The following is a 279,287-nucleotide window of genomic DNA, read 5'->3' as shown; positions in this document are numbered from 1 at the left end:
GGGAAGCCTCCTGGGAGTCCATTTTTGCTCCCAGAAGGCTCCCCTGGGGCTCAGGAAGAAAAAATGGAGCCTGGATGGGACATGTAGCACCCCCTGATCCTCCATTTTGGGTCCTTCTGGGCCTCAGGGAAGCCTCCTGGGGGTCCATTTTTGCTCCCAGGAAGTTTCCCTGGGGCCCAGGAATGTAAAAAATGGAGCACAGGGGGGGCGCTGCGCCCCCCTCCATTTTTTGCCTTCCTGGGCCTCAGGGAACCCTCCTGGGTGAAGCCCAGCACAGCTGATCATAAGAACAGATGATGGTCAGGAGGGGAAAAAAAGAAATACCTTAGGAATGACTGGGCAGAAAAAAAACCCAGTCAGCGATGTTGGACATGTGCGATAAGGACTGACTGGGCGGGGAGGGGAGGGGTGGGTAGAGAAGGGTGGGGCCAGCCAGGGGCATGATTTGCTGGTTCTCCAAACTATGCAGAATCATAACAATCAGTTCTATAGAACCAGTCCGAACCAGTAGAATCCCCTACACTACAGTTCAGTGGGACAACCTCATGTTCTTTCATAGTCACTCTCTAAAACTCTCACAATGACTCAGCTCCTGGTGGCACCACTGTTCTCTCCCTAATTCATTGATAGAAGCCAAATGTCACATGGAATGGCATTAATTGGACACCACCGGCGGTATCAAAATTGAATTTTTAAAAAAAGGGTTTTGGCGTTTTGTCACAAGGTCAGAAAAATGGAGGCATTGATCTCTATTGCAATTCTTTATTCATTATATGCTGTGGAAGACTGCCCTCTTGGGCAAAGGCAGGAAGTAACCAACCAGGTGCAAGTGCAGGAAAGCAGTGAGAAGGATGACTTCAATCATACTTGACCCTAGAAACTCTCAGGATTAGACTTTGAGTCAAATAACGCCTCCTTTTTGCAACTTCAGACAGTTCGTCAAATTTCAGCAAAAGAGATAACCCAGCATTGACAGGAGTCAGCATATTTTTGTTTGCCCCTTCCCAATAGGCAAGACCTCAATGTCAGCCATAGCAGAGAAGGTTTGGGCAGGTTTTTCACTTTCCATTTTTTCACAGACAAAGAGGGCATTTTTAAAAGAATAAAGCAGTTTGATATGCCGGAGTGGAAAGTCTCAAATGCAACAAGATTTCTCTAGCCATTTGCTGCCTTTCGTCAGCTTCCCTTCTTTTATGTCAACATTAAAACAAAATAAAATGAATGTGAACTGTAACTATAAAAGAGTTATCTCCTTTAACTCTTAACCTCCCTTAAAGGTTTCATCTTGTGAAATCAGCTTCAATCTATAGAATAGAATTCTTTATTGGCTAGGTGTGATTGGACACACAAGGAATTTCTCTCCGGTACATAAGCTCTCAGTGTACATACAAGCAACCAGTGATAAATCATGATCACAGTCATCATAAAAATACATTCATCATAAATCATAAGATACAACACTTAGTGGTGGTCATAGGATACTAAATAAGCAATCAATATAAATCATACTAGGATACTAGGTAAACAATATAAATCATAATATACAAGCAACAAAGTTATGGTAAAAAAGGCAGATAGGTAACAGGAAAGGTGAGAGGAATAATAGAATACAGCCTTACATCCTAGTTTGACAGTGTTGTGGGAACTAGTTGTTTAGCAGAGTGATGGCACGGGTGGAAAACTGTCCTTGTGTCTAGTTGTTCTGCTGAGGGTCGAAGTTGAAACAGTTTATGTCCAGGAGGTGAGAGGTCTGTAGATATTTTCAAGCTCTCTTTCTGGCTCATGCAGTATATAGGTCCTCAATGGAAGGCAGGTTGGTAGCATTTTTTTTTTCCTTCAGTTTTAATTATCCATTGAAGTCTATGTCATTCTTGTTTGGTTGCAGAGCCAAACCAGACAGTTATCTATCCGGTTATATAGCCAGACAGTTATAGCTATTTGGTACATGGCTAAGATGTCACCAGGCTGTTAATTTTGCACACAGATCTTGAAAACCTACAAAGACAGTTGTTGGGGTACAATTCAGCATCCCAAAGATCCAGGTTATTTCTGGGTTGTTGTTTTTTAATCGGCCATTTTCTAACCTTTAAATCCTGGCAGGTATATGCAATATTAGATAACCATACTGATCATATATGCCAGATTTGGTTATCTCTTTGACTCAGATCTACCATTCTGGTATCCATGGTGGTTCCCTGAGGACTGACTGCATCTACTCTTTTGGTTGCCTGTCTTGGCAGAGTGATTGCTTTCCAGAAGAAATCTGGGTTAAACAGAGCTTGTTCAGAAAGCTACCTCTTCCAGTTCCCCTGGAAACATACAGAACCAAAGGAAAAACAGGGACATTGAAGAAGTATTGCCTATTAAGATTCATCTCCGTTGCAATGTCAATAATTATTTTGACAATTGCATGTAAACAGGTCACTTAGCAATGAATTTGCTTAATGACTGAAGGATTTGCTTAATGTCTGCCACAAAAAGAGGTCATTAAATTGGGTTCGTCATATAACCAACTCAATTTATGGCCAGCACAACATACAACCATAATGGGAAGGCTCCATTACAGTCATACATTGAGAACTAACTGTACGTAATGTATATTTTAACAGAATGTATTTTTAATATTTCTCCACCAAGATGATGGGTTTCCTTGTTTTTTAGGAAGTGGCCTGATACAACAAAGAGAAAGTTTGCAGCACAATTTGAATATCTGGCCAATTCTGATACGTGGCTTACATAAAGCTTAATAAGATCAAACACTTTAATAACTTTCATAGAAGGAACAGAAGGAGACCTTTCTTACAGGGTTATGTGTAAAGCCCTAGATTTACAGTCTGGAGAGATGTAAGAGCTTACAGATGTATTTATTCTGTCTTGTTGAGTCTTCCGTCATTGTGACTGTTTTTATGTGATAGTCTGATTATCAGTAGATCGGTGAACATAATTCATTACAACTTCAGGGGAAAGGCAACTAGACCAAAATCCAATTTCTTTGCTAGCTTACACCATCAAATATTCATCAGATCCAAAAGACAACATAAAAATATCAATGTCTGCTTCTCTGCTCAAAATAAAAAAAGTGGATTCAAACATGAGAGTAAAATAAGGATTAAGATTTCAAAGCTCTTTGCATTTTATCGCAGTATATTAAAAATGCATATGAAGAATAAACAGAATGATTGCTATTTTTGCAGTCCAGCAGTTTCCACAAAATTGCCAAAAGAAGCTACTTGATTAACAATCTTCTAGCCTTTTACCATGCAGTAAATATGGAGCTTCACAAAAACTGGATTAAAAAGCTCAGTCTTGAGGGGGAGGGGATTACCCCACTACTGCCAGTGTTTTAAATGTTACCCTCAAGGAACACAAATGGTTTAGAATCATTTCTACACAGTGGATGTTTCTCCTTTGCATTAAAGTCAGGAGGTTATTTAATCCACACTAAAGAGGTGTTTTTCCCCATAATTTTATATGAATTTCTTGAAATGCAGGGAGTTGGGGCGATTCTATTATTGGAATCTCATATTGATATTTATCTTATTTCTTCCACTTTTACTTAACAGATTAACAGAGTTGGAAGGGACCTTGGGGATCTTCTAGTCTAACCCCCTGCTCAGGATCATTACATACCATTTCAGACAGATGGTTGTCCAATCTCTTCTTAAAAACTTCCAGTGTTGGAGCATTCACAGCTTCTGGAGTCAAGTTCTTCCACTGATTAATTGTTCTAACTGTCTGGAAATTTCTCCTTAGTTCTAAATTGCTTCTCTCCTTGATTAGTTTTCACCCATTGATTCTTTTCTTGTCTTCTGGAGCTTTATCTCTTTTAATTTATTCACACCATTAAATTTCCTTTCTTTGATATTAATAACATAGCCTGATCTCTTCCAATCAGTTAGTCACTCTGTCATTCTCCAGATTTGCTGGCACTGTTTGGGTAGAACCTGTACTGGAACATTTTCCTGCTGTTTTACATATTTCTGCAGATATTCCATCCGTTCTTGCAGGTTTCCAACTTGGAAATGACCGAAGTCCTGATCTAATTTCATTTTTTAGTACTAGATGTTCTTATAGATAAGGAATATCTTCTAAGGTATGTTGATTTCAGGTAGTCCTCGACTTACAACCACAATTGAGCTCAAATTTTTCATTGCTAAGCAAGGCAACGGTTAAGTGAGTTAACCCCATTTTACAAACTTTCTTGCCACAGTTGTTATTCACTGCAACTCTCAAATTAGCAACACAGTTGTTAAGTGAATCTGGCTTCTCCATTGGCTTTGCTTGTCAGAAGGTCACAAAAATGTGACACATGACCCCAGGATGCTGCCACCATCATAAATTCATAGTAGTTGCCAAACATATGAATTCTGATCACGTGACAATGGGGATGTTGCAAAGGTCTTAAGTGTGAAAAACAGGGCAAATAATGATGTGTTTTTCCTCTTTTGAGAAGCATTTGCTCCATTTATATTCCATGTTAAGCATTTGTCATCCATGGAGGAGTCATGGCAAACTAGACATTCCTGAAGAAGTGAAGCCATCATTGTGGCAGAGATCAGCAGCCAGATGGTGAATTGCAATCTTTCCAAATAAAGGAGTGATTGTGAGATTGCCCATTTGCACTCTGGTCAGCTGCCTCTGCAGTAAATTGCAGGAACTGAGTTTTTTCAATCAATTTATGAGTTGAGCAGTTGGGAGTAGAGGGATTTTAATCAGGTTCACAACTGTAATGTGGCCAAATGGACAAAAGGGTTGAATGAGTTCCGTTTCTTAACACATTTGGATATAATTTATTTACTAATAAAGAGATTTTCTGAGCAGCCAGATAAAAGAATTCCACCTGGGGAGTCAACGTTCTTCCGGGATTACAAGGGGGAAAAGGGAGTTTTAAAGATTTAAAAACTGTTGGCAAAAAAACTAAATAAGGAATGGATATAAGCAAGTTTAAAACAGATTAAGAAGCAGAGGTGGTATTCAGCAGGTTCTGACCAGTTCTGGAGAACCGGTAGCGGAAATTTTGAGTAGTTAGGAATACTACCTCTGACTGGCCCCGCCCCATCTATTCTCTGCTTCCCGAGTCCCAGCTGATTGGCTGGGTCTTCTTTTGTTGCCCTGCACAGGAGAACAGAGCTGGAAAGCAGGTTAGTGGGGTGGGGAGGGAATGGGATTTTAAAGTATCCTTCCTCTGGAGTGGGGTGGGAATGGAGATTTTACAGTATCCTGCCCCTGCCATGCCCACCAAGCCACGCCCATAGAGCCAGTAGTAAAAAAAAAAATTTGAATCCCACTATTGAAAAGAAGGTAGTTAGTTTGGAATATTATTGTTTGGTGAAAGTTCCTCTGAAAAAATTGGAATTAAAATAGACAAATGAACTGGACTTCTTTGTGTACTATTAAACGACACAGACAACTGGTGGATTTTACAAAATAAATAAATAAAGATAATATGAGCCAGATAATGGTGCTGAGTATAATAATGAAGATGCTGTGACTACGACTGTAAGAGCGCCATTAGCGATCAAAGTATTAAGGGCAAGACAAAATAGGGAGAAAAGGGGAATCTAGCCTTTTCTCTTTTCCTTGCTTGTGACACTTTCATTTTTGAATTTTAATATTATAATGGACCACCCAAAAAGTGGTTAAAAGAAAAAAGCAAAGTAGAAGATTGGTAGAGCAACCTGCAGAGAAAGGAATTACACCAGATTTGCTTCAGGAAATGCTGGATGAACGAGGCAACTTGCTGAATCACTTGATATTAAATTGACTAAACCATTTGATATTAAATTGATAGCTTTAAAAAAAAATTTTTTTATAGCAATAGCATCTAGGCTTATATATCGCTTCACAGTGCTTTACAGCCCTCTCTAAGCAGTTTACAGAGTCAGCATATAGCCCCCAGCAATTTGGTTCCTTATTCTATTGACCTTAGAAGGATGGAAGTCAATCTTAAGCCATTCAGAATCAAACTCCTGGAGTCAGCAGTTAGTAAGCCTTCTAAGTGCTGCATTCTAACAGCTGTGCCACCACGGCTCTTATCCTGCCTTTATTATTTTTATAAATAATACAAGGCAGCAAATATACATAATATTTCTTCCTCCTCCATGCTTCCATATCCTCACTGCAATGCTGTCTTTCACGCTTCAGCTTTTCTTTCTCTGCACGGCAGCATGAGTCACTAGATGCCTGGGAAAGCTTTGAGTAGTCATTTCATTACTTACTCCAAAAAATTCCTCAGCTCTTCCTCAGTAACATGTTGAGCGCCATTCAATCTGAAAGGTCCACTATATGGTCAGTCAATAAAATATTTTTCCCAAGCCATATGAAATGATGTCTTGGCAATTATCATTAAAGTGATCATGTATCTTTGGCATCTTCTATTTTTGGTGCCCAATATCAATGCCTGCTCGCTTTAGCTAGGCAGCTGAAATGACCTAAATGCTTTGAGTGATTTTGATGAGGTTAGTTACTGCTATGGTACATTTCATTCATTCCTCCCACAATAAGGTAGCCTAGCCTAGCCTAACCTGGCAAGATGGAGGAATTATACTTGCTAATTCTATTGGTTTGATAAGATACAAGGGTGGTTTATTATTGCTTTCTCAATGATAGCAGAAATATGACTTTCTAAGGATTTAGATCAGGGCTTTTCAAACTTGACAGCTTTAAGACTTGTGGAGAACTCCCAGAATTCCTCCTCCAGTCATGTAAGCTGAGGAATTCTGGGAGTTGAAGCCCACAAGTCTTAAACTTGTTAAGTTTGAAGACCCTTGATTTAGATTATGTCACAATATTTTCCCTTGGTTTGCAGTATACCTGATTATTTTGCCTTGCACCTGCATTTCTTTGAACACCAAGAAGTCTTTCTATCACTCAGCATCATTTGCAGATGTTATTTCTCTCCTATGAAGCTTTTCTAGATAAGCTACCTATGTACACAGGGATGGCAGTATGCAGGGATGCATGTACGTGTATTTTTTTTTTAAATGCTCGAGTTGGTTGAAGATAAGCAGATGGAAACCTGGGAGGACAAAGCTATTGGCAGAGGAAGAAGTGTTCTCAGTTCACAAATGGCAACTTTCCATTCAGAATTAAGCAGCCAATAAAAAAAGCAAAAGGCATTTGGCAACCAAGCAGGATATCGGTCAGAACTAATGATGTATCATCTAAGCTGATCCAAGAGAATGCTGCGTACATTCTCCTCATCCTCACTCTCTCAAATCAGCCAAATTGGCACTGTATCCTAGTACATTGCTTCTTACTGCAGCACAATACTGAAACCATCCAATTCATGTTAGTGCAACCCTAATTGAAACTATCCATTGAACTTGAGAGCAGTGGCTTCCTTTGGGAGTAAAACACAGATCACATGAGGACCTCTGTCCATTTCATCTTCCACACAGTTTCTGCTGCTGGAGATAGATGACTGCTCTGTTGCAAGGTAGCATGCTTTTGAAGGTCCTATCTAAAGGGGGAAAGATCCTAAACCTATATGAAAAAATCCATACAGTTTGCCATTTTGAACTCTGAAGCATAGAGCAACTGGTAACCGTGAACTGGAGGCCATAACAGGAAATTGGAATAGACATAGTATCATGCCCCAGCATGTAATTTTTATACACTGTTGTTGCTCTCTAGCCCCATCTAGTGGCCAGAGAGACAAATACCAAGTATATTGTTTGAAGCTGACTCCACCTCTTTACCCATCAGCCTGCATTGCCTCTCAAAATAAGTGCACACTGGGAAGACAGACTCCATTTCCTTTAGCATTTAGAGAAAGCAGAAGCACAAAGAAGAATCCATCTTAATCTGTGGCACATGGTCATCCAAGGACAAACCCACATCCTACACACAGAGCATCGCTAGTGAGATTTAAATGACTTATGTTTATTAATTGTTATGTTCAGCAGTAACTCAATACTGCTGATCTTGTATTAGGCCCTCATTGTATGTATTCCTATTTTCCCAAATTTCACCATATCCTGTTCTTTCAGTGAAGCATCCAGATCTACCCACATGGTCTATCTTATTGAAGAATAGATGGGTTTAGCTGCACGTCGAGCTGCACACAGTGTAGTGAGGATAGAACACATAGACTAAATCAGGGGGGTCAAACATGCGGCCCACATTGAGCCTGCGATAGGCCCAGAGTTGTCCTGTGGGGCCATCCCAGAGATGGTGAGGGACCATCCCATGCCACCCTGGCTCCAGCCCATTCCCAACCCCCACCAAGAGCAAACACAATTCTATACAGCATGCAAAGAGATCAAGTTTGGCACCCCTGGGCTAGATAGTAGGATAAAGAACAAGTTGGAAACTTTTCGTGTTCCCAACCAAATGTCTGTTGAAGAGTAGGGTGGTGGTAAATAGCTCTGTGTTCCAAAAACCTTGCCAGTGCTTTACACTTTCTTGGCATTATAGCCTGGGGCACCTGCCCCATTCTACCTACCAGTAAGGTCAGCCCTGATGAGTTTTGACCACTCTCTTTTACTCAATACAGAGTTTGTTCCTCCATGCCAAAACAGTTGTCCCTATATCTCTTCTGCTGCTCCATCTCTTTCACAACTCCTTTCTTTTTCTACTTATCTCAATCAGCTCTGAAATGTTGGCTTGTAAAATTTTAAGGGAAGGGACTTCAAGAAATGGGAAGCTTGCACTTCTTTTTCAAAATGCATGAGGAACCCAACAAGTGTCTTTTGACTCTATTTAACTTTTAAACAACATTTTTTTCTTAGAGGCCTCTCTGTATACAGAGTGAGAGGTAGGTGGATCTGAATGGCCTGCAGAATCGTCTGATCTACTCTTCCATCAAATGTTCCCCCCCCCACCCTTGAAGCTGAATTTATAGAGGCCTCTGCAGCACCATTTGGAAGTTCCAAGCAAAAGCCTCCAAAGGAGATGCTGTCCTCATACTCCCAAATGGGGCCAATTAGCAATCCTCCCTTCCTTAATGTTAGATCGGGTAGATCGGTCCCCACAGAGACGCAAGACCAAAAGTGATCATTCAGCTCTTTATTTCAGTATACAGTTCTGTACAAGACCTGCGATCTGCGGCAACCCTTCATATAGGGATTGCTCGCGGCTCAGCGGCCAATGGCAGGGCTTTGAATCTCCCGCAATCGGCTCGGGCCAATCACGGTTGATTCTTAGTGCTCCAATCACGGCTGTTTAGTTGTCCAATCAGGTTGCGGTCCGTGTGGACCAATCAGGATTCAGGGTTTGGAGTATGCTAATATAGAACAATTAACCTTTATATACCTCTGATCTGCAAGGTCGGCCTTTTCCTATTTCTCTGAATGCTATAAAAGGGGCGTTGGTTCTTACCTGATACGCTTCTTTTCGTAGAGCTGTTGAGAGTGTCCAGGTTGGGAGGAGCTCCAGTCTCGGCTCTCACAGGCTGAGCTTGAGACTGAGGCACGCTTCTCACCATCACGTGGTCCTCCGGGCGCGCCCCAGTTTTGCGAAGACGAGAAGGAAGGTCCTGTTCTCATCTTACTCAGGAAAAAAATATTAGTTTGCTCGGTCGAACAGCAGGGTTTCCCACCAGACGGCCTACGGGTGGGGCTGGACACTCTCAACAGCTCTATGAAAAGAAGCGTATCAGGTAAGAACCAACGCCCCTTTTCCATAGAGCTGTCTCAGAGTGTCCAGGTTGGGACATACCAAAGCTTGGCTAGTCCTGCGGGCGGGCTCCCGTCTGGAATGGGACCTCTCCTGGAACCCTGATGACCCGCTGGAGGGCACGCCCAACAGGAGAGCCCTTCGGAGGTTGGAATGCCTCAACGAGAGGGCCTGATGAAGGAGACGGGGCTGTCTAAAGGTAGCCCTGCCAGGGATGCCAGGGATGCTTACTGAGACCGTGGGGCAAGGAGACTAGGTAGAGCGGCCAAAACCTTGTTAGGGACCCGCACGAGGAGCCCGGGCAGAGGCGAGGATGGAAGTTCCCCTGAGAAGACCTAGCCAGAGTGAGGGGAGGCGCCCTCAACCGGAGGGTCACCGTTGCGAGGGTGGCGATGGGACGCCCTAGGGTGTTATGGGATAGACCCTGTTGGGAACCCCCTGAGAGAACTCCAGGTCAGAGTGATGGAGGGGAGACGTAAGGAGTTCCCAAACTGTGACCTGTGCTAGTGGGGACCAAGTTTGGTTCCGCCCAGAGCGAGGCGGTCGGCCCTGCTCAAGAGCCAACTGACCGAGGACCGCCCAGAGGAACTAAGGGTAGTAGTGAGGACCAGGGCAAGGGGTCCGTGTATCTGGATTATGAGGCTGTGGGCGGGGCCCAGAGAAGGAACCCCAGCTAACATGGGGTGGGGATAAATGTGTTGCCGACCAGATGCCCTGGGGCAAGGTGAGGAGGACAAGGGTGCTCAGACTATGAGCCTGCGTCTGGGAGCCGTATGGTCTACCGGGAGTTTTGGTATGGAGAGGTAAGGCAGATATGAGGATTAGGCTTCCCCAACGGTTTGGGCAAGGCTGAAGAGAAAGAGATTTTGCAGGAGTTAAGTGTCAGAGTGGAGCCAGACTGGCGAGAAGCCTGAAGAGGATTGGCTTTCTCGCTCTCCTTCTCCTCGTTTTATACTTGTTTCTTTCTTTCTTTCTTTCTTTCTTTCTTTCTTTCTTTCTTTCTTTCTTTCTTTCTTTCTTTCTTTCTTTTTTTTTGGGGGAAGGGGCAGCCACCTGGGGGCGACTGCATTATCGGGAATGACGGAACAAACCTCTCCCGGATCCCGGGAGGGCTTCCTGGACGAGGTGCCTCCGGACCTGTCTGGTTCCGATCGGTCGGGAGGCCTGTAGGGAGATGATTGGTAGTACCTGGGGAAGGAGGAAGAGCGGGAAGAACCTTGGCGAGAAGAGGGAGAGGAACCTCTGAAATCAGACCTCCTAGCAAGAGAAGGAGATATTTGCACTTGTTGCGGTCTCGGCCAGGAATGGGTCGAGAACCGGTCCAAATAGCTTCCCCAGAGATGGGGGCTGATGCTAGCTTAGCCTTGTTTTTTACGTCCGCCTGCCAGTGACGGAGCCAGAGAAGGCGACGGGCAGTGACCTGGGACGAGATGGCCCTGGTGGAGAATTTTGCAGCCTGGAAGGTGGCGTCTGCAGAGAACTCGGCTGCGGCCAGGATCTTGGCAATATCCTGGTGCACTCTGAGATTAGCTGCGGGGACATGCTGCTTGAGCTGCTGGAGCCACTTGATGGAGGTTCTGGTGAAAAAGACCCGGCCGTGGAGGCCTGACCTCCCAGGCATCAGAGAGATGAGCGCGGCGCAGGGCCAGTTCAGCTCGTTTGTCCTCGGGCTGGAGAGCTTCGAGGGACTCGCTGGGAGTTGAGCGGGAGGCCAGACCTACTACGGGCTCGTCCACAGGGGGATCGAGCAAGGTAGAGAACTGCGGTTCAAGATTGAAAAACCGCTTGTCCTGGGCGTTGGGAGGGGAGGAGGCCCAGGAGGCTAGCTGCCTTGAGACCATGTCAGAGAATATGGGTGGGACAGGAATCACTTCAGTTTCCACCACAGGCTGGGAGAAAATGGAGTCGGGGAGGAACCCCGATGCCGCTGGGTTGGGTGGGGGAGGGTTCAGGCCCGAGGTATTCCTGGCCTTGAACAGGAGGGACCTAAATAGATGTGGTTTAAACAGCCCCAGAAACGCGGGCTGGCCTGGAGAGAGGCCCTCGTCCTCCGACATGTCCCCTTCTGGGGGCCTGCTCCCGAGAGGAGTTCACTGTCTCACGACAGACCCCAATTCGAGATCCTCCTGCGTCCCCAAAGAGGGTAGGGTCCCCGAGTTCCTGGGCCTCCATCTCCTCCATGTCCAAGGGCAGGGTCAAGTCCCCGTGGAGAGCTACCTGACCATGCGAAGTTGCTGATCCTCGAGCCTCGGGGCCTCAGGCCTAGGGCCAGACCGGTCAGCTGCTGAAACTGTTGTGCTATCCCATGCCGGATGGCCAGCTCCATCGCTCGTTTGAGATTTTCGGGATTTCCACCGTGGGGGGTGGGTGAGGCTCCTCCGGGCGCAGACCTGCAGCAGCGGGGGAAGGTGGCCTCAGGGCCTGTCCAGGCTGCGATGAAGAGGCAGAAGCAGGGGAGGAGGGAGGATGGGTGGAGGTAGAGGGAGTGGGATTGGAAGGGTCCAGAGGCACAGAGCTTGACTCCTTAGAGCGTCTGTCAATCTCCTTTTCAAGGGCCCTGTGTCGCCTAAGGGCATCCCTTTGAGAGGCTTTGGATGTTTCCTGTGCTTGTTTGCGCAGGTGGTGAGACTAGCCTTGGCCTTCAGGGAAGTGCCACGAGATGCATTGTCGTCTGCCATCTGGAGAGGAGAAAGGAGGAAAAGTTCTTGATTAACGTGAGGTGATTAACAAGGCTGGACACAGCCTAAGCAGGGGCGGGAAACCCAGTACTGTTTCGCACCCCCTAGGTCAAGGGCAACAGAGGTGCTTTGCACGTTGTTGAGAAGTAGGGCCTAGCCCAGAAGCCAATTGCCAAAGATGGACGCTAAAAACCGCCCCTGCCGGGCGGACCGGGGAAGGGGATGGCGGAGCTGCTACCTCCCTTGCTGGGAGAGACTGTGTAGCCAGTAGACTCCTATATCTAGAGGAGTACCAAGGCAGGATTGCAAGGTACCAGCAGGGATTTGGACATTCCAAGGATCTGCCCAGGAATCAAACACAATGCGGCCTGCAGATAGGCCTCGAGCAGTGGCAGGCGTCCCTGGGCTACCAACCAAAAATTTTAAAGTAAAGTGCCATCACGGGTCCTCGGACAGTTGCACGTTTGGATGCGGCCTACGTGAGGCCGGGATCCTAGCGCACGCTTCGCACCCCCTTTTGATCAAAATTTTTTTTTTGTATTTAAAATAGGAGGCTGTTGCACAGCAGGGCCTAGCCCAAAAGCCAATTAGCCAAAGTTGAACGCCAGGCAGCTACCCTGCCAGACGGACCGGGAACGGGATGGCAGAGCTGCTAACTCGCCTGCTGGGGGAAGGGCTACAGAGCCAACTAACCCTGGTTAGCCTGATAGAAACTAAGTGCAAACAGGCAAGGATATAGGCAGTCCGGAGTCTGCCTATAAAACATTAAGAAAAACCCTGTTATAGGCCTCTGAAAAATGGCGCCCGCCATGCGGCCACACACAAGATGGCGGCAACTCCTGCCACTCCCAAGATGGCTGACGCCACAGGGAGCCCAAAATGGAGGGCGCAATGACGAGGCAATCCCCAGCGGCGGCTATCACCCAGGAGAAGTTAAAAGGCCCGGAGGCCACAAAGAAGTACCTGGGAGAGGCAGGGAAGCATCTCCCTGGGTTAGAGGGCGTTCGTGGGGGAAACGGCCAAAGAACAAAACCAGGCAGGAAAGAAACGATGCAGCTCGCACGGAGCGAAAAGGCAGCAATCGGAGGGGGGCAGCGCTCGAAGCTCTGGATTCTCCCTTAAAAGGATAGTGAAACAATTCCCCTTAGAAGAAAAAGGCTCCCTAGGGAGCTCAAACCTCAGTTTCCTGCGCTGTCTGAGAGTCCAAGTTGATCAAAAAAAAAGAAAACACGAGGTGCTAGAACGACCAGGAGCAAAAGAAAACCAGCCTGACTGCCACGAGGCTGAGCAAAAAACTGGGGCGCGCCCGGAGGACCACGTGATGGTGAGAGGCGTGCCTCAATCTCAAGCTCAGCCTGTGAGAGCCGAGACTGGAGCTCCTCCCAACCTGGACACTCAGAGACAGCTCTATGGAAAAAGGGAACTCTTTTCACACGTATTCAACTTTCCACATGAGATTAAAGCAATAAGTGGCCAATGGCTGTTCTGAAGTTGAGAGCAGGAGTTGTGTGTGATCACTAGTTGACAGCAGTTCTAATTTCATCCTCTTTTAGTCCCTTGAAAATACAATTTGTCGTGCAATATGCTGCTTCAATAAAGCCAATTAGTGTGCCACGGGTGCGTCTGATTATCAACCTTTGGGGAAATTGGAAGAACTTCAGCTCCTCTTATGTGCATCTTGTGATGCAATTATTTTGTTATAAGCACGTTCTCCATCATTAGTATTATTTATTCATATTTTATACAATTGGGGAGGAATCACCATCAAGGAGATCTGCATTGAGTAACATCATTTGGAATATATTTTCTCTGCAAAGGTGCTTTTTTTTTTAAGAAAAAAAGTATTAATTCATTGCTTTGGTTTCACTCCATTTCAGATGATGCTGAGCAGCTTATAAACAGCAGTTGCTAAGTGGCTGAATCTTCATTGCATGGTCATGGAGATGCTGCAACATTTGTAAATCTGAAAAAACAGTCACTTTTTTTCAGTGCCGTTGAAATTTCGAACAGTCACAAAATCAACTGTTGTAAGTCAAGGACTACCTGTACAACTCCGCTACTCCACTGTTCAGACGCAGTGTGATCTTTACCGTATTTCCCCATGTATAAGCCACCCCTTTTTTCCAAAATTTTCAAGCCCAAAAAGTAGGGGGGTGGCATATACAAAGCAGGTACACTTTTTATACGTGAAAAATGCATAAAATAATAAAGTAGGAATAAACTGGTTTTCCAGCAGTATGCTATACTTTTGTAAAATTGTACGTGATGATACGATTACGAGTGCGAGTCACGCGATAGAAATGCATACGCTGGCATCGGCCTGAATGCTTCGTTCCTACTCTCGTTCCGATGCGAGATTGCTAGCGTCGCCGCACCGCTTTCGCGTCATGACCGAGTTGTAGATCTAGACGTCGAATTTTGTTTCTTTGTAAATTTTCTTTCTTCATAACTTGTTTCTCTAATAAAATATTTTTTCAAAACTTCACAGTCCAAAAATTGGGGGTGGCTTATACAAAGGGGTGCTTATACATGGGAAATACGGTATTTTCCTTAATGCCTTTCTGAAAAGCCATCCTTTCACAACTCTTCAAAAATATAAGGGTGGGGGAGATAGATCAAATATTGGGGCTAGGTGATCCAAAAGGAGAGAGAGCCATCACTGAGAAGGCTCGTGCATGGAATCCTTGGAGGTGGCACTTCCTCGGATGTGTGACCCTCTACCAGTTCCCATCAGGTGACATACATAGTGACTATCAGCCTTTCAAAGGGACTATCAGCCTTTCAAAGCAGGCCAGGTCATGAAACGAACATAGCAAGATTATTTTTCACAGTAGTAGAATTTTGAAAGCCTTTCCATGGGCCAGAATAATATATGAACTTCCTTGTTCACAGTCGCATTGACCAGTTTGGTCCCGTCATAGGTGTTGAAAGCTCTTTCAGTCCATCAAAAGAATAGGATAGAATTCTTTATTGGCCAAGTGTGATTGGCAAGTAATTTGTCACCAGTATGTAAGCTGTCAGTGTGCATGCAAATAACGAAGTGATTGGTAATATATCATAGATCATAATTACAACCATTCATCATAAGATTCAACAACAAAGTGATAAAATCATAGAGACAAATAGGAGAAGGTAGTAGGAAAGATGAGAAGAAGACAAAGATGAGAAGATATGAGAAAGATGAGAAGGTTAATATCAATTGAGCCTACTACATGGGTAATTAAAGATTACTGAAGCTTATTTTCATTTCTTCGTTATTAATGACGACAACTCTGTTCCTGCTCATAACTCAGCTTTCCTTCTATTGAAAAAGGCAATGGAATTGAATCATTTTTTGATCCCACCTGTTTGTTATGTTGGTTCCATTTTTTTAAGGAAGGGTAATAAATAGGTTCCAGGTGACCCAGATTCCAGTGATACAAATATATTCATTAAGATCTGAGTGGCTTCTAAATAAATCCTAGATATTTATTTCAGCCAGATTCTACCAACTCCTTTACTCTTTCACACTCTCTGTCTCTCCACTGCCCCTTCATGTGCATCCTGCAATCCAGAATTTGTGGTGCCTTTAACTGAATCTCTGGCACTCTGTTAAACAGGATTCCTTTGGTTTTTTTTCTTCTCTCATAGTAGAACTGATCTGGTGTTAATCATCCCCACCTCCCTGCAAAATGCCTTTGCTCTCATTTGCTGTGATCTTCTCAGTTTCATGTCAGTGATTTGTATTTTTCTCCTCTTGCAGGCATGCTCTGTAAGGGAAAATCATTAAAGAAGAACAGGTACATGTTTTTAAAAGGGAGTTATCGAATTATGGAGTGTTCCATCAAAAGTTCCAGCTACAGCCTAGGCTGCTTGTTCTATTGCAGAGAAATGCTAAGTGCCCTTAAAGGAAGGATTGTGTGGAATCCATTTTATTTTTTTGTGAAGGCTTATGTAGGATTTCTCTTTTTCCCCTGCAAGCTGAAGAATACAGGTAGAAAACGTAATTTTGTTGGACCCCATTCAATATATCTTTGCAGTTTAATGAAGCATCATTGATAACCATTTTTAGTATGATTTTTGAGCCAGTTATAAATCTACTGATTCATGCCATCCAGCCTACACACAACCAACTTGCCAATTACAATGTCAGGCAATTCATTCTGATTTGCTTAAATCAAGATATATCACATCTATAGTGGTTCCTCAATCTACTAAAAATATTATGGATCTTTAATAGTAATTGGAGTTTTTAATTAAACCAATGGAGCCATCTTATTATTTGCTAGGACAGTAAAATATAATTGCATTGTACATGAGGTAAGTTAGTATGATGAGTTTTTTCTTTACAAATATGTGCTATTTTTTGATAATTACTACATTACCTTTAAGTTGCTTACAGATGGATCTTTTTATGAACTACACTAGAAGATTCATGGATATATGGGTAATCCTTCAGTTATGAGAGCAATTGGGACTGAAACTGAAATAACCAACACAATTGTAAAGTATAACATCATGTGATTACATCACTTACAAATGGCAGCGGTTCGGTTTGCCCTTATTAAATAAGGACTGCACAGGTCATTAAGTGAGGACCTTACATGATCATGACTCCTGACTTCCTGCTGGCTTCTCTGTTGATTTTGCTTCTGGAAGGCTTGCATCAGACATCACAATCATGTGACTGCACCTCATTGCAACATCTCACTTGCAAGCTGAACTCCAAGCAGTCATATTGCAATCATGTGATCATGCAAACACTGCAATGGCCAGATTTCTAAGGATCCATCAAAAGTCCTTCTTGGATTTAAGAGCTGTGGTGGTGCAGTGGTTAGAATGCAATATTGCAAGCTACTTCTGTAAGCTGCCAGTAATTTGGCAGTTCGAATCTCATCAGACTCAAGGTTGACTCAGCCTTCCATCCTTCCGAGGTGGGTAAAACGGGGACCCAGATTGTTGGGGGCAATAGGCTGATTCTGTAAACCGTTTAGAGAGGGCTGTAAAGTACTGTAAAGCAGTATATAAGTCTAAGTGCTATTGCTACTGTTCAGTACCACTGCAAGTTGGAATAGTCACTGAATGCATGGCTGTAACCCAAGGACCACTTATAATTATATCAATCTGATCAGCTTGTAATTATTTGAGTGAAATTAGCATGCAGTGTAGGGCAATGATCATGTTAACTTACATTGCTGCTTCTATAGGACACTGATCTCTGTTGAATGGGATAAATATTTAATATAGAATGGCCAGCTCTTCTAAAATATATGAAAAGGATTAATTTAGCTTAACCTGTTGATTGTTTTTTCTTCTTTCTCTCTCTCTGTGTGTATATTTGTAAAAGGGGAAGAGAATTTACTGCTTTTCCTTTTCCTTTTTTCAGCACCCAGCTGGAATGGATCTTACATGTTAAACGTTAAACTTATTTTATCACTTTTTCTGTACACTATTTTTATTCTTTGTTGTTGTTGTTAGGCTTAAATGTACGCTTTTGTTTTGTTTGTTTTTCTGTTTTGCATTTTGCTTTTTATGATTAAAAACAATAAATAATATTTTTTAAAATAAAATATATGGAAAAGAAACTGGTAAGAGATTTGTACGTTAAAAGCCAGGAGCATTGCTATGCGGTTCCTAATAGGAAACATCAATGAGCTTGTTTTCCGAAGCTTATCAAGTACCCTATATGTTAAGATTAGTTTCTCAAAAGCCTGCATCCTAGAGGCCTGATTTACTGTGTTACTATTAAATACCACCTTTGGGGGGAGGCTTTGGAAGAATCACTGCAACACAATCCACTTATAAAATGCTATTATTTGGTTTAATATAGGAATCACACTGATTTTTTCTTTTTTTGCATAGCTTAAATATTTCCTTATCTTATTTAGTTTTTGTGCCCGCATTTCGGTTTGCTCTATTATAATATAGTCTAACAATATTTTTCATTTGCTGGCAGGTGTTCATGAACTATATTGTGGATTTTTTTTAAAAAAAGAAAAGAGTTCAATTTAAATGGTAAATGAAGGAGAAGTGACATAATGAACCATGCTTCTATTGCACTGCATTTTTAATGCCTCCTATTTTATTCCCTGACTGCAAGAGATTTGAACCAGGTCAAGTCTCCTCCTTTTAAATCTATACACAGGAGTGGGATTCAATTTTTTTAACAATCGGTTCTGTGGGCGTGGCTTAGTTGGCAGGCGTGGCTTGGTGGTAATGTGACTGGCTGGGCGTGGCCAACTCAACATCACTCACATCGAGGCACGCATCTCCTCGCCTGGCCTCTCATGACTGTGGGGATGCTGCAACAGTCGTAAGTGTGAAAAACAGTCATGTCACTTTTTTCAGTGCCATTGTAACTTTGAATGGTCACTCCACACAAGCAAAGTACCAGCAAAGGAGGGGAAAAAAACTCCAGAGATGTTCCTGAGACAGGAAGTCTAGTCCTGCCAAGAATGTAATAAGGGTTAACGGAGAGGCAATTTCTGTAAGCAACACCAGAATATTTCCTTCTTGCCTTCTTTACAGGATTAGGCCAGTAATTTCTTCTAACAACCGGTTCTCCGAACTGCTTAGAATGTTAACAACCGGTTCTAGCGAATAGGTGCAAACCTGTAGAATCCCACCCCGTCTATACATCATAACCATGCTTCTCCTGTAATGAACAACCTGTTGCACCCCGATATTTTGATAATCTTCAAGCAGCTGGGGAATGTAAAATCTCTGAGCTATTCCCCACAAAGACAGCATCTTAAAAAAAAAATGCAGTCAGGGAAATTTAAGTTTCCTGAACTTTCATTCATGGGTGGCTATTGCAAATGTGTTTAGCCATAGCGAAAGCGATAGCACTTAGACTTATATATCACTTCACAGTGCTTTACAGCTCTCTCTAAATATTTATGTTAAGGTCTTGGGATTTAAGAGTTGACCAGCAGTCAAGCTGACCAGATGTGGCTGATGCAATAGGAACAAATCATGGGTATTTCTCTTTAAAACTTTAAGTGGTGTTTATATAAAGGCAGCCATTAGAGGCCGTGTCCTCTCTCCTTGTGTCCAGTATTCATTGCAGAGTTCTCCGTGTAGAGAAGATTGCTTGTAAGGTATTTTGATTACCACATATTTTTTTCTGTATATAACTGTTGTATATAAACCAGTGTTAAATGTCTAAGTCAGGGGTCTCCAACCTTGACAACTTTAAGCCTGGTAGATTTCAACTCCCAAAATTCCCCAGCCAGCTTTACTGGCTGAGGAATTCTGGGAGTTGAAGTCCTCCAGGCTTAAAGTTGCTAAGGTTGGAGACCCCTGGTCTAAGTCTATGTGTGCTGTGTTTCTTTCCTGGGTTGTCTCATAATGGTAGTCCCACTGCCATTTAACACAAAATTTAAGGGTTGGCCCTGTCTGCTTATAACTCATCATCAGTAATATGTGCCAGGAAAAGCCATGACTCTGCAACTTCTGATAAATTCATCTTTTCCAAGTCAACTCAGCTCAAAGTTATCAGCCAGAGTCAAAGAACCTAGGCCCATAGGGTGAAAAGAAGTAATTTCAATCTAGATAACAACACAGATAGCCATAGGCTAGTTTCCACTCAGCCACCGTAACTTAATGAAGGATCATGTTAGATAGACTTCATACCACTTAGAAAACAACCCCTAGAAAATGTACATTGTATTTTCTCTAAGGCAGTGATGGGGAAACTTTTGTTCTGATGTGTCAAAAGTATGCACACACACATGCCAGCACCCACAATGCAATACGCCCCACCTGCCCCCCCTCCGCACATGTATGTGCAACACCCCCACCCACCCCCTTACCTGCACTGTGCATGTGCATGCTTCCCAGCTGATTTTCGGCCCGTTTGAGGCCATTTTCCCCTCCTGGAGGTTCGAGAGAAGCCTCTGTAGCCCCGGGAGGCTGAAAACAGGCACTTCCGGAAATGCCGGAAGTGCCTGTTTTCAGCCTCCGGAGAGCCTCTGGAGCCCAGGAGAGGCGGTTTTCGCCTCCCAGAGGCTCGAGGGAAGCCTCTGGAGCCTCTGGAGGCTGAAAATGGGCCCATTTTGGCACTTCCGGTATTTCCAGAAGGCATGTTTTTCGGCCTCCCGAGGCTGCAGAGGCTTCCCTTGAGCCTCCAGGAGGGGAAAACGACCTCAAACAGGCCAAAAATCAGCTGGGAGGCACGCACATGCGCAGTGCAGATAAGTTTGGCTGGGGCTCACGTGCCCACACAAATGGTTCTGTGTGCCATCTGTGGCATGCATGCCATAAGTTCGGCATCACGGTTCTAAGGGGACAAAAGAACTATGTGAGACTAATTGGATATCAAACGAGAGTTGTGCATGAACATTTGCTGCAAATACTTTAGCACTGATTTAGCACTCTAAACAATGCCACTTTAGATCTGGAATTGACTTAATGTCATTCTTACTGAAAATTTCTGAACAAATGTTTTTATAATGGTTGGAGTTTTTCATTAAACCCATAAAGCCATTGTATTGCTTGTTAAGGCACTAAAATGCAATTACATTGTACAATCATAATCAATTTTCTAAATGATTTATTTTGCAGCAGAAACGAAGAGGTGAGCAAGGATTTGTAGAAAGAGTTTTCCTTCATTATAGATCTCCAAACAGGGCAGGAGGCTCAACAGTTAGTCAATAGTGGAACCTATCCTGAGCAACGTTTGGATGAAGTAACTCTATGGTTCCCTCTTCCAACTCTATGGTTCTACAGATAGTCAATCAGAATCAGAATAGATCTGGAAGAAACCTTGCAGGTCTTCTAGTCCAGATCCCTCCTCAAGCAGGAGATCCTATACCATTTCAGACAAGTGACTGTCCAGTCTCTTTTTAAAAAACCTCTAGTGATGAAGGACCCACAACGTCTGAAGGCAAGCGGTTCCACTGGTTAATTGTTCTCACTATTAGGAAGTTTCTCCTTAATTCTCTCCTTGATTAGTTTCCATCTGTTGTTTCTTGTTGCTTTGGAAAATAAATTGACCGACTCTTCTTTGTGGCAGCCTCTCAAATACTGACCATGTCCCACACTGGTCTTTCTTTTCTTTAGATTAGCCAAACTCAAATCCTCCAACTGTTCTTCATATGGTTTTGTCTCCAGGGCTTTAATCACCTGAGTTGCTTTTCTTTGCACTTTTTCCAAAGTCTCGACATCTTTTTTGTAATGGGGTGACCAAAACTGGATGCGGTATCCCAGGTGACAACTTTTCAAAGCTTTATAAAGTGGTACTAACACTTCACGTGATTTTGATTCTATGCCTCTGTTTCTACACTCAAGGATTGTATTGGCTTTTTATTATTATATTATATTATAGACTTACGACCATAATTGAACTCAACATTTCTTTTGCTAAGGGAGACGTTTATTAAGTGAGTTTTGCCCCATTTTACAACCCTTCTTGCCACAGTTGTTAAGTGAATAAATAAACTTAGAGTAGTAACACAGTGGTTAAGTGAATCTGAATGTAAGCATCTTAAGTTTGATCACTGGAATGCTGTAAGTGTGAAAAATGGTCATAAGTCATTTTTTTTCAGTGATGCTGTAACTGTTGTAAGTCAAAGATTACCTGTATTTTGGAGTAAGGAGAGAAAGAAGTGGAATCTGAAATCAGAAACCTTTTCTTGCCACAAGTCTCCAAAGCCACTTTTTTCCAACATTAGGAAACGTCTAGCAAGGGTTGATCTTGAGTCTGTGCTGGAGGAATTGTCCACCTTGCTTGTTCCAAAAAAACTATTTTCGTTCGAGTTTGCAGCAATCCAACCAGCACACAAGTAAATAACTCAGCAGGATTCATTTATAGAAGAAACTTGTTTATATACAATAATACAAAACATGATGCATGTATACAATACCCATGCAGTTCTTGCAACGTGGTAGCAAGTACAAGAAGCAGAATCCAGAAATCAGAATCAATCTATCACAGAAGCTGTATTCACAGAATCACACACCAACTCTTATATATACAGCCTAGTTACCAGAGGTGGTATTCAGCAGGTTCTGACCATTTCTGGAGAACCAGTAGCGGAAATTTTGAGTAGTTCAGAGAACCGGCAAATACCACCTCTGACTGGCCCCACCCCCATCTATTCTCTGCCTCTTGAGTCCCTACTGATTGGCTGGTTCTTCGGTTGTTGCCCAGCACAGGAAGACAGAGCTGGAAAACAGGTTAGTGGGATGGGGAGGGAATGGGGATTTCCCCTGCCATGCCCACCAAACCAGTGGTACTGGTTCTGTGAGCGTGGCAGGGGAAGGATACTGTAAAATCTCCAGGCAGAGGTGGTATTTGCCAGTTCTCCAAACTACTCAAAATTTCTGCTACCGGTTCTCCAGAACTGCTCAGAACCTACTGAATACCACCTCTGCACACCACGCCCACAGTAAAAAAAAAATTGAATCCCACCACTGCCAGTTACCCAGGCTCCAAGCTATCTGACATGGCTCACAACAGGTGTTGCTTCTTAGTCACCGAACAGTTCCCATTGGCTGACTTGTTATGGCTCTAATTTCTTTTTTACTGACAATTTCCCCATCTTGGAGATGGCACAGATATGAAAGAGGGAGGGAATTTGTGAAAGGGAGCGGGGCAAAAGAGGGAAATCCACCGCATGCTGAATTTCTCTCTCCTGCTTTCCTAGCGGGAGGCTCCTGTGACACACAGCATGCTGCCTTGGGAGATAGGAACTGACTGCTGTTTTAGAATAACCAAACGGGTTTTTATAAAGAACAACACGCCACGCTAGGGATGTGGAACAAATTATTACGGCTGCAATGCCAAGTGATTCCCTGGATCCATGCAGGCAATCCTCGACTTACAACCACAACTGAGCACAGAAATTTTTGTTGCTAAGCAAGGCAACTGCTAAGTGAGGTTTGCCCTCTTTCATGACCTTTCTTTGCCACAGTTGTTAAGTGAATCACTGTTAAGTTAGGAACACAGTTGTTATGCAAATCTGGCTTCCCTGTGGCTTGTCAGAAGGTCACAGAAGGGGATCACATAACCCTGGGACACCGCAACCGTCATTGTTGTGGTTAGCCGGCAGCAGGTGCAGATGGCTGAGGAAAGCGAGGACTCTGATGAAGGGCCGGGACCATCAGGGAGTGGACTGTTGCCTTCGGAGATTGTGGGAGCTGGCAGCAGTGATGAGGAGGTTCCCGAGGAGCCTGTGCTCAGTGCACGTGAGCGCAGGATGCTTTGTAGGAGGGAACAGCTAAAGCTGCATAGGCGACTCGGGAGTAAGGCGGCAATGTAATGGCTCCTCCCTCTAGGGAATATAAACTTGGTTGCAAACAGATTTTGCCTTTGCGGAAGGCAAAAAGCGTTCGAAGGGTTAAGTGTGATGATAACAGACTTTGATTTATTTGAAGTTTTTTTCTAATTGGATTACTTGGCTGCAAGCCATCTGGTAACTACAAAGAGGTATTTGTAGAATAAAGCCATGAACGTTTCAGTTTTTGAGTTTATCTTTGTTTTTGCTCTGGGACTTCAACTGGGTCAGAACAGTCGTAAATATGAATCAGGTTGCGAAACATCTGAGTTTTGGTCAGATGACTGTGGGGATGTCGTAACAGTCATAAGTGTGAAAAATGGTCATAAGTTACTTGTTTCAATGCTGTTGTAACTTCACACAGTCACTAAATGAATTGTTATAAGTCGAGGACTACCTCCCAAATTAATGTATTAATGGAATGAGTTTTCCAGAGGGATCTGCACTGCAACAAATAACACAAAGTACCTTTTAAAACTGTTTTATCTTTTTAAAAAAAAACAGGTAATAACTGTCACAGGAGACTTATTAAAATGGGGCTACAAATGCCTCTGTTAATGATAAACTGACCTATGGGTTATTTCAGGAAATGCAGTCATAGTTATTTTCTTTCCCCCTCACATGCAGTGTCACTTTCGCTCCTAAAAGACTTGCAATGGAATTTAAAATACTGTTTTCAAATCACTTTATAACCGGCAAGTATATGCTTCCTTCTGCTCGGTTAGAATTTGTAAAATGTCTTTGGATGAACAGAACTAATTTAATGGCGAAAATTGGCAGAAGGCACTTAAAAAGGAATGTGTGCGAAGGTATCCATTTAACTTCACGTAAAACTTTGGCTGGAAAGCAATATTGAGTGGGGAAGGGAGGATAAATCTGAGGATGGTAAATAGAAAATCAACTGTTTTAAAAGCAGGAATTTTAAGGATCTTGTCTTGAATAAACCAGGCTTTTAATTGTCCCGTGGAAGTGGAGAAGTAACTTCTAAATGTGGCTATGGCTTCAATTTAAAGCCTCTGCTTTCCTTTCTTACCTCAGGCGAGAATTCCGTAGAACTACTGGTTAAAATAAATGGAACTGCAAATTCCCACAAGCAATTATTTTGGCTTCAGGTTATAATTGAGAAATAGTATTTACGGTCCTTCTTTAGGCAAACTTGAATGGCTCACTGATAATCCACCACCAACCACAATATATTATTCTGTCTGCCTTTTGTTTTTGATTGTACTATTATTGTTGTTGCTTTTAATGCGTTTGGTTTGTGGTACTGGTCCGTGGCCGTAATAAAAATTGATCGATTTTTTTCCCTTTTTTCCTTTTAAACCAGAGATGAAATGCCTAAATATTTGCTGAACTACAGCTCCAACTCTACATATATTTTTTTTCTTTGATGTCTGGCATTTATGACTTGGTTTTATAATGAGTGTATCTTTTTGTTTTCATTTCCATAAAAGTCAGTGAGAACATATTCAAAAATATTGAAGACAAACAAGATGCTGTGGTTCACCAGCAGCAGGTGTGGACGGCTGAGGTCTCGGAGAGTGAGGACTCGGATGAGGGGCCTGCATGTGATGTAGGGATGGGGCCAGGACTATCAGAGAGTGGAGTGCTGCCTTCAGAGCTTGTGGAGGCTGGCAGCAGTAACGCAGAGGACCAGCAGCAGCACGGGAGACTTGGGAGTAAGGCTGCAAGGTGATGGCCCCTCCCTTAAGGGATAAAAGCCAGCCCTCAGAGGTGGGATTCTTTGCAGGAAGCAAAGAAGTTCTTGTACTTCAAGTCTTGTGGAAGTTCGGACTATCCTGGTTTGTGTTTGGAGACTTTTGGTTTTGATTATTTCCTTGCAATTTAATCTAGTGTTCTTGGCAGCCTTGCACAACCTTGGCAAGGCTTGTTCTTATTTGGGACAATTAATTTTTAATAGCGTTTTACTGTGAATGAACGGAATTCAACAGAGAAGCATTCAAAGGTTTTGCTTTTATCTCTGTTTAGTGTTTGTTTTGAACGAGGCTTGGGTCAGAACACAAGAGAAGGTTGGTAAGTCGGATTTGGAAAGATGAAGAGACAATTTATGGATGAACTATCAGTTTTTAAAAAATTCCTTTGAAAATCTGATATAAAGCTCTGAATATAAAGTGTTTAATATTTCCAAAATATTTCATTTAAAAACAATAAGCAAGAATCTAACAAGATTTTTACTAGCTTAAAAGGTAATCCTTCCCATCTCTTCATGTTATTCTAGTTACTTAATCCTCTGCAAATCCAAGCAATGAACATTTAAATTTAAAATTTTAAAAAACCTGCATAAATCCAAGTGAAGCAAAATGATAGTTTAGGAAGAACAATGGCTTGGAGAATGAATCCACTAATAATTGGATTTTTTTCCACCAAAAGTTGTTAACTATCCATACAGCACATGAGGTATCAGAAGATTAAAACCAGATTGAAAAATTCCATAGCATCTGGTGCTGTCACAATTGTAACAATGTTCCTTGGAGACCATTCACACATCCACCTGCCAATTATATTAACTGATGTGTGGGTGGATGGGTGGGTGGCAGAGAGAGAGGGGGGGGGAGGGAGGGAGGGAGAGACAGACAGACAGACAGAAAAACGAAGACAGAGAATTATCCAGTTTCAACAAAATGTAGTAGTTTAGAACTTGCTTGTATTAGAGAAACCCTGTAATTGAAATAATTCTTCCAATCTTCTTCAAGTATTAAAATATTATGTGTTTCTTGGGCTCACCCAATGCTGTTTTTTTTTAGATTGTTTAAAAGTAATCTGGGTTTAGCAGCTCAGTTGAAATATCCCACTAATGTAACCAGTTGCTTTTTGTGCATTTTATCTGAAAGCTTTTTATTGCAGTGCATTTGTGTAATAGCGTATCTTTCTAAAACCTTGCTGAGAATAGAACAATGTCTTTAAATCCATTGCAAGTGCCCTTGCAACAAGCAGGAGCCAGTCTTGAAAGGCAAAAGGCAAGAAAGCTTTCCACGGCTGCAGGGAATTGCTGCAAACAAAGGGTTTAGAAGAATGGAGCCTCTTCCCTTGGAAATGGAAGAAAACAGGCTCCCTAAGTCTCATGTTTGTAAGAGTCATCGCAATCAGCTGTTCTCATGAGGCAGGTTGCACAAAGCACATCATGACCCATAGTCTGCACATGGTGAGCTAACAATGTCCTTGTATACAGTCTGGGATTTGGAAGAGCTTAGCCTTCACTTCTCAGTTGGGAAATGTTCCACCAATACATCCAATATCTACTTTTCAGCAATAGCCAGCCAGAAACTCTTAGAAAACCAAGCAACATAGGATGAAAGCATTTGCCTTGGGAATATAGCTTTCTGTTCCACCTGCCTTGTCTATTGAAAGGTTCCCAATACAGGTACAACTTAAAACCAGTGGCTTAGTCACCATCCAAAGCTACAGTGGATTTACTTGTGGGGTACTTATGACCAAGATTCAAAGCTGCAATTATGTCCATTTGTGATACTCCAAAGTCAGGTAACTGCACTTTATGATAGTTTTGGTGAAAACCAGAATTTACTTCCATTTTTCAACAAAACTGAGTGGGTTTGTTTAATGACACAGCATTTGCTTAACGGCTGCCCAAGTCAGTCATGTGGGTGATTAGATTTATGACTATCAGAAGTTGCTCAGAGGCTACCTGAATTTGAAATTCTTCAGAGCCATACTCTAGTGCATGTATAATCAATCTTAGTTGATTAACTAGGGGACTCAAATAAAGGATTCTTGTAGTTTGGAGAAAAGACAAACAAATAATACCAAGAAGCTTTTATTTCCCCCCAAATATCTCTAGGAAGAGAGAAGAACAGCTAGCAGTGGTGGCCAGCCCAAGGAATGGCTCTAGGACAACTCATCAATTTACTATGGGACAACTCACCATGGCCAACTCACCACAGGATTTGCCATGGGACAATTACATGCAGGATAACTCAACATGGTTAATGTTATCCGCCACTGTTTCTTTGGCATTATTTCCATTTTTGTCAATGTCAGAGAAAAGTGGCAGATAACGTTTATCACATTGAGTTATCTAGCATGGAATTGCCCAAGAGTGAGTTGGCTGGCAAATTGGCTGTGGCAAAATGGCCATGGTTAGATAGCTGCAGCAAGTTGTTTTATTCACCAAGGAACAACTCAATTGAGTAGTGGCTGAGAAGAGGGGTAACTCTGTGGTCAGTCTGAAAAACAGCTGAGTAGTTGGCCTTGAAGAAAAGTTGAGCAGCCAGCCCAAGGAACAGCTAAGCAATGGGCCAGAGGAGCAATGGAGTAACCAGCCTGAGGAACAACAGAGTGACAAATTGACCAGCTGATGGAGCTGGTGGAATGGACCAGGTTGTCTTGGACCCAAAACTCCTGCTTGAAGAGGAGGTGGCAGATGTGATGGAATGTAGTGAGGAGGTGAATTCCCATAGGGATGGGTGCAATCCAGATAAGTAAGAGGCAACTCAATCCAGGTAGTATAGGTAGGAGAAAATGGGTGAAGAAAAGCCTCTCCCTAGTAGTTCACAGAATATATTGTAGATCCAGATAGTAGAGACCTCAGATTCTGCCTCTAGGGGGTTAAATAATAAAGAACTGAACTTGAAAGATTTGCCACCTGTTATTCGTGATTTTAGGCCTAGTCATGACAAGGAAGGTCTTTGCTCAACTTCATGTTGTGTGCCAGTTCCTGGGTATGGACTGGCATTGCTTTGTAGGTTTACTTTGAGTGGGTGGTTTTGCTCATTAAAGTAAAATGCTCTTGGAAACTCTGAATACTTCTATTGATGTGCAGAAAGATTAATATTTGCGTGCAAATAAGAAGCCTTTGTATACAATTGGCATCCATGCTGTCTCCCACTCAAAACACAAGCTATTTCATTACTCCCGAATGTTACTGTTTCTCTAATCAGGCTGAGAAAATAGTCTGCTCCATTAAAAGAAAAGAAAAGAAAAGAAACAACTAAAGAGTAAAATGGTTGCTTAATTAGATCCTGAATTTGCTTTTTTTAAGTCTTAGATTAGATTAGGGGAGGGATGGCAAGGGCTGCTCTGTTCTTCTTTACTCATAAGTATTTTTATCTCTCTTCTTTCTTTAGGCTGTCCCTCTCTTGCTTAAACTTCACCTTTTATTCTTTTTCATAGCCATTAGTCTGAACTCGGGTTCTTCTATTTCACTCTTCCACCATTAGTGTCTCTCTTGGACCCAGTTTCTTAGATTTATCACTTTCTTATCTCTTCTGAGTTTCTCAGCTTCTCAGCTTCTCCCTTGTTCCATGAGTCCCTATCTTTGATTCCCTTCACTGACCCAAATCATCTAAAGCAGTTACCCTTTCTTTTACTTCAACATCACCTAATTGCTTTCTCCTAATGCTATCACTATATCCCTGCTGTAACTTTTTGTTATGTACACATGTCTTTACCACCCAAGCTTACATTTCCTTACTTCTCCTGGCTAACTTCTAACAGGTTGGACCAAACTGTTAATATGAATGATTGAATGAATGATTGAATGAATGATTGATTGATTGAATGAATGAATGAATGAATGAATGAATGAATGAATTCTTTATTAGCATATCATTGTGGTGTATCATTGTGATTTGGTGTATCATTGTAATTACTGGCAAACACTGATAGATTTCATCTTCCATAGTGACTCCCATCCCCTCTTTAAATCATGTGACTGGGACAATGATTATGTGCCATCACATTGTTGTCTATTTTTAGAACCACATGGACCGATGTGGTTCTGAAAGAACACTAATCGGTCCTTAATCTGTCCTTCTTGTCTTCTAACACAACTATAACTTGCTGCTGTTCATCCTCTTCTTGTTGTCCCTTCCTCCTTTGCTGAGCCTCCTCTGGAGAGCAAGGCCTTTGTGGCTGAAATATGATAATTGAGACTATCACGAAACCTTGAGAAAATGAACCCCATAGTTTAAACTATGGACTGCTTGAAGGAGGGTTTCCTTTTGTCTAACTAGACTCTCTCACAGTTTAATTGGATATGCGCTTAAATTCTAGTATTGTGAGAGAAGGAGAAAGCCTCCTCTATATACTCAGTGCCATTCATATTTTTATACAGCCATAGCTGAGCCATTCGAAGCTAAAAAGCTGCAAATATAACCTCTCATTATGGGGGAGTTGATTCAGCTCTCAAACATTTCAGCTGCTCTTTCTTTTAACTTTATAATATCTTCTGTAAGACATTGCAGCAACCAGAATGGTATTTAGTATTCCAAATGGAAGTACATCGATGTGTTTGCATAATGGCATGGTAAGTATGGAAGTGTTATTTTTACTCTCTTTCATAAGGAATTGGTGTTTCTTGTTGCTGCTGTTTGGTGACATTTTCATACACCAATTTCATGTTAGGGAATAGAAGAAAAAGCATCCAAATGCCATTGTTTCAAGGATGCATTAGATGTTTAGATACACAGCCGTTTAGAATGGAATAGAATAGAATAGAATAGAATAGAATAGAATAGAATAGAATAGAGCATGGAATGGAGTAGAGTAGAGTAGAGGAGAGGAGAGTAGAGTAGAGGAGAGTAGAGTAGAAGAGAAGAGGAGAGAGAAGAGAAGAGAAGAGAAGAGAAGAGAAGAGAAGAGAAGAGAAGAGAAGAGAAGAGAAGAGAAGAGAAGAGAAGAGAAGAGAAGAGAGAATGGAATGGAGTAGAGTAGAGTAGAGTAGAGTAGAGTGGAATAGAGAATGGAATGGAATAGAATAGAATAGAATAGAATAGAATAGAATAGAATAGAATAGAATAGAATAGAATAGAATAGAATAGAATAGAATAGAATAGAAACAGAATGGAAATAGAATAGAATAGAGAATGGAATGGAGTAGAGTAGAGTAGAGTAGAGTAGAATAGAGTAGAGTAGAGTAGAGTATGGAGTGGAGTGGAGTGGAGTGGAGTGGAATGGAATGGAATGGAATAGAATAGAATAGAATAGAATAGAATAGAATAGAATAGAATAGAATAGAATAGAATAGAATAGAATAACAGAGTTAGAAGGGACCTTGGAGGTCTTCTAGTCCAACCCCCTGCTTAGGCAGGAAACCCTATACCATTTCAGACAAATGGTTATCCACTCTCTTCTTAAAAACTGCAAGTGTTGCAATATTCACAACTTCTGGAGGCAACAATTAATCAGTGGAATTAATTGTTCTAACTGTTGCTGATTAATTGTTCTGTCAGGAAATTTCTCCTTAGTGCTGGGTTGCTTCTCTCCTTGATTAGTTTTCATCCATTGCTTCTTGTTCTGCCCTCAGATACTTTGGGAAAAAGCTTGACTCCCTCTTCTAATCTGTGAAGGGAGTAGGCATACGTGGAAATGCAAATATCTTGCAAATACCTTCAATAGACAATGGATGAATACAATAAATAAATTTGGGTGGACAATTCTTTTTTTCCCAAATTTAACCAATCCACTAGGATTGTTGTGAGGCTATTGTGAGTGGGAGGAGAATCTGGTCAGCCACCACAAATGCAATCTGAAAAGCAAATCAAAAATATGTAGGGAAAATAATCTGTGCTATGGATTTCTGTTTAGGTTCTGTGATGACTATTAGGGACATGACTTTGCATAGGTCCAAAATACACAGCAGAACCATCTCCCCAATGGGATTGGTCCATCACACTCATGCTGCAGAAGAGACCTATTGGAAACCCCATCAACCAAGGAATCTTGGCTGCTGGGTTCAGAGAGAAGAGCCTTTTCTGCCACGGCTCCTTTGGAACATCTTGCCACAGGAGGTAAGATCTGTCCCATTCCTTTTAGCCTTCGGGATGGGGCAACCTGGCTATGCCAATTGGCCTGGGGTCTTGAAGGAGAAACTATTGGCTGGAGATGGTTGGCACACTAATAGAGAAGATGCTCCCAAATCTCTCTTCCAAATCCTTGTTTTTTAGTTCGTTTTAGTTTTTGTAACTCTGTTTTTATATTTATAATTGTTGGATATTTGTGTGTGTTTTCCTGCTGTAACCCTTGCAAAGTCACCTCAAACTTCAAGATAGGTGACAAATAAATTTGATAAATAAATAAACATAGCAAATGGTTGAGATCTAAGGAGAAAGAAACCAAATCTAAATCACTTTCCTTTAAAACCAAAATTCCTTTTTGCAACTGTAAAGTAGGACATCAAGGACAATTCTAGTTTCTACCATGCTAACCTTACTTATTTTTACAATGTGGGTTTATTAGTTTTTACTCTACATAAAAATTCAGATGTCTCCAATCTAGAAGTTATGTACTTGGCATGGTAAAGTCACCTACTGTAGTCTTGGCATTGTATTGCTCTGAACTTGGTATCCAGTAGTAAAATCCTCATAACAATTGTTATTGGTATCAAATATAGAAAGATATTGGACCAGTCTATGGTTAATTTGTGAAAACATACTATAAACTAGGCCAGACTAAGTATTCATGTTAATATTGTTAATCATTTCCTAAAGATACCATTCATACTTCAGAAAAGTGTATTTGGTTTTGTATTTTACACTTTGGCTAGCGCAAAAAATATATTTTCCTATACTTGACTTAAGGATGGCATTCTATGTTGTCAAAGAATCCAATTCTAACATCCAAAGCTCATGTAGGGAAAATCTGTGGCTGAGATTATTCTTAATTTTAGTGTTGACAGTAAAAGAAAAAAGAAGAAAATTAGCAAGCTTCCATCCATCCCAAACAACTGTCAAGCTATTATTTCTGTAAGAATCGCAAAACTATATTGTATGTGTTTCAGTGATTATATTTAAATATGGGAAAATTTATATTCTCCCTTTATATTCTCTGAATTAAATACTGTGTTTAAAGTGTTTCAGTCATAATAACTCTTGTTACATTCTAAGAAGATTTTTTTTTTTTGACATTGAACCAAAACCTTTGGATCCTTTAGTCAAAATTTGTAGAGGTTTTTTTGGTACTGATGAAAGAAAAACATATACTTTCTTGTATTAGTAAATTTTACATGTCACTACTGATTAAGAGAAGAATAGCTGTTTTGCCTTTCCATAATGGAAGTCTGTGGTAGCTCAGAGCTAAAATATATATAACCCATAAGCCAATGGGAAAATTAGCATCAGCCACTGTTCCAGAGTTGAAGCAAGATTGGATTGGGTGGGGACAGGTAGACAGATAGAAAAACAGGTTTGTCAAATTGTGCAAGGAAATAATCAGGATGACCTAGAAAAGATCACTCCAATATTATTTCTTAGCACAACCTGCCCTGCACACCTATGACCAGTGGTGGAATTCAAATTTTTTTACTACTGGTTCTGTGGGCATGGTTGATAGGCATGGCATGGTTTGGTGGGTGTGGCAGGGGAAGGATACTGCAAAATCTCCATTTCCCTTCCCACCCCACTAACTTTCTATGTATAAGTTCTATCAACATTAAACCATCATTCAATAGGCTAGCAGGCAAAAAAGATAGTGCCACCAAAGATGGAATGAAGTAGGTTTCTCAGCCTTTTAGTTAAAATCAGGGGCACATACTACATCCAACATGTGCTTTTGATCTTAACTAAAAGACTGAGAAGTCTACTTGTTCAAAATAACATCGAAGTATTAAAAACATGGAGAAACATCTACAGATAGAGGATGTGACAGGAAATGTAGCCCATTAGCTACAACTTTAATAGTTCCAGACCGAAGGAATCACACAGAGAAAACGTACTGGATAAACTGATTTTGTGGGGGGCAGAATTCCAATGACTTTGCATAAGGGGATTTACATGAGCCCCTGAGGCAGAATTAATTTTAAAAAGATTACTTCCTGATAAATTGGTTGAGTTGAAGACAACCTGTTTAATAAGTCTTTGGAATAAGTCCAGCCATAAACAATTTCGTGAAATTTGCTACTTGCAACTCCATGGAGGAAATGCCAACAGCTTTCCATATCTCAGTGTCAAATGTTCTCTCTTTTTCTAAGAAGAAAAAAAAAATCAGAAATTGGACTGTTCTGATCAGAATAACAGCAGCTAGGATACTATAGGCTCAAATTGGAAATTAAATAGTACACCCACAGATGACATGATTATAAAAAAAAGTAATGGATTGTGCAGAAATGAACAAATTCACAATGGAATTGCAGGAGAGGGAAGATAAAGAATTCTGTATGGCCTGGGAAAAATGGTATGTCTGGTCAGAAAATAGAAAGAAAATGTAATGCAAAAGTAGAAGTATTAAAATGAAATTGTAAATAGTGTATATATGTGTATGTGTAGGAGAATGGTATAACTAATGTCACAAATAACTGCAAAAAATGTATATGCAACTTGTTTTTTTAAAGGCGAAAATTTAATAAACTTTATTTAAAAAAAAAGAAAGGGCAGAAAAACTGTATATCTTGCAGCTGATATCTTTCTAGCAAAAGAGGGTTTGAATCGATCCATTTTCAGTTTATTTATCCATTTTAGTTTTAATTTATCCCCTTTAGTTTTTAGTGAGAGAACTATCACTTCCGTTGGAGATTTTGTGGCCTGGTGTACACCTTTGTCTTGACAGAGTTACAGTGTGTTTCATTGCCCACACTGAACTAAATAATTGCTAGAAATTTCCCAGGGCACAGGTGTAGCTGATTCAGCTGGTCTAAAAGTGAGTTGTCACCCAAGGTTGACACTTCAACTATTTAAAGTAATTTGTAGAAGGTTGCAGGGGAGAGCTTTAAGTTACCATTTGGAGTAAAGTACAAAGTAGAGGAAAAAAATTGTGTACATTTTCTGGGTTGAGGGCCACATTTGGTATTTGAAATATGTACTGGAACTATACCTTCAAATGTGGCTATAGAACTAAGACAGAGGCTAATTTAATATTTACATTTTGACAGCAATTTTTGAAGTTGTTATTGGAGGTTGCATATAGCCTTAAAGCTATATCCCAATATTGTCAGTATCCCAGTATTTCGGAAAAAAGTTGCTCATTTTTTAAAAGCTTTAATTATTTTTATTATTGCTTAAATATTGTACAAAAGTAAAAGATCAAACTTAGTGATACAAACTTAAGATGCAGTATATTCAAAATACATTATGAAAATATTCAGTGGTGCTTTCTTTTTATTTTTCCCCCAGCTACTAATTGCTACTAATTTATACTTAGCTTCAAAGTTTTGGAGCTGTTTACATCTATTTAAGCATTTTTTTTTCAGTTGTTTTTCAATCTCTCTTTTCTTCAGAAGCCATTTGCTAAATGCCTTAGCTTGCCTTACTATATAATGAATGACTTTCTTTCTTGAGATGAAAGCTTCCTCATCTTCAAAATAGACCAAAGACATGATGATCAATTTTGGTGGTGAATATTATGTGACTCTCTGAGCTCCAATTCTAGGAATATGCAGATAGTGGCACAGGTTTCATGTATATTCCATTCTGTTAATATTTTGGGAGACAGTTTGGTGTAATGGTTAAAGGAATTAGGCTAGAAACTAGGAGACCATGACTTCTTGTACTACCTTAGCCACAGATCCAGCTGGGTGACTCTGCACTTGTTCTTCTCTCACCAATGGGAAGAACCTTCAACCAAAACCCTACTTCAACCAATCCACCATCACCCAAGACTAGGCATGCACGCCCCTAACTACCTCAATTCCAACTACAGCTGGCCTTAAATGCAAGCTACTCAGTGCAAGAAGCCTTGTAAATAAAATACCTGAATTTTTCCTCCTACTAAATATGGCTAAATTCGACATTATATTTGTCTGTGAAACATGGCTCAACGCATCTCTCCCTGACTCCATTACCACAGTAAGAGACTAGCATGTTTACCAATCAGACCGTGAAATTCGTAGAGGAGGTGGTGTTGCTATCTTCTATAAAAAGTCCTTACATCTAAAAAACATCCAAGTTACCCAGGAGCTTGCTCTTCCTGAGACCATCATCTGTGAACTATCCTTAAATATCACATTTCGATTCTTACTATGTTACAGAGCCCCTGATTATGACATCGAACATGTAAACAAGCTAAATTCACTACTAACATGGGCAACATCCTGCCCACACGTTTTTATTTTTCTTGGTGACTTCAATCTACCTCATATTAACTGGATCCTAAACGAATATACAACTGAACCCATACATGCAACCTTCTACAATGCTGTTACAAATCTGGGACTGGAACAATAACAACTGCCTCGAACTATATTTTCTGCAATAGTTTGAATTTAATTTACGGAATACAAACTAAAGAATTCTTTTTCAACAGTGACCACAGCATGATTGACTTTTGTCTCAACATACGCCCACACAAAAATCATCATAATGACAAAATCCCCAATTATAACTTCAAAAAAGGCAACTATGATCTTATAGACAATGATCTCTCATCCCTTGATTGGCAATCACTATTCACAATCTCTATTTACTTGAAGTCAAAAGAGTCATCAAACTATATGTACCAATAACAACTTCCAAAAAAAAAACAAAAACAGATTACCCACAACACTAAGGAAACTTCAATCCAAAAAGAGATCACTCTGGCGGAAAAATAAATTTGGTCATGTTGCCAACTTCAAAAGCCGATACAAAAATTTATGCCACCAGATAAAGACTGAATGCACCAATTATCACATTAAACAAGAGGAAAACCTTCTATGCACCAATTCCACCCGCGCTTTTTACAATTTTGTAAACAACAAACTAAAAGACTCAAGGTCCATCCCACCTCTGATAGGACTTAATGGTAAAGACTGCAACAACGACACCATTAAAGCCAACCTCTTTAACACATTCTTTGGCTCAGTATTTGTAAACAGCAATGGATCATGCTCAGTATTTCCTAGCCGAACCACAGAAAACTAAAATGATCTAACACATATCAATTTTACAGAAGACAATGTTGAAAAAGCACTATGCAATCTAAAACCATCTCTATCTATTGGACCAGACGGAATATGCACCTACTTCTTAAAAAAGCTATCCACTGCCATAGCAGAACCTCTAAGCATAATCTTTGAAAAATCTTTCAGAACCAGCTCCTTGCCTAACCTATGGTCACAAGCCACGGTCATCCCCATCTTCACAAAGGGAGACCCCAGCCTAGTTGAAAATTACAGACCAATCTCCTTATGCTGCATCACCTGTAAAGTCATGGAATCAATTATTAACTAATCCATTATCCTCCACTTAGAGACAAACAATCTACTCTCTAATAAACAATTTGGTTTCAGGAAAAAAAAACTATCCTGTAATCTGCAACTCTTACACTGCAAAAACATATGGAGTATGCAACTCGATCAGGGCAGAACAATAGACGCATTCTACATAGACTTCTGTAAAGCCTTTGATTCAGTGGTACACGACAAACTACTACTAAAACTAAAATCTTAGGGTATCTCTGGACAACTGCATAACTGTATAGAAGCATTCCTGTCAAACAGACAACAAATGATCAAAATTGGGAGTGTCCTATCAAATTCTGTACCTGTCAATACTCGTGTCCCCCAAGGCAGTGTTCTAGGACCGACTTTCTTCATACTCTACATAAATGACCTCTGTGATCACATTAAGACCAACTCCATTCTCTTCGCTGATGATGTAAAGCTGTTCAATACCATAGACAATACTGCTACCCTTCAAAAAGATCTTGACTATGTATCAGAATGGTCAAACAAATGGCAACTTCAAATCTCAACAAATAAATGCTCTGTTTTACATATTGGCAAAAAAAATCAGAAAATAAAATACAAGCTGAATAGTCAAGACCTTGTTGATGATCCAAGCTCTGTAAAGGACCTTGGAATACTCATCTCTAATGACCTAAGGCTAGAGCCCACTGTAACTACATAGCTAAAAAGGCATTAAGAGTTGTTAACCTAATCCTACGTAGCTTTTTCTCTGGTAATATCACACTACTAACTAGAGCATACAAAACATTTGCTAGACCAATACTTGAATACAGCTCATCAGTTTGGAACCCACATTATGTATCCGATATTAACACAGTTGAGAAAGTCCAGAAATATTTCACAAGAAGAGTTCTCCACTCCTCTACTCATTGGAGAATACCTTATGCCACCAGACTTGAAATTCTAGACCTAGAAAACCTTGAATTACGCCGTCTTCAGTCTGATCTAAATATAGTATATAAAATCATACATTGCAATGACTTACCTGTCAATGAATACTTCAGCTTCAACCATAACAACACAAGAGCACACAATAGATACAAACTCAAGGTTAACCACACCAAACTTGATTGCAGGAAATACAACTTCAGCAACAGAGTGGTCAATATCTGGAATGCTCTTCCTGACTCTGTGGTTTCTTCCCCAAATCCCAAAAACTTTAACCATAGACTGTCTACTATTGACCTCACCCCTTTCCTAAGAGGTCTGTAGGAGGTGTGCATAAGCGCACCAGCATGCCTACCGGCCCTATCCTATTGTTTCTTTTATTTTTCTTATATGTACCCATTTCATGCATTCATAACTATGTATATACTTATACCTATTATCTTGTAAGCGGTTGACAAATCAAAATAAATAAAGAAAAAAGAAAAAAAGAAAGCAGTAGCAAGCCACTTTCAAAATCTTGCTAAGAAAACTACAGGGACTTGTCCAGGCAATCTCCAGGAGTTAACACTGACTTCAAAGCACTCCCTCTCTCTCTCTGTCTTTCTTTCTCTCTCTCTCTCTCTCTCTCTCTCTCTGTCTTTCTCTCTGTGTGTGTCTCTCTGTGTGTGTCTCTCTCTGTGTCTGTCTGTGTGTGTGTGTGTGTCTCTCTCTCTCTGTGTGTCTTTCTGTCTCTGTCTCTGTCTCTGTTTCTGTCTCTCTCTGTGTCTCTCTCTGTCTCTATCTCTCGATGTGTGTGTCTCTCTCTGTCTCTATCTTTCACTGTCTCTTTGTGTATGTCTCTCTTTCTCTCTGTGCCTCTCTCTGTCTCTCTCTCTTTTTCTCTGTCTCTCTCTCTCTTTCCTTCTCTATGTCTCTCTTGAGTTTTTCCCTAAATATCAAGGATAATCTATACATCAGGGGTGTCAAACTGGCGGGCCGTGGGCCAAATGCATCATGTGCAGACCACGCCCACCCCAGCTCCACAAATGGGGAAAACATTGCAAACGTGGTGCTGCACAATTGACACCTTGATCCACATTCATTCTCATATGCAATTTTACTTAATATATGTGTCTTCATAGTAGAACTATTACTAATATAGATCTAGATGTGTAATATGTTGGAGCGTGATAGCTCAGTGGTTAAGAAGCTGAGCTTCTCAGTTAGAAAGCTAACAGTCCAGGTTCGAAACCCAAGCACTGAACCCAAGCACCCAGCTCCCACCTGCCTAACAGTTTGAAAACTTGCAAATGTGAGTAGATAAATAGGGACCACTTTGGTGGGAAGTTAACCATGTTCTGTGTGCCTTGGCATATAGCCATACTGGCCACATGATCATAGAAAATGTCTTTGGACAACACTAGCTCCCTTGGCTAAGAAACGGAAATAAGCATCCCCCCCTTGAGTTAGATATGACGAGATAGGGGACATGTTTACCTTTATGTAATATGTTAGGAGGAGAGGAATAGCACGATTTCCCTAACTACATACTTCCCTTGTTCATGTATTTATTTTATTAACCAATCAAAGTAATGTGTCACTAAGACATGATTGACTTTCTTCAATATAAATATGAATACATAGAATTGTATAGAATCTCATTTGGAATTGCGAAGTGTAAATTGGGAGTATTTTTATTCAATGTTAAATAAATTACATTCTCCTTTAACCATACTGGTACCTCTGCCATCAAGTTGTTCCTTTCAGTCAGAATATTAACTTCCTTCCTATGTCTGGTGGAGTTTGGAGAATGGAATTGACCCACTGAAGAACTGCAGAAAATATTCCTGGAACTAAAATACAGATAACTGTGATGGATAACTATTGAAGTACATTTAACAACAGAGCCTACAGAATTATTATTAGCAAGGCAATCATTCATCATCAAGCCAGTGGGTGGTACCAAATGAGACAACCCAGAATTCATTCCTGGGCTCAGTACTCTTCAACATTTTTATTAATGACTTGGATAGAAAGGTAGAGGTAAAGCTCATCAAATTTTCAGAAGACCTAAAATTGGGATGGATAATTGAGACTGGCAAAGACAGAAATAAAATTCAAAATGTTCTTGATAGGTTAGGGAAATGTGATGAAGGGTTATACCTTGAAATTTATTCAAATGCACAGATATAGCATGAAGTTTATTCAAATGCACAGAGAGTATACAGGCTATCTAGTTTGACTAAACTATGTTTTAAAAGAAACTTGGCATCATAGCTGATCACAAATGGAATTTTGTCCCAAAACTGCAAAAAAAAAATATGCAAATGCAATATTCATCTTCATCAGCAGTAATGACTTCCAAGTGACAGGAATTCATAGTTCTGTTCAGAAGTACCCATGAGAGCCACAAGGATACCAAAATGATGAAACGTGTTTCATGATTTCTGCTTCTTGTATATTTTTTATGCAATCTCATGACACAAATGCAAAATGGGCAGAGTTTACCTATTCCATCATTTGATTTCCTCTCTCAGATGTTGTAAGAGATAATCAGAGTTGGAAGGGACCTTATAAGTCATCTAGTCTAATCCCCCGCACAAGTGGGAGACCCTACACCATTTCTGACAAATGGCAGTCCAATCTCTTCTTGAAGGTCTCAAGTAATGGCGCTCCTACAACGTCCGAGGGCAAGCAGTTCCATTGGTTGATTTTTCTCACTGTCAGAAAGTTTCTCCTTATTTCCAGGTTAAATCTCTCCTTATTCAGTTTCCATCCATTCCATCCATTATTCTTGACCCCTCCTCTCTGTGGCAGCCCCTCAAATATTGAAAGACTGCTATCATGTCTCCCCTGGTCCTTCTCTTCACCAGACTAGCCAAGCCCAGTTCCTGCAACTGTTCTTCTTATGCCTTAGTCTCCAGTTCCCTAATCATCCTGGTTGCTCTTCTCTGCACTATTCTAGCCTATTCCAGGACTTCCGGTTTTTAAGGCTTCGGCGGTGGCAGGAATCCCGCGATCGTGCACGGTTTCTGCTGCGCTCGCCGCTGGAGTGCCCCTGATCCAGCCGGATTTGGGGGCTAATAGTTACCCCATAGAGGTAACTGAAGATAGGGGAGAACCAACCCCCTCTTCAGCTGGCTTAACTCCCTTTTCCGAAAGTGGTGGAGCGGCGGTCAGCAATGGCCGCCACAAAGAAGCTTGCATCCAGATAAGAATGTGCAGGAGGAAGCTGAAAAAGTGAAAGTTCTGGGTGACTGGGATAATAGATATATAAATGTTTTATATAAATAAATAAAACACATGGGATCACGTTCAGAGAATGACAATAGGTATGTGAATACACAATCAGTGCTTTGATAGGAGATTAGCGAGAAGAAGAGAGGCTTTATCTTGAAAAGAGAAGATTGAACGGAGATGTGATTGATACCACACAGAAGCAGGTCAAGTTTTATACAGGTAGTCCTCAATTTGTGACCACAACTGAGCCCAACGTTTATGATGCTAAGCGAGAAATTTGTTCAGTGAGTTTTGCCCCATTCCATGACTTTTCTCACCATGTTTGTTAAGTGAATCACTGCTGTTCTTAAATGAGTAACACGGTTGTTAAGTGAATCTGGTTTCCTCATTGACTTTGCTTGTCAGAAGGTCGCAAAACAGGACCACATGACTCCAGGACACAGAAACCGTCATAATTGGGAGTCAGATGACAAGCATCCAAATGTAAATTACATGACCGCGGGGGATGCGGCAATGGTCATAAGGGTGAAAAACAGTCCTAACTCCCTTTTTTTCAGGCTGTTGTAACTTTGAATGGTCACTAAGTGAACTGTTGTAAGCCAATTTTCTGTCCTTCCCAAGCACAGGACATGGAATAATGGTTTATGTTACAGAAAGACCAATGGTGGTTGGACATCAGGAAAACTTCCTATAGATAAGAAGAGTTTGACACTAGAACCAATTCCACACTGACGAGAAATTCTTTTCATTAAATGTGTTAGAGGCTGAACAGCCACCTGTCAAGGATGTCTTAATTTGGGCTCCCAGACCAAGCAGGGAGCAAATAGCACCTTCCAATCCTGATTCCATTTAAAAAAAATAATGGATCCACACACAGCATTGGACAATGAACGGCTCAGTTATTTCCATAAATATGTTAAGAAATACATTCTTAAACCAGCTTTTCTCCCAATGATGGCTTAAATGCCATTTAATGAGCTATGTTCTGGCCTTTGATGCATTAATCTTGGAAGCGAAGTCACTGGATTCAATAGGACATTTTCAAATTTCTAAGAATCTGTGTCGGATGTGGGGGAGAGAGAGTGAGAGAGAATGCGGACGAATATTTGTTATTCTTCAGATGGAAGAAGAACACCGCATTGGGGGTTGGGGAGAAAGCCAATTAAAGATCCTATAGACTTGTGACTTAGGTTTTGAATGTCCTTCAGTACTTTTTGTTGTATGACAGCAGCTGGCAATTTCTATCGAGAGTGCTTTTTGAAAAATCATTTCAATTGGAGTGTTTTCAAAGCAACAATGACTGTTACGAACAATGGAAGCAATGGGACAAGATGGTCAAAGATAAAAGAGACAGTTTTGTTCGAACCTATCCTTCAGCTTCTCTTTGATCATGAAAATTAGAAAAATGTATTTCATACAATTTACAGCTAGTGGGGATAGAAAAAGAAACCATTCCTGAACTATTACAAAAAGTTATAACCAAACCCTCTGCTCTCAAGAAGCACCTCTTCAGGAGAAATTAAATGTTCAGTTAAGTCATTCAGAGAACAAATTCTGGTTTCATTCTTGGTTTCTCGGGTATATCTCAATATAAATAGGAAGCATGCAATAATGTAATATTCATGGTACCCTTGAAGAAGAAGATAGAATCAGTGAATTGGAAGCAAACGTGATTTTTCTTCATAATACATGTGGTGGGGGGACATGTTTTGTGTGTGGTCAATCCCTGTTCAATGTGACACAAGAGGGAAGAATTTCAGTCGAATTCTTATGGGTAGAATGGGATGGGATGGCAAAGTTATTTAGTTTTGGGGAAAATAAGGGATATGAGTCAGTAGCGGGATTCAAAAAGTTTGATCACTGGCTCATTGGGTGTGGCTTGGTGGGCATGCTTTGAACGTGTGCACACATTTTGCATGTGTGTACACACCAAATATGCACTTTGCACAGGCACTGAGGTGTTTGCGCAGTCTCGGAAGTGTTCCAACTCATCTCCTGCAAGCCTGCACTCTCCTGGTCACTTCAGCAGCTGCCACGTGGTACTCTGCTGTGCTGCGCAAAGCAGTTGTGCTTCAAAAGCAGAGGATAAAGGTGAGTATGGGAGGCCAGGCGGGCAGGTGGGCCCAACAGCTGAGCAGCAAAGAGAACTGGTTTCATCTCCTCTGCTCATCGCTGCTACCAGCTTGGTAGAACCATGCCGAACTCGTAGAATTCCACCACTGCAGTGGTAGGATACAATATTTTTTTTTACTACTGGTTCTTTGGGTGTGGCTTTGTGGGTGTGGCAGGGGAAGGATACTGTAAAATCTCCAGTCAGAGGTGGCATTTACCAGTTCTCTGAACTACTCATTATTATTTTTTTTATTTGGTTTGTCAATTGCTTTCAAGATAATAGGTATAAGTAAAAACATAGTTATGAATACATGGATACATATAAGAAAAATAAAAGAAACAATAGGACAGGGACAGTAGGCATGTTGGTGCGCTTATGCACGCCCCCTACAGACCTCTTAGGAAAGGTGTGAAGTCCTGTGGAAAGTTTAAGGTTAAAATTTTTGGGGTTTGGGGAAGAAACCACAGAGTCAGGTAGAGTATTCCAGACATTGATCACTCTGTTGCTGGAGTCATATTTTCTGCAATCAAGTTTGGTGCGGTTTACCTTGAGTTTGTATCTATTGTATTGTTATGGTTGAAGCTGAAGTATTCATTGACAGGTAGGATATTGCAATGTATGATTTTATATACTATACTTAGATCGGACTGAAGACGGCGTAATTCAAGGTTTTCTAGGTCTAGAATTTCAAGTCTGGTGGCATAAGGTATTCTACAATGAGTAGAAGACTGGAGAACTCTTCTTGTGAAATATTTCTGGACTTTCTCAACTGTGTTAATATCAGATACATAATGTGGGTTCCAAACTGATGAGCTGTATTCAAGTATTGGTCTAGCAAATGTTTTGTATGCTCTAGTTAGTAGTGTAATATTACCAGAGAAAAGGCTGTGTAAGATTAAGTTAACAACTCTTAATGCCTTTTTGTCTATGTAATTACAGTGGGCTCTAGCACTTAGATCATTAGAGATCAGTACTCCAAGGTCCCTGACAGAGTTTGGATCCTCAACAAGGTCTTGACTATTCAGCCTGTATTTTATATTTCCACTACTGGTTCTACAGAACTGGTCAGAAGCTGCTGAATATCACCTCTGCACCACTGATATGAGCGACTATCCTGTCTTTTTATGTTGAATCTATTTTTCCGGAGGCCTACCAGCTCTCTGACTTTTTATGCTTCAATTAAATCCAAAAGGGAAGATATGAGAACTCCTCCAAGGGGCCTTTTTTAGACTGAGGCATATTGGCAACACGGAAAATGTGTGCATGTGTGATTGTACACATGTATTTGTGCAAATGTATAAATCACTGAAATGGAAGCACAAATCATAACATTAGTTACAATAAGTACAAAGAACTGAAGAAACTTCTTGGATGAGAAGCGAAACCTATTCAAGGAATAAGGAAGTCCAGTTGCCTTTTGAAAAAGCACCTTTGGGACAAGTTACCATTTCTTTATCAATCCTAGTCTGCAGTAGTTCAAGGTAGCATACACAGATTCTGTTCCATAATATCATCCTCCATGTTTATATAAGAATTAATTGCATACGTCTCGTGGTTAAATGGGGATGCAAACTGAAATAAATAACCCTTTCAAATAATGAAACAATGTCCTTTTGCTCTTATCAGACACGAGTCCTTCCTTATGATGAAATCCATTTTTATTTGTACTATGTTTATTTTTTATCTTTTTTCCATTTTTCTTGCCCATTTTCACTCATTGGGGGGTCATACATTAGTCATTATTTTTAAAAGTGAAGTGTTGCATAAGCATCACACATAGTATACATTTCCACAAGGGGCTTGTTTGTTTTTAGCAGAATGGATGAATCTAGTCCCTGTTTGTTATCCTTTTTTCCTGCTCAGAAACATATACCTGGACAACATTTAAAAACAAAAACAAAAAATAACCGGTAGAATGCCATCATCTGCTTCACTCAAATGTTCATTCATTTATGTTAATTCTGGAGGAGGTAAAAGGAAAGAATGAAAAGTGAGACTGTTATACCAAATGATGTCTGCAGAGAGCTAACCTTCCCCTCCCATTCCTCAATCTTCATTCTAATTAGCTAGGTCAACCTTCTCAAACCTGATGGATGCTGGACTATGCCTTCCAAAAATTCCAAACCGGAATAGTCTTTATCCTGAAATAGAATAACTGCAGCAGGGATAGGACAGTTGATAGCAACAGCAATAGCAATAGCATTTAGACTTATATACCGCACCAATACTTTACAACACTCTCAGAATGCTTTACAAATGTCAGCATATTGCCCCCAATAATCTAGGTCCTCATTTTACCAACCTCTGAAGCAGGGAAAGCTGAGTCAATCGTAAGCCGATCAGGATCGGACTCCTGGCAGTAGGCAGAATCAGCCTGCAATACTGCATTCTAACTACCGAGCCATCATGGCAATCCCTTGGATACCCACCGGAGGCTTCGGACCAACTCTCATCAATCTTAACATGGCAAGAATTGGTAGGAAAATGTAATCAAAACATCAGGAGAGAACGAGGTCCAGCTTAGTCTAAAAAAAAGTACAAATCACAGAGACTGATATTTTTGTGCAGTCCCTCCTAGCCAATTATTTCAGTCTGTTTCCACTTAGTAGAAGGGCCAGCCCCAATGGACATGCTCTCCCATGGTGGCAAGTTGGGGATGATTAGTGGAAGAGACAAATATAAGCAATGAAAAGCAAGAGTGCTCCCTGGAAAAACAATGTCCTGCAGTTATTTGAATGACTTTTCTCTACATTGCCAATTATTTCCATTTGTTCCATTCAGAAAAAAAAATGGCCTATCTTGGGGGTTTTACCATTGGACAAAAATATGCCTTTCAATAAAGCATTTTCTAATGATATCATAAAAGGGAGGAGGAGGAGAGAAAGGGGGAGACTGAAAATATGTTTCCCTAACCTGCATTTCTCTACTAGAGCTGTTTCTTAGTGGGATTATGCAAACTGAGAAACTCCAGCAGCCACATCCCTGAGAAAGGCATTATGAGGACTGATTGCTCTCTGAAGCTAGCCTGGCTATTTAAAAACTCTACTTTGTGGATGCCACTGGTCTGATTAGTTAGGAAATGATTTCCTTGCCTCATCATGCAGCACATCCTTAGTTCTTACAAGAAGTCAATGATGGGATTCCAAAAAATTTACTACCGGTTCTGTGGGTGTGGCTTGGTGGCCATGGCAGGAGAAAGATGCTGCAAAATCTCCACTCCCATCCCACTCCACGGGGAAGGTTACCCCCGATTCTCTGAACTACTCAAAATTTCCACTGCCGGTTCTCCAGAACTGGTCAGAACCTGCTGAATAACATCTCTGCAAGGAGCCCAGAGGTCAGGATATCAGAGATATCAGAGATCAGGCCATCTTCGGTCTGATCTAAGTATGGTATATAAAATCATACATTGCAATGACTTACCTGTCAATGAATACTTCAGCTTCAATCATAACAACACAAGAGCACACAATAGATACAAACTCAAGGTTAACCGCACCAAACATGATTGTAGGAAATACGACTTCAGCAACAGAGTGATCAATGTCTGGAATACTCTACCTGACTCTGTGGTTTCTTCCCCAAATCCCCAAAACTTTAACCTTAGACTGTCTACTATTGACCTCACCCCTTTCCTAAGAGGTCTGTAGGGGGGGGGTGCATAAGCGCATCAGCATGCCTACCGTCCCTGTCCTATTGTTTCTTTTATTTTTCTTATATGTACCCATTTCATGTATTCATAACTATGTATATACTTATACCTATTATCTTGTAAGTGATTGACAAATCAAATAAACAAATAAATAAATAAATAACCAACCTGGTGTTTAGCTGGTAGGCACATGAGAACTTCGAGATGTCTCACCAAACAGCTCTCCTGGGAGATTTTTCTCTTTCACACACAAAATGGCTGCCTTGGTAAGTATAGCCAGCCCCAAAATAGACATTTTTTAAAAAAAATGGAAAAGGTGACCAGTGTCCTCTCCTAAACTCCTCAAAGTAATATGAGCAGAATCAAAGACAGGGGGTGGAATTTCCTTAGTTCCAAGTCATGTGGAACAGAACTGGTTTATCACCTTCTGAAAACTTAAAGCAAAATCTTCTTTTACTCCCAAGGGAATAATTTTGTTCTATTTGGGGATTAATTTTTGTTTTGTTTCTCCATTTCATCCTGGTTCTAATAAAAGATCATCGTTCCTGAGCATAAGTTCAGTTCTTAAAATTTGGACCTTAAATATATCAAGTTAATGGTCAGAGTCACTTAAGTGAGGTTACAGATTACAGAAAATCAGAGTTGGAAGGGACCTTGTAGGTCATCTAGTCCAACCACGCGCCCAAGCAGGAGACCCTACACCATTTCTTACAAATGGCAGTCCAATCTCTTCTTGAAAGTCTCAAGTGATGATGCTCACACAACTTCCGAGGGCAGGCTGTTCCATTGGCTGATTGTTCTCACTGTCAGAAAGTTTCTCCTTATTTCCAGGTTAAGTCTCTCCTTGTTCAGTTTCCATCCATTATTCCTTGTCTGGCCTACAGATACTTTAGAAAATAGCTTGATCCCTTCCTCCCTGTGGTAGCCCCTCAAATATTGGAAGACTGCTATCATGTCTCCCCTGGTCCTTCTCTTCACTAGACTAGCCATGCCCAGTTCCTGTAACCATTCTTCATATTTTTAGTCTCCAGTCCCCTAATCATCCTGGTTGCTCTTCTCTGTACTTTTTCTAGAGTCTCAACATCTTTTTTATAATGTGGTAACCAAAACTGGATGAAGTACTCTAGGTGTGGTCTTACGAAGGCTTTATTGAGTGGTATTAGTACCTCACTTGATCTCGATTGTATTCTTCTGTTAATGCAATTTAGGATTGCATTAGCTTTTTTGGCTGCTGCTGCATGCTGCTGGCTCATATTTAGCTGGTTGTCCACTAAGACTCCAAGATCCCTCTCACAGTTACTGCTATTGAGCCTGGTTTCACCCAGTCTATATGTGTACTTTTGTTTTTTCTTGCCTACGTGTAGGACTTTACTTTTCTCTACACCAAATTTCATTTTGTTAGTTACGGCCCAGTGTTCTAGTCTGTCAAGAACCATCTGGATCTTGAGCCTATCGTCTTGGGTATTAGCTATTCCTGCCAGCTTAGAATCATCTGCAAATTTGATAAGTTCTCCTTCTATTCCCTCATGTCATTAAGGGGTGGTATAGAAATTTGATAGACGATAGATAGATAGATAGATAGATAGATAGATAGATAGATAGATAGATAGATAGATAGATAGATAGATAGATAAACACTAGCAGAGTATTAGAAGAACTGATTAAGGAATAACTTCTCTTGCAAATCTCTAGTTAAAGGACAGGCAGCTTATCGACTGAGCATTTTTAAGTTTTATTCCACCTACAGAACTTTCTTCAGTCATGATCACCAAACTTTCAATCAATTCTCATCATTCGGAATCAAGACCCTCACAAAAGAGTCACTTAATCTCTAAAACAGTCTTGCTGCCATTGAAAACTAATCTGTTCCTGAATTGGTCCTTTAATCAGAGAAGGGAAGAGAAGAAAAAAGAAAAGAGAAAAGAAAAGAAAAAGAAAATTATCAGTCCCACCCAGCTGACTTCCTCATTCTGCCTAGTGTGGCTTTCATCCCATTCTGTAAAATTAAAAGCTATTTCCCCAATCTTGTGGACCAGGAGATAAAATGAGTTATGTTAACATTGCTTGTTGTTGCCTTAGACAATTGTTGATAATTATTTTAATTGCTGTTTATTTTTGTGCACCTCCCTGAGTCACTGCCAATGGACAGGTGGCCATATAAATTGTATAAATAAATAAATAGAAACCCAGATGGTGAAAGTTTGCCCACCCTATTTTAATTTTACCTAACCAGTATAAATTTAGTGGAAACTTTAAGAACCTTAAAAGAGAGCAAATAAATCCCTTGAAGCTGCCTATCCTACAGTAAGAACCTTTCATTTGTATGCCTGTTATCTCAGCTATCTTTATCACAGTAGTTTACAATGAGGCCACAAGCAAAAAAAAAAAAAAAAGCTTTTTGTATACTGTAAAGCAATGGGATTTTAAAATAGCAAACTGTAATGTAGATTTTAGAAGAAAACAAAAAAGGTCATCTATAGATCCAGCAGCATATGATCAAGAATCTCCGTAGACATCTATCTGTTCTGTTTCAAAATTCTCTTGAAAGGTTGAAGAACTATTGAACTGGTCTAAATATTTCCTCAGGTTAGAGGTGTGTAGAGAGGCCAGAGAGCTATTTAGATCCCATACATCACCCATCCTGCCTTTGTTCAACATTTTAAGATTTCTTTCAAGATCCAGATTTCCTAATTTCCAGAAAAACCAACCGCAAAAATGATGGAATTATAGGAAGGAGGATCCATTGTCAGAGGTTTCCCTTCTAGTCTCATAAGAGGCAATCTGAGGAACCCCATCATCCTAAAATATTGTAAACAAAGTTATAGGATTGTACTCTGAAGTTTGTTTCAGATTTTAGGATACTAGTTTTTAATCTGACTGACCATGATATTAAGGATAGGGTGCTTCTGATAAGTCAGAAATGCATATTAGTAATTGCTTTGACTGTTTTTATTATTCTGATTCTTTGTCAACCTCTGACCCAATTTCAGTATTACTTCTTAAAAGGCTAAATGCCATATGATTAGTTGTTTCATTGTTCCAGTCTAATGCGACTTCTAAGAATAATAACAACAGAATGATTTGTGTTTTTTTTAAAAAATACATTGCAGCCTTAAAAAAAAATGTTGCAATATGTCATGGATGCAGCTTCCCCAAGTGTCTGCAGATAGTTTTCCCATGAATAAAATTTTGGAAACCCAAAATGAAAACGAACCACTACTTAGCCATTTAGCAGGGAATGTGATGTGGTTGATGATACTTGAAATCTAAGACACTTTAAAAAGGGGAAACAATTTTCCAGATCACTTGCATCAAATAGCGAGTGCCGGCATATAAAGAGTAAGATGGAGCATGTGAGAGGAAAAGAGGCATTCCTGCCGTCCAATACAACAACAATATAATATTCTATTGGCTAAGGCAAAGAGCACTGATCATGTACTTGGTAATCCCAAACCCTTAACTTGCTTCATTTGTGTTCAGTTTTATGTTGTATATGTTAATTATAGTTATGACCTCCCCCACTTTTGATGAATGACATGAAACAGAAGTAATTCTCATATATAAAACAGCAATTTAGCTTCTCATTTTCAAGTCATGTTGCTACTACATACAGTCTCTTCTGTGCAACCTTGAGCCAATCATGAATGTAAGGTTTGCACATCTTTAGTTAGTTATACCATAGAGGAACTGCAGGAAGTTTTTGATCAAAAGTCAAAAGCCCTCAGTTTAACACTCTGGAAATCCCAAGAATGGGAAAGAAGTGAGATAGGGAGGAGGAGGAGGAGGAGGAAAAGGAAGAAGAAGAAGGAGGAGGAGGGTGTGGAGGAAGGGCTAAAATCCTGCTTTTTTGTTTTGTTTTTGCTATAGTCCTGTCAGCAGTACAAGCTTTCCCAATATGTTACTCTCAAAGAAATATAGGAGAGGAATCAAGCAGCACACTCTCATTTCCCTCAAAAGAAAAACAGGAGATGAATCAAGCAGCACAATCTCACTTCCCACCTCACAAATCCACACTGAATTTACAGGTAGGCAGAGAAATCTTATATTTAGTATTAGGAAAGATATATACAACTTGTGACACTCCGGATATTGCCAAAATACAAAGTTCAGCATTACTCACCAACAATCATGCTTCCCATAGATTCAGGAAGTTGAAAACTAGCAACATTTGGCAGGTCGTAAGTGGATTACCCTTGCCTTAAGAGATACCTAAATAAATTCAGTGATGGATCAAGAATATATCTCTAATCATAATTATCCATTTTCCATTCTTATTTATTTCTGTGATTCTCCTGATCCCGTATGGCAGGAGCGCCAAACTCAGATCATCACGGCAGCATCACGTGATGTATCGGGACTTTTCCCCCCTTTGCTAAAGTGGGTGTGGGAGTGGCCAGCACGTGACACATCTGGCCCATGGGCCATGAATTTGACACCCCGCCTTATGGCATCACCTTCTTTACATATCACCTTCTTCATCATCTAAAACAACTACTGGTTTTCTTTTAAAAAATGAAATCCTTGCACAATACTTTGGTTTAATTGTGGTTTGTTGAATAAACCAGAAATAAATAAATTAACCTGATAAATTCCCTTGTTTGTAATTTTCTGTTCAAATCCTGAAGGGCTTGTTTTTCTTTCATTCTTTCATTCTGTAAATTTGCTAGAGGATGGTCTGGAGTATTAAATCAATCCAGGAATAAGCCAGGGAACTAGCAAAATACAAGGGCAAAAATTACTTCAGAGGTAAAGAGACAGTGATGTAGAACTCCTTAAAACAGATACATCCTTTGCTGGGATCTCACTGTTGTCCATCATCTCAACAAATTTTCATTTGGGTTAAAGAGTTGCAGAGAAGTGCATGCACACACTTTGGCTTTTGGATTCAAGCATTGAACATTCCTTACAGATTATACATTCACCCTGAATCAGGCCACCAAATGATACTAAAACAAGCTATACTCAGTGACCTCATTCTCACATAATGCTAAATCAAAACCAAATTGCGCTATAGTTGACAGCAGTGTATGAATTAATATCTTAACTGTTTTTCTGCCAAAAGCTAAAGACATCTGTGTATCTGATGTACTTCTGTATCTTTTATATTAGTTTTGGGAATATTTTTTTCCATTCATCATGTTAAAATAGTAGTTTCAGGGAGTCTTGTAGCTGGTTGAATAACCTGAATAAAGACCTGGGAAACCTATAAACGGAGAGGGGAAAATATGGGTGGCTCCCACCTTTTATCTAATAATTCTGTCATTGCATGACAAATCTCTTAAACAATATGAAAATATCAAGTTCTGAATTTATGAAGCTCACAGAGAAATAAGGTAGCCAAGGGATGGCAGCACCATGGATAGCTCCAAACAAGCCACTTGCTCTACTTTATGTAACAAGAATCATAAATAGATTAACACTTTTATATCTTGACACCAGAGATACGGTGGCTCAGTGGCTTAATGACACTGGAGATGGTCTTTACTCCAGCTACTTATTTATTTAATTAGAAAATTTATATTGCTACCTATATTCACACTGGGTAACTCAAGGTGGTTTACAAGGATATAAAAACACTATATAAAAATTAAAAAGAATAAAAAGAAAAATAATAAAATAAGTCCTGGCATTGTGTGTCGGGGTAAGCTCCTATCACTTGCATCAGCTTCTGTCTACCTAACAATTTGAAAGTATGTTCTATGCAAGTAGATAAGTAGGTACCACTTTGGTAGGGAGACAAGTTGGGGCTCCGTGCAGGCTGTCAGATTCCTGCCAGTTCTGAATCTTCCTGGCTGGGACACCCATTCGAGAGGCAGCTCCAGGAAGGGAAGTAGCTTTGGATGATGCTGCAGAATGAGCTGCTCATCTTTCTTTCTGGTGTGAAGCCAGCTTACTCTTCTATGGTGCATCTTTGGAAGTGCAAGACCATGTCCTTCAACAGAGCTGGTAAATTGGCAGCCAATCTATTACTCTGCAATAGCATTGTGGTCTCCTGGCTAATGTAACAACACCAATCAATCATTATCATCACCGTCATCATCATCATCTTGACACCCAAACCTTCATTTCGACCCTTCCTCTTCCAATTTCTGCCTATGGTTTTGAGATAGCCTGTGTTGAGAATCCAGAACATGTGTAGATTGTGCTGCTCTTGAAGGTGGAGATGCTGGCTCTTAATTTTGGAGTAAAGCTTGTCTATGAAGAATCTATAGAATTTCTGGTTGAATTCCACTTTTGCAGTGATACACCACTGGCATTACTGGGTCCTTGCATTTATGTTCAAGCCATTGCTGGACTCCAAGGCCATAATAACTTCCCCCTCTCACCCAGCCCAAAATTTGACCCCAAATTTACAAAATAAAATTACAGGTGTGCAAATTGATATCTACCTAACTGAAATTTTAAATGATATGAACAGTTAAGGCAAGCTTTATTACAATCCGTAGCCCCAAAAGGCCAGTATGTTTGAGAACAATATTACAATTCATTTACTTCATAAAACCAATACAGATAAGTTTATTATACAGAAATGCAAAATAATGTTTAGGAAAATATTTGGGGGTGAGGTTTCTTTAGGAGATCTGATGCAAATTTAATTGATCAACATTAAATTATGTATCAACAAAAATCTAGTCCTATATATCAAGGAGACTTCATGCATTAAATCAGCTACCTTTCAGTTTTTAAAGGTAATATGCTCTTCTAGGATATGGATAAAATATATTTTCCAAACAGGCTTCATTTTAAAAAAGACCACTGGCTTTTAGTAACCAAAGACTTCATCCTGAAATTGGAACATGGAACATCAAATATTAATTGGTGTTCATGTTCCAATTTCAGGCTGAAGTGTTTGGTTACTAGAATATCCTGACCCAAATATTAGCTAGGTTGGGATATCAATAAATGTGGATTATTTCATTTGAACTTGAAATTCATTAAAATTCAAATGCAGCTATTAAGTATTATAAATGCATTCAATATTTCCAACATATTTTTCTTCTCTTTTTTTTTTTCTTGATGTACACAAGAAATACAAACCATAGAGTCCGCTTTTGGACAGTGCTGTAAGGGTCATGCCCAAAGATTTGGGTGGATGAAATGTGACCCCTTGGATACAAGCTGTGTATTTCTGAAACCAAAAAAACCTTCTTGCATATTTTCTCCAGTTCTTAATGACATTTGATATAATATGAGAACAGAGATTATGGCACAGTAAGGGGTTTTACAAAAAGTTGTTTGAAACCTGCTGACAATGCAAGCTTTTCCTGTACTTTATAATATATTGACATTTATGTCAGCTAAATTAGATCCCTATGCATTCTCTTTAAGCTTGCTTTCACTGTAGCTGACATAACACAGAAGTAGGGCTCTTGGGTTATGATAGTTTTGCATAAATTGTTGCTGACAAGAAGCCAGGGATTTGATGAAAGAATCTTAATGTTCCTTTAATGACTGGGGATGTTTTCTGAATGGGCAATCGACTACATGTTGGGTCTTTTATCAGAGCTCAGATCAGGTCTTGGAGCGGTGGTGAAAAGAGAAAGAAACAGGCTGTCTGTCACCTAAATCTGTTGGAAAGAAATCAAGGGTTTTTAAGTAAGATGTGGGGTACAATCTTTGAGGGCTGGAGATTTGCTCTTTACTGTAGAAACATTCCTTTGACTGCCTTGATGTTTTTCAACAAACATCAATTAGAACTGTGTATCCAACTTCACCAAGTTCAGAACTGTGATTTAGATAAACAATATCAAACCAGGCACTGCTAAAACAATGTTGGTTCAATTTGGTTTAGATCCAAAATTAAACAACTTGGCAGAGGAGGGAAGAGAAAAGCAGTAGGAAACCAAGAGGTATTCTGGAAAGCCATGGGTGTTTTCTCTGAGCTAAAATGGGAGACATGCAGCACAATATGAATCTAGTTAGTAAATATCCAGGAGCATTGAACTGGATCTATAGAACTACCAGGCTCTAAGGTCAGGAGCCTGGTAGTTTAACCTGGAGCAGGTTAAAAAGAATCTGAAGGTAAGAAGACTGTCATGCATTCTAGGAAAATTAAAATTATTGAAGCCACATTGGACCACGAATGGGCCCAGTTAGGCTTTTAGAGAGCCCGCAGTAACTCTGCTTTTTCTTGGAGCTTGTCTGAAGTAGGATACAAAGCACACATAGAATGTGCCTCCCCCTTCTGATCAGACCTAAGATATGAGAAGACTGGGTTATTCACCAAGCATTGCTTTGTGGAAGCTACACTCCCACCTTGGACCTGCTGGCAGCTACTGTTGAATTCTCAGAATCAGTGATGGGGATTCATTCTGGAATGATAAGAAAAAGGACAGTGCAAACTTAATAGATTGATATTAAATTATGTATCAACCAAAATCTACTCCTATACATCAAGGAGACTTCATGCACTAAATCAACTGCATTTCAGGTTTTAAAGATTATATAGGAGATGGATAAAATATAGCTTTCGCAGAAAGGTTGCCCTCAAGGGAAATAATTGGTTGGTTATCTGTTTCAGGGTTATGTCAGGCTCAGTTGCCAGCTGGTCTTGAAAGGGTAAATTCTAGACAATCAGTACAAAACAAGTCCCCGCTGATGTCAACTTTGATTTATACATGGATAGGTCAGCAGCCAATGAGAGTGAAAGAGAAGACAATGTTCACAATAGCCAGAATTTCATGTCATTCCCCAAGCACAGAGAAATTATGCCTCTTTTGTCTAATGTTTGCTAATTGTGTCCTAGGAGAAAAATAATAAATTCCTTGCATGCTGGAGCAGATGACTTAATTGAAATGAATGAAAATTAGCTGCTCCTCTTAATAAAGTGGCTTCAAGGGATGGCACAATGTTTCCTAGTTCACATTCATCTTGTTCCAATAGTACGTTGAGGAAAGTACCCAGGGAGTTCACTGATCAAAGCAAAGGGAAAACATGATTTGTAAACCTTAGTATTCAGGAGCCATAATTGCATACTCTGAATGGACAACATAAGCTCTGAACATTTCTTAATTCTTATAATGTCAGTAAAATATACAGTATGAAGAAATGTTTCTATTGCAGTATTTTATAGGATGTTACTGTATGTGTGAATAAATGGAGGAGCTGATTTAGGATATTCTTTGAATAATGACCATCATCTTCCAGTGATGCTGGGAAAATAGCACTGTTGGCAATGTTGCCAAGTTACTAGAAATGTTCTCTCCAAGGAGTTTGCATTTATAATATCTCAGAATTTCCAACGATTTATTTCACATGGCTTGACTTGGCAAACGATTTGGACAACATACACCAGGGGTGTCCAACCTTTCACCTTCCCTGGGCCACATTAGAAGATGAAAATTTGGTTTGGGCTGCACATAAAATAAAATAACAGTAACGATATCTGATCATCCAAAAAAACCATAGAAAACATAGTTAACATATTAAATTTATTTGGAAATGAAGTTAGTGAGATGTTTTTATTATTTATTATTAATTATTTATTAAAAATTATTTATTTTTTATCGCGTTTTTTTTATCACGGTTTATTTTCCGGCCAAATTTTGCGGGAGGGGAAGAAAGCTCACCTGCCTCGCACCTACCTCTCCTCCTGCAAATGGCCCGGCTGGATGTGGCAGGACTGGAAGGCAGAAGCAGCAGCGGTGGCAGTGGCAGAAGCGGCGGTGGCGGCAGGGGCAGAAGCAGCAGCGGCGGCGGGGGCAGAAGCGGCGGGGGCAGAAGCAGCAGCGGCGGCAGGGGCAGAAGTGGCAGGGCAGAAGCGGCAGCGGCGGGGGCAGAAGTAGCAGTGGCGGCAGCGGTGGAGGGGGCAGAAGCAGCAGCGGCGGCGGGGGCAGAAGCGGCGACAGGGGCAGAAGTAGCAGTGGCAGCGGGGGCAGAAGTGGCAGCGGGGGGCAGAAGCGGCAGCGGCAGTGGGGGCAGAAGCGGCGGCGGCAGGGGCAGAAGCAGCGGCAGAGGCAAAAGCGGGGGCGGCAGCGGTGGCAACAGCAGGAGATGGCATTCTGACGGCGCCCGCCTTTTCTGTTGCTGCTTGGCGTGGCGCTCGCCTCACCCTGCCTCACGCCTGCCTCTCCTCCTCCTCCTCGCTGGCTCTGGCACGAAGGTTGGGGTGGGCACTGGGCCGCATTACGAGGCGACCTGGACCACATGCGGCCCGCGAGCCGTGGATTGGACAAGCCTGATATACACAATTCCCTATTCTGATAGGGAAGAATGCATACATGTGGGTATTCTCTACAATATCTCGAAAATGTACCCATTCCCCATTCTCCAGCATCTACATGTGTGATTCTGAAAGAAATATCCAAAGAGTATAATGATCAACCAATATTTATTAGAAGACCAATCTATCCTCAAATGACTCAGATAGATAAGGCTCTGACATCTTTACAAATTGCTGTGGATAAATAAATGAGCCATGGCTAGCATTTGGTTCTCCATTTTTAAAAATTGATTTGCACTTTGATTTATTGTAAGAAAGAACTTCACATTCTTAAAGAAAGCAAGTCAAATTAGGTCCAAGTCATATCAAATATTGTCCCAAGACTTATGATTGAAGAATTTCTATGGTAGCAGCTCTGTAGTTTGAATGAGCATAACACAAGCCCTCCCAGGGTAAACTAAGTCCATTAATAGATCATTCTGTTTTCTATAGTGGCTAGCTATCTGTTTTCAGAAAATTCAGACAGGTCATGGGAACAATGGCATTTAGTGGCACACTTCCTCAAACTCAAAAGTTTGCATGATGATATTGAGTACAAACTCAAGGTAAACTTCTCCAAACTCGATTGCAGAAAATATGACTTCAGCAACAGAGTGGTCAATTCCTGAAATGCCCTACCAGACTCCATTGTTATAGCCTCATCCCCTCACAGCTTCAATGTCAAACTGTCTACCATAGACCTCACCCCATTCTTAAGAGGTCCTTAAAGGCGGTGTGCATAAGCGCACCAGCATGTCTACCCTCCCTGTCTTACTATTCTCATTTACCTGTGTTTACTTCTTTGGTTCTTGTTTATGTTCATGCTTCTACTTGTTATCTTGTACATGTTTGACAAATAAATAAATAAAATAAAATTTAAAAATATCATTGGTAAAGGCATGGCAAGACAGATCCTTGGCTTGCTACTCTTGTCTTCCAGTATAACCCAGCTATCTAGATGCAGGAAGTTTTTAATTATGATGTATTGGTAATTCGAAGAACCTTATGTGTACATTATAAGGGCATAGTATGGAGGTATCTCTTTTCTCAGTCTAAAGATCTTTCTAAAGCTGAAGTGAGCAAGCTCCTAATTTAATTGTTGCTCTCCTTATCAAACTTATATGCAATCCAAACTCTAGACAGATTACAAATAAAAGCACAGAGAATCAGTTGTCTTTCACTGCATAGTAGCTGGCTTAAGGACTGAGTGATGGCTTTTTCAGACCCCCATATGCCTGTGCTTACTCTGTTGTTTCATTAAGACTTGCCACAAACCCTAAAAATAATTTTTAAAAAGTTGGTTTCAACATGTAAGAAACAAGAAAAAAAAGTCAAGGAAATGATCAGTCTACAAATGGGAAAAGATTGCAAGGAGGTGATTGGTAGCAGGGAAAAAGCAGTACTGCTTAATTGGTTCTTCTTTGCATCTGTTGTCATGCCAAGGCGGGGTGGGGGATAGTCCAACCTATCCAAAGCCTAGGAGGAGATAGAAGCACCACAGGAGACAGAATAGGAAGGCAAGTCAAAATAGGCAAAAAATATGGTACCCGCTCTAGATGAGTTCAAATTACAAGGATCAGATGGACTACATCCCAGGTTCTGGAGGAGCTGGCAGACATGACCTCAGAACCACTGAACAGAATCTTTCACAGCTCCTGGAGCGCAGGGAAACTGCCAGAGGACTGGAAAAGAGGCTGATATATTTCCAGTCTACAAAAAAGGGGGGAAAGTGGATCTAGGAAATTACAGACCAATCATTCTGACATCAATAACTTGGGGGGGGGGGTCATGAAAAAGATAATCAAGGAGTACATTTGTGAGCACCTAGAAATGAGCAAGATGATTACTAGAGACATGTATTTGTCAAAAACAGATCATGCTAGATAAACCTTATTGACTTCTTTGACAAAGTGAGTAAATCAGAGGTACCCAAACTTGGCAACTTTAAGACTTGTAGACTAATCAGAAAGCTGCATTTGATTCTGTGTAATGGGTAAAACTCTCATCTCTGCACAGTTGCCAAAGGAAAGGATTTAGATCGCTCCCTGAATTTACCAGAAGTTCAGTTTAAGGGAATGTTTACCCTTTCAAATAAATGAACAAGCTCAGCGATCCTGATTAATACCTTCTGGCCAGGGGTGGGATTCTACAGGTTTGCACCTATTCGCTAGAACTGGTTGTTAAGCAGTTCGGAGAACCGGTTGTTAGAAGAAATTACTGGCCTAATCCTGTAAGGAAGGCAGGAAGGAAACACTCTGGTGTTGCTTACAGAAACTGCCTCTCCGTTAACCCTTAATACATTCTTGGCAGGACTAGACTTCCTGTCTCAGGAACTTCTCTGGAGTTTTTTCCCCCTCCTTTGCTTGTGTGGAGTGACCATTCAAAGTTACAATGGCACTGAAAAAAGTGACTTATGACCGTTTTTCACACTTACGACTGTTGCAGCATCCCCCACAGCCATGAGAGGCCAGTGAGAAGATGCGTTCCTCGATGTGAGTGATGTTGAGTTGGCCACGCCCAGCCAGTCACATGACCACCAAGCCACACCCACCAACTAAGCCACACCCACAGAACTGGTTGTTAAAAAAATTGAATCCCACCCCTGCTTCTGGCTTTAAAACTGTAATGTTCAGGGCAAACTGGAGTTACATCTCAGCAAGCTATTTCACAGGCTTTTAAAATTGGCATCTATCTCCTTTCCTTCCCCCCCCCCGCCCTCCCCCCACCAATAGACACTGATTCATAATTAAGAGCCTTCACTGTTTTTTCCTTATGTCTTCTTCTCCCAGTGTTTTCAAGAACACGCTTGGTGAACTTTCCCAAAGGCTTGAAATCTTTGCAAAAGTTTACAGTGTACTTCATGTAAAATCAATTATTAAAAGAAGTAATATTGCAAGCATAGATCAGCTCCTGTGGTTCAAAGCAGGATCATTTTAGGCATTGTTTCCCTTCTTTTCTTTTTGCTCTGCTCTTCATATGCATATTTAATCAGATGACATTAACATTAATTATTGCCTCGCATTAGCAGGAGGCAAAAAGGATTCGTTCTCTTTTTGGGTCTGTGCTTTAATGACTTCATTGCAGAAATTTTGCTTTCCCAGCTGCCTCCAGCTTTGCTACAATCACTTTGCATATTTATTCTTTGATAAAAGGAGTTGACTGAATACATATTTTGTATTACACCTTGAAGATTTCAAGGGGGGTTAAAAGGATCATTAATCATTTGGCTCCTTCCTTCTATTCATTGGGCTTTTTTTCTTTGCCTTTCAAGTTTGTTAAGATTGTCATGGTATTGTATGGATAAAATTAGGGAGCCTTTTTTTTTGGTCCAAGAATAGGTAGGATTTAAGTGCAATTAAAAAGAAAATAATAGAAACATTCAACTATTCAGAAATAACAGTGCTATTTCTGGTTTATGTCCCTTCAGATTTGATGACCTTAATCTGATGCAGTTCACCAAGAAATCAAACGAGTTTACTTTTCACTGGGATTTTTCTGGCCCTCCAATCTTTAAGACACTGGCACATTTGCAACTTTAAAGTCACTCAAATAATATTTGTTACTGCTAGCCTATTGTCAAAATTAAATACATGGCTCTAAATTTTGTAAATGGCTTTCCTTCTTAACTATGAATGAAAATGGTTCACAGCTTGAATATTAAACAAAGCTTAATTAAGTTTTTCAGAAATGCTTACTCTATTATGCAGAGCAGTGGGCACCTAATTAAAAAAAATAGTTGCTCTCTTAAGTGTGTGGTTACAATCTTTTCCCATGATTGCAAAGAATAAGATGCAGTTATTTGGGCCACTTAGTAACTTAATCCTGTGCAGGTTTTTTTTTTTCATATGCAGAAATGAATAAAAGTCAGGAACGGATCCATCATCCGGGATTACTGAAGACAGTGTATCTAACTTGCCAGGAAAAATAATATGCGCTACCTCAAATTTCTCCTCTCTTATAGGGGCTGTTAACAGGCTTCTTTCTGTACTGTTTACTTATTGGTTAGATCCACACAGTATGCTTAAGTGTGCTTAAGGGATTAAAATATGTTTAGGATTTGCTCAATATGCTCAATCATAATCTAATCAAATTGTCTGGGTTTAAGAAAACACAATATCCATGCTACCTTGTCATCCTATCATCAGAATGGGAGCCAATTATTTCTGGGAGGTAAAAATGGCTGATATTGCGTTCTAATAATTTTTTACTCACCATTAAAGTGAATTTGAGATGCATTTTTCCTGCTTTACTCCAAAATATATTGCTTCATGTTACAGTTGTCTTGAATGCTCCTCTTTGTTTGGGGAATAGACTTTTCAGGTAATTAACTACTTTGCAAAACAAAGAATGTCTCTTCACCCAAGCCAGTGCTTACTAGGCACTCTAATAGCCTCTACAACCTACTCTATTAGTACTCCTGAAATACTACCAGATTAACGGAGTTGGAAGGTACCTTGTAGGTCATCTAGTACAGACCTCTGAGGTCCCTTCTAAATCTATTATTCTACGTTGTATAAAAATTTACAATATTATAGTGTGGGTGGCAGTCACATAGACCAAAGCTTCATAGTACAGGATCTTAATTTTAATATTTGTCACAGGGCCAGATTAAGGCTAAGTGAGACTCTAAGCACAGTACCAGCAATTGTGCCCTTTGATAGAAGCGAAAGCCTCACACCATGACACAGAAACAAACATTGCATCTGACAATACCTTCAAACCAAGCTCGAATCTTTTGTTACTCACCGTGCAAAAAAATATTATTATTTTAAGAACACAGATTAAAGTCAGAGCATGGCAAATTAGGACAATGGCAGATAATTTGGCTAAAGTCAAGTATGGCAGTGAAAAAGTTAAGGACATGATGGCTAGTCAAAATAACGATAGTGTCTCTTCCCTTGGTGCCTTAAGAGGGTGCTTATTTTGCTTAATGGTTAATCAAGGGCTGATCCATCATCCAGGATTACTGAAGACAGTGTATCTAACTTGCCAGGAAAAATAATATGCGCTACCTCAAATTTCTCCTCTCTTAAGGAGAAACTGAAAAGGGATGTGGTGGCTCAGTGGCTAAGATGCTGAGCTTGTCAATCAGAAAGGTCGGCAGTTTGGCAGTTCGAATCCCTGGCGCCGCATAACATAGCTGCTGTTACTTGTCCCAGCTTCTGCCAACCTAGCAGTTCGAAAGCATGTAAAAATGCAAGTAGAAAAATAGGGACCACTTTGGTGGGAAGGTAACAGTGCTCTGTGCGCCTTTGGTGTTTAGTCATGCTGGCCACATGACCACAGAGATGTCCTCGGACAGCACTGGTTCTTCGGCTTTATAACAGAGATGAGCACCTCCCCTAGAGCCGGAAATGACTATATGTGAAGGGAACCTTTTTAAGGAGATATTGATGTGTCTAGTGAAAAGGTGCATAGAGGATGAAACAAGAAATAAATCAAAATTTAAAAGTATGTCTCTGATTTCTCCCCTGTGTCCAACACAAACTCATGTTTGTGTCTATTACAAGACTGGGGGATCTTTTGAGTGACCCTTCCTTGGATTTAAAATTCTCTCAGAAGAACTTTACATGGCATCGATTTCATCATTCTTTCAGCGCTTGTCTAAGGCTTTCCAGCTCTCCCCAGTTCTTTAAATATTTAAAATGTTCGTCCCTGTGATTTTATTAATGTTTTTTAGCATCCACATTTGCAAACTCTTTTTTAGCTCTTAAAATTTATACTTCTATCTTCTACTGTTCTGACCTTCTTCTCTTTTTTTGGTGCTGAGTTGGATTTTTCAAATTTGGTCGATGGTGATTTTAACAAATCTGGCACCACACTTAAAGCGATTTATTTGGGGAAGTGCTAAATAAATATAAATATATCAGTAAATAAAGATGGTGTGATCTTTGTGAAATATTCACTGAAAGAAAAATCATAGTTTAAACCCCCCCGGTAATCATAAAACATCTAAATGTTGCATTCTTGCAGAGCGTGCATTATGATCTATGGTATAATTAATTCCTCTGGGCACAGCACTTACTGCTAAAATGCATTTGCTCTTCTGTGATATTTTCTAGAAACTTTTGATTATTTTTTTTCCCTTTTACCCTGTTTTTCCCCCTTTCCTATTGTGTTCCATGCAGACAGATGGATAATTCCAATGTAGTGGTTTGTGGGGGTTTTTTTTTTTTTTTGCTGCTGCTCTTTTATGCAAGTAAATCAGTTCTTTCTATGTGAGACTGTAATAACGCCTCAAAAAGTGCCACCTGTAATTATTGAAATTGCAGAACTTTCCATAATTGCTGTAATTACATGCATTGTAGGGCACCCAAAGTGTTCTATTTTCAAGCAGGTTGATTGACACGGGAACTTTGTCACTCAGCAGATGCTTGCTGAGTTGCCCAGCTAAGCTTTGGTAAGATTCTCTGAAGCGGGCCACTGAACGAGAGCAATAGGCCAAAAATTGGCCTCTGAGCCACCAATTTTATGCTGCCTTTTCAGCAAGGAAAGGAAACCAGCAGTAAAAAAAGAAAGAAAGAAAAAGTTGTAGGATAGCTATTTGAAACTCAAGTTGAGCCTACCGTTAGCTCTATGATCATAATGGAAATTGATACACAAGGCTCAAGGAAAGGAATAGGAAAGCTGGATGCTATGAGCATCCAGCGAAGTACTTAGAAGTATTAGTCGCATCTGGGTTTCTGCAGATTAGGTGGCCTTTAGCGAAATATTTCTCATTTCTGTGCTAGGGGATTATGAGACAAGAGATTCTAAATCTCTGATAGAATTGGAATTAGATAGCAACCCAGAATTGGTTATTCTTATCTAAACTCAGAGTATATGAGAACACGAATAAAGGAGGGAGGGAGGGAGGAGGGAAGGAGGGAGGAAGGAAGGAAGGAAATGAGAAAGAAAAAGAGGAGAAAGCAAAAGTTGAAGATATTTACAGGCTAATGGAAGTGGAAAAGAATTTTGGAAAGAAGGACCACCCCCCGCCCCCCCCCCCCCCCCCCCCCCCCCCCCCCCGAACACAGCACCAACCACACACCCCCCCCAACACACAAAGCCCCCCCCCACCCCCCCCCCCCCCCCCCCCCCCACAAAAAAAAAAAAAAAAAAAAAACCCCCCCCCCCACAAACAAAAACACAAACAAAAAAGGGGAGGGGGGGGAAAAAAAAAAAAAAAAAGACGGAAGAAAGGGGGAGGGGGGAAGGGGGGAAAGAAAAAACAGGGGCAAAAAGGGGCCCGGGGGGGCCGGGGGAAGCACAGAGAGCAGGAAAAAAAAAAAAAACCCGCGAGCCCGGCAAAAGAAAGAAGAAGAGAAAAAAAAAAAAAAAAAAAAAAGAAAAAAAAAAAAAAGAAACACAAACAAAAAAAAAACAAAAAAAAAAAAAAAAAAAAAAAACCCCACAACAAAAAAAAAAAGGGAAAATAAAAAAAAAAAACACCCAAAAAAGCAGAAAAACAACACCGACTAAGCTAAGGAACTGGTAAGAAGAAAAATGGTAAAAGGAGAAGGAAAGGAGAGGGATAGTAAATCCTAGAGTTGGAATAGGAAAGGATAAAAAGATACACTTAGCAAAGAAATGTAGAAGGATGGAAATTTAAGCTTATTGTGGGATCTCAAATAATCTGGCCAAATCTTGGCCTTTATATAATTATTTTGCTTTGATAGTGTCAGAGGGTTTAAACTTCTTTTCCGCTCAGTTGGGAATTCAGTATAATGGATTAAGTAGAACCTCATTCAAGGCAGATACATGTAGTGTATTGCAGATCAGGGTAGATGTGTCTGATTAGGGAAAGGAAGTAAACAATGAATGAATTAGCGAATTCTTTATTGCCAAGTGTGATTAGACACACAAGGAATTTTCCTTGGTGCATATTAAAAATCATACATAACTACTGAAAAACTACAGCACTAGTTTTCAGACTTGACAACTTTAAGATATCTGGACTTCAACAAGCTAGCAAGGGGATTCTGGGAGTTGAAATCCAAACATCTTAAAGTTGCCACATTTAAAAAACATTGAACTAAAGCAAGTAGGTTAAACCCTGGTAAGATGTTTCTAAAACCAGAACAATTTTGCCAATGCAGGTAGAAGTATAATAACAGGGCTGTGTGACAAACTAGATTTAAATATGTTTCCTTTTATTTGCCTCATTCCTTAATTTACTTTGTATATTAATATTTCTTAAGTACGAACTCATTGATATACAGAGAACAGATATTCTTCCCTTGAGAGAGCTATTCATAAAACAAAATTGTTCAAATATAGCTTATAAACACTAGTCTAGATGGAATTTATTTTGTTGGATGAGCAAGTCTAGGCTTGATGAAATCCAGAATAATCTTCCTCATCAGAGCTGGCCTAAGAACACTCACATTGTACATGTAAATACATGTGAAAAATATAGTAAACACTCCATGGGTGATGCCCAAATGTTAATTGGGGCTATTATTTGCTCCTTGGCATCATCAATCATATCAGAATAAATAAATGGAGAAGAAAATGAATATAACTGAGGAAGAAGTAACATGAATAAAGTTACTTAGTTCTTCAATGGAGGGATTGAAACATTCCTTTTCAGATGGTTCTCAACAGTACTTAAAGGATCTCTTTTGAGAACAATTCCCCCAAACTGCTCTTTGCCAACCCTCCATTTTTACTATGAGACATTAAATCCAAATTTTAAATGAAAAGGGTGAACTCAAATCTATACAAAAATTAGAGGAGCAAGAGATTAAGATGAATTGGTATACATATATGCAAATACATTCTAGGTATGCTAAAGATTGTAAAACAGAGGGATTTTAGAATGAACTCAGGGATGAAATTCTAACAGGTGCTGATGAGAAAATGATGAAAAAGTTTTAGGATTATTTACTTGGAATTAAATTGGAGGAAGAGCAAGTTAAAGAAACAATGATTGCCTGGGGGAGAAATTTTGGATATGGGATAGATTTAGAGAAAAGGCCAAAAATATAGTCTCGAAATTATAAATTAACAATGTTGATAGTGTATAAAGAGAACTTGTATACGATGTTTTACAGCTGGCACTTGCCCTGAGCACGAATAGCAAGGATGTTCAAGAATAAATCGGAGAATTGTTGGAAGTGTCATCAGATACCTGGATCATATGTGGTGGACGTGTGTGGAAGCCAAGAGATACTGGACTAAAATTCATACACGGTTTGAAAAAATGACAAAACAGCATATAGATTTGAAACCAGAGATATTTTATGGCCTTTCTTGCTACAGTGGTTAAGTTAGTCACAGGGCTGTTAAGTAAATCTGGCTTTGCTTGTCAGAAGGTCGCGAAAGGTGATCACACAATCCCAGGACACTGCAACCATCATAAATATGAGTCAGTTGCCAAGCATCTGAATTATGATCATGTGACCATAGGGATGCCACAATGGCCGTAAGTGTGAACAACAGACATAACTCACTTTTTTTCAGTGCCATTGTAACGTTGAACAGTCATTAAAAAAAATGTTGTTAAGTCCAGGACTACCTGTAATGCTGGAATATGGGTGCTGGGCAGTGGTGGGGTTCAAATTTTTTTACTACTGGTTCTGTGGGCATGGCTTGGAGAAGGATACTGTAAAATCTCCAGTCAGAGGTGGTATTTGCCGGTTCTCTGAAGTACTCAAAATTTCCACTACCGGTTCTCCAGAACTGGTTAGAACCTGCAGAATACCACCTCTGATGTTGGGGAAACCACCACTAGTAAAAATAAGGCTGCTGTTTGTTTCCCACAAAAACATTTAGCAGCAGTGCTTGGATTTTTTTGGAGATTAAGGAAACCCAGATGGTACAACCTACTCATGCATGGAAGAAGGAAAGGGAAGGTGTTTAAAAAAATTAAAAGATAAAGGCATCCTGGGACACTATTCAGCACAAACTTTCCCCAAGATACTGAGCTACACCTGAGCCAGTGGTGGTATTCAACAGGTTCTGACCATTTCTGGGGAACCGGTAGCGGAAATTTTGAGTAGTTCAGAGAACTGGCAAATACCACGTCTGACTGGCCCCGCCCCCATCTCTTCTCTGCCTCCCAAGTCCCAGCTGATCGGCTGGGTCTTCTTTTGTTGCCCTGCACAGGAGAACGGAGCTGGAAAGCAGGTTAGTGGGGTGGGGAGGGAATGGAGATTTTGCAGTATCCTTCCTCTGCAATGCCCACCAAGCCACGTCCACCAAATTATGCCATGCCCACCAAGCACACCCACAGAACCGGTCATAAAATTTCCCACCACTGATCTGAGCATGCCCAGAGCTGAAATTGGTCCTAGATTTTCTTTAACTACACATAGATTTCTCCTTGTGGTCTTAATGATTATGCCTTGCATAGCCCCCACATAGTAACCCCGTGGGTGAGGTAGAGAATCTGCTTCTTAATTATCAGCATCTTCAAAGTATTTTTGTCTACCTCTCTCGTGAAGCAACAATTAGCCATGTTCCTTTACAGCATCTCATAGCAAATACCTCTGCATCTCCAGAACACCTCTGCCCCTTATAATCATAGTTTTCACAACACTTTATTCTTGGAAGGATATTTCAGAGTTCAAATCAGGAAACGGGAGCAAGGGCAAGTGCGCCCTTTAAAGATCTATTCACAAATAACAATTATTTTGGGAAGTTATTCCAAAAAGTTCTGTTTTTGAAATGCTGCTAGGCAGGGGTGGGATTCAATTTTTTTAACAACCAGTTCTATGGGCGTGGCTTAGTTGGTGGGCATGGCTTGGTGATAATGCGACTGGCTGGGCATGGCCAACTCAACATCACTCACATCGAGGCATACATCTCCTCTCCTGGCCTCTCATGACTATGGTGATGTCATAAGTGTGAAAAATGGTCATAAGTCACTTTTTTCATGCCATTGTAACTTTGAATGGTCACTCCACACAAGCAAAGTACCAGCAAAGGAGGGGAAAAAACTCCAGAGATGTTCCTGAGACAGGAAGTCTAATCCTGCCAAAAATGTAATAAGGGTTAATGGAGAGGCAGTTTCTGTAAGCAACACCAGAATGTTTCCTTCCTGCCTTCCTTACAGGATTAGGCCAGTAATTTCTTCTAACAATTGGTTCTCCAAACTGCTTAGAATGTTAACAACCGGTTCTAGTGAATAGGTGCGAACCTGTAGAATCCCATCCCTGCTGCTAGGCAAAATGAAAACATGAAACCCCACTCAGATCTAAACCTGAAAGAAGGGGAGACCATGTTAGACATGCTAAATCCCACCAATGTAATTGTTGGAGCCACTGTGATTGCAAGGATCTAGCCCTCTTTGAGTATATGAAGGTATACTTCTCATTTTAAAGTGAACGGTTGCAGGTTTTGAGCTTGGCTAGTCTAACGAAAAGAAGAACTAGGTGGGGGGACATGATATCCGTATTCCAGTATTTGAGGGGCTGCCACAAAGAGGAAGGGTGAACTAATTTTTCAAAGCATCAGGCAAGAAACAATAGATGGAAACTAATCAAGGAGAGAAGCAACCTGGAATTAAGGAGAAACTTCCTAATAGTGAGAACAATTAACCAGTGGAACCGCTTGCCTTCAGAAGTTCCATCACTGGAGGTTTTTAAGGAAAGACTGGACAGCCACCTGTCTGAAATGGTATGGGGTCTCCGGTTTGAACAGGGGGTTGGACTACAAGATCTTTAAGGTCCCTTCCAGTGTTATTCTGATGGATTGACTGCTACCTTACTGCCTTTTAGTGTAAACATCATGAATTTCTCCAAAAACAGTGAGAATTTGAGGGGAGACTTGTGGAAGTGTTCCTTAACTCCCATGATAGGATTATAATTTTCAGGAACCTGGCTATTAAATGTATAAAGTAGGTTTGTGTAGATGTGTCACATGTAGGGTTTTTTGTTTTTTTTCCTGGTGGGAAAGACAAGATAAAGCAGAGAAGGGATGAGGATGCAGATAGTAAGGTTGGATGACAGACACAAAGGAAGGAGCAGGAGGAGGCTGAAATTCCTCTTCAGTCAGATGTTTAATCTGAGCCAAAACAAAAAACTTCAAAGAGTTGTCAGCTTTGCTCACGACTGAGAGAAGTGTTATATCAACCCAGCTGAACGTCCTTTCTGAGCTCTGTTCAGCATTGTTCCAGTCCATCACTACAGTGAACAGCAAAGATGAAGAAATATTTGATCAGTGTAACACTTGTTGAAATATGATGGGGCCAGCTGTTTCTCTTTGTGCCTCTATCTCCACCCCATACGCGTGTCAGTCAAAAGAGCATGCTTCTGGAGTCAAAGGAGCAGGTAGACAAAGGCATCTACGTGCGGAGAGGATTACAATTGCAAGTGACTGTGTGGCACATGCTATCACACTGAAGCTCTTGTGTTCAAGCCTTAGCATTAGAGTATGAAGAAGAGCTGAGGGCGGGGAATAGACAGAAATGGCAGAATTGCTCCATTCTGGCAACAGTGAGTTAGGTGGCTATGGCTGTGTTTCAGGAAAAATCAGCTGACTATGTCCCTATGAGGGGAGCATGATGGCTTAGTGATTAAAGATGCCGAGCTTGTCATCTGGAAAGCTGAGAGTTGGGGTTTGAGACCCTAGTGCTGCACGATAGGGTGAGCTCCTGTTACTGGCTCCAGCTCTTGGCCACCTAGCAATTCAAAAGCATGTGAATAAGAGTAGACAAATAGGTACCACCTCAGTGGGAAGGTAACAGTTTTCCGAGCACCTCGGTGTGTAGTCATGCTGGCCGGATGACCACAGAAGCATCTTCAGACAACAGCAGCTCCTTCAGCTAAGAAACAGAGATGAGTCGGACATGACTAGAAAAGGGACACTTTTACCATTTTGTCCCTCTAAATGAGACCATCACCAATCACTTGGGGAGAGGGAGTCAGAGATCCAGATGTGGCTGTGGTGCTTCCTATTCAGTGCAAACAGGAAGAGGGCAATGCAAGCGTGGATAGAGGACCGTATGGGTGCAGAACCAAAACAAAAACCAGAAAAGACAAAAAGCATGTTATTTATTTCGTTCTTAACGCTGAACTAAATTTTCATGTCAGGCCACAAAGGATTTCCAGCTATAGATTTACAGAAAGCCCAATCACCCAATCTGATGTGCTTCAGATCAGTGGTGGGATTCAATTTTTTTTACTATTGGTTCTGTGGGCGTGGCTTGGTGGGCATGGTGTGACTTGATGGGCGTGGCAGGGGAAGGATACTGTCAAATCTCCATTCCCTCCCCACCCCAGTAACCTGCTTTCCAGCTCTCTTCTCCTGTGCAGGGCAACAAAAGAAGACCCAGCCGATCAGCTGGGACTTGGGAGGCAGAAAATAGATGGGGGTGGGGCCAGTCAGAGGTGGTATTTTCTGGTTCTCCAAACTACTCAAAATTTCTGCTACCGGTTCTCCAGAACTGGTCAGAACCTGCTGAATACCACTTCTGCTTCAGATTCACATTGGCAGGAGCACAAAGCAACAACTGTCTGCAACACAGCTGTGCTTTTACCCCACATCAGCATTTTTCAAACTCAATGACTTCCAGATGTGTGGACTTCAACCCCCAGAATTCCCCAGGAAGCGTAGCCATTGCTGTGAATTCTAGGACTTGAAACTTCCCAGGGTTTGACAGTACTATATTAAAGTACAGGTAGTCCTTAAGTTACAACCATTCATTTAGCAACTGTTCAAAATTACAATGGCACTGAAAAAAGTGCCTTACAACTGATCTGCATACTTATGGCCATCACACCATCCCCACAGTCACATGATCAAAATTCAGGTGTTCAGGAACCAACGTGTTGTTACAATCGTAGCAGCATCTCAGGGTCATACAGCAATAGCAATAGCACTTAGACTTACATACTGCTTCACAGTGCATTACAGCCCCTCTCTAAGCGGTTTACAGAGCTGTCTTTTCCCCAAGAGTTTGATTCCTCATTTTACCCAGCTTGGAAGGATGGAAGGCTGAGTCAACCTTGAGCCTGGTGAGATTTGAAGTGCCAAATTGCAGGCAGTCTGCGGGCAGCAGAAGCAGCCTGCAGTACCGCACTCTAACTACTGCACCACCATGGCGCTGCCATTTGCAATCTTTGCAGTCAGCTTCCAACAAGTAAAGTCAACAGGGGAAGCCAAATTCACAATTTCATGATTCACTTAGTACAGCTGCAGTGAATCACTTAAGAACTGTCACAAGTCATTTAAAAGCGGTGGCAAAAAAGGTAATAAAATCAGATGTGATTCACTTACCTTGCTTAGCAAACAGAAATTCTGTTCCCAGTTGTGGTTGTAATTTGAGGACTACAGAGAGATGCATTCTTTTAAGGTGAAATCAACTTATTCAATGTTCTAAAAACAAAGTAACAGAAAGGCGCTGCTGGGAAACCCATCACAACTGATATATTAAAACTATTGCATCCCCTTTGATCTCTAAATCCTGTGCAAGCTACAATTGGCAAATATGGTTCATTGCTTCACTGAACTGGGTGATGGTTTTGCTAAAATGAAAACAATGTATGCATACATGCTTGTTTGCTCATTTGCTTGATTTTTCTGGGAATCGAACCTATGCTCCTTTTCAAAAATCCTCTTGGAATTTGCTAAATTTTGCATCTTGCATGGTGGTCAGACTAATCAATCAACCAGAAGAGAGCTGGAAGGGACTCCAAATAGAAGACTACATACCATTTCAGATGGGTGGCTGTCCAGTCTCTTCTTAAAAACCTCCACCCACAACTTCTGAAGGCAAGCTGTTCCATTGGTTAATTGTTCTCACTGTTTGGAGGTTTCTTCTTAATTCCAGGTTGCTTCTCTCCTAGGTTAGTTTCCATCCATTGTTTCTTGTTTTGCCTCTGATGCTTTGGAAAATAAATTGACCCCCTCTTCTTAATGGCAGCCCCTCAAATACTGGAATAGTGCTATCATGTCACCCCTAATCCTTCTTTTCTCCAGACTGGCCATACCCAATTCCTATGTTTTTTTGTCTTCAGGGCCTTAATTATCTTAATTGCTGTTCTTTGCACTTTTTCTTAAGTCTCAACATCCTTTTTGTAATGTGGTCACCAAAACTGGATTCAGTATTCCAGGTGTGGTCTTACTAAGGATTTATAAAGCAGTACTAATATTTCACATGGTTTTGATTCTCTGCCTCTGTTTATACAACCAAGGATTGTATTCGCCTTTTTTGACTGCTGCCTCATGTTTATGTGATCATCCACTAGGACTCCACTGTCCCTCTGGCAATTACCTTTTTTTAAACCAGGTTTCACCTAATCTGTACCTGTCTATGGAGATTCTCAGTCATCCAGGTTGACCCAAAGGTGCTTTTTCAAGAGGTGAAGAAGCTGAAGAAGCTTCTTGGAAGTGTGAAGATGTACCAGGCACATTTTTCCACATGTGGTGGACTTGCAATGCTGCAAAAAATATTGGAAACTGATTCAAACATGGATAGAACAAATGGTGGGAAAATGTATTCCATTTAAACCAGATTTTTATCTTCATGGTATAATGTCAGAAAAATTTAAGAAGGAAATAATGTATCTAATAGTACATGTAGAATATTATATGCACAATATTGGAAAAATGAAATCATACCTTCAGAAACAGAAATAATAAGAATTATGGCATGGGCAGAATCAGATAGGTTAACTTTAGAAATAAAAGACAAAGGAGAGTCTAAATATTATAGAACATGGAATAAATTTTATCAATGGTTACAAAGTAGAAGACAAGTTCAAAATATTAGTAGTTATGATTAGATTATTTAGTAATTAATATTTTAAATAAGGAGATTATAAATGATGAAGTAGAATATATATATATATGAATAACAAGGAGAAGTTGGATGTATTGTGTTGTATTTTATTTTTAATTAAAATTAAAAATAAATTTAAAAAGAAGAAAAAGAAAAACCAGGAAGTCCAGTTGCCTCTTGAAAAAGCACCCTTGGGATTAATTTGTACTTGTACCTTTGGGGTTTTTGTTGTTGTTTTTTGGTTATTTCTTTGAGTATAATTTGTGTATAATTCTGTGATATATGAACAATAGTTTTTTCTGAGTGGCAACAATGTTTTGCCCCCAGAAACCTTAATGAATGCCGGATCTCTCTGTTCTATAAAGCAACCGCACTTCATCAACTGGCCATCTGGAACGCCATTACAAAGGAACAAATGCAGAGGAGTAAAGAGTTGTCTGAACTCCTTCATCGGTGTTGAATTTCTGAGTTGTTGAGCAATTGCAGCAGCTAAGCAAAGAGCAAAGGCGGCTTTGCTGGCACCCCAACCGAATGCAATCTATTTTGGGCTCTATTAGAAGCAGCTTTATGGATTTAGAATGATGGAAATGAAAAGAAAAGGGTTTTTTGGCAATGTCTGTGTTTGATCTTTCCTCCTTGGCAAGAAATTGTTAGGTTGCTATAGCAATCTTAAAAATTCAGGTTTCACCCAGAATAATTATTTCCCCCCTTTGTGGATAATTCAGAGCCTCCCACAACTTAACATCTTGCAAAGAAAATAGAGGTGCAAGTGGTTTGGTCCTCTCTGAACTCTACAATGCTCTTATTGCAAGAGCCGCCTTCTGGCTCCATCTGGCTTAAGAAAACTCTCCAAATGGATTATATGGAAGTAAGGAAGGAAGGGAGGGAGGGAGGGAGGGAGGGAGGGAGGAAGGAAGGAAGGAAGGAAGGAAGGAAGGAAGGAAGGAAGGAAGGAATTACCTTCCCAATCACAGCTGAAAGGCGTCAGATGGGGAAACTATTTTATCAAATTTTTCTTTCTGCACACAAAAAGTTGGAGAAGACACATAAAGATTAAAAAAAAGAAATTTAGTATCCATCTTGAAGCATATTGTCAGACCATTTTCTCATGGTCCAAAGCCAGATGAGAAGTTCTTAATTAGCTGTTCAGTCCATCTTCAATTATGAAGATGGTCAACACTGAGAGCAAATGAAAGCTGCTTAAAAAAAAAACAGAAAGATTTATAGTGAGTGCTACACTAACTTTCCTGAATGAGCTATACAGTCCTAGGTAGGTAATTGCACAATTTTAGCTAGTGACTCTCTTTGTCTGCTTCTGTGAACATCTAGAGGAATTTATGGCACGCTTTAGAATATAATGAGCAGATATTATTAGCAATGTGAATTTGTATGTCTCTTTTAAGCTAAAAGTTTCCTTCATGCTTCCATAGTAAAACCATAGGAGGTTGTCATGACCAATGCCTTGAGTAAAGTCTGAATGGGCACTTTCAGGAGAGTTCAAGTTGGTTGCTGATCTCTGTAGTTCAGGGGTGTCAAACTCAAGGACCGAGGGCTGGATCCAAACAGCAGGATGCTTAGATTTGGCCCGCAGGGCCACCCTGGAAACAGCGAAGGAATGGCCCACAGTGCCTCTTCCAGCAAAAATGGAGGTTGGAAGAGCTGCATGCAGTACTCTGTTTTCACTGGCAGAGGGTTGCAGGAGGCCATTGCAGCCCAAACGGAGCTCGGGAGCAGAATGGCAGACTGCTCGAACCACTACAGATGCTCCCCACACGAGTGATGTTGAGCTGGCCATACCCACCTGGTCACTCCCACCCCAGCCTCCCAAGGTCAAACACAACCCTGATGTGGCCCTCAATGAAATCGAGTTGGACACCCCTGCTGTAATTTATAGGATGTTTCAATAGTTTTATATTTCAGTCTGTTTGCAGACATCTTACGTATCTGATAGTTGCATTCCTTGGCTGTCTTAGTGCTGTAACTCCAGGGACAGTTGTTCCACTTCAAATCCTATAGTTATTTGGTTTTCGCTATGCAGTCTGAAGAATTCTAGGAACTGAAGTCCACATATATGGAAGTTCTCGGGTATGGGAAACCTAGATGAAACTCTTTTTTATATATCATTTTTATCTAAGAAAATTTTTAACAAATGTATTGGAGAAAAACAGAAAATAGAGAAAAAACAAACAGAAACAGAAATGAAAAATGATAAAGAAACAGCTTTTTATCTTCTTGACAGCAGTTATAGATACATTTATACATTTATTCTCTCTATACTTGCTTTTTTTCATAAGCTACCTTTTCTAATCTATAAATCACAAGTTCATCTTTCTCTTTTTTTGGAAGGAGCCTATAAAGGCTTTCCAGTCTCTAATAAAGATAGTTGTTTAATAAAACAAAATAAATTTGCCATTTCTGTCATCTTTGCCAACCATTCCACCATTATGAATATTTCAGAGGCTTTCCATTTTTTGCATATAATAGTTTCCCAGCAATAATCATACATAAAAATAATCCTCCATGGCTCTACGGGAAACTTTTTGTTTTATATGGAGACAATGGAATTTGGCTGCAACCATAAAGGCAGTTATTTGAGAAACAGACTTCTTATTCTACTACAAAACAAACATGTTCTCATATTGTCCCAGAGAATTGCAGAGATTCTGGATTAATTCATACAAACATGATTTTCTAAGTGATAACTGTAGTGCAGAGGTGGTATTCAGCATGTTCTGTTCAGTTCTGGAGAACCGGGAGCGGAAATTTTGAGTAGTTTGGAAAACCGGCAAATACCACCTCTGACTGGAGATTTTACAGTATCCTTCCCCTACCACGCCCACCAAGCCAAGCCCACAGAACCGGTAGTAAAACAAAAATGAATCCCACTACTGCTGTAGTGGTATATGTAACTAACCTCAATTTCCAAAGCAATATTTCTCAGTGAAACTATATTTATTTTATATCACAGACATTATATTGTATAAACACAAGTGTGGTTTGGTTATGAGATTGTGATTCTACAGAAGCATGCAGAACTATATAACTATAAAAACTATGAAAAACTATGAAAAAGAGTGCAGAGAAGAGCAACAAAGATGATTACGGGACTGGGGGTTAAAACATATGAAGAATGGTTGCAAGAGTTGGGCATGGCTAGTCTCATGAAGAGAAGGACCAGGGGAGACATGATAGCAGTTTTCCAATATTTGAGGGGGTGGCTGTCACAGAGAAGAGGGGATCAACTTGTTTTCCTGAAGGCCAGACAAGGAACAAACTGGTCAAGGAGAGATTCAACCTCGAGACAAGGAAAAACTTTCTGACAGTGAGAACAATCAACCAATGGAACAGCTTGCCTTTAGAAGGCTTTCAAGTAGAGACTGGCCTGCCATCTGTCAGAAATGGTGTAGGGTCTCCTGCTTGAGCAGGGGGTTGGACTAGATGACCTACAAGGTCCTTTTCAACTCTGTTAATCTGTGAATTATGCAAAGTATGGAAAAGGATATTTGATGAAATGATGAAGTGTAAGAGGCTATGAATGAGAAAAATGTGCATAAAAGTTGCTCTGAAACCCAAGTGTTATCTATGTAAAATAACAAAGATCAGCCATTTTTATTTTAAAAAAGTCTAATGGAACTTTTGCTGATAAAATAAATAAAATCAATCTGATGATTTCTAGATTTACCAATTCAAAAAGGATGTATATGAGAAGAAGAGAACTATGGTATACAATCTGAAGAGAAAGTACTAACTTATTTATAATTATTATAAAGAAGATTGAAAGTCATTTATTTAAGTATTTTCTCCTTTTTCCTCACTTTCTGTTATTCTCAACACTTTTTCTTGAACTTAATTCATTTTTACTTTTTTGTTTCATATTTATCTTTTAACATTGTAAAAAAAAAATTAATGAAAAAGAAAAACGTAAAGAGTAAAGATGTAGTTAAAAAGGACATATAGCAATTAAAATTAAAAGAGGGAAGGAAAATACAGACCAATTCTGATGGAAAGAAAGAAAAAAATTCAGGAAGTGAGTGAAGAGGAGCTCCCAAGAGAGTGAACTAAGTTAAGGTTAAAAGCGATAAAATGATTTGAAATGAAATTGAAGGGAATCTATTCCAGGAACAGTGTTTCAAAGATTTGCATTGAAATGATATGGTAGTCAGTGGTGGGATTCAAAAAAATTTTACTACCAGTTTTGTGGACGTGGCTTGATGGGCATGGCAGGGGAAGGATACTGCAAAATCCCCATTCCCTTCCCACTAGCCTGCTTTCCAGCTCTGTTCTCCTGTGCAGGGCAACAAAAGAAGACCCAGCCAATCAGCTGAGACTAAGGAGGCAGAGAATAGATTGGGGCAGGGCCAATCACAGGTGGTATTTGCTGGTTCTCCAAACTACTCGAAATTTCTGCTACCGGTTCTCCAGAACTGGTCAGGACCTGCTGAATAGCACCTCTGATGGTAGGGATAAGTCAATGAAATGGAAATGAAATGGATGTTGTGGAGTTTAGTGTCCAAGAAAGGAAATGATGGAATGGCAATCAGAAATGCTACAGGAATGTTGAAAAAATGGTGAGGCAACAGGTGTAGATGGTATAATTGAGGAAATGTTAACATGAGGGCATGAATTGTTTATGGAGTGTCTATGCAGCTTGTTTCAAGCATGTGAAGATTGCAACTTGTATGGGCAGTTTTAAAAACGTTGTTATCTTTCTGCTGCGCAGAATGCAAGGCAGCAAGAACAGATGCAAAAGCAAACGTTGTTAGGTGTCCTTGGGGATGCATTTGGTAGGGCATATAACAATAAAGGTAGTCCTTCATTTATGAACATTCATTTAATAACTATCCGAAGTTATGATGGTGTCGAACAAGTCACTGATGACCAATCCTTGCACTTACAATTTTCACAGCATCCTCATGGTCATCAAAATTCATGTTTTAGCAACTGGCATGTATTTAGGATTGTTGCAGCATTCCAGGGTCCTGTGATCACTATTGAGCCCTAGTGGCACAGGTTAGAATGCAATATTGCAGGGTAATTCTGCCGATTGCCAGAAGTTCGATCCTGACCAGCTCAAGGTTGACTCGGCCTTCCATCCTTCCAAGCTCGGTAAAATGGGGACTCAGAATGTTGGGGGTCAATAAGCAAACTCTTTAAACTGCTTAGAGAGGGCTGTATATAAGTCTATGTGCTATTGGTATTTGCAACATAATCGTTGGTCATCTGATAAGCAAAGTCAATGGGGAAGCGGGATTTGCCTAACAATCATGTGATTTGCTTAACAAAACAATAGTTGGCTTAACAACCGTGGCAGAAAAAGGATACAAAATTAGGTGCAACTCACTTAACGACTGCTTTGCTTACTGCAGAAGTTCTGGTCCCAGTTGTGGTTATAAGTCAAGGAGTGCCTGCAAGTAAAACGTGGAAAGTGTTAAGCATCTTTAGAAGCCACGTTTTGGTTATTTGGCAAGTCAGTGAGAGCTGCATGAATTGAGAAAGAAAATTTATTGAGTGTCTGTGAATTTAAAGAGGGAATACAAAAAAGTGAGTTAGCTTGAATCAGTTGGCTTGTACAAGTATAGAATTAAAGATAGGTCACTGAATACAATGAGGGGATTTATGATGGAATGCTTATTAGTAGCTGGATGAACATTGAGCAGAGAGAAAGACAAGGATATACGATGTATCCTTGGCTGTTTAATTAATGAACAGACATCTGTATAAAGAATACTTGTAGTGATAACTGGTCGAGTGTTGCTTTAGGACAAAAAAGTATGCAGACGAAGCTGTGTTTTGGGTTGAGAACAGAAATATTTTATTGCTAATGTTAAATAATATGATGCAACAAGCAATAAGAATCTTAAAATTAAGGTGTCAAGGACCAAGGTATTTGTGTTTGACAAGAAAAATGGAATGGATGACTAAAAATTATTCATAAATGTTGAAAAGCTAGACCAGGTAGATAAATTCATATACTTGATGGAATATTTGCTAAAGATAGGGAAATGGCCAGAGAAATGTAATGGCAGAAATGGATAATGTGTGAGTCATTGCAAGGAATGACTGTTCATCGTGAAAATGGCACTATATAATAGCATATTTCTACCCATTTTTTAAACAGAGAAATGAGACTTGAGTGAAACATAAAAGTAAGTTGAGTGTAATGGGAAGAATGAATGGGTGTTTTGTGGAGATTCCAGATTGCTTTTAGATGTGCTTTAAAAAATACTTATCTGCGTGTTTTGCCTTCTAATTGCTTTTACTTAATACCAATATGTAACATTGATTGACAGAGATTGTTGAATAATTGTTGTCAGATCTGCCCTCGCTGCAAATGACTGCATCCACAGAAGCTACTGGCATTGCTTATTTTTATCGATTCATTTGTTTCATTGATCAAATTCGTGTAATCCGCCCTCTCAGCAAAAGTGATTCTGTAACTTTCTCCTATGCAAAAGTTAAGGTAGCAAAAGTGGGTGCTCTTGGTCTAACAATTGGTTTCTGTTTTATTTATATTCAGTCTGCAATATTCCCAAGCAAAGGCCCATTTCAACTGCAGATCAGATCCTGCCAGTCAGTTAATTCAGTGGTTCTCAGCCTCAGGTCTACGGAACCTGGGAGGAGGTGGGGGGGCACAATGTCGTCACAGGAGGTCCATGAACGCTTGAAGAAACGTTATGATTTAAATCTTGGGTTAAATCTTCGTGGTCCATGCCCATGGTCCGTGGCCACAAAAGATATTTAAAAGGAGTCTGTCATGAAGAAAACTGAGAGAACTACTGAGTTAGTTCATAGGTAGTTCAGAAATGCCCTTAAAAAATACATTTTCCAAAACATGTCCAGTCATGTAAAACCTCTCTTTCTCTTTTTCTCTTTCTCTCTCTCCCACTCCCTCCCTCTCCCTCTCTCCCTCCTTCCCACTCCCTCTTCCTCTCTCTCTCCCTCCCTCCTCTCTCTCCTCTCTGTCTCCTTCTCTCTCTCTCCCTCTCCCTCTCTCCTTCCTTCCCCCTCTCTCCCACTTCCCATTCCTTCTTCTTCTCTCCCTCCCTCCCTCTCTCCCTCTCCCTCTCCCTCTCCCCTCCCTCTCCTTCTCTCCCTCCTTCCCACTCCCTCTTCCTCTTTCTCTCTCCCTCCATCTCTCTCTCCCTCCTTTCTGCTCCATCTCCTTCTCTCTCTCTCTCTCTCTCTCTCTCTCTCTCACACACACACACACACACACATACACACACACATTATTAGACAAAGGGACAAATTCTATTCACATTTCTGTACTTACATTTATATTCTTCGAGCTTTTGCTACGTCTGGTAAACTAAACATGGTAGAATGCTACAACTCTAGCACTAAGAAATGGTGTCAACAAGATGTTATATGGAGCAATGATTTTTAGAGCTGAGATTGGTATACAGGCTTTCACAATCTTTTTCTTTTTTTTTGGTCTTTGAACTATGTGTTAAAAAGTTATAACACTCCCTCTACCAATCTCGGTGAACACAAAGCTGGAAGCTTGTACTAAAAACATCCATCTCTGCCAGAGATCTAAAGGGGAGAAACAGACCCTGTGAAAATCAGGGGCTGAGGTTTCTGAACTAGGACGTTGAGCAACTAGGACGTTGAGGAAATAAATGCTATACAGGTAGTCCTTGACTCACGGCCACAATTGAACGCAGACTTTATGTGAGAAATTTGTTAAGTGAGTTTTGTCCCATTTTACAACTTTTCTTCCCACAGTTGTTAAGTGAATCATTGCCATTGTTAAGTTAGTAACATGGTTGTTAAGTGAATCTGGCTTCCCCAACCAATTTTGTTTGTCAGAAGGTCGCAAAAGGGGATCCTGTGATGCCGGGATATTGTAATTGTCATAAATATGAATCAGTTGTCAAGCATCCAAATGTAACGATTCTTCTCTGGGCAGATTAACACATACATTTTTAAAAATTTGATTTGATTTGTCAATCGCTTGCAAGATAATAGGTATAAGTCTAAACATGAGTAAGAATGCAGGAAATAGGTACGAATAAATGGGGACAATAGGACAGGGACGGGAGGCACGATGGTGCACTTATGCACGCCCCTTACAGACCTTTTACGAATGGGGTGAGGTCAATAGTGGATAGTTTGAGGTTAAAGGAGTCGGGGTTAGAGGATGTAACAACAGAGTCAGGCAGCGCATTCCAGGCATTGACCAATCTGTTGCTGAAGTCGTACTTCGTACTGTATCTGTTGTTTGCCTGTGTATTATTGCAGTTGAAGCTGAAGTAGTCATTGACTAGTAGGACATTGTAGCAGATAATTTTGTGTACTATACTTACGTCCAACCATAGGCAGCAAAGTTCTAAGCCCAAAATCTCAAGCCTGGTGGTGTAGGGTATTCTGTTGTAAGCAGAAGAGTATAGTACTCTTCTCGAGAAATACTTCCAGACTCGCTCAATTATATTAATGTCCGATATACAGTGCAGAATCCAGACTGATGCGCTGTATTCAAGTATTGGTCTAGCAAAAGTTTTGTATGCTCTAGTTAGCAATTCAATATTTCTAGAGGAAATATTAATAACATATGATTTCATGGATGCAACCATTTGGTTCAGATCCGAGGCATGTCATCCCGTCACAAAGGAAGGTATTTATCTTTGATTTTAAAGGCAATGAGGTCAGTGAGATTGCAGACACTCAATGCTTGAGGGAAATGGAAATACGGGTAGTCCTTGAATTACAACCACAATTGAGCCCAACATTTCTGTTGCTAAACAAGACAGTTAAGTGAATTTTACGTCATTATACGAACTTTCTTGCTACGTTTGTTAAGAGAATCACTGCAGTTGTTAACTTAGTATCACATTTGTTAAGTGAATCTGGCTTCCCCTTTGACTTTGCTTGTTAAAAGGTTGCAAAAGGTGATCACATGACTCCAAGACACTTCAGCTGTTATAAATATAAGTCAGTTACCAAATATCTAAACTTTGATCAAGGGACCATGGGGCAGCTGCAATGGTCGTAAGTGTGAAACATGGTCATAAGTCACTTTTTCCCAGTACTATTATAACTTCGAACTATCGCTAAAGGAACTGTTGTTAGTCAGGGATTACTTGTATATTTACCAGCTTGGCAAAAGAAAATGCATTAGCTAGTTTTGTGACATTTGTTTGCTCTCTCAGTGGACTTTAGCTCTTCTCTTTGCAGGTGGCATTGAACTTAAAGATCTTTCATACAAAGCTACAAATCTTTACATAGAGTGTAGGTGGTAACCAGAGGTGGTATTCAGCAGATTCTGACCAGTTCTGGAGAACCAGTAGTGGAAATTTTGAGTAGTTCAGAGAACCGGCAAATACCCTCTCTGACTGGCCCCCGCCCCCATCTATTTTCTGCCAAGTCCCAGCTGATTGGTTGGGTCTTCTTTTGTTGCCCTGCACAGGAGAATGGAGCTGGAAAGCAGGTTAGTGGGGTGGGGAGGGAATGGGGATTTTACAGCATCCTTCCCCTGGAGTTGGGAGGGAATGGAGATTTTACAGTATCCTTCCCCTGCCATTCCCACCAAGCCATGCCCCCCAAGCCATGCCATGCCCACCAAGCCATGCCCACAGAACCGGTAGTAAAAAGAATTGAATCCCACCGCTGGTAGTAATCCAGTTTATATTTCCATCTTAGGTATATTATGATCCTCTACCTATTCATCTCTGTTTCTTGGCCTCTTATGCATACTGCGTAGCCTCTGCAAAATTAGGTAAAATACACTTAACAGTATATGGAAAAAAACCATAAGTAAAGAACTTAACTTCACTAAGGCATTTATAAGTAAAGAGATGTTTGCTGCTCTTGGAATGAAATGCCTGTATGAATGGATGTGGTAGGAATGGTGAGTCACAGCCCCTGGAAGGGATTTCTTAAGCCAGAAATGACTAATAGTTTAGTTCCCAGGAATCAAAACTTGGGGGAAATAGGAAATAATAAGCTGGTTTGTGGTGATCTGATGGCTAGTTCTTTTTCCCCCCGAAAGATTTATTGCACTTGGGTTCAGGTATCAAGTAATGCCTTGGGTATTCATGGTTCTAGAGTGTAATAATCTGAATGCAAAATATATCCTGAATAAGCATTGCCAATAGTAGGAACGCAGTGTGAAGCTGGCAAGTGAGGAGATTGTAGATAAAGGTTTCACACCTGCACCGAATCATCAGTGTGAAAAAAAAATGCTCCCAGAGTTAACATTTGGAAGACTAATGGACTAATATAGTTGGAAGGTGTCTTGGAGTTATTCTAGTCCAGCAAAGTTGGCTGGCTAATTCTGGGAGCTGAAGTCCACAAGTCTTAAAGTTGCCAAGGTTGGAGGCCCCCGTTTCTACTCCAATCCCCTACTCAAAACAGGAGACCCTATAACATTCCAGTTGAATGGCTGTCCAGTTTCTTCTTAAAAGCCTCCAATGATGGATCGCCCACAACTTCTGAAGGAAAGTTGTTCCACCGGTTAATTGTTCTCATTGTCAAGAAGTTTCTCCTTAATTCCAGGTTGCTTCTCTCCTTGATTAGTTTCCATCCATTGCTTCTTGTCTTGCCTTCTGGTGCTTTGGAAAATAGGTTAACCCCCTCTTCTTTGAGGCAGCCCCACAACTGCTGCTATCATGTCCCAAACCCCGAGTCCTATTTTAAACTAGGCTAGACATACCCAATGTATGTATTGAACACAATGAATGTAGACTGAATATAAAAGTAAATGATCAGAATGAAGGAGGTATTGTGAGGTAAATTAGTTGTATAAATAGATTAATTAGAATTGAATAGTAAAACAAATATATGAAAGAAGACTGAATTAGAGACATTTACTTTGGTTTTAACTTCTTTAGCTTCTTATTTTTTTTATTCCCATTTTGTGCTTTTGTGGGGTTTTTTTTCTCAATCTTGGCAACTTTATGAATTGTGGACTTTTTGCTGGGAGTTCAGGTTCACACATCTTAAAGTTGCCAAGGTTGAGAAACACTGATGGTGAGGTTTAGGAAGATCACCTTGCTGAAGATATGCATGTTACACAGCCTAGAATAGGGGTCCCCAACCTTGGCAACTTCAAGCCTGGAGGACTTCAACTCCCAGAATTCTCCAGCCAGCCAATTCCCCAGCTAGCAAAGCTAACTGGGGAATTCTGGGAGTTGAAGTCCTCCAGGCTTGAAGTTGCCATGGTTGGCGATCCCTGGCCTAGAAGGTTGAAACTTCTTTGAACTACAAGGAGGAGGAGAAAGAGGGACAGCACAAGCAAACTTGCAAGTTTCTGTTCTTATTATAAACCCAGAATTTTCATAAAAGTAGTTTTTGTTACCAAAAACTACTGTCATGGGTCTAACATTTTGCATAAGATACTGCTTATCTCAAAAGGGAATAATGTGCTTGGTTTATCATTCACACAAGCACATGCAGACACACAAAAACCAGCAAAAAGAGCAGTAAAACAATAACCACTGCCTATTTAGTTTCTTAAATATAGATGAGGTCTATGTCTGTTACATAGGAGAAGGCTGGCCAAGAAATGAACCATTCCTATTTAAAGAAAAAAACCTTACTTCTTATCTTGTAACCACTTATCTCACTGAAAAAGGGGCCCAGGTGGAAATTGTAGCATTAGATAGGAAACCATTGAAGAAATAAAAAACCCTGGATATCAATGCCAAGCTGTCATTGTCTCCCATGTTAGACGTAGCCTAATTTTCATCTTCCTCCCTTCCCCATCACAGACAATTGAGCGTATATGCTGGGGCTGACAGAAACTGCAATTTCTGTAAAAAGAAGGTATAAGAATGAGGTCAAAATGATGCCTTATACAGAAATATTTTTTTTCTCCTCTAATACATTTTTTTTAATTCTCCTCCCAAAAGATCACTCAACAAATGACGATCAGCATTCAGCAGTTGCAGTGGTCCTCATAGCTGAACATCAAACATAAAGGCAGCAGGGACTGGATTTTTGGACTATACCAATTCCAGTGTGCTGAGGAACTGTATTTCTGAAATGCTGTTTTTCACTTAGTGATGGTGGATACCAAAGTACAACCTTTGCTTAGTAATCTAAAACTATCCTGAATAAATAGTCTAACCGACTTCCCTTATTTGCGTGAATATTTGGAAACACATTCCCCTACGTGCAATTTTGAAGTGGCATAATGACACTTTCTTTCACAGAAACACAGTTACCTCAATTGAACTGTCGTGACAAAGAACGTGCCAGCTTTCTTGTTCAGTTCCCAGCCACGAAACAAGTCAAACTGAGGCTGGAGAAAGGCAAGCTTGGAAATGGCTGGCAGGAAGAGGCCTTGACTGGTTTGCAAGGGAGGAGGGTGAGCAGATATGCTTAGGGCCAAATGCGTACGGACAAGGCTCATTATGCCAAGAAGAAACAGCTGTAGTGTGCAAGTGCCGTGGATACGCCATCTGCACAATGTGTTTCATTTCAGCTTTACAGGAAAGCATTGAGTCAACATTTCAGCAGAAATGGGTTTCCAGTAAGAGAGGGAGATGGTTCTTATGCCACTTTGATTCAGGCCACCATTAAACCATTGTCCCAAGCGTTCATCAGACCAGGTGATGAGTACAAAATATAGTGTAAAATGGTACCATTTCCTCTTTGGGCATTAAATACTCACATTATCCAAATTTGCAGAGGAAGGAAAAAAAGGTTGATGAATAAGGATTGAAGGAGGCCTGTGAGCACACTCGCATACTTCCCATACTCTAACTGCATTCTGTTCCTGGTCTGATGGGGGAGCATTTAACAAAGCAAAGCAAAAGAAATAGTAGCTTGGCTTGAAACAGGGAATGGGAGGCCACCTGAAATGACAAGAAAGCTGGGTGGCTTTGAGATATACACAAAAGACTCCAGCAGAAAGGTTTTGTTCATAATTTAGACTGTTCCTCACATTAGGGTAGTCTAGAATTTGGGAAAATGCTACCTTTCTTTACAACTTAGGTTGAAAAAATGGCAACAAGTGACCTCTAATATGAAGAGACGAAAACTCACTCACTCTTTCTTTCTCTCTCTCTCTCCTCTCTCCTCTCTCTCTTCTCTCTTTCTCTCTCTCTCTCCTCTCTCTCTCTTTCTCTCTGCCCTCTCTCTCTCTCTCCTCTGTCTCTTTCTCCCTCTTTCTCTGTCCTCTCCTCTCTCTCTCTCTCTCTCCTCTCTCTTTCTCTCTCTCTCTCCTCTCTCTTTCTCTCTCTTTCTCTCTCTCGCCCCCCCTCTCTCTCCTGTCTCTTTCTCCCTCTTTCTCTGTCCTCTCTCTCTCTGTCTCCTCCCAAATTGTATGCAGAAGGCCCCTGCAATGGTTCCAAAAGTCAAGATGACAACCAAAACAATGTGATTAAAACTCCACTTATTTTTATTATCTATTGCATGAGCAATGTACATAAACAATGAGCAAATCTTCAAATGCATCATCATGGCATGGCCATCCTCTTGACTTTTTTGGACCATTCTGGACATTCCTAGTATAGTCTTAGACTATAGCTTCCACTGTTCTCCTACTCTATTATTATAGTCTCTTCTATGCTAACATTGTCAGTCACAATTTATCACTTTAAATAATTGCCTTTCAATTCTATTTTAAACACAAACAAGGATTATGCTGCTACCAAGGCATAAATAAATTTGTTTCTAGAGTCCTGGGAGTAACCTAGGCTGAAAATAATCATAAAATATTCCTTGGTAGCAATTCTAACCAGAACTATGCAGAAATTGCTTTCTGAAGGTTGATTGGAAATGCAACTGAGTCTCCAAAACAGCTTTATCAGTGGGAAGTCAAGCCAAAGTGTGAAACTGAATCAAATGTCTCCACATGATTCCCATGAGTCAAATGCTCCAGACATGGCTCCTTAAATCAGTGTGGAACTTTGAATCAAGTAGATCAGTTTGATGATTCAATTCCAAACATCAAGCCTAATCAGATCCTCATTCTGAATCAGTAGTAATTGTTGAATTAGATTGGACTGATCTTCCAAATGAATTTCTCCCTGATTCAGACAGGCCTGATGGTAACTTCCCAATCCCCCACCCACACACAGAGAAAGACACAGGTAGTCCTTGACTCACGGCCAAAATTGTCTAGTGTGATGTTTGTGAAGTGAGCTTTGTCCCATTTTATGATATTCCTTGCCACAGTGAATCATTGCAGTTGATAAGGTTGTTCAGTGAATCTGGCTTCCCCATTGACTTCGCTTGTCAGAAGGTTGCAAAAAGTGACCCTGGGATGTTGCAACGGTCACAAGTATGAGTCAGTTGCCAAGTATCTGAATTTTGATCACATGACCATGTGGATGCTGAAAAGGTTGTCACTGTGAAAACGGTCAAAAATCACTTTTTTCAGTGCTGTTGTAACTTTGAACAGCCACCAAATGAACTGTTGTAAGTCAAGGACTACCTGTATATATACATATATATAGACACATACACACCAATGCTATTTTGTTCTTCATTCAAAAAATGTTTATCCCTGTATGACTACAAGTCATGCAAAATGAATCTATAGACATAAATCCCCCTAGTCAGAAATAGATGTCACTACGAAACACAAAGCCAACTCTTGGAACTAATTCACAGGTCCATCAAATGTGCAGTAATACAGGTACACATGACACTTTAAGGCATAGTTCTTTTCTTTCACGTTTCTATTCCTGCTTTTTCTAAAGGGTTCCGTCATGCCCTTGGTAGAGTCGGACTCTGAGCGAGAGGAGGAACAGCTGACAGGGAGTGGAGGTGTTGCTCCGGAGGTTGTGGAGGAGGCTGGGGAAGGGAGAGGCCGGCTGGGCAGTCAGAGGAAGAACCAGGCCCATCTCCTCTGCATCCTAGGACACGCAGGGAGGAACAGAGAAGGAAACAGCTTGGCTTACAAGAGAGGAAGTGGTCATGATCCCCCTCATTAGTTGTAGCTGGGGAGAATAGAATATAAGAGAGATAGTTACAACACAGTGTTGCCAGAAGCAAAGCATGTTTTATTTGGGACTTAAGTTATCTTGGTTGGCATCCTTCCAACAGACTGTTGTTATCTCCTTGAATTATCCTGGTCCATTGTGGAAATTTCTTCATTGTAGTTTGTTTGGTTTTCTATTTCACCTCTGTCTGCTCATTAAGTTTGGACTGTATTGGTTTCTTTTGAAAACTATTTTTGAGTAAGTTTTATCTCCAACTGAGAATTATTGAACAGTGGGGCCAAGTTGGAGGCATTAAAGGACATTTAATTATGTTTTGGATTTTGTTCGTTTGTGTTAAACTCTGGGTCATCACAGGTTCAGAGCATGTTTTCAGAAGGCATTTCCCTAGAGAGATGGAATGCTTTTAAAATACTTTTAAGAAGCTAATATATTTTTATTAGTTTAGGCCAGTGTTTCTCCATCTTGGCAACTTGAAGATGTCTGGACTTCAATTCCCAGAATTCCCCAGCCATCCATGCTGGGGAATTCTGGGAGTTGAAGTCCAGACAATAAAGCTTAAAAGAGTGATTTATTATTTTTACACATTTTGCTAAACCGCAGCTTATAATCATCATCTACTGCATCCAAGAGTGAAAATGAGCTTCACTGGACATTGTTGGCTTCTTTATATCTCATTATTTACAAATAACTGCCCCAGAAAATATGCCTTCCTCTTCTGTGGAGGTGAGTGGGAACGCAGGTGCACAGAGAGGAGAGCCAAATTGAATGAAATATTCTTTATGATGCTCTGGCAACCGGATGACTCGTTAAGTTGAATGAATGAAGATGCAGGCAACTGTCCACCACTGAGATTTAAAACAACTGCATGGAACTTTGCTGGCTGTGGTGAAAAATTGATTTCTTCCCTCCTAAAATGCAAGGAGTACAATCTGTGTGAAGAAAAATAGCCCTGCCAATGCAAAAGTGAATAACTCTTTCATCTTCCAGCCTTTCTCCATTCCTTCCAGCTTATCGCCCAATTGTGTGTTGGATCTAGCTAGAAAAACATGGTGCAATATGGAAAAACACAACCTGCAATGTTGATTAGGTAAATATGAGCATGCTGGACTTGTATCAAAAACTGAGCATTAAACCAGAGCCATTTTGCAAAGTTTATTACGACCACAAGTGAGTCAAAACTTTCTGTTGCCAAGCGAAACATCTAAGGGAATTTGTCCCCATTTTACGACTTTTCTTTGCCACAGTTGTTAAGCAGATCACTGAAATCGTTAATTTAGTAACACTGTTGTTAAGTGAATCTGCTCATCCCCATTGACTTTGCTTGCCAGAAGGTGAAAACCATCTGAAACCGTCCTCAATATGAGTCAGTTTCCAAGTGTCTGAGTTTTGATCACGTGACTACAGGGATGCTGCAATGGTTGTAAATGTGAAAAAGGGTCATCGGTCACTTTTTTCAATCCTGTTGTAACTTTGAACGGTCACTAAATGACCTGTTGTAAGTTGAGCACTAGCTGTAGTGAAAATGAAAAGTCATCAGGTTTACCAAAGTCACCCCATGTTTAAGAAAAGAACAAATCAGAAAAAAACACTCTCTTACAGATGTAACATATTTTGAAAATCCAGCACATACTAAACCAAACCAATTAGATTTTCTAATATGCTAGCTATGGTTTGTTTTGGCACAGAATCTTACATAGTAGTTTATTCTCGTTCTCTTTCAGGCTTCCTTCTTCCTGGCTGGCTGGACCTCCAATCTGCTTATCTCAGCTTTTCCTCCTCAGGGTCCTACCAAACATGACTTACTCCCAGCAACCTCCTCCAAAAAATGCAACTTGCAACTTATCACCTTGAAGTGATGAAGTAAACTGTCAACTGATGCTTACAAGTGGCGCAGTGGTTAGAGTGCAGTACTGCAGGCTACTTCTGCTGACTGCCAGCTGCCTGCAATTTGGCAGATCAAATCCCACCAGGCTCAAGGTTGACTCAGACCTCCATCCTTCTGAGGTGGGTAAAGTGAGGACCCAGATTGTTGCTGGGGGCAATAGGCTGACTCTGTAAGAGAGCTGTAAACAGGGGTGGGATTCTACCAGTTTGCACCTATTTGCTAGAATCGGTTGTTAACATTCTAAGCAGTTTGGAGAACTGGTCGTTAGAAGAAACTACTGGCCTAATCCTGTAAGGAAGGCAGGAAGGAAACATTCTGGTGTTGTTTACAGAAACTGCTTCTCCGTTAACCCTTATTACATTCTTGGTAGGACTAGACTTCCTGTCTAAGGAACGTCTCTGGAGTTTTTTTCCCCTCATTTGCTGGTACTTTGCTTGTGTGGAGTGACCATTCGAAGTTACAATGGCACTGAAAAAAGTGACTTATGACCATTTTTCACACTTACGACTGTTGCAGCATCCCCACAGTCATGATTGGCCAGGCGAGGAGATGCATGCCTCGATGTATGTGATATTGAGTTGGCCACACCCAGCCAGTCACATGACCACCAAGCCATTTCCACCCAGTCACATGACCACCAAGCCACGCCCACCACCTAAGCCACACCCACATAACCGGTTGTTTAAAATTTTGATTCCCACCCCTGGCTGTAAAGCACTGTAAAGTCTAAGTGCTATTGCTATTACAAAGCCTGATGTCTTCTCCTTTATCTTTTGCTCAAAATCAATCTTTATATAAGTGAAGAGGGCTCATGCCATTCTACCGGTTCCAAACATGCCTCCTTTTGTTGTTTTCACTTTCATTTTTCTGCCTTGATACACCCAAAGTTAAGTCTTGTGTATGCTTTTAACTTTGCTTTTTGCTTCCTCCCTAGAATTAGTTTACTTTGGCTACATTCTATTCTGTTCCCTCTATTTGACTCTGATGCTAATTCAACTGTAATCCAGACCAGTGGTGGGGTTCAAACTTTTTACTACTGGTTCTGTCGGCATGTTTGGTGGGCACGGCAGGGGAAGGATACTGTAAAATCTCCAGTCAGAGGCGGTATTTGCTGGTTCTCCGAACTACTCAAAATTTCCGCTACTGGTTCTCCAGAACTGGTCAGAACCTGCTGAATACCCCCTCTGATCCAGACATCACAAAGTCTAGGAAGAACTTCCTATGTCTTCCAAAGCTAGTACATATCATTCCTGATTCCTATTCTATGTTATTTAATTTAACATTATATTTTTTTTAGACTTCTCATCCAAAAAGTTTCTTCAACTTACTAAGTCAGAGTTTGAAGAAGCTTCTTGGATGTGCAGAGATGGATAGACTCATGATGAAATTAAATGATAAAGAAAACTCAGAATATTATTCAATCTTGAACATTTGGTATCAATGGGTAGACAGTAAAACATGATAAATATAGGTCAAAAGAGGAAATAAAATTGGTGCATGATATATAGGTAGGACCAATGAGAAGCCGTTGAAATTGAGAAACTGCCAGAAAATGGAGATTTACATAAATTTTCATATTTAATTTATAATATTTATGTAGTTATACTTATATTGTGAACTTAAAAATGTATAACTTATCTCCTCTTATGGCTATGGAATATAGAGCACAGTACATAGATTATAATTATATAGATTTATCTCTGATCTTTTTTAGATATATATATGTACTTAGTGTTAATATGATATTCTTTTTCTATTCTGAACCATCGACCTATATATATGAATCACTTTTTATTAATATTATTAAGGCCCTGTAAATTAGTATTACTAATACTATAAACAACTGTCAAGTATTAATTGTATGTACTGTATTTATTGTACTGTCAAGAAAACAATGTTGAAAGGTATTGACACATCTTCTATTATAGAAAATTTTGTAAACTTTTTAATATTTTGAATTTCAATAAAGAAATTTTTTTAAAAGAGAGAGAGAGAAGTGAAACATCTTCAAAGAAAAAGAAAGTCCAGTTGCCTCTTGAAAAAAACGCCTTTGGGACATCGTGTGATATAGTCTTCAGACGCCTTATCATCTTTGTTGCTTTTCTCTGCACTCTTTCTAGGGCCTTGGTGCCTTTTTTGTATTGTGATAGCAAGAATTGGAATTATTATTATTATTATTATTATTATTATTATTATTATTATTATTATTATTATTTATATTCAATATGTGAATCAGCTCCACACAGCTTCCAAAAGAAGTTATACAATTTGGTGGCAGTGAGAAATTTGCCCTAAAGAAGCTATTCTAATAATTATCTAGTTGTTGTCTATGTTATGGTGCTATTTTACATGAACAGCACTCTCTATTTTTACCTCTGATTTCATGAAACATTAGGGTAGCAGTTCTTATCCAAAATATGCCATTTACATATCAGTTAATTTCTTGAGGCATGGCCTCCAGAAATCTGATTATCAAGTCAACATTATCCCAAGCCAAGCTGATTACAACCTTTGTGTGTCAGCAAGTTTGGATTCCAAACTGTCAGGTAATAAAACATCTTATTTTAGCTCAGAATCTCATCAGTAGTAACCACCAGCATTATACTCAGAGAGGGGAGAAGTCCTCCTTCATTCCTGGCTGACAAATTGTTTGTGCCCAAGAGAACTTTCAACACTGTATAGAAAATATTAGCCTTTACCCGATTATAAGATTCTGGGAGTTTGGAACAATATGTCTTCAGAATACAATGTACAAACTGGATAGTTCTCACTGTACCCATCATAAACAAGCATGTTTTCAGTTTAACAAAAGTGAAATATGTCTAGGAAAAAAGCAAGGCTGCCAATACACAACAGAAAAGCTGACAGGTTTTTACTCATTCCAACCAGCCTAACTTGTAATCCGTTAAAGCAAGCTCTGCCTCTCTTATCTTAAAAGCTTGCCCTAATGGTTCCTTCTCGACCACCTAGGTTCAAACTATACATGATAAAAATAGCTTTGCTATATAATTCCTGCTGTTCTTTCCAGGGTTTCCCTTAGCATATCAGGATAAAGGTAAAGATTTCCCTGTCCAGTCATATCCAACTCTAGAGTGTGATGCTCATCTCCATTTCTTGGTCAAGGAAGCCAATGTTGTCGGAAGATATTTCCATGGTCATGTGGCCAGAATGGCTATACACGAAATGTGCACAGAATGCTGTTACTTTCCCATTGAAGCAGTACCTATTTATCTACTCACATTTGCATGCTGTCAAAGAGTGGTACAGTGACCTAGAGGTGGAGCTCTCACCTCGCAATCAGGAGGCTGTGCGTTCAATCCTAGTTAGCAGTAGATATTTCTCTCTCTGGGTACAATGAGTAAATATTAATTCTGCATTGGTGACAGGAAGGGCATCCGACCAGTAAACAGTCAGCTCCATTCAGTTGTTGTTCTGACCCAAACCCTTTTCCAATAAAACAAACATGAACCAAAGGGAACAGAAACCTTTTAATGATTCTTACAAATCCCCGGTTAAAAGGCTGCTGCAAACTAATTAACTTTGATAAGCACAAGCTTCTCCAAAATTATGCGAGTCTGCCCAGAATAATAGTAAGAAATATTTCACAACACAAGAGTCTTCAAATACCAACTTAAGATACTGTAAGGTCCACGAGGCTGAGTTTCAAAACGACTTTGCTTCCTGCAATGAACATTAGCTTCACAGCTGGCTTTTATCTTCTTGAAGGAGGGGCCATTACCTTGCAGCCTTACTCCCAAGTCGCCCGTGCTGCTGCAACTGCTCTTTCCTGTGAGCAACCCTGCGTGCACACGCACTTGGCACAGGCTCCTCAGGAACCTCCTCATCGCTGCTGCCAGCCCCCACAGTCTCTGATGTCAGCGGTCCTCTCCCTAATGGTCCTGGCCCTTCCTTGCTCTCTTCACCCATCCATACCTGCTGCCACCTAACTACAACAGTTGCTCTGACTCCACCCTGATGCAAGGGATTACAGGACATTAAAAGACCCCCCACCCCAAATTGCATGCTTTAAAACTGTTGAGAATAAATTGTGTGAACTCAAAATTACCTAATTCCAGCTTTGGCTAGTTGATATTTATTGTATTGTTATTTGGATTATAACGATTGTTTTTTTCATTCTTTGTGACTATGCAAAAAAAAGTAGGGTACATTATATAAATTTATATCCTCTTTCATTTATTCATTGGTGACACATTTCCTTATTGGGATTACTGTATAAATCACTGGAAGAGCATGGCTTAAATTATTTAAGTATTAGAATAATTCTGTTTTCTAGTATCCATTTTTTTTAATTAAAAGAAAGATATGATTCCAAAAATCTATAAATCACTAAATGGACAATTAAAATTACTGAAGTGCTACAATTAATGCTCAATATAACATTAATAAAAGATAAAACATCGCAAGCAAATTATACTGAATTGTTTTTATGCTATGAAGAAATATAAATCTTTGAGCTTAATGCCAAAATATCCACTATGTTATCATTTATAAATACTAAGAAAAAGAAGAAAAATGAGAAAAGAGTTCTTTTAAATGAGCTATGCCTTCAATTACAAGTAATCCTTGCTTAACAACAGTAAATGAGACTGGACTTTCCATCACTAAGTGATGTGGTTATAAAATGCAATGTCATATGACTGCAGGGCTTAGCAACAATAGTTCCTGTTGTCCCCCAGTTACTATCATCAAGTAATATCCCATGCAGATAATTAAGCAAAGACTTTATGTGATTGTGCGCCTGACTTCCTGCCAGCTTCCCCAATGACTTTTTTGTGGGAGGCTGTCACTGAAAGTTACAAATCATGATCATGTGACTACGGGACATTGTGATAATCAGAAATCCAAGCCAGTGGCCAAACCCCTAGATCATGATCACATGACTGCAAGGGCTGCAGTCAATATTGAGGACCAATCATAAATGTTCCTTGTTCTGTGACATTGCAAGTTTGAATGGTTGCTGAACGAGTAATGATTAAACAAAAACTACTGCTGTCATCAGTTATTTATCATACACAATACAATGAAGGGGGAGATTAAAATATTGTATGCAGCTTCGGCATTGTACCCTTCTGCATTTGTGCAACTGTGCGTGTGACAACCCGTGAATGTCAGTTTGTTCACATTAGCAATTTTGTCACTCTCTTGATTGTCAACAGGTCCCACTACATTGGCAATGAGTGCAACTTCCAAGCAGCCATAGCTGGCAAAACTAAAAGCTGTCTTCATGAAACCTTGATGAGAAAATAAATATATGCTTAATTAAAAACAGGCTTTGCATTTACAGTCATCTGTCCCTAGGTTTTGGTGCCAACCACATAGACAGAGCCAGACAAACAGAAATATCAACTTTCTTGGGAATACGCTCTGTGATTTAAATATAGGCAAAAGATACCAGTAGATATTAGTGGTAGCAGCCTAAATCTTTAAGAAATTGCCAAGGGCCAAAATACCCTAGAAGGACCACTCAGATTCAGCCTTCAAATTAGCTCTTTCCTCCACTGTATCCTAATATCAGACAGCTGTAAGTTTTCCATTTTAAAATTCCTAAAAGTCTTCATCCAAAATTCAATGGGGATGTCATGCCCCTATTGGAATCTGATTCTGAGGGGGAGTCGAGCAGCTGACAGGGAGTGGGAGTGTGGCACTGGTGGCTGTGGAAGAAACTGGGGAAGGGCACAGTCCGGCTGGGCATTCAGAGGAAGACCCAGGGCCACCTCCTCTTCATCCTAGGGCATGCAGGGAGGAATGGAGAAGGGAACAACGTGAGTTACGTGATTTATGTGAGAGGAAAGGCCGTGATCCCCTTCATTAGCTGCAGCTGGGAAAACTGTTTAAAAAGGCAAACTACGCACAGCAAAGTTGCTGGAAGCAAGGCGTGCATTATCTCTGTTTGTCGAGGCTTATCTGGGTTCTGGTGTCCTCCTAACTGTGTGTGTTTTGTTATCTTTTGGAAGTCTGCAATTCCTTATTTTGCCCTGTCTTGTTAATTGCTGCAGCGTGGTTTGTGTTGGTTTTTATTTATAATCTATATTTACTTCGGGTTTGGACTGAATTTCTTCCCTTTAAAAACTGTTCTTGGGAGAGTTTTTTTCTCCAGCTGATGATAACTGGACATTGGGGCCAAGTTAAAGGGACTTTACCTACTTCTGTGACTTCGTTGCTTTTGTGCCACGCCCCAGGTCATCACGGGGGACTTCTACATGAACTATGCAATCTGTCATATTTTGTTGCACTATTGCCATCTAGCAAGGTCAATAATCTTGATTTTGATCCCTAGAGGGCATCAGATGGCACTAATTCCATGACCCTGTTCCTGTGGCTTATGGACAACTGAGGTTTCTGTGGCAAAGGGATGCTTCATAAATAACACCATTTAGTTTCATTCCTTGGGCACTTGGACATTTAAACAATTCCCAGAAAAACCTATCAGAGTTAAGGACTACTGGAAGTTGATCATCTCATTATCTCATTATCTCATCCACATACTTAATGTTTTAATGTTTCCATCTTGGAAATATTTTTTATGGATGTTGTAAGACACTCAGAGTCACCTGGTAGCAAGATAAGCAGCTTTAAATATTGAATTAAAGACAGGTTCTGCATTTACAGTCACATATAGGAAAGGAAATGTCTTAGGAAAGCCACTTAGGAGGGCCCAACGCTGACAGCTTGTCATTCCAACATTCTTACCACATTCTAATTATATTGAAAGGTAAAAATCACTTGAGGAGAGGACACATGATCATTTCTTCCCGTACTAATGCTGTATGGCTTGCATTTTTCTAAAGGAGGAGGAGGAGGAGGAGGAGGAGGAGGAGGAGGAGGAGGAGGAGGAGGAGGAGGAGGAGGAGGAGGCGGAGGAGGAGGAGGAGGAGGAGGAAAGAAGAAAAGAAGAAGATGGAAGAAGAGGAGGAGGAGGAAGAATGAAGGAAGAGGAGGAGGAGGATGAAGAAGAAGGAGGAGGAGGAGGAGGAAGAAGAAGAAGGAGGAGGAGGAAGAAGAAGAAGAAGAAGAAGAAGAGGAGGAGGAGGAGGAGGAGGAAGAAGAAAAAAGAAGAGGAGGAGGAGGACGAGGAGGAGGAGGAGGGGGAGGAGGAGGAGGAGGAAGAAGAAGAGGAGGAGGAGGGAGAGGAGGAGGAGGAGGAAGAAGAGGAGGAGGAGGAGGAGGAGGAGGAGGAGGAAGAGGAGGAGGAGGAGGAGGAGGAGGAAGAGGAAGAGGAAGAGGAAGGAAGGAGAAGAAAAAAAGAAGAAGAAGAAGAAGAAGGAAGAAGAGGAGGAGGAGGAAGAATGAAGGAAGAAGAGGAGGAGGGGGAGGAAGAAGGAGGAGGAGGAGGAGGAAGAAGAAGAAGAAGAAGAAGAAGAGGAGGAGGAGGAGGAGGAGGAGGAGGAGGAGGAGGAAGGAGGAGAGGAGGAGGAGGAGGAGGAGGAGGAAGAGGAGGAGGAAGAAGAATTATTACATTTATATGCTGCCTGATTCCCAGAAACTCTGGACAGTTGCTGAGACAGACAGACGGACAGACATATTGCAAGAAGTCCATTGTATTGTTTCTTTTTCTCTGGTTTGTTTCCATGAAAATGTTTGCCTTGGCAGATATGATTTGTGAAAAGCAGCCCTCCTCTTTGTGTTGGACTACAACTTGGCTTCAAGTATTCCTGGTGGTGGATCTAGTGATCCCTGATCTGGGCTTTTTCCTCTCTGTGTCTTGTCACTTTCTATTGATGACACAGAGGCATAAAATGATATAACCACATTTTTTAAAAAGGCACATATTTATTTTAGCTGTTCTGTTTGTACTTCCTTGCAGCCCTCAGTGTGATTTTTTTTTTCATATTTGGTTTTACAGAAAAGAAACCCAAAGCAAATGCTGTAGAGACCAAAGACCCAATATTAAACTTTATAACAAGTAGATGTCACTTTCCTCTTAGGGCTTAAACTTAAGCATTTAATATTTGAAATGCATTCTGGGCTTCAGTTTCACCATTCACATTTAGGTGTGCAGCATTAAAATTTAAGTGTAAATTTATGTTCCAGCAATGTGTAGGCATCTTCATGGGGAGGTATGCTTTGTTTTAAAAGCACTAACTCTCTGTTTAATTACTGTCAGAGTTTTTGCAACACATCCGACCAGAACACAAGTAAATAATTCTTCAGGATTCATTTACATAAAAAACTTCTTTATATACGATACCAAACAGCAGAGGCCAGCATACAAAATCAGGAACATAGAAGCAAATATTCTCAGAAGCAAGTCATTACAGAAGAAAGCCATTACATAGGAGAGAGTCATTTCAGAGGAGGGTACAGAGGACGCACAGATGCAAGGATAAACTAACTATATCTTTCAGGACCAGCTCCTTGCCAAAAGTCTGGTCACAAGCCACAGTCATCCCCATCTTCAAAAAGGGAGACCCCAGCCTAGTTGAAAATTACAGACCAATCTCTTTATGCTGTGTCACCTGTAAAGTCATGGAATCAATTATTAACCAATCCATTATCCTCCACTTAGAAACAAACAACCTACTCTCTAATAAACTATTTGGTTTTAGAAAAAAAACTATCCTGCAATCTGCAACTCTTACACTGAAAAAACATATGGACTACGCAACTCGATCAGGGCAAAGCAATAGACACAATCTACATAGACTTCTGTAAAGCCTTTGATTCAGGTGGTACATGACAAACTACTCCTAAAACTAAAATCTTATGGTATCTCTGGACACCTGCATAACTGGACAGAAGCATTCCTGTCAAACAGACAACAAATGGTCAAAATTGGGAGCGTCCTATCAAATTCTGTACCTGTCAACAGTGGTATCCCCCAAGGCAGTGTTCTAGGACCAACTCTTTTCATACTCTACATAAATGACCTCTGTGATCATATTAAGAGCAACTGTGTTCTCTTCGCTGACGATGTAAAGCTATTCAACACCACAGACAATACTGCTATTCTTCAAAAAGACCTCGACTATGTATCAGAATGGTCAAACAAATGGCAAATTCAAATCTCAACAAATAAATGCTCTGTCTTACATATTGGCAAAAAAAAATCAGAAAATAAAATACAGGCTGAATAGTCAAGACCTTGTTGATGATCCAAACTCTGTCAAGGATCTTGGAGTACTCATCTTTAATTATCTAAGTGCTAGAGCCTACTGTAACTACATAGCCAAAAAGGCATTAAGAGTTGTTAACCTAATCTTATGTAGCTTTTTCTCTGGTAATACACTACTAACTAGAGCAGGGGTCACCAACCTTTTGGATCTCAGGAACCACCAAACTCATAATTTTTGATCCCAAGGACCACTAACTGGTTCTGTGGGTGTAGCCTAATTTGTGGGTGTGGCTTGGTGGTCATGTGACTGGCTGTGCATGGCTTGTATGTAAATATTATAAATATTTATATAAATATTGAATGTTATATAAAAGAGCAACTTTTACCCAAAATCAGGCAAAGCAGGCAGGCAGATTGAGTTGCTCACAGAATCACAGATTCATTCAGAAAGCTGTCTATCTGCCATTGGCTAGCTCAATCTGTCATATAAAATTTGCTTGCAAGGAAACTCATAAAATTAACTCACAACACACCATGCATGTAAATATTGGTTTTTATATTTAAAAAAGAGCAACTTTTACCCAAAATCAGGCAAAGCAGGCAGATTGGGTTGCTCACAGAATCATTCAGTGATCTATCTATCTGCCATCAGCTAGCTCAGTCTCTTAAATTTGCTTGCAGTCAGTCTGCACTAAATTTGCTTGCAAGCAAACCTTCAGTCCTAAGGGAGGTTTGGCAGAGCTGAAGATCTAAAGATTAGCTAGAAAGCAAGAAATCCAACCATTTCCTGCTTCCTAGCTAATCTAAATCTCCTTGCACAGCAGAACACATGATGGTCGGAAAAAGGAAAAATAGCAATTTTAGCAGGCAAGTTTGCTGGGTAAGGAGTGAGTGGGTGGGTAGCATTCCTGTGGGCCATGTGGACAGTGCAGCCTTGCGTTTCTACGCTGCCTGGATTAATTGCTTTCGGGCGGGGTGCTCTGGGGGTGAGATTTCTCTGCGGCCCACCAAAATTTTCTCAAGGCCCACCAGTGGGCCGTGGCCCACCGGATGGCGACCACTGAACTCGAGCATACAAAACATTTGCTAGAACAATACCCGAATACAGTTCATCAGTCTGGAACGCACATTATGTATCTGATATTAACACAGTTGAAATAGTCCAGAAATATTTCACAAAAGAGTTCTGCACTCCTCTACTCATTGCAGAATACCTTATGCCACCAGACTTGAAATTCTAGACCTAGAAAACCTAGAACTACACAGCCTTCGGTCTGATCTAAGTATAGTATATAAAATCATACATTGCAATGTCCTACCTGTCAATGAATACTTCAGCTTCAACCATAACAACACAAGAGCAAACAATAGATACAAACTCAAGGTTAATCGCACCAAACTTGATTGCAGGAAATACGACTTCAGCAACAGAGTGGTCAATGTCTGGAATACTCTACCTGACTCTGTGGTTTCTTCCCCAAATCCCAAAAACTTTAACCTTAAACCTTCTACTATTGACTTTACCCCTTTCCTAAGAGGTCTGTAGGGGGCATGCTTAAGCGCACCAAAATTCACCCTGTCTATGACCAAATCAGCCCAATGTATTTCTTTTATACTGGTCACTTCCTTTGTATTCAGTCCATATTCATTCAGTCTCCATCTATTCTTGATCTTCTCTTTTTTAGTTTTAATACATACGTACATACATACATACATGCATACATACATACACTTCTTAATTACCCAATTGTGCTGCATTCATCTTCCTTTTTAATATATACTTTCTTAAATTACTCCAAAAGAAAAAATATAAAAAGAACCAAAAAAATTAAGAAAAAAGATAGTGAAGAGAAGACACAAAAGAATAAAAAAGAAATAAAAGAAAAATTGGCTTCCAATTTTTTTTAATACAGTTACAGATATAAAATACATAAACCTTTTCATCTAATTTTCAATAATATTCAATAGTTCATAATCATAAACATTTCTAATTATCAAAACCCAAAATGCATGCAACATTTCTTTTGGTTTCTAGCAAAAAGACCAAATACTATCAAATATCAACAAGATTTCTATCTATATATGTTATTTGTATTTATAATAAATGAAAACCACCATGGTGTAGTGGTTAAGATACTGAATTAAAAATCAGATGTCCAGGTTCTAGTCCTCCTTTAGTTGGGAAAACTGGCAAGGTAACTTTGGGCCAATCGGTTTTAGCCGTAGACAGGGAAATTTTTTAAAAGTCACTGGACAAGTATGGTAGGTCAGAGTCCATAGCCATAAATGACAAGGCATCACCACTGAACGGACAGAATAAAATACATGAATAAAGGAGAAAAACAAGATAAATAAAGGACAAATAAAAATAGAAAACAAGGTACAGAAACTAGCTAAGACAGAACACAGATATGAACATAAGGATCTCTAGCAGGGGTGGGATTCTACCTGGTCGGACTGGTTCTATAGAACTGGTTGTTACAATTCTGTGCAGTTCAGAGAACCAGCAAATTGCACCACTGGCTGGCCCCACCCCACCCCACCCAGTCACTCCTTACCTGGCATGCGCACCATCCAACTTGCCTGCATTGTGCCTTCGCCTAATTTTTGGTAAGTTGCTATTTTTCCTTTTCTTTTCTCCCCTCCCCCGAAGATCAGCTGTCCTGACTATCAGCTGTGCTGGGAGATTTAAATTCACTAGAAAGCAGAAAATTGTTGGATTTCTTGCTTTCCAGCTAATCTAAATCACTGTTGTATTGCTTTGCCTTCACCCAGGAAGCTTCCCTGAGGCCCAGTCAGGGGTGGTATTCAGAGGGTTGGTGTTGGGGGAGAAGTGGCTTGAGAGCAGAGCTGAAACTTCCTTAGGACTGAAGCTTCTATTTTTCAGTGCAGACTCAGGCAGCAGATTACAGAAAGGTAGATCTCTAAATGAATTTGTGATTCTGCAAGCAACTCAATCTGCCTGCCTGCTTTGCCTGATTTTGGGTAAAAGTTGCTCTTTGTATATAAAAAATTCAATATTTACATAAATATTTACAAAACTTACATACCAAGCCACACCCAGTCAGCAAGCCACACCCACCCAGTCACATGACCACCAAGCCACACTGACAAATTAGGCCACACCCACAGAACCAGTTGTTAAGAAATTTGAATCCCACCCCTGAGTTTTTAGGCATCTTAGTCCAGGGCTTGCAAAGTACAGCCAGGTCTTTAAGACTGTGATGGTATGTGGGAATGACCTTGGGAGACAGAACAAAGAGAGGCAATCAAGAGAGGATCAGACAAAAGGCAGCTGAACTTGCAGCAGGAATGTCAGCAGGACAAGAGGCTAAGAAATGACCCTCCCCTGAATGTGTGATAATGCTCCTGTATTGGTGTGCCCGCACTTACTTCGTCAGGAAACACATAGGTATCCTACATGAATTACGAAAACCCTCCACCATATCCTGGCCCGGGCCCAACTGCCCCTTACCCACCATATACTCAACAACCATCAGGCCCTGGTCCGTATCCTGCCTATCAGCCGGGGCCCACACGGCCATATCCAGCTGGTCAACCAGGCTACAATGGTTACCCACCATACGGATGGCAGAATGCTCCGCCTCCAGGACCAGTCTATGCAGATGGACCTAAAAATACAGTGTATGTTGTAGAAGAACGGCGAAGAGATACCTCTGGTGAAAGTACCTGCCTGACAGCATGTTGGACTGCATTGTGCTGCTGCTGCCTTTGGGACATGCTGACCTGAGATTCCTGAGAAGCAAAGAGCCTTTTCGATACCTCTCTCTCGGAGTGCTATGCAGTCTCTTCCTTCTCCCCCTCCTGCTTCTCTTGTCTTTTCTTTTCGGCAGCTTTTTAGTACTGTAATAAATGAGATGCTTTGTCCGAGCATAACATGCCTGCCAGAGTTGGATGCATGAAGCTGAATGCATCCTTTTTGATTTGAGTGGAGAATCCCCCTCCCCTCTTCTTGATTGTTCTTTAAATAATGTACTATATTTTGTTTAACAAGCTTTTACTATAAATTATGTATTCATAATTTACACATACTTAGGAATGGAGTAAAATGCAATAATTTAAGGCATTTTTCGTTTTCTTACTTGCTTAATTTTCTGTTTTAATAAACTTTGTCCAATAAAATATGATCCAGAAAAAAAGAAATGACCCTCCCTATTTTCTTGGGCTGTAAAGGAAACGGTGGGAGAGATGTATAGCACTTTCAGACTTGCGAGATCCTGTTAATGTAGCTTTACAAAAAGGTAGAATTAGTTCATCTGGTCATATTTCCTGTCTGGTCTACTTTGTAAGGCTCTTTTAATGACCTTCCAGAATGCCATCAGGGTGGGAGCCATCTAGATCTCAGGCGGGATTCATTGCAAAGAGCATTATGACTGAGAAGGCATGCTTCCCATGTCCTAACAGATGATATGATATAGGAGCATGCCAACCCTGTTAGTTCATATCACCAGGCAAACACCAGAGGAGATAAGTAGTCCCTCAGATAACCAGGCACCACTCCATTAGGGGCTTTATAGATCATAACCAGCCCAGAAGCAAACTGGCAGCTAGTGCAGTTTGCAGAGCCAAGGGTGTCACATGGACATACTGAGGTATGATAGACCAGTTGAAACTTCTGAGTGGTCTTCAAGGGTAGGGCCATGTTGCAGTAACCGATCTGTGAGGTGACAGGAGCATGAGTTACTCTCTGAAAGCTCCCCTTGTCCTGGAAAGGAAATAACTGGCACATCAGATAAAGTTGTATAAAAACAAGTAGAAGCTGTGAGTCCAGTAAGATTTGTACCACGTTTGAATTGGGAATTGTAACCTCTGTGAGAATTAAAGATTGACTCTCCCCAGATCTAGTTGGTCATAACATCCACTCGGTCTTAAAAGGATTGAACTGGAGATGGTTCCTCTCCATCCATACCCAAACAACCTCCAGGAACTAGGACAAGATTTCAACAGCTTCACTTCACCAACCAGGTATTAACAAATAATTGGACATCCTCAGTATACTGATGATATAGAACCTCAGACTGGTAGATGATCTCACCCATTAGTTTCAAGAATATGGTGAATAGAACAAGAGAAATGTTCCCCCACAAAGGAAGAGGATTGGGTGTGGCTAGTCTTCCCCAATCCACATTGACTGGAATTAATCTGAAGGGAGGAAGGGAACACCATAGAATGATAACCTCAAATCCAAATTCTCATACCATGGTTTTGACAATGTCAAAGGCTACTGAGAGATCAAAGAGCATGAGGATAGATCACCACCTCTATGCCATATGTAACCAACAAGCACAACCAAGTTTGTCTCTGTACTAAAACCCAAAACCTCACTGAAATGCATCTAGATAATCCACTTCTTCCAGGATTCTCAGCAGTTAGTATAGTGGAACTTTGGGTCACAAATGCTTCTGTTCGCAACCAACTCGGGTGACAACCCAAAATTTGGGGAAATTGTTGTTTCTGGTCCCAAACAGATCTTCGAGTGCCGATCGGTACAGCTGCGACGATTTTCCCTGCTGCGGCAATTTTCCCTTCTGCGCATGCACAGAATTATAGGTGCATGCACAGTCAGTCTCACTTCTGCTCATGACTAAATTCCTGGAAGGGATTATGGTCATGACCCGAGGTTCCACTACCTTCTAACAACCTTCTCTTTCTAGACAGGTAGGAGACAGGACAAATTATCTAAGAGATTTGAGCCTAAAAATAGATTGTTGAGACACGGGGCTCCATTATGATGCCATTAACAGATTAGTCAGCTTTCTTTAGTGTGTTGTCCTTTAAAATAGGTGTTAAGCCACAGGTCCCATCATTCTTAGACAGCATGGCTATTGAAATTACAAATCAAATATTCCACAATAACAGAGGGAAAACAAAAGCGTTATACGTAGTTTTCATTGCAGCTATGTAAGTGGAAGAATTCCAGCCTAAGAAGCTTCACTCTCTCTCTCTCTCTCTGTGTGTGTGTGTGTGTGTGTGTGTGTGTCCCTCCATGGGTGGGTGCATGTTTTCAATCTTTTGTTGCCATCATTCTGAGCCCTGTCAACTCACTGGGGAAGGCAAAGGGCAAGATCCATCCTTCCGAGAAGGCACTGATAACAGAGAAAGCAGACAGAAGTATTGACTCTCTCTGTAACCTCTGTCTGGTGTCTGGGCAAAAAAGCTTTCAAATCTGTCACAAGTCACATGTCATTTCTACATTTTATTCATCCAAAGAAATATGATGAAATCTCCTCCAGGACAAAGTGACCCACATTTTATGTTCTGTATAGCTGCAATGCGGAACTATAATACATAGAGAAAACTGCATCAGATTGTTAGATGTGGGAGACCCCACCCACCCCATGGGGGTGGGGTCCCCCTGTGGCCACCTGCAAGCAGTGGGTGAGTGCAGCATTTGGCTCAAAAGCTCAATTTCCTGAAAGTCACAAAAATTAGGTTTTTCAATCTGGGCCTGTGTCATCTATCACCAAAAGTTTACTTCAGCATGTTTGTCTTCCATATATACCCTTCCTCTCGATTCCCAAAATAGAGAAAGTAGGGAAACTGACGGTCATCATAGAATGAAAGGATTAGATTTAAGCCAGGGGTGGTATTCATCCAGTTCTGACAGGTTCTGGAGAACCGGTAGCAGACATTTTGAGTAGTTCAGAGAACCAGTAAATACCATCTTTGGTTGGCCCTGCCCCCATCTATTCGCTGCCTCCTAAATCCCAGCTGATTGGTTGGCTCTTCCTTTGTTGCCCTACCCAGGAGAATGGAGCTGGGAAGCAGGTTAGTGGGGTGGGGAGGGAATGGGGATTTTACAATATCCTTTCCCTGGAGTGGGGTGGAAATGGGGATTTTACAGTATCTTTCCCCAGCCACCTCCACCAAGCCACACCCACCAAGCCACAACACATCTACCAAGCCACACCCACAGAACCGGTAGTAAAAAAGTTTGAATACCACTACTGATTTAAGCCAAACCCGTTGCTCCACTGCACATCCAGCAATCCACCACTACCATATTACAAGAGATGGCCAATCACCTATTTAAACACCTCCTATGCAATGATGATGAGGTGTGATGTGTCAGTAGTTTAAAAGACATCAGAGAAGGTCTATACTCCAGCGGTTCAAACCCTACCATCATGTGACAGAGTGAGCTCTTGTCACTGGCCTCAATCTAGCAGTTTGAAAGCATGTAGATAAATAGGTACCACTTTGGTACACATTGTACTGCGGCATGATGTCATGCAGGCCACATGTCCCTAGAAACATCTTCGGACAGTGGTGTCTCAATGACTTAAAGAAATGGAGATGAACACTGCTCTTTAATGTTGGCTATAACTAAGAGAGTGACTCCTTTACCTTTTATCTTTGTGAGATAGTCCGTCCATGATTCCTAAGTCTATCAGCTTCCATATCATTTTCTTGTTCTTTCTTCTGGAAAACTCTACATGATAGCCATTCCCCAGAGCAGGGGTGTCAAACTTGTGGCCCGCAGGCCAGATTAGAATTAGAATTCTTTTATTGGCCAAGTGTGATTGGATACACAAATAGGAATTTGTCTTGGTGCAAATGCTCTCTGTATACATAAAAGAAAAGATACATCTGTCGAGAGTCAAGAATCATAAGGTACAACACTTAATAATAGTCATAGGGTACAATAAGCAATCGAATCACACTAGGAAACAGTCAATATAAATTGTAAGGATACAAGCGACAAAGTTACAGTCATACAGTCACAAGTGGGAGGGGTGGGGTGATAAGGAGTGATGAGAAGGTTAATAGTAATAGTAGTGCAGACTTTATAATGCATCATACACTGGCTACACCCACCCCTGTTTAGCAAAGAGGAAAAAGGTCATGATACGTCACATGTTGATGTGAAGCCATGAGTTTGAGACCCCTGCCCTAGAGAGTCTTGTGAACTCCTCAGCTATATAGTTGAAGTTTTCCTGACAAGAGATCACACCTCCTATCTGGTTGTATCTGGATGCCAGCACCAGCAAGTTCAATTACAGTGAATCTAGCCCAGTGGCACCAAGGTGGATTAAGTGTGATCTGGTACAGACAAATCATACTCACTAGAGCTCATAATCTTATCTTGATAGGTAATCCTGGTTAGGCGAGCAAAAGGCAAAACATTGTTTCTCCCTACTTGTCTTTTCCCAGGTTGCCTAGGAACTGTGACTCAAATACAGTAAAACAATAACAAGTTAGAGAAGAACTAATGGAGGCGCTTTTCATCACAGTGCATGTCTGGATCTATATAGCATAACATTCAGGTGTTTCAGCAAACATGTGACTACACCTATATATCCAATTCTCGGATATTGATGTCTTCCTTGTGCACATTCTTGCGGAGGGGCTTGGACTAGAAGACCTCCAAGGTCCATTCCAGTTCCAGCCCTATGATTCTAAGCCAGTTAAGATGTTAATTTGGATTGAGGAGACCCAAATTCCAGTCTGTCTTCAGCCATGGAAACTCATTGGCTGACTTGGGTCTATTTGCTTTCTCTCTCTCTCTCTCTCTCTCTCTCTCTCTCTCCCTCCCTCTCTCCCTCTCTTCCTCCCCCACTCCCTCCATCCCTCGCTCTGTCCCTCTCTCCCTCTCCCTCCCCCACTCCCTCCCTCCCTCTCTTCCTCTCTCCCTCTCCCTCCACCACTCCCTCCCTCCCTCTCTTCCTCTCTCCCTCCCTCCCTTTACCTGCCTCTCTCCCTTTCCCTCCCTCCCTCGCTCTGTCCCTTTCTCCCTCCCTCTCTCCCTCCCTCTCTCCCTCCCCACTCCCTCCTTCGCGCTCTCCTTCTCTCCCTCTCCCTCCCTTCCTCTCTCCCTCCCTTGCTCTCTCCCTCTCTATTCAACCTAAGGGTTGTTATCAAACTGATGAAATTACAATAGACTCTTGTGTAAGCCGCCATGAGATCCTAACAGAGGATGCCTATTTAACTAATTAAAAACCTTCCTACTTTTGTTGTTACTAGAGCACTTAAAATCCCCAACAAACAAGCTGATTGGGGCTTTTAAGACCTGCATCCCAATTGTATTTGGAGCATGCCACATCGGGAAAAGGCTGGTGTAAATTCTGTGGTTCTGTGATATATTGAACCTCTATCAGACTGAAAAGAATTAGTCAATAAGCCTCTAAGGTAGCTCTCCTCTTTTTTCCCCAAAGCTTTTAACTGTAGCTGAATTCCACAAACAGCCTTTTACTGCCTTCCGCTATGAATGTAGAAGCCTCGCTCCCTTCTGCTTCTACCTCCAGCAGGCTATAGAAAAGATTCTGAACTTATCACCAGTCATCTTCAAAGCCAGGAAAAAAGAACCAGTTAATCTCAAAGTTAATGACTAGATTTTCCAATGAAACCACAAACAGATCAGTTCTGCCCAGCAGCTGTCCCAAGTTCGTCCCTGAAAACTTTGTTCAACCCTTTAAATGCTAAACCAATAGTTGAAAGTAATCCTGCTGCAGAATTTCACAACCAAAACCAAAATCCTAGGCAGCTGTGAGTCATGAGGAACAGATGATCCTGATTAAAACTGCATTACTTTGGGGAAAGGTCTATATAGTGTGTGGGGGCGAACTAAATCCAAAATTAATAAGCATCCCTTTTGGGTTTAAAACATTGAATGGAACCATCTTGAGTCTAACCAAGTTCACAATCTGCTACCGAGACTTAATAAAATGCATTGGCAATGGCCACTTAAGTAAGGGCTGGATGGCTTGCTGTGGCCAATCAGCTCAAGCAATAAGGAGGGACAATACATTGAAAGACGGTGAGGGCAATGGGAGAAGGAAAAAGCACAGGGTTATTCCTCCCAAGGCAATAAACAATACAGGTAGTCAGTCCTCAACCACAATTGAGCCCAAAATTTCTGTTGTTAAGTGAGTTTTGCTCCATTTTACGACCTTTCTTGCCACAATGGTTAAGTGAATCACTGCAGCTGATAAATTAGTAACCTGGTTGGTTAAGTGAATCTGGCTTCCCCATTGACCTTGCTTGTCAGAAGGTCACAAAAGGTGATTCCCATAACCTCAGGACACAGCAAAGGTCATAAATATGAGTCCGTTGCCAAGCATCTGAATTTTGATCACATGATCATGAGGTGCTGCAAAGGCCATAACTGCAAAAAACGGTCATAAATCACTTTTTTCAGTGGCATTCTAACTTGGAACGGTCACTAAACTAAACCAAGTGAGCTACGATGGCACAGTGGTTAGAGTGCAGTACTGCAGGCTGCTTCTGCTGACTGCCGGCTGACTGCAATTTGGCAGTTCGAATCTCACCAGACTCAGCCTTCCATCCTTCCAAGGTGGGTAAAATGAGGAGCCAGATTGTTGGGGGCAATAGGCTGACGCTGTAAACCGCTGAGAGAAGGCACTGGGAAGCGGTATATAAATCTCAGTGCTATTGCTGAACTGCTGTCAGTTGAGGACTGTCTTTATCATAAATATTCCATGGAGAGTGACGTAAATAAAGGAAGGAACCATCAGCTACCACAGGATGCTAATTCAAATGTAGCAATTAAAATGAATGAATATCCTGTGCAACTTTACCCCAAAGTGCAGATATTCAACATAACGTGCTTTTGGTGTTCGGCAACACCCAAGACTGTTCTTTTCCTGTCATGCATCTTCCTTCTTCTTTGAATAGAAAAACAAGGTCCCCATCTGTAGCCTGATGGGTGATCAGGAAAGGGTAGGACATTTTGCAGAAATGTCTGACAATACCAATTTCCTGTTGCAGTCATTGCCTCATCTCCCAGGGGTCTCACTCTGTTCTTTTGCTAATAAATATGATTCACAACCTGATTTTTCCAGCCCTTCTTCTGACCCCCCCACCCCCCCGCACTCCCTAACCAGTAAATTCAAAACAAGGCATATTAACTTTTGCAAGCTGTCTAACCCTCCAGGCTGTTGTCAATCTTTTATTCCAGTATGATAGCACTTGGCATTTAGGCCAGCACATTTTATGCTGATAGACTTCCCTGACAGTTCAAAGCCTGCAGGATAGCATGTTAATAAGACAGACTGGCTGCTGGGACCCAAATTCCCTGAGAAAACTCTCAGATGCAACTGTTCACTCTGAATAGGGCTCACCTTCTTCTCGATTTAGTTTCGCTAGTAGTAGCTGGTTGTGAGTAGGTGTCATTGTTATAGCTCCTCTCATGCTGAGGAAAGGGATGTGATGGGACGCCCAGGGAAATTTGAAACCGTGGCAACTCATTGCTTTCTCTTGCAGGTTACTGAGGGTTGCTCCTCCTCGGAGTTGCTGCTACCAGCTGCTAATGTTGAGGGTGGGGGCATCACTGTTTTGTAAGGGACCCTCCTGAAACTGGAGTTGCCAGTGTGAGTGTGTGGGCTAGTATCATCAGCAACTTTGCAATCGGTGCATATGCTGTCTTGTGTGATGGAATACATGGATGACCTTGAAGAAAGGTGGGAAGGGATGCTGCCTAGAGAAGGGATCAGATAAGAGTGTCAGGAGTTCCCAGTCACTGAACGATCAGAAAGAAGAAGAAAAAAAGAAAGGACCCGCTCTAATGGAGCAAAAAGTTAAAAGTAGAGTTTGTGCCTTCCAGCTTGCAAGAATGTGTTATACAGCTTTACCATAAAGTAGATTTAGCTCCTGTAGTTATGTTTCCTGACTGGTTTATCCAGAAGGGTGGACATCTTATCTGGTCTGATTTAGTCCAATCAGGTCTGGCCTGGCATTGTCTTGTCCTGTCTTGTCCTCCTTCTCTCTCTCTCCCACCCTTCAACTTAGAAAAAATATCTGCTGCGAACTCCACGTAGGTGTCATGAAGAGCATCTGGCCAGTAAATGCTCAGCTCCATCCAGTTGCCCTGATTCTACCCCGAATTAAGGGATTACAAGGTTGTAAAAAGAGAGGTTTTCACCATACCCTCAAGTTACTGTTGACTCCTGGTCAGGAGGCCTAGGCAAGTCTCTGTTATTGTCTTGGCAGGGTTTTTCAGAAGTGGTTTGCCAGTGCCTTTTTCTCAAGTAGTAGTAGTTAGTAACTGACTCAGAGACACCCAGGTGGGAGGTTTCTAGCTCATTGACCTTGACCATTACACCACTACTCCAAACTGCGATACTGATTGCTGTTAAGAAGTAACTATTCATTTCTCCCTCTCCTTTCTTTTTGATTCACACATTATTCACTAAGAGCTCCAAAAATCAGAGTACTTTCATTTTAAAATCTTTACAGAAAATTTTATTATGCAGAGAAACACAGTTCCATCAGCCCATTTCTGATTCTGTCTCTAGCTACCGCTAGCACTCATCTAAATCCAATAGTGGCTTGAAGCCATATCTCAGCATGTTACTATCAAGAAAATGTAGATCTCAAGTGGGAAAAAAAAAACAGTGCCATTTGAGAAGGAACTTAGTGCAGCGGTTCAGATTCTCATAGCAGAATAAATAAGCGAGGCCCTCAAATAGAACAGATTCAGGCTCAATGCATTTTGAAGTGCAATATGCATTACAATCTCATAGCTCTTTCCTAAGAATAACTAAAGCATGGGAAATAATGCTTATTATCATTTAGCAGACCTGCCCTTTGACCTCAGGTGATTATACAGAATTGGTCCTACAAGATCCCTGTTTCCAAAGTGTAAAATGCATTGCTGGTTCCACATCCATTGCTTAGAGGCTGACCTTTAAAATAGCATCACAAACTCAAAATAGCTTAGAGCCTATCCAGCTCCATGACCTCCTGCTCCAAGTGAATCTGCCCACGCTATGACATCTGGGAGAGGTGCTGTTGAGGTCCATCTTCAATGGGATTCCACCCACAGGGGCTACAGAGCATAGCTTAATATCACCCTTCCTGTGGAAAAGCTTGCCATCTCATATACTCGCCATATCTCTACTAGGTTTTCAGAAGAGATGAACAGTTGGCACTGAAAAAGAGCATTGGAGAAACGTTAGACTTTCTATGACTATCCATCCACTGTCTATATCCAAATTGGCACCGTTGCAACATATATTCATCATCCTCGTTTTGATTATTGTAGTATTTCTTTTTCTTGCAGAAGTAGAAGAATTTTGTCAAGTGTTGATAGAGATTCTCGATCATCCAGGTTATGGTTGTCCCAAAACTGTTTTTTTCCCCCAAAATGCAACTGGGCTTTGAAGACATTTTGTTTCTCGTCCTAGAAGGTTTCTCAGCTCTGAACAAACCGTAGAGGAAGGGTTTATATACCTTGCACTCATCTGTTGGTTGGCATTCTTTCTGAGATTCATTGAGGCAATTTGAAGGACATAGATAAACATTTCTGGGACAATTCTGCCAAAGTTTCTATACCTTCCTATATGTTAGATTTCTTACAGTGTATTTTTATTGTCTTTCATTATTGGATCCAAAGAAGAAAGACAGGTGGGGGGGAAACACTTTAAGGACTCTAACAAACAGAAGAATACTTCTAGTTGGTCAAGAGTGGAGACGAGTAGACCCAATGTTGAAAGCCTGAAGTAGCAAACTGTGGCGAAGCAAACTGGTGATTAAAAACTTGTGGGAAAGCAGAAGCAAGGACTAATTTTTCCTACTTCATTTCACAATTTTTGTTGAATATTGATTGCCAAGCTTTGATTATTCTGGAAGTGAACAAGAAGGTGAAAATGAATTTCGTGACATTGTTTAACTGAAAGTACAAGAACTTGTGTCTGGACAAGCTGTCAGTTCTTACCACTTTGGAATAAGCTTTCCTTGTGCCACTTAAGACATGTCTAGCTTGCAAAGTGCCATAGTCCAAAAGTGAAAGCCTGCAGCCAGAAACCACTAATGCCACCCTCAGCCGTAGCCAAAGAGGACAGTGCTCAAAGATGTGATATTTGTGGGCCTCCGTTCAGGATTCCGACACTTTGGACAAAGGGAGGATCTGGAAGGATCCAGAGGACAAAAAATGATTGAGGAGGAGGGTCAATAACTGCAGTTGAACTTTACACAGGGATCACTAATATGCATACTTGACTACAACCTTGCTTATACAAAACTATGTGTAGATTTGAATTGCATTTTCTGATTCGGTATTCGTGTACATAGCAAAAAGCTATGCATTTTGCAGCCTTTATTCTTGTGGAAAGCAATCCCTCCATTTCCCCATCCCACCCATTGAGATTTCAGGAAGAAATACAAATCTTTTCTTCTTGCTCTATTTGTCCTGAGGTTTTTTTTTAGAAAATGCACTGTTCTTTATTTGCACATTGGGTTAGACAACTGGATATCAATTGCATTTAGGTTCAGAGGTCTTTCAATATCGGCTCTTTGCTTTGTTTTGTTTTTTTTAGAAACAGCTTCAATAATCATATGAGCATTGGAAGTACAGTCAGCAGGAAACTAAATTGACATAGTTAAATATGTCACACTCTTCATGCAGGTCCGTTTTGTTATGCACAGCAGATTTGGGGTGGTGTCTAGTTGGAAGCAAAAGGTTGATTTTTCCCCCCATTATTTCTTAGTTGCCATCTAGAGGTCCTTTGGATTTCTGCAGCCCAGATACAGCAGATCTATATTCTGCTCTTCTTTATTCTTCCAGGAATGAAAAAAAAATGGGACATTTCCTGTTGAAAATCTAGCTGATAAAGTTAATTCTAGCTGGTGCAGATTTTTTTTTTCTTAGCCTGCTCTGTATTTGTTTCTTCTTAACGCCTGGCTGTTATCCACATCTATCTTCAGCTTGAGGCTTTTCTAGCTTTCAGATGGCTGAAACGGTGCCGTTTATGTTTTGCCAGAAAGGAGTAAGTATTGTTTGGAGCGAAGAGAAAAGCACAAAAAAGAAAACCCGTCTGGCATTGTGCCTGGGCCTCCCACTTCAGCCTGTAAAGTGAAGCATGGGGGACAGGTAGCAGATCAGATCAGCATGTCAGAATTTGGACTCTTTAGCTGGGAAACCCACTCTAATGAAGTTTACAAATGAACCGATGCTTTTTACCTTGCCAGAAGCAGATCACCTCTCCCAAGAGTTGTTGGGTGGCAAAAGGAAAACTCCCAACTTCTTTTTTTCAGCAAGCCACAGCATCTGAACATTTCCAGATTCTGTACACTTTTTAAACATATAGTCAGGTACAGAGGGCTGGAAAAGAAGCTTGAGGGAGAGGTCAGCACCAGCTGAATTACCTTGATCAGTCCCTCACCTTCTAAACTGCCTGATCTTGACTTTGATTGTTGCCCAGGCAGAGAGAAGAGCTGGTTCCTGATTTTTGGTTCCTTAAGTGAAGAGGGCCATTTCTGCTGTGGCGGCCATTTTATGAAATAGCCTTCCTCTCAAAGTGAGGTTGGTTTCATCCCTGTAGACTTTCTGAAAGTCTCACGAGGAGGAACCCAGGAGACTGGTAAATTAGTAAGGTGGCTACATACATTATTAGCATCCCTTCACTTAATACCCCTTGTCTTTTGGGGTTCTTTGTAGTTTTTTAATAGCTATAGAATAGCACTTAGAAGTATATACTGCTTCACAGTGCTTTACAGCCCTCTGTAAGCAGTTTACAGGGTCAGCATGTTGCCCCCAATGTTATGTCCTGAGTTACTCTAAGAGTTCTCACTCAGGTCCACTCACTTCGCGTGGGCGTTCTTCCCTTCACTCATTGGTTGGTTCTCCCCAGCAGCCAGCTATAAAAGCAGGCTGCGGGGTCCCACCAGTTGCTGATTGCTGCGAGCCAGTTTCCAGGCGTGGCAAGCACGGTCAGCCCTTTATTGTTATAATAAAGTATTGTTGCACTCATGCTCTGGTTCAGCCTCTCTTTTCCCAAACTTAACACTGGCGACGAAGGTGGGATGGCTACCAGAAGCACCATGCAACCGCTGAGTCACTAGCCGCCGATCCGCAGCCAGAGAGAGCGATCGGCCGGCGATAAGGGCAACGCTGATCCGCAGCCAGAGAGAGCGGTCAGCAAACAAAAAGAGCAAACAAAAGAGCAAATGCTGATCCGCTGTCAGAAAAGCGACCAGCAAGCGATAAGAAGCGAAGCTGATCCGCAGCCAGAGAGAGCGGTCAGAATCGAAAGTTAGAAGCGTCTGTAGCCGCTTGTTAGCCCAGCTACAGGGAAAGTGAAGCGCTGCGAGCCGCAGCCGCTCAGTATTAGGCGCGAAATTCAAACGGCTGTCATTTGAATTTCAAACCTAAAAGGTACAGCACAGCGCTGTAGCTCAGTCACTGATGCCCACACAGGCGCGAATCTAGACGCCGCCAACGGCTAACAGCCAAACGTGGTCAACCCAGAGAGAAAGAGAGGATTGCGAAAAGCCTCTCCTGAGCTGAATCACTTGCCTACCACAGGCACTAAAACATTGTCTGCTGCCCCAGAGAGATTTTGTCCACAGGTTGTTCAACCGGTCCCAGCACCATGAGTTCCAATCCAGTCTTCCCAGCGTTCAAACCAGATGAGGAGAAGTGGGAATCGTATAAGAACCGCTTTAATCATTATATCGATGCAGTTGGCCTGGCGGATGCGGGAGAGCATCGGAAAAAATCGTATTTCCTAATCTACTGTGGAGCCACCGTCTGATACTGCCACGGCACTCGTGGCTCCTCGTGAGTTGAAAAACGTTCCGTGGTCTGAGTTACTTGAAATCCTCACTAACCACTATTCCCCAGGCCCTCACAGATTGCCAGGAGATTCACCTTCCGTATGAGGAAGCAATCGAGCAAGGAGACCATCAATCAATATATGGCCGCTCTCAGAACAGCAGCACTGCATTGTGGGTTTGGAACCTACCTGGAGGACATGCTCCTCGATCAACTAGTCTGCGGGGTCAAGGACCTCCACCTGCAAAGCGCCTTCTCGCCAAAAAGACCTCAACCTCGCACAAGCAGTCGAGGAGGCCTTGGCAGCTGAGCTGGCAATGAACTCAGCCACCGAGATCCAGGGCCCTAGCGCCAAGCTGACATCACTTCCAGTCCACTCCGAGGAGGTGGTAGCAGAGAAACCGTCAGTGATGAAAATGAGCGTCCACCGCCTCTCCAACGACCGCGGCCACAGGTAGGAGCCAAACAAGAAAACATCGGTCCACCCAAGCACATCACCCTGTGCCTAGCCTGTGGGGATCTCATCAGAGGGCCACCTGCAAGTTTAAAGGAGCCACCTGCAATAACTGCCATAAAGGGGCACATCGCGAGAGTCTGCCAAGCCCCCAAAGCTCAGCACACAGACACCCCCTCGCACTCGGGACCACAGAGGCAAGTATTGAACTGTCGCACGCACCACCTTGCCAAGCACACTGGCCACACTGTTAGTAAAATTTCTCTCTCCGTTTCCCTAGAAGGTAAACCGTGCCGCATGGAGGTTGACACGGGGTCAGCGCTCTCAATTATCTCATGGAACACCCTCAAGAGGCTCCAACCAAGCCTATCCACTAGCCGGCTCCAGAGATGCCAGTTTAGCCTGAAGGACTACCAGGGAAGACCATTCCTGTAATCGGCAGAGGCAAGTTCCTTGTCAGTTTTAAAGCTTTTAAAGGTCACCTACCTCTAGTGGTAGTTAACGGCAATCTACCCACCTTATTGGGGCTCGATTGGTTTCCCCATCTCGGCCTAGGGCTAACAGGAGTCCATGCTGTCTCAACCTCAGACACTGACTCCTTATTCGCTGATTACTCAGATGTGTTCAGCGAGGAGCTGGGGTGTTATAACGGTACCCCCATCTCATTCTCGGTTGACCCCCAGGCAGTACCAATCAGGCTAAAACCGCGTAGGGTCCCATTTGCTATTCGGCCAAAACTAGATGCAGAATTAGATAAACTGTTAAAACAAGGGGTCATTGAGCCAACAGATTTCGCCAAATGGGAGACGCCCATTGTCACACCCTCAAAAAGACGGTAGCCTGAGAATTTGCTCGGACTACAAGACGACAATCAATAAATTTTTACAAGTTAGCGCTTATCCGGTGCCTGTCATTCAGCATTTATTACACACATTCGAACCAGGCAGCATTTTTGCTAAATTGGACATGTCTCAAGCATATCAGCAGTTCCCTGTTGATAACCAAACAGCGGAACTCCAGACCATTGTCACTCACAGGGTGCCTTCCGGTGCAAGCGTCTCCAATTTGGCGTAAGTGTTGCCCCAGGTATTTTCAATCCCTCATGGAGCGGATTTTGCAGGGCCTCCTGGTGTAGTACCCTACTTCGACGACATCTTAGTCTCGGCCAGGGACAGACCCCAACTCTTCCAGAGAGTTCGAGCAGTGTTAGAGAGGTTCAGACAGCATGGCCTCAAGTTGAAAAAGGAAAAATGTGCCATTGCCACTAGACAGGTGGACTTTCTGGGTTATAAAATTGACGCCTCTGGCATTCACCCCTGGAGTCCAAGGTTAAGGCAATCCACGAGGCACCCATTCCAACCTCCAAAACTGAACTACAGGCTTTCTTGGGGCTATTGAACTTTTACGCATCCTTCTTGCCCCATAAAGCATCAGTAGCTGAACCCCTACACAGATTACTGGATAAAAAGTCACCGTGGCACTGGGGGCACAAAGAAGACCAGGCTTTTCACGCCGTCAAATCACTACTCACGTCAGAGGCGGTACTTATTCAATTCGACCTTAACCTCCCTCTAGTGCTGGCAGCAGACGCATCCCCTTTTGGAATTGGGGCGGTACTAAGTCACAGGCTCCCCAATGGCGCCGAGGCTCCCATCGCCTTTTTCTCAAGGACGCTCTCTGCAACGGAGCGCAATTACAGCCAGATCGATAAGGAAGCCCTAGCAGCTGTTGCAGCCATGAAAAAATTTCACGAATTTCTTTTTGGCCATTTTTTCGAGCTGGTCACGGACCACAAGCCCCTCCTGGGCCTGCTAGCCGGGGACAAACAGACCCCTCAAGTCCTTTCCCCTAGGATGACAAGGTGGACCCTCTTCCTAGCAGCCTACTCATACAGACTTATACACCGCCCGGGTAAAACACTGTCCCACGCTGACGCTCTCAGTCGCTGCCCCTTGCCGGCTCCAGCTGAAGACCCTGCTCCTGTCCACGCGATTTTCGAGATCACCCAGTTGGACCTACCCATCACTGCCCTTGACATTGCTGCTAAAACCAAGGCAGATCAAACGCTCGCCCAGGTGCTCGACTGGGTGAGGAGGGGGTGGCCAGGGGGCAATGTTGAAAACAAATTCACACCATTCAAGACTCGCATGCAGGAGTTGTCCAGTTTGCAGGGCTGTCTACTATGGGGCACTCGAGTGGTCATCCCGACCTCACTGCGTACCCGAGTTCTGGAAGCGTTGCACGAGGGACACCCTGGCATCGTGAGAATGAAGGCTTTAGCACGCAGCTACGTGTGGTGGCTGGGTCTCGACGAGGACGTTGTCAATTGGGTAAGTTCCTGCAGCATTTGCCAGGAATCCCGTCCTGCTCCCCCCATTGCCACCCCTACTAGATGGGAAAGCGCCAGCGCTCCTTGGTCCAGAATTCACATCGACCTGGCGGCCCCTTGCATGGGAAGATGTTCCTAGTGGTCGTGGACGCCTATTCTAAATGGATTGACGTAGCACAGCTATCCACGACCACCACACTAGCAATCACCAACGTGTTAACACGCCTGTTCGTAACGCACGGGCTACCCGACGCCATTGTCTCCGACAATGGCCCACAGTTTGCATCGACCGAGTTCAGCCGTTACGTAGCCAACCTGGGCATCCGCCACATTTTCACAGCCCCATTTCATCCTGCCAGTAACGGATTGGCTGAAAGGGCCGTCAGGACCACTAAAGAAGCCCTGGCTAGGTTCAGCAGGGATGACTGGCACCACAAACTCTCGCGGTTCCTGATGAGCCAGCACTCAACTCCTTGCTCAACCACCAATAAGTCCCCAGCTGAGCTCCTGATGGGCAGGCGCCTGAGGACTGTATTGGACAGACTCCACCCACAATATTGCCCTGACTCTCCCCTCGCTTCCACATCGGGGGTTAGACATTTTATCTTACAGGAGCCAGTATTCGCGAGGAACTTCGCTGGAGACCCCCTGTGGATCCCGGGCGAGATCGTAGCCATCACCGGACCGCGGTCGTATCGGGTCAGACTAGAGGATGGCCGCGTCTGGAGAAGGCACATAGACCAACTGCGGAGGCGCCACAGCACCCTCGCCAGCAGGGATCCAGAGTCACACAATGAGGGGAGACCACATCCGCAGCCCCACATCCACATCATGCCCAGCGACCAGTTCACACCAGCAACCGATTCCGAAGGCCCGAACACGGACAGCGGCACCCAGACGGTTGACCAACCCGATCCAGTCTACGGGAGCACATCCCCAGGGACCAACCCTACGAGCCCCGGGCATGCCCGAACCGAGGGGCATACTGATGACACTTTGCCGGCTCTGCCTTCCCAGGCAGACCCCGAACGGACAGACAGTGTTCCAGAGCTGCGCCGTTCAGGACGCCAACATAAACCTCCTGCCTACCTCAGAGACTATGCGTGTTCGCATCTGGGGGGAAGGGGTGTTATGTCCTGAGTTACTCTAAGAGTTCTCACTCAGGTCCACTCACTTCGCGTGGGCGTTCTTCCCTTCACTCATTGGTTGGTTCTCCCCAGCAGCCAGCTATAAAAGCAGGCTGCGGGGTCCCACCAGTTGCTGATTGCTGCGAGCCAGTTTCCAGGCGTGGCAAGCACGGTCAGCCCTTTATTGTTATAATAAAGTATTGTTGCACTCATGCTCTGGTTCAGCCTCTCTTTTTCCAAACTTAACACCCAACAATCTGGTTCTCATTTTACCAACCTCTGAAGGATGGAACATTGAGTTAATCTTGAGCCTGGTGAGACTCGAGCTGCCAAATTGCAGGCAGTCAGCAGAAGTAGCCTGCAGTACTGCATTCTAACCAGTGTACCACCGTGGCTCTTAATGATTGTAATATTTATTTATTTATTTATTTACTTATTTATTTATCATATTTATATGGCCATCCATAAAAATATTTTTTTCCCTTTCCCTTTTGATGTATATTAGATGTTAGGTCATTTTGATTATTAGATAGAGAACTCCTCATCTGAAATATTTATCTATATTAATTTTTTTATTAAATAAGAATGAGAAATTTTATAACTATTTGCAGACTTACTAGGAAAGGGGAGAAGAATTTATCAGGGTTTTTTTTCAGCATCCAACAGGATGGATTTTTTTATATATATTTAATGTTGGATGTTTGGGTCAGGTTTTTTCTTTTCTTTCCCTTTTTTGTACACAATTTTGTTGTTGTTACTGCTGGATGTATGTTTTTTTTCTGTTTTGCACTTTATTCCCATTGATAAAACATAGTAAATATATTTACAAATTTATATGGCTGTCATTCTGAGTGGCATCCGCTACAATGTTAAGTATTTAGTATTTATTAACCACCTGTTTTTAGCTTTGTTGTATGCTGCCCAGAGTCACCTGTTATGAGATGGACAGCTACATAAATTTGAGAAACAAAGAAATTTCACATAATTTGATAGATGTTAATTTATAATCCAGTCATCATGGATCGTGAGTTATAAGAGGACCTTTATCTTAATCTAACATCGTTGGCATATCAGCTGGGATAATGATAAGAGGTCCAGTATAGATAATCAGGAAATGCAAGTAAGGTACATTTTAAGATTTAATACTCAATGCAACCACCCAAATGGTACCTTTTGGAGCAGAGGTGGTATTCAGCAGGTTCTGATCAGTTCGGAAGAACCAGTAGTGGAAATTTTGAGAAGTTTGGAGAACCAACAAATACCACCTGTAATTGGCCCTGCCCCAATCTATTCTCTGCCTCCTGAGTCCCAGCTGATGGGCTGGGTCTTCTTTGGTTGCCCTGCACAGGAGAACAGAGCTGGAAAGCAGGTTAGTGGGGTGGGGAGGGAATGGGGATTTTACAGTAACCTTCCCCCTGGAGTGGGGTTAGAACAGAGATTTTACAGTATCCTTCCCCTGCCATGCCCACCAAGCCACACCCACCAAGCCACGCCATGCCTACCAAGCCATGAGCACAGAATCAGTAATAAAAAAAAAATGAAACCCACCACTGTTTTGGAGTTATCTTTTTTTTTTTTATTAAAGGTAAACATTTATATAGATTTGTCATTTAATCTCAACATTTTTGCTTGAAATACTTAGCAAACTTTTTCTCTTTGGGGAAAAAAAATCACTGCCTGTCTACTTTATGTTGCCAGAACACTTAATTATTCTGTTCCATTTGCAACCGTTTCCAGAGTCTGTGCACCATTTGAACTGAAATGTCTGGTTTGCCAGCGTTGCTGTCTTTATGCAAGTTTTCCCCTTCTAATTATTTCCAGCAATTATGGTAATAGGTGGGGATTGGGATCTAAAAAGAGATTGCCACGGAAATGTACCAAGTTCCACTTATCCCAAAAACTGGATGAGATGTATTAGAATTATGCAGTTCTCATCTGGGTGAAGATGGCACAGGTCTAAATCTGTCAACCTATCGTGAACCTCCAATTAATGTGACAAAACCTAACAGTGATGTAGAAACCCAATGAATTCTGTGCAGGAAAAAAACAGTTGTTTAAATTCCTAATTAGTTAAATGCACTGCTATGTGGCTATTAAGAGCACCAGATAAAGAAAGGGAGGGGGGAATCCCCAAATGAAGTTGATTTAAGGTAAGGTGGAGAGGCCTTAAGCAGTCTGTAATGACCAATTCCATTTCTGCGTTTCTGCTTTGCTAAATATAGATGCAGAAAGTATTATTTAAATACAGGAAACCAGTTAAGTTAAAACTCATAAGGAAAAGACAGGTTGTACAGAAAGTGATGACTGTTCTGAACTTTTAAGTAAAGTCTGCACCTCTCTTGATCTTCTACAATATCCTTATTATTAATATAAGAAATAATATCCTTATTATTAATATAAGAAACCAACAAGTAGCAAACTTAAATATAAATATTAAAGCCAAAGAATAAAAAACATAACATACCATTAGAAAAGACAATTGAAGAGCATCCTTCAGGAGCCACATGAAAAAAAACCCCATAAAACTCCAGCCTATACTTAACTTGCATGGTTTACCTGATATTTTATACAATTATTTGACTCCAGATAGTGGTGCTTCATGACAAACTTTTTTACTCCTGGACTGTGAATGGGGAGGACATTTGTTTGGGTCTTCCATTAGGCACTGAAGCCAGGGAGTGATTTGGGGTCATCATTCTGTTCACACCCAGATTGGAAGATAGAATGCATCTTGCAAGAAGTCAGAGGAGGTGGGGAGAGGGTGGAAGAAGAAAAAGAAGAAGGAAGAAGGAAGAAGGAAGAAGGAAGAAGGAAGAAGGAAGAAGGAAGAAGGAAGAAGAAGAAGAAGAAGAAGAAGAAGAAGAAGAAGAAGAAGAAGAAGAAGAAGAAGAAGAAGAAGAAGAAGAAGAAGAAGAAGAAGAAGAGGAGGAGGAGGAGGAGGAGGAGGAGGAGGAGGAGGAGCAGCAGCAGCAGCAGCAGCAGCAGCAGCAGCAGCAGCAGCTGTGGGTACAACTCAGGGATAATACAGAAATTATTGACTTCAGCCATATATGTGCCACATCCCCACAATTAGCATGTTCCCTCACATAAAACTTGATGTCTGACCCACCACCAACAAATGTTAAAGTTGGCCCTTTGTCCTAAAAGCAATGCTACTAAGCCAGTTTGGAGCAGCTTTCCTAGTGTGTCTGAGTTCATTTTATTCTTAACTGCTTTGAAAGTGCTTCTTAGTAAACCTGATGTAGACTTACTTAACCATTAGCCTTTGTAGACTTACTTAACCATCAGCCTTTTTTGGAAAAATCTGAGCTGATGTATTTGAGAATCATTACTGAATTATTCACTCAGGCATGCTTTCAAATATTTAATGGGTAATGGTTTGCTTCTCTGAAGGTCTGGAAGCAGATAAGATGTACATCTTGCTGATGCTATTCCTTTTTATTACACAGTTCGCAGGTGTAACATCACAGCTGCCAGTTCTTTAACTGGCATTGGCCTTCATACACACTGAGTTCTTCTCAAGAACCTAAGATGTTATAATATATCAGCACAGTATATGTGAGCCCCAAGCAGTGGGTCTTTTGTAATTGATAGATGGAAATTTGGTCAATGCACAGATTTTCCCAGTGCCATCCCAGATTTTTGGGTATGGTACCATGTACAAATTTTCAATATAAACAATAATGGTAACCAAAATGATTAGTAATAGTAATAAAATGAATTTTTATTTTTATTATTGTTTATACTGAAATTTTGTACATAAGTAAAAAATTAAAAGGAAAGAAAAGAGTAAAAAAGAAAAGAAGGGGAAGGGAGAGAGAGGAGGGAGGGACAAAGAAAGGAAGGAAGGAAAAAGAAAGTGAAAAAGCAAAGCAGAAAAGCAGAGAAAGACTAGTTAAAAGAACAAGAATCAAGAAAAATAAATATATGACCTTCTTTTCAACAGTTATAAAGAAAAGTTTGCTTTCTCTCCTCTCTTTGTTATTACAAATATCACTTCAGACCCTTATTTAATCCCTTTTCAGCAGATCCATAAATCATCAATTCGTTTCACATTCACTTCACAGAACATATAAAGAACAAAAGCTGCATTCTGGTACTTAAAACTTAGCCAGCTCTGTACTTGGTGCTGGCTATCACCATGGCTGTCTTAAGACAAAAAAGATCGGACCAGCTCCTGGAAGTCAAAGAGATCAGTGGCTATTAACTTTGATGCCAGAGTGGCTGCCTCTGAAAGCTGCCTGGTGGGAGATTGCATTGAACATCAGTTTTAATATTTATTTGTTTGTTTATTTGTTTGTTTGCTGATTTATTTATTTATTTTGCTTTTTTTATGGCCAGCGCGATGTGAAAACCAGGTTTTATTTATTTAACAGAGTGGTCAATCTCTGGAATACTCTACTTGACTCTGTGGTTTCTTCCCCAAACCCCCAAAACTTTAACCTTAGACTGTCTACTATTGACCTCACCCCTTTCCGAAGAGGTGCACCAACGTGCCTACCATCCCTGTCCCATTGTTTCTTTTTCTTTTTCTTATATGTATCCATTTCATGTATTCATAGCTAGGTCTATGCTTATACCTGTAATCGTATAATCGCTTGACAAAATAAATTAAATAAATAAATAAATAAAATTGCGTTTCGAATCATTGGGCCAGCACGATGTGAAAACCGGGTTTTATGGCTTTGCTTGCAGAAGTCTCCAGCCAGTAACAAGCCATGTTTTTAGCTGGATGCATAATGCAGTTTTCCCTCCAAGCAAAAGAAATGCCCATTTTCATTGCCAAGTCAAACTTGGCAATGACTTCCTACCTTTTTGCAAACAAAACTTACGTTTTATGAATTGCTCTGACCATTAACATTCAGAAAGCCTTTTTTAGAAGGTGACTTCTAAGCACAGCAATGGACTAAACCCCTAAACATTTAGGGGCGCGGGGGGAGAGTAAAACTAGTTAATGAAGTTATCCATAAAGAAGAAAAATCTGGGATGCTGAACCCAAGCAAGTATTTAAAGACAGTCAAAGAACCGAGATTTCTGAGTTGGAAATCCCATAGCTCGGTATTATATCAAACGCTGCCCAGCTGGATCTGTCTTAGCAAACTGCAGCTCCAAACCTCTGAAGATGACCTTCAAGCAATGGACTTTGATACCATTTTTGGATGCTGTTCAAATAACCTGATGCCAAAATGTTTCGTGTTTTAAAAGGTCAAATCCATCACACTCTAGGGAAGCCAGAAATAAGCTGGCAAGTAATGCAAGGGAAGCAGGATTGGTGTAATCTGGCTCCTATTAACCCCTGGGTTAAGCCATGTTTTGTCCTTTAAAAGTAGCCCCATACAGCAAGCAATAATTCTAATACAATTCCTCAGCAGCTGGTACTTGTTCTGAGTAAGGGTTTATCTATGGCTAATGTACATGTGCTTCTGTCTTGCTTACCCATTCTGATTTTTAGCAAAAAAACAAAACAAAAACACCATATAGATTAGACAGGCTTCCTCTATTAGAAAACTATTTCCCACATTGTCTTATGACCTAGGATATCAAACCATGTAGTAGGGCTGTATTATTATTATCCTTCTCATCTTTCCTATTACCTATTCGTTTAGCATCTTACGACTATAGCTTTGTTGTTTGTATCTCATGATTTATGTTGATTGCTCTTATTTAGTATCTTTTGACTATCACTGAGAGTTGTATCTTATGATTTATGATGATTGCATTATGATTATGATCATGATTTATCACCTGTTGCTTGTATGTACAGTACACTGAGAGCTTATGCACCAGAGACAAATTCCTTGTGTGTCCAGTAAAGAATTCTACTACTACTACTAACTATCCCTTTGCATAATTGTTCTGGTGTCTTTCTATGCATCTTTCTGTTTTCTCAGCCCTTTACAAAGACAAGATTTCAGCCATGGAGGTATATTTTTGATAAGGACCTTTTCTGGTCTTTGTTAATTATAACCTGCAACAAACTCTTACCAACCACTAAAAAATGAGTTGCTCATTTTGGAAAGTTCATGTTTTTATTCTCCCATATTAATTTCCCATCATTTTCTAACCTTTCCAGTAGCTATCCTACTTAGAAAATGACAAGGGGTTTTGTGTAGATGAAAAATAAACTGTCTCTTTATTCACAAATACAATACAAAATAAAATTGTACATTTTTCCCCAAAGGTCTATGGAGATTCTCAGTTATCCAGGTCATGGTGTCCCAGAGTTGTTTTTTCAAGAGGCACCTGGACTTTTGTGGGTGTTTTTCTTTGAGAACATTCCACTTTTCATCCAAGAACCTTCCTCAGTTCTAACTGACTGGAGGGGAAGCATTCTATAACAAAAAATATTTGTTATATAAATTATTTTCCTTAATGCCTCCCTATTAAACTTTTGGTCCACTTTCAGAATCACCTCTTGAGTGATGTTACTCTGAATCAGCCTTCATCAACAGATGTCTCCAGATGTGTTTGACTACGAATTCCAGAATTCCCATTCAATACCGTCATGTTAGCCAAGGAGTTGCAGTCCAACGCATCTAAAAGACAATCAGATTGGGAAAGTTTATCTTGGGACATGAAGTGTCTTGAACATGAATTGTGTGATCTCATGCAAGGAGTTAAGTATTCCACCTAAGAATTTCCCCAAATCTTGCAAGGCTATAAAAACCTGCAGTCTAATTGTAGATTGTAATGAAAACCCAACAGATCTCAAATGAGAAAGCCTAAGATTTCAACATTCTTGCTCAGTACTTTTCATTATGATATAACATTTAGTGTGAGTTCACCTAAATCTCATGAAATCACAGTAAGTAGCAATACCTAGCTAACTTTGGATGAACTGAGAAAAAATTAAACAAGTACAAGGTTTATACTTCAATGGAAACCACTAGAAAATCCCCGCGGGGTTAAACAGGCTCAGTTTGAAAGTAAAAAAAAGCAAATAACATGTTATTTCTAGGAATACTAAGCAGGTGTTTCCATAAATCAGCATCTCCTTTCTCAGCAAACTTCATCATTTATTACTTTACACAACATTTGTTATTTTACTTCATTTCATTTGGAAAGGGAGCAGGTGCCCTTTAGAGAATGGTTGGCACCACACTGCTAACTATTGCTATATCTTATTTTCAATTAAGTCATTATTTGTAAAATAAGATTTTTGAGCCCAGGTAACTCTATCCTTTTTTTCTTTTTTCTTCTCTCCAAAAATGTCTTCAGTGCCTATTGGGAATACAGCAATCTTTACAAAAGAGCCACGACCCTCTAAGAGAAATGAATTAAACAACTCTGCAAGCCAGGGTGTTCGTCTCCGAAAATTCATTAGATCAGCAAAGGCATCATCTGGAAAATGATAAGAATCGGATAACAAATCATACTACTGCCGTGGGGACTATTACATCAACTTAGGAATCCCAATTACAGAAGCAAGACTGCAAAAGTGTTCCAAATTTCAATACAAATACAGCTGAAAGCTTCTTAACCAAAACCTGCCCATCCAATTTTTTTTCTGGATTCAGAATTTGCTCTGAGCCTCCCGTATTAATGTAATGGTGTGTAAATATTAAACATTTCCAATCAGTTGAGCCTTCTTGATCCAAATATTTGGAAGCCGTAGCCAGTTGGACTACTGTAGTTATTCTGATAACAGTAGCAAGATGCCATTTCAGTCTCAAAACACACACATGCCCAATTAAATAGAGTATGTGGAGCCATGGTAAATTCTAGTTGGTGGGAAATAGGTTGCTTGTTCAATATGACCCATCTCATGGCAAAAGCATTGTCCTATAGTTACAATGTGGCTCATGTGCATGGCATCTGTATAGAATCATAATCTGGAAACAAGGGAGGATTGAAAGGTAAAGCGAAATTGGTCACAAATGTCTCCATTTGATTTTAAAGGAACAAGTTTGAAGGCAGAATTCTAAAAGGTCTCCATGTGCCTCTGGATGCTGTTCAAATTGTTGGTTATTATCTTTATTTGAGTGACCACCTCCCTCCTCCTCTGGCTTCTGCCAGTTCTGTAAGATCTGGCAGAATCGACTCACTCTTGGTCCTGTGAATTTAAGTAAGGTCTTCTAGCAGCAGGAGGACTTTCTCTGTCATGACACCTAAATATATGTATGGCTCCCATCTTACCAGCCTTTTTAAAAAGCATCAGTTCTTCTCTCATGTATTAGCATGATTGGGTGGGCTTTTCATCTGTTTATTTCCCCTATGGGATGGGGAAAATTGATTATTGTTCGAAGGAAGGAAGGAAGGAAGGAAGGAAGGAAGGAAGGAAGGAAGGAAGGAAGGAAGGAAGGAAGGAAGGAAGGAAGGAGTGTTTGTGTTTTAATGTGAACTTGCATTTTGGGCTCAGAGGTTTCCACAAACTGGCTTACATAGCAGGAATAAAAACCAAAGAAAGCCTGATTGAAGGCTAAATGGTTGCTTCATGGCAAAGGTTTTAAGTGAAGAAAAAAGATATAGTGCAAAAAAATTGAACCCCATCCTTATTCAGATTTGGGAAGACCAAAACTTTGCTAGATTGTATTCAAAGAAGACCCTCAATCACTTAGGTTAAAAGATACACTTAACATCATAGCTAGTTAAGGTTATGTTTACACAAAGTACTTTTACCAGATTAAGGAACGGTCATAACAGAAATATTTCCTAAGTTTGGCTAGTATTAACTTTGATTTGTTGGGAGGGAAAGGAAAAAGGAAGGAAGCTTAACACAATGGGCTCCTGGAACCTTAAGATGCGATTTTGCAAAACTTTGAAAAATGGGTGAATTGAGGTTAAGTGAATGCAAACTTTTTCTCTCTTCCATAATAAGAATGTTCTTTCCTGGACCAATGGTCCCTACTCACAGTCACTGATGCCCTAGTCACTTCCCGTCTTGATTATTGCAGCACGCTGTTGAGGTAATTCCCCATTAGGAGAATGAGTGCACACTGGGAGACGTAGTGAGAGTGATGTTGAATAACACATGACCAGCACACAGATACACTGAATAGTAAAATGTAGGTTTTACTTCCAGTAAACGGTTAAGCAAAGTCCAACAAGCAGTCCAAGTCATACACGGTTAAAGCAGTCAGTATTTCAGTCCAGGGATAATCCAAATAACAAAGTCCAGTGTCATAAACAGTTCAGTAAATAGATTCACAGCAATCCAAGAAGAACGACGATCAGCAACAGTCAATAGGGAAAAATGCAGGAACCAAGAACATTGACCATCAGAACATCTAGCAACTAGCAACTAACAACAGAACTAACAACCCAGGTTTCTGGCTCCATCTTATGGCGGTTTGAGGAACCACACCCAATTATAATTTTAGCATTCCCTTAAAGAGACAGTATTGAATGTCTATCCTGGTTTATATATTTCCAACCCAACTGTTAGGTGACTATCAATTCCTAACACACGCTCTACATGGGGCTGCCCTTGAAGAGTATCCAGAAGCTCCAGCAGCCTGCATGTTTTTGTGCACATGTTTCACCTCTCCTGCAGGAGCTGCATTGGTTGCCGATTTGCTTCCGGGTGCAATTCAAGGTGCTGGTTGTCACCTTTAAAGCCCTTCATGGCTTGGGACCAGGCTATCTGAGGCAATGTTTCTTTCCGGTCACATCTACCTGACCTATTAGAGCAGGGAGGCAGGGAATGCTATGGATCCCATCCCTGAGGGAGATATACTTGGTGGGACCCAGAAGAAGGGCCTTCTCCATGGTGGCTCCCTCTCTCTGGAACATCATTCCCCCCATTTTTTTTTAAAAAAAATACATTATATCCCTGCAAAAAATATAGAAGTAAACACAATCTGTAATCTATATAAGATGCAGCCATGTACTTAGTGTCAGCCCTTCCCCCACAAAACAGTAACTGCATTCAAATTACATACAAATCCCCCACAAATTAGTGACTGCATTCAAATCAGAATTAACTGATTTTCTCAGTTTGCACAATCTCTTGGACTATACACTAACCCAGAGATGAATGAATTCCCAGAACTCAACCAAGTTGAGATGGGTTCCCAGAACTCAACTAAGCCATAAAACAAGCAAGGCTAAAGTTAACCAGGATTCAGATACTGGTAAAATTGCCCTGTCGTGTATAATCTAACCCTAGAACAAGGGTCTTCAAACTTGGCAAGTTTAAGACTTGTGGACTTCAACTCCCAGAATTCCTGAGCTAACATGACTAGAGGAGGAATTCTGGGAGTTGAAGTCCACAAATCTTAAAGCTGTCAAGTTTGAAGACCCCTGCTCTAGAAGATCCAGGGTCAACAGCCAGATAAATCCATTCTCAACTGAAGCTGACTCACCATTTTATCCTGAGGAAGAAGGTTAAACCACCAAAGAATGACATTTTATAGACAACTTCAAGGACTTTTTTAAAAATGTTTTATTGATTTGATGAATGCTTTAATTAGAGTCTCTCAATCTTGGCAGCTTTAAGATGTGTGGACCAACTCCCAGAATTCCCCAACCAGCATCACAGAATTCCCCAGGCTTGAGAATTCTGAGAGTTGAAGGTCTACACATCTTAAAGCTGCCAACACTAAGAACTACTCTTTCAATTTATGCAGGCTGTAAGTTGCAATCAATGAATAAGTAAATAAAGTTTCCTTCGAGTTGAGCACCCTGAACGTTTCCTCCACACCAGGGGTCCCCAAACTTGGCAACTTTAAGACTTGTAGATTTCAATATGCTGGCTGGAGAATTCTGGGAGCTGAAGTCCACAAGTCTTAAAATTGCCAAGTTTTGAGACCCTGGTTCCACACCAATAAGTAATAGTTTGCCATTGTCATTGCCTTCTTGACATTTCTTTTTCACTGCCCAGCCCAGCCTATAATCCTGGGATTTATTGATAGTCCCTCATCCACATATTAACCAAGTCTGACCTGTTTTATCTTTTTTCAAGAACAGCCAAGGTTAACAAGCTGCCAACATCTGCTGTGACCTAAATTATAAGTCAATCTAATTATCCTCATTTCATGACCTTCTAGTAGACAGTCCCTGAAGTTGTTTTGATTCTAAAGCTCAAAAAAAAATGGATATTACATGGATATGCACTGCTAAACCTCAGGCTGGTAAGAGATAATTGTTTGTTTAGAATTGAGCTGATTTCTTTCTTGCAATAGTGGAAATAATTATGGGAAAAGAAAGAATCATGACCTTGGAGTTCTGTCTGTCTTGTTGCATATATTTCAATACAATATGTCTGTGTTTCTGCCTCAGTGTTAGCCCTTCCTCAGGGCTTTGGGTTGGGCAAGCATTATACAGTTCAAAATCAATACAATTCTTTCTTCCCTGCCACTCCTTTACTCATCCAGACCTTGAAACGCCACCATCTTAAATCTTTATTTCCACATGAATAAATAAGGTTGTAGTTAGATGTCAGGAGATTAACAGCAGCCTTCTGTCTTCCAGCAGATGATATAATGTCTGGGTTTCACTCCGCTCTGCAAAACGTTTAGACGATCAGTGCATTGCCCAGGGCAAAAAGGTGACTTGAGGTAAGTGGAAAAGTCTGCAAGGCCACTTTAAGGGCTGCAAATGAAAGGGAGGCTTTTTTCAATCTGAGGAGCCCTGGTGGCACAGCGGTTAGAATGCAGTATTGGCAGCAAACTCAGCCCACATCCTGATGGGACTCAGCCTTCCATCCTTCTGGGGTTGGTAAAATGAGGACCCAGATTGTTGGGGGCAATATGCTGACATTTGTAAACCATTTAAAGCAGGGGAATCAAGTTTGATTTTATTGAGGGCCACATCAGGGTTGTGTTTGACCTCAGAGGGGAGGGGGGGCACAGCCAGGATGGACATGGCCAGCTCGACGTCACTCGTGTCATGGGCACCTGTGGTGGCCCTAACACTGCCAGTGAATACGGGCACCCGAGCTCCATTTTTGGCTGTGACGGCTTCCTGCAATCCTCTGCCAGTGAAAACGGAGCTCGGGAGGGCCAAGCTCCATTTTTGCTGGCAGAGGCACCTTCACTGTTTCCAGGATGCAGGCCAGATCCAGCACAGGCCTTGAGTTTGACACCCCTGATTTAGACCATGCTATAAAGTACTATGGAGCAGTATATAGGTCTAAGTGCTATTGTTATTGTTATCTATTGGTCTAACAGAACAAACTCTAAAAGGGCACCCCTATCTTTGGGCAACCAGGCTGCTTGGCTTAATAAAGCTAGGGATCAGTTTAGAGTCTCTTCATATCTCCAAAGCTCATCTCTGAGAGATCTCATCACAGGCAAACTTATTTACATGTGATTAGTTAATTATTCATCTTGAATGGATTAATCAATCGTTATTAACAAGCTGACAACCCCAAACTGTATGTACGCATTTAAATGAAGTCCAGGTATTCGTGCTGTATGACAAATGAGACTTCAAATAAAATTGTGAAGCAGCTTTGATTCCAAACTGTGTCCTATGCGCATTGTATGACCTGTGACAACTACCAGGGGGCTAAAGCAAATCGCTGGAAGCCCTCACTGCTGGTTGTTGTTCTGCATGATTTATTGTGTGGTTTTGCTTCTCTCTGATCCTCCATTAGGTAGACATTCAAGGAGAGGGGTACAGCTTAATTACATGCCCACCAAGGAGACAAGACCATGCAGAAGTATACACAACAGACAGAGACAGCCTGTGTGCTACAGTGGTTGGTTAAGCTGTTGGACTTTTAATGGGAAGGTATAGATTCAAGTCCCTCCTTCAAGTCCAGAGGCATTCACAGGGTAATTTTGGCTTGATCACACATTCTCACTTTGAGAACAAAAACTCTTGGAATGTAAATCAAGCTCCCCAGTCGACCCACTGGACTCCCTGAAATATTGCTACTTCATTCTTGGAGAAATTTGTAGGATGGATATCTTTGTTGGTTGTTGTTGTTTTGTTTTTAATCAAGCAACCTCATCAAGAAATATGCTCACTGCTGCAGATTCGGAAATGATTTCCACTGTCTTTATTTGGTGTACCCGAGTTCCTCAACGGCCGTCCTTTCTCTAGCTGATCAATGTGGATATGAAAAGACATTGTTGACCAAACAAAGGAAAAAAAAGACTACAACAAGACTACAACTCTTGGAAATTAAGAACATTTCATATTTTATTCCCTCATGAAAGAGGCGTACTGGGAAGATAAGAATGGCTGAAAATAAAGAGGTAGAAGGGTTTTTTGTTTCTTTCTCTTTCCTCCTCACCTTCTTTTTTTCTATTTACTGGAGTAATTCTTTTTTTTTTTTAAGAAAAAAAAAACACGGAGACAATCCCCCTCTAAACCTTGTTAATATGTAAATTTTCCAGGTGAAACTCTCATGTCCTTTGCAATTTAAATAACCTGATTTTTAATAAGATTTTTAAATCTTATTAAAAATATAAATAAAAATATAAAAGATGTTAAACATCTTTCTTTATTATCTTAATCTAAGAAGTACTGTTAAACATATATTTCTATATATACACTACTCTTAAATCCAGTAGAGAAAGGGAAGCTGTGAAAAGCTAAAAAATTAGCTATTTTTATTCTATGAGAATAAATGAGAATTATAAAATTAGGCAGTTGAATTATTCAGTTCCTGATATCCTGTCTAATATAGACCAAAATGTGTGGTTCCTTGTTTTCCATTAGAAAAGATAGAATTAATTGATTAATGAATTGAGTTCTTTTGTCTTTTCATTTTTTTAAAAAAATCCTCCATCTGTTTACATACAGAGAGAGATGCAAGATTGAATTTCCTAAAATTGAGCTAAGCTTGAGACGTAGTACTAAATTCCTTAAAAATGATGAGATTACTTTTTCTATAAACAGGAAACATTGTGACTTGAGTATGACAAGCAATGAGAATAACCATAGTGGATGAAAATGTGAGCTTAAAAAAAGCATTCATACCAATATCAGCTCCTAGGTACCCTATGGCACAAACTAATTAGGCATTAACAGTAATCATTGTCTGGGTTTCTGTAACAGATCAATCTGGGTCATTTTTAAATTCAGCATATCCCGTGAATCAGCACTCCAGTCAATTAAAGGTCGGGAAAAGGGTCACTCTAATAATCGAATACATAAGATAGTCATTAGTTAAGTCATTTTTGTGCTGTGTGAAACCAGAAAGCTTATGGACTACTGGTCCCTAGTAGTTTCATTGGAGATGAGTTAAGATACATTTCATAGACTCATTAAGGCCACAGAGACTCATTGAAGGAATCCCAGATAGATGGCTATCTAGCCTCTGTTTGAACAAGGGAAAAGGGATCATCTATTTTCTGGATAATTGGTTTCACTGCCAAATTGCCCTGACTCTTAAGACATTTTTGCTAGCATTTAGGTAGAACCAGCCTCCCTGTAATTTCAATCCACTGTTTCATGTCATACACGCTGGAATGACGGAAAATAGAATTTGACCTTCTATCTGACATCCTTTGGAGTGTCTGAAGAATGCTATCTTATCCTCCCTCATCCTCAGTCTCAAGGCTTCAAAGTGAAAGACGCCCAGCTGTTTCAGTTTCTTTTCACAAGATGTCATTTTTCAATCTCCTGATCATCCTTGCCGCCCTTTGCTGAACTTGCTCCACTTTTCTCTGAATCCTTCTGAGAGGGTGATGCTGTCAGCTAGATAGAGAGAGAAAGATAATTTGGTCTAGTGCAGAGAGATACTCAACCTTGGCAACTTTAAGATGTGTGGACTTCAGATTTCATTTCAGAATGCTGGCTGGGGAATTGTGGGGATTGAAGTCCACGCATCTTAAAATGGCCAAGGTTGAGAACCCCTAATCTAGTGACTGAAGTTTTGAGCTTGAAACTGGGAGACTATAAGTCATTTCTTAGGTTTGAAAGCCAACTGGACCACCTTGGCCTAAGAGTTAGCATTTCTCACCGCAACCCACCTTAAGAATCATTGTTGTGGCAAAATAAGATAAGGAGCCACCTTGAGTTCACCAAAAATAGGCAAGATAAAAAAATCTAATCAATACCAAAAGCTGGTTTAATGTAATGGTTAAGTCAACAGGCTAGAAACTGGGAGACTGTGAGTACTAGTCCTGCTTTAGGCACGAAGCCAGCTGAGTGGCTGACTTTGGGTCAGTCCCTCTCTCTCAGCCTTAGGAAGGAGGCAGTAGCAAACCGCTTCAGAAAAACCTTGTCAATAAGACTTCAGGGATTACCAATCCAGGCAGTCACCAGGAATGAAAAACTGACTCAGAGGCACATATCCACACAAATCTAAACACAATAGGTGTGAGCCAACCAAATAAGTTGAATTTAGAAACTGCTTTTTTGTTGATGCAATTTAATATTATATTTGCTTCATTTTTTCCAGCCACGCCACACTACTGACTTGCATTCTGTTTGCAGTCAATGATTATTTGAACATTTTTATCATCAATAAATTAGGTTTCTCCCATTTTATATCTGCGCATTTGATTTCAATATGTTCAGTGAAGAACTTTGCACTTCTCTCTATACAATTTCATTCTACTCAGTTCAGTCTATTTCCCTAACCTATCAAAATGGTGCCGATGTTTATTTCAAAATAAATGTTTATTCAAAAACATGAGGCAAAAATTAAGCACTTTTTCTCCCGCTCTTGCTTTATGACTGAATTTGGTTTTGATGTTGTCTTCTTAGCGTAGTTTTTTTTTCTCAATCTCAGCAACTTTAAGATACGTGGACATTAATTCCCGGAATTCCCTAGCCAGCATTCTGGGGAACACTGACTGGGGAATTCTGGAACTTGAAGTCCCATACAATTTAAAGATGTTGAGGTTGAGAAACTCTGCTCTAGAGTAAGTAGTGTTTAGTGGGGCAGCTACGTGTTATGTGTTTAATTGGCTGGATTGATGCATCATGCTATAATGTAATTTGCTTAGTCATAGCTTACTGAATAAAGCAGAACCAGATGAATTCACATATCACACCCTCATTAACTTACATTATGACTTTCTGCAACCTGTGAACCAGCCCAATATGCAGATCATCCCCTCTGTGTACAATAATCTACAGGCTATTGAAGTCAACAATTCAAGTCTGTTGCCAATTATTATGAATTTGATTGCAATGTAGTCCAAGATTTATCCTGCTGAATTTTTTTAGTTCCATTTTATTTACATTTTTCCTCAATATAAACCCTAGGCAACAAGCAATTCCCTTTACAGTTATTTATGAAATCAAAATTAGCCTCAACATTTCTGCCAATAATAGTGCTATTGAGAATGAAATACTTAGGGCAGTCAATACCTCACAGCGGTACCAAGACAGCTAATGGGTGTGACAAATATTTCATTGGCAGACTAATGATTGCTGGTAACCCAACCCTTTCCTTAGTCTAAGGATGAATCATGTAGCTGTATAATCTAGATTTGCCAGCCATGCTTGACAAACTCTACAGGTGGCAAAGAAGCACAAGGCAGTTCCACTCTGCTGCCTCTTCTGTAGACTTCAATTCTTTACCCTCTTTTATTCTCCAAGAGAAAATGGCATTGTATAGGTTTCTCAGCAGCCCACGGGCATCTGCTTGAGAGATTATTGCGGTCCCTTAGTAACCATAACTATAACACTGACGGGTTCTCCCACATGGCAGTCAGTGATGGGATTCATTTTTTTTTTTACTACTGGTTCTGTGGGCATGACTTGGTGGGTGTGGCTTGGTAGGCATGGCAGGGGAAGGTTGCTGCAAAATCCCCATTCCCTCCCCACCCCACTAATCTGCTTTCCAGCTCTGTTCTCCTGTGCAGGGCAACAGCTAATCAGCTGGAACTCAGGAGGCAGAAAAGAGATGGGGGCAGGGCCAGTCAAGAGGTGGTTTTTTCCTGTTCTCTGAACTACTCAAAATTTCCACTACCGGTTCTCCAAAACTGGTCAGAACCTGCTGAATACCACCTCTGATGGTGGTATTTGAAAGGGATTATGGTGTGTGCCATCTTTGAAATGTCTTGAATTACCCCCAGTAACATCTGAGCAAAATTGCTATTTATTTGGAGGATAATGCTGAAGACAACTTTGTGCTTACTTGGAATTTGGTGGATTGAGTTCCATGTAAATGTAGACTATTGAAGCTTTCTTCTAAATCATATTTTGTCCACTTACAACTGTTCATATTGTTCTTTGAAGGGAAAGTACCAGTTTCCAACTAAAAATAATGGTGTTATCAGTGGTCCCTTCCCCTTCTAAAAAAACCAATCCTGTTTGTTATATAAACTTTAATAATGCTCTGGAAGTGCATGTCCATGGGGATTCTCAGTCATCCAGGACATGGTTGTCCCAAAAGTGCTTTTTCAAGAAGCAACTGGACTTTCTGGTTTTTCTTTGAAAACATTTCATTTCTCATCCAAGAAACTCTCAGCCCCACCATCTAGTCAGAGCTGAAGAAGCTCCTTGGATGAGAAGCGAAACATCTTCAAAGAAAAAACGGAAAGTTCAGTTGCCTCTTGAAAAAGCACCTTTGTGACAATGCTCTGGAAGGCGACAACATTGGCTGATCTCTAAGCAAGTTTGCTCTTGGTTAAGCAGAAAGTCAGAAAAACATGGTAAACCTATTTCTGCAACATTGCCAAGAAATGTGTGCCTTGGTTGATGTAGCTACCGGGTGTTAAATGAGATTTGAGAATATCTTTACCTTTTTTTAATTGTTCCAAACTTCACAATCCTTCATGGAACTTTTACGATCTCACTTCAGTTCTGCATCTTCTGAAAGGTCAAAACTGATGAAGCAAGTGTAATTGGGTTGCTCACCGTTATGATAGGGCAAAGGCTCCTAATTGATGCTTCAGGGCTAGAAAATATATAAGGAAAACATGTGTTATCCAGAAATCCTCATGCAATTTTCCTTCCTCCCTTTCCGAAGAAATGTGTTTAATTCTCAAAGCTTTATTGAAAAGGGAGATCAAATCATAATGTTTTCAAAAACCTCCAAGAGCTGAGTGGCTTTCTGTAGAAGTCCTATGGTGTTGGCAGTCATCCTAGAAGCCAAAATGAGGGAGCCATAGCTGTTGGGGTATTCATGCATGGAGTCCTTGATGGTTTAACAATACCATAAGATGCCCATACAACAGAAATTAAACCCTGAGCAAAATGGGGGCTCCCCTGAAGCTCTCAGCACCGAAGAATTGAGGAAAGAGCATAAATCACTAGGAAACTTTATTGGTAGTTAATTTCAGGCTTTGGTTAGCAGTGGGAAGCTCGCACAAATTAAACTGGAACTGTGCTTGCTTAAAACATTCACTTAGTTACACAGCAGATATGCTGAATAGAGGGGAATATTTTTGTACATTCTGTACCTTTTTAAGTGCTACAAAAAAAATTTGCACCAATATTGATCACCCAGAAATGAGGTGACGGTTCAGAAATCCCGCAAGTAAATATTTTTCTCTAGGGAAAGCATCGTCTCCTAATTGCTACTGCATTCATCTTTTAACAAATACATGAGCAAAGTCTTCTTTTTTTTTATGCTTGTGTGGAAATAGAGAAACCCATTCATTAGCAGCCTTATGCAGGGATTACCTTCCGATGTCCAATTCCCCATTCCCAGTCACATCTGTCATGTCTCAAAAACTGCTTACACAGTTCCAAAACAAATATTTGGAGTGGTGGCTTCCATTCAAGATGGAAGACTCCACTGTCATGGGGAATGACAGTCATCCCAAAAGCATGGAGACTTTTTCATCAGTGATATCTTGAGCATAACTAGAATACTGCAGCCAATACTGCTGACTTCCTCTTTTATGTTGGACTGAAGGGAAGCTAATGCCTGAAAGGGGCTCTGTTTGTAAAACTAATAAAACACTCAGGACCCTTGTAAAATAATTATGCTGTTGCCATGATATGCTTCAAAGAGCCCATGGGGAGAGAACCATTCTTTGAGAAGCCCAATTCCCCAAATAGTCCTAACCTAGCATAGGATTCAACCAGCTCCCTTGGAATCAAGCCAATGGCTTATCAGTAATTTAACTGACACAACTGTGCAGATTCCACTCAGATCCTCAAAACTCGCAGAAGCATGGAAGCAGGGCCTTTCTGCAGCTCATTAAACCAGCAGTATGATATCGGGAGGAGAACTGGCTGTTTTAATAACTTATAGGCAAATGCTGTGCTTGAGCTTCTATATTCCAAAACATCTCTCTGGAATCCAAGCTCTGCACAAGTCCCCCTTAATTCACTCTTCAGAAATCTGCAATCAAAATAGGGCCTCTCTAGGCAGTTAGTCTCTGTAATTATTTTGATTTCTGCTTCCCTCTGGCTCTATAGCAAGGAGGTGAAACTTGACAGAAGCAGATGGGAAAGTCTTGCCCTCTTGAATCTATTTAAGAGAGACAGAAAAAAATCCCTCTGAGGGAGATCAAAAGCAAGATGTTGGGGAAGTTGTAATAGCTTTCTAGCCTCCTTTACAGTGTATTGGGAGGATACACTGAAAATGTGGGCATCTAAAAATGATCCGGAAACTATGTCAAGATGCTTTTCATTGACTGCAGCTCAGCCTTCAATATTATCCTGCTGAGCATCCTTATCGAAAAGCTGACTGATTTGGATTTTTTCTCTTCCATCTGCGATTGGATCAAAGACTTTCTGAGGGACTGACCACAAACAGTGAGGGCTGAGTCTGTCACATCCACCTCCCTGAAGCTCAGCACTGGCTCCCCACAGGGCTGTGTGCTCAGTTCCTAACTGTACACACGTGATTGTGTATCGTCTGACCCATCCACTGTGATCAGATGATACTACCATATTGGGTCTCATTACAGGTGGAGACAAAACAGCGTACAGGGGGAGGTTCAAAAATTATCCTCATGGTGCCTAGAAAACAACCTTCACCTAAACATCAGCAAGACAAAGGAGATGGTGTTAGACTTCCAGAAGAGGGAGGAACCTGCTCCACTTTACATCAAGGGGGACTATGGGGAGAGAGTTTCCTGCTTTAAATTCCTGGGAGTCTACCTCAGTGAAGATTTTACCTGAAAAATCAACACAACCCAGGTGGCCAGAAAGGCCCAATGGAGACTCCATTTCCTTGGGGTCTTGCGAAAGAATAAAGTGGAACAATGACTGGTGACCTTCTTTTACCAGTCCACAATAGAAAGTGTCCTCACATATTGCATTACCGTATGGTATTGACAGCCGCGGATAGAAAGACATTACAGAGGGTGGTGAGTACAGCACAAAATATCGTGGGCTGTTCCCTAACACCACTAGATGACATCGCTAGGGCTCACTGCTTTAGAAGAGTGAGGAAAATTCTGAGGCACGTCTCACATCCCGGTCAGCATTTCTTCACTTTCCTACCATCAGGTAGGAGATATAGAAGCCTAGCCAGCCGCACCAACAGGCTAAAGAACAGTTTCTACCCATGGGCTGTCAGACTCCTGAACAGAAAATAACTTCAGGTCAACATAGTATGATAGACTTGCGGGGCCAGTGCTTTGTGCAACAAGGTCACATGGTGTAATAAGATTGGGATTGGGTTAGGGACTTCTGTCCTCACTGTGAGTTGTGTTGGGGTGGGGGGTGCATGAAGGAAGGCTCGGCCAATCTCATTGTACAAATGTTGTACTCTGACAATAAAGGTAATAATGATGAAGTCATCCAAAACTGTGAGCTGCCACAGTTGACTGGGACAGGGGAATGACTGGGATCCAGGAAGGCAGCCAGTAAACAAATGAAAACTTGCCAGCGCTCCCATCAATAGCAGTAACCATCCATTTTGAAAACAGACCAGGTACCAAATCTTCAAAGGGTGTGTGCTAATTGGATATCCTTGAATTTGGAGAACCCACTGGTGTGAGAGGTCAAAAATGAAGTAACCAAACTAGTAGCCTTATCCAATGATTGGAGATCCAGTCTCTTTGAGGAATAATGGGGGTCCACATGTACCCCCCCCCAAGGGGAAAGAACTACGCAAATCATATAAGGTTATCAGTCTGACACTCTGATCCTATGAGAGATCAGCTAATTCTGCTAACTGCCAGGAGTTCAATCCTGACTGGGTCCAGATTGATCTCAACCTTCCATCCTTCCGTGGTCGGTAAAATGGACACAGATATGCTAATTCTGTAAACTGCTTAGAGAGGTTTGTAAAGCACTAGGAAGGAGCATATAAATCTACGTGCATATAAATCTATGTGCTATTGCTATAAGTAAAAAAACAACAGCATGTGGATCTTTCTAATTTCCTTTGCCCCTTGCTAAGGGCATGTATATCTGTTCCCAATTTCAGACTGTAATATTCAAATTCTGAATATCCCAAGAATAGGATGCTGTTATCCTTTGCCCTGATGTTCTGAAGGTAGAAATGACAGAGAATTTCCTTTGATGTCCATTTTAATAGACATTCATATTAAATGCAAGTTAATCTATTATCTCATGACCGTTTGCACACTCTTGAAGGCATCGTTGAACTGCAATGCAATTTTATGCCGAAATGTGCACTTTTTCTGAAATCGGGAGTACTTTGCAAAATAAATATATAAATAAGAGAAAACTGTACACAAGACCTGTTAGAAGAAGTTGGCTCATAACAAACTGTCTATGTTATCATGAAAAGGGAGCCAGGAAACCACATCAAGAGAAATGAAAGCAACCTGTGCATGGGCTGAAAGATGTGCACAAATCAAGGTGAAAATACACTGAAACAGAGTTGGGAAAATGAGCAAATCAAAGCAGCCCAAATTGACAAGGGAAGGCAATCCCTGGAGGCAGATGCGGGAACTTCCAGGCAAGCAGGCAAGAGAAGGAAAGAATCTAAAATGCATTTAGATCTACATCTAAGACTTAGCTCTCACTTAGCTCCCAGAAACTAAATTTGAAGACAGATGGTAGCTTCATATTTCCAGATTTTTTTTTTATTTTGGGGGGGGAGGATGAGGAGCTTTTATGAATAGAGCTGAATTTAGTCAGCTGTAAAAACAGAATGCTGGATTGCTTTCTTCTGTTATCCCAAAGGTGCTTTTTCTTATTTATTTTTTTATTTTGAAGACGTTTCAGTTCTCATCCAGAGCTGAAGAAGCTTCTTGGATAAGAAGTGAAATGTCTTCAAAAGAAAAAAAAAACAAGAAAGTCTAGTTGCCTCCTGAAAAAGCACTTTTGGGACAACCATGACCTGGATGACTGAGAATCTCTACAGCAGGGGTGGGCAAACTACGGCCCGCGGGCCACATCTGGCCCGTTGTTCTTTTTAATCCGGCCCGCCAAAGGTTGGTACAGAATTAAGGTTTGATGTGAATGATTGAATGATTGCATTCGTTTGATTTTGACTTGTAATGACAGGCATTTTGACACCAGGTGGCGGCCCATCTGTCAAATTTTAAAAGTCAATGAGGCCCCCGAGGCAAAAAGTTTGCCCACCCCTGCTCTACAGCCTTTCTTCCGTTATACAAAAGCTCTATTTGTGGGGATCTTTCAGGAAGACCTCGTGCAATGCTTCTTTTCTATTTCTGCTTGGAGGTCTTCTGACAAAGCCTGAAAAGCAATTCAGCTGGTAGCCTGAGATAGCCTTGTATCACATATATGATGGCAGAGAAAGGCTGTGGTACTACCTAGAGCAGATCAGCGTGTTTATGAAAAACCTTCAAAACTGACCTTTATGCTGCAAACTCATGAAGGACTTATTTGGCATAAAAAGCAGCAATGTCGTGTGCCAGAAAATGGCCATTTTATTTTCTCCATAGTGAGAAATTTAGATTCTAATGTTAGAAACAAAATCTAGTGCAGAAACATAAATGGCCCCTGATGGTTGAATTAGATGACTCTTGAACTTCCTTCCAACTCAATGATGTTGCAAAGCAAAAAAGTTGGGCTGAGACCAGGCATTGAGAATTGCCAGGGAGCAATTGGTTATCACCTTCTGCAAAGGAAAAAGGAAATTGCCTTCTCCTGCCAGTCATACTAGAGATAATTCCTTCCTTGCTGCAACTCTGGCAACACTCCTGATCTCCACGCTGAAGGATGAGAAAGCTTATCTTTCATCTGCTGCAGATCAGAAACAAATCTTTCTCATCTCTCCCTGCGACGGAGCAGGGGAAATTGGTAAGGTCTGGGAGAGCTGGGTCTTGGGAGAGCTTGGCCAAGCCAGATGGCAATTCCCACAGGCCAGACAATCTCCACATCTGCACTAAAGGTGAAGCATCTTTAAAGAATGCATTTAGAATTTAGAATAACAGAGTTGGAAGGAACCTTGGAGGTCTTCTAGTCCAACCCCCTGCTTAGGCAGGAAACCCTACACCACTTCAGACAAATGGTTTTCCAACGTCTTTTTAAAAGCTCCCAGTGTTGGAGCATTAAAAACTTCTGGAGGCAAGTTGTTCCACTGATTAATTGTTCTAACTGTCAGGAAATTTCTCTTTAGTTCTAAGTTGCTTCTCTCCTTGATTAGTTTCCATCCATTGCTTCTTGTTTTGTTTTCAGGTGCTTTGGAGAATAGCTTGACTCCCTCTTCTTTATGGCAGCCCCTGAGATATTGGAACACTGCTATCATGTCTCCCCTAGCCCTTCTTTTCATTAAACTAGATGTACCCAAGTATAGCTCATTCCAGATGCAAATTGCATTAAGACTTTTCATTTCTTCTTGCCTACCACCTGGCTGAACTTTTAAGCACATACAAAAGGTACCAAACATGATTCTAGAATATATCATGTATTGTCCATAATCTGGCTATAATATAATGTCCTCTTGACACCTCCTCCCCAAATCCCCAGAACCAGGTGAAGATGTCTAATGACTGACTAGGATGAGCATTTCTGGACTGCACAAGCTTTGATGACCCACACAGGATGGCATAAAACAATTGCTTGTGGTATCTCTTTCCTGCCATCTAGTGATCCTCTGGATCCTTGCAGTCCATGCAATCCTCCAAACGACTTTCCTTCGGTCAACTTGAAATGCTGAGAACATGAAAGAAAAGGCATTGTCCTGCCCCAAAACCCAACAGCAACACAACCTATCAATTCCACATCACCTTAATGAGACAGATAAGAAGAGAGGAGAGGAGAGGGGTGGGGAGGGGAGAAGGAAGGGGAGGGGAGGGGAGAAGAGGGAAGGGGAAGGGAGGAGAAGAGGAGAGGAGAGGAGAGGAGAGAAGAGAAGAGAAGAGAAGAGAAGAGAAGAGAAGAGAAGAGAAGAGAAGAGAAGAGAAGAGAAGAGAAGAGAAGAGAAGAGAAGAGAAGAGAAGAACAAACTACCTGACATTAAAAGGTTGTCCTCCAATCAGGACCTAACAAGATCTAAAATTCTGGAAATAGCAGAAGTGAGACAAGTTGACCCCTCAAATAGAATAATGAAGTCCCAGCATTCTCCCATTTTTTTTAAAAAAAGGAAGCTTTGTAGTCCTTCCTATTATGCTGCAGCTGAGCCAGAAATAAACCAGCTCAGATCTGTAACATTGCTGACAGGGCAAAGAGAGGCGGTCTCCCTCTTCTTCCAAGGAAATGCTGTATCTTCACACAAAGCATCTCTGACCTGCTTCTCTTCCATTGCTCTTTCTTCTGGTAAGCGGATACATTGAGTCTCTTTTACTTCTGAACCTTTCATATTTCCACCTTCAAGAATTTGGAAGAACACCAGGAGGCTTAGCATGTCTCCTGAGGTGTCTGGGTATGAAGGAATCTGGCCTTGAGAATGGGGAAGGAATGAGTGAGTCATTAAGAGGGATCTTGAAGAAAACAGATTAACGAAGTTGGAAGGGACCTTGTAGTAGGTCAGTAAACCATCAGTAAAGCCAACAGCAAACAGCCCAACCAAAGACTCTCCAAAATCACCCCCACCAACATTGACAGGGCAAGTCACTAGAATATAAACTGACAGCAAACCGCGCTCCTGACTAGCACTGATGATGTTATCTAGTTAGAGTAATGAAATATCTGCAAGAAAACAAGTAAGCTTAGAGAGCACCAAGGGGCCCTCATATATTAGCTTGACTGGAGCTTGGATATTTTTGATCAAGCCTAAAAAAAACAGGCATCCTTTCAATAAGCATTGCCAGAAACTTTCCAGTTCCTGCTTTTCAATTTTCACTACCTTTTCCTAGAACTCCTTCCTCATCTATCTTTACAGCAGGTAAGCAGGGCCTCTGCCAATATTTCATTCCTGCTCCAAGCCCAATGTCACTTCATCAGGACCCCACCACCTCCATTCCTGAAACCGAACATCAGAACCCATCTCCAATTTATTTTCCATTTTTGTCGGTCCAAACTCCAGGTTTTTCTCCAGATTAAGACTTCTTCTCCAAGCTGAGAAGCACAATTAAAGAATAACTTTAATTTTTTTACAGGTACATACAGTGGCTACCTATAATTGTTGTTCCATTTATATACCCGTGGCGGTAAAATTTCACAAGTCATGTGAGTTTACAACATGAGCAATTGTCATCTCTTCTTTTCTCAGAACACAATGGGATGCAGACACAATTTCCTTCCAAATATAACTGGCAACTTGATGCATATTCTTTTTCTAGACATATTTTGGATCAATATTTAATTGGGGAAGTACAAACAGTAGGGAAGTCAGTGGGATCTGCAGAGAGATGTCAAAAAAACTCAAAAAAGTAGCTGTCCTTCAATCAAACAGGCATGGCTACCATCTTCCCTTTTGGGACATCTCTTCTGGAGGCCAATGCTGCCAGAGTTTGTATTATAATAGTAGTTGCCTTATCGTGAAATCTGGTAAAATCAGGAAACCCCAATTCACCTCCAGCAGAATTCATACTAAACATCTGTTTAGATTCATCTCTCTGAGTGTCCATATCCCTTTCCTTGCCTATCTGTCCATGTGCTTTTCCTTGCCTATCTGTTCCCTAGGAGCATTTTTCATGTATAGCCCCATGTGAACACCACAGCTTTTTGTCTCTCAGTTTTAAACAGAGGTGAATTTTAAACATCCTGTGATTCACTCTTGTTCCCCTACAATCATTTCACTTCTGTAGAGAGGAGTCAAAGGAAAATACATGTTGATATAAAAGCCTTTGCCGTTTTAGCCAGCAATTTAATGTGCATTAGGGCAACAAGAAAGATTAAGTCATTATCTTGCTACTCTCTTTTTTAAACTATTATTTTGTGGCTGGAAATAGGTATTGATTTGTCACACATGTACATTCCATCCCAAAATGGATTTGAATCTTTTCCTGTTAGAGTAGATGCAGCTACTATGAAAAAATATCTCAAACAGCACACAAAGTCTGGTGATTGCACAACATACACATTCCCCTTACTATGGATTGGTTGGCATGAACTATCAGGAGCTGAAATAGAATAGAAAAGGGTTTTTTTGTACAATTGCTTATTGTACCCTATGACTATGATTAAGTGATGTACCTTATGATTCTTGACTCTTGACGAATGTATTTTTTCTTTTATGTACACTGAGAGCATTTACACCAAGACAAATTCCTTGTCACACTTGGCCAATAAAGAATTCAGTTCAGTTCAGTTCAGTTTTTTTTCTATGGAAAATGTTTCAGGGTTTTGTCTTGTTTTTTTTCCCATATGACAGTTCACTATCACAGCACATAAATTCTAAGATGCTACAGCTTGTGAGAGAGGATTGGGCACATTTGCGTGTCAAGATTGGCAGCTCAGATATAAGAAGGAAGGTCATCATGGGAGGAAAATGAAACTAGGGCAATATTGAGTAGATAAGCATTCATGCCAACATGCAAGTAGAGGAGATGACTCATCAATTCAATAGGCTCTCACAACTCATAAGGGATCTATCCAAAGTTTGGAGGCTTTATGCAACAAACTGAAAGTTTGCTTCATGCAGTAAGGACCATCTTGAGAAAAATAATATTCAGGCCACCCCTATTAGCAGCGAAGCATGAGCAATCAGATTCCTACTTAAGACAAGCTTCCATATGTGTGTCCATTGACCTTCCCCACAGTTCTCCTCATTTCCAGCCAGCACTGACAATGAGAGTTGTAGCTTCCCATCTCCAAGTGGCTTTAGGTTCAGGGAAATTGCTATTGAGCATCATTGATTGCTCCAGTCTTTAGCTCAAGAACTGGTATAGGAATTTGGCACTTCAAGGCAACTCCATATCTTGTCAACTAGGTGGCCCTACAGTGGTGCAAGAGATCAGTGAACAGCTCAGCAAGATGACTCACCAGCTGGATGCAAATTGTGCTGAGCCCCTGAAAGTGTTGGGAGTCCAAATAGTTTATGTGGTGTGAACTACTAATCTTTTATCCGTGTCTCAATAAGATTCTGAATATTATTCCTTCAAGGCTTGGAAACGTTTCTCAGAATGTAGGTTGAAACACGCCCCCTCCCAAATGTGGGATATAGATTAACAGACTTGGAAGGGATGTTGGAGGTCTTCTAGTCCAACCTGCTCAGGCAAGAAAACCTCTTACCATTTCAAACAAATGGTTGTCTATTTCTTCTGAAAACTTCCAGTGTTGGAGCATTGACAACTTCTGGAAGCAAGTTGTTCAATGATTAATTGTTCTAACTGTCAATACATTTCTTCTTAGTTCTAGGTTGCTTCTCTCCTTGATTAGTTTCCATCCATTGCTTCTTGTCCTGCCTTCAGGTGCTTTGGAGAATAAATTGACAGTCTATTCTTTGTGTCAACCCCTGAGATATTGGAACACTGCTATCATGTCTCCCCCAGTCCTTCTTTTCATCAGGCTAGACATACCCAATTCCAGCAGCTGTTCTTTATATGTTTTAGCCTCCAGTCCCCTAATCATTTTTGTTGCTCTTCTCTGCACTCTCAATATCTTTTTTACATCGTGACAACCAAAACTGGATGCAGTTGAAGATGGATGGATGGATGGATGGAATATGGATGGATGGATGGATGGAATAGGAGAAAATATTTTTCTTACAAGTCCTCTCAATCAAAGCTAACCATCCCCCGAAAAGCAATCTGATAGTTCCAGAGCCCTCTAATAAACCTTAATATTCTTTTTGCTTTTAAATCATAGTGTTTGTGATCAGAACGTGAATAAATCTACCAGGACGGTACAAGTCTTTGATCCTTTGATGCGATACTCCCTCTGTGGAGGCATCTTGATGGAGAGAAAGGGAGAAGTTGCAGTGAGAAGAGAATTATTAGAATGAAGGAAGGGTTTACCAGTTCCAAGCATCAGCCTGGAAGAGATGGCGATTCCAAATGGCTGTGCTAGGAGAATGAGTATGCTTGTGCTTTGCAAGCTGCAGGATTTTAAGAGCAGTTTAAGAAAAGATCATTTGAGGCAAGGAACAATGCTGTAATCTATCCAGAACTTGTAATATTCAAAGCATAGAAGCATTTTTGTTTTTGTTTTCCTGGCTTTGATGGGTAAAACGTCCCTTCCAACTCTATTCTGATTGATTGATTGATTGATTGATTGATTGAAATAATTGTACACAATAAAGAATGGAAAAAGACAATTAAAAAGTCATATTTTCCCATCTCCAACCCACCCAATAATCCACATAGCAGTCATGTCTTTGTTTTTTTTCCCCTCTCCCATATAATAATAACAATCAGCAGTAGCAGCACAATAGTGTCTTCATTTGTTTTCCAATTTAAAAATGTGATAACCCTATACAGTATCTATAGAAACATTATTTTCTCCGCTGGCTGCAGGACAAAAATAAACAAGTTTATTCTTCTCGTTAAAAGTATGGATTTAAATATAACTAGTTGTTCCAAAGAAACTGTTTTAATTCATAAAGTGTTATCACACATGTACATATGTAATGAATTCATGTAAATGGTATGTTTACAGTATACCTTGCCCAACTCAACCCAGTAAAATCTTGACAGTACTACTACCATTCATGGAAGGGGCCACACAAATTGAATTATCACTTTTAGGGGGTCATCCTATTGAACATTCAGACCCTTGGATTGAAGGCGTTGCAAGGTGCTGCCGTCTTGCTTTCTTCTCCATTTTTGAAGATCACAGGTAGCATCATCTCCAAGGCAGTCTCTGCAGACTGTTTTTTTTTTCTACTTGATGGATGAGGGAGTTCTTTGAAATGCACACAAGGTGCAAAGTGAATTTTCTTCACATCTGTGTCATCTTTTGAATAACCGCTTAGAAGAAGGGGTAGGGAGCTTGCAGTCTGCCTCAGGAATTCTTCATTTGCATACCAAAAAGAACATTTTAAAAGTGCCAAGAGGAAAAAAAATCCACTACTGAAGAAGAGCTAGTTGTCCTCTTTGCTTCTAGAAAGTATGTTTGGTATGTTTGCAGCATGGCTCCTTTTTTCTCTGTGGGAGATCTGCCTTAAAATTGCTCCAATTATTTCCTTAGAGGTAAATAAGTTTGGGGAAACAGTGTTGTTAAAATCTCCAGACGGGCCAACAGCTTTTTCCTGTCTGAAAGCACAGATGGTTCCTTAAAAAAAAAAGGTTAGAACATCACCAGGCTTCCCATTCACTATGAAATCTGTGATTGGTTGGGACTGCCTGTGCAATGAACCAGAAAGAGAAGGAAAAAACAACTACAATGGCAAAATACAAAGAATAAAAATAGTCCTTGCTTAAATACAACCAGGACTAGCAACTCCATCCCTAAGAAACATGGCCCCTAAGCAGAAAGTCATGGGATCACAACATACATATGGGCCTCACTTCCACTTTGGTCATCAAGTGAATCACTGTGATCGTTAAGACAAACATCCATAGCTTTTACAATTTTGCATCTGCATTGTCCATTAACTGCGCTTGTCACAAGCTAGTTGCAAAGCCCACCAATGGCAATTGCGTGACGGCAGGACACTGCAACATTTGTAAGTGTGAGAATTGATCAAAAAGCTGGGGTTTTCTTCTACGTTATCGTAATTTCAAGTGGTCACCATACAAGGCAGTTGCTAAATGAGATCTATGTCTAGTATCAAGTCAGAGAAATAATTGTGAAGACCTTATGGTTGAGTAAATAAATATGTACACGACATTTCCGGAATAGAGACTTTGTGTCCTGAAATGTTAAAACTAAAGAAATTTCAGCATTGCCCTTACACACCACCTAACAGAAAAGTGAACAATTGCATTTGTCAGAGGTGTTGTTTGCTAGCTATCCATACGTTACTGATGTGTCGTGTACTTGTGTTCACCTGCAGTATCAATCAGTACAATGATTCTTTCCCCATCTAGTGGTTACATCCTGCAGAAATATTCAGGAGCCCTGCAAATATTTGTGCTATCTGTCCCTTTGTCTGTCTTTACCCAGCAGCGGGACAACTGAGATAGCAATTTGAGGAATCCTTTCACCCAGAAGAAAAGGATTCAAGAGAATGGTCTGCTAATAAAACATCATTGCTAACTAGTTGAAAGCAGGGCTGAATTCTTAAGAGCAGCCAGAAAGCTTAATTAAGATTGAAAGGTTAATTAGACTGCAGATTTGACATCCTCTGTCACATAGCCATCTTGAGCTCATGACAATCTCCCCCTCCTGCTTTCTGGGAGGGGGGGGGGATGCCAAGCCATTGTGAATCTCAGCTGTCCTGTCATCACATTGCTTTCCGAAGAGTCACTAGAAGTGACAGCGACTGGGCATGTTAAGGAGTTAGCGGCGTCACCATGAAGGGGAAGCCTGTCTTTTTGGAAATCACTGGTGGCTTTTCCCTGGGATTCCCTACAGCAGGCGTGTCAAACTCCAGGCCCATGGGCCAGATCCAGCCCACAGGGTACTTACATCTGGCTCACGGGCCACCCTGGAAACTGTAGGCTGGCCCGTGGTTCTTCTGCCAGTGAAAAGGAGCTCGGGAGGGCTGTCTGTGGCCCTCCCAAGCTCCATTTTCGCTGGCCGAGGGTTGCAGGAGATTGTCGCGGCTGAAAACAGAGCTCGGAAGCCCTTTTTTGCTGGCAGAGCACTAGGGCTGCTGCAGGTGCTCCTGACACAAGTGATGCTCCACCCCCAGGTCAAACACAACCCTGTTGTGGCCCTCATTGAAATTGTGTTTGAAAGCCCTGCCCTACAGAGTCACTGAAAAATTTGGAAAGGATGTTAACACTCTGCTTTAGTATTCAACTGTCGGAATCTAGACAGAGCAATTCTCCCATAATTTATTTATTTTTATTAAATAGATTTATTCAACGTTTGTAAAATTAAAAATACATATGTAGATTTTACAGCATTGTTTGAGCAAGTACACTTGTACTTTCCTTCTAATCGCATGTTATACATTGTCATAATAACTCCTTTGTCCTTTTAAATGTATTTAAATCGGTATTTTTATTAAAACTTGGCAACATTAAGATGGTGGGGGAGGACTTCATCTCCCAGAACTTTCCAACCAGGGTGCTATTTATCTGCCTATGAACCAGCAGAAAAGTCAGCCTACGGGGGTTTTGTTATTCCCCACTGCCAGGCCCTCTGGCCCTCTGGCCTCAGACTTAAGGATAGAATTTACACTTCCATGTTCCTGTCTGACCTCTCCCTGCATCTCATCACAATTAGGTGGAGGGGAAAAAAAAAAATCTATCGATCACAGCAATGGTGTGCAGGCAAACATGCAGTTTAAACTGCTCATCATCTGTCTGGAAAAACATGGATTTAGCCATTTCTTAGCCAGTATTCTCTTCCTCTGTCCTTTCCCCCAACCTAAGGATTGGCAGCCATGGTTAGGAAAGGTGAAAAGTGAAAGGGGAGAGGAACACTTGATCCACCAGGTCTCTGATATCTCAGAGTAGATGCTCCATAGAAGGAGGCAACTGGTGGCTTTGAAAGAACTGGTTCCACCTTTAACTATCACCTCTGCCATGCCGCAGAAGGTGACCCTTGTACAAGGAAGGGGAGGGGATGAGCCAGCTAAATAATTGACACGTGATGAGATAAGAGTTCTCCCCTGTTTCACCAGACTGCCCCTTCTAAAGAACCTACAGGTAGTCCTCAACTCACAATCCTAATGGGGACCAGAATTTATGTTGCTAAGCAAGGTGATGGCTAAGTGAAGCTCACCCAATATCACACCTTTTTTTTTTTTTTTTGGCCATGGTTGCTAAGAGAATCACTGCAACGGTTAAGCCAATCGTGCAAGTCATTAAGCAAACTGGGCTTCTCCCATGGATTTTGCATGTGGGACGCTGGCAGAGCATAGACTATCAATGCAGGCATGTCTCCTTCCAATTATTATTTTAAATTATTATTTAAATGTTATTATTTTTAAATGCTCCTGGAACGCATTCTTACCATTTTTACACCTTTGATTGGGTGAATCATTCAAATAATTTAAGAGAGAGAGAGAGGGATTTTTTCTCACAGCACAGAAGAATATATAAGTACTGCACTAAGGCTTTTAGACCACCTTGAATATAAAATATGACATATTTGTAGTGCTTTAGGAAGAAAAACGTTGGCCATGCACCAGTAGCTGTTCTAGACAGCTGACTTTGAGATCAGGGAAAACTACCATATCATTATCAACATTGCCAGCCTAGGCTTCAGTTCAGAGCTATTTCTTCATCATTCTGAAGATCTTATATCCACAAAAGAGATGCATTCTGATCTTTCATCTTATGCTCCAGTGAGCTTCCTGAGTATGTTTTGAATCCCCAGGCTAAGCACTAAGAGTTATATGAACAACACTTATTTCCATCGCTGTGTATTGAAAATGAATTTTTTCCCATTCCGATGCTCCCCTTAAGGCATTTCTTAAAGAGCAAGGGTCGATTAAGAAATCCAATTCTTTTAATTGAACATTTTCTTGCCGCTCGGCATCACGGTAACCTTTCTTATTCCTTGTGGCTGTTATAAAAGCAATACAAGAGAGCCAGTTTGGTTTAGTGGTGAGGGAGACTGTGAGTTCTAGTCCTGCCTTTGGCATGAAAAGTCAGCTGGGTAACTTTGGGCCAGTCACCCTTTTTCAACCAAGGTCACTTCTCACAGGGTTGTTGTGGTGGAGAAAATTGGAGGAAGAAGGAGGTACGGTCATCCAACCACCCAACTCTCAATGACTCTGGGCAGGTTATCATATGATATCATATCTCCTATCTCCTCATATCAAATTCATCACAGCAGTTTCAAACACCACTAATACTACTGTCTCGAAACAAATAAATTCCCTCCCTAGGATCTATCTGGCACATTTCAACTCTTGAACTCTCTGATTATCAAAAAGAAGAATTACACTTTCCCTTGCACAGGAAAAAATATGAATCTCCATAGGCATCCATTCCTCTGTAAGCACAATCCTGCTCATATTGCACATGTTTTATGTGAATGTTTTGAGGCTTTCCCATAACTTGAGCTTCCTCAGAGAAGATTGCATACTTTCCACTATTTTTCTCCTTGTCTCTTTCATATTACCATTTTTGGTAAACACTCTGCTAAGTTTAGTAATCTTTCACACATGTAATAAACATTCTGCTTGATTTTATTCTTATAGCAATTTTATATCAGTTTATTTTTGTACCCAGATGTTTTTGCAGGCTGAAGACTAGCAAGCCAACAGCCATCTATTCAATTCCTCCAGCTGGCTTTTTTCCTTGATGGACAGTCTGTCTCTTACATTTGCTTCTTTCAAAAAAAAAAAATGTATCTAGTTTCTCCTTTCCCCTTTAGGAATAGAGACCAAAGTTATCAGGTTAATTAAAAATGACAGGCTCGACCATATAAACCAGCAGCTCTATGTTTTAAACCCTTGTGTTGGTCTTTCATGTCATCTTGATTAATGATAGCAAGGGGCAGACCACAGTTTGATCATGGAAGTCTTAACAGGATAGGCAGTATGTCATTATGAAAGATAAGCCTCAAGCTGTGTGGCCAGCTCTATGACTACATATGAACTCTAGCTCTAGGGGCCATTTTTGTCACAAGCTTGGACAGGCAAAAAGAAAGAGAAAGATGAAGATAGCAACCATTAGTTGATGATATGATGATGTCCAAGTTTAGTGATGAACCTCCAAGAATATTTTCACTCATCTAATATTATAGTTTGGCTAGTTATATGAGATCACTTCAAGTATGAAAGTCATTAAGTCCATAAAAGAGTTTTGGCAGAGAGTAGAATGACTTAATACTGCTTTTTTCATATTTCAGAGAATGGATTCCATAGTCCACTCCAGATATGTTTCCAGAAAAGCACTAAGGCCCATAAATCTTTCTGTATATGGGCATTATGTTGTTTTTTTTTTTTTTTTTTTATATAAATTTTTATTATTTTTTTAACATAAAAACACAACAACAAAACATAAAAGTATCAGCTCCCCATATTTTTGTACACACCGTAAGTCGGTTGGTCCATCGGTTTTGTGCATTCACCTCATAGTCACAATTACAGTTACTTTATATAATACTCTTATCAATACAAATTTATAAATCCTAGTATCTCTATTAAAGAAAAAAAAAAAAATTTGACTAAACTTTTATTCGGTCATGCCTTTATGAGATAACTATATTTTAAATATTTTATTCTAAAACAAATCTTATAATCATACCAATTCTATCCCAAATATGAAAAAGAAAGAAACAAAGAAAACTATTATATAAATATAGTATCAAAAACCAATAAAAGGAAAGGGAAAATAAAGTCATTATTATTCCTTATTATCTAACTTTTATATTTTAATATTTCATCATTCAACCATTGATAGAAAAGATCCCAAACTAAATAAAATTGTTTATCTTCTTGCTCTCTAATTTCAAAAGTCAATCTACTCATCTCAGCACATTCCAAAATTTTCTTTACAACTTCTTCTTGCAATGGAATTTTCTCATTTTTCCAATTTTTTGCAAATACAATCCTAGCAGCAGTCAATACATTTACAATCAAATATTTCAACTCTTTACTATAAGTAAAGATGATGGATGGAATTGATGAGATATATCGAGTTTTTACAAGATATGCGATGAGAAATAACCTACCCAGAGAAGTTCATATTAGATTTAGGCATTATGTTGTTGATGAAGTTGCATCTATCTTCTTTTGCTTTTAACCCAAGCTATAGATTTGGGGATGGTGGTTATTTATGGTTCTGAGTCAGCCAAATTGAAGCATCTTATAAATTTGGAGATGGTAGGGTTGTCAAAAAGAAGAGATCGTGACTTTCTATCTGAATAATTGGTGATTATGAGACATTGGACTTTTGATCTTTGGTCTGGAAAGCATTTGGTAGGTGGGTGCTAACTGGGGTTACACTAGTTATTTTTGTCTGGGTGAGAGCTAAGAAATGGAAGAGTGTACTTACTCTATAGGTTATCCTTACCCTTTAGATGGCTCACCACCAGCTAGCTGAGTTGAGTGGGTGATGAAGGAATGGGGTGATTTGATATAGTGAGATACATATTGGTTGGTTGTAGAATAGTGGAAATTTAGTTAATTTATAATCCAGTGTGGATCCTGAGTGCAAGTGAGAAGCATCCCTAAAACTGTGTTCCAATATCTACGGAGTTGCTACAAAGAATGGAGGATCAACTCCTTGTGTACAAAATCAAAAAGTGATTTCCAAATGGATAGAAAACTGGATAATTTCTTCCTTTTAATTAGAAGAATCAATTTTGCCATCTCTGGCAGTTCCATCACTTTTACCATCCATTCTTCCATTGTGAGAATTAATGTGTCTTTCCATCTTTGTGCATGTAAGAGTCTCACCCCTATCAACATATATAATAACAAAGTTGCAAATTTTATTTCAAGCGCCTTATCCATCAAAGGGGTCTTCTGTCAGAATTGAACTGAAGAATGTGAAATGATGGTACAATGAATGACATGAAGTCCACACAGGCCAAAGAATATCTGTATAGAGCCCCTGTCATTTGTAAAAACGGGAACATTGGTCTTCACCTATGGAATTTCTCCACAGTTCTTGTCACCTTTCTAAAAATTTCAAAATAAAATTCTCTTTCATTAAATTGAAAATAGATGGGTAGGAAAAATGCATGAGGATTTCTCTGACTTGTGGGCCATATGGCTCCATTTCCTTCCAATTCTTGGAGAGAAACATCCAGGCATGACGTTTTCAAGGTCACTCTAAGGCAATACTGAGAGATGGAAATGGTCCTAAGCGACAAAGTACGACAGAATTTAGGATTAAACAACAAAAGGGAGAGATCTGTTCTTTCCATGCAAGCAGAGACTAGCTGACCTTTCTAAAAACTGAAGTCTCAAGTAGGTTGGAGTTCCTTTCACTTATGGGATATAGCTGTAATTAAAGGCAGTAAATTATTTTGGGGTATGATTGCCACCACAGCCTACGCTGTTCAAGTTTCTTCATAGTTTTATAAATAACAGAGTGCCCTTTGGTTGCAAATAGCATGGTACAAAATCCATGCATTATTAACTCATTTGCCATAACTGTTGCACAAGAAACTCAAATTAGGAATCAGCAAATAATACAGGGTATTTTTTTAATGAGAATGACAGGCAAAATAGGCTCAAATAAATAGAGCTAAACTAACATTCAGATATAATATTGCACAATATATTTTTTGGATTATCATAAGTGTATTAAATGACTTGCAATAGTTATGTCTGACATTCAGGTTATAAAATCCATAAAGACTTGGATGAGCTCTCCATTGGACCATCAAGATGATAAACTTGCCAGTTAGTGGCCCTCCAGATGCTTATAAACCAAAGCTTGCATTAGCCTAATGATTAAACTAAATGCAAGGGCTACCCGCTTTCCAAGCAGACTTTCAAACTCTGACATGAAGCATTTCAAATTACTCATAACTCCCCTATTGGGTCTTGAATTGGCCTTTCCAAGAAAAAGAAATCTGATTTTCCAAAGCCAATTAATTTAATCCTTTGCTGTTCTAAGTCTGCTGGAGTCAGGTGTGCAATAGAATTCTAATAACCCACCATCTCAAAATGTCAGGAAACCATGCAGCTAATTTTGAGCATTTGGAATCAAGCTCACACGAACTGTTACAGAGGTGGTATTCAGCAGGTTGTGGTCAGTTCTGGAGAACCGGTAGCAGAAATTTTGAGTAGTTCAGAGACCCAGCAAATATCACCTCTGACTGGCCCCGTCCCCATCTATTCTCTGCCTGCCCAGCTGCCTGCCCAGATGATCGGCTGGGTCTTCTTTTGTTGCTCTGCACAGGAGGATGGAGCTGGAAAGCAGATTAGTGGGGTGGGGAGGGAATGGAGATTTTACAATATCTGTTCTGCCCCTTAATCACTAGCTGACTATAAGGCAGACAGATAACTCTACAAAGCATCCATACAAAGTTTCTTTATTGGTTCATCAGGTATCCTCCTATATAACTCATGGTTACATCGAGATTCATCTCAATGTCCAAATCTTTGCATAGCTGAATTCATAGTGTAAAAGGATAGCGTTCTTTTCATCCCCATAATGAAGGATCAAGGGGGTGGGCACCAGCGCATTGCTGGGGTCCAAGCAAGAGTGAGGAAACCTCCCCCAACCCACCAAGGGTCAATTCGGTGACCAATCAGAATTACAGATGTGATCACATGACATGGACTACATTTCCCAGGATACCTTAAGTACATTTACCATGGTGCATTCCCTTAAGAGGACAGCTCCCAATTCCTAATTAACTATAAAACTACCTGGACAGCACAATATCCTTCCCCTGCCATGGCCACAAAGCCACGCCCACAAAGCCACACACCACGCACACCAAGCCACTCCTACAGAACCGGTAGTAAAAGTCTTTGAATCCCACCACTGAACTGTTAGTACTGCCTTAGTAAGACCACACTTGGAATATGCATCCAGTTTTGATCACTTTATTATAAAAAAAAAGATGTCAAGACTCTGGAAAGAGTGCAAAAAAGAGAAACAGAGGCAATTAGAGGGCTGAAGGCTAAAAAAAATGAAGAACGGTTGCAGGAATTGGGTATGTCTAGCTTAGTGAAAAAGAAGGACTAGGGGTGACATGATGGCAGTGTTCCAATATCTAAGGAGCTGCCACAAGGAAGAGTGGGTCAACCTTTTCTCCAAAACACCTGAAGGCCCACACCTTGGGCTCAGCCTGGTCATCTCCTATAGTTTTCCAAGGAACACCCCACAATGAGGCAGCATAACAGGACTTGTGGGGAGGGGGACACTTAGGGATGTACTGTACCTTTAAAAACACTGCTTAATCTATTCAGTACAGACTTCTACTTCTGAGCAAACCTCTTTGAAGGATATAAAAAAGATAACTATCCCAGGAAGTTTAAATTCAGGATTTCACTGGGGATAGATAATCTCTGTCTCTGAGTTAAGCCCACACAGGCGTTCCTTTTTCAGATAAATAACGATGGATTTGATAAATACCCAGTGATAAAATTGAAAGTGTGGAAAGCTGAATCCATCTTTGTCATCAGTTAATTACAACTTATGTGCTGAGAATTGTGTTCCATGTCCTTGCCTAGAATAGAATTTGGATGAATTGGTGCTATGATGTGATTTTTAAAAAAAATCAATTAACAACTTTCTCCATCTGCTATTTCTTCAGCCACTTTCTGCTTTGAAAATCTATTGTTAACATTTCAACATTCCTTGCATGTTTAACATACATTTCTCTCATCCATTCTTTTTTATAAAAACTGCCTTTGGAATAACGTGAGACTTCTGCGGGGGAGCTTTTCTTAAAATATTAGCTATCCTCAGCAGGAGATCCCAATCCATGCATGGTATATTTGGTATAATATTAATCTTAAAACTATAGGTGACCAAAGAGCCATCTTCAATATCCATCCAGACCATACCAGGACTACATCCAAAAATAAGTGGAAAAGAAAAAAATTAATACCTAGTAATAGTCAGACGTTTCAGTAGATCTATGTCGTACAAGAAAATGCTAGAGCATGATCTAACAGCATAATTTGTCTTTACATTATATTTAATTAATTATATTACTGTTGGGTCTTTTGTACTTAGTAGTGATTACATCAATTGAGAAAATGCAACAAGGAGAAAATGCAAGCATTTTTTTTCAAAATGTTCCTTACCCTAAAGCCAGAACAATTAATTAATTAGCCCTGACAGTTGATAACAGTTATTAAAGTTACTCATTGATAATTTGGATATGTAGGTTAGTACTTGATGATAAAGAAGAGTCTGTATGTAGGACAAAAATTCTTGCATGAAAGTAGAAAGCCATGGAGATGATATTGGAAAAGCTATGAGACAATGGTTGTAAAAATAAAAACATGGTTTAAGTTTGGGAGGCATAGAAAACATTAGAAACAAGTTTAGTTTGGCTTTACCTTGACTCATAAGGGGGAAGAGAAGAGAAAACACAGTCAGGCTTTTAAGAGTCTGTAACTATAAGCATACCCAAATAAGACCATCATATACATGTAATAAACAAACAAATTTGTGCAACTGATATCCAAATGCAGCCTACTTCAACAGTCTGACAGAGTTAAGTCAGTGCCCATATCAACTTAAAATATTTTGTGTGTCGTACTCAGTTGATGGACTGAAACTGTGTGTGAAGGGCAGTGTGTATAAACCAAATAAAGTCACAGAACAGGTACATCCAGCTGTTATGTTATAGCTTAGTGGTATCTGATTCTCTGAAATAATTCTGAAGGATCTCCAATGCCGAGATGTTTATGGAAAGATTGGAGCAACTTTGAGTGGTCCAAAGGATTTGAAGCATTTACCTAGACCTTTAACTGTAGGGTCTTTTTTCAATATGTTCATCTAAAAATATAGAAAATGTGGGGAACAATGTGCAATGTGTGGTGGGTGTATGTATGTGTATGTTTTCACACACGCACCAGCACAATGCATTTAAATAAATAAATAAGATCAACACGTATAGAGTCCATTTCTTAACAATGTAGACGTTAAACTTTAAGGACAACTCCTAAACATTTTATTCACATGGTTATTGTGTGTTCCCTAACACTGAATGACAAGAAGTGTCATCCTCAATCTCAACAACGGCATCAGTGAAACTCTAGTTATAACACTATGGGATGCTGCTGTCAATGAGTATTAATATAATATGTTGGATGGATCGATGAACTGGTTACATTGCAATATCCTTGTGTTCTTGTTCATATTCAAATGTACATATTATAGAGTTTGTAATATCTCTCCTCCTTGTTCACAGTGACTTTTTCCTAGCCTACATGGATTTCCAGTTATGTGTGGTTTTTATCACTTAAAGAATAAAGAAAATGGCATTCCAAGTGGCATATTGAACATCATCATATTTAATTTGTTCCTAGGTTGCCAGTTTTAGCTGAGAAAGAACCACTGCATCCCTGCTTCCTGGAAAACTCTCTGAAAATGTTTCTCTGGAATTCCCAAGATCCAAATCAAATTAACATCCAAGAAAGATCCAGCTGGAGTTTTCTTCTTCAGGATTCCTGGAACAATGGCTCCCTGCAAAAGATCCTATACACACCACTTGGTGTCAGCACCACTCTTTATAACTAGCCACTGCTGTAATGGATCTAATATGGCAAATAAAGAAAACATTTACTAAAAGGCAGGGGAAGAATAAGGAGGGGGAACATTGAGACTAGCATCCTGTTTCTTTCTGCCTGGAATAGTTACAGGCTAAAGATTGCCCTTACTACAATAATCTATTTATTGCAATAGTCTTCCCTGCCACGGTGCCTACCCTCTTAAACAGGATCCCCCAGAGATCTGAGTGGCTCCAACATTGACCCTGTTTAAGGAAGCCTCAAAGGCGTGGCTTATTCCCTAAACCTTAGGCAAGGTAGGCCTTTTTGGAAAAATATGGAGGTTGGAAGTTATGTTGGTTTGTTTCTATTGCTTTCTCCAGATGTCTACCTTTTTTTTTAACTGGCCAGGGTGCTTTTAATATTGTATTGCCACTCAAAGCCATGATAGAGTCAGGGAGCTTTAGAACTTTGACAACTAAACGAACTGGAGTAAACTAGGATCACAGATGCAAATCTGGAATCTGAACCCTTTGAACTGCTTGAGTGTCCTTGGTGCATCGTTTGTCCAGGAGCCACTACCAACATGCAGCCTTCACTGCCTAACAAGACCTTGATCAATGTCTTATTGTTAAGAGCAGGGTATCTACGCCTTAGCAACTTTTAAGACGGATGGATTTCAACTCCCTCCATTAGCATAAATTCTGAGAGTTGATGTCCATTCATCTTAAAGTCGCTAAGGTTGAGAAACCCTGCTCTTAGCAATAAGACATGGATCCAGGTCTTATTATGCAGTGAAGGTTGCATGTTGGTAATGAACAAATAATGCACCAAGCAGCCTCAAACATAGCAAAGGGCACGTATTCCAGATTTGCATCTGTGGACCTCTTACACACAAGGATTTACTTGCTTTGACGTAGGTCCATGTTCACACAATGACCTATCTGGAGAAGTCTTGGGCAGTTTGCCTAACCAAGGGCAACTTCCAGAAGAGAAGGCTTAACTCCCAACAGCCATTTTTAACGTTGGCCATGTAGCTTGGGGAATTCTGGAAGTTGGAAAGATTGGGATATACTGCTCTAAGGAATGGTATGGTGGTGGTGTTGTGTTGCTGTTGTTGTTTGTTTTTAAGATTTTGAGATGTTGAGTTCACAGTGTTTAGAAAGATACTGTGCGTTGCAGGACTATTCGCCAGCCAAAGAAAGGCAAAGATGAAGGCCCACAAAATTTCCTATGCAAAGCCCAGATGACCGATTCAGGAAATACAAATGGAGATAACAGTGGAAAAGTCTCAAACCTTGAGAAAATTTTGGCAGGTAAGGCTGCCTGAAACTTGTACTGTAGCAGTCAAGTGGTTCTCTTTTTCATTTTTTCATGGCATTTGTGAAACAGGGTTGGCTTTGACAAAGCCTAGAGAAAGGCAGCACTTTGCTAAATGAACATGCAATTAAAAGAATTATTTTCTATTGCTCTGAAAGCGGTGCACAAATTGTATGCACTCATCCATCCGCCAAAGTAGCATGGAGAAAAAGAAAAAGAAAAACAATGGGCAATTTATCCAAGAGTTGCCTTTATGTGGAATTAAGATCTAGGCTGAAATTGATCGTTCAATGTTTCATTTCTTTTTTATTACTCTTGTAGGATTTAAACAAAATCTAAAACAAACAGATTTCGTTGTCGATTTGGGGACCTGTAAGATGTTTCATCAGCAGAGTTGTCAACTTCGGCTTTGACCAACATTTAGTCAGAAAGTGGTGCAGGCAGATGAGATATGATTATTTAACAAAAGGAGAGGTTTGAATTGAGTTGATTAAAGTGTTAGACGAGCTGTAGTTCCACAGCTAAAATATGTCATGATAGGTGATTTATTTTTGTCATAAGCAATCTCATCCAGTCATTGTTGTTTTTCAGTGTCCATATAGGTTTTCTCCATGGTGAATTGTCCCTTAACCTGGTTCTTCAGTAATTTTCAATACTGCTTCCACCACCACCATAACTAAATCCATCAACCTTATTGATGATCATCTTCCATGATGGAACTACAGCAGGGGTGCCTGTGGGCCAGATCCGGTCCAGAGAGTGCTTAGATCTGGCCCTCAGGGCCAGTCTGGAAACAGCAAAGGACCAGCCCGTAGTGCCTCTGCTGGTGAAAATGGAGCTCGGGGGCGGGGGGGGATGTGGGCTCGGTTTTTGCTGGCAGAGGACTGCAGGAGGCCATTGTCACCAAAAACGGGATGCGGGAGGGTGGGGTTGTACATGGCCACCCCAGGCTCCTTTTTCACTGGTAGAGGACTATCTAAACAAACTAAAAAGAAACCAAAGGAGAAATGTTTCCCCTCTTGCATTAGAGCATCCAAGAAGGGACACGCGAAAAGAGAAAGGGAAAGAGGAAAGACAAAGAAAAAGAAGGGAAGATGGGAAGAAAGTAAGGAAGAAAAAATAAGGAAAGGGGAAGGAAGAAGAATGGAGAAGGAAAAGGGAAGGAAAAAGAAAAAAGGAAGGAAGGAAGGAAGGAAGGAAGGAGGTAGGGAGGGAGGGAGGGAGGGAGGGAGAGAGGGAAGGGGCTTATAATGAGGGAGAGGGAGGCTCTCAGGGAAGTCCTGCCTTAGCACTTGGCCATCACAGGTGCTCCCAACACAAGTGATTTCAAGCTGGCCATGCCCAACCTCCAGCCCTCCAAGGTCAAACACAACCCTGATGCGGCCCTCAATGAAATTGGGTTTTTCACACACCACTGAAGGAAGGTTTAAAATAAAAATAAAAATAGGCTAGTGGAATTGACCAGTTTAGGGCTATTCTCTCTGGGCTGCATAATCCACTCATCCACTAGGTGACAGCCGAAACACACACACACACACACACACAAAAAACCCTCTAACTGTGGCACCATCAATTGGCCATCTGGCTTTAAAAGGCCAGATTTGAAAACCTGAGCTCCGCTTCCCATCACACCTTAAATGCCACGTACTCATTGATGCATTCATCCTGGGGCTGGAACCATTGCATAATAAAGGTCCTGTTCAGGCGGTGCTCAAGGCAATCTTGGCCCTCCCAGGTCAAACACGGCACTTCCTGCTTTTCTTCATTTTTAAAACGTGGAAACAATTTAAAGAGCCCTCCCCTTATTCAAGGCATGATTGTTTTCAAGCTCTTTCCCTGTTTATAGGCAGCTCACTTGTCAGTAGAGACAAGATGTGGTTGAACCCAAATCCTTTTGCAGCTCTCTGTCAATATTGGGTTACATATTCAATCTATTCAGTTTGTGCAAACACACCCACACCGTTTCTCCCCAAAGGAGGGGCTGACAAGAGCCAGATTCTTGGCCCAAGCCCTATTACTTAGAGATAAGAATGTGCTGGATTCAATTTCCTTTCCTTGACGTCAGCCAGGAGCGCTTTCAGATCCTCTTCCTGGTTCCCCAAAATTCTGGAGAAAAACAGTTATGTCTTACCATCTGCAAGCTTACCACTTGCTATCGCAAGTGAAGTTTTGGAACTGGGGTGAGAAGGGTCGAAGTGAGCAATGCCTTTCAACAAAGGCTGGATGAATTTGCACAGTATGTCCCGAGAGCCTCGCTGAAGAACAGATTTTTTTTTAAAAAAAGCATGCAATCAAAATAATGTCAGTCAGAAATGAGGAGGAGAAGGAGTGGGGAGGGGTTCAGGAGATAGAGACAGCATGCACTGGGTATCGAGACAGTCCAGCGCAGCTTTCCTGTAGTGGGATGCGTTAGGAGAGAAATAAATGAAAGAATTTAAGTGTCCTGACAGGTGGTGGAACTAACTGAGAGGTGCCTACTGTACGTCTGGAATCAGCCGGTGCTCCAAGTGCCTCTCTTTCAATCTGCTTCTGCCACCTCATCCCCATCAATGGGATTACATCACCCAATCACTCCTAGCATGGAGACACCACAGAAATCGTCTCTCCTGAAAGAAGGCATGTCCATAAGGTGACCAACTTTTTTTCAATGAGAAGGAGGACTCAAATAAAATGGGAGAAAAAAAAAACGAAGCCACTTGCGCACGGCTCACTCTTGTGCATGGTGCGCTCTTGTGTGCGGCGCCCTCTCTCAAAACAATTCTCCTGTGTGGAGCGCATGCGTCTCATAATCGCATCTCGCCGCACTGTACCAAGCCTTGACGAATCGTCACGTCAAATACAAATACGTCACATCACGCACACAACAGATCGGATCGGCATTGATCAAATATGGAAACTTATCGATTAGTCTTCAAATATCAAAAAGGAGGACATGTAGGAGGATGCTTTTCAAGAGAGGACAGAGCTTACAAAAGGAGGACTGTCCTCCCTAAAGGAGAGACGGTTGGTCACCTTAATGTCCAGCACACTAATCCAGGATACAGAGTGATACGGAAATAACCAGCCATCGCCGCTTTTCCTCTGAAGTAAAGGCAGGTTCTTTTCATGGGCCTCTGTGCAAATTAACACATCCATGCTATACCCAGGCTTCAAAAATTTTAGCAAAGGGTTCTCTGCCCAGTTGCTGGGTGAGCATGGCCATGGAGGGCATGGCCTACTCGGCCTACTGCACCACGGTGGGGGGGTGGCATTTTTTCCCTCCCTGGGCTCCAGAGGCTTTCTTGGAGCCTCCAGGAGGGTGAAAACGGCCTTCCCGGGCTCCGGAGGCTCTCTGGAAGCCGGAAACAGGCCCATTTCTGGCCTTTCTGAACTTTCAGGAGGCCTGTTTTTTGTCCTCCCCAAGCCTCTGCGTGCAACCTGTATTGACCTGCATCCAAAATGGGCCACGTGGGGACTCCTGAGAGGAGCAGGGCGGGGCGGGCGGAGCCAGCCAGGAGTGGGATTTGGAAGTTCTCTGAACTGCACAGAATCTTAGCTAGAGGATCTCCCGAACCCTTCCGAACCCCCCGCAGCAACCCCCTGGCTGTAGTGTATAGTTTCATGGATGCAGCCACTTGGTTGGAATCCAAAGAATGTCATCCTGTCACAAGAGAAGGCGTTTATCTTTGGTTTTGAAGGCAATGAGGTCAGTGGGATTGCAGGCCCCCAACGCTTGAAGAAAATGGAAATACACACCATCTTCAAATTATGACCACAGTTGAGTCGAAAACTTCTGTTGCTAAAGGAGACAGTTAAGTGAATTTTGCCCCATTCTATAACCTTTCTTGCCACAGTTGTTAAGTAAAACATTGAAGTTGTTAACTTAGTAACATGGTTGTTAAGTGAATCTGGCTTCCCCGTTGAATTTGATTGTCAGAAGGCCACAAAAGGTGATCACATGACCCTTGGGACACTGCAACCATCGTAAGTATGAGTCAGTTGCCAAGTGTCTGAAGTTTGATCATGAGATGCAATGGTCAGGTTAAAAATGGTCATAAGTCACATTTTTCATTGTTGTTGTAGCTTCAGCCACTAAATGAACCATTGTTAGTTGAGGACTAACTGTAGAGACAGCAATCATTCCTTTCTTGATAACAGCCATTCACAGAATAGAGTTGAAGGAACACACATTTTGTTTACACCTGCCAACTAATACCCTTTGCTCAAACACAAGAACATCTTGTCCTTTGTGAATAAGGTTAGCAAGTGACAGTCAAGGAGGTTTTGAGTATTTCCCTCCAATATTTTAGAATATTGCATTTTTTGAGTTTTATTTGTTTCCTTTTAAGTAAGCTGCTAAGCCTCCCATTGGCCAAGTCTTTAAGTGGCACATATTAGAAGACTATTACAACAAATCAGGCATATTACAACCACAGTTGAGTCGAAAACTTCTGTTGCTAAAGGAGACAGTTAAGTGAATTGTATAGTAGCTATTCCTGGAATAACTAAAAACATAGCAAAGCCATTAGGTACAGCAGAGGTAGTATTCAGCAGGTTCTGACCAGTTCTGGAGAACTGTTAGTGGAAATTTTGAGTAGTTCAGAGAACAAGCAAATACTACTTCTGACTGGCCCTTTCCCCATCTATTCTCTGCCTCCCAAGTCCCAGCTGTTCGGCTGGGTCTTCTTTTGTTGCCCTGCACAGGAGAACGGAGCTGGAAAGCAGATTTGTGGGGTGGGGAGGGAATGGGGATTTTGAAGTATCCTTCCCCTGCCACATCCAAGAAGCCACGCCCACAGAACCGGTAGTAAAACTGTAGATGGCAAAAGGATAGCCCGTGGTTGCTTCTCTGGATCTGTCCTATAGGAGGCATCACTTTGGTCTGGTTGCTCTGTGTTTTTAGGGAGAGTTATTTTGTTTATTTGCTTGTTTGCTCTGTTTCCATGCTGTAAGTAGGTATTGTAGTACTAACTTCAGGAGCCAGTTGATAAAGTAGATCATGACTTACTATTTGATAAGATTGAAAAATGTGGGTTAGAGAGTGTATCATCACCAGATGGAATCATAACTGGCTGACCAACCAAGCTCCACATGTAGTCCTTAATGGAACTGTGTCTATATGGAGGGAAGTATGCAATGAGTACTCCAAGGCACTGATTTAGGCCCAGTCCTCTTCAATATTTTCATCCATTTTGATTTAGATTGAGGGGGTAGAAGGTGAATTCACCAAATTTGCAGGCAACAGCAAACTGGTAGGAAGAACCAACAGTCCTGAAGATAGGCTCAAGATACAGAAGGATTTTGGCAGACATGAACATTGCGGCCTATTTAACAAAAATGAAATTCAGTGGTGAAAAAAGCTAGGTTCTACATTTAGGCAAGAAAAATCAATTGCACAGGTATATTATAGGTAGTACCTGGCTCAATAGTAGTAACTGCAAGGGGGATCTTGGAGTCCTAGTGGACAATCACTTTAAATATGAGCCAGCAGTGTGCTGCTTCCACAAAAAAGACAATGCTATCCTAGGATGCATTAACACATGGATATAATCAAGATCATATGAAGTGTTAGTGCCATTTTATAAAGGCTTGTTAAGACCACACTTGGAATTTTGCATCCAGTTTTGGTTGCCACTATGTAAAAAAGATATTGAGATTCCAGAAGGGGTGCCAAGATGGTTAGGGGACTGGAGCAGAGGTGGGTATTCAGCAGGTTCTGACCACTTCTGGAGAACGGGTCATGGAAATTTTGAGTAGTTCAGAGAACCGGCAAAAACCACCTCTGACTGGAGATTTTGCAGTATCCTTCCCCCGCCATGCCCACCAAGCCACCCCCACAGAACCGGTAGTAAAAAAAAATTGAATCCCACCACCGGACTGGAGGCTAAAACATACAAAGGGCAGTTGTAGGAATTGGGCATGTCTAGTTTAATGAAAAGAAGGGCTGGGGATGATTGATTGCAGGGCTCCAGTATCTCAGGGGCTACTCCAAAACACCTGAAGGTAGGACAAGAAGCAATGGGTGGGACGTAGTCAACAATTAACCAGAGGAACAACTTGCCCCCAGAAGCTGTGGGTGCTCCATTACTGGAGGTTTTTAAGAAGAGGTTGGACAATCCTTTCTCTGAAATGGTATCGGGTTTGCTGCCTGAGTAGGAAGTTGGACTAGAAGCAGGGGTGGGATTCGAGTTTTTTAACAACCGGTTCTGTGGGGTGTGGCTTGGTGGGCGTGGCTTACTGATCAAGTGACTGGGTGGGTATGTCTACGCGACTGGGTGGGCGTGGGCAACTCGACGTCACTCCACGTCAAGGGGCGCTTCTCCTCACCTGGCTTCTCGTGACTGTGGGGATGCTGCAACAGTCGTTAGTGTGAAAAAAAGGTCGTAAGTCACTTTTTTTTCAGTGCCACTGTAACTTTGAATGGCCACTAAATGAACGGTTGTAAGTCAAGGGTTACCTGTACAAAAATACGAAAAGCTTCTTTGCTTGCAAAAAGCTGCTCTAAAAACCAGTCATTAGATTAAAAGGACCTGCAAGCCGGAGTTACAAATCGGGCAGGATGCCAGAGAACCTTGAGGAATTAAAATAGTTAATATGCAATGGTAACTATCAGCAGCCAACTCTTGCTCATAAAGTGAAACCCTTTAGCAGAGGGGTCATTTAAGCTCTCCAGAAAGAGCAGACCCAGGAGAAGCAATCCTTAGATCCATTTGCACCACTTAGAGGGGCGGTGTTCTGACCCAACCCTGTTACCAGCAAGAAAATCTCAAACAAACGCAGCAACTCAAACCTTCTCACCTTTAATCTACAAATAACTTCTCTGTAGATAAAAGATGGCTTGCATCCAATTAGTCCAACCAGAAAAGCCTTGACAGAATTCTTCAGATAGGCCGGAGTCTCCACACACAATGCTGAGTCCTTAGAACGTTTTTGCTTTCTGCAAAAGCAAAATCCTTTTGAAACCAGGCTTATATTCCCTGGAGGGAGGGGCCATTACGTCGCATCCTTACTCCCGAGTTGCCTGTGCAGCTCCAGCTATCCTCTTCTACGAATCATCCTGCACTCATGCGCACTTGGCACAGGCTCCTCGGGAACCTCCTTGTCACTGCTGCCAGCCCCCACAATCCCTGAAGGCAGCAGTCCACTCCCTGATGGACCTGGGCCCTCATCAGCGTCATCGCTCTCCTCAGCCATCTGCACCTGCTGCCGGCTAACCACAACAGACGGGGAGGCTCCTCTGGAGGACAAAGGTTTGCCAGTCTACCTAGTCTCATCTTCCTCCACTGGAGACAATGGACATCCCACCCCAGCCCACCACAGGCTCCCGCAACATGAGTGACGTTGAGCTGGCCATGCCTGCCCACCTGGCCCCATGAAGTCAAACACAGCCCTGATGTGGCCCTCAATGAAATCGAGTTTGACACCCCCTGATTTATGTGTTTGATTTTATGCCAAGCTCGATTCTTCCATTTCTATATGTCAAAGAGATAAAGGAAAATGTATCCATCATTATTACTACAGTCATTATAATTGCTCCGATTGACAAGACCTTTTAGGAGATCTTTCCAGACCTAGGTTTGAACAAAAGATCATTGGAACCTTACTCACCCTTGTGTAATATTTGCGTTTATTTTATTTACAGAGAAGCATGAAAACTCAAATTTGCGCACTGCAAAGTTCACTGTTCCATCCTCAGCACTTTAAGCTCAAACCTTACAACATTTAACCAGCATTTGGAAGGTCTTCCTCTAGGTCTGAATCAAAACTGCCCAACGTTAGTTTTTATATATATATATATATTTGGAACCTCCTGTAACAGGAACCTGACACGGCCAAGAATGCTGTCTATAATGGATTGAAAGAATCTGACAGAACTAACATCATGCACCTCTACATGACCTTATAGATCTTTCTACCCCAAAGAGCACAATCTCCTACAGGGCTCTTTTTGTACATGTCTTCAACTGGATGAGTTGATTAAAGTCTCTCCTGATTTAGAGCCCTGATAAGACCAGTTCCTGATCACACAGAGGCTTGCTATAGATATTTAATCTAATGTTTTTAGAGGTTCCCTAAAAAGCCTTTCTATATAAGTGGTTGAGCACCCCTGGTTTCTTCCCACCTCTGCTGTTCCTTTTGGACTAAATGCAAGGGGTCACCTGGGAAAAACAACGAAGGCAAAACTGGTGTGCACACTCTCGTCTTGGCATCGTTCCAGGCAAAGCTTAAACTGGCATAGAACTTAGAAACCTAACTCTCTTTTTATTTTCTTACTGTCACTTGTCACATATAGCTGACCTTCAGAAACAGAAGTGCCTGGGGAGACCTGCAGTCCAGCAGGTTTGACTAGTTTTAAGGTGTCATCTGAGACCATTCATTCCATCTTGTCTAATCCCCAGTCTTACAAAGAATACATTCCAAGACACAGCCCGTGCACTGAAGAAAAAAAAAACCAAGACTCAGAATAAATCCTGTATCCTGTATTAGCCCATTGTTTGTGACCTGAAATTAGTGAAGTCAAAGATTCTGTGCAACTGCAGAGAAAGAGTTATATTGTTCTCCTTGAAGCTATTCCTCATCATATGACGTTCAACGGCTTGGCAGCTGTAATCGTCAATCCCTTGATCTTTGAATTTCACTGATGGTTTTGTGCCATCAGGTCATTTAAAATTTGTCTGCACAGACTTTGTCCATGAGAATCTAACACCGGATGTTAAGATTCTTTGAACAAGAAGTTCTTTGAAATATTTTGTGCGCCAAATTGGAATCGGCGTTTTCTTTACTGAGTTCCTTCCTAAAAGCAGGTCCTCCTGCAAAGTTCAGAATCACTCAAACAATGATTTTTCCTGTGACACTCCGTGAAAGTGAAAGTTGGACTTTGAAAAAAGAGGATAGAAAGAATATTGCTGCTTGAGAATGTTGGTATTCCAGAAGATGCCTGAGATTACCATAGATGCTGAGAAAATAGATAAATGGGTTTAAAAATGAACCAATTCACAGTTCTCATTTGAGACACAAATGGTCAAACTCAAATTATTATATTTTGGATACAGGATGCAAAGATTAGCTCTCTTGAAAAGTCCATTATGCTGGGAAAATGCTAAGAAAGAGAAGAAGTAGATGTCCAGCAGTAAAGTTGATGCGTAAATTACAGGTAGTCCTCAATTTACAACCGCAATTGAAACCACAATTTCTGATGGTAAGTGAGACATTTGTTTGTAAGTTTTGTCCAGAGGTGCTATTCACCAGGTTCTGACCAGTTCTGGAGAAACGGTAGTGGAAATTTTGAGTAGTTCGGAGAACCAGCAAATACCACCTCTGACTGGCCCCGCCCCCATCTATTTTCTGCCTCCCAGCAAATAGATGCGGAAGAAATGGAGGTAGTGACAGATTTCATTTTCCTGGGCTCCAAGATCACTGAAGATGGGGACTACAGCCAAGAAATTAAAAGACACTTACTCTTGGGGAGGAAAGCTATGGCAAATTGAGACAGCATACTAAAAAGCTGACAACAAAAGTGTGTACAGTCAAGGCTATGGTTTTCCCAGTTGCAATGTATGGCTGTGAAAGTTGGACCATGAGAAAGGCTGAGCGCCAAAGAATTGAGGCCTTTGAACTATAGTGCTGGAGAAGGCTCCTGTGAGTCCCTTGGACTGCAAGGCAGTCAAACCGGTCAGTCCTAGAGGAGATCAACCCTGACTGCTCTTTAGAAGGCCAGATCCTGAAGATGAAACTCAAATACTTTGGCCACCTAATTTGAAGGAAAGACTCACTGGAGAAGAGCCTAATGCTGGGAACAATTGAGGGCAATAGAAGGAGATGACAGAGAATGAGGTGGCTGGATGGCGTGAGTAGTAGACATGAGCTTAAACGGACTCCGGAGGATGGTAGAGGTAAAGGCCTGCAGGAACATTGTCTATGGGGTCACAATGAGTTGGACACGATTTCACAACTATCAACAAATTACCACCAAGACTGCAGTAGAATTATTTGTTAGGGTAGGAACTTAGATTTACTTACTTACTGTACTCAGCAAAATTTTCCAACATAACAAAACCAGCTTGCCTCGTTTTAAATGAACACATACTGCTGTCAAAAGAGGGAAGAAGCTGTGAAGCTACTGCACCTCAAATTGAAAGCTAACTGCTTTACTCTGTCTTCTGCAATAGGATTTGGCAACAGAGCCTTTGGGGAAATAAAAGTGGCCCTTTTGCCCACCAATCCCCACTGTTTTCAGGATCACTTTCCTGCAAAACTAATTGCTGATCCAAGATATAAACTCATTTAATTTTTTGATGGGCAGTATGGGATTTCTGAACTGTTCCCACAGTCACTGTTTTAAGAATGAACAATATTAAAGCTGCAGTGTCACCTGAACTATTGACTTCAGAAGAGCATTTGGGAGCTGTACAAGAAAGACATGAATGGAAATTAGGACAGATGGAAGGTAGCAGTTATTTTTATTTTACAACGGCAGTTGTTTGCACTGCACACTGAACCATGAATCACACTGGGTTTACATAAATTTAGCGGTCAATTAATTACTCTATGTTTTCCTTCGCAACAGCTTTGCAACAGCTTTTTCCAATCCGTTGGCCTCAAATCTCTAGGACAGAGGTCTCCAAACTTGGCAACTTTAAGGCTTGACTAGAGCCTAGTCAACTCTACTAGAATTCTGGGAGTTGAAGTCCACAAGTCTCAAAGTTGCCAAGTTTGGGGACCCCTGCTCTAGGACTACAATTCTCAGAATTCTCAGGAAAGCTGGCTAATTCTAAGACCCAGTTTAAACTTTCAAAGGACACCAGTTTAGCAATGGCTAAACTGGAGTAATCCTATTAGAGCAGGGGTGTCAAACTCACATAGTCACAGTTGCATCACGTGAAGTATTGGGACTTTTCCCCCCTTCGCTAAACCAAGCATGGGCATGGCCAGCACATGGCGCATCCAGCCTACAGGCCGGGAGTTTGACAGCCCTGTATTTAGAGAAACCTAACAACAGTTAAAAGCTAAGTAAATATGAGTTTGTGGAATCCAAACATATGAGTTTCCCAAACTGGCCTGAGCAGTTAACCCACTGCTTTCTATGATTACAAAGTAATGTCTTTCACCTGATAGATTTTCCTAGGGATCCTTGACCTGCCAAGTTTTGACCTAACTCTATCCAAAGGAGCAATATTTTTGAGAAGTAAAAATGTATCGGCTTGAATTATGACTTTGAATTCTTTGACAGTTAGAGATCTAGGGAACTGGCAAAAACGAAATCTCTTCCAAGAATGTCTTAAAGCTGGGCTCAAATTCCATCTGCCACAATCAGGATCAACAATAGCATAGTATCAAATGATATTCCAAAATCTAGAAGGTTCCTTATCACCTTTTATAGTATTGATAGTCATGTGTTTGATGTGCAGAAATAAGGCAAAAAAGGGGGTTGAAGAAATCATTTCCCTACTTCACCTTTTCACTTTGCTTTTCCTTTTTGCTGCTATTTTCAACTTTTGCAGCCATTCGGGTTTCAGTACCATTTCTGCTGCTTCCTTCCAACTAACTAGGCTCCTTTCCACAACAACTGCAGCCTATCAGGTGTAATAAAAGAAACCCTTGGGCCCCTCCAGTGGTGGGATTCAAAAAAAAAAATTACTACTGGTTCTGTGGGCGTGGCATGGTGGGCGTGGCAGGAGAAGGCTACTGCAAAATCTCCATTCCCTCCCCACCCCACTAACCTGCTTTCCAGCTCCGTTCTCCTGTGCAGGGCAATAAAAGAAGACCCAGCCGATCAGCTGGGACTCGGGAGGCAGAGAAGAGATGGGGGTGAAGCCAGTCAGAGGTGGTATTTGCCGATTCTCTGAACTACTCAAAATTTCCGCTACCGGTTCTCCAGAACTGGTCAGAACCTGCTGAATACCCACCTCTGGGCCCCTCCTAAATCACAAGTTCATCTGGGACCTTTTTGTCCCCTTTATTCTGCCTGTCACGCCCTGTAAACAGCCCGTTTTCTAAACACCATCGAGATTTCACAAGTTTGTTCTTCTGAGTCACACAATATTAAAACACTGTGAAAGACCATGTGCTGTGTTTAAGGTTGCTATAGAAACGAAAAGTGAATATTTAATTAAATAGTAAATGTGATTTTGGCCAAGACTAACATTAAACAAAGAAAGGAAAATAAAGAAAGAACAATGTGATACTCTTTGTTCCTTGGGTAGTTATGTCTGGCATTTATTTCTTTTGATATTCTAAACCAAGATGTATTTTCAGCCTTAGCTCAATTACCAGTTATTCTCAAAAAAAAAAAAAGCAATTAAATGGCCAGCACCGGTATTGAAGGAAATGATCAGTTGCCAGAATTCAGAACCATGAATGGGTGCACCAATTAAGAGACGAGGCTCGTTTACTGTTTAAGCTATAGTTGGTTTAACTCTGGTATTACAAACTGGCTTTCCTCAAAAGGCTGGGAGGAGAAATAGGGGTAGTTTAAAGAAGTGGTTTCCTTTGGGCAGTCTTTGGCTATAAGAGAACATAGAGAAGAACAGACTGAGCTGTCCTTGAAGGATGATACAGGAAGATTTCCTCTACCCAATGAGACGTTGTCCTTGTTGTTCTGGACACACTGAAATAATAGAACATATACTTACTTCTCCATTTCCTGTAATTACAGAGACATTTTTATTAGCTTCAAGTCACTATTATTCCATAAATATCCAGGGCTCACAGGACAACTTTATATCCCTCTGCTGCTTTCAGATACCAGCCCTGCTACACCATACAGGGTTGCCAGGTTCTGCACAGCAGCAATTAAAATGCATCACAGACGATCCGTGCCAGAAACCAGTTTTAACAAGCACTTAGTTTGTCATTCCACAGTGCTCAGTCTAATTTGCCATACTCCCCTATACCTATTTACTACTCTTACCTCTTTTTAGATAATTTTTTTTAATTTTTAGATTTTAAAAAAGTGTGTGTGTATGTGTGTGTGTGTCTTTTATCCTTTTTAATTCTTTGTTTACCACCTTCCCTATTATGCTGGTCTTTGTAATACTTGATTTGATTTGAAAATTTGTACAGTGTTGCAACTGTTGGTATGTTCAGTGTGCCAGGAATTCCATAGTTCAAGGGCACAACCAGATGCCACATTCCAGTGCAATCCGCCAGTCCTAGAGTCAGGGAAGAAAAGTGCACTGCCGTACAATTTACTGTCGTGATTGTCAAGCATTATTCTGCTGCATTAACAAGGCCTATCTTATAAGGTGCAGCCCTTATAGCAGGGGTGGGCAACTATGGCCCTTTTATGAATTATGGACTTCAACTCCCAAAATTCCTGAGCAAGCCATGCTAGCTCAGGAATTTTGGGAGTTGAAGTCCACAAGTCATAAAGGCGCCATAGTTGCCCACCTCTGCCTTATAGGAATATGAATGGTACATCTCCCTGCCTTCATTTTGTTTCCCATTGAGTATCACCTGAAGCAGGAAAAACAACCTATGGTTTCTCCACTTAATCAGTAGTGAGGCGGAGCTGGGTTTGTTGTGGGTTGTGGCTCGAATACTGGAGTTTTTAAAAAGAGATTGGACAACTATTGTCTGAAATGGTATGGGTCTCCTGCTTGAGCAGGGGGGTGGACTAGAAGACCTCCAAGGTCCCTTTCAACTCTTTTATTCTGTTATGTGTAGAAGGAGCTGTTAGTGACAGATTTAGCCACCTCTCAAGTTGCCTGGGTAACAGGTTACAAGCCAGAAGTATTCCATATTTGGACCTTGTCAACTGGCTTATTCTTGACTATGGTTCTAGTATGAGCCACGATGCTGCAGTGGTTAGAATGCAGTACTGCAGGCTACTTCTGCTGACTCCGGCTGCCTGCAATTTGGCAGTTCAAATCCCACCAGGCTCAAGGTTGACTCAGCCTTCCATCCTTCCGAGGTGGGTAAAATGAGGACCCAAATTGTCGGGGGCAATATAGTGACTGTAAATGCTTAGAGAGGGCTGTAAAGCACTGTGAAGTAGTATATAAGTCTAAATGCTATTGCTATTCATAGCATCAAGAGAGCATTCAAAGCATCGACATCACCGTACAAAATGCCAGTTATGTGTTTGTTTTTTAATGCCAGCCTGGTGCTCTTTCAAAAACACACTGAACCCATGTATATGAGGAGACTGTGAAAGATCTGACAAGCACTTCGGGAAACAATGGCCAGGCATAACATGGACAGTTGCTTCTGTGGAAGCCAGGTGTTAGCTATCTATCCTGCTATCTAAGCCAAAATGTGAAGACAGTGCCCGGCAAATAAACAGGAAAGGCAGTCTTAAAATGCCCAATGATACCTGGCCAGATTCCAGCCCTTGACTGCATCAGAAACCACATTGTTGATGTGCACATTCTATAGGGAATGTCCATGACCAAAAACTGCATCCAGAGAAGGAGGGAAAACATTACATTAAAACTGAAGCAGCTAAAGACAATCTGTCGCTTTTGCAGCCAGATGGGAGTGAGTAAAAGGCAATGCTATAAAGTCAGAGTCAGGTTGTGTCTGGAATACACTACCTGACTCTGTGGTTTCTTCCACTAGTCCCAAACTAGACCTCAGACTGTCTACTGTTGACCTCACCCCATTCCTAAGAGGTCTGTAAGGGGGCATAAGTGCACCAACATGCCTACCGTTCCTGCCCTAATGTCCCCTTTTATTCGTATCCATTTCATGTAATCATAATCATGTTTATATCGATACGTGTTATCTAATACATGCTTGATAAAATAAATAATAAACAAATTAAAAACAACAACAAATGGGACTTAATCGATCTACTTTTATTGGACCAAAGTCAAAGCTTTATTTTTTTAAAGGGTGAAATCAAATCCTATCTTTCAGTAGTTAGAGCATTAGGACAGGAAGAGTGAATGCAGGTCCCTCTCTTCCGTTTGGTAAAATAAAGCAGCTGGTTTGGATACTGGATTGGATTGGCAATGAATTGAAATTAAACACACCTTCCCCACATACATCATCCACTGCCTTTCTGTTCTGCCACACAAAATAATCCCTTCATTGTACTTAAAGTATGCGTCTCCCAGAACATTTTTTTTTTTTGGGGTGGTGGTGGTTCTATTAGCAAGAGTCCCCAAACTTAGCAACTTTAAGACTTGTGGATTTTAACTCCCAGAATTCTCCAGCCAGCATAGCTGGCTGGAGAATTCTGGGAGTTGAAGTCCACAAGTCTTAAAGTTGCCAAGTTTGGAAACCTCTGCTATTAGTCCTGGTGCAAACATTGCTCCATGGGGAATGTTGGGAGTGAACGCCCAATCAGCTGCCATAACCACCTCACGATGCAGATAGTCCTTGACTTACAACCACTTGTTCAGTGAGCCAATGGGGAATCCACATTCCCTTAACAACCGTGTTGCTAACTTAACAACTGCAGTGATTCACTTAACAACTGTGGTTTGGGAGGTTGTAAAATGGGGCAAAACTCACTTAACAAGGGAAGGCAGCCTTGTTCAGCAACAGAAACTTTGGGATCAACTGTGGTCATAAGTTGAGGCCTACCTGTAGATAATTGCTCTGACGAGTATCTCAGAATTATAATACTAAGAAAGCTGGCTAATGGCTGGCCAAAACAAGTGAGGAGTTCTGTCAGTCCCAGACTAAGAAGCCAAAGCCATAAACATCTAAACTTTATTTTATTAGACTGATTAGAGCAGTGGTTCCCAAACTTTTTTTTTGCCCTGCACCCCTAAAGAAATTTCACTCAAACCTCGCACCCGCTGAAATTTATATTTTGCTCCGTTAAGTTAATCCATTGCAAAAGAAAATAAAAATGGCAACATACAGCCAATATCCTATTATTTACCTGGGCTTTTCTCGCAACCCCTGGAACAGGGGTGTCCAACCTTGGCAACTTTTAGACTAGCTGGCTGAGGAATTCTGGGAGTTGAAGTCCACAAGTCTTTAAAGTTGCCAAGGTTGGACACCCCTGCCCTGGAATATCGTCTCGTACCCCCAGGGGGTGCAAGCACCCCAGGTTGGGAACCCCTGGATTAGAGTTAACAGAAACTTTTGCAAATCTGAATGTGTTTTCCTCCTCCCTCCCTTTATCTGAAATAGGGTGTGGGGGGAGTGTTGGAAGCATTTTCTCAAGTTTGTGTCTTGGAATGGACTTAAGCTACACTTGTCTGATTGTTTTCTTGGTAATAAATCTCCTTGTTGGTAAGAGAAGTTCAAGGCCATTCCCTATGCTTTTGTACAAGTTCAGAGTGGGGGAGGGAATCAACTGAATTGCAGATCCTCCCCCTGCTTCAGGCACAGACCATCTCCTAGTTCAAGGGGCCACTTTTATTCAACTACTTCAAGAAGGGACAATTCCTCCTCCTCCCCCTAAGCCTGCATCTCCCCCCACCCCCAGATCCACCCTAAAAGGTTAGAGGCAGACAAGATTCGAAGGGGCAAAATGTTGCATGGTAGGAGAAAATAGAAAATGGGATTTATACAACGATAGAAGTTCCCCTTAAAATTAAACCTATTACGCATAGAACTACATTCAGGGTTGGCTTGTTTGTTCTCTGCTACACATCCGTGTAACAAAACAAATTCAGAATCAAAAACAGGCTTAGAAAAGTAGGGTGCCATAAACTTTCAGTTTCACTGATTAAAAGGTACTTCAAGTGCTGCACCCAGCAAATGGGAAGCGTATTTCAAAGGTACTTTCTTGAAATGTTGCTGATGCAGAAATCAGTGAGATTCCAAAGACCACTCGTATCTCAGTGGTCAAGCAGCTCATCGAGACCTCATCAGGTAAACTAAATAGGCCTTAATGGTTTAGATAAAGATACTCTTTTCCTGGATGGCTTGCTAGGATGTGTTTCTAGGCAGCAGGTGCCACATCAAGACTTAAAACTTATTCTCTGATCGATCAGCCCAAGAACAGTCGAACAGGAGTTGGCTTGAGGAATTTGGTTTTTTATAGATCAATTATTTCTAGTCCCAGCCATCTTGGGAAGTGTACTAGCACAGTTCACCTTGAATTCTAACCATTGGTGAGTTAAATCATTGTAGATCCCATTCTGCTAGGGATCTTCAAGTATGAAACAATTGCCTAAGGGGTTTTGTTTCAAATTAATTAAGCAGGTATTATCAGCCCTTTTGTTGGTAATGTATAGCTTCTATCCTGAATTTGATCGAAGGATTCTAATGAGCATTTGCATAACATGGGAGGCATACACACTTGTTCCTTTTGTTGTTTCTTCCATTCAATTGTGTCTAATTCTCAACAATTGACTGGACAAGACCCTACCTTTTTTGCTGTTGTTGTTTAAAGTAGTGGTTTGTTATTCCTTCCTTCCTAGGGATGAAAGAAAGTGACTGGCTCAAGGTCACTCAGCTGGCTTTGTGCCTAAGGCGGGACTAGAACTCATGATCCCTCAGTTTCTAATCTAAACTCCAAACTGGCTCTCAAATGCCTACGTGTAAGCTACTACAAACGAGCCTTAAATAACACATTTCAGCTTTCAAAAACATTTCCTAATCTAGCTTTTAGTGTACAAATAAAATTGGAGTTCCATTCACTAATAATGACTACAATCAACAGTTGCAGAGTAACAGAAGTTTTTCTTCACTCCCACAAGAAGGAGGCATAATTTGCTATGAGGGGGGGAAAAAAGCCATAGTAGATAGGAGGAAAAAGTTATGATAGCACGCCCTAGCCAGATATAGTATTACTTATCTAGAAATAGCACAGAGAAATGGTTTCATGATGTTTGAGTATTTACTTGTTTTTCTTTCCTTCTCAAACATAACCTTTGGTATTGAAATATAACTTGAATTGCTCTTGGGCCAGAAGAGGAAGGCAGCATGAATATAAATAGGGGAAAAAAGCATGACTAAGAACAAGGATAGGTCTTTTGATGTGAATTATCCATGTCATAAATATAAAGTGCAGGCATGGCTGATTAAATGGTATTGACAATATATAAATAACACTGCCTATTACAGAAGATGAGGAGGTTAGAAAAACAAGTTCTTGGACTGCAATATTTTGGACCAAAGGGATGGAAGAAGTAGCTTTTAGTCCCATGCTTTAGGAAAAAAAATGTTTAGCATACGGTTGTTTGATGTATTCAGAGGTCTTATAGCACTGGTAAATATTTAATATAATATGAATGTTTTTGAGGATATCAGATGCATATGAGTTCCTGAAATAATAATACAAGGAAGGGGGACCTAAGTTAATGCAGATTTGGGATTGTGATAGTTAAATCAAAGATAAGAGAAACAACAGCCAATGCAATAGACATTTATCTTGCCAATGGCCATTCACAAAACTTTAGGCAAGTATATCTCAGACAGTACTCCGGTGAAGATCAAGTAGCACAGAACACAGAATAACAAGTCTTCTGGTCCAGTGGTCTCCAACCTTTGTGACTTGGTGGCCTTGCTGGCTGGGCAAGAAGGGAACGGGGCCATGTGAATGGCGGGATGGCACAAATGTGCACATACATGCACATCAACTTTCACAAGCGGCGGGCCAACGCGCCTGTTGTGAGTGCCCACTGATCCACTGCTCTTGATCCACTCACGTGGCCCAATTCCTGGTAGTGCGCTGGTAGTGCGCTGTGGTCTAGAAGTTGGGGACCCCGTTCTAGTCAACCCCCTACTTGAGCAGGAGACTCTATACCAGGGGTGTCAAACTCACAGCTCGCAGGCGGATGAGTCACATGCTGGCCACACCCATGCCCGGTTTAGCGAAAGGGCAAAAAGTCCCAATACGTCACATGACAAGGCTGTGACAACACGAGTGTGACACCCTTGCCCTAAGTACATTCTGAACAAATGATTGTCCAAACTCTTCTTGAAAACTTCCAATGAAAAAGCACTCACTCCAGTGGTGGTATTCTACCGGTTTGGCCTGGTTCTGCTGAGCCGGTAGCGGTGGAGACCAAACCGCTTCTCTCCGCCACTCTGCTGTTAGGCCCACCCACCCGCCTGGGCTGCCATACTCACTTTTATCCTCTGAATTCGAAGCGCAGCTGTTTTGCACGGCACAGCTGAGTGCTGCGCGGCAGCTGCTGAAGTGACCGGGAGAGTGAAGGCTTGCAGGAGGTGAGTTAGAATACCCCTGCTCCTGCGCAAAGGGCGCATTTGGCGCATACACACAAAATGTGTGCACGTGCACCAAGTGCGCCCACCAAACCACACCCACTGAAACCAGTGGTAAAAATATTTAAATCCCACCACTGACCCACTCATATTCATCCCTTACCTTCCTTCAGCATTGCCCAATACCACTGAACGTCTAAATTGCGTAAAACTTTCTTTTACATTGGAATCCTTCTTGTTAATCTCTTCTCCCCCACCTTATCCTCATGAGAAGAGCTGTATTGATATTGGTTTTTTGAAAACAAAAAAATCCATAATAATGAATACCAATGATCAACTTGCGGTCTGGGAGAAGAGCAAACTAAGATGATTCAAATGTTTTCCCAATTGGTTTTTTAATAGCATCTTTCTAAGGAGGGATGTTGTTCTATTTTTAAAATTGTCCTGCTCTACATGGAAGGTAGCATGTAGACAAGGGCATGGACCAGTGCCATCCTATGAGAGCAGGTAGGTATACCTTGGCAATGCTAAAAAAAAATTACTTCTTTACTGCACGAGCAAAAAAACGATACCCAAGGGTTCTATTTACCCAGAACAGGATTCCCCAAATAAGACTGCAATCACACAGGGTGAGAGATGGTTTAGTGTAGTGGATAAGGAACCACACTAAAACCCCACAGATCATGAATCTTGCTTTAGCCACAAGGACAGCAGCCTGACTTCTTAGGCCAGAGGTCTCCAAACTTGGCAATATTAAGACTTGTGGACTTCAACTCCAGAATTCTCCAGCCATCATAGCTTGTGAAATCAAATCTTATTGTTACTGGGACTTCAGAGAGCTCGGAGTTGAAATCCACAAGTCTTAAAGTTGCCAAGTTTGGAGACCCCTGTCTTAAGAAAAGTCACTTCTTCTCAGTTCTTGGAAAGAGGCAATGGCAAATCACTTTTGGAGGGAAAAAAACTTGCCAAGAAAACTGCAAGGGCTTGTCTAGTCACTCAAGAATCAAACACTGACTTGAAGGCACACATTGTATACAAAGTAGGGTGGGAACCTGGTGCAGAACTCAGGTGTGTGTGTGTATGTGTGTGTGTGTGTGTGTGCGCGCACGCATGGGTGTTTCCCTTCAGAAACAGTTTGCCATCAGGTGAGTGAACCAAAGAAAAGAAGAGAGTTGATGATCTGAGGAACAAAGAAAAGAAAGTCACAGATAATGTAACGATGACTGGGCCTTCCCCTGCCTTCACCTCTCCTGACCTCGAGCCGTGCCATGATACGGTAGCAGTGCTGAGGCTTTATTTATTTATTTGTTTGTTTGTTTGTTTGTTTATTTGTCAAGCAATTATAAGATAACAGATATCAGTATAAATATAGTTATGGATACATGAAATGGATACATATAAGAAAAAATAAAAAAGAAACAATGGGACAGGGACAGTAGGCACGTTGGTGTGCTTATGCACGCCCCCTACACACCTCTTAGGAAAGGGGTGAGGTCAATAGTAGACAGTCTAAGGTTAAAGTTTTTGGGGTTTGGGGAAGAAACCACAGAGTCAGGTGGAGTATTCCAGGCATTGACCACTCTGTTGCTGAAGTCGTATTTCCTGAAATCAAGTTTGGTGCGGTTTACCTTGAGTTTGTATCTATTGTGTGCTCTTGTATTGTTGTGGTTGAAGCTGAAGTATTCATTGACAGGTAGAACATTGCAATGTATAATTTTATATACTATACTTAGATTGGACTGAAGGCAGCATAGTTCTAAGTTTTCTAGGTCTAGAATTTCAAGTCTGGTGGCATAAGGTATTCTGCAACGAGTAGAGGAGTGGAGACCTCTTCTTGTGAAATATTTCTGGACTTTCTCAACTGTGTTAATATCAGATATGTAATGCGGGTTCCAGACTGTTGAGCTGTATTCAAGTATTGGTCTAGCAAATGTTTTGTATGGTCTCATTAGTAGTATGATATTACCAGAGAAAAAGCTATGTAGGATTAGGTTAACATCTCTTAATGCCTTTTTCTCTATGTAGTTACAGTGGGCTCTAGCACTTAGATCATTAGAGATGAGAACTCCAAGGTCCTTTACAGAGCTTGGATCATCAACAAGATCTTGACTATTCAGCTTGTATTTTATTTTCTGATTTTTTTTTGCCAGTATGTAGGACAGAGCATTTATTTGTTGAGATTTGAAGTTGCCATTTGTTTGACCATTCTGATACATAGTCAAGGTCCTTTTGAAGGGTAGTAGTAGTATTGTCTGTGGTGTTGAATAGCTTTACATCATCAGCGAAGAGAATGCATTTGCTCTTAATATGATCACAGAGGTCATTTATGTAGAGTATGAAGAGAGTTGGTCCTAGAACAATGCCCTGGGGGACACCACTGTTGACAGGTACAGAACTTGATAGGCTTCAATGGGTTAAAACAGGCAGATCCCATCCAAGAAGTGACAGGCAATGCAAATAATATATGTCTCTAGGAAAACTGGCGCACCCAGTTTAGGCTAAGCGATCCATTCCAAACGTGCTTCTGATGCCAAGTTACCCAAGCGGCCAGCTTTCCCTCTCTTCTCCCCGGCCAAGAGATCTCAATGATTAACGAGGAGAAAGTTTTCAAAAACTTCCGAGTTCGCTTGCTTGCTTGCTTCCTCCTTCTCTCCGGCCTGGGGAATCGCAAGATTACCTCTTAGGGTGGAAGTGGGAAGGGAAGGGAGAGTAAACAGGAAATACCGAGGTGAAACTTTCTCTTTTTTAAAAAATTACTCTTTCCTCCCTGCTCCAGGCAGTTGTTGTTTTTTTCCAAAAATTTTACTGATTTTTTAAAAAAACAAACATAAACAAACAAAACACAAAACATGAAAACATAAAACATCTTTTTTGAAAGCAGCTTGATCCGGGGTTACATCTCTTCGTACAGACACAAATTCAAGTTCATGCTCATTTTTAACCTGCTCCAGGCAGTTATGAGCTTAAGGAGAAATGTCCTGATAGTTAGAACAATTCATCAGTGGAACAACATGCCTCCAGAAATTGTGAATGTGCCAACACTGGAAGTTTTAAAGAAGAGATTGGATAACCATTTGTCTGGTTATAGGTATAATACGGTATAAAATGGTATAGGTTTTCTGCCTAAACATGCGGTTGGAATAGAAGACCTCCAAGGTCCCTACCAATTCTGTTATCCTATCCTATCCTAGCTTGGAGTATGCTACTACACTTGGTGCAAAAGCCTAGCTTCTAAATGCTAAAGCATTTTGCAATCCCCAAAGAAATAGCACAATGGTTTCCACACAGTAGCGCTCTCTGATTATGTTGAATTCTAACTCCCTTAACCCCGCAAGCAATTTGAGAGAGAATGGGAGAGAGATTCCCCCTAGAATAGAGAAGTTGCTTGTACGGGATTTTTCTTCTAGATTTTGGCTCAATCTGTGGCTGTTGGAGTTTATGAATTGAGAGAATGTGCACCTGCTTGTAATCAGTATTCGCAAGCATCAGTAAGTAGTGAGAGCATTTTTCTTAGGTAAGCGAGGGAAAGTTATCAGGATTCCCTCTGAATTAGCAGTGCAATTCGAGGATTTTTTTTTTAATTGAAAACTGGGTGTGTCTGCAAGGGAGGTCAAAAAAAGTCAAGATGGTGGCCATTGCAGCACAATTGATGCCTCGATTCTTTTTAATCTGCATTCTGATATGCTTGATAAAAGTGAACTAGTATTTATGGTAAGGCTTGTTTAGCAATATGGGCTCTGAACTGAATATGCTACCAAATGCATGTAGACCATTCCCTTGGTTAGTTTTAAGCCACTCGGGGTCTGCATGTGAATTGGTTCTATATGAATAACTGTGATAGGTTAAGATACTTACTAATAAGTGGTTTCTGTTATTTGCTTCATTACCAACATTATTGAGTTTAATGAGTTATTAAAAAATCCAAAAAAAATTACTAAGGAAACCTCACATATCCAATAAGAAAAGCTGAAGGCAAATTACAGTGTTTATGCTAAGTATGATCTGCATAATGTCTGTTTTATAAGTAGATCTGTTAGTCTGCTTTTGGGTCCTGTGATTGTACTAATTGGAAGTGAAGAATGTATGCAAGCCATTGAGATGCTCTCCACTCATCCAGCAACTTTCATAGTCTCTGAAAATTTAACAGGATTTTCCAGAAATGTTTGTACATCACATGGGTTAGTTGTTTTGATGTAGTTTATAAAGAAAACTAAGATTCTATGGCTTATGTTTCACATTACATTGTGCAACTTTTCTGCCTGTCCTAAATGTGAGTCCTAGAATGTAAAACTAAGCAGCAATGGCAGATGAATGAATTTCTATCAATAGAATAGAATAGAATTCTTTAGAATAGAATTCTTTATTGGACAAGTGTGTTTGGACACACAAGAAATTTGTCTTGGTGCAAATGCGCTCAGTGTACATAAGAGAAAAGATACATTCATCAAGAATCAAGAATCATAAGGTACAACACTTAATGATAGTCATAGGGTACAATAAGCAATCAAATTATACTAGGAAACAGTCAATATAAATCGTAAGGATTCAAGCGACAAAGTTACAGTCATTCAGTCACAAGTGGGAAGCGAGGGGTGATAAGGAGTGATGAGAAGATTAATAGTAATAGTGCAGAGTTTGTAAATAATTGGACAGTGTTGAGGGAATTATTTGTTTAGCAGAGTGATGGTGTTTGGGGAAAAACTGTCCTTGTGTCTAGTTGTTGTGGTGTGCAGTGCTGTATAGCGTCGTTTTGAGGGAAGGAGTTGAAACAGTTTATGTCCAGGATGTGAGGGGTCTGTAAATATTTTCACAGCCCTCTTTTTGACTCATGCTGTGTATAGGTCCTCAGTGAAGACAGGTTGGTAGTAATTGTTTTTTCTGCAGTCCTAATTATCCATTAAAATCTGTGTCTGTCCTGTTGGATTGCAGAACCAAACCAGACAGTTATAGAGGTGCAGATGACAGACTCAAAAATTCCTCTCTAGAACTGTGTCAGCAGCTCCTTGGGCAGATTGACCTTTCTGAGCTGGCTTTCTGAATTATCAAGAATTATTTGCCTGAAACAGACATCTCATTAGAACAGTTAAATGAACTTTATGATCTCTTAATGACAAATGGCCTGACTACTCCAAGTCAAAGTTGGAAGATAGTTTGTATTGTATGCATTTTTTTCTCTTGTAGCATTTGCTCTGGAGACTGCAGTTTCAGGAACCCTTATTTATCACTATTACACTATGGTTAAGGAGGGGCAAGAATAAATTTGTACATGAAATATTATCTGAAGATCATCAACCTGAATCTACCTAGAGCAGTTTATGGGCAACTAATGACATATTAATTGTGCAGCTGATGCATATATCAGGGAGGGACAGTCTCTTAAATCAGCAATTTGGTCTTGGAACTGATCCAATTCTACCACCTGCTTTTGATAATTGTGCTGCACCTAAGCATAAGTACAGGAGCATAAGTATAAGTAAGCATAAGTACAAGAAACCAGGAGACTGTGAGTTCTAGTCCCATACCTTAGGCATGACAGCTAGCTGGGTGACCTTGCGCCTGTGACTTTTCTCAGCCAAACCCATTTACAGGGTTGATGTCATTGAAGGGAAAATAAGAAGAGGAAGATTATGTATGTTCACCACCTTGAGTTATTTAAAAATAATAAAGGCAGATTTTTTAAAAAACCCTGAGCATCAGAATAGCATTCTCTTGCTGTTATTTTGAGGAAAATATTCTTTTGGCACCTGTATGCATTTTCTGTGCTCCCACCAGAGTTTTGGGATTCGATTTTTTTTTACTACTGGTTCTGTGAGCGGGGCTTGGTGGGTGTGGCGTGGCTTGGTAGGCGTGGCAAGGGAAGGATGCCCTAAAATCTCCATTCCCACCCCACATCAGGGGGAAAATACTGCAAAATCTCCATTTCCACTCCATTCCAGGGGAAGGATACTGTAAAATTCCCATTCCCTCCTCACTCCGCTAACCTGCTTTCCAGCTCTGTTTTCCTATGCAGGGCAACCAAAGAAGACCCAGCCGAACAGCTGAGACTTGAGAGGCAGAGAATAGATGGGGGCGAGGCCAGTCAGAGGTGGGATTTGCCAGCTCTCCGAACTACTCAAAATTTCCACTACCGGTTCTCCAGAACTGGTCAGAATCTGCTGAAGACCACCTCTGACCCACCATAATGTCCTCTAGTCCAGGAGTGTCAAATTTGCAGCCTGAGGGCCAGATGCATCACGTGCTGGCCACATCCACCCATTTTAGCAAAGGAGAAAAAAGTTGTGATATGTCACGTGACGACAATGTGCCATTGCGAGTTTGACACCCCTGCTCTAGTCTGGAAGGAAGACTCAGACCACTGTATTAATAAGACTCTTTAATCCATGATCAGACCAGGTGATCCCTGATTCACAGAAGTTAGTCTTCACACGTGTCAATATTTCTCTTAGGTCCTCATCTTAAAAGATGGCTCTGATGTAAGGCCATCCTGAAATGAATAGGCAGAGGTTATTAAGGCTCTTAAATTCTTATGGAAAAGTTCCTCTCCATTTTGTTTATTTTTATTTCTGTTTGGACTCCTGGCAACTACTTAAGACAAATTCTTCCAGTTTTATTGGCAAGATTTTTGGAAGTGGTTTGCCCTTCCCTTCTTCCTAGGGTTGAGAAGAGGGACCGACTAAAGGTCACCCAGGTAGCTTAATACCTTTCCCCTCCACTCCAAATTAGTTCTCATTCATCTCTATTATAAAAACTTTACTAGGTTGAAATGCAGATGTGGTTCATTCTAAAATGGTATGATTAGAACAGTTGCTATAATTAATAATTCCCTCAATACCGTCCACCTATTTACAAAGTCTACACTATTACTATTAATCTTCTTATCACTCCTTATTGACCATCCCCTCCCACTTGTGACTGTATGACTCTAACTTTGTCACTTGCATCCTTACGATTTATATTGACTGTTTCCTAGTATGATTTGATTGCTTATTGTACCCTATGAGTATCATTAAGTGTTGTACCTTATGATTCTTGATGAATGTATCTTTTCTTTTATGTACACTGAGAATTTATGCACCAAAGACAAATTCCTTGGGTGTCCAATCACACTTGGCCAATAAAGAATTCTATTCTATTCTAGTAAAGAATGGTGGCGCCATCAGAAGACACCCGGAGAACATGAAAAGAGAACTTGCAAAGGCAACTTAAAGATACCACTAGACTTAATGACTGTGGCTTTAATGGATTAAATATGCACACATTTGAAAATGACTTTCAGGTAATAGGAATAATAGCCTGTTACCTGAAAGTCATTTTCAGAAGCTCTGAACCAAGTATCCTCCTGCTTTAAAGTGTGCATACCACGGTTGAACACACATCCCAACTTTGCAGCAGTAAGCACTGTCCGCACCAACTTTGTTACATATCCAGCAGACGAATGCATTTTTATACCTCCACATATTTTCATTGGCTAGGTTTTAAATGTTCTTGCTATTCTTCCAAATGTTATTTGCTACTTTGAAATTTCTTAGCTGCTTGAAATGCTGCTGCCGTTCTTGTTCTATTATTTTATCATTTTAGTTCCTTGAGATGCTGCTGCGATTATCTTTCCATTATTTTAACATTTTTTTAAAAAAGTATATTTATTGAAAAATCTCGTGTAAACAAACCAAAGGGAAAAAAGGGAAGTGGGGACAAAAAGTGCAAGAAAAGAAAAATAAAACCAAAGAGGCATATGGATGTTTTCCAAGCTTCTTTTTAATAGATAATTGCATTCTTATTGCCTCCTCCCTCTTAAGTACCCCTTCATTTAGTCCTCATCTTTCTTAGTCTTCAAATCCATAAATCAATTCATTTTTTTCTTCCTTCAGCAAAAAGCCTGTATAGTGTATAAGGCTTTTAAAGACGGTATTTCTTGTTTGCTCTCTGACCAAATCATGCAAGTTGATTTTGACATTTCTGAAATTTCTGACATTTTCACAATCCATTATTCCACTATGGGAATTTCATTATTCTTCTTCCATCTATTACTTTACCAATTTAGGGTAATGCATCTGAGGCACCGTGTTTACTCTTTACTTTATCTGATTACTGTATTGCAGGCCACCTGGCAAACTTGGTCTTTAAAAGTGTCATAAGATTAAAACAAACACAAATAGTTTTTTTTTCTTTGTTCAGAGATGATGCATTTCACCTCATATTCTTATAAGAAAGGTATATGTTGCAGATGATGGAATATATTCTCAAAATATATTATAAAGTCATTAAGAACTGTTGATAAAGAAGTGTTTTAATCTAATCAAGCTGACTTGAATTGATAGATGTTGCAATTCTAAACACTTTCCCTGCCAAATAACATGTCTTGAGAATTTAAATGAGGGCATTCCCCTAAAACACACTACTGGGACTATTTCAACACTTAAGATCATTTTATCTGTCCATTCTCAGAAGTACTTTTCATAATCCTAAAGGGGCTTTGTCATGCCCCAGTTGGAATCTGATTCTGAGGGAGAGGTGGAACAGCTGACAGGGAGTGGGAGTGTAGCTTGGGTGGCTGTGGAGGAAACTGGGGAAGGGCACAGGCTGGCTGGGCATTCAAAGGAAGATCCAGGTCAACCCTTCTTCATCCACATAGGGAGGAATGGATAAGGGAGCAACGTGGTTTACAGGGGAGGAAAGGGCCCTGATCCCCTTCTTGGGCTGCAGTTGGGAAGACTGTTTAAAAGGGCAAACTGTGCATGGCAAAATTGCTGGAAGCAAAGTGTGAAATTATTCTGGTTTGTCAAGTCTGAGTACTGGCATCCTCCCAAGTGTGTGTATTTCATTATCTTTTGACGACTTCAATCCCTTATCCTGCCCTGTCTCATTAATTGCTGCAGTTTGGTTTGTGTTGGTTTTTCTTTTTAATTTATATGTACTTTGAGTTTGGACAGAATTTCTTTCTTTTAAAAACTGTTCTTGGGAGAGTTTTTCTCCGGTGGATGATAATTAGACATTGGAGGCCAAGTTGGAGGAATTAAAGGGACTTTATCTATTTTTGTGACTTGGTTGCTTTTGTGCCACACCCCAGGTCATCACAGGCTTCAAATACTAAGCACAGGTAGTCCACAACTTACAACTCTTCCTTTAGTGATTGTTTGAAGTTACAAAGGCACTGGCTTATGACAGTTTTTCACACAACCACTGCAGCATCTCCATGGCCATCTGGTCAGAACTGAGTTGCGTCGTAACTAGTTCATATTTATGATGGTTGCAATGTCCTGAGGGGGTCATGTGATCCCCTTTTGTGTCCTTCTGACAAGCAAAGTCAATGGGGAAGCTACATTCACTTAACAATTAGGTTCCTAACTTATCAACTGCAGTGGTTCACTTAGCAACCGTAGCAGGAAAAGTTGTAAGATGGGGCAAAAGTTCACTTAACAACTGACTTGCTTAGCAGCAGAAATTTTGGGCTCAATTGTGATTGTAAGTTCAGGACCAGCTGTACTAACATTCAGGCTTTGAGGCTGCCTCTTCTTTCCTAAGAACAGGTTTAGGTAGTCCTCGACTTACTATGGTTCATTTACTGATCATTCAAAGTTACAATGGCACTGGAAAAAAAAGTGACTTACAGATCATTTTTCAAACTTACAACCTTTGTAGCATCCCTCTGACCCTGTGATCCAAATTCAGACGCTTGGCCACTGGTTCCGACTTATGACCTTTTACTGTGTCCCAAGATCACGGGATCCCCTTTTGCGACCTTCTGACAACCAAAGTCACCAGGGAAGCCAGATTTACCTAACAACTATGTTAACTAACGTACCAACTGCAACAGAGGTGGGTCTTCAGCAGGTTCTGATCAGTTCTGGAGAATCGTTAGTGGAAATTTTGAGTAGTTCGGAGAGCCAGCAAATACCGCCTCTGACTGGAGATTTTACAGTATCCTTCCCCTGCCACACCCACCAAGCCACGCCCACAGAACCGGTAGTAAAAAAAATTTGAATCCCACCACTGGACCGCAATGATTCACTTAACAATCGTGGCCAGAAAGGGACCAGAAAATGGGACCAAAAACTCACTCAAGAAATGTGAATTGTGCAGAAATGTTGGGCTCCAATGGTGGTTGTTAAGCCCAAGGACTATCTATGTGCATGCAAAATCCGCTCCTAGTCTTTTTGATGTAAGCATCAGATATTTTTATTGACCTGGTCCCAAGCTGGAAGCATTTGGGCCAGTGGTGGGATTCAAAAAACTTTTACTACGGTTCTGTGGGTAGTGGCTTGGTGGACCTAGTTTGGTGGGCGCGGCAGGGGAAAGTTATTGCAAAATCCCATTCCCTCCCCACCCCACTAACCTGCTTTCCAGCTCCATTCTCCTGTGCAGGGCAACAAAAGAAGACCCAGCTGATCAGCAGGGACTTGGGAGGCAGAGAATAGATGGGGGAAGGACCAGTCAGAAGTAGTATTTGCTTGTTCTCCGAACTACTCAAAATTTCCACTACCGGTTCTCCAGAACTGGTCAGAACCTCTGATTTGGGCCTTATATTCTCGAAAGCACGTCTGCAAATGGTCTTTTCTTACTTCAAGTGCCAAGAACCTGGCTTGGAGGAAACCGTCACGTCAGCGGTCAGTGTCAAGGCTTAAAAAGCGCTTTCCCCAGCTCTTTGCGTCTCCATCTGAAATATACACAGCCTCGGCTGACATCCTGTTGCTGCCCAAAAGGACCGGCAAATGATTCAGACTTTTTTTTTTTCCCCTCGGTGATTTTTCCAAGGGGGCCGGGCTTAAAATGTGGGGCATGGAATTCAGGTGCCAAGAGAGAGAGAGAGAGAGAGAGAGCAAGCGAGCCAAGAGTTGCCCGGTTCCTTCAGCCAGCAGAAGGAAAAGCCCAGCTCCGAGCCATGGAAAGCCACGAGCAGCACCGGCGGACGCCTCAAAGCCCTCGCGGTCCCCACGTAAGGCAGATCTCCGGAGGGAGAGCCTTTTGTCTCGGAAACTGCGGGTGGCTGGGTGGGCTGAACGAGAGCCTAGCGAAGGCAACCGGGAGAAGGCAGGCAGGCAGGCGTCGCCACGGATGGGCTGTCGTTGCGCGCGGGGTGGCTTGCTCGTCTCTAGTCCCTCCGCTACGGTTGTGGGGGTGGGGAACCACCGGTCCTTAACTCCATCTACCCACCCCGATCCAGTTAAGGAATACGGGGAGGGGGGGAGCTCTTCTTTTTAGCTCCGAATTGCCTGGAGTGCAAAATCCAAAACCCACAGAGGTCAGTTTTCCTTCCGCACAAACCAGGGAAGGGAGCAACGGGATGCTCGGGAGCGAAGGAGCGGCGTCGCTCCTCAGCCAGCCGGTGTCTTGCTTTGGAGAAATGCAAAGCTGGAAGGAGGAAGCTCGTCCCCATCCTTAGGCGAGGCGGCTCCTCTGACGGGATTCCTACCCACCCACGGGGGGAAAAGAGAGAGAGAGAGAATTGCTTTCTGGATCTGATCAGCAGCCTTTGCATCTTGGATGGGCGGGGGCAGGGGTGAAGGGCAGGGAGGCGGGCAGGGTTGAACGCTAAGGGAAGGCAAGCTCTGGCAGTTGCCTGATAAAAGTTCAAGGGTGCTGCTTATCTCCGGATCCCCGCGACTTCCAGCCAGGCGCTTATCCCCACGTGCTTTAACTCCGGTGTCGCTACAGCTCCGCTATTTTTCCTTGGCGATCCCAGCCTCTCCTCCCGTCCATCTCTCTCAGGTCTAGGGCTGAACTGGAAAGATTGACGGTGCTCTCTAATGTGAGGAAGGAAGGAAGGAAGGAAGGAAGGAAGGAAGGAAGGAAGGAAGGAAGGAAGGAAGGAAGGAAGGAAGGAAGGAAGGAAGGAAGGAAGGAAGGGAGGGAGGGAGGGAGGGGAAGGAAGGAAGGAAAAAGAAGGGAAGGACGGGAAGGGAAGGAAGGGAGGGAGGGAAGGGAAGGGAAGGAAAAAGAAGGAAGGGAAGGGAAGGAAGGAAGGAAGGGAAGGGAGGGGAAAGAAGGGAAGGGAGGAAGGAAGAGAAGGGAGGGGAAGGAAGGAAGGAATTAATTAATTTTCTATAGAAATCATTTAATAGCCTCCCCTAAAAACATCACTGGAGTCTGATTATATTTATTTGTATGTTCAAACTTGGGAAGGTAGATATTTTGGAGGTGGGCACTTGTTAAAGTATTACATTCATGCATCTTATGTATCTATACTATTCATTTCTTTATTGAATTTATATACCACTGATTTTGCTATCAAGTGACTCTGGGCACCTTACAACATGATTTTTACTTCTGCTGGAGAATTTTACCTCTGCTCAAGAATAATGTGTGCTGTACTTATTTTGTCCTACTGCATTGACTTGGAAGAACCTCTCCTCCCAAAATCTGCACAGTTCTAGAGGTTTTAGTATAATGGAGGGAAAATCCAGCCTACCAGACGCTGCTGAACTACAACTGCAAGCACTAATGGTCATACTGTTGGGGCCTTTGGGAATTGCACTTCAGCAGAATCCAGAGAGCTGCAGTAGGTCTGAAGGAACTACTTCCCCATTTGTTCCCCTCCTGCTCCCCATCCCCACGTATTCAGCTGAAAAAGCAGCTAAGATATACAGCGGCCTGGTCATCTAGAAAAATAAAAGATGCATAATTTTTAATAAACATTATTTATTACATTTAAATGAGCAAAATTCCCACTGCTGTGACAAAAAAAGTAGAGCGAGTTTGCATCTTGCAAGCAGCATAGCGAATTCAAGGTACTTCCCACTGCATCCATGTGTATGAATTAGGCTTACTTAATGGGCCAAGTCCATTGGAATTTAAAGGACATCATGATCTGCCAGCATTTAAACATGTGAACATGATGTTTCCAAAAACACTAATTCAACTGAGGGTAAAGGTTCGTTCTTCAAATTTGTGGAACTAATTTATCTCCTAGTTCTACATTTTTTCACTTATGAATATACCATATAGTTGTTCATTCCATTTGTCTTCTCAAATAAAACTGCCTTAGTCTTTGATGCATTAATTTCCAAATCCATAATCTTCATTCTGTCGTGCCATCTATGTGAATCTCTCAATCATTCAGATCTTGAACCATATAGTATAGCATCATCTCATACAAATGTACATTCACATCCCCAATGAACATATCCATGACATTACCAAAAATGTTCCTTACAGAAATCCATTAAAGAACCAAGGAGAATCCCATTCTTACTGCCCACTGTGCAGTCTTTTGCTTATCATTCAATTTGTTCTTTCATGTGTTTTATTCCCATGATATACTGTAGGTCTGTGTAGCCATATTAAACAACAAGGAACTTTCAATTACAGTCACATAAAACGTTTTCTAAGTAAAGCCTATTCAGTTTATCATATGCTTTCTCTAAAAATCAACCACTGACAATACAGTTTCTTTATCAAATTAACACATTTCTCAATGGCATTCAGGGAAGCAAAAATCTGGTGTGCACACTTTGCATCCAGTATAAAGCCGTACCATGTTTTCCAAATTTTTCTCATTATTACCTCTTGTATATTTTCAATCAAAATGTTGCTAAAATTTCTATGAATGCTTTAAAAGTGCATTGACATAGAGTCAGGATAGGCTATGATACTTTATGATTCTTGACTCTTCATGAATGTATCTTTTATGCACACTGAAAGCATTTGCACCAAGACAAATTCCTTGTGTGTCCAATCACACTTGGCCAATAAAGAATTCTATTCTATTCTATTTGGTGTTCCTGTGATTAATTAGTGCTGCTTACAGTTCCATATCTGAAGTACAATCTGGAAACCATTTATTAAATTCCAGGGTCACTTTACTCTGAAGTATCCTTTAATTGGACTCAGAGGACCATATCAGAAATGTATGATTATTTATACATATATATTTTCAATAAGCTAGGTTTTTTGATGTAAACAGCATTGTAAAAGATGGTATTCTATCCTGTCCCTCCTTCTCTTAATCAGGAAATGATATCATCAAAGAAAGGAAGAGAAACAAGGAGAGAAAAAAAAGATTCACTAAAACAAACAAACAAAATTAGAATGAACTGTTATTAAGACATAGAACCATGATGGCGCAGTAGTTAGAAGGCAGTACTGCAGGTTAATTCTGCTGACTGCCAGAAGTTCGATTCTCACCAGCTCAAGATTAACTCAACCTTCCATCCTTCTGAGTAAAAGGGGGACCCAGATTGTTGGAGGAAATATGCTGACTCTGTAAACCGCTTAGAGAGAGCTGTAAAGCATTGTGAAGCGGTATATAAGTCTAAGTGCTGTTGCTATTGCTATTGAATAACTATACAATGTTTGTGTGGGACGCAGGCTTCCCTATGAACAGAATACATCAGGAGTCAACAACCTGGAGATACAATTACTTAGATAGGTATTTAGCTAGGAGTTTTTAACATTTTCCTAACATGTTTGAAGGAGAGGATTTGCTTAGGAATTTGGTTCTAGATTTTGGCAGCACAATCTTGGTAGCATGATGGCTAAGAAGCAACAACAAACATTTTTGGAGGGCCACATACAATCCCTGGACTTCTGATTAGAGAGAATAGAATATCAGCAGTTAGATTAATCTAGTTAAGTTAAAGTAACTATTCATTCATCTTTACTTCCTTGGTGTGGAAGAAGTTTAACAGAAATTACTGAACAAGGTTGGAACAATCAGTCTAGTGAGGATTGATATGAGAATGTCTACTGTGGACCTCACCCCATTCTTAAGAAGTCCTTAAAGGGGGCATGCATAAGTGCACCAGTATGCCTACTATCCCTGTCTTACTGTCTCCATTTATATCTGTATTTACGTCCTTTGTTCTTGTTTATGCTCATACTTATACTTGTTATCTTGTACATGTTTGACAAACAAACAAACAAATAAATAAAAATAATATGGCTGATGTAGAGATCAAGGACAAATGAGCTGTACAATGTGGGCATATTAATATGTGTTCAAGAGAATAGCTCACCGGTTACAGTTCAGTCTTGTGGATAAATTATAGGAAGCTCTGCTGATTTGTTTTGGATCAGGGATTTAAGCTGGCCAGGAAGAAAACTAATTTCATGCCCAAGACTACAAAGAGGGAGAAAAATGGATTACTTTGAGAATTTGCTAAGTAGAAGACATAGGATGGTCATGTCTCTCTTGAAAAATAATGAATAATTATTTCTATGCTTTATAAGTGCAATTCTACAGTGCAATTCTAAGTGAAACCAAATTCTGGGATTCATTTCTGAATAGGATGGCATGCTTCTCCTTGGACACAGAGGAGGGCAGGGTGAGACCCAGACACTGCTGGTTCCACAAAATGTAATTATTTCCCATCTTTGCTTCTTCACTGGAGTCTTTCACCAATAACAGTCATTACTGGAATTAAATTTCAGCCCAGCAATCAGACTAATTTTTTGTACCGTACATCATAAATAGTCAAACCTTTGCATTAAAACACAGTTCCTTCTCTCTTCAACCTCCCAGTTTCTTTTGTTTTGACTGGCAATTTTTTCTTTCCATCCTTTAGGTCCATTAACTACTTGAAGCTGTCATGCTGGATTGCTTACAGGCCATTAAGTGCATTAGATGTTTAGATACACACCTAAAGATGGCCTGCAAATCAGTAACGCTAAATGTACTCTATATACTAGTTAATGGCTACACTATGATCCAATGTTTTTTTTCTGATAAGCAGGTGCATTTTTACAAGCAACAGAGTATTGTACAGGTAGTCCTTGACTTACGGCCACAATTGTGCCCAGAATTTCTGTTGCTAAGTGAGAAATCTGTTAAGTGAGTTTTGCCCCATTTTATGACTTTTCTTGCCACCTTTGCTAAGTGAGTCACTGCAGTTGTTCAATTAGTAACAAGGTTGTTAAGGGAATCTGGCTTCCCCATTGACTTTGCTTATCAGAAGGTTACAAAAAGTGATCCCATGACCTGGAACTCTGCAATCATCATCAATATGAGTTAGTTGTCAGGCATCTGAAATTTGATCATGTGATCATGGACATGCTGCAACAGTCATAAGTGTGAAAAATGGTCATAAGTCACTTTTTTCAGTGCCGTTGTAACTTTGAATGGTGACTAAATGAACTGTTGTGAATCTGTATTGTTTTTGCTTTTACCATTAGACTTTAGATTGTTTAGGGAGTTGTGAATGATATTTACAGCAAATACTTTGGATAAAAAGTGTGAGTGTTTGGTTAATGCTTGCCAGCTAGGAAAGTGAGAGGTGGAATGGTAGAAATGTCAGGGTTACAATCGTATGTACATCTTTGAGGCACAGATATCATATGTGTTGACTTTGCTTTGAATTTAATCTGAAACCAGCCACTGTGATTTGTGATTCATTTAATAAATGATGGCTTAGCCTGTGGTATGAACTGGGCTCAATAAATAAAGATTTGCAAACATAGATTTTTAAGGATTAAGATTTTGAAGAATATGACAATTTGAATGACTTTTGAGAAAGAAGATAAAAGAAAACAAGTTTATCTCATTTTCTCTGTAATATAAATAACTTCCAAAATCCCAATACATAGAAGTTTTCTTTAGTTCCTCACTTGTGAATGCAAAGCATTCTGCACACACTGAGAATTTTTTTCTTTAATTAATGTGGTTCACTGAGCTCCTAATGAGACCAAATTAAGCTCTAACAACAGCTGTCTTTGTTTCAGCTGTAGGTATCAAATTCTTCCTCTGGTATTTTAATACAGATACAAACTAAAGGCAAAGTTATAATGAAAATTGGCAATTCTTGTTGTAGGACAACTATATCACATGTGGCAATATGAACAAAATATTGTGTCCTACAAATTTGTTGTTGTTTGAATTATTTGTAACACTATTTGCAACACTGTAGTGGGATGGTACAGGCATACTGGTGGCTTCTGTGCTCTTAATTGGTTAAAAATCAGATCTACTCTTAGGGGTGTTATATTGGCTATATATCAGCAACATTCCAGTGGAAGTATACTATGTATATTTTCTGATACATATACAACTTTCTTCCCAAGAAGGAAGTGTATGTAGACATAAAGCCAACTTTTCTCTCTCCTGTCCTTGGAGGAGAGTAATAAACAGCATTGATTAAACCCTAACAGGGGGTGTCATAAAAAGCTGCTGAAGATAGTTCTGTGCCGACATGGCTGTATAATTCCTCCCAAACTATAGAAGAGTCTAGGTTGAAGAATATTTGCTGAAGTACAATGGTGGGATTCAATTTTTTTTACTACCGGTTCTGTGGGCATGGCTTGGTGGGCGTGGCAGGGGAAGGATACTGTAAAATCTCCAGTCAGAGGTGGTATTTGCTGGTTCTCCAAACTACTCAAAATTTCCGCTACCGGTTCTCCAGAACTGGTCAGAACCTGCTGAATACCACCTCTGCTGAAGTAGGTTATTAGGAACAACCTTGTGTTATTTTTTGTGTATATTTTTTTATTCAGACATGGCAGGTGTAATTATATGTGGGAAAAAAAACCTTAGGATCCCGAGCAAAGAGATGTGGCTAAGATAATGGCTGAACAAGAGAACAGCAGAGTCTGCAGCTAGACAGTGTTTGAGGAAAGAGACTCAGAAGACACCCTCCCTACGGTAGCTGCAAAGACTGAAAATATCCAGTGTAGTTTTACAATAACATAGAAATAGCTCATCTGGTTGTGGTTCCTTTCTGTTGCTACCACAAGGCCAGTATTGATCTTGCAAATATCGAAGTATAATTCTCAATCCCCATCTGCTTTACAGCCTGAGTAACTATGCTATGCCGTCTCCTAACTATGCCATGTTACCTTGGCAGCATCTCTCTGCCCAGTCTTCCAAGGCCTTTCTACTTGCCATCTCAGCAGGCTAATAAGGAAAGATGGAAAGCCTTTCCTCACTGAAGTGCTATTCACTAATGCCATAATATTTGCTGCCTTCATCATCAACCCTGGCCTGCTTTTGGGGGGTGGGGGGTGACTTTTTGAACAGAAGTGGGAGATGGGCTGGCAATGTGTGTGGAGACAAAATCAATATTCACTGTTTGAAGATTGACCACTATGAGGCTTGGATAGCAAAATTTTTGCTCTTGATGTAAAATCATATGATGAATAAGAGGACGCATCATCAAAACTGCAATACCAAGAGACTATTATAGAACAGCTTTGTACTATTGAAGAACACACAAAGGGACTTCTTTTGCCTTTTACAAAGAAGATTGCACTGATATAATTCATAAATGTATAAATACATTCATAAATGTATAAATTCATAATAATAATTCATAAATTCATAAATGTATAAATAAAGGGAATTAAATAAGGCACCAATTCCAGAGCTGCAGAAAACATTAGGAATAGAAGTGTTTTATAACTCATGAGGCATTACATTATGATTGATTTTAAAAAGTGTGTGGGGAAAAGTGGGGGGGAATCACCCATTTGCTCCCTTTTTAAAAATTATTAATTTGTTTTGTTTTTCTTTTACAAAATGACCATCTTTCAATTCAAAGGTGTGTTAACTGGGTACATATATCTTGTGCACATATTCATATTTAATATACATTTCATACTATAATATATATATATATATATCATTAAAGTTACATTCACTTTCTCTTTGTGGTTCCCTTTTTTACCAGATTAAAAATATTGACAAATATTATAACTGAGTTGACATTATGGTTTATTCAATGTACAAGACCCACCTATAGAGAAACATAAATTGGTTTTAGTATCATAGAAAAAACCATGACATGCTTTCTGTATTTGAGCTGTTATTCAAATTTGTACATGTGTTACATTTATTTTAAAAAATTGTATTATCAGTATAAGTTTCAGGATGCCAGGTGCCTTTCCTCTTTCTGTGTGATGAATCTCATTTTACATATTTTCCTCTTCGTGAAATGTAGAAACATGAAAACGTAAGGGAGAATATTAAATCTCCCTCTCCAAACATGCACACAGTTCTTCCTCTATCTAACAATGATCTCTTTTCTATGCATGCATTTAATAGAAAGTACAAAACCTTCAGAACATCACATGTAAATCTCTTGATATATTGGAAGTTAGTTTTTGTGCAAAATATGTTTTTCTTAGCCTGATTTTAAAGATTCCTAGACAACCCATTTCAGAAACATTTCCTTACCTAAACAGAGAAAAAGAATGACCAATGGAAAAAAAAATACATTGGAAGTGGGAGTGCCTTCCAGCTTCCTGTTAGCTGACTGCCCTCTGGTAGCCAATGATGGGATAATCTGCCTCAGCCCTGGGCATTTTATGGCCTGTGGGTCATATCCAGCCGATGGGCAATTTTAATCCATCCCGCAGTATTGGTAGACTCAGCAATTGCGGGGAGGGGGGGATTGGCAGTGGCGGGTGGGGTGTCAGTGGCGGGGGTGAGGAGAAACGGGGTAGAGAAACGGGGCAATAGCAATGTCAGTGGTGTGGCAGAGACCCTCTATAAGAGTCCCTGTTTCATGTTTCTCATATGGCCCCTTAAGAAAAATAATGGCCCACGCTTGAACTACCTGGCTTCCAGAGAGCTAGAAAGGGGATCTACCAGATCTCCAGTGGCCAAAAGTGAGGCTGGTTTATCTGGCCTCCAGAAGACCAGGGCGAGATTAGTGTATTGAAATTCTGGTTGGCAATGTAGCAGTTTGCCAGCACTAAAGCAACCACAGATTTGCCAAATTTCAATCCCATGGGTATCATGGATCCTAGATTTTGGACACATTCTATTGGCTAGACCATTTTAGGTGCTTTGGTTCCAAAATGGTTGCCCTATGATGCTATTCTGTCACCTAGTTAAGGGTTAGAGACACAAGAGTTTTACTAACATATAGATATTCAATGTGTCAGTTTCAGGTGGGATTTTATTCTTAGACAATTTTATATTTGCTTACTTGGAAATAAGTCTCCAAATTCGAAAGGACTTTGAATTCAGATGCTTATTTGAAAATTCTCAATTTCAGATCCAGCTTTGCTTCTGCTGTAACTGCTTTGGCGCTAGTAAGGTATATTTCTGGCTAAACATGTGCCAGGAGTCTTTCTTTACTAACTGACCAAGTTCAGATGGCTGACATTTACTGTAATATATACTATTATTGCTTATCTCCAGTAAGTTTGAGTAAGTAAAGCAGAGGGATTGGAAGCCTAACAGAGATTATGATAATGAAGTCAACTTTTTTTAAAAAGGATAAATTCCACCGTTTATTATTATTTTAGTATTTTCCCAGGCTCCCTAATAAACATCTAGATTATGTAAAGGAATCCGTAGCCCTCCAAATATTGTAGAAAAATTCCTAGCGTCCCTATTCATAACCTATACAAGAATATGGTACCTCTAAGTACCAAGACAATAGAAATCACTAGTATTTTAGTTAATTTTTTTACCTGCCTTCAAAAAATGATGACAAAAAGTTTATCGAGGTTCTTTTTGTGCCTTCAAGTCAATTTTGGAGTCCCGGCGACTGGCAAAACTAGAACCTGCAATTTCCTTGGAAAGATTTTTGGAATTGGTTTGCTCTTGCCTCCTTCTTAAAGAGAGAGAAGGACTGGCCCAAGGTCACCCAGTTGGCTTTATGCTAAAGACAGAACCAGAACTCAGTCTCCCAGTTTCTAGCCTGGTACTTTTAACCATTATATCAAACTGGCCTATATAGAGAAATTAGCAAGTGAAAATTGCAGTATATATGTAGCAATATGCTTGCACTGTAAGCAATGATTCAGTTGCTCCAAATACAGCATGAAATGGAATCTAATAAGTCAATGTAACTTTACAATCTGCTGTAGCATCTAGATTGCTCTTTGGGCACATGTACTTTAATTCACTGGCTGACCTTTTGACTAAGCATACATTGCATCATTAATCAAATTGTCTGGGCATACATACCTTGAGTTAATATTTACTAGGAATTTTCTCTTTCAAGAATCTGGAATGTCAATAAGGCTGTCCTGCTAATTCATCAGTAAAACTTTCCTTTCTCTTTAAATACACCTTTCTTTATCTTGCTACGTTGTTTCTTGGTAAAAGGTTGTGTGTGTCTGTGTGTGTGTGTGTGAACCCCCTCCTGTGCCTTTAAAGTCACTTTTTGGTCCTGGCAACTGCCTTAGATTATTCCCTGTGGTTTTCTTGGCAAGATTTTTCAGAAGTGGTTTGCCACTGCCTCCTGAAAGAGTGGGACTTAAGTAAGGTGAATGATACCTTACCTTAGGTGTCATCCAACTGGCTTTGGCTTAAGACAGGATTACAATCACAGTGCAGGATTTCTAGCCTGGTGCCTTAACTACTACATCAGATTGGCTTCCTTTTGGTAAAATAAAGGAGAATTTATCATTGTCTTCCAAAATGCAGTATGAAATAATTCCTTTGCCAGTGTTACTAAAATGATCAGCTGCTTGCAGTATCTTCTTATATTGCTGTTGCCCCAGACAGTTCCTGATTTCTCTTAATGCCTTGGGTGAATCTCTAGAAATATATATGCTTGGTGTACAGCCTTGGCGTTCTTTGCTCATTCCTTCTCCCAGGGGAAACCTGCCACCATAAGGGAGCACAGCAAGGTTTGAGAAGGACAAAATAATGTCTACGTGCATGGATATCGCTAGATGGAGTACAGAGAAATAAATTTTACTATAATACTGGCACAACAAGGTATAAATGGCTGGTTATTACAGCAAAAAAAAAAAAATATAGACAGGTTATTTAGAATTAATGTTAAAAGAGAATGAGAAATTGAAAAAATATTATTCCGGATGTTAAAAAATAACTTTCATAAATATATGATCTGTTTTGGAAAAAGCGATTTGTAAATCAAGGATTACCTATATAAAGTAGATTTTTCTTCTTCTTTTGTGTTTTTTAAAATCTTTTTTTAAGTTTAAAGACTGCTTGATTAGTTGACTTTTTTTGTAATTTGGCAGAGATAGACTGCCAAAGTTTAAGAAACAAAAGAAAGCTACCTAGATATTAGAACAAATGGTGAACATTGGCAAGAAGGAAAGCTGACAATGATCTCAGGAAAGAACTTACTAAGAACTTCTGAGAGATGTTAAAATCATAAGGAGCAGTTCTATAATAATATCAAAAATGGGGAAATGGGGGGCGGGGACAAGTCCTGCAAAAGAAAAGGAGATTCCAATCTTGAATTAGAGTCCTAAAAGATGTCAATGATTTTGAGGAAGTAATTTAAAAAAATGAAGATAGGAGTATGCTGAAATTTTGTAACAGTAGGGATGTCACTATCCAGGATTTCTGAGAAAATACTCTTCATTCTACTACTAGAAGATAAAATTAGATCATCAGTTCAATCATTACCAAATTGGAACATACAAGGATTGACGTATAATAGCTAATAGTTACATAATGCTGTGGAATTTGCTTCATTCATTTCATTCCCCTCATGCAAAACCTACACAGGTAGTCCTCTACTTACAATCACAACTGAGCCCAACATTTATGTTGCCAGGTAAGATATCTGTTACATGGATTTTGCCCCATGTTACAACTTTCTTGTCACAGTTATTAAGTGAATCAATGCAGTTGTTAAATTAGTAACACATTTGTTAAGTGAATCTGGTTTTCTCTTTTGACTTTGCTTGTCAAAAAACCTCAAAAGGTGATCACATGAGCTTGGGATACTGTAACTAATGGCAACAGCAGTGGTGGGATTCAATTTTTTTTACTACCAATTCTGTGGGCATGGCTTGGTGGGCGTAGCAGGGGAAGGATACTGTAAAATCTCCAGTTAGAGGCGGTATTTGCTGGTTCTCTGAACTACTCAAAATTTCCGCTACTGGTTCTCCAGAACTGGTCAGAATCTGCTGAATACCACCTCTGCAACAGCTATAACAACTAGTTTTTTGAAAATGAAGATATTGAAATCTTTCATTACCAACCTGCCCACCCCTTTCATTGTTGGAGGAAATGTTTTTTTTTAATTTATTTGTTTATTTATTATTGAAGAGGGGGATATAAAATTCATTGCAAATGATGCAATTCAAGATGCTGGTTTCAACTCTCTCACTATTTCTCAACCCATCCACCCCTTTCATTGTTGAAGGAAATGTTTTATTTATTTGTTTATTTATTTATTTATTGGAGAGAGGGATATAAAATTCATCTCAAATGATGCAATTCAAGGCACTGGCTTCAGCTCTTTCGTTATGTCTTTTTTTCTTCCATTTTAGTTTTATTTTTTGTCAACCACAGCATCTGTCACTTCATTATTCTACCAAGTGTCTTTTCTGCTACTTCCCATTAGCAGAAGTGCTATTTCCATACGCTTCTCTGCAGCATAATCCTTTTATATTTCTTGTCAACATTTTCCACGTTCTGTTTCTCTGTATCTACTTTTGTGAGGTTTGATGATGTTTGAAGTCTGGGTGGCTAACATCAACGGTAAAAACACAAGTAACAAAAACAGCAGCCCCCCCCGTTATTTTTCAACTCACCCAACCCTTTCATTGTTGGAGGAAGCATATATTTTATTTGTTTGTTTATCTGTTTGTTTGTAATTCATGGTGACAAACTACACACAGCAAGAAAGGGTTGAACGTGCTCTGTTTCCCCGAAGCCAAACCTTGGCTCACCTAGAGCCTCGAAGCGGCTAATCTAGGGACGCCACATGCGTCGCCTTCCCAACCGCAGATGGCTGCGGCTGACTTGGGGATGGAAACACTGAGTGAGAAACGCCCGGCGAAGCAACTGCTTTTTCCTCTCAGATTTCTTTTAGCAGAGAAAGAGGCGGCGGCAGCGGCGACACTGGCAGCGGAAGGAAAGGGGCCGATCGCTTCGCAGCCGGCGTGGTTACCCGGACTCCCATCGCCAGGCTCTCCTCACAGCGCCGCCTCCCTCCCTCGTGAGGTTCCCCCCACCCCACCACATACACTCCTGCTGCCGCCTCGAGGCGCTTTGCGGCGCGGAGGCTTCTTCCTTCACAGGCCGCGAGGACAGATAGGGCCGCTTGCCGAGGTTTGGGGCGGGAAGCAGGGTACGTTGAAGAAAGGTAAAAAGGAAGCGGAGTGTGTGGGGGGGGGTGGGGGGAGGTGGGGTGGGGGGAGAGGCGGGCCGCCTTTAATTTGCTTTACAGTGACGCTGGCGCAGCGGGGCGGGAATGAGCCGCCGCTTAACGCAGTCCCGGGAAAGGCGGGTTGTGGGGGGAAGAGAAGCATCCCTGAGTAGACGTGGCGATTCGGCGAGGCCTTGCTGGACCTCTGCGGGACAAGGGCAGAGCCCGCCTTTTTTTTTTCCCCCCCGCCCGAGCCTTGCTGAGCAGCAGCCCAGGCGACGGGAGCCGTTTGTTGTTCTTCGCCACGCTGTCCGACGAAAAATAAGAGGCACCGAGGATGGCCTCTTCAAGCATCTGTCGGAGGCTTGGAAGCTCTCTCTCTCTTTTTTTTCCCCCCCGTTCGCTCCGTGTTCCTCCTCCATGCAAAAAAAAAAAAAAAAGCCCGATCTGATCCCGAATGTCATTGGAAGCAATGCTGTCAACCTGGAGCATTTCATTTTAGTCTTTATTTAACTGATTAATTTATATAATTAATAGGAACTGGGCCTGGCTAGTCTAATGAAGAGAAGAACCAGGGGAGACATGATAGCAGTCTTCCAATATTTGAGGGGCTGCCACAGGGAGGAAGGGGTCAAGTGATTTTCTAAAGTGCCTGTAGGCCAGGCAAGGAATAATGGATGGAAACTGAACAAGGAGAGATTTAACCTGGAAATAAGGAGAAACTTTCTGACAGAACGGTCAATCAATGGAACAACTTGCCCTCAGAAGTTGTGGGACTTTAAGAAGAGACTGGACTGCCATTTGTCAGAAATGGTGTAGCGTCTTCTGCTTGGGTGGGTGGGGGGGGTTGGACTAGATGACCTACAAGGTCCCTTCCAACTCTGATTATCTGTTATCTAATTGGGTGATAGATTGAACGTCCTCCCCTAAAACAGATGTGAAGTCGCCCCCCCCCCCTTTTTTTTAGCAAAGTGGATTGGTCTCCAGGCCCACTTTAGGAGCAAAGTAGTGGTGGGGTTTGCTGGCATTTCATATTCAGCCATGCTACCTGCAAGATGCTCTTAGCGGAGGTTTTAAAATTTGGGGAGACTCAAGATGGAGGAATCAGGCCAAATAACTGCACACGACTATTCTGTAGGGTCTACAAATACTGTGGTAATAGTGCTTCATCATATGCCAACAAGAAAAAGTAATGTAAGGTAATTAGGTGAAGATAGCCAAAAAAATTATGATCATCTCAGGATAAAATAAAATATATGTATAAAGACCAGAGTACCTGTGGAGATAATCTAGGTCATGGTTGTCCCAAAACTGCTTTTTAAGAGGCAAGTGGATTTTCTGGTTTTTGTTTTGGAAGACATTTCACCTCATCCAAGAAGCATCTTATAAAGAGCAGAATATATTCAGTATTTAAACATAAGTGAAACTTTTGATCTGCAAAGCTGATGATTCAGGCTGTTGGAAGTCTTATGATGCAGATTGTGGGAAATACTTTCTGTTCTCCCCCCCCCCCCTCCTTCTCTTCCAGGCCTATTTGAAAACACTGTCCTTCATTCAATGTCTATTTTAGCTTTTTTAAGCTCTATCTTAAAAAGGCTGTTTCCAGGGATAATTCATATGTAACTGCATAATTAACCTTCATGAATATGCAACTCACAGATCAGTAAATCAAATTTTTATTACAGTCCTAGACTAGTATCAGAAGGGTGGGATATAAACAATTTTAAAAGCAAAAAATATAAAATACACAAAGTTAAAAACATTTTAAAAAGCAAATGTTTAAATCTAAAAAAAATGTATAAAAAATAAAACATTAAATACAAGCAAAACAAAAGTATATGGCTGACTAAATCTATCATAATACAGAATGTTCTTAACTGACAAGTTAAAACTTTTTAAAAAAAACGTATTAACTTGAAGCTCATAAATGCTTAAATTTTCCTGGTAAGGGTGAATTTGTCAAAATGAAGATATTGAGCAGGCTATTGTATTTTTTTTAAGTGTTTTAAAATCTGAAGCCATCCATTTGTGGTGGGTGGAGTCTAGGGCTCATATAAGATACTGGACAAATTATTTAATCACAGATATCCCCATGAACCTTCTAAGTAGACTGGAAAATCTACTTTAAAATGTTAAAAATATACAATGGGGTGTTTTCTTCGGTGGGACGGTTTACCCAATTATTGGGATGGAGCATACTGCTTCCATTTTCCCCTTTTAGCCCCAATCCAGGGGCTTTTCTGTATAACATAAATTGTACAGTGGAGTAAAATGAGCGGAATAAAACAAGTCAGTTATTTTTGCTTTCAATTCAATGGCATCCAGTGTTTTCACTGCCTGCCTTTCTGAAAGAATTCCACCACAGCTTTTGAAAAATACTTGGAAATGGCAAATGGTCCACAGTACAGCACCCATCTGCTTGCATCTGAGAGCAATGTAATCCAAATAGTGTGCGTGGATCATCAGTTACCAGTAGGTTTCTAAGTAGATTCACAGAGCTGTAAGTTGTAATATGGTCTAATATGGTTTTGATTTAAGTCTGCCCATCATACTCCTATTAGTGGGAGAGGCTTTCAGTTTCTTGCCTCCAAGGTTTGGGAAATAGGCATTAGTTGTCCTTAATGGCTGCCCCAGCTCAGTAGAACTCTCTTTCTTCCAAATACCACTAAAGTTAAGTTGACACCACCACCCCATTTAGGACGGTGTTAAAATACTGTTCTGCTGGTCACTATTGGGCAACATTATTATGCCTTTTTGTGTTATGGTGGATTAAGTTAGATTCTACTGTTGCTCATGTAGTTTTTTTAAGGGTTGTATTACAGTATAAGGCTGATTCTGAGTTTTGGGAGGAAGTTGCTGGGTTCGTTTTATACATTTTTATTGTGAACTATTTAGAGCAGGTATGTCTACCCAGCAGCCCATTGGCCACATTCAACCCTAGACAACTAGTAAAGTGGCCCTCAGAGGATGGTAAACTTTTAACATTATCATGTGATTTATATACGTTAACTATATTATATATTTTACTGGTAGTCTTTGTCTTGCAACAGTTTATTTAAGACTGTTCAAAGTTACAGTGGTACTGAAAAAAAGGGACTTGTGGCTGTTTTTTACCGTTGCGCCATCCCTGTGGTCATGTGATCAAAATTCAGGGGCTTGGCAACTGTCTCATTTATGACCTTTGCAGTATCCCGGGGTCATGTGGTCCCCTTTTGTGACCTTTTAACAAGCAAAATCAATGAGGAGGCCAGATTCACTTTGCAGCCATGTTACTAAATTAACAATGGGAGTGATTCACTTAACAAATGTGGCAAGAAAGGTCATAAAATGGTGTTCTGACCCAAACCCTTTTCCTATAAAACAAACACAAACCAAAGGGAACAGAAACCTTTTAATGATTCTTACGAATCCCCGGTTTTAAAAGGCTGCTGCAAACTAATTATCTTTGATAAACACAAGCTTCACCAAAACTGTGCAAGGCTGCCAAGAATAACAGATAAGAAATATTTCACAACACAAGAGTCTTCAAATACCAACTTAAGATACTGCAATGTCAATGAGGCTGAGTTTCAAAACGTCTTTGCTTCCTACAAAGAATGTTTGCTTCACAGCTGGCTTTTATCTTCTTGAAGGAGGGGCCATTAACTTGCAGCCTTACTCCCGTGCTGCTGCAACTGCTCTTTCCTGTGAGCAACCGTGTGCGCACGTGCACTTGGCACAGGCTCCTCGGGAACCTCCTCATCTCTGCTGCCAGCCCCCACAATTGCTGAAGGCAGCAATCCACTCCCTAATGGTCCTGGCCCCTCATCTGAGTCCTCGCTCTCCTCAGCTGTCCATACCTGTTGCTGGCTAACCACAACACATGGGGCAAAATTCACATAACAAATGTCTCACTTAGCAATATAAATTTTGGGCTCAATTGTGGTCATAAATTGAGGATTACCTGTATATGTGGGCCAAGATCATTTCTCTTCATTCAATGCAGCCAAAGCAAACCAAAAGGTTGAGCAGCCATGAGCTAGATTTTGGGGTTTGATTAGGGTGTATAATACTGCATGGAAAACATGTAGGTGCTGCCATGGAAAACAAAAGGTTTCCATCAAGACCTTTTAATTTTTTTATGATAATTAAACTTTTAAAACCTCACTTCAGATGCAGGCAGGGAGGAATTATTCTTTCAAATATTAGTGGCCCTAAAATACCAGTAAACTTCATCCCTATGAATTAGCCTTTAAACAAGTTGGAAGTCAGTGTAATTGATGTAAGGCTGGTGTAAAATATTGTAGTCCAAAAAATGTGCACCGATTGCAGTTTCTAAATAGTTTCTAAAGTTGTTTTCCACTAACTCGAACAAAAAAAAATATTGCAACCGAACATGACAGATAAGTTATCTAACAAAAATCAATAACAATTTGAATCAGAAAAAAGCATGATCTGTGATGGTTGCATTCGGGAATAGATTAAGTGATACATGTGTTTATCCGGTGCTCCTTATTTTCCTTCTGCAGAGACATTATGTCTGACGCTTAAGAAACCCAAACGAAATGAAGGGTGAAAAACAGGTTCAGAAAGTATAAATATTTTATTTTCATTGTTTTTCGATTTTATAGCATTTAATTTCCTACTAAGGTACTGGATGCATTCCATTGCTTGTTCAGCATTTAAATTGACCAAACTTTTTATCATTCTTTATTATCTAAAGGGTTAATTTAATTAATTGGCATATATCTAATTAGAAAACTAGATAATACTAGAACAGTAATTTGTGAGTTAATAATTGCTCATTGGATACTTAGATGGATTAAATCTGAGGCAGATACCACTGAATGCTAATATTTAATCTTTACTTGCACAATAAAGCAGAGGTAAGGTTTCTTTGTATTAAAGCGGAATAAATGATTGAAGCAAATTTGACCGCCTTAAGTGTTAATAGAAAATTGTTCTTTTGAATGTTAAAAATGAATTTTTCTTTACTTTTAATTACTGTTCTGGGGAAAGACACCATTCTAATTACAACATATAATCAGTTCTTGTAGCTTATTGTCACATTAATCTGTTACAAAATTATGAACACAGCTGATCTGAATTAGCCTGAAAAATACTAAATTTCTGGTGTTTATGTTCTTTATTTGAATAAAACCTCAATAATTTAGCTATACAATTAAAGTGCTCTTGTGGAGGGGTTGTATGAATTATAGGAAAAATTATCTTTGGATTTCCAAAATCGTTATCTAGTTATTTTCATTTCATTTGGCATACAACACTAGCCTGATACCTTATCAGGTGGTTGTGTTACTCGGGTTGAACGTCTAGGCAACTCAGGGCTTACTGGTGGACTCTCCTGTTCCACCTGCTCCTGTTCTTCTACCTCCTCCTGCACCTGTTCTTCCTCCTCCTCCTGTGCAGCCATTTGCCAATGATACATGTTGCTTACTCATGGACATTGTTACAAACCTCTCTCTATTTCGTGTAATGCACTGTGATGCTCCACTATCAACTACCCACAAATCATGGTTTACAGTTGAATTGCTAGACATAGCTAAATTAGCATTCTTAGTCTTCTGGTGATGACCAATATTCTGTCATTTTCCCTTCTTACAGAATCTAGCTATATGTCCCCGAGCCCCACAAGAAAAACATTTCCTAACAGATAGACAGTTGAACACAAATCCTCTTCTTGTGGTTGTTTCTTCCTCAGTTGGTCCCTATCCAGCCATCTTATCGCCTCTTCCAACAACCTTCCAGTTATGTCAGTCAATGTCAGTTTATCTCTGGGCAGGACTTCCAGTGAAGATACGTAATCATCATAACTTTCGTCCAATGAGGAAAGAATGATGTAAACTTGATGCAGCTCTGAAAATATCAGTTCCTTTTTATGTAGCTCTTGAAAAGTTCTTTTCATGAAGTTCAAATGAGCTAACATATCTCCACCTTTTAGAAGACATGCTCTAAACAGTTTATGTGTAAAAGAGCTCGTTCATTGTTCCGTTTAAAGTCAGTTAACTTCTTGGCATCGTCCTCATCATCTGGATCCCAAATATTTACATCCAGTGGATCCTGAACTACAGTCCATAACCCTTCTCTACGCAGAAGTAGACAGCACTTCATAGACCAGGAAACACAGTGTGTTCCATCCAACTGGTTTATCAGTGATAGACTTGTTGATGGGTCTTGTGCCATCTTTACCAGGATAGTAACCCACAATTAAACAGTAAACAGCTGTCTGTATACGGTACTGTGTATTCACACTAACTCTCAGTTATCTGAGCCTGGTATGGCCTGGGCCCATAACCAGTGTTGAGGTAATTCCCCATTAGGAGAATGAGTGCACACAGGGAGACGTAGTGAGAGTGGTGAGGAATAACACACAACCAGCACACAGCTACACTGTACAGTAAAATGTAGGTTTTTACTTCCAGTAAATGGTTAAGCAAAGTCCAACAAGCAGTCCAAGTCATACACAGTTAAAGCAGTCAGTATTCAGCCCAGGTATAATCCAATAACAAAGTCCAGTATCAAAAACAGTTCAGTAATAGACTCACTTCAATCCAAGAAGAACGATGATCAGCAACAGTCAATAGGGAAATGCAGGAACCAAAAACAGCGAACATCTAGCAACTAGCATCACTCTAGGAAACCAGGTTTTTGGCTCCATCTTATGGCCATTTGAGGAACCACACCCAATTACAATTTTAGCATTCCCTTAAAGAGACAGTATTGAATGTCTATCCTGGTTTATATATTTCCAACCCAACTGTTAGGTGACTTACATTCCTAACAAGATGTATTTTTTAAAAGTAGTAAACACCTTACAAAATATACTGTAGTTTTTCATAGCAGTAACTGAAAAAGACTTGATGACATAATCCTGTCAACCAATTAGAGAGTAATTTAACTTTCTTTCCAAAATTTCCTTTTTTAACTGATCGTATATTGTTTTATAAGAGAGTAATAGTTCCTTTTTTTCCCTTCTGCTTTCAATGGACGGATTACTGAAGAATCTCTATTCATTACCGTACTTAGAACCAATTACTTGAAATACTTGGAAACCTTTAAAAATATTGTAGGCAGCATACTTTAACATTTCAATGACTACAGGTTTTAAAGTGAATTTGAGCTCAGCTCGTTATGATTCATCCATTAGTGTTACTGAAAGTAGTAATTCTAAGTCTATATCTTGTATAATTTAGCTTCAGTTGGTCTAATTATATTCAAGTGGCTCATAGTTTTAAAAGTGTGGTGGAGAATTATGGAGCAAGTATTTCTACATCACTGGTGCAATAATTATGTATGGGAAAAATCATATGTAATTATATAACAAATAGTATGTTGTAAACAAAAGTGAAATTCCATTTAACTAAGTTTTACCCCTAAATGCATTATGTCATGATTTTTTCTTTGAATATCTACTATCCTGAATGTCGAGTCTTCTCGATTGCAATCATTCCAAAGGGTGCCTGTCCCAGTTGATTATCTATTAGGGAAGAATCTCTACTCCTGTGTCATTACAATTCTTTGACTTACATTGGATATAAAATTTATTTCTGGCCCAAATTCTTCCAGTTAATTTCTTGTCTAAATAGAAGGAAAAATTAATTTTTTCATGCTATAAATCCATTACTGTATTCAATATACTCTACATGTTCCTAGTGTACTAATCCCTGTACAATTATATTCCAGGAGCTTTATTTCAAGACCCTTGCTAAGCAAAAACAAAAGGAAGTAATGGAGAAGAATGGAAACAACCGGAAACTTCGGGTTTGTGTTGCTACGTGTAACAGAGCGGATTATTCAAAATTGGCCCCAATCATGTTTGGCCTTAAAGCAGAAGCACAGTTCTTTGAACTGGATATTGTTGTTCTGGGCTCTCATCTGATTGATGACTATGGGTAAGAGGCATACTTTATTTCTTCAAACATGCTTAACTGGAATGGTGGGGATGGGTTTTCTTAAGATTGTTTTCTTTGTTCCAGGTTGAAAGGTAGTCCTCACTTAATGGCCACAACTGGGCCAGGATTTTTTTTTAAAAAAGTTTTTTTTAATTTTTGAACAAACATACACAATAAAACATAAAACCATCTTCCAATTACGTAATACAGTGTGTCAGTTGGTTACAAATTTTTTGTGCATCTTCTCCATAATCCTTGCTTATAATTGTTTGTATAGATTCTCAATCAAATATATATGTATACATTAGTATCATTGTTAATCATTTATTTGACTAAACGATTATTCCTTCATGTTATGCAAGTTATTCAAAATTTTAAATTGGTTTATAATATAATGATTCATATTATCATCCTAAATCCATCCAATAATAATACACTTTATATTATATTCTGTATAATTCTATTCTCCTTATATTATAAAATTCTACATATTTCATTACCATATTTTATTTTCTAACCATTGATAAAATAAATCCCATATCTTATAAAATTGTTTATCTTCTTGTTCTCTAATTTTAAATGTCAATTTACTCATTTCAGCACATTCCATTATTTTCTTAATAACTTCCTCCTGCATTGGTATTTTCTCATTTTTCCAATTTTTAGCAAATACATTTGCTAAAAATGTATTTACATTTACATTAATACATTTATACTCAAATATTTCAATTCTCTACTGTATATTTCCAGTAAAATCCCCAATAAAAATATATCTGGTTTAAAGTCTATATGTTTCTTTGTCATTTTTTCCAACCACGTGTGGATTTTAGTCCAATATCTTTTAGCTTCTGCACATGTCCACCACATATGGTAATATGAACCAGGTATCTGATGATATTTTCAACAATTTTTGGACTTATTCTTAAACATTCTTGCTGTTCTTGTCAGGGGTAAGTGCCACATGTAAAACATCTTATACAGATTTTCTTTATATGCTGTTGACATTGTCATTTTATAATTTTGAGACCACAGTTTTTGCCATTTCTCTAAATAAATCCTATGCCCAAAATCCCAAAATTTTTTTAGCTTAATCTAATAAATGTTTGTATAATTTTTTGATCACTTTTTCATCAGTACCTGTCAAAATTTTATCTAAATCAGTCAATTTATCACAGAAACCTTCTGTTTTAAAATCTTTGTCATATCTAGAGTGTATTTGCACATATGAAAACCAATTCATCCTTATACCTTGTTCTTCTAGTTCTTGCGTAGATTTAAGTTCACCTTTTTCATTCAATATTTCACCGTATCTAACTGTTTGTTCCTTTTTATATGTTATTGGGTATGAAATGCTTTAATAGTCGATAACCAGACTGGAATTTTTAAATAGTATTGCTTTTTAGTCTTCTCCCAATTTAATAACAAAGCCTCTTGTATATAGCGTCTTCTGAAATACCCTTGTGTTTTAGTTCCCTTGTACCATAAGAAGGTGTGCCATCCCAACAACAAATCATGTCCTTCTAGTGTCAATTGGGCAGGCCAAATCCTCCTCTTATTCTTCTAGGATCTTGTAACAGTTTTGATTTTATTCTCATTTTTTTTCCTTGCCAAATATACTTCAACACTATTTTATTTAAATCCTCAAAATAATATTTCCCTAATCTAATTGGAATTGTCGGGAACAAATAAAAATTCTAGGTAATATATTCGTTTTAATTGTTGATATTCTCCCTATTAAAGATAATTGTAAATTTTGCCAAAATCTGTTGTTTGAGTTTAAGATAGTTATTCTCTTTAAGTATACTACATCTTGCTGTCAAGTATATCCCCAAATACTTAATCTTATTTGTGACCTGGATCTTCAAAACATCCGCCAATTCTTCCCTTTGTCTTATTAACATATTCTTTGTCAAAATCTTCATTTTATCTTTATTTATTTTCAAACCAGCTACTTTTCCATATTCCTCTATCTTTTCTATCAATTTAAGTGCTGTTTCTAATGGATCCTCTAAAATAAAAATCAGATCATCTGCAAATGCTTGCAGTTTAAATTCTTCCTTTTTAACTTTCATTCCTTTTATATCTTTTTCTTCTCTGGTATTTCTATTTAACAGTTCTAAAGTTAACACAAACAACAGAGGTGACAGTGGGCAACCTTGTCTTGTCCCTTTCCTTATGTCAATAAAATCTGTCAATTCCCCATCTATCATTACCTTTGCTGTTGGTTTATGATGTATAGCTTCTATGGCTTGAATGAATTTCTTAACAAAGCCCATTTGCTCCATCTGTAATAACATAAATCGCCAATTCACATTGTCAAAGGCTTTCTGTGCATCTAAAAATATCAAAGCCATTTGTTTTTCAGGGTGTGCCTCATAGTATTCCAAAGTGTCCAGAATTATTGTCATGTTATCTTTAATTTGTCTCTTCGGTAGAAACCCATTTTGATCAGGGTGAATAAAGTTATTCAAATATCTTTTAAGTCTTTCTGCCAATATTGAAGTGAAGATTTTATAGTCTGAATTTAGCAGGGAAATGGGTCTATAGTTCTTGATTTGCTGTGGGTCAGCGTCCTCCTTTGGGACAAGCATAATATATGCTTCTGACCATGATTTTGGTATTCTCTTCTTCAACATGACTTCATTCATAACTTCTAACAATGGAAGATTCAGTGATTCCTGTAATGTCTTGTAAAATTCCGCTGGAAGTCCATCCAGACCTGGTGCCTTTCCATTGTTTTGTTTTTTAAGTGCTTTAATTAATTCCATCATCATTATATTGTTTTCTAACATCATTTTAGTCTCTTTAGGTATCTGGGGCAAATTCGCTTCCTGCAGGTATTGTATAACTCTTTCGTCATCTATATTCTCTTGTTCATACAATTTTCCATAATAATCCTGTATAATCTTTTTCTTCTCTTTATTTCCATAGCACACTTGCCCTTGATCATCTATTGATTGCATTGTTTTTCTTGATTCTCTCTCCTTTCTCAATTTGTATGCTAACCATCTACCTGGTTTATTTGCATCTTCAAAATAGTTCTGTTTAGCACCTCTAATTTTTTGTGCTAGTTCCTCTTTTTCCATCAGCCCCATTTTGTGTTTAATTGTGTCCATTTTTAATTTAATCCCTTTTTTGTGGCAGTTTCTGTAACTCTTTTTCAAGTCTCTCGTAATCATCCTCCAATGCTTTAGAGGCTTGTCTTTCATAATATTTATTTTCCTTGTATAGTCTATTATCAGGCCTCTGGCATAAGCCTTCATTGTGTCCCAAAGATTCTGCATTGATGTATCCTCTTTTTTGTTTTCTTTGAAGAAAAAGGCCAATTTTCTTTTAATATAGTATTGTTTAAAGTCCATCCAGATCTTCTTTGTCCTTTCCATTTGATTGTCATTGGATTGTGGTCTGCCCAAGTACTTGTTTCTATATCATTTTCCTGTACATTAGAAATCAATTCCGTTGACATCCATATCATATCTATTCTGGACCATGATGAGTGTCTATTTGAATAAAAAGTGTATTGTCCTGTTTTAGCATTTCTTTCTCTCCATGCATCTTTTAAATTTATTTCATCTGTCATTTTAAAAAAGGATTTTGGAAGAGTCTTTCTACTTTGCTTTATTGTTTTCTGTGTTTTATAGTCCAATTTATCATCTACTATTCCATTGAAATCTCCCATCATGCAAATATTAACATAGTCCAATTATTTTCATATGTAAAATTCTTGATTATCATTTGGAGCATAAATTGCTATTAAAAGTATTTTCATATTATTGTCCATTATTTCCACCATCAAAATTCTTCCATCATCATCTGTATAAATCAGTTCCGCTGGAATTGTATCTTTGATGTATAAAACCACTCCTCTTTTCTTACATCGTGTCAATGCAGTAAATATTTTCCCTAACTTTGGCTGTATCAATATTTGTTCATGTTGCTTTTTAATATGTACTTCTTGTAGGCAGATTATGTCATATTTTAATTTCTCTTGTTTTATGAAATGTTTTCCTTCTTTTAATAGCGGAATTGAGACCATTTATGTTGATTGTAATCAATTTTTTCTCTTCCATGTTTATACTTTATAAGTAGGTTTTGCAGCCCTAGTAAGATCTTGGTTCTCGTTCTCTAATTTCCACCTTTCCGCCTACTGCACCTTCTTCTTTTTCAGTTGCTGCTTGACATTCCTCCTGAAATTCAATGAATGACACTTCTCCTTCTGTCTCCTCCTTTTTCCCTCTAAAATATTCTACATAAAATAATTCTGCTTTCTCAATCCAATCAATTCTGTGTCTTTGATCTTGCCATGTAAACATGAGGCCTTCTGGTATCAGCCATCTATAATTCACGCCTTTTTAAGTAGTATTTTGTCAAAAATTGATACTCTTTTCATCTCTCTCACTTTTCTGGGTGCTTGTTTCAGGACCACAATCTCCTTGTCTTTATATTTCAGTGTTTTCTCTCTTGCCATCTGTAGTATTTGCGTTTTAGTAGCTTTTTTCGTAAATATGATATGGACTTCTCTTGGCAATTTATTTCTTATTGCATATCTTGTAAAGACTTGGAACACCTTGTCTATTCCATCCATCATCTTCTCTTTAGTTATTTCCAATGCCTCAGCCAAAATTTCTGTCATTATTTCTGCCAAGATTTCCCTTTTTTTCCCTTCTATATTTTGAAATCTGAGATAAAATTCTGATCTGTCGATCTCCCATTCCAACATTCCACTCTTATTTTGTTCAACCACGCTTAGTCTACAGTCAATATCTGCTATCTTCTTGTCTCTTTGTTTATCTTCTTCAATTTTTTGGAATCTGTCCTTATATTTCATCATCATTTGGTGGATGTTCTCAACCTTTTCATCTGTTTTCCTTGTTCTTTGTTCAATATTCTCTGTTCTTTGTTCTCTATTCTCTGTTCTCTTTTCAATATTCTCTGTTCTTGTATGTTTTGAATTCCTTGCATAATCATCTTCAACATCACTTTTTCCTGTTCTTTTTCTTGTTGCAACATCATCTGTATTGATTGTTATCCTCCAGATGGTGAAGCGGAAGAACTTGGTATTGAAGAGCCAGCCACTGTTCTTTTCCTACTCATTTCACAATAATTATAATATTTCAAACAATACAAAATCTTCAGGTTCTTCTACACCTTAATCCACTTGTATATTGAACAAATGTAATTCCAAGTAAAGATAAAAAGGAAAAACAAAAGAAAAAAGAAAATTCTTCAGGCTTTTCTATACCTTAATCCAATTAATCGGAGTGGAATGGGCCAGACAATACCATAAACAATCTCCCAAATATAAAAAGAAAAGAAAAAGAGCCACAATAAATCCAATATAAAAAAGGAGATGAAAAAAGGAAAAGGGGAGGGAAAAAATCTATTCCCTTAAAAAGAAAATAATAATAATAAAAAGGAAAAGGAAAAATAAAAAAAGAAACTTTCCAAAAAGCCAAAATTACAGAAGTCCACCAAAAATAAGTAGCTTGGGGGGAGGGTGTAAGTAGAGGCTAAACACAAAGCAAGAAAGCCAACTTTCTATCAGAAAAAAAGAAAAGAAGAACACACTGCTTCTGTATAATGTCCAAGGCTTTTTTGTTAGGTTCCAAACAGATTTTATAACTCTCTTCCCAAGAGTCTTATAATCTTTCTTTCAATTCCAAACTTTCTTTCAACACCAGACTCCAGCCACTGATAGTAATCCAGAAGAGCACCTGTAATAACATTCTTCCATGCTCTTCCCTCTATCTTATCAAACAGGCTCAAAGTCCTTGAAGAAAACCCTTAATTCTTTCTTAGCATTATCTAGTCTTCAGAAAATGAAAGAAAACAATGTTTCCAAGCCTCTGGGTGGCAGTGTTACTTATTTTCCTCTACTTTCACTCCCCCACCTTTATCCAAAACAAAAGATTTAAAAGTATTTTAAAAAGCAAAAATTAATTAGAAACTTAAAGGAAAACTTAAAAAAGGATCCCTAACATAAAATATTATAAAAGCAAAAAAAAAAGGAAAAGGGAAAAGAAAAAAAACGAGTCCAGTTTTAAAGTTAAAAAGCGTACATAAGCAATCCAGCAATAGAATAATAAAAAACCCACTAATTTTGACTTCCTGTTTAAAATCGCTGCTTAGCCTCTTCTGTCTTCAAATTTTACAATTTCTTTCTTAGGGTGTTGTCTCAAATAATAAAGTTTAAGAAAATCATCTCACCAAACCAACACACTTTCTCTTCTATTCTCTTCCGTCCGGAGCTGCACCAGCTTCAGCAGCTTCAATGGCCGCCTCTTTGCCGCTGGAAAAAAGAGCTTCTCTTGGATCTACCAGGGACTTTGCGGTGTCCCCTGGATCAACAGGATGTGCTCTTCTCTGTCACTGTCTCTACGGGACAGTTTAGGTCCAAAAGGACCATCCAGCAGCAAAGATATCGACAGCGATCTTGGAGCTTCAAGATTGTGTGTCGTACTGCCGCGATGCCAGCCCCACCTCCCCAACTGGGCCGGGAATTTTGATTGTAAGTCGTTTTGGTCACCACCTTTAGAACCATTTTTATGATGCTTGTAAAGCAAGTCATTGGTTGTTAAGGAAATTGTCATTAAGCAACCCACCTGGTTATTAAGCAAACCGATCCTTCTGAATGGCATTTTTTGTCAGAAACGGGCAAAAAGGTCACAAATCATAGTCATGTGACCAGTACAATGTACATTGTACATTGTAACCAGTTATAAATGTGAGTTGGTTGTCAAGTATTCCAAATCATGTGATCATAGGGTGGCACGTGAAGTGAGCATGCAGCAGTTGTAACTCTTAGAGTCATAAGTAACTTTTAAAAAAATCTGTCTTAACTTTGACCATTTGTTAAGCAGCTGATCTTTAAATGAAAATTACCAGGAATCCATACCTTAGGTCTCTATCTTTTTAGGTTCAACAATGATACAAGTTCCTGCTGTAATGATTCTGAGAATAGCAACAGAAACCAGTGATAATCTGTCCCAGTTCTTCATTTTTGCAACAGATACCTGTGAAGAGATGTTTCTTTATTTGCTGAAATGTATGCATTTTTTAATGATTTCTGAAGTCAGTATTTCTTAATAATTGGGAACAGACTTACAGATACTTGCTATACCTACCTTGGAGGGGCACTCCAGATACAGATAGTTTTGGACTTATAGCCATTTGTGTAGAGACCATTCAAAGTTACAACAGCACTGAAAAAAGTGACCTAATGACCGTTTTTCACACTTATGACTGTTGCAGCTTCCCTATGGTCACGTGATCAAAATTGATGTGCTTGGTAACTGGCATGTATTTACGATAGTTGTGATGTCCAGGGGTCGTGTGATCACCTTTTACAACCTTCTGACAAGCAAGATTCACTTGATAACCATGTTACTAACTTAACAACTGAGGTGACTCATTTAACAACTGTGGAAAGAAAGGTCATAAAATGCAAGTAAAACTCACTTTAACTGTCTTGCTTGGCAATGGACATTTTGGGCTCAATTGTGGCCGTAAGTCGAGGATTTACCTGTACAGCCCTTAAAGAATGGTTTTATTAATAATATTTTATTATTATGATGATGGTTGGTTCCCCAGTCAGCCAGAGGTTTAGATTAGATTGGACATTTTTCATCCACTGGTTGAGTCCTTCCCATGGATCTAGGAGAGGCAGATGTGGATGTTTAATGATGTTACAGATAAAAGCTATTCTGAGCAAAGATGGCTTTTGCTATTGATGATGGTGATTTTGTCATTGTTGATAGTGTTCAAGTGGTGCCCCAGTTGTTTTGGAATTGCACTGAAGGCCCTATTACTATTGGTACTACTTTTGCCACAGTCACTATTATTACTATTATTATTGATCATCATACACTCAGCCAGATGTTCAGACTGGGTTTGGCATTTTTGTCTACCTATCAAGTCCTTACTAGGGACCTGGGATAGGCAAATCTGGATGTTTGACAGTGTTATAGATAGTTGCAGGATGGAAGCAGTTCCAAGTAAAGCTGCCTTCTGCAATTGACTGATGGCAAATTTGTCAATGCCAATGGTGTTCAAGTGGTGCTCCAGTTGTTTTTGTATTATTATTATTATTATTATTATTATTATTATTATTATTATTATTATTATTATTATTATTATTATTATATTTCTTGGGATCGAAATTGTTCATATTACCCATCGTTGTCAGAGAAATATTTTGACTCTACCATTAATTTCAGTAACTAGCATACTGAATCATTTTGATGTTAAAGTGTATGTCACTGCAGTCTTAAGCACTTTTCCTCTTCCCTCTTTCCAGGAATACCTACCGTATGATTGAACAAGATGACTTTGACATCCACACCAGATTACACACAATAGTAAGAGGAGAAGATGAAGCAGCTATGGTGGAATCCGTTGGTCTTGCCTTAGTCAAGTTGCCCGATGTGCTCAATCGCCTGAAACCTGACATAATGATAGTCCACGGAGATCGGTTTGATGCTTTAGCACTAGCTACCTCTGCTGCCTTAATGAACATTCGAATCCTTCACATTGAAGGTGGAGAAGTCAGCGGGACCATAGATGACTCCATCAGGCATGCCATTACCAAGCTGGCTCATTACCATGTGTGTTGCACAAGAAGTGCAGAACAGCATTTGATCTCTATGTGTGAAGACCACGATCGCATCCTTCTAGCAGGATGCCCTTCGTATGATAAGCTGCTGTCCGCCAAAAATAAGGATTATATGAGCATTATTCGGATGTGGTTAGGTAAATGAGTTGTGTATGTATATGTAAGACTACAATTTCATGAAGCAGAGTACAACCCATCAAGTTCATATTGCCCCATAATCTTATTGTATAATCCCAGGCACATAGCAAAAAGAGGATTATCTGTCCTCTGTTGGGGTTTGCCTTTATAGTTGGTAGTTACAATTTGATGTACCAAAGATGTTTGTCTTTGGAATATATAGTAGAATTTATAATCTGTAAATTCCACAGCTGCACCATGGAACAGAAGTCTAGATTAATCTTATCAGCATACTTTTCACATTAGAATGTGAAAAAGGGATCTTGTTACAGGTAGTCCTCAACTTACTGAGCCCGGAATTATGACTGTTGTCATAAATTGAGGCATCATGTGATCTGGATTTGACATTAGAACTTTTTTTTCTGACTGTCACCATGGTCTTTAATGAATTCTGTGCTTTTTTTTGTAACTCAATTTTGCTTTTTAAGTTTGTACATTTACATTGTTTTCACAGGTGAGGGTGTGAAGCCAAAAGAGTATATAATCGCTTTACAGCATCCTGTGACCACAGACATTAAACATTCTGTAAAGATGTTTGAACTGACTTTGGATGCCCTCATCTCTTTTAACAAGAGGACTTTGATTTTATTCCCAAATATTGATGCAGGTGACTGATATGACTGTTATGAATATGTTAATGTACTGTATTAGAAATGTTAATATATGCATAAAATTTAAGCGATAGTGCTGTGATTATTATCCTTTCATTTCTTTGACAGAAATACAGGTATCCTTGATTAACAAGCGTAATTGGGAGTGGAAATTCCACCACTAAACACTTTACCTACCAAGGTAAAGTGCAATGTCACATGATCGTGGAGCTTAGCAACAGCAGTTCTGGGACTTGTAGTTGATATTATTAAGCAAATCCTGCACTGTTGTTAAGTCCTGGGAGCTTCCCCATTGACTTTGCTTGGGGAAGCCAGCAGTGAAGGTTGCAAATGGTAATCGTGTGATTGTGAGATGTTGCAACGTCATAATTGCGAGTTGGTGGCCAAGCCTCCAAATCGTGATCACATGGCCACAGGGATGCTGCAGTGGCTGGAGCTTTGAGGACTGTTCATAAGTACCTCTTATTCAGCACCATCGTAATGTAGCTGAACAAGTGATGGTTAAGCGAGAACTGTCTCTAATGAATATTCAAGACCATTCAGCTTCTTTTCTGTCCTCTGAACCTTTAGAGAACTTCCCCAGATTCCTATCCTCTTATGTAAAATAAAGTGTCACGTTCCCCATCTAAAGTTTAAATCATCTTTAAGCCCACATTTGTTTTGCTCATAAAAGAAAGAGTCACATTCATCCTCTTTAACTTTTATTCTGATGTCAAATATTTGATTAGTAACTAATCCAGGAATAAGACAGAATGGTAGATTCCTTTTCTGTATTTGTTGGGTTGCTTCATATTAACACTGGAGATTTTTAGAAACTGGAATGCATTTTTGAAAGCTAAAAGTAGAAGCCTTTTTTTTCTGTCCGAGTAGTTAGACATTTCTTACACAAATATGCAGAATGTGGTACATAAAGCGTCAGCCCTGAAGCTGGCCTGAGCGAGGCCATTTTCTAAGCTTCAGTGTTGCCACACTTGAGCTGAAGGATAGGGAGGGGCAATAGAGATAGATGGGGTTTGTAGCCAAAACAAAATACTTTGTCTTGGGAACAAAGGACGTTCCCACAGGAGAGAGGAGGAGTGAAGTTACCAGGCAATGGGAAGACATGATTGTACCATGTGACTGATTGCTTGGGGAAGGGGGAAAACCTTTTACTTTTAATTAGGTAAAATCGCAGGAATATTCAGAGTAGGTCTTCACCAGCCTGTGTACCAATATGATATATCCAATAAACCAATTCTTTGAGGAATCTACCTGCCTCGGAGTTCTATTATGGGTGTATTACTTGGAACCCTGACATAAAGATTATCTTGAAAAGGAATTACAATAATTGATCAGCGCTAAGATTATCTTCTGATTCCATTAAGCAAAGTGGCTTGTAATAATTTCTGTATACCTTCACAGTTCTCTTACGCTTATTCAAAATACATTAAAAGTCTTATCGTCTTTTTATCCTAGGGAGCAAAGAAATGGTTCGGGTAATGAGGAAGAAAGGAATTGAGCATCACCCAAATTTCCGTGCGGTAAAAAATGTTCCCTTTGATCAGTTCATCCAGCTATTGGCTCATGCAGGTTGCATGATTGGAAACAGCAGCTGTGGTGTACGAGAAGTTGGGGCATTTGGAACCCCTGTCATCAATCTTGGAACCCGTCAGATAGGGAGAGAAACAGGTATTTAAAACAGCAATGATGGTGTAGCATTAGGTTACTTTGTTTTAATTGAAAACTTTCTGTAGTCATGTCAAATTCTTTAGTGAGACTAAAGAAAAACATGTGTTTTTCATGCTAGAGATAAGATTCTTGTGGTCACGCTCTTAACTAGAACCTGAAATCTGAAGGGTGGAGAGAATGACAAACTGAAAGTTACTGTTTATGTAGAATTGAAACACTGTAGATAGTCCTCAACGTACGACCATAGTTGAAACCAGAATCTCCATTGCTAACCATGACAGTTGTTCAGTGAATTGTGGCTGATTTTACAATCTTTTTTTTTTGCCATAGTTCTTAAGCAAATCACTTTAGCTATTAAGAGAATCACATGGTTAAGCAAATCTGGATTCCCCCTTTGACATTGCTTTTCAGAAGCTACTGGGAAGGTGGCAAATGATGATTGTATGATCCCCCAGGACAGTGCAATCGTTATAAATACATGCCGACTAACAAGCTCCAAAATTTTGATCATGTGACTATGGATGCTACGGTGATTCAAAGTATGAGGACTGATTGCAAGTCCCTTTTTTCAGTGTCGCTGTAACTTTGAACGGTCTCTTAAGTGAATGGTTGTAAGTCCATGACTATTCGTAGTTAACATTTCCTAGGCAGTGTGGAAAAGAGGCTTTCTTCCTGAATATGACAAAACAAAGTTCTCAGCTGTGAGCCAAAAAGTTGTTGATGTCCAAGCTAATTTCCACATTGCACTAAATCTGTCTCTTAGAACTCGGCATTTGCATGTTTGTCAAGTAAATGTATGCTGGTGCAGATGTTCCTGGTTTTATGATGGAGGGCTTATGGTTATGTCCTGCAACTTTAGCAGCAGAGAGTAGCATAGAAGCTCCAATTGTCAGGTGGCTAGAGAAAGTTGGTTGCTTGGATAGTACACAAGGTCTAAGTGAAGACTTCCAGTAGAATTTAGTTCCTGAATTCAGTTGTCATTCTCCCCTCTTCCCAAACTATTAAAGCTGCAAGGGAAATGGAGAGGGAGAATTTGAAACTTGGAAGGGAGCATATCTTGCTCAATTTATTGATGGAAATTGAGGGGCAGGGTTGGGCAGTCATTACCACTGTATCTCTATGGAAGCAAAACATTTTCTGACTTGAACAGGGGGCTGATTAAAATTGTAATTTATAATCAAGAAGACAAGCCTAGAAAAGCGAGGTAAAATTAGAGGAAATGTATTTTCTGGGTTTATTTTTCTCTTCCTGTGAAACAGGAAGCCTACTTACTTGTATGATTTCTTTAACTGAGTGCACTTCTTTGGGTAATTGCTCGATGCAGTTAAGAGACCAAATGAACAGGCTTATATTTTAATTTCTGTTAAGATTTGTGGATTATAGAATGAAATGCATTATTTGTCCATCAACCATTTGTCCATCTGTGCTTTTCATGAGTACACCCTTTTATTAATTCAGCTCTGCAAATGATATTTTAAAATATGCATCTTGTCAACATATATGAAAACCAGAAACCAGATGTAATTTGTTTTATTATTTTTTCAACCAAGAAATCAAGGCAACTAACAATAATTAAAATACAGAAAAAGAAATGGATGTTTAGGTCATTTAATTGTTTTAATAATTTATTTATTTATTTTATTTATTTGATTTTATATTGCCGCCTATTTGCCCGTGGCAACTCGAGGTGGCTTACACAATGTAAAATCATATTTAAAACAAAATATAAAAATAAAAACAATAAGAACTAACAAAAAGAATCAAATAAATTAGTAAAGTACAATAGAACAAAATTTGGGAAAACAAAAAACAAAACAAACGAAACAAAAACCAACTCCCACCCCACCCCCACCCCGATGACAGCGGATCACACCAGCCATCTGATGGGTTCCATCCCTCTCTGGGTTCCCCAGGCCCGCTGGCAAAACCAGGTCTTCAGTGCCTTTCAGAATAGTATTAATGAGAGGGCCATTCTAATCCCTGGGGGAATGATGTTCCAGAGAGACAGCGCCACCACTGAGAAGGCCCTTCTTCTAGGTCCCACCAGGTGTATCTCCCTCAGGGGTGAGACCTGCAGCATTCCCTGCCTCCTCGCTCTAATGGGTCGGGTAGATGTCACTGGCAAGAGATGTTTCCTCAGATAACCTGGACCCAAGCCATGAAGGACTTTAAAGGTGACAACCAGCACCTTGAATCGTACCCAGAAGCAAATTGGCAACCAATGCAACTCCTGCAGGAGAGGTGATACATGTGTATACCAGGGTCTGCATAAAACAATGCAGGCTGCTGCATTTTGCACCAACTGGAGCTTCCGGATGCTCTTCAAGGGCAGCCCCATGTATAGCACATTGCAATAATCAAGATGGGAAGTGACCAGGGCATGAGTGACTGTGAGTAGGGACCGCTGATCCAGGAAAGGGTGTACCTGGTGCACAACCCGCAGTTGCGCAAAGGCCCCCCTGGCCACGACCGCCTCCTGCTCTTCGAACAGGAGCCGTGAGTCCAGGAAAACCCCTAGATTATACACAGGGTCTGTTTGAGGTAGTGCCACCCCATCCAAGACTAAAGGTGGTAATTCTCCCTAAACCAACAAACCCCAAACCCAGAGCCACTTGGTTTTGCCAGGGTTTAGTTTGAACCTGTTGCTCGCCATCCAGCCCCTAACAACCTCCAGGCACTGTGAGAGGGAGGACACAGCAACACTTAACTCACCACGGGCCGAGACATACAGCTGAGTATCATCAGCATTATGTTAATTATAATTATAGCATTATTATTAATTATACTATTTGCTGCAATGCAAGAGTAACGAAGTCAGATTATTAAACTATTTTTTGGTCCAGCATTTAGTTCTTTTGTATTAAGCAAGTATGTTTCATTTTAAATTCAGTTTCTTCTAATACGATATTTAATGTTCTGGGGGTATTTTTTTGGTTTTTTTTTAAGGAGAGAATGTCCTTCACGTGCGAGATGCTGATTCCCAGGACAAGATACTTCGAGCTTTGCACATCCAGTTTGGGAAACAATACCCTTGGTGAGTATAAGAAAAATTAAGGTACCAAGAGAAACTATCATTATGTGTTGCAAATTTTTCAAAGCATCAGCTTATTACAAATAAGCTGATTACAAATAATACGTGGCATTGGGAAAGCAGTTGTGTGATAAACGAAACAGTATCTTTGTATTTAAAAATGCTGTCCTACAGAGTTAATGATAGTTTGCATAATTCATTTCGCTGATGTATATCTGTTTGCTTCAGATTTACTACTACCATACATTAAAAAAATATGCTTGCCTGTTTTTTACCTTGAAAGATAAAGGGTGTATGGAAGGCTGTGTCCATAGATACTGCCCTTGCCAAATCCCAGATTCCCTGCTCAGCTAGATGTTTTTTTCATCAAAATAGTTAAGCTGGCATCCTACAGAACACTAGTTTCCAGCACCATCTTGATTTTTGAGAAAACTCTTATAACCCAGATGGGTTCCAGGAGCTACTTTAGAGAATAAAAATGATGTATGGCTGCATTTTGTATGGAAATGAATCTGCCTGTCCAGGTAATAACAAACATTGTTCAGGAAAAGAAGCAAAAAAGTATTTGGTAAATCTGCTGGTTATATCTGCCACTGTAGCATTTTACGAAAGGGCAATTTTTCCCCCGTAGTCATTTTATAGATTGCCAATCTTTTTTGCTGATTTGTATTTATGGTGGTATATTTATTTTCATGAACATCCTTAAGGTAGCTTTATGGTGTATTAATTCTTGATTAGTGAATGGGTATGATCTGGCATTGACAAGCTTACAGTTTCTGTACAGTCAGATACTAATTATTATTTATTTGTAATAAAAATAAAGTTTAGTGTAAAGTAATTAGCATAACAAATTAAAAAGGTTATAATAGAAAAGTTAGAACTTTGTGTTACATACATATATGTCCTATAGTTCAGAACCTTTCTGAACTTCTTTGATTTAATTTTTGTTGGTAATAGACAGTCCCAGGAATTTGTGACTGCTATCTGACAATAGGATTGATCAAGTGTCTGTGATTTTAGAATTATTGACCTAGTTTATGTCATGCACTTGGCATCCTACGGTAGATAACTTTTTCTACTCACAATTATAAGTAGTCCTCACTTAATGCCAGCAATTGGTACCAGCAATTGGTCATTAAATGAAATAGTCCCAAGTGAAAAAGTCATGTGATCACAACTGTGCTTACAAATTTCTTTCCAATTTCCTTTGCTTCTTGAAACTTCCTTCAGATGAACTGAGGTTCTTTCTGTTTGAGGACACCTTAGCGTACGAAGAATAAGCAAGTTAAAATAAGAGCAGGTTAACATATGTTGCCATTAATCTGTGCATCGATGCTTAATTTAGAATTTGCAGGATGGCTACCAAAGCAGAAGGAAAAAAACAAATGTATTATTATTATCAGATATAAACCAAGCTGATTAGCTGGCATAAAAAGTGCACAGATTATTAATGCTACCATGGTTCTATTAATATTAAAATTAACAAGTAAGATGGCAATTCTCTGCATATTTACTTTGAAATCGATTCTATTAAACATAGTAAAAGCCTTCAGGCACTTGCGGAAGGATAGGAGGATGCATCTCTTCCTCTCCAATGAAAATAAATGCAAACATTAATTTCTGTCTTACTAATTATCCCAGCACTGTGCTAAGCATTCCTAGCTTAATGTTGTAAATATATTGAAGAACCATTTTTAAATGACTTTTTCAAAATTTATCCCTTCTGGCATCTCTCTTTGTGTACTCACAATCTGAATTTATAAGTTTGGCTTGTAGGATACTTTCCTTCTGTTTTGAAATATTATAATTTGTTTCATTTGATACTACAGTTCAAAAATATATGGCGATGGAAATGCTGTTCCAAGAATTCTGAAGTTCCTTAAATCTATTGACCTTGAGGAACCCCTTCAAAAGAAATTCTGCTTCCCTACTGTGAAAGAAAGCATTTCCCAAGATATTGATCATATCTTAGAAACCCAGAGTGCACTGGCAGTGGATCTGGGTGGAACGAATCTCCGAGTAGCAATTGTCAGCATGAAGGTAATTATAAATCTGAATGGTTTATATCCACGGGTGTGTGTGTGTGTGTGTGTGTGTGTCATGCTGAGAATAACACACTTATAATTTTAAATAGCATAATCATTTTAAAAATTTTAAATGATCCCTGAATGCCATCTTACTAAAATGTGGCAGCTTCTTCTAAGAAGGTAATAAATTAGATATTCAAAAGAAAAAAAAACTCTGATATCAGAAGAAAACATGGAGGAAAAAAAGAGAAAATAATACTGATCAGTATCAATTCTCTATAAAATAAAACTTTTAAATATATATATAAAACATGCTGTGGTGTTCTGTATGCAAAGTGATTAAAGCTCATTCATTACCTTACAACCTAACCTACCCCTGTTGTTGTGGAGTTAAATTGAGACTAGACCCCATATCACAAAGTCCTGGATAACAGGTGGAATATAAATGCAACTAAATAATTCCAATTTTCAAACAATCCATTATACTAAAGTGCAATCTAAACATTAGATGAATTGGTTTAAGTGAAACAATGATTTAAAACCAAATGAAGATCTATCATATGTAGATACATCCTGATTCAGGAAACACAGGGTGAGCTATGTAAAGTAAAAAAAAATCTAAAGAAAAGTTGCTAAAAATGAATTCTGTTCTGCACTGCTACCCACAATGTGGTCTTGGACTCCCATGTCGTAACAAACCTGCCTTAGGACTGCATAAGCATTGTAAAAAAAAGCATTGTAAAAAAATTGCAGTTGGTGGGCATTGTTTAGCGGAGCCGTTTCTCCTTTCACTGTATAATGGAGCTCTTTTATAATAGCACCTTCTATAAAGTTTAGGCCCCCTAAGAACAGGATGTTTGTCCCCTTAAAACTCTTGCTTGGTTTGTTTTTAACTCATAGGATTAATTTAACTGAATTAATTTTTAAAAGACGTCTTAAACCAGGATTGTCTTACACATGGTTCTTTTCAGGGTGCAAAAGGCATTAACCCCACCATTTTCATCCCCCTTGCAGGCCAGCAAATAAGCTGAGAGTGAGGTTGGGCATGTGGTTTGTCTGGCCAGGAAAGTGCAGACACACATACAAAGACTTCTCTTTTCATACAGTTAGTCCTCGGCTTACGACTACACTTGACCCCCAAATCTTCATTGAGTAAGATCGTTGTTAAGTGAGTTCTCCCCATTTTACCACAATTATTAAATAAATCACTGAGGTTGTTAAGTGAATCATACAGCCTTAAGCGAATCTGACTTCCTCCATTGACTTTGCTTGTTGGAAACCACTGGGAAGATTACAAATGGTGGGCCCCAGGTCATTGCAATCATCATCATAAATACACGCTAGTTGCCAAATGCCTGAATTGTGATCATATGACAATAGGGATGTTATAATGGCTGTAAGTGTGAAAAACAGTGATAAGTCACTTTTTCCAGTGCCGCTGTAACTTCAAATGGTCACCATACAGATGGTCGTAAGTTGAGGACTACCAGTATACAGCACTTTTTTGCTTATTGTATTGAATACATGTCTCATCTCCAATTTTTATTCTGACTGGTCAGTAGAATTGACAATGGCTTGATGGCACATAGTCTGTGCCGTATTTTATAACCTGTGGGAACAGCACTTTATGACAGAAGAAAGTAAAAAATAAGAGTTTGATGGGCTTTTCTTTTCTTAGGGTGAAATTGTTAAGAAATACATACAACTGAACCCTAAAACTTATGAGGATAGAATAGAATTGATCCTTAAGATGTGTATAGAAGCTGCCTCAGAAGCAGTAGACCTGAATTGCAGAATTTTGGGCGTAGGTAAGTTTAATAAGCATCATATTTTTTTGTTTTATGCAATGAAGGCAAGAAGTTGTTGTGCATTTCAGATATAATAAAAGGAAGTGTTTGCTATGTGCTGAAATTTACAAACAGATATCTTGGTGTTTATGGACTGCAAAATGGATTAATATATTAAAATTGGTATACAGTTCTCAGAGAGCCAGTTTGGTACAGTTGTTAAGGCACCAGGCTAGAAACTGGGAGAGTGGGAGTTTTAGCCCTGCTTTAGGCATAAAGCCAGCTGGATGACTTTATTTCAGTCACTCTGTCTTAGCTCTAGGAAGGAGGCATTGGCAAAATACTTCTGAAAAACCTTCCCAGGAAAACTGCAGGGACTTCTCCAGGCAGTCTCCAGGAGCCAAAACCTAATCCAGAGGGACTAAATAAATAAATAAAATTCTCAAGTCCCATGCCTTATATATCTCATAATAAGTTGTACTTCTGCAGACAATTATAAATTGTACTTATAGTCTTCAATTATACTTTCCCCCTCAAAATTATAATAGGCAGAAAAGGCACTGATCAAGAGTTAGATTGAAATAAGCAGGACAGCTCCTGTTAATTTCTAATTTTTTGAAGATTTTGTCCTGTTTCATTTTTTTTATGATACTGTCTTGTAATTTTTGTGTGTGTGTTACTATATATCGTTAAGGTACAATCAACAATATATAGGAATTCAGACAATGTGTCTCTGCATCTTATTAGATAATACAAATTTAAACAGAAAATTGTGGCATGGGTTACCATATGACAACAGTTCTTTACTTATTTGGGGGTTTATTGAAGAATTCTTCTTACACGTAAAACAGAACTGCTAGATTTAGTTGTTTCGTTGAGGAAGGAAGTTGTTCAGTTTTGTTTCGGAATGGGAAGCTAACACTTAACAAAGCTTTATTTTGGATTCTTTTTTAAAAATGCTAGAATTAATAGAGTTCTGTTCTTCATAGAACTTGATATACGCTGTGTGTCTCAGGCATATCTACAGGTGGAAGAGTAGATCCCCAAGAAGGTGTTGTTCTTCACTCCACAAAACTTATTCAGGAGTGGAATGCTATTGACTTGCGGACACCAATATCAGACGCCCTGCATTTGCCAGTCTGGGTGGACAATGATGGCAATTGTGCAGCTTTAGCAGAAAGAAAATTTGGACATGGGAAAGGAGTGGAAGACTTTATAACCGTTATCACTGGCACAGGTATCGATTTCCTCAAACTTCCTAAAGCAGTTTTCAGTCTTCTTTGGAATCAAGTAATAATTTTGTCTTGTATTCAGATGTTGTATTTATTGTAATAGGTCATGTGCAAATGGCTGTAATCTCTATCCAGATGTTGGGTACATGATTAAATTCCCTTAAACTACAGGAAATGTCAGATTTGGGCAGGGAATTGAGATTACTGCAAATAATAGGAAACTACTCATATGGTTCCTCTTATTTTATTAGATTTAAACTGACGCAAACTACGGGCAGTGACCACCTGATCTGCTAAATCCTTGGCTTTGGAATAGCCCCTCCACTGCACCTTGTGTCAGGCAGAGGATGGTTTCTCATGACACATTCCCAATTCCAGAGTGTAAATTAGAAAAAAAATGGAGAGTTCCTCTTTCTCATTATATAGCATACAAAGATTAAAAGGTTAACAGTGTATATAATAATTATATTTCCAGGAGAATTAATCCATTATTAAGGAAATTTAAGCATTTGAAATGTAAAACTGGGTGGTGTTTTCAAGTTACATTGTTTTTACAGTAGCAACACTTTACAACACTGTTCAAATCCATCTTTCATCCCTCCCATAGTACTAGCTAATGTTGACACCTCTGTCGGTATAATACATGCATAAATGCGACATTCAAAGACAAAAACCATGAAACAGATGAACAGAAACCCTTACATATAAATGTTTTGCAGGAGGCATTAATGTTAACACTGGGGATAAAATTTTAAAAAGTACAGTTGAACAATTACTGTCTTTAAACAAAATATTAAAGAGTATGAAGAGATAGGGGAAAGGAAAAACTGGATAAATGGAGCATTGGATAAAGAAACAAACTGAAGAATATGAAAGGAATGGACCAAGAAAAGATGGGAGCAAGGGTATAAATTGAAAAATAAATTGGCTGGACCGAGCACCTTCAAGCAATGAATCATTCAAATAAAGTTTGGGCAGTCAAGTGTGATTTTATATTTGCCTATGATAAAGGAATCTTTTGGACTACTATATATTTTCTGATCTCCAGAGTTCAGCGACAATGTCCTGATGTTTTTCCTTTCAGGTATCGGTGGTGGAATCATTCATCAAAATGAATTAATTCACGGTAGTTCTTTTTGTGCTGCTGAGCTTGGGCACATTGTGGTAGCAATGGATGGACCACAGTGCCTGTGTGGGAACCATGGCTGCATAGAAGCGTATGCTTCTGGAACAGCCTTGCAGAGAGAAGCTAAGAAATTACATGATGGTAAGTAAGGTTCCATCCTATTATTTATGCCCATGTTTACTAGTAGGGTGTGCATAAGTGTAGGCTACTTAAAAAAAAAATCATATTCAATATATTTGGCACTTAATAGCTGCCATTTATTAATTTAGGTAGCAAAATGCATACTTCTACTTGTATTAACTTTATTTCCCAAAGCCAAATTAATTAACAGAAGCTTAGCTGAAAAGTAAATCTACTAACATGCCAGTATCCACACTGACTACATTAGGTACCTTGATCAACATATACAGGTAGTCCTTGAGTTACAGTCATTCATTTAGCACGAAGTTAACAAAGTGACTGTTTTTCACATGTACAACCATTGTGGCATTCCCATGGTCACATGAACCAAATTCAGACAATTGGCAACTGACTCATATTTATGATAGTTGTAGGGTCCTGAGGTCATGGGCTCACCTTTTGCAATCTTCTGACAAGTCAATGGGAAAGCCACATTCACTTAACAAGCATGTTACTAACTTAATAAGTTCAGCGATTCACTTAACAGTTATGGCAAGAAAGCTCGTAAAATGGAGCAAAACTTATTGAACAAATGTCTTGCTTAGCAACATAAATTTTGAGCACAATTGTGGTCATACGTTGAGGACTACCTGTATATAACTCTGATCTGAAAAGCCTTCTTTATTGCAATTTATCCATCACGTGCTAATGAATAAATTCACTTATATACTGTATATTAGTTGCCTTGCAATCTGGGCTGCTCTTCTATAATTCAAACTAATCTGATTTCAAACATAGGTTTGAAAAAGCTGGGTGAGTCTGCTTCAATCCTTAGCAAAAGAAAAATTTAAGCATAAGCTTAAAGAGTTTATGGAGATTCTCAGTCATCCAAGTCATGGTTGTCCCAAAGGTGCTTTTTCAAGAGGCAGCTGGACTTTCTGATTTGTTGTTGTTGTTTTTCTTTTTTCTTTGAAACGTCCTCAAAAGCTTAAGAACGTAAAGAACCTGAAATAAAGAGCAAAATCATAAATAAGATTTTGCTCTTAGAATGATATAATTGGAATAAGAGTCCAGATAAATTGGAATACCAAAACCCCTACACTAGGATTTTAAATTTAATTATAAACTACAAATATCTTGCAGGAAAATAGATCTCTTGGTTTATATAAGACGTAACATAGATGAACAATTTCATGATTTCAAAAACTGGACACTAGAGGGGACTAAAGATTTTAGATAAAGATATAAAGGCCAATAGATGGTGCAAAACATTTTGTCAATAAAAATCCTGAAGGAGACTTTGGAAGGATGGAATTAGATAATAGTAGCCACAGTATCAACAAAGTTAGTAATGATGTCTGCTTCTATGGACAGACTGAAGAAATGTCAGATGTAGAACAAACTTTATCTGGCAAGATGGAGATGGTATCAAAAGTGGATTTAAAACTGACAGATTTTAAAAAAAATCTTTTACCGGATCTACAACAGAAATTGTCTCAGATTTTAAAATTTACCAGAGAAATGCAAACTACAAACCAAGGGAGTGTTTTGGATTTAGGATTTTATTGGAGAAGGATTTTAAGAGGCTTCTTAAAGCCTTGAAGAACTCTTGGTGATGGGACAAAGAAAAAAAATGAAGAGAAATCAAATCCCATGGCAGTATTTGAATGAACTAAAAAGTAAAAGGAAGTAATGTAAAATTGGCTTATTTTATCAAAGTTAGAACAAAATATGTTCTTCTAGCTACCTTTCAGGTACTTTCTGCTGACACCAGGCTTGAAAAGATGATGTTTTATGAATTTTTCATAGATAATAGATAGGGACCGGGATAAAGAAATAAATTTAACTTCAGAGGGAGTAGAGTCACTAAATATGATTATAGTTGCTGAAATGAAGATGAATTCATTATATATTTTTCTTTATTATATTCTTACTTTTCTTGTTTTTGAACTGTTTACTCCTTTCTATTCATTCTTTAAGTTTAATTTATATTACATTTTACTATTATAATAAAAATAATAAAATGTATTATTATATGTGGATATGAGTACAATATGTGCATTTATAGGCAATTGCATGAATTAAAAGTTACATTTGTAAATGTAAAAAAGAGAAAAGAAAGTGGATTTCCTTGGCAATTTAAGAACTTTTTAAGGACTTAATGGAGATAAAATCCAGCATCAGGAAAGTGAGGGTTAAATCTGCATTAGCATTGCTTGGTCAGTTTGCTGGTTTTAAAAAAAACCCAAACAGATTAGGTCTATTCCACTGTTTCCTGATACATACCTGTATTTATGTGGAATCGTTTTACATCTGTAGGAAGCCAATGGGATTTTATGCCAGAAGAAAGAGATAAAACTTCATTTATGGGAAAAGCTGCACTAAACTTAATTAATTAATTAATTAATTAATATGACATAGGTAGATTAGATTCTTGTAATTTTTAAAAAAATGTTTGGTAAAATGTAATAATCAGCATTCTCTATTTTGCCTCTTAATTACTAATTCTGCTTTTTTCCCCTACAGATGATTCATTATTGATTGGAGATATGTCTATGAAAAAAGAAGATACAATAACTGCTGCACACCTTATTCAGGCAGCTAAACTAGGAAACACAAAAGCTGACAATATTGTTAGAACAGGTAAAAAATACAAACCTAAGACTGAAATCTTTGTTAGAATGTTGGCTAGTGGTAAATATTGCTACTGTAGCCTCATCCTTGTCTGCTTCTGTTATAAAACAATGCCAAAAATAGGCCTTCTCCTTCTCCTGATAATCATTTTAACTTTCCTTTGGAAATGGAAAGAGAGAGGAAAAAATAGACCAGGCAAGATAAGGAGGGGTAGATGTGAAAAAAAATATAGTTAGAAGTGCAGAGAATCACCTTAAATACAATTGTGCAAAGCTTTGATAGGTTATTTAATGTGCTAGTGGTTCAGAATCACTCTGTTAAAGTTGCTCTTTGTAGCCCTGCTTGCACTTCTACATTTGAAACTAAATTGACTATTTTGCTTCACTTGCTTCTAAAGTTTGTTCTAGCAGTTGCAATTGTTTAACAGATGAACAAAACTTTTTCTAGTAGTTTGGGATGACAGTTGAGGCTTCGGGGTAACACCAGGGATGGGATTCTACCTGGTCGGTCCAGTTTTATAGAACCGGTTGTTATGATTCTACCCAGTTCAGAGAACTGGCAAATCACACCATTGCGTGGCCCTGCCCCTCCCACTCACTCCTTACTTGGTATGCGCGCCATCAAACTTGCCTGTGTTAGCCTAATTTTTGGTAAGTTGCTATTTTTCCTTTTATTTTCTGACCATCAGCTGTTCCAACTATCAGCTCTGCTGGGAGATTTAGATTAGCTAGAAAGCAGGAAATCATTGGATTCCTTGCTTTCTAGCTAATCTAAAAAGCAAAGCTGAATTTTCCTTGGGACTGAAGCTTCTATTTTTCAGTGCAGACTCATGTAATAAATTGCAGAATGGTAGATCTCTAAGTGAATCTGTGATTCTGTGAGCAACTCAATCTGCTTGCCTGCTTTGCCTGATTTTGGGTAAAAGTTGCTCTTTTTTATATAAAAAATTCAATATTTACATAAATATTTACAATATTTATATACAAGCCATGCCCACCCAGTCACATGAACACAAAGCCATGCCCAGTCAGCAAGCCATGCCCACCCAGTCACATGAACACCAAGTCACACCCACAAATTAGGCCATGCCCACAGAACCAGTTGTTAAGAAATTTGAATCCCACCCCTGGGTAAAGCACCAAGTGCTTTATTGAGGCAAAACATGTTGCTTATTTGGTAGAACAGGATAACCATATTGCCACTATAACTTAGAGCATCTCAACACCATAAAACCAAGCTGCCTGGCAAGTATTCAGCTAGTATTCTCTTGCTAATGGAAGAGGTCTATCAGTAGAATAGGAAAGGGAGCCTTTTTATGAATGGAGGGCAGTCTTAATTCCTGTTTCTTTGGAGGACAAGCCCTCATTTAAATTTTGTTGGCGCACACTTGCTATCATAGAATCAATCTAATCCTTGAAAACTTAAAAAGAGATTTTGCTGAAACCTGTTTATGTAACCTGAATGTAGTAGAAACCATGTTTGATATTTCTTTTTGTGATAGCTCCTGTGAAAATAGACTCAATCAAATTTTAAGAAAATCATATTTGCGCTTAAAGCAACAGTTATATAATCTAATCCAAAGAATAAATAGAAAGTGTTTTTTTAAAAAAGGTTAGAGCATCATTAATACTACTGAGAACCACTGATACAATGATTATTGGCATTGGGATAGTAATTGGGAGGCATGTATTCTAGTCCTGCCTTAAACACAAAGCTGGCTGATAAATTCAGGCCAATCCCTCTCACAGTCTTAGGAAGAGACTTGTGGCAGACCACTTCTGAAAATGTTGCCAAAAAATTGCAGGGATTTCTTAGGAGGCAAAACTAACTGCACGGCCCCAACCCGGCCCCACACGATTATGATTACTGTGGTCGTTACTACTCCAACCTATACTTTTCCTTTTCTTCAGGCCTCTCTGAAAGATTTCAGTCACACCCTCACACATATATGTCTTATCTCTAGTGTCCATATTTGATGGTTTAACAGACAATGGAAAACAGGGATTTAGATTGTACTGGCATATATCTAACTGTCATGAAACAAATTTTTATCAGTGAAATCATACTTACTTTGAAACTCCCCAGTGGTTCTTGGGACTTTTTCCTCCATTTTTTCCCCTTTCATCTCAGCAAACTGTATTTACTTTTTAAATTGTTGGTAGTTCTCAAAAAAAATTGTCAATGAATTTGTAAAGATACAAAACATCTGCAATGTTTTGGAGTCTATTATATTGCATGATACATTGTTTTTATCATGATTAGTTAAGCTGTTAGTGACTCAGAATGTAGTCACATAATGTAGGTAATTGCTTTATTTTGGACAGTTGAATAAGAGGGGTGAAAGAGGCAGTTGCTAATTTATGATTCTCTGACCATTTAAGAGTTGTGCACATTCTGTTCAATTAGAGAAGATAGTGAGAGAAAAAATGTAGCCATATGCCAGCATGTTGGGATTACATTTCTAAGAATTCCTTGCCAGCATTGGCAAAAGCAAGATGGGTGCTTTAGTTCCAATATCTGGCAAGAATTCAGATGGAAAGGCTAATATATAATAAGAGGTTACTCGTGGGGTCCTTGGTGCTCTCTGAGTTTGGTGGTTTTCTTGCAGACATTTCATTACCAAAGTAGGTAATGAAAAGATGCTCTAGCACTGACGATGTTACCTAGTTTAGTAATGAAACACCTGCAAGAAAAGCACCAAGCTCAGAGAATACCAAGGACCCCACAGTTCAACCCTGAGCTGCAAATATTCTCTTCTATCGGTAAAGTGTCTTTCTTATGTAACTCTCGTTCTTATGTCCTCCCTGATGCATGTTTCCTTTTTTCCCTCACAGCGGGAACAGCCCTGGGCCTTGGAATTGTTAATGTTCTGCACACCATTAGTCCTTCCCTGGTTATACTTTCTGGCGTCTTGGCAAGTCATTATGTCAATGTTGTCAGAGATGTGATTCGTCAGCGAGCATTATTTTCTGTCCAGACAGTGAATGTGGTTGTCTCAGACCTGAGTGATCCTGCCTTGCTTGGAGCTGCTAGCATGGTTCTGGATTATACAACACGCAGGATATACTAAAGACCTTACGCCAATATTGGTAGGTATGCTCTTAGACAGGGCTCCATTTAGGCCAGTATGGATTTTCACATGGGTATTTGAGTAAAGGGCCCTAAGAGTCTGGGCTCCATGTTCAGGTCCACCAGTTTCCTCCACAAGATATTTCCGTTTAACGAATCAAAAGCCGCACTTAGATCAATAAATGCAGTGAATAATTTCTTACCCATTTTTAAATACCTTACCTTGTTACCAAGTGATATAATAAAAGAAAAAATTGGAGGGGACCCACAGTTTACAGCAAGAGCCTCCAAATTCAAACATATACGGTTCCCAAGTACTACAACCTTGCGCTATTTTCCATGATAACCACATAAAGAACCAAAAGTTGCCTCAAGCACACAGAGGTTCGGCATTCATGGCTTCCAGAATCTCTAATATATTCGCCTTCTATATATCTGGGTTTTGTAAGCACAAATCAAATGCCAGTAAGTCCACAGAATTTTTTTAAAGGACTTGGTGAGCACGGGGAGGCTAACAAATATACGTCAGATTTCTAAAAGCCAGTTTAAATATGGGTTTGATTCAAAAAGCAAATGTTTTCTCAAGCCCCAAGTCAACCAGACCTATCTCTTCAGCCAGATATCTAGAGGAATATAAGTCACCTAACAGCTATTTGGGTTGGACAATATATAAACCGGGATAGACATTTTAATACTGTCTATTTAAGAGAATCCTATTAGGTACAGATAAAAAAAAATATAACTAAATTTTATAATTACTTATTAGAGATGGAATTAGAAGAGGAAGTAGTCAAAGGCAACATGATAGCTTGGAGCAGAAACATAGGACGTAGCATTACATTATTAGAATGGGAAAAAGGTTGGACAAGGAATAATAAAATTACAAAATCAGCAGCATATAAAGAAAATGCCTATAAAATGTTTTATAGATGGCATCTCTCGCCCTCGAGAATAGCGAAAATGTCTTCTAACATGAATACGAATTGTTGGAAAGGTAAAAAGAAACAGGGACCATTCTTTCATATGTGGTGGTCCTGCACTGAAGCCCAAAGATACTGGCATAGAATAAAAAAATGGTTAGAGGAAATAACGGCGGAGCAAATTGAATTAAAACCAGAATTCTTCCTATTGGGGATATTTAATAGACAAATTCCTAAAAATGCCAAATATATAATACTGCATATTCTTACTGCAGCCAGAATAACCTTTGCACAGTGTTGGAAACAAGCAGATATTCCAACAGAGGAAATGGTTATTCAGAAGAGAACAGCCTGTGCAGAGATGGATAAGTTAACCTTAGCACTTAAGGAAAAAGAAACATCAGAATATAGAAGCTGGGAATGCTGGTATGACTGGATAGAACAAAAATAGAAAATATATTAGTAAACAACGTAAAATGTAAAAGAGGTAGTAATTATATATTCGCAATAAGATGTATTTGTAAATATATCACCAATATTGATAACAAACAAGGAACCACAGACTGTCGATAGTAGAATTTAGTTTTTAATCATTTTCCTTTTCCTTTTTTTTCTTCTGTGTGTTGTATATGTGTTTGTTTGATATTTTAGTTTTATAATCAATAGTTTGTTTAAAAAAAGAGAGAATCCTAAAAGTGTAATTGGGTGTGGTTTCTCAAACGACCATAAGATGGAGCCAGAAACCTGGGTTGTTTAGTCTTAATCTTAGTCTCAGAAGAGAGTGTGTCTTAGTGAGTCTCTCAGTTTCCTTCTGTTGGAGAGTATTGCCATTCCTCCATTTTTTCTAATTGACTGATATTCATGGATTTGATGTAAGTCTGATACTGAACTGTTTTTCACACTGGATTTTGTTATTGGATTATCCCTGGATTGAAAACTGACTGATTTACCTGTGAATGACTTTGGACTGCCTATTTTGAACTTTGCTTAAACTTTCTGGAAGTAAAAACCTACATTTACTGTACAGTGTATCTGTGTGCTGTGTGTGTATTATTCAACACGTATCTCAATACGTCTCCCTGTATGCGCTCATTCTCCTAATGGGGAATTACCTCAACAAATGCCATACATGTTCTTCTAGTCCAAAGGAATATTTACCTTTCCCTATATATCCTACTTTGAAAATTATTATGCAGTGTATTTTATATTGTTAAAATTTGCTCCAAGCCAATCAATCTTCTGAGCATTGAGTAAACTTTCAGTAAACTTTTCATTTCTATTATTTTCCTGGAATTATAAAACAAGAGAATTTTCCAGACCTTGGCTAAATTAAACTATGGGAGTGAGTTCCAGGCAATGCAAGCCTACCGAGAGAATTGAGCAATTAATATAAATAATGTAGCAGTGGGTTAAATTTAAAAGAAGAGCGTCCATTTTCATCCTGAAACAACTACTACTTTGAAGAAAGCTTCGGAGTTCAAAGGAACATTTTGCAAAACACACAACTTAAGCTTTCGGTAATTCTCTTAGGAGTGCTAAATGTCAGTTTTTCTGAATCAAATTAGAAAACACAAGGTTGTATTTTTGTTGCCAGTTTTGTTCAGTTAGGCAAGGGGATAAAAACAATAATGATCTGAAGAAAAATGAATGACTGGAAAATCCCATTCCTACATCACCTACAGCTTTCAGACTGGAACAGATTGCTAACATTTAAGGTTTGTTCAAATCACATCTGCACCCTGAAAGTCATTTTCTCCCATTGGTCTGCAAAACCTTGCAATCTGCCACCAACGGGAACGTCCAAGCTGCTATTTTTATTTTCGAAACGGTCTGCTTGATGAACCACGGAATAACCGCTTGGTCTGTGGTTGAGCTGTTGCCTTGTGGTTGTTGCCTTGAGCTTGCTGAAATTGTTGTCGCTGGCCGAAGTTTGGTTGACCTTGACGGGTCGATCTGTAGAAAGGGGCACGAAAAGATTGTGTGTAATAGGGTGAGAATTTGTTGTCTGTTTTCTTTAAGACTGACGGCATTATCTTACATTTATCCCGTGATTCGATGAGAACGGGATCTAGGGATGCCCCAAATAGCTTTCCTATGGTGCGGATGCCAGCTTCCATTTCTTCTTGGCATCAGCCTGCCAATATCTGAGCCAGAGTGACCTGCGTGCAGCAACTGCCAAAGACATGGCCTGAGAAGCAAATTTGACAGAGTTTAAAGTTGCGTCTGCCGCATATTCTGATGCAGCTATGATTTTGTTGAACTCTAAATGGGCTCTTATATTGTCTGTTGGTGCCTGCTGCTGCATTTGTCTTAGCTGTATCACAGCGGCCCTAGTAAAGACGGATGCCGCTGTGGCGGTCTTGACCGCCCACGCAGCTTCCTGGTGTGTCTTTCATCACATTGAATCAGCTCTTTTGTCTTCTCCTTTCAGGACATCATAATCGTTGAGAGTAGTTGAAGAAGCTAACGCTAGCACTGGTTCATCGACCTCAATCCTACCTGAATAATCGGAGTGTTCATCTTCTGATGTAGCAGGAGAACACGTTCTAGTATGTCCAGGGGGGTGGGAGTGTTTTCTACAGTGAGAGGGGCCTACTCTTGACTCTGCCTGTATAGGATAGTTCATCTGAAATTCCCCCATCATTTCCTGACCGATCATTTGGATAAACCACTCCTGAACCACCAGTGGCATTAATTGTCCTCCTGGTTCAGCGTGTTGTGTTTGCACAGGTTTAGGCAACGAATGAGCCATAGATACAGGATTATTCCAGTAAGAACACCCTGGCACTTCAGAATCCTGCATGTTTGTAACTGCTTGGGCCGAAGTTCCCATGTCTGATCCCACTTGGAAAAACATTGGCTGATTTGTGGGATCCCCTTTGGGAGGACTTAACTGTAGTAAGTTCATTTGTTCTTTTGAATTTTTTTCTACTTGCTTTACCAACGCATTGTGTAGTCTACGCTCAGCCAGCTCATCAGCTTTAGTTTTTCTGCTAGCTCTTGCCCTGGCTCTGAGTTTGTCAGCTGCCTCCTGTGCTGATCCTTTGGTCTTACAGATTCTTTTACCCCTACCTTTCTGCTGGGTGGGAGCGATCTGCTGTGGATAGAGTGCGTTGGAAGATTCCTTCATAACGTCTGTAAATGCCTGTACTAGTACTGTGACTATATTAAATAAAGGTAAAAGTACAATTAATTAGTCTGTAGTAATCTTTTTAAAAGTCACTATTAATAAGTTAATAAATGGTTTAGGGAGACAAAAAGAAATTTTTTTTTTTTTGAGGCTTTGCCCCTGAGGACTGAAGACAAATAAAAAACGGCTCTATAATCAGATTGAGTAAAGTTCGGGTCGTAATGCACTTGTAACTAGGCAGAAAATGGATGCCTCTACAAAATGGCGCTCCCGCCAAAATTAACCGCCACCATGTTAATTTTACTGTTGCTGGAACCTCGTAGCAGCAGACCCAACAGCTTTGCTCAGACAGTGCTTTTTCATTGCTGGAACCTCGTTGTTGCAGGCACAAGAGCTCTACTTAAGACTGCGCTCCCTTATATGGGCACACTGTCTTACAGGCTTTCGTTTCAGGGGCCCTCTGATATTGATCTTTAAAGCGGTCTCTTCACCCGCTGTTTGGCACGAAACCAGCCATTCCACGTTAAAATCAAATAAAGGTGTCTTTTGCGCTCGGCTGTCTAGCGCTCCCTTATATGGGCAGGCTGCCCAGCCGGCAAAACGAAGCCTCTCTGACGCTCCCCAATCCCTATTCCAGTTGTTCTTTTGGAAAAGACAAGTTCTTTATTTTTGTGCATACTAACAAATTATCCCAAAATAGTGAAGCCGTCATTTTTGGGGTGGCTTTTTGATTATAAAATAGCTTGGTGTTAGATGGAATGGAAAAGAAATGTGGTGCTGTGTTCACTTGGCTTCTAAACCATGAAGGGAACATCCAAGTTTAGCATTAAATGATATAGTGCAGGTGGGCTGCTAAGGCTTCAGTTTACCTCTGGTGAGACTCGCAAAAAATTTTTTTTATTGCGGCTGATCTCTGAGCAATGATTTGCCAATCATCTTTGGGAAGACATAAATTCCTAAAGCACCCATCCCAAGATAACATCCTGTATTGTCTAATTCCCAGAATGCTCCAGCATACTAGCCTCGGTCTGAAAGATACCATATCTTTAATTGCTCATCTAGCAGAGATAAATCATATCACTGACAAAGGGCATTGCTGCATCTCTAAATTATGGTGCAGATGTGTTTATTTATGTGGTTAAGTAGCATTCATTTTATGTGATTAGTAATGTTTTCATTCATGTGAGTACTGAATTTTTAACAGGCTGTTTGCCTGCTTTATTAAATTAGAAAAAAAAATGTTGGCTCAACTGTATATCACAATTTGATAAGCACCAGTGAAAAAGAAAATGTTCTAGTGTGCCAAGAGCATTATTTAAAAGCAAAACTGTCTTTAATTGAATATTGATCTTAGTATTTGTTATTTAGCTCAGCATCGCTCCTGCATCACTTTTTTAATTGGGAAAGGAATTTACATCTACCTGTTACATGTATAAAAATAAAATCAAATGTTGAAATTGAGCACTTTTCTATTTCTTGTTGGCATGAAAAATATGGTTTTCTCTGTTGCCTTTTTATTAAGACAATGATTAGTTCTGTACATTGTTCTTTGTCTAAATGTTGAAAGATAGATCTAAGTGACTTCAAGCTAAATATCAAAGATTCAAATAAAAATAAAAATTATGTATCAAATTTCGATTAAGTATCTTATTTATTTATCCAGCTATTAGTTTGAGAAACATCACATCTGCATTATTTTATCATAGCCCACTACTATAAAATTCCTGAAATTAAAGCCAAAATCAGAAGACATCTGATAGAATTTTAGATCAAGATTAATTTTACAAAGTTTATTTCGCTGGAAATGGCTCAGTTGATCTTGAAGGAATCTGAAAAGCAAGGTTATTAATAAGCTCTAGCTATGACATAGCAGTTTACATCTTTTGTGAATGACGTTAACTGCTTGGCCAAAATAGAGCAACAAAAAAAAAATAGTGCTTCCTTTGGTATAGGAAAAGGATACTTTTCCTATGTGTTCTGGGTAAAATGTGACAAATATGCATATATCGCTCTATGGTGGTTGACATCTGGTAGTCTTCGTAATTTTTAAAATTTTAAAATAATAATTTTTTAGGTGTCATTGTTTTATTATATGCTGCCCAGAATTGTTTTTTTTTCTTTTTTTTTGTGACATGGGCAGCTATATGAATTTGATAAATGAATGGTGCATGAAATAGGTGGCTATTTAAATTTTGCAAATAAATAGTGAAATATTCTGGGTTTGAAAATGTGCAAGGTAATGTCAAGGGATAACTGGGAAAAGAAAACAGTAATTTTGAATGCATCTGTTTTTGAAAATAAAAATTGCAGCCATTATATTCCCAACTATTTGTAGCTAGCACAACAGAATCCTTCTAAATGAGCAAAGTTTCTTCGGCTTTTTAATATTCCCACACAACAGTGCAATTTAAACAGAACTTTAATATTGGTACATTTGAAAGTCAAATCTCAATGCATAAGAGGAGCATAGAGACTACAATTTTGGAAGTTTTCGCCCAGTTTGGACACCAGGAGGACATAGAGGAGAAACATGCAATCACAGAACAATGATCAAACTCTAAATACATTGTGAGGTTTGGTCCAAAAACAAACAACAAAAAACATTTAAACATAATTAATCCAATCACTGCAAACACAGCTTCTCTGAGTAAAGTTAGATATTGCATTTGTAGTGTAGGGTGTGCTTTCCCTTTCAGCGAACCAGCGGGGCCTGCTTGAGCGAAATCAGCACTGACCGCATGCGGGACACATCTTTTGCCTGCTTGCTCGACTTGGGGTTAAAGTCACAGAGCCGAGCCACACGTTCCCACTCGGTGCCAGGAGATGAGTCTTCAACATCATTCACAAAGACTTCTTCAGCTGCCCTAGAAATAATGTAACACCATGTTTCATTTCAATGAAATAGGTCTCCCACCCGTTTTCCCATGAGTTGCTTCCTAATTGTAAAATCATCATCACCACCATCCAAAGTAGGGTAAAATTTCCAATCATCTCTTTTTAGACCTTCAAATTATGGAGAGGGCAATAATCAAGACCCAGTTGAACAGAGAGGTGCTAAGTCAAATATCGGCGTATATGTGTGCTTGGTTTAACAAGAGAAGGGTAATCTCAACCTTATTTAGTGTACCGAGCTGAGGAGAGTGGGTTTATCGAGAATCAACTGTACTGATGCATAACCTGAGTCTGTGTAATGTGCAAATTTGACAATCTCATTACCCTCACACTGAGTTTTGCATACAATATAAATTAGAAGATCCACAACACAACAGCAGAGCATGTGCAATCCATGCAGATGGTTCCAGGTGCAATCCCGAGCATTTCCATATAGGGCCAAAAAAAAAAAAAAAATCCAATCTGAAACCTCTGAGAGCTATTAGGAGTCAGATCTGATGACCTTAAGTTGAAGGATCATCATCTGACTCTATGTAAGGCCATCGCCAATGATCCTATGGACACCAGTAGAAGTAATCAGGTTGGCATGGTATGCTAAGATTGGTATTCAGATGCCTTCTTAACAGTTACTTTCAATTTTTACAAACTATAACGTGAAACTGGAATATTATTTTCAATGCTGTGGAGAGAGCAGAAATTAGCATGAAAGAAAAGATGTTATAGCCTCATGCTTGAAAATGCTACGGACCTAAAGACTGGAGCAAGGAAGACTGAAGGAAAAAGGCCAAGGAGAAATCTGCTTCTTTGTTTCATCTGCACTTGTGCACATTTTGTGCTTAATGATATCACCACAAGTATTGTCCCTTCAATACTAGCATTCTGCTATCTTGCTCACAAATAGGAAAATTATTTTCTGGAACTAATCGAAGCAGACTGTGAGCTCTGAACATAAGCAAATGCAATAAAGCAGACCTACTTATGGGGAAGGGAAAAGGAATAAAACTACTCCCACAGAGTATTGGGGGGGAGGGGGAAGCAATGATATGAACTTATGAAGTTCAGCACTGATCACAAGTATGGTTGTATTTTACAAACACCACTGATGACAAGGGTCACTACAACACTGCTATTTCATGGGACAAGACACTTAAGGGGCAGTGAAGAGTTTACTTAACTGTTCTAGGCTGTAGCAAGGATGGTTTATGTTTGTGCTTTAAAGGTGAAGAGAAACAAAAACGAGAGTTTAAGTCAGATATAGAAAAATGAAAATGAGCATAATGCAGATGGCAAGTAAAGCTGGCCAGACATGCACTTTGGAGCACTATCAACGTTCAGGAACAGGTGCCTCCAAAATTTCTTTTACGGCAACTAAAGGCATTCTTCTCTCATCCCCAACCAGTTACAGGAAACAGCCTTTCTGCCTGAACTTCAACTGCAAAAATCAAAGGCAGACACCACCTGTAAGTTCAGCATTTCACAAATCAAGGGGTTTCCTAAGTCATCTGCCAAACTTCTAACGCGCTGGGGAAAGTTTCAGTGCTTAAATCAGAACAGAAACAGGCATGAAATACCCATCGGCCTTTTCAAGGACTGCTATGCAACTCTTCCGGATTACACAACGAATCTGAAAATATTGTAGGCAATTAATTAAGGAAATATAAAACATGGTGAGGAACACAGGGCCCCAGCTCCAAAACAATTTGATCACTGTTACTTTTTCCTCAATTCCTGGCATACTCCATTCAACTACAAACTTACTGTGTATAGACAAGGAACAGCGACTTCCCCACCTCCTGAACTTGCCATTATTGGGTTTTTAAGCAGGAAGAAGGACAATTATTCTATCAAAACATCTATTATAGTATTCTGTTTTGTCCATCTGGACTAGCACCAGCGAACATAAGTATCACAATTTCAGCATGTGCATTGAGGAAAGAAGGCATTTGATTCTGAATTATAAACATCCAGAAATAGATAAGAAGCACCTTTTTATTTAAACTTTTCAGAGTATAGAACTGGAATATGAATAGAAAAACAGAAAAAGTTGTCCCACTTATTCTGAAAGAAGAGTTGTTTTACCTAGGAAAGTGGTATAACTAAATTTTACCTACAATTATTAGAACTAAATCCTGTAGCAATATTTTATGACTGAATGAATCCTCCCGTTTTATATTGTACAAACTACCTAACCTTTTTTTTCCTGTTTGTTTCCATTTCTTGTTAACCACTGCAATAGTTTTAAACTTAGTATCGCTACAAAGGAGCTGCTTAAGTAGCTTTTATTATTTTATATCTGGGAAACATAATACTAAACGGTCAAATATGTAAACAGTACAGGAGATAAGTACTCAGCTTGGAGAAAACTGAGTGTTTTCAGTTACTAAATATCACCTATATTTAGTACAACAAAATTCAACAAAACTGCATGCTAAGCAGTTTAATTTTCTATAGAATGAAATTTAAGACAGCTTTGCTTATTACAAAATTAATGAAACCAACCAAACACTGATTTGAAAAAGTTCAATTTACTATTCAACTGCTATTATTTCACCTATTCCAGCATTATCTATTAATTTTAATATGTTCACAATTCATTATTCCAGGCATACACTCTACTATGTAACTCAAACCAAACCCTGAGTTACCTGAAGTCTCCAGCATTTGCTACATAGTAATAACACTTTTAATACTGTATCCAAAACCCAACAAGAAGAGACAACAAAACCATGCAATCTCTTCCCTTAACATTGAAAAATTGTTCTTCCTTACAATTTTATTTGAAATTTCCACCATTCTTTGATTAAAAGCACCTAAACTATTCCGTGATTATGTGTCCAGAAGTCAATCGACATTCCTTGGATACTATTATTGTTGTTTATTTTAACTATGTGTAATATCAGAAATTGTCCATTCCTGCCTTCCCCCAAAAAGTCAGGTATCTTCTTCCTATTTTGCTCTATAACACAGTATGTCTCTCCGGGAGATTAAAAATGTTAAGTAAAACAGATGGATCAGAATATAACCAGTAGTTAGGCAACATACACATAACCGATCACGTCAGCGAAGGGTTGTTTGTAGAAAGCTTCATCTGCCACCCTAGATGGCAAGTAGTCCACAGAAGAGGCAAGCAGACAGAAGACAAAGAGAAAAGAATAAGCAAAAGGAAACATAGCAAAGTAGAATTAAATTTCAAGTGATTAACATGCAGATTAATGACCCGAGAAATATTTGGAAATTGTAAGTGAAGGAAAAAAAACATTTAAGAAATATGTGTTAAGAGATAAAACAACAGATAAGAAACAACTTAGCTCAATTAAAATAAGTTAGTCCCTTGCAGACAATCAAACATCCACTGTAGGTCTTCAGGCATTGTTTTGCATGATAACATTTCAAACTAGGGGATATCTTGGTAAACTAGGTTATAAACAACAGCTAACAAAGGCAACTTAACTTGCAAAAGCTTTTTTTAAAAGTGCTTTGGTTTATGCTAAGAAAGGGGAAATCTGCTCTACAGAGCGAGCATTTCTAAACCTTTGAACCAGCAAGTGGCTATATAGTAAAGAAGACATTCCATGTGTCATCTCTGCAATTCATTTTTAATCACAAGGTTCAGGAACTATGGTAGAAAAAAGCTAAGAAGGAACTGTGATTTCTTGACTGAAAAAAAACAAGTTACTGCTAAAGAAAAACAACCCTATTTATTGAATTGGCTGTAAAGCAAACTGTCAAAATACAGCAACATATTTCAACTGCTTCATTTAGAAATATCAAATATTGATTGCAATGAAAAATCCTAACTTGTTCAGTTTTTATACCAGACTACTGCAAGAGGAGACCTGATCAGGTTATGTCTGTATATATACATACACACAAACACACACATATTATATAACTTAACAGTCTCTTTCTCTCTCTCAGGCACAGATTATACACCTATAATATACACAATCACACATACAGTCATTTAGTCTTTGGGAAAGAGTTGAGATTGTCTCTATTACTGAAAACAGTTGTTCAATGGTACTAGCAAAGTCATGGTAATTCTTATTTTACATATAACTCCATCTATACAAAAAAAGGGGGGGGGGATTGGGAATGAGAAAATTGTTATCCTACGAGTAATGGATTCCCAAAAATTTCTGAGGCTATTGTTTGCCAGTTATAATTAGCATAGCCACTATCATTATCAGCAAAAAATAGTAATAAAAAGGTTATGCCAAAATCTAGTAACCGATTTTTAACTGTATCATTTACCTGTTATTTGCTTTTGTTTTCTGTAGCTGCTCATCTTGTCTTGCATACCACTCCTCCAATTCCTTTATTGCTTTTTCCTTCCATTCTGCTTCTTGCTTTCGAGAGTTTGCATCTTTAAAAAAAATAGACAAAGACACGTGGTTTATACATAAATATCTAGCCTTTGGGATTAAATAAAGCTAAGATTCTGAACTATTACCGACTAAAACTGTGGAGATCAAAAGACTTTTAGGGGATAAAAATCAGTGGAAGATAGGCAATTTACCACTTAGATTTTGTGAATGACTATTAATGGCAGTAAGCACAAAGGCTGGAATCAATTTCAAGATTAATTAGCAGTACGAACATATATTTTTTTTCCTGAAATATAGCAAAAAATGAAACTAGATCTACCACACCAAACGAAGTTTGACCTGAAGTAACTCTACAAGAACAATGAAATAGTTGGTCACATATGCCAGTTTCCTAAGACTTTTTAAAACAAAATTGGTTCTATTTTTGAACTATTAATGACTAGTTCTTTCAAAAATTAAATACGACAATAAATGCTGTGTAAACTAATCAGCAGAAAAACATTTGTTGGGGGGAAAAAAACACACAAATAAATTATTTCTAGAATTTGAGATTATTTGGAAAGAATGGTTATTATATATTTTCTGCGCTTTAACAACAGATCTGCCCTATCTTCTGGGCCTGAACAATACTGTCCTCTGTACCTAATACAGGAAGACATAGTCAAAATGGAGTCAACATGCATTCAGGAGACATGGCAGATGAAGCATGCCTTGCCTATGGTTTGCAATACAAGGACAACTGACAATATAGCCGCTCCAACAATCCTTACTTGGATGAAAATAAAGTTCCCATTAACAGTTATGTGATGCTGAAAATTAGATCCTTACCTAGCTCTTCTAGACGCTCTCGCTGTTCTTCTCTCCATTTGCGAATGCTCTCTGGCTCTGTCTGCAGACGATCAGCTTGAGAAATAGCAGCGTAGCAGTCTGTAGGTCCATTGCTCTCCTGATCCAGACAAAGAGGCAGCTACTTTTATAATTGAATAAAAATGAAGTTCTAAGGCATGGTTAGCTTTGTTAGGAAAATGTAAGAAGAGGCAAATGGATCGACAAGAACAAGTTATTTGGAAAGATTTGGTAATATATAACCTCCATGGCAAATGAAGCATTAAATGGGAGATGAGAGCAGGGTTTCTGGGTTTCAGCCTTTTTTTAAAAAGTACCCTTTGGCTGCCTGCTTAAATTATGAAAAAGCAAGAAAGCCTCATCTTTTGCTAGGAAAAATAGAAAAAGGGCAACACTAATAATAGTGTTTGCTAAAGGAAAGTATTCACATAGCGACAGGCCAGTGAAATCGTGTTGCTTCAAACCTCCCATTGGCATGCAAACACTTTTCCCCTGGAGACTGGAAGCTTCTGGGTGCCTGACTTTACGCACCCATTCTCTGCAAAAGCAGGTGGATGCCTGAAGTCACGCGATATAATGCCCCCCCATAAGCTTCCAGTCTCCAGGGGAAAAGTGTTTGAGCAGGCAAAGAAACAGAAAGGCTGGAGATGAGACAGCTTGCTAGAGCTTCAAAAGGTAAGTGAGTCTCTACAGGCCTCCCTCTGGAGACCCGATGTGGCAGTATGAGGGGAGGGAACAGGCAGGATAAATGCTGCAGTGCCTCTGTAGTTGTTCTTAAGGATGAACGACTGCTGTGGTGTTGTAACATTCATACTCTGGAGACTATGTCGTAAGTACTTGGGGATGGGGAGTTATGTCACAACTTCAAACAGTTCCTAAGTGAACTGCTGTAACTCAGGGACTACCTGTACGTACCATTATATGTATGTATGTACCATAGGGTTCTTTCAATTACAGGTAGTCTTCAACTTACTTAACAATATAGGGACCAGAAAATTCCTTGTTAAGGGGTGCAGTTGTTAAGTAGGACATGATGTGACTATGACTTGGGTACTTTTCTGCCAGTTTTCTTATTGATTTTGCTTGATAGAAGCCAGATGGGAGGATTGCAAATGGCAATCCTATGACTGTGCTATACTGCAAACATAATAAATGTGAGCTGGTTGCCAACTGCCCCAAATCATGATGATATGATCATGGGGCTGATATGGTCATTGTCAGTTTTTTTCAGTGCCACGTAACTTTGAACAGTTGCTAAATGAATGGTTGTAAATCAAGGACTACATGTATACAGATCTGTTTTCTAATCACATTTGCCATATGAAAGACACTTTATTAGCGTTTAATACTATCACAATTATTTGTACTTTTAATATATATATATTACCTTTTTATATTATACTTCAAATGCACAATTTTGATTGGTTCCAATTTCATTTAAAATCACAGAAATGCTTCTGATGTTTCCACCAAGACCAATATTTATCCTTCCTACAAACATTACAGTGAGCCAGTTTTACAACATTCGGACTTGTGAAAACAACAATTCTTGAATGCTAACAGAAAAAATAAATAGCTGATATAATAGCTTATTTTCTAATGCAGATTGTGTTTGTGATTAATTAAAAAAACCTTCAGCTACATTTGCATGCTCAGCAGAGTATTAAATGTACACACAGCTTTTCTGGTAGAATACTGTGAAGCCAGCTTACTAATGTATGATCAGTTCTGAGACAAACATACTGAAGAGCCCCAAAAGAAAGGTAAGTTCACAAATACACAAGAAGCTCTTGCTGGTGCAGAATACACAATACAGAATATGTGCATATTTACAAACTGACAAATAATAAAAAGATATCAATGTGACTTGTCAGGTTTTTAACATTTCCCCACCCTAATCTGTCGCCTTCCCCCCTTAGCATAGTCCTAGCATAATTCCTTGCATCCCAGGGAAACAGTAATGGAAGCTTTTAGGAATTTTTACATTCACATAACTTCTCTTGTACCTATGCCAAGATTCAAAGCAAACAGGGGGTGAGTTGCTGAGATGCAGATGGAAGAAAATTGAGAGAATCTCTTCTGTTTTTCTAAAAATACTCACTAGCCAATCTTTTAAATTTTAGAGATCAGTTGACAACTCCAGCATTATGTGGGTTTAATATTGAAATGCCGGAAAAGGAGACAAAACTCATTGTCAAGAGTTCAGTAGAATTTCACTTACCTGATAGATATCACCATTCGTCACACCATCAATTGCATCTGAGGAAGAAGAAATGGTCTACATTAACTTTCTTGACAACAGAATATTTCTTTAAAAGAAGCAGCATTTAAAAGTATGTAAGAAAGTAAACTAAAGAATGAAGCTTTATTTATAGTTAAACTAGCTTCACCCTCTCAACTGGAAATTGAGAGACTATATAAATTAAGAATAAAGACTACAGAAAGCTCATGTTTCAAAGCTCTTATCTTTCCATTGTTTACTTGGTAAAGCCATAGTTTTTCTTTTTTTATAATGCTTTATTGAGTTTTTTTCTATTAGTAGTATTTCAGTCTATCTCTTTCCTTTGTAATATATTTGTAAGATACCAGTTTCAAGCTAACTGTTAACACCACTATTATAATAGTTTCAAAATGAAATGCTATAGGTACTCATTCCACAATAAACAATTCACTGAAAAATAATTTAAATGATTAAAAGTTGATTATAACCAGAGAGTAAAGCATAAATTCTATTAGATTAGAAAAATTAAGGTCTACATTCACTTTGGGAGAGATCATAAACACAGACACTGGTTAAAAATGAAATGCCAAGAATTACCATTTTCTAATGAGACTCAAGGAACTAATAATACTGGTTATATTTAAAGATAATGAAAAGATTATTTGAAGGACAGCCTCTTCCCAGTTGCATCTAGCCATCCCATCAACTGCATGAGAGACATGCTACAGATGCCACTGACCTGAGTTTAGTCCCTGAGATGAGACTGGCCTTCCAGAAGACACTGAAAAGCAATTCTGTCAATGAGCTTGGGGATCCAACAATAGAAATGAAACTGCTAAATGGCTATATATAGTCAACTAAATGCACTCCTGTCACTTGGTTTTTTCATCTTAATCTTTTTAAATTGTTTTTAATGGTCATGCATTTTATTATATATGCCACCTGGGGTCACTACGCGAAATGGACAGTTGTACAAATGTGTTCAATAATATAAAGAAGATATAAATGTATATATAATCTGCTTGAATCAGTCCAGTAAAATCAATTCTGCTTCACTGAAGATTATGGAGCGTTATCTGTCATGCTGATCCAGTGTGCACTGCTCATAGCTATTTTCAGTATAGAGCTGAGAGGACCAAAATCACCCAGCTGGCTTCTGAGCCTAAGCGAGAACCTTGCTACTAGTTCAATACTTTAACCATGATACCTCAGTGGCTCTTATGTGAGTGAAAGTGCTACTTAAAAATTCTCAAAACATTCTTTTCATTTAATACCTCAAATAGTTTAGGCAATGCAAATATACATTATCCTATGAATTATATAATTAATACAGAGTAGTTTGTAATACAATGTCTAGCATCATATATATTTCAATGGCACAGGCTTATAGCATAAATGATTTAGTATTAGAAGTCTGAGTGACAACAATACTATGATTTTAAGCTATACTGGTTGATACAGAAAAGAGATGCTGCTATACCAGAAATATTCCATTTATTTCCAGGAAGGAGGGTTTTAAATATAAATTTGACTGGAAGACCTGTCTTCTAAGAATAAACAGTGATCAGAGTTGCCAGAAGAACAAACTGTTGTTTCTGATGGTTATTTTTGTTTACATACAGGAGGAAGACTGATACTCTAAACATTTTATCTTGAGGAGAGCTCTAAGGTTCAAAGGTTGTAAAAGATTCCCTTCCCCTGAGATCAACTTGCTGAAATAGGAAGTTCAGATCATAGTATAAATGGCTTCTTCTGGAACCTTAATTCCAGAACTGCCTGGGCCAGTTGTTCTGAAGTATCAGTTCCTAGATCCTGTTGGGTGATTATCTCACATTCAGTTCCTATCAAGAATCTCTAAGTTTCTAGAGAAAAAAATGAGGCAGATCCCAGTCTGCTTCATCCTGATTGAATCTGCTTTCTATGCTACGAGGGTAAAGCCAAAATGAAGCCCAGTCAACAAACCTAACACAGTCCATCATCAGTGCAACAAGCCATTGAGTCTAGTTTGTTTTTGCTAGCTGGAACTGAAGAGATAACAATTTGTAATCCAATAGTTCAGAATGTGCAACCATTTCAAATGTTCAAGCCTAGACAAAATCATAGCGATTTACCCCTTGGTACTTCCACATTCACTGTATATTACTATATTTATTCCAAAGGAAAATGATTCTCAAATTAAAAGATACCCACATACCCAAAACAGTGTGATCGGGGCTGGAGGTGGTGGTGGAGAAATGCCCACAATATTATATTATCATATTCTCTGTAAATCCAAGACATCTCTGTTATTTTAATGTTATATTGAGGAAATACGCTATTTCTCAGATAAATACAGCAATCAGATAATCTCATGGTGCCAAATGAGTTCTAATTTATCAAGCTCAAATGAAATAAAAGGGCAACAAGAATAACTATTTATTTGATATAAACTATGTGGAAAAGTTTAAATCAATTTGTAAATGCGCAAGTAATCAAGAATTGTGAACACTTAGCTCTAAATCCAAAGCCTCCTATTTCTATTAAGAAGTATTTCAGACCTTTGCTAAGAAAATTCTAAATATAAATGGGCAAGATGTACTGTCTTATCTGCCAAAAGGGATTTACTTAGGTGGCCAAGTCTATCAGTTTCAGCACAGCTAGACTGTTAGACCAAATAAAAATACTGAAATATAGAAGAGTTATGGCAATGATGCATTTTAATGTGTTCCCAAGAACTAAATGAGAAGGCAAATATATTAACTCCAATATGAAGACTAGCTAAATTCATGTAGGATAGGCCCTTTGGAAACCATAGATCATTTTCTTTTATATTTTATTTTCTATGTCTTTATGTATTCTACAATTCTATTAATTAATTTTCCAAGACAAGAAGAAAATTAGAAAATTAGAATGAAGAAAATTCATTCTCTACTGTCAGATTGCAGCAACTTAATTTCTCATTGTTTTAAAAATTGTACTACCTTATTTCTAAAATTCACAAGAATCCAGTTTAGAATTTATGTTTTATTAGATTTTGTTTTATTCATTTTAATTTTTAAAATTTTATCCATAATCATTAACTAATATTGTGAGATTTGAGTCACATAAATCAAAAGGCTAAATATTTAAAGAGATGAGGGGGAAAAAATCTAGTATACTAGAATTTTGCTAGAAACAGGAAGTTTGCACTTGCATATTCCATCCTTTGCCAGATTAGATATCTGTGGTCACACACTTCTTCCTGTTATCCCTGAACAGAAAATAGTGGATACCAGGAACAGAGCACATCAGGCTCTGAAACCAATTCAAAACCATGTTCTCAGATCCCAGATTTTTCTATAGAATGCTGAAATCAGCAACATGTAAGAGAAAGAGTTTGTGTGTTGTTTTATTAAGAAAAGATATAAAACATCAAAACTGGATCATATTTTTACATTTCCAGGTTGCACGGTAAGAAAACAGATTTCACATTCAAATGTCAACAGTTGATTAACGGAATACTTTTAATTACAATTATCTAAAGACAAGCTTTGGGTTGAGCTCCACTATCAGAAAGGATAATTTAGATTATTATTATATGAAATAAATTCAATTCAACAGAACTATATCTGGAACAATTTAGAGTCTTTGTTTAATTTTTGCAGAAAACAAAAAGTTTTCACTTGTCAATAGTTTTTAGGATTGTAGTCCTAATATACTCCAATTTAGGTCGGACATTATTCTTAATTATGCTTACTACAGCATACATTTAGTATTAAGCTTGGATCAGACAGGTCCATGACATGCAAACAGACATTGTTTCATGCTTTCAGATTCCCCTTGCCTGCTATTTCCATGTATAATCTCTAAATCTACACCAAAGTAGACTCAGGATATGAGTGCACTGAAGCAAACAAAATTGTGCTAATGAATATCATATTATCGAGCGCACATTTGTAACCTTCACTGTGGCTTTTTTCTGTTTCTCTGTTTATTCATAATTTATAGTGACTATCATGCTCATAGATTGTTTCTTATAATACTAAGCAGCTTTATGTACTGTATGCATTAAAAATAGCTCTGATAGTAAACAAAACTTAACATTTGCATTCTATTAAACATTCTATTCCATTAAACATTCCCAGAAGCTAAGAATGAATTTAATAGTAAAGCGGGAACACTATCTGCAATTAAAAGAAATCAGCACAAAGCTGATAAAGAGTTATAATTTATCTACATGGTGAAGTAGAGACCTGTACCTATCTCCAAACATACCTAAAAATAGCATTTATTCCAAATACACATTCTTGCCTCTTGAGGGAAGTGGGGAAATAAAGGATAAGTATTTCTCAAAGAGAATCACATCCCAGGGGGAAACCAAACTAGTTCCAAGTGGTGAAATAAACTATTAGGTATGAAAATCTAATCAATGCTGCTAAATATAGCCACTATTTTTAAAAACAGAATGCCATTCTAGCAAATACCGTTTTCCCAAAAATACGACTTACCCTGAAAGTAAATACGACCTACCCTAACTTTTTACATGTGCGCCCAATATAAGCCGTACCCCAAAATAAGCCCTAATTAAGATCCCACCCACTCCAGAGTGCACGGGTAAAAATTAAGCTAGGGTGGGGATAGGGGAGTGGAACTACCTACCTTTGGACAGTTGCAGCCAGGCCCCGCACACCCCGACACCTGCTTTGCCGGCCCATTTCTTCTGCAACTGGCAAGGCTGGCAAGGCCTGAAGGCCTCTGTAGCTGATAACAATTGATCCGGAGCCCTGTTATTGGCTGCAGAGACCTTCAGGAAAGCCTTGCCTGATGCAGAAGAAATTCCTGAAGGCCTCTGAAAGCGAAAAGGAGGCCAGGAGCAAAGTGCACAAGTGAGGTTAGTCAGTGGATGACATCCCACAAAAATAAGACCTGGTGCCTTTTTTTGGTGGCAAAAATATATAAGACAGGGTCTTATTTTCGGGAAAACACAGGTAATAATAACAAGTTATAAGCTTTGGCTGTTGGGACACTCAAGTTTTCAAAAGTATGAACTGGGTTGCATTGCTCTTCTGTACTTTACAAACCAGTGGAATGTTGGAAAAAAATTGTATGCAGGAATTTGAGTCTGACTATAAATAGGACAGCATGCCATAAAATGGAATAAATCAATGTTTGTAAGAAGGAAGAATTTAATAAAAGAAAAATGGAGTTTGAAAATGAGGAGCCAAGTTAAAAATTCCAGAAAAAGCACACTAATGCATGCCTATAGGAGGGCCATTTAGAAAGTAGCTTAAAATGTTTCTAATTAGATTCTGAGGTCTCCTTCTCCCTGATTACATGATTCATGGTTAATGGTTAGAAAAATGTCAGAAGCCATCATCTATATGGTTTCTAATTTTTTAATTCTATTAATTTTTAATCCATTATTTTATTTGCTTTAAATATTTACCAAGGAAACATCTAGGATGCTACAATACAGGAATACCCTGTATTGCAAGGGTCTTCAAACTTGGCAAGTTTAAGACTTGTGGACTTCATCTCCCAGGATTCCTAAGCTAGCATGACTGGAGGAGGAATTCTGGAAGTTGAAGACCACAAGTCTTAAAGCTGTCAAGTTTGAAGACCCCTGCCCTATAGCATTCCAAACAAAGAACGTGGAAAAATATTATAGATGTTAAGAATGACTTTGTGTATGTAAACAAACAAACAAAAACCTCTGTATTTTTAAACCTATTTAAACCTATTTCTAAAGCTTTTGGCCAAGCATTCTAGAACAATTACTATTTATTAACAAATATGTAATGGATTCTGTCACATATAGCAAATGCAAAGAAAAACTCAAGCTGATTTACATTATTCTTATTAGAAACAAATGAGCAGCAAGGCCATTTGACCAAGAGTTTATATCAAATAAACACTGAATTTATGAAGTATAGGTAGACCATACTTTTCTACTAATCCAAATTAAGATCAAGCCATTTATAATTTATTCAAATACCCAATTGTGTTCAAGCTTGCATTTTTTTTTCTATTTTCTGAATAAGTCCGCTTGTTCCTCTTTATTTTTCTTGTGAATTTAAACTGCTGTTGGGCAAAACAGATATGAGAGCAGTTGAGGAAATAAAACCCATCCTTAAAGAGTTTTAAGACAACATGTACTGAATGATTCTGCTTTTTCTCCCATTCCCTACAACAAGGATAGCATGATGGTTCAGCCGTTAAGTTGCTCGGCCTGCTAGATGGAAAGCTGTAGCCCAGGTTCAAGACCTGAACTCCACACTATGGAATGAGCGCCCATTTTTGCTCCAGTTCCTGCCAATCTAACAGTCAAAGTATGCAAATGTGAGTAGATAAATAGGTACCACTTCCATGGGAAAGTAACAGTGCTCCGTGACATCAAGGTGGCCACATAACTGTGGAAATGTCTTCCTACAGTGATGGCTCAAGAGCCTTGACATGGAGACAAGCACTGTCCCCTATACGAAGCAACAACTAGAGGAATAAAATCTGCAGCGACTCCTTTACCTTTTTTACTGTACCTACACAGCAAGACCAAAGCCCTTCTGGTGGAAAGTTCAAATTTGGCATTAACTAACACTTTTTGTTCTAATTCTTCTTATAGCAACCATCGGGACAACTTAACATACTGCAATCAGAAGTCTCTTTTAGCTAGATATTCTACCTTCCTCTGCAAATGTGAGAAAACCATCTTTTGGAGCAGAGGTGTCAACTCAAGGCCTGGGGGCTGGATTTGGCCTGCATGGTGCTTAGATCTGGCACACAGGGTACCCTTGAAACAGTGAAGAACTGGCCCGTGGTGTCTCCGCCAACAAAAATGGAGCTCAGGAGGCCTCCCAAGCTCCGATTTGCTGGCAGAGTTGCAGGAGGCTGTCATAGCCCAAAACGGGAGTCTGTTTCGCTGGCAGAGCACTCGGGCTACCACCAGCCCAACACAAATCTTGAGCTGGCCACGCCCACCCCATCCCAAGGTCAAACACAACCATGATGCGGCCCTCGATGAAATTTGAGTTTGACACCTCTGTTTTCAAGAGAATTAACATTACAGATAGTCCTCAATGTACAGCTGGTCACTTACTAATCATTTGAAGTTTCACCGCCCCACCCACAGCTAGGATTTCAGTTTGAAGTTCTGACAGCCAACCTCCCCATGGTTACATCATCACATTTTGGGCACTTGACAACTGGTTTATCCTTATGGCTGACTGTAACATCCCAGGGTCATGTGACTGCAATTTTTGAGTTTTTCTGGTTTCCAATGTTTCTGGTTGAAAAAGCATATTGGGTAAAATGGATTCATTTAATGACCAGCACAAAAAAATGTTAGAAAATCAGGTATGGCCACGTGGTGACCTGCTTAGCTACCATAATTCATGGCTCAATTATGGCCATAAGGCGAGGAGCACCTGTAGTGATTTTACACTAAGGAATTTCATCAAGACTGCACATATTAAGTCTAAATGACTTCATAGGAACAGTTTTAGTTTTATGATGCAGATTTTGAAATAAAAAGGAACTAGGTGGTTAAAGCGCCAGACTAGAATCAAGAGACAATGAGTTCTGGTCCTGCCTTAGGCACAATGACAATTGGGCCAGTCACTTCCTCTTAGCCATAGGAAGGAAGCAATGGCACACGTCTGAAAAACCATGCCCAGGAAACTACAGGGCCATGTCCAGGCAGTCTCCAAGAATCAGATACAATTGAGCAGAAAAGGGGTGGAGATTAAAACCAGATGTTTTATTTGGCCATTTCATCATTTTCCTAACATTGAATATACTTTAGTTCCAAAGACACTTAACACTTCTCTACATTGGCAGAAGATAATGTTGTACAACCATCAGATCCGTTTCCATAATTCATTTTGTGCTAATCAAATATAAAATAAGGTGAATGAGAATCATGTTTAAGAGGGAGGGAAAAAGGAAACCATTTTTCTTTGAATCAGAAGTGCTTAGCTGAAATGTACCCAAGTATTGACCTGTTCTTGATTAGGGACAAAACATAAATTTATAAAAGATTAAAAACTTTTGCTGAAAATGAAACAAGATTTTCTGAATAAAACATATTAAACATGGGAAGAAGGGAATGATAATATAAATTTAAAGAGAAAAATGGTAAAAGCTTGTAACTTCTATAAAGATCAGAAGTCACTTTAACTTTTTTTTCCCCCTTTCTTTCCTTTTTGTCCAAAACCTATAGTCTATAATAAATCTAATATAAAACATCCAAATTAATGGTTTTGTGATGGTTTCCCTTTAATGTTTGACAGAAATTTCAGATTTATTATGTTGTTTAAAGAACCATCAAAGGAAGGAAATGGTGAGAGAAGGTGCTATACTTAAGTTTCTTACTAAGTATGTAGCGTGAAAAGACACGTAAGCAGCTTAGAATATAAACTGAGAAGACCTACTTCCATGTTATTTTCCTAAATGGACTTTATGTTCAACGAAACAATTATATTCTGCCTAGTTCAGACTCCATGCAACTATTTTTTTAAAAAATCAATAAAATACAGAAATTATTCAACAGCTATATAGCTATATAGTTTTAAAAGAAACCATATAACATATGAGGATTAGGCACAGCACTGCTGATCTTAATTGCCTTATGCTTTTTTAAAGGGCCAGCTCTCTGTTGTTTTATGGAAAAATAGAACTATACTGTAGCAAGCATATTGATTTCAGGGACAGCAAATTCCACAAGGAAAGAGGCAGCTATACAGATGGGCCTGTTTCAGGTCCATTTGCCTGAAGTTTTGAGGAGGAAACCAGAACAAATCTTCATGGTCCACTCAAACAAGATGAGATGTTGGAGGCAGGCCAGCCCATAATTAGTTAGGTCTTAAGGAGGAATTATAAGCAACAGCCAGCCTCGTGAACGTTACCTGGAAACAAATACAAATATTGGCACTGATAAGAACCAGTTATTGCACCCCAATATTCCGAAGTGAATTATGAGGCAAGGAAGAAGAGGTGTGGAAAAATATGAAGCGCAGACGTAGATGGCCAGACTAGAAAAATGACTAAAAGATGAAAAAGGGAAGTTTGAGTTCAGTTCTGAGGCCAGTTTTCTGTACCATGGCTCGTTTTATTCGCCATTCGACGCCGAATTCTCTCTGCCACGTATTAGGCGGGGCGAAGCAACCTGCCTCAGGCATCGAACTTTCCAATACAGGTTCTTGTGAGGAAAGAAAAGGCGCCTAGAGCCACAAGGAGCCTGTAGGCCTATGGCTGCAATGGCTTCAAAAGTTACATGAACTGGCTCAGTTTTGAGTGGTGGTTTTATTTTTTTTTATTTTTTTGGGGGGGGGTTGTGCCTGAAATACGCGCGGTATTTTTTTTTTCCACACTATTTTTTTGAGGGGACTACTAGTATTAACAAAGATCTTCATACAATCGCTGTGGCACAGATTTCCTTCGGGTCAGCCTTAAGGAACGCGGCCAGAGCGAGGGGAAAAAAGCAGCTCTAACCATTAGCCAGTTTTACACACACACACACACGAGCTATAGAACAGGGGTCTCCAACAGTTAAAGGGGGAGCTCCAACAGCTCCCCATTTGAGCCTGGAGGACTTCAACTCCCAGAGTTCCCCAGAGAGCAAAGCTGGGAATTGAATTCTGGGAGTTGAAGTCCTCCAGGCTTAAAGTGGCCAAGGTTGGAGACCTACAGAACGTCTAGAGAGGGTCGCGGGGCGGGGGGGCTCGACTACGAAGCTTCCATTTCTCTCCTCCCTTTCTCTCCCCCCCCACAAGGCCGACCCGTTCACGCGCGCGCCGGCTGTCACGTGACCGGCTCCCTCTTTCTCTCTCCCCCCCTCTCAGCACGTGTCACTTTCTTCCCACCCCCCCACCCCTTCCCCCCGCGCGCCGTGTCCTCGGCGGGCCTTCTCCTAACCTGCGGTCAGCGCGTCTTGGCCTTGCATCCCGACGGGCACTTCGCCGTTTTCCAGGATACCGTAGCCCTCGTCGTTCTCGATGCCCGCGATTTCATTCTCCTGCTGGGCCAGGAAGGCGGCGGCTGGGTCTTCTTCGCCAACCCCCAGTGCCCCGTTTCCCGCCACTGGCTGAGAGGCGCCGAAGAGATCGAACTCGGCCATTGAGCGAAAAGAATCGAGGAGGAGTCAACCGAAGCGACGGTCCCCAAGAGACGAGCGGCCAAAAAAAAAAAAAAAATTCCCAAAACTACAAACCCGCCCGAGGCAACCGTTTAACGGATAGCGAGTACTATTTCCGGCTTCCTCCAGCTAATCAGTCCGACAGTCAGCAGCCTTTTTCTCCTTTCCTTCCTCCACCCCACCTTCCCGGGAAAGCTCCTTAGAGTGATGGCCCAAATCCACCAACCAACCGAGGGGAGAGAAAGGCAGAAGCCAATTAGTGTGCTCAGAAGGCGGGATTCTGCACACGTGATCTCTTTACTCTTTCGTCCGTGCGCTCTGAGGTGGGGGGAAGGAGGAGGGACGTGCTCGGGGTCGGGACGGTTTGTTTTTTTTCTTCTCCCTCCCCCATCCCTCGTCTTAATGCGGACTTCCCGGCTGGCATATTAAGCGGAGGTATTGAGGCAAAAACCGGGTTTATAACGTGAATGGTCGGTGGTACAACGAAAGGAGGAGCGCCAGGGTTTGCTCGAAAAGGAAACGCTCCTTTTACGCGCCCTTCTCTGAAAGTGGGTCCTAATAACTTACTGGCACTAAAATTACTAAGCACTTGTGGCTTTGCTGTCACTTTGCTAGATGTTACAGAAAGAACGAGTACTATTCTGCAAGGAGAAGGTCTCTTATCCTCTCTGGCCAGTCAGTCAGTTTACTGCAGACAAGTACAACCGGTCGCTAGGAGCTCTCTGTGAATCCTTCTAAATTGCTCGTCAGAGGCAGTGAAGAAAATTTGAGACAAACTTAATATACATCTATAAAGCAATCTGGCTAGAAGCTGTGAAGTCTGAAAGGAATATTCTATGGGTTATATGGAATCTAAATTTATATCAAGTGTGACTACAATTAAAATTACAAAAAGGCGATGTCTTAAAATTTATGTAAAGTCAGATAATATATAAAATTACAACTGAAATATCAAAAATCACATACAAAACCTCTGTAGCAGTAACTTGGCCCATTAAGGGTCTGGAGGATCCCTACTACATGTTTCTGTGTAACTTAGTCACACAGTTCTATAATAAATGGCAGTTCTTCTGACCGGTTTATCGCTAAATGCCTATGGAGATTCTCAGTCATCCAGGTCATGGTTGTCTCAAAGGTGCTTTTTCAAGATGCAGCTGGACTTTCTGGTTTTTCTTTGAAGATGTTGGCCAGTTTGTTTTTCATGAGAAGCAGAAACTAACTTTTTTTCCAAAAAAGTTAGGCACTTCAAATACTACAAAAGCTGTGGAGGTGTTCCTTGCAAAGCTTATTCTAATGAAAAGGTCCATATAGAGGTAATTGTTTTCTAGTTCTCCGAAATACAGTTCAAAACTTGGTAATGTCAGAATATTAGAAAGTTACCTTTGTATTCAGATATTGAACACACTTGTTTTGCTTTTGAAAGCCCTTTATTTGTTCTGAAACCTTTTGTAACTGCAGGAATCACTTGTATAGTTTTTAAAGTTATAACTTATTGACTTCATAGAGCAGGAAGATCTTCCCTTTTAGTGCAAATAAATATTTTAAATAGGGGGTGTGCATAAGCGCACCAATGTGCCTACCGTCCCTGTCCTATTGTTTCTTTTCTTGTATTAATAACCATGTTTATACTTATACCTGTTATCTAATAATCGCTTGACAAAATAAAATAAATTAATTAAAAAAATTATGTATAGCAAAACATACCTGCTTTTTTAGTTGGATAGCAAAGCAGGTGATAGTTCGTGATTGGCCTTTTCTGAGCTTGGAAGCTAAATGACTTTGGATACATTTAGTTTTTAAATGGGAAACTATGAGGGAATTCCAGGGCTAGGCTGGAAAGTCAAAAACATCCTAGAAGAAGACAATAGCAAATGCATCTATATTGTTCCCACTCAAAATATAAACATGCCCAAGGAGTCACCAGGAGTTAGTACTGTAAGGAGAGGTTGCTTCAGACTACATATGGGGGATAACAGTTCTCTTCTGTAATATTTTTATACCTTCCTTTTAAATATTATGAATCCGAGAGGAAACAGGAAAGTATGGGCTGGCCGTGTCTACATGTATGCATTTGGAGATGGCAAGAGTAGTATCCACTGTGGGTGAAGCAGAACATTTATTTTGGATCTGAAATAAACATATGTTTCAGATTTTCTTTACAGCCATTCCAGATTGGCTGTGATTTGGCAGAAACAAAATGTGGAACTAGGGAATAATTTAATGGGCAAGCTGGGGTAGGCTGATATATATTGCCATCACTCTAGCCTCCCACTCCCAGCAGATGCCTACACTGACTATCACATTGGCTAGTCTTTCCTAGCATCTTCTTTCATTATAGTATATCCCCTATCTGTTATAAAACAGTAACATTCTATATTATTGCATACCAGGTATTAAAAGCATAGAAACAGTAAAAAAAAATGGCAATCCTTTTTGTAGTGTAATCTTAGAAAATTAATAGCCTTTGGGAGTACAGCTCAGAATAACTTAACAAATTCTTGTAACAAATTTTCATTTCCTCTTTCTTCAAAGAAATATAGCTTCAGTTCTCCACATCATTATCTAGAAATCATTGAGCAATCATTAGTCAAATGACAGAGGTTTGCTATTTTTTAAAGATCACAGAGGTCAATAGCTAGCTTTCTTGGACAGTCACAAAGCTAGAACTGTTCAACATACCAAGCCATAAACTAGTTAACCAACTTAGCTTTATGGTCCAGTATGAATTACAACCCTCCCCAAATGAGGTGAGTAACCATGGTTCAATTAATAGTGTTATTTAAACATCACCATTGTGAAAAAGGACTTAGTATGATTATCTATCTGCCTATGTGTGTACACACAGCACTCACCCTGGCCTAGAATAAAATGCAGTTCTCTCTACTTTGATCTTTCACACTAAGCTGCATTTTTAAAAAAGAGTGATTTTGGAAGGAAGGAAGGTTCGTTTGTCTTACATAATTTTACACAAGGAATTTGGTGAAAGATAATTTATACTCTTTACATATATCTATAGATTTACAAACTTCTTTGTCTACTTTGCTACTACCTGAGGACCATGTAAATGCTACTGTCAACAATTATTTTATTGGAACAGTAGCAACAGCTTTAATTGAAAGTGCCTCTTCTTGAAAAAATGGCTCTATTCTCCAAATCCTCTTTGTAAGACAATTGCTATGAGTCAATTGTTTTCCTTTCTTTGGTTGCAAAGGCAATGTTGAAGGAAAAGAGATTGCTAGATAAAGAAAATTGACCTCAGGTTTTACTGTTGTTTAAAAATACTGTATATATTTTGTAACAAAGATAGAATTGAGATCAGGTCATAACCGAGGATGAAAAATGAATAACTTTTAAAATGCTGTTGAATTCAGCTCCCAGGATTTCTTAACTGGGGGCAATGTTGGTTGGGACAGTGGAATCTACAGGTGAAACTCGAAAAATCAGAATATCATGCAAAAGTTCATTTATTTCAGTAATGCAACTTAAAAGGTGAAACTAATATATGAGATAGACTCATTACATGCAAAGCAAAATAGTTCAAGCCGTGATTTGTTTTAATTGTGATGATCATGGCTTACAGCTCATGAAAATTCCAACTCCACAATCTCAGAAAATTAGAATATTGTGAAAAGGTTCAATATGCTAGGTTCAAAGTGTCCCACTCTAATCAGCTAATTAAGCCATAACACTTGCAAAGGGTTCCTGAGCCTTTAAATGGTCTCTCAGTCTGGTTCAGTAGGAATCACAATCACGGGAAAGACTGCTGACCTGACAGTTGTGCAGAAAACCATCATTGACACCCTCCATAAGGAGGGAAAGCCTCAAAAGGTAATTGCAAAAGAAGTTGGATGTTCCCAAAGTGCTGTATCAAAGCACATTAATAGAAAGTTATGTGGAAGGGAAAAGTGTGGAAGAAAAAGATGCACAAGCAGCAGGGATGACCGCAGCCTGGAGAGGATTGTCAGGAAAAAGCCATTCAAAAGTGTTGGGGACTTTCACAAGGAGTGGACTGAGGCTGGAGTCAGTGCATCAAGAGCCACCACACACAGACGGAGCCTGGACTTGGGCTTCAAATGTTGTATTCCTCTTGTCAAGCCGCTCCTGAACAACAAACAACGTCAGAAGCATCTTACCTGAGCTAAAGAAAAACATAACTGGTCTGTTGCTGAGTGGTCCAAAGTCCTCTTTTCTGATGAGAGCAACTTTTGCATCTCATTTGGAAACCAAGGACCCAGAGTCTGGAGGAAGAATGGAGAGGCACACACTGCAAGATGTTTGAAGCCCAGTGTGAAGTTTCCACAGTCTGTGTTGATTTGAAGAGCCATGTCATCTGCTGGTGTTGGTCCACTGTGCTTCATTAAGTCCAGGGTCAATGCAGCCGCCTACCAGGAGATTTTGGAGCACTTCATGCTTCCTTCCACAGACAAGCTTTATGGGGGATGCTGACTTGATTTTCCAGCAGGACTTGGCACCTGCCCATACTGCCAAGAGCACCAAAACCTGGTTCAATGACCGTGGGATTACTGTGCTTGATTGGCCAGCAAACTCGCCTGACTTGGACCCCATAGAGAACCTATGGGGCATCGCCAAGAGAAAGATGAAAGACATGAGACCGAACAATGCAGAAGAGCTGAAGGCCACTATTGAAGCATCCTGGTCTTCCATAACACCTCAGCAGTGCCACAGGCTGATAGCTTCCATGCCACGCCACATTGAGGCAGTAATTGCTGCAAAAGGGGCCCAAACTAAGTGCTGAGTACATATGCATGCTTATACTTTTCAGAGGTCCGATATTGTTCTGTGTACAAACCTTGTTTTATTGATTGCATATAATATTCTATCCTGTTTCTCCAACAATATGGCCTCCCCCAGTAGGAAGTCCCAGCATGTTTTATAGGCATGAAATGAAATTAAGCCCCTCCCCCCAAATTAAGGCCTATGTTAAAACATGCGAAATGAGGGGAATGGTGGGGGGGGCTTGCTGTTAGGAAGTACTTTTGTTGCACACCTGGATATCGTGCTGCCTGCGTTGACCTCGATATGAAGTGCCCCACCAACACCGAGGTCAACATCCAAGCCGTTGCCGCCCACCTGAAGATGCAAGTGGGGGGGAATTAAGTCACCCCCGAAAAGACTGCCTAGCCATTTTTTCGGGGCTCAAAAAAAAATAAGACCCAGCCTTGTTATATGAGAAACACGGTAATTTTCTGAGATTGTGGATTTGGGGTTTTCATGAGCTATAAGCCATCATCATCACAATTATGACAAATCACGGCTTGAACTATCTTGCTTTGTATGTAATGAGTCTATCTCATATATTAGTTTCACCTTTTAAGTTGCATTACTGAAATAAATGAATTTTTTCACGATATTCTAATTTTTCGAGTTTCACTGTATGTACCTCAACAATATCTGGATAGTTTCCCACTGTTGTTAATTTTTATTATTTTTGTGAACAGCTCTGCTAACTGGGTAGAAGAACTCCTAACATTACATTCTTCTTTAAAACCTTGTTAAGAAAAGAGATGGCCATTTTTATTTCCATACAGAACATAGGAGTCTTAGCGCTTGAGAATATCTAAATCTAAATCACAACACCTTTAGCAGTTAACTATTATTGCTGTTCCTCTTTGAACCTGTAATAAAATAGTTAAGAATATTTCTGGACTTTAAAGTTGCCACTGCAACAATTCCAAAATCTTAAGATTACTCCCAAAGGTTAGGGCATAAAAATTTGCATGGGTTACTGCTATGCAATTTCACATAGTCAGGGTTTTAGATGAATCATGCAATGCTTTGCTTGCTAGGCTGCAGCTGTGGGTCAATGAGAAGCCTGGTATCTAGGTTTTTCTCCACTGTTTCAAAATATGTTTCAATATTTAACGTAAAAATCACAGAATGAAACATGTTAACTTCTATGTTAATATTGCATATGATCTCTAGCTGATTATTTTTTGCCTCTAACCCCAGATAAGTGCCATATCCCACTCCAATATTCTCATCCTAATTACATTACGTACATGATAAAGGGACAAAAGGAAGTGTCCATCTATGTATCTGTAAACTGCATTTCAGTCATTCTTTATTGCTACAGATTGTTTCATGTTGGTTTCCCAAATTAATTGACTACAGTTTTTTGGAGGACCTTGCATGGCAACTTCGCCATGCAGCAAGCAGGACAATCAAGAGCTTCTGGAGGCACAGCTAAAGTCCTCCATTCCCCAGTGCTTTGGTCTAACATATATGCTTGCCGATTGATAGAATACTCCTCTGGACGTTTTTCACCTGGACAAATAAGTCCACCACATACAAACACTTTGTTATTCCCAATAGAACACACCGCATGTGACAGATCCAAACTATAGTTATGTGGCAGCAGAGGCACAAGGCTTGAGGTTTTGCTAACTTTAACCTTCTGCAGATTTATTTCCATGCTCTCTTTGTGGCTCTGTACACTCAAAATGTTCTCATGTGGGAAAGACAACAAGGGCTTATGGTTGAACTGAATGGGAAACGTGATATACTGGACTACATTCCGGGTCTCGGTGTCAAAGCAGTCCAGCACACCTACTCGTGAGAAGCGCCCATTTACCAGACATCTCCCTGTCACAATGTAAATAGTCTTGTCTCCCTTGGTGATCAGTGCAGTTGCGTCCATAGGTATACTCATCTTCCCAGCAAGAGTCCATTTCTCTTTGTCTTCATCGTACTTGTAGATACTGGAAATGTACCTTCTTGGGGCTGTGCTACCTCCTATCGAGTACACTGCGCCTCCACAAGTCACCATGCTATGGAAAACAAGACCAACTGGCAGATCTGGAAGTTTGATCCATGTGTTGGTATCCATATCGTACTTCCAGGCAGTCTTCAGCCCAGAGATCTGCTCAGTGGTTCCTCCAGAGACATAAATGAATTTGCCCAGTGAGGCTGCACTGAGTGCGGCTGCTCTGTAAGGCATTTCTGTGAGTTTCATCCAGATATTCTCTCCTATTACATATGCAAACACCTCATTGTTGAATTTGCCCTGTTCTTTTTGTCCCCCTAAGATTACTACTGAGTCCACTAGTGCCCCCTTCCTTTGTTGAAGCATCAAACTTTGAGGACTTCCGTGTTTACGTTCACTCAACACAGCTTCTATCCGGGACAGAGGTCCAGTGTGGTCTGCAAAGAGCAACACTTCCCGACAGGCTGCAAGTAGTGTCTTGGTAGAAACTGCTGTTAAACGTATATGGGCAAAGCACTTTTTAAAATGCTTTTCCCTTTCATTCTTTTTATATTTTATCCACTGAAGGAGACCGAGAAAGATCTGATCTTCATTTTGCACGTGAAGATTCTCCTCTTTAAGCAATTTGCTGAAGACATGATAAGGGCATTGCATAAATTCTGATATGCCCTGAGGCCCGACCCAATAATGAAAATTGTCTCGTATCCCATCATAGGCAGCATTCCTTGTGTCCTTCAGGTCATATGTAGTGGCTATCAGAATGTACTGGAGGCAGTTCTCCATTTTGAGGGACCGAAGGAGGAAATCAGAGCAGTGACTTCTTAAAGTTTGGGAACTGAAGTACTTGGCTCCCTTCAGCAGTTCCTCCACGTTTTTCTCTGAAATCACAATCCTCCCAGTATAGAAATAATCAAGCAATTCTTCCATTAAGGCCGAGCTCATGAATTTCGCATCAATGATAATATAGAGTTCATCATCTGCTTTCATATCATTGCTGGATATCAAACCCCTTATATGGGAAGACATAGCTGCTAAGACATTGAGGTGGGCATGGAAGACAGTCTGGTCCACACTGAGAGCCACATCACAAAATTCCTTGTTCTTTCTTTGTTTGTTAAGGGCCTGTACCATAAAACTGTTGTGGTTCTTTTCTGTAAACTGCATCTTCATGTTTTGAGCTGGGTCTGAAGGTTGTCTGAAGTTGAGGATGATGGTAAAAGCCTAGATTCTCTTGGCCTGAAAACCTCACTCTGAGTGCAGTGGAGTGATGTCAGTAGATGTAGATACCAGGTCATAATTACTTGTGACCTATACTGAAAACAGCCTTTTGAAATTTGTAAAAGGTTCTGCGCAGCATTTGGATAATATAGGAATGTTACTTCAGATCCAGTATGGATACGCTCACTGTTGATAGCTTCCTAAAGAGGTTGAGCCTTTCCCTTCTCACTATGCATCTTCAGGAAAATAAGTACAAACAAGAAGTATAGCAAGGACGCGCACTACAGATCAGAGCCTCTTCCTACTTCAGATCTCAATACCGGTCACCTCCAGCTTTGCTACAAAAAGAGAAACAATACTTCTAATCATAGGGTACCTTTCTTACATCACCATTTTGCTCAGTTTGATATTCTTTGGCATGTTTGGATCACAAACATCACAATTCCCAGTCACTTTGAATGGAAATTTGATTAATTAATCTGCTTTTCCTTTCCCTAAAGGCAAACAGGCAGAAAAAGAAATCAAATAAGAAACAAAACAATTAAAGTAAATTCTGAAAACATCATTCAAATAATTCAAAGAACTTGGCTGCAGAAGTGCTAAGTGCTAAACCCCTTAAGATGTTTTGTGCTTGAGAACAATACAGAAGGCTCCCTTACTATGTATGTTCTGTACTTGTAGTCAGTATTTGAAGATTAGAAATAAACCTTTATTACAATATTCTCAGTGTATCAGCTCATTTTAATGATCAAGTATTATGTAGAACAGGTACTTTTAAATATTCTTTTCATTTGCAGTGATGATGAATGTAACCATTTATGGCTTCGAAAGGTTTGGACCAACCTTTTCAGTTATTTGTGGAAAACTGGTAATTTTTCAGATTTTCAGAATCAGCATAGTATGGTTGTTATGTTTATTGGATAATACCTACATGCAACATTAGTTGAAATGTCTGAATACTCAAGAAAAAACACATGTAAGCATATTGCACTAGCGAATCATGGTATTATCTAAACAAGGTATTGATAACTGTGTCAGGATCTGACTTAACTCAGGAAGGATTGCAGCTGGTGTTCTGGATGCAATATTGTTTGGGTTTGGAAGCTCAGAAGAGAGGGACCCTGGTTAAATACTTTGATAAAAGACCAGCAGGAATTCCAGGGCTGTGAGTTAGAATGAGAAGTTTTTTTAAAAAATCCCAAGGGTAAACAATTTATTGCACTTTCTACCAGACTTACTCTGGAGAATTTGTATTCACTTCACTTAGTCTAGAACAGCAGATTATTTCTTCACAGGTCAAAAATTGTTTTCCTCTCTCACAGTTGCTAAACTGCTCTTTTCTAAGAACTCTGACTTTGCAGTCTGCAGAGTGTACAATACCCATTCTCAGATGTAAATATCTGCTGACTTGCATCCTAAGTCAGTAACTTCAATAACCTTTCCTTCCTTAGGATTTGCTTTACCCATTTTGTGTGTTTTTTACAGGGGTGGGATTCTACAGGTTTGCACCTTTTCGCTAGAACCAGCTGTTAACATTCTAAGCAATTCGGAGAACCGGTTGTTAGAAGAAATTACTGGCCTAATCCTGTAAGGAAGGCAGGAAGGAAACATTCTGGTGTTGCTTACAGAAACTGCCTCTCCGTTAACCCTTATTACATGCTTGGCAGGACTAGACTTCCTGTCTCAGGAATTTCTCTGGAGGTTTTTTTTCCTCCTTTGCTGGTACTTTGCTTGTGTTGAAGGACCATTCAAAGTTACAATGACACTGAAAAAAGTGACTTATGACCATTTTTCACACTTATGACTGTTGCAGCATCCCCACAGTCATGAGAGGCCAGGTGAGGAGATGCATGCCTCGATGTGAGTGATGTTGAGTTGGCCACCCCCAGCCAATAACATGACACCAAGCCATGCCCACCCAGTCACATGCCCACCAAGCCACACCCACCACCTAAGTCACGCCCACAGAACTGTTTTTTTTAAAAATTGAATCCCACCCCTGGTTTTTTATTTCTTCCAACTCTTTTGCTTCTATTAGCCCTGGTGGTCTTTAGCTCCCCCAGCTATTTTTCATTCATTCCTTCTAAACCAGATTGGTAGTACAACCCTGGAATTCTGCTGTTTTACTAGGAATTAGTCTTACCAACAAATGAACAATTCTTTCAGAGCCTTTTTTTCCTGACATACAGTATTTTTCCATCAAAACACTAGATTTTAGTCCACAGAATGTTAGTTGTTATATATTTGCTAAATGTGAATGGTAGTAAATGATTTTATTATTATTTACTGCTATTATTACTTCTAATTTATTAAATTTGCATCCTCAATGCCTTACCTTTTGAATACCACTTCGTAAAATAGACAATTGGAAACATCTGCTTTCAATGCAATATTCTCAATGATGGTTCATTTGAACAGTAAAATATTTTCTTATGTAGGATAAATATTTCTTTAAGAATTCAGAAAATAAATTTGTTTGTTTTACATCTCTTTGTCCTGTTTTGAGTTTCCTTGTAATAATTGCATCATGATTTTTGAATTCCAGTGCTAAAGCCTAATTCTGGAACTAAGCCCCATTATGGTGTGTTTTTCAATGGACCTGCACATAGTTGTTCACAAAGATGTTGTTGATTTTTGTGCTAGTACTTGGGGCTTGGCTAGTTGATTTTACCTACCTTCTGGTTTTGCACTTATTAATGACAATGTGGCCTAGAGACATAAATGAGAAAAATATTAGTTATGTAAAGCTAAGTTTCATCTGTATAGAGTATTTTGCTACAGAGTTAAATGTACTTGTATAAATGATTCCTTTTATTCCTTCCTGGCCATGTGGTAGACACACACATTGCTTTAATGTTTCTCTGGGACTTTCCTCTTGTTAAGATCTTACACTACTTTGGTAACAAAACACTCATTCTCCAGAACATCTGGAGAATGAGTCAACCACAAAACTGGTCATCCTCCTACATTGTCAGTTTAACATAAAAGGATTCAAGAAGCGGTGTACAGTGCTGTCTAATTAACAGAGTATAGAGAACAAAAGCTGATCCAAAAGAGAAAGGCAATGTTGGGGAAGGAATGTTAGGGACAAAAATATATTTCTGTACTAGTTATGTTCACAAACATACCATGCCCTAAACCAGTGACGGCAAACCTTTTTGTTGTGGTGTGCCGAAAGCGTGCACATGGGTGCCAGCACCCACAATGCAATGCGCCCTGCCCCCCCTGCATATGCAACACCCCCACCCTGCCCACTTACCTGCACTGCGCATGCAAATGCCTCCTAGCTGATTTTCAGCCCATTTGAGGCCATTTTTACCCTCCCAGAGGCTTGAGGGAAGCCTCTGCAGCCTCGGGAGGCTGAAAAACAAGCCTTCCAGAAATACCGGAAGTGCCCATTTTCAGTCTCTGGAGGGCCTCTGGAGCCTGGAGGCTGTTTTCGCTCTCCCAGAGGCTCAAAGGAAGCCTCTGGAGGCTGAAAATGGGCCTGTTTTGGCACTTCTGGAAGGCCCATTTTTCAGCCTCCTGAAGTTGCAGAGGCTTCCCTTGAGCCTCTGGGAGGGCGAAAATGGCCTGAAACAGGCGGAAAATCAGCTGTGAGGTGCGCGCATGCGCAGTGCAGGTAAGTTTGGCTGGGGCTCACGTGCCCACACAAATGGCTCTGCACCCATGCCATAGGTTCGCCATCACGGCCCTAAACCATAATTTGTGAAGCCATAGTTAACTGTGTAGAGAATGGCTAATGTAGAGTGTGTCATGGAAGGGTACATAAACCCTCCCCACTAAAGCTTTTGACCTTGCCTCTTCAGACTTAACACAGGACAGCTTTTGATTGTGGGTTATATGTTCCTTTTTACTATTGCCACTCAACCACATGTTGTTATGAATGTTGAAGCTTGTTCTTTGAGTTTTGACGTTTGAGTGAAATGAACTTTTTTTTTCAAGATTAGGATGTTATTCATCTCTTCATTTTTAATCATCTAGTACAGGGGACGCCAACTTTTTGGGCCTCAGGGACCACCAAACTCAATTTTAGGTCCCCGGGATCACTAACTGGTTCTGTGGGTGTGGCTTGATGGTCATGTGACTGGCCGGGCATGGCTTGTACGTAAATATTATAAATATTTATATAAATATTGAATTTTTTATTTAAAAAGAGCAACTTCTACCCCAAATCAGGCAAAGCAGGCAGATTGAGTTGCTCACAGAATCATTCAGTGATCTATCTATCTGCCATCAGCTAGCTCAGTCTCTCAAATTTGCTTGCCATGAGTCTGCACTGAATTTGCTTGCAATCAAACCTTCAGTCCTAAGGGAGGTTTGGCTGTACTTAAAGGCAGAGCTGAAGATCTAAAGACTTAACTAGCTGGAAAGCAAGAAATCCAACCATTTTCAGCTTCCTAGCTTATCTAAATCTCCCGGCACAGAGAACAGATGATGGTTGGAAAAAGGAAAAATAGATATTTAGCAGGCAAGTTTACCGGGTAAGGAGTGAGTGGGCAGGGAGGGTTGCCACGGGCCATGTGGGCAGTGCAGTCTTGTGTTTCTGCGCAGCCTGGATTAATTGCTTTGGGGGGGTGCTCTTGGGGTAAGATTTCTCTGTGGCCCACCAAAATTTTCTCACGGCCCACCAGTGGGTCGCGGCCCACTGGTTGGTGACCACTGATCTAGTAGGAGCGACAGCAACTTTAAAATGGATAACCAAAGTGTATTTTCAGCTGGTTATGCACTAAAAATAACAGTTTGTAAAAAGTCACAAGCTTCTGAAGATGACTCTCTCAGTCAGGCATTATTAAAAATAAAAAAATAAGTGAAACTGAAATAGCTATCGGAGAACTTTACATGTAATCTGTATGATAACAATTTGGCTGCAAAGTGGCATTTATTAAAAACTAAGCCAGATATTGTGATGCTTTCTGAAGTTATGGCAGCTAAAGCACTCTCTTCTTTAAAAATTGAAATTCATTCGCATACTGTTTTAAAGAATGATGGAAAAAAGGAACTTGCTTCCATGCATTTGCATGACTCAGTGATTTATTGCAATTAGAGAACTCTTTATTTTATAAAGAGAGACAGTAACATTTCCCAACTGTATAGGAAATGTTGAGTTAATCAAGTTCTATTGCCACTTCTCTGGACTACCCAACCAACATTTAGTAATTGCAAAATTAATTTCTTGCAAAAACACTTCAGTCTCTTACTAATATACAGTACAAAATTTAATTGCCTTCATTGCTCAATGGATTTGTTTCCAAATTCAGGCACTCAGGGTCCCCTAGCAAAAGGTGATGAGAGCTTCAGCAGAATCCCTATTATATTGCTATAATTTACTGTAACTTTAGTTTGGGATCATAGAGGGATTTCTGTGAGGGAAGAATATGGCATAAAATATGGTGAATTTCTTTTTTGGTAACCTTGACTCAGTGTTGACCCCTGACAGGTGCCTGGCCAGGTTTTTTTTGGCAAATATTTTTGGAAGTAGTTTGCCATTGCTTCCTTCCTAAGGCCAAGAGAGAATCAAGGTCACTCAGCTGGTTTCATGCCTAAAGTAGACTCATGATCTCCCAGTTCCTGGACTGATACCTTAACTACACCACCAAACTGGCTCTTTACATTAGTGGAATGATGGAGACTGGTGTGTGGGGGTATGTTATGAGTGTAGATGCATACCTGTGCATATTTATAGCACATATATGCAGAGCGGCAGTAAAACTAATAAGAGAGAAAAATAGAGCGGGGCAGATCACTGAGCAATTATTTTGCCATCTTAAAGGTAAGCAAGTTTCATTCTACTCATTGGCTGAATGGGTGATATTTTGAAGATTATCGTGAAAACTGGACTATGTGGTTATGTAGTACTATAAGACCGCACAACAGCTCAAAAGAGAATGTCAATAGTATTCTGTCATTTATCACATCAACAGAGCTATTTACCTTTAATTATCTGTGTTACCATAAAACCATCTATTTCCCTACTTTCTTTGGAAGTGGAGACTTGGGACAAATCCTTCAAGTCCAGTCTTATTTTTGGGAGTTCATAAGATTCTGATTTACTAAATCTCATTCTGTTGAAAACTGTTTTTTTTTTATCAGATGACAGCTGGAAATACTGGGTGGCTTTATTGGTTTAATTTTACATCTCTATGAAGGCCATGCTTTTCAATTCTTCTTTCCTGGATACCTATGTGGAAAAACTACAGCACTGCACTATAATTGAGTATGAATAGTGATACTCTGGCCTCCATCTCTATATCAATCCCCAGGTCTGTATCTGGTGTGCGTTACTTGTGACTGGGCAAAGGACCTCACTGATATTTTGTTCAAGAATTGATATTTTTCTAAAAATTCCAGATGGGTCCACCACATGAATCTGCTGGGCACCAGAGTGAAGCTCTAAAAGTCATAGTAATAATTATAATATAATTACTAGGCATGCTTATTCAGGCAATAAAAGAATGCAGTGTAAAAAACTGTTGCTTAACATTTCAGTCATTCATGGAAATCTTGGAACTAGACAGCAGCGAGGGCAAGCCAGTGTGCTATTTTTTTCCTTTTGCTTTCATCATTCTGAATTATATAAATCACTGCTTAATTTACCGTACTTCTGTGGGAAAATACTTGTTTTCATTTAAGCTGATTTTCCAATTTCACATATGCCACGTGCTTTCCAGATTTAATACAGAAAACCTACAAATATAATTAAATAGGAGATAACTGCACAATATTATTGCCTTGTTAATATTGAAATATTCTTGCCTTTCACCATCCTTCTTTCCCGCCCCCCACAACCTGTTAAACTATTGGTTCAATAATCACATTTGCTGCCCCCCCCCCGTATCATACGTTCTTTACATTACCTCAGAATAAAACAAAGAATTATAACGGGAAAATACATCGTTCTTATCTTAAAAATTAGCCACACAGATGACGATAAAACATTCCTGAAGCTTTTCTAATTCAATTGATGTCAGGAAATGGCCAGCATATATTTGTCAACTTTTTATTAGAAGAGCTACTCTGGTGGATAAACCATCTGGAGGATCTATAGTTGCTTCTATGTTAATATCTGGCTAATTTTGACTGGTATTTTTCATTAGAATCCAGCAATTTCCGTTTGAATGTGAAGGATGATTCTTCTGCAGCAATGTGGTTCTTGACAGTTGTTTAATCTCAGAAGTATTCTGCCAAAAACAAAAACAAAGTTAGCCATAAAAAATAGCTCGAGAATACTTCGTCGTTTCGAATTATATCCATACTGTAATGTAGAAATTCTATTCCACATTTTTAAATGAGGAAATTTTATTTCCAGAAACTGAATTTTAACAAAGATCTGCTTGTTTCATTTTCCAAGAAAACTTCCTGGTGTCTCTATACCAGGAGTCAATTTGCATGAATGAAGTTTCCCAATCCATATAGTTTGATAATGTAACCTGGTAAACATCGTTCTTTTTTAAAAAATTTCTCTCCCCCACCTGCCCCTTATTTTTCTCACCATCTGGTCTAGTCAGAGCTCTTGAAACTGGAAAGCTTGAAGCTAATATTTTTATTGGTTAATCTAATAAAGATTTGTCTGTACATATTAAAAAGGGAGGAAAAACAGATAGACGTTATGAATATAGATTTGGTTATATCTAATAAATGTGGGATTAACAGCAAGCATGCATTTTGATTTATCTCCAATTTTAGCTAACACTAATACCTTCTTAAGATCTATTAATGATGAAACAAAAGCATTGGATGTCCCCCACTTTTGAAAATCTTATTAAGAATATAGAAATTATGGAATAAGCAAGTTCCTTTCTATCCTATATCTGTGTTATTGTTCCCTCCCCTGCTGCTTTATTTTAAGAGGAAAAATAAATAAAAAATTAGATCCAGTTGTAATATGCAGTTGGGGCAATTAATTTGGCTCCTCTTTTATGACCCTGTAATCCCTTAATTATTCAGGGTAGGATGAGGGCAATTGGATGGGTGACACACTAGATAGATATATCACACATAAGAAACACGGGATATCTTTTTTTATGCATTAGGCTAACACAGGGGTGTCAAAGTCGATTTCATTGAGAGCCGCATCAGGGTTGTGTTTGACCTCAGAGGGCTGGGGTAGGTATGGCCAACATGACCTCACTCATCTTGGGGGGGGTACCTGTGGTGGCCTGAATGCTCTGCCAGTGAAAATGGGCTACCGAACTGTTTTCAGCTGGGACAGCATTCTGGAACCCTTGCCTGTGAAAATGGAACTCGCAAGGGGGCCCTCCCGAGCTCCATTTTCACTGGCAGAGGCACCGTGGGCCAGTCCTTCACTGTTTCCAGGGAGGTCCCACGGGCCAGATCTAAGTAACCTATGGGCTGGATCCAGGAGTTTGGCATCCCTGGGTTAACACAACTACCGGTAGCTGTTTCAAAATGTTTACATATCAATCAAATAACATTCCATTTTTACCTTCCCCCAAAAGGTGATTCTACCATTTGATACTGAGCAGACAAAAATGTCAAACTTTTTTGTTGACTAATTTTCTATTATTTATCTTTCTTTAGACATCTCATTTTGTTCAACTGAGTTTGACATCTCTTTTTCTGCTGTACTTTTTGAATGGTGATACTTCCAGAAATTGCTTCTATTACAAACTAAATGAAAGGACCAGCCTAGCTTTTCATTTTACTCTCTAAAGTCACCAAACTCTCCTAGCCTCAGTAAAAGCCAGTGGCCTGACAAATGTAGAGGCACAGTTGATCTTTAGACTTTGGCTCTACAAATAGAATATGCTGCTGCCTTCAAATTCTTCTACCGTTGAGGAAGACAAATATTTTGCAGCTAGAGGCCATTCTATTTTCAGGATTTTTCATAAAGTTAAATAATCACATAAATGTTGTATTAGGATTCAATAAACTTATTATCTGTGTGTAACTTAGAAAATCAAGCAGAGATTTGCACTGTAGTAATTCACAGGGTTTCGACTGGAAATCGGCAATGCAATCTTGGGTAAGCTATGCAGAAAAAGATTACTATTAGTACAGAGAATCATAGAAAGGTTGAAGTCCTGCCTTCTTGCTCTGCTGTGCCGAATAGGGATAAAAGGGGCTGGCATTGAACCCTAACTTAATGCAAGAAATAATACATTTGTTGACTAACAAAGACACACCTAAGTGCATTTAAATAATCCATGAAGCAATTAATTTAGGAGGCATAAATAAGCAGCAGCTTACAGTAGAGCCTCCTTAAACAAGCGGATTCTTGCTTTCAAATAAAGTTTGTTGAGCAGACCTAAAGCCCACTTGAGAGTTAAATTTTAAGAGTTAGATCTAACCTAACATCATCAAACCCAGGCGGTTCCCTGACACCCAATACTCATTCAGAAGAGGCGATAGCTGTTTTCTATACTCTGAAACCTATTCAAAAATATTGACTTCAGCCATACCAAGTTTCTGCCAAAAGTAGTTACATTACTAAATGCTTCCCTTAGACACTGAATAAGCTGCACATAACACAAAAAGGATAACTTGCAAGTGAGAAGACAATTTGATAAGCTTTCTGAAGTTCCGCGATAAATCTTTACATCTCTCTCTCTCTCTTTAATACTGTTTCATAATTACTTCTTTAAATAGCAAAGTCACCGCTTACC

General features: G+C 40.0%; 3 protein-coding genes, 1 long non-coding RNA gene and 1 pseudogene across 27 annotated transcripts; 2 read left to right on the top strand and 3 right to left on the bottom strand.

The window, feature by feature from the left end:
* The first annotated feature begins 101,697 nt into the window (after window positions 1–101,697).
* Window positions 101,698–102,481, top strand: LOC113444163 (cysteine-rich transmembrane module-containing protein 1 pseudogene; annotated as a pseudogene).
* A 22,295-nt stretch (window positions 102,482–124,776) lies between these two features.
* LOC148127229 (uncharacterized) lies at window positions 124,777–203,520 on the bottom strand. The gene is made up of 4 exons (XR_015742114.1): window positions 203,393–203,520; window positions 136,355–136,510; window positions 125,174–125,297; window positions 124,777–125,093 (listed from the first exon to the last, which is right to left on the bottom strand). It is a non-coding gene; the product is annotated as an uncharacterized LOC148127229 (long non-coding RNA).
* GNE (glucosamine (UDP-N-acetyl)-2-epimerase/N-acetylmannosamine kinase) lies at window positions 180,497–242,977 on the top strand. Of its 19 annotated transcripts, none has more exons than XM_087926363.1 (13): window positions 180,497–180,629; window positions 210,994–211,202; window positions 219,499–219,950; window positions 220,445–220,597; window positions 222,057–222,269; window positions 225,216–225,303; window positions 227,130–227,340; window positions 229,006–229,135; window positions 230,130–230,351; window positions 231,431–231,613; window positions 234,119–234,235; window positions 237,061–237,315; window positions 240,647–242,977. In XM_087926363.1, the coding sequence occupies exons 1-12, from the start codon at window positions 180,573–180,575 to the stop codon at window positions 237,294–237,296; spliced, it is 2,271 nt and encodes a 756-aa protein (XP_087782489.1). In that variant the 5' UTR covers window positions 180,497–180,572; the 3' UTR covers window positions 237,297–237,315; window positions 240,647–242,977. The 19 variants fall into 19 exon arrangements, with proteins under 19 accessions (XP_087782489.1, XP_087782490.1, XP_087782491.1 ...); XM_087926364.1 differs by having other exon boundaries at window positions 238,225–241,408; XM_087926365.1 differs by lacking the exon at window positions 240,647–242,977 and adding an exon at window positions 238,491–239,239.
* A 143-nt stretch (window positions 242,978–243,120) lies between these two features.
* Window positions 243,121–261,918, bottom strand: CLTA (clathrin light chain A). 6 transcript variants are annotated; one of them, XM_087926380.1, is made up of 7 exons: window positions 261,500–261,918; window positions 251,633–251,670; window positions 249,394–249,532; window positions 248,492–248,603; window positions 247,280–247,333; window positions 245,413–245,448; window positions 243,121–244,209 (listed from the first exon to the last, which is right to left on the bottom strand). In XM_087926380.1, the coding sequence occupies exons 1-7, from the start codon at window positions 261,699–261,701 to the stop codon at window positions 244,038–244,040; spliced, it is 753 nt and encodes a 250-aa protein (XP_087782506.1). In that variant the 5' UTR covers window positions 261,702–261,918; the 3' UTR covers window positions 243,121–244,037. The 6 variants fall into 6 exon arrangements, with proteins under 6 accessions (XP_087782506.1, XP_087782507.1, XP_087782508.1 ...); XM_087926381.1 differs by having other exon boundaries at window positions 249,394–249,511; XM_087926382.1 differs by lacking the exon at window positions 245,413–245,448.
* Window positions 261,919–267,837: 5,919 nt separating this feature from the next.
* Window positions 267,838–269,613, bottom strand: CCIN (calicin). Its single transcript, XM_026712628.2, has one exon. The coding sequence runs from the start codon at window positions 269,611–269,613 to the stop codon at window positions 267,838–267,840; it is 1,776 nt and encodes a 591-aa protein (XP_026568413.1).
* Between the last annotated feature and the right edge of the window lie 9,674 nt (window positions 269,614–279,287).

The sequence above is a fragment of the Pseudonaja textilis genome, chromosome 2 (genome assembly GCF_049901715.1).
Source record: "Pseudonaja textilis isolate UNSWEBS1 chromosome 2, rPseTex1.2, whole genome shotgun sequence".
Lineage (NCBI taxonomy): Eukaryota > Metazoa > Chordata > Lepidosauria > Squamata > Elapidae > Pseudonaja > Pseudonaja textilis.
Note: the sequence above shows the minus strand (reverse complement) of the source record. Positions and strands in the feature narration are given on the sequence as shown.

Coding starts and splice junctions, on each gene's coding strand:
- GNE (XM_087926363.1), top strand. CDS start 180,573: ATGACTGGGCCTTCCCCTGCCTTCACCTCTCCTGACCTCGAGCCGTGC. Junction 220,598..222,056: donor ATTCCCAAATATTGATGCAG/GTGACTGATATG, acceptor TTTTTATCCTAG/GGAGCAAAGAAATGGTTCGG. Junction 225,304..227,129: donor TTTGGGAAACAATACCCTTG/GTGAGTATAAGA, acceptor TTGATACTACAG/TTCAAAAATATATGGCGATG.
- CLTA (XM_087926380.1), bottom strand. CDS start 261,701: ATGGCCGAGTTCGATCTCTTCGGCGCCTCTCAGCCAGTGGCGGGAAAC. Junction 249,533..251,632: donor CGAATGGTGATATCTATCAG/GTAAGTGAAATT, acceptor TTATAAAAGTAG/CTGCCTCTTTGTCTGGATCA. Junction 244,210..245,412: donor CCTTGCTACAGCCTAGAACA/GTTAAGTAAACT, acceptor CATTATTTCTAG/GGCAGCTGAAGAAGTCTTTG.
- CCIN (XM_026712628.2), bottom strand. CDS start 269,613: ATGAAGATGCAGTTTACAGAAAAGAACCACAACAGTTTTATGGTACAG.